This window comes from Dromiciops gliroides, chromosome 1 (genome assembly GCF_019393635.1).
Source record: "Dromiciops gliroides isolate mDroGli1 chromosome 1, mDroGli1.pri, whole genome shotgun sequence".
In the NCBI taxonomy this organism is placed as follows: Eukaryota; Metazoa; Chordata; class Mammalia; order Microbiotheria; family Microbiotheriidae; genus Dromiciops; species Dromiciops gliroides.
Genome location: NC_057861.1, coordinates 414,738,532 through 415,014,635, shown reverse-complemented (window position 1 = coordinate 415,014,635; position 276,104 = coordinate 414,738,532). Strand labels below are relative to the sequence as shown.

The 276,104-nt window shown below is 38.5% G+C and overlaps 1 protein-coding gene and 1 long non-coding RNA gene across 2 annotated transcripts; one reads left to right on the top strand and one right to left on the bottom strand.

The window, feature by feature from the left end:
* Nucleotides 1–34,301: 34,301 nt before the first annotated feature.
* Nucleotides 34,302–237,515, bottom strand: FYB1 (FYN binding protein 1). Its single transcript, XM_043976068.1, is given in 27 exon segments — nt 34,302–35,118; nt 37,719–37,750; nt 39,891–39,924; nt 51,080–51,242; nt 53,202–53,301; nt 58,942–59,008; nt 63,508–63,539; nt 66,558–66,618; nt 67,433–67,455; nt 78,104–78,248; nt 79,449–79,608; nt 81,467–81,587; nt 83,310–83,344; nt 83,875–83,894; nt 84,673–84,716; nt 96,355–96,514; nt 104,684–104,723; nt 166,471–166,658; nt 166,661–166,754; nt 166,756–167,052; nt 167,054–167,134; nt 167,136–167,267; nt 167,270–167,347; nt 167,349–167,446; nt 167,449–167,502; nt 167,505–167,604; nt 237,447–237,515. Coding segments are annotated over 27 exon segments (2,451 nt in total). The 3' UTR covers nt 34,302–35,095.
* LOC122734903 lies at nt 174,887–229,059 on the top strand. The gene is made up of 3 exons (XR_006354087.1): nt 174,887–175,022; nt 188,850–188,948; nt 228,492–229,059. It is a non-coding gene; the product is annotated as an uncharacterized LOC122734903 (long non-coding RNA).
* Nucleotides 237,516–276,104: the final 38,589 nt, after the last annotated feature.

The following is a 276,104-nucleotide window of genomic DNA, read 5'->3' as shown; positions in this document are numbered from 1 at the left end:
GACTCCAATTGATCCAAGTCATTTTCTTTCTTTCTTTTTTTTTTTTAGTGAGGCAATTGGGGTTAAGTGACTTGCCCAGGGTCACACAGCTAGTAAGTGTTAAGTGTCTGAGGCCGGATTTGAACTCAGATACTCCTGACTTCCAGGACTGGTGCTCTATCCACTGTGCCACCTAGCTGCCCTCATTTTCATTTTCAATAGTGTCTTCATATTTTCCCACTCATTCTCTGCTTTCTGTTTTGGTGTTATGTATCAATTCAATGAATATACCCTCTTTATTAGTAGATAATATCAATAGAATATTATGAGATCACAAAGAATATGACAGAGAATACTATATATGGGTCTAGGAACGGGGAAACTTGGAAGTTACTTGAAACAATTTGGAATTATGTAAGAAAAGTTACTAAGCTATTTGTACCCTTTGATCCTGTTATCTCATTACTGGTTTTATATGCAGAATAGATTAAACACCACAACAAAATACCCATATGTATAAAAATATTCATAGGAGCATCATTTGGGTTGTACCTCTCTCACAGGGCTGTTATGAGGACTAAAAGTTATACATAGAAAGCACATAGCACATCATATCAAGGCTACTTATCATTTTTGCATTAATATAAAGCTACAAACAAAACATGTAACCAAGAATTAGGGAATGTCTCAACAATTGTGGTTTTGGATGTAATGGGACACTGTTATGTTGGGAAAAAATGAGGAATCGAGATAAACATGGGAAGACTTGTTTGAAATGAGGCAGCTTGGTGCAGTGGAAAAGAACGATGGAATTAGAGTCAGAGGGCCTGAATTCAAGTCCTAATTCTGCCACTTACTAACCTTGTATGACTTTGAGTCTCAGTTTCCTCATCTGTAAAAAATTAGGGGGTTGGACTAGATGACCTCTGTTGTCTCTTCCAGCTCTCCATCCATGATCTTATACAAGTGTAGTACCCAGAAGAACTAAAAGTTCATGCAATGACTACAACAATGTAAATTAAGATAAAACTTAAAAAGCAATTCAGGCTACTCACTGGAAGGTCGAATCTAAAGCCAAAGCTTAAATACTTTGGCCACATAATGAAAAGATATATTGGAAGAGACCCTGATGCCGGGAAAGATTGAAGGCAAAAGGAAAAGGAGAAGGCAGAGCATCAGTGAGATGGATAAATACTATCATAGAAGCAACAAACATAAGCATGGACAGGCTTCAAAAAGTAGTTAGTGAAATGGAAAGAGGGCTGGATTTGGAGTTAGAAGACCTGGTTTGAATATAGGTTCAGTCATTTAATTATTTCTGTGGCCTTAGGTGAGTCACTTAACAAACTTTCTCAGATCTCAGTTTATTCATCTGTAAAATAAGGAAGGTCAAACTTGATGACTTATAAAATCTCTTCCATATCTAAATCTATGATCTCTAAGACCACTGATTTTGGTTATCCTGTTATGTGGAGAGTTACACATTTAGAATGACACACAATAGAATAAAATAAGGATATAAAATAAATTCACATAAATCATCAGCATTTCTATACATGACCAACGAAGTCCAGCAGCAAGAGATAGAAAGAGAAATTCCATTTAAAGTGACAGCAGATAATATAAAATACTTGGGAGTCTACTTGCCAAGACAAACCCAGGAACTCTATGAACACAACTACAAAACACTTTTCACACAAATCAAATCAGATCTAAATAATTGGAAAGATATCAATTGCTCATGGATAGGCCAAGCTAATATAATAGAATAAAATGAATACATTTTATAACCCAAATCCCTGGTTATTACTAGAATTAGTATTAGAATTAACCTCAGTCACAGAAGAATAATAATACTTGCTGATTCTTCTATAGACTTTAAGGTTTATAAAATACTTCATCTCACTTGACCCTTACAGCAAGAGATTGTCTTGAGCAAGATTATAGACCTACTAAATTTCAGAGACATATAAACAGCTAGGTGGCATAGTGGCATTGGACCTGGAGTCAGGAAGATCTAAGTTTCAATAAAATCTCAGACAAGCTGTGTGACCTTGGACAAGTCACTTGACTTCTGTTTGTCTCAGTTTCTTCATCTGTAAAAATCGAGATGATAACAATAGCACCTATGAGATAATAATTATAAAGCAATTGACATATAGTAAGCACTATGTAAATCTTAGTTATTATCATTCTTCAGGATTCAAACCCAAGGATCTCCTGACTTCAGGTCCTTAGGAAGAATAAGGGTAGATATTCTATTCTAACTTTAATTTTGGGGTGGTATTTCCATGATTAATAATTTCTTATTTCAATTTAAGATGTGATTGTGGGAAGCACTTGCTATTTTTATGTTTAGCTCTCTTAGGAATTTTTCTGGCAAAAGTGTTTAGAAATCTGAAAGTAGCTAGACATTTTTTTTCTAAACCCAGTAATGTTTATTATGGATTGAATAAAAACAAACATTGTAAAAAAAGGTTACAGGTAGCAAGTAACACTGGGAAAGAAAGAGAATACTCCAGGAATCACATGTGGTAAATATTAAATATAAAACAAGTTTGTTCTAAATATTTTTGTTGTTGTTCAGTCATATCTGACTCTTCATGACCCCATTTGGGGTTTTCTTGGTAAAGATACTGAAATGTTTTGCCATTTCCTTCTTCAGCTCATTTTACAGATGAGGAAACTGAAGCAAACAGGATTAAGTGACTTGCCCATGGTCTCTAAAATGGGATTTGAATTCAGGTTTTCCTGGCTCCAGGCCCAGCATTTGATAGAGTGCCCCACCTACCTAGTAGTGGTAGTATCATCTCCTTATTCCTGGAAGAGATGTCCCTCTTAACGAAGCCCAAGAGTATATAAACTTTTTAGCTGCAGTGTTACATTGCTGATTCATATTAAGCTTGCAGCCCAGTAAAAACCAAACAAACCGCAATTTGTTCAGACAAACTGTTATCTAACCATGCCTACTATATCTTGTACTTGTGAAAATGATTTTTTTCAATACATGTAAGATTTTATATTTATCCCTATTTTATTTTATCTTATTAGATTTTGGGGGGGGCAGGGTAATGAGGGTTAAGTGACTTGCCCAGCGTCACAAGCTAGTGTCAAGTATCTGAGGTTGTGTATAATTTAAAATTCTAAATGTGGGTTCTAATCTGATCCCCCAGTTTTGGGGGAAACTGACTAAAATCACTGATAAAATGAGTTTAGGGTTTTTTGTTTTGTTTTTGGTGAGGCAATTGGGGTTAAGTGACTTGCCTAGGGTCACACAGCTAGTAAGTGATAAGTGTCTGAAGCCAGATTTGAACTCAGGTCCTCCTGAATCCAGGGCTGGTGCTCTATCCACTGCGCCACCTAGCTGCCCCTGAGTTTAGGTTTTTAAGGGTTTCTTGAAAGATAGAAAGAGAAAGATTGAGAACAGAATTCCAACCTGGCAATCCTATCAATCCTATCAATTTTCCTGTGAAGTCCTCTGGAGTGCCTGTCTGTCTGTCTGTCTCTTTCTCTCTCTCTCTCTCTCTCTCTCTCTTCCACCACAGTGAAGTCAGGAACCAAAAAAAAGCAGAGCTCTCCGCACAGGCCCTCCTTCCTCCTTCCTCCTTACTGTCCCCTCCCAGAAAATGGGAGGCTCCTCAAGTTGATTGGCTGGTAGCCTTGATAGACAGTACCCATGAACAAACGTCACTTCCTAACGCCAAGGAAAAGCCGCATGGCCTTGCCCTCAGAGGCATCCTCCTCATGGTGGAGCCTTCCCACAGCAAGTCTCCAGTAGGTGACATCATTCCAATCATTACAGTTGGATTTGAACCCAGGTCCTCCTGAATCCAAGACTGGTGCTTTATCCACTGTGCTACCTAGCTACCCTGTCTCATTAGATTTAGTTCAATGTTGTAGCCTTTCAAGGTTTTTTGGGATACTGATTCCACAATTAGTTGTGTTAGCTAGCCTTCCCAGCTTTATATCATTTGCACATTTTATAAGGATGTCATCTATGCCTTTATCCAAGTCATTGATAAAAGTTGGAACAGCACAGATCTGAGGACATTCCACTGGAGAATTCTTTCCAACATTAGTGTTTGTTCCTTGAGTGTAGCCATGTAACCAAATACAAACTCATATAATTATAACAACATAACTCTATGGTTTCCAAATTGAGGACCCTGGTATGGCTCCAAGTAGTATGTAATTAACCAATTGATTAGTTAGAATATGGGTCCCATCCCTTCCTCCCAGATAGCCAGTCATGGTTCTTCTTTCCAACACAACCACAACTACCCTCCACTTTTTATTACTTCCCTTCATTCCATACCCTCCTACTGCTACACAAGTTCTCAACCTCCCTCTCTTTTCTAACAGAACCCCTCAGGGCAGTTACAATTTAACCAGTCTTGACAATGGGGCTGGAACAGCCATGAGAAAAATACTAACACCTCTTCCCCCATTCCCCACTGTTCTTCCCATACTTACTCCCTCACCCTGATTGCCTCATAGCTGTAGTGGGCACATTTTGTTGTGGGGTAGGGAGAAGTGTCTCTTTGTTCCTGGGCTTGCTGGCCAGTGAGTGGGATAGCTAGGTGGTGAAGTAGATAAAGCACTGGCCCTGAAGTTGGGAGGACCTGAGTTCAAATCTCACCTCAGACACTTACTAGCTGTGTGACCCTAGGCAAGTCACTTAACCCTAATTGCCTTAAAACATCCGGGGCCATCTCCAGTCATCCTGATATATATCTTGCCACTGGACCCAGATGTCTCTGGAGGAGAGAGTGAGGTTGGTGACTTTGTACAACTCTCCCTCATTTAAATCCAATTCACTTTAAGTCATGATATCATCCTGATGTCATGGTCCTTTTCGAGAATGAAGGACAAACAGCAGCCCAGTGAGTAGTAGCTCTGCCTTTCTACCCTCACCCCTAACCATTTTTTCATTTTTTGTGTGACATAGGATAAATTGGCATGAAAGGTTTGTGATGTACATGACAGATAGAATTATACTATTTCCCCACCTCCCTTTCTCCTTGAACTCTCCTGTTTCTATGGGAGCACCAACATGCTGTTATTTATACAGATTTACAACCTTGCCATCATCATGGACTTTGTACAACTCTGCCTCACTTAAAACCAATTCATAGGTAAGTCATCATCCATCATCTATTTTATCCCAACATCACAAGGTCAGTTGGTCCTCTTCAAAAATGAAGAATGAACAACACCCTACCACCTCTCCCCTGGACTAACGCAACAGCCTCCTAATTCTCACCTCACATAACCAAGAAGTTGCCAAATTCTGTTGATTCTACCCCCACAACAACTATGAAGTAGCTAGAAAGTACAATGGATAGAGAATTAGGCCTAGAGTCAGGAAGACCTAAGTTCAAAATTAACCTTATATACATACTTACTAGATGTGTCCCCAGACAAGTCATACCCTCTATTTACCTCAGTTTCCTCAATTGTAAAATGGGTACAAAGTACCTACCTTACAGGGTTGTTGTGACGATCCAATGAGATAATATTTATTAAGTGCTTAGCATACTGCCTAGCATGTAGTAGGTTCTATATAAATTCTTATTCCTTTCATTCCTTCCTTATTGTATCTGTTGGTCACTATCTTATCACGGGATGTATAGGCTGTTAGTGAAAGACTAGTGCCTCCAGTGTGAGGACATTCCCAGCCCTTTTCAGGGCTTCTCATCCACCTTTGGTGTCCACCTATCACCCAACTCTCACCTATGGCTCCAAGAAGCTGTAGCATGCACAGTGGCAGCATTTTGGTAAAGGCATTTCAAGCAGACAGGCTAAATCAGGTTGAGGATAACCAACTTGCCTCAGACCATAGGTGAGTTAGAGGCGGTCCTTACACATGGTCTATACCCAAGCATGTGAAGACTTTCCCAGGTGGAATGAGCAGATGAGAATAATTTGTTCCAACAGCCAGGAAGGCAGCCAAAGCCAGCAACATGGAATACTTGGAGTTTTGGTCAGACATCAGACACACCAAGGTCATCCTGGGCCATTGCCAGTCATCTTGACTTTTGTCTTGCACTGGACTTTGATGATTCTGGAAGAGAGAGTGAGGCTAATGACTTTTAACAACTCTGCCTCACTTAAAAACAATTCATACATAAGTCATCACCCATCATCTATTTTACCCCAACATCATGAGGTCAATCAGTCCTCTTCAAAAATGAAGAATGAACAACAACAACATCCTACCACCTCACCCCTAGACTAACACAATGGCCTAATTCCTCTCTCTGATTTAAATTTCATCCTAGTTCAATCAGTTTCCGACATAGTTGATCAAATGACTATCTTAAAGTGAAGTTCTTTCCATGTCGGCCAGTGTTTCCCTATTATCTCTTCTCCATTTGGCATTTAAAGTCCTTCACAACTTGATTCCAACCTATCTCTCCAGACTTGCTGTTCATTATTTCCTTTCCTGCATTCTACAGACCATCACACTGACCTTCTTGTCTTTCCTTACACATACAAAGCCACAACTAAAATATGCAAAAGAATAGTTTAACATGAGGGCCACTGCTGTGGCTAAGGAAGCTGAGGTATTGAGAAGCTTCCTTCTCCTTTACCACAGAAGGGCTCATCATGTACTCTGAAATTAGGTTCCTGAGTGTGATGAAGTAATGAGATTTAGCAGATACTCAGACCCACCTGGAGATTAATCTAGACTGATTGAATCAAGTGAGAGTGATTAACTGATGATTAGCCTACTTCAAGTTAACTGGATTGTAATCACACCTTGAGAACACCTTCAGAACCAATGGATTTGGATGATGCCAACCAATCAGCTTGAAGCAGTGTGTAAGGACCACCTCTGTTCCAGACCTATAAAAAGCTTCCACAAGGAGTTTGCTGGAGAGAGTTCGTGATTGAAGCAGGCTTGTAGCAGAAGACTTGAGGAAGAACCAGACCAGGCTGGAACTCTAGGCTAAATAGGCTTTTTTTCTTAACTTTCTGAACTCTATGGGAATAGCTGTATGTTTTAATAAATGTTTAATGCCCAAGGACAGGTGCTAAAGCTTCTAATTAAAGGCGACCACAATTTAGATTTTAAACATCACATGAGGGAACCTAATCCCCCCCATACTTTTCTGCTTAATATACCCTATATTGCTAGCCCCAGTGGCCATTTGCTTATAAATTAAATTTTAAATCATGTCTAGTCTCCCTAAAAGGGGAGAAGCAGAAAGACACTCAGTGTACAATATAAATTAGTTATGAGACAGGTATTTATTTCCTATACACAAAAAAGATGCTAAACACAAAAAAGCTCACAAGCAGGCAACGCCAGAAAGACTTAAAATAAGATACAGTAACAACTTGTATTTACTGTCGTATTCTCCCAGGAGATGGGCATTTAAACCTCATCAGAACATAGAGGAGTTTGTACAGCGGGTAACTCTTTTCACCTACACCCTGTTTTATCTGTCCTTCAAAATCTTTGTCTACTGGCCAGCCAAGCCCGAGCTTGGGCTCTTCCTCTTGTTGTTCCTTCCACTTACATTGTTGTAGTTTTGTTTTGTTTTGTTTTGTTGTGGCAGTGCAATGAGGGTTAAGTGACTTGCCCAGGGTCACACAGCTAGTAAGTGTCAAGTGTCTGAGGCTGGATTTGAATTCAGGTCCTCCTGAATCCAGGGCTGGTGCTTTATTTACTGTGCCACGTAGCTGCCCCCCCTTCCACTTACATTGTTGAAGTCATCATCTTTATTGTTTTCTTGGGACTACTTACTTTACTTTGCATCAATTCATATGTCTTTCTATGCTTCTTGGTATTCATTATATTTGTCATTTTTTTTAGTGCAGTAATATCACATTATATTCATGTACCACAACTTCTGTAGCCATTCCTCATTTGACTGGCATTTATTTTGTTTCCTGTTTTTGGTTTTGGTTTTGTTGTTTTTTTGCTACTACTAAAGATACAGCTATAATAATTAAATTTTGCTTGTTATTTTTGAATTTTGTATTGGATATCTATACATAAAGGTACCTCCTAAGGAAAAGTTCAACAAATGGTATGACCTATTATTTGATTGTTGTATGGCTTATCTTTCAATAAATTAAGTTTCAGTTCCTTATTAGGTATTTTTGTTCTGTTCCTTCCAGTTCAAAGTTCATTCTCTTTGGGAAAGAAAACAGGATCAAAATCAGAACTGAATTCAATTATCATCATCTCATCTATCCCAAATAGTAGTCCTATCCCTTCTTTGATCTGTCCTCTTTTTTTTTCAAAGTAGTTTTAAAACACCCCTTTTTCTTTCATCATTTCCTGTGGCATTTATCCTTATATTCTCATTATATGTCTTTAAAAAAATCTGTTTGTCACTTAACCTCTTAGTATCCTAGGCCTCTCTCTAAAAGAATCAGGTACAGAGCATTTACTGGTCTATTTAGGTTAAAAGAATCTCCAAAATGAAAATTCCATATACTAGTGTATTTAGCTTGTTGCCTAATTTTTGTGTTTGTGTATAACACACTTTTGAGTCCTGGATTTTAATATTGACTCAATTTAAAAATTTTATTTCCTATGAATTTATGAGTATCTCAACAACCATCCTTCCTTTATTGTTTCTACTACACTTTATATTTAGTTTAGGAGATATACAGATACTTTTTTCCCATCCTCCATCCTTTCAGTTTAAAAATTTTGATTTTGCTTTCAAGACACCTGGCTGGCTTTTGTTAGATACATCCTTAGCCAAGTGCCTATCATTCTTGTATTTTAAGCCATGGTCCAGAAATACAAATTCTATACTAATGTATCTTCTCTCTCTGTCTCTCTGTCTGTCTCTGTCTCTCAATACTAGCTTTTGATTAAGTTTTCAGGACACTAGGCAAATAAATTGCTTTACCAGCTTTTGTTAGGCAGACACCATCCCTGGCCAGGATCCTGTTATTCTTACATTTTAAGCCAGGATCCAGAAATACAAATTTGATGCTCATGTTTCTCTCCCTCCCTCCCTCCCTCCCCCCCTCTCTCTCCCTCCCTCCCTCTCTCTCCCTCCCTCACTCTCTCGCCCTCCCTCCCTCTCTCTCTCTCCCTCCCTCCCTCCCTCTCTCTCCCTCCCTCCCTCTCTCTCCCTCCCTCCCTCTCTCCCTTTCTCCCCCCTCCACCTGTTCACTTTCCAAATCAGTTTTTTTTTTTCTCTCTGAAATCCTTTCTTTCAATGAGAAGCAGTGACAAAAAAAAACACGTCCCTGTGATCTTCAGTTTCTTATACAAAACTTCATAATCTTTGGCAAAGCTTTCTGGGTTCCTTCTGGCAGTATCATCTGTGCTCATGTCAATCACCAGAAGTGGGTAGTAGTCATCTGTTTTGACAAGTCTTGGGAGGTTCTCTATTATGTCTTGGATACATGCCCTGGGAAGGCAACAGTCCTTTCTATTGTTATAATGAGATTGACTTGTCAGCACCTCTTTACTACAGAGCTGGGGGTTTTCAACCATCATTATGCTTCTCTTCTTCCTCTCACTCCTACTGGGTGATCTCGTTTTCAGAAGCACCTGTGAAACTACTTTATCATTCCTTGGAGGATAAGCAGATGCCTCTTTATTAGAAGATCCAATTCCTTCCTCTTCTGAAAGAGGCACAAATTTATTCTTTTTTTTTCTTTTAAATTCCAAATGTATAATGGTTCATTTTCCCTTCTCTCACTGTGTGAAATTCTTCTACACCAAAATTTCCCAACATAGGTCAGCCTTCCCCTTTTCCATTTCAGATCCTCATCCTCAACCCTCACCCCCTCTCCCCACCCCACTCCCCACCCCACTCCGGTCCCCAGTCCCCACCCCTTTGAAGCTCTACTTCCAGGTTGTTGGTGTTTTGTTGTTTCGGTTTTTTTTTTTTTAGAACATTGCAATGTCTGTGATAATTTGTGGTGTAGAGACTGCATTCCTTGAGGGCTCTTACCTTTCTCTTCTGGGAGGATGACCAGTCTTTACTTTGAATACAGTTCCAAGTGCCTTGGCTGTGGCAGAAAATACAAATTAATCAGTACAAATCACTTCTGGATTTTAACTACTCTCTTAACTTAGATCCTCAGCTTTGTTGCAAACTTTGTGGGCATTCACAGCTCATCTCCTAGCCACCTTAGGATCCCCTCTTATTTTAAATTGTATTTATTTTTTGGTTACATTTTAAATTCCAAACTGTCTTCTTCCCTCCCCACCCCACTCTAGAGAATGTCCACCAATTGACACAGTTATACATGTATGTATATACGTATGTGTATTTACGTGTATGTGTATATACATATATGTAAAACCATACCAGAAGTGGATAGTATCTTCCTTCATAGGTCCTTTGTAGTTGATTTGAATATTTACAATACTCAGAATAGCTCAGTTTTCGAGTTTGGTTTTTTTTTTGAAGAATTTTGCTGTTACTGTATAAAACATTTTCTTGGTTCTGCTCATTTCATTCTTCATTATTTCATGCAAGTCTTTCCATGTTTTTCTGAAATCAACTTGCTTATCATTTCTTTTCTAAAATTTTATTAATTTTATTCTGAACTTAAGAAAGAAAACAAGCATTTTCATAACATAGTAGAATAGAAAATAGATGATTGTACATGAAACTGCAAATCTATTATGTACAACTTGCTATTCCTTTTAAATATATAATAAAGTTATGTAAATTTCTTTTTTCTCTCTCCCCCTACCTTAGAGATGGCTACTATTAGACAAAAATACACATAAATACATATACATATACATACACATATGTATGTATTTATGTAAAACAATTCTATACATACTTCTATTTGTTTTTTTTAATTGAGGCAGTTGAGGTTAAGTGACTTGAGGTTAAGTCACACAGCTAGTAAGTGTTAAGTGTCTGAGGCCGGATTTGAACTCAGTTACTCCTGACTCCAGGGCCAGTGCTCTATCTACTGCGCCACCTAGCTGCCCCCTACATACTTCTATTTATCAGTTCATTCTCTGGCAGTAGATAACATCTTCCTTCATAGGTCCTTTGGAGGTGATTTGAATGTTTTTAATACTCAGAATAGCTTAGTTGCTCAGTTGTTTTTAGAACAATTGTTGTTACTGTATACGATGTTCTCTTGGTTCTGTTCATTTCAGTCTTCATTATTTCATGCAAGTGTTTCTGTTTTCCTAAAAATCAACATGCTCATCATTTCTTCTAGCACAGTAATATTCCAAACAATCATATGCCACAACTTGTTCAACCATTCCCCAATTGATGGGCATCCTTTCAGTTTCTAGTTCCTTGCCACCACAAAGAGAGCTTCTATAAATATTTTAGAACATGTTGGTTCTTTTCCTTTATCCCTGATCACCTTGGGAAATAGACCTAATAGTGGTATTGCTAGGTCAGTGGGTTTACACAGTTTTTTATAACTCTTTGGCCATAATACCAGATTGCTCTCCAAAATGGTTGGATCAGTTCACAGTTCCACCAACAGTGAATTAGTGGCCCAGGATCCCCTTCCCTTTTAACAATTTGACAGGCATTTGCAACTTCTTTCCCCTTCTTTTTTATTGATCTCTTGTTTTGACCAGTTTGTTCTACTTTCCAGTTGACCAATTTGTTTTAATTATCAGTTTATTTACCTTTTGTTAGTTATTCAACCATCATCTTATTTTTTTTTCTCCTTTTCTTCAAGTTCTTATCTTCAGGTCCCTTCATCTCTATCATTTTTCTTTTTCAGATTGAGCTCTTCTCCTTCAGTTTGAGTTATTCTATCAACTTTCCCTCAAGTTCTATCAATTTTCTCCAAATGTCACCTTTCTAAATTCAATCCCTGGCTTTCTTTATGTGTCTAAAGTCCTATCTTCTTTATTCAGGTCAAGTCCTTTTCTGTTCTTTTGCTCCTTCTCTCCCATCTTGCTCTTATGGAAGCGGGTAGTCCTCTTAGGAACTGCATCAACAGGTCTTTAAACTATCCTGAAATATAAACTTGACATAGTATTTTTCATCCTTTCAACAAAGAGAGGCTCAAAAAGATCTGGTTTTCAATGTGTCAATAAAAATGGAAACTAAGAATTAGATATATGGTGTGTATTCCTCTTTCCATTAAAATTTTCATCTGTATTCTGATGTTTATGGGTCATTTTGAGATTAGAGGTGTGATTTCTTTAACTTTTAAATTACCAGTATTCACATGTGGGCAGTATGGTTAAGTGAAAATTTGCCTGAAACAGTAAATGGACTAGGATTGTGAACTTCTTTCTGATTTAGCCTGAGTTTGCTTGCATATTTTTATTGTTTAATAGGAATTTTCTCAAAGCGTACATTGCATGAGATTACATGCTAATTATATCCTTTTAAAACCCCACTACAATGTGAATGAAAGAAAACCTACAAATTTCTTTTCTTCTCTGCTTGTGCTATATCCAGAATGGAAGTGATTCCTTATGTGATGATTAAAAATATGAGAGACTTAGTTTCTGGGTAGTTTAATAATTTTATTAATAAGGCCAGCAGGTTATTAATACAAGGAGGTCTATGGCAGTCTCTCTCAGACCAAAGACCCCCTCATGGCATTGGGGTCAAAGTTCATATACCCTTCTCAGTGTAGGAGGTCCATCACACAGGAATCAAATCTAATTGTTTAACATTATTCAAATCTATTTGGCTGATATGATTGGATGTGGGTTATATTAAAATGAAGTCCAGAGGAATCAGCTAGGTGGTGCAGTGGATAGAGCACTGGCCCTGGATTTAGGAAGACCTGAATTCAAATTCGACCCCAGATACTTGACACTTACTAGCTGTGTGACCCTGGGCAAGTTACTTAACCCTCATTCCTACCCCCCCCCCAAAAAAAAATGAAATCCAGAGATGACATAAGAGAAGGAATGTAAGACCCCCTAATCAAGCTAATCAGAGGAAAATAGTTTCCCTCTAGGTGTGATTTAATCTCATCAGTCCTTCAGTAATCTAAATAAAAGGATCTATCTCTACCCAAGATTATTTGTTTTTTTGTTTGTTTTTTTGCAAGGCAATGAGGGTTAAGTGACTTGCCCAAGGTCACACAGCTAGTGTCAAGTGTCTGAGGCTGGATTTAAACTCAGGTCCTCTTGAATCCAGCTGCTTTATTCACTGCACCACCCAGCTGTTCCACAAGATGATTTGTAAACAAGGTTGGGTTGGGTTTGACCCAGATGAGGATATTTGATGCAATCTCTGAAAGAGAGCTTGCCCTAAGAAAGAAAGGGAGATCTCTGGGTCCCCCAAGACATTGATTATTTTTTGTTTGTTTTTTGCAGGGCAGTGGGGGTTAAGTGACTTGCCCAGGGTCACACAGCTAGTAAATGTCAAGTGTCTGAGGCCGGATTTGAACTCAGGTACTCCTGAATCCAGGGCCGGTGTTTTATCCACTGCGCCACCTAGCCGCCCCAACATTGATTATTAATAATTATTTCTCACACTTAAAAATACCTCTATGACTGAAGACATTTGGAATCCTCGAACCTTGTGGTGTCAGACTGTTGGATATCATGGCCCTGCTTCTTAGATACCATGGCCCTGCTTCCTCAAGTAGCCTTTTATAGGAACTAAATTAAAGCTTACAAGGACTCCAGGATTTCATTCTGTTGATAACTGGTAATTTTGTCAATATAAGCAACACAAACCTTCAAGAAGGCTAACAGTAGAAGCAGTCCTAGGAGTTTGAGCAGTATATTACAGACATCAACCTAATAGCAGCCAAGAAGTTTGTAAATCTGAGGATCTACTCATACACACACACACACACACACACACACACACACACACACACACACACACACACAGAGTATACACAATACATATATATGTATACACATGCATACATACATGTGCATATGTGTATATACACATATACCAACTACTGGTTCTGAGTTCTTCAGTTCTAAGGAGTGCTCTTAAGATCCATATGCTATTAAAATTGCATATAGCACATTACAACCATTATAGTTCTATTATGTGTAAACTTTGTTGTTGTTCAGTCACTTTTCAGTCATGTCCAACTCTCAATGAGTCCATTTGGGGTTTTTCTTGGTAGAGATATTGAAGTGGTATACCATTTTGTTCTCCCGATCATTTTCTAGATATGGAAACTAAGGCAAACAGGGTTAAGTGACTTGCCCAGGGTCACACAGCTAGTAAATATCTGAGGTCCAATTTCTATTGTATTTAGTATTTAAGCTGGTGACAAGGTAAATAACAACACAAAGTAATTTTTGTGTTTTTTAAAAAAATGTTTAAATAACATATCAGGGATGGCACCAGGCTTAAACTTCATAGCTGGGCATATTGGAAAGATGACTGGATTGGAACCAGAGGGCCTGCGGTTACATCTCAGCACTGCTACTTGGAAAGTATGTGCTATTTGGCTTTTGTTTCCTTAACTTATTTTTTTTGGGGGGGGAAGGGTCCTCAGTTTCCTTGTCTGTAAAATCAGGGAAGTAGACAAAATGATTTCTGTGTTCTCTTTTAGATCTAAATCTGATCCTGTAATCTCTAAATAAAAATGATAAAAATCATCATCTTGCTCAGGTGGAAAGGTAAAGGCATACTCTTTTGGGGGGGGGGCAGGGCAATGAGAGTCAAGTGACTTGCCCAGGGTCACACAGCCAGTAAGTGCCAAATGTCCAAGACTGGGTTTAAACTCAGGTCCTCCTGAATCTAAGGCTAGTGCATTATCCTCTGTACCACCTAGCTGCCCCCTAAAGATGTACTCTTGCCTAATACACATATCATCTGTAGGAAGAACTGGTGCAAACTTAAGAGCCCAGTGCAACTGAGGTGCACACATAAATGAACATGGTCAAAATGACTCACAATCCCAGGACTACAGGATCCCAAGGTCCTTTTTCTCCTTAGTGTAGTCCCCACAAAACATGATTCTCCATTTCCAGATCGAGCTCTCTTTTAGTTGGCTCTGCTGCCAGGGATAATGATCTGTGAAGCTTTTTCTGGTCCTTAAGTGACTATCTCTCTATCCACATCTTCCTTGGGGTATTATCTCCCTCTGGTCTGGTAGGTACAATGGTAAATGCCATGACAGAGAGAGAAGAGAGAAAATTTCCTCTTCCTCTTAAGCAGTAAAGACCTGGATTTTCCCCCAGTTGCTGGGTCTTGTCTCTACTGTCTCCAATTCTTAAACTTCCTCTATTTGGGGCTCTCTTTAGGATTTAACCATTTAAATCACCCAGGGGTCATGGCTTCTTTTAGCCTTGCCAAACACTCTTTTGATTCTGAGAGAAGTTCATACTCTGAAAAGTGGTCACCAACATCTTGTTAACATTTTAAGTGTTAACATCTTCAAGTGTTGACACTTGAATGCCCCAGTCCCAAATGAATTCTGCTATGAAGGGGTGGAGGGAAGGAGTAATCAAAATCCTGCTCCCTGACATACATAATACCTACCCCCCAAGCTCTTAACTTTTGATTCTTTCCATATGTGCATGAGAGATATTAGTGTGGGGCTCTATCTCACCAAATCTAGAATATTATAGAATTATTATCTGATGTAGAATAATCATGATATTTGATTTTGTTGTAACCATGTTAGATTCTTTACGTTGCTCTTCTTTTCTGTGGACTTAAAGGCTTTGACTTGGCAGTAAAATGATAATACAAATAGATACAAATTAGAATTCACTTTGTAAGCAGGAAGTCTTAACACTTAAAAAAAAAGAATCCATAGAGTTCAGGCCTTGGGTGAGTCTTGGTAGACTCCCATCTACCTGGCCTAGTTAGCTTTAAAGGTCCATTTTACAATGGTTAAAGAGTTTACAATGGGTGCAGTCATTCCCATTCCCTATCTTGTCCTGTCTCCCAAATATTTACTTCCTTTGCCTCAACTCAGCTGCTGAGTAAGAACTACTCACATCCAAATTTGTTTGATTTCCCCATGATCTACTACTTTCCCCCCTCAACCAATTAACTGATGGTAGAGAATGACTCTGGCGTAAGGCCACTCATAATCCCAACTTCTGCCAACCCAAATTCTTTTCACTTCCCTCACCTCTTAGTAGTCTGGACTGACTAAAGAAGTTTCTAGTTCCTTCCTAGTAGAACCAGGAAATAAGTTAGATATATCTTATTCCGAAATAGGGGGCTGCTATAACTTCTTTCAGATAGATCTAGAAGCCATCATAGATTCCCTACCCCCTTTCATATTTGGAATAAAGATAGGCTATTTCCTTTCCTGGGCATAGAGAGTAGACCTTTCATTCATCCTTTTTTGAATTTTTGTGGTTGTAAATATACTTTGGAAGCATTATGACTGGGGAAAAGGTTTTGTTGTATTGCTTCAAAGTCTGAGCAACTTCCTTTGCCAGCAAGTGTACTGGAAGCTCCTACAAAATCACCATGGCAACACTCATGCCACCACCTCTCTCCGCCCCCAATACATTCCTGCCATGCCCCCTTTTAAATTGGTGTGACTGAGACTATTCATTTACATGGCAAAAATGGTGATGGGAAAAGCAAGAAGGAAAAAAATGATTGTACATACACATACTTTCAGTAAAAAAAAAAAGGAACTTGGGGATTGAATGGTTTAGGCATCAGGAGAATCTGGCTTGATAGCAACTCAATAATGTTGTGAAAAATTATGACTCAACTTTTAATATGTTCTTTCAAATGTTAATCTTGAAGCACCAAAGCCAAAAATTGGCCTTGGATGAATGTGAATGACATTTTTTATTTTTAAAACTTAATCACCCTCAGAGTATGAGTAGAAATATCATGTTCCTTGGATTAGCATGCAGTTTACATTATTCCCACGTTAGAACAATGTTTCTTGCAAGTCACTCTATTTCCCCTTTTTTCTTTTTTTCTTTTTTTAAAAAATGAGCTCATGCAATGTGTGAGAACAGGCAGGTTAGGTATATTCAGAGCTATCTAGAAGGAATTATTCCAAGGACCTAGACAGGACCTGTGATTTCATTGGTATTGGAAATTCCATGGATGAGGTATTTACCCATACCAATTCATGTCAGTATCTTTTCTGCATTGTCTAGTCTCAGAAAGTTGCCTAGAGCAAGACGAAGTTAAAATGATTTGCCTAGGGTATCAAAGCCAGTAAGTGTCAGAAGTAATGCTTGAACTCAGGTTTTCCTACTTCTGAGGTGATTCACTAGACTTTGCTGCCATTCATTTTAGTTTTTTTGTGGTAAGGCAATTGGGGTTAAGTGACTTGCCCAGGGTCACACAGCTGGTAAGTGTCAAGTGTCTGAGGTCATATTTGAACTCAGGTCCTCCTGAATCCAGGGCTAGTGCTTTATCCATTGCGCCACCTAGCTGCCCCCACTGCTGCCATTCATTCTAAACTGTGCCAAAGCAACTATTCGCCAAAAAACTGGTTTGCACCCACTCTTTCACTCCAATCTAGAAGATAGTATTTATGATGTGTTCTTTCTTTTTTAAAACTTAGTAGTATCCCCCCCACTACCAATTACATGTAAAGACAATTTTCAACGTTCATTTTTTGAGATTTTTGAATTCCAAATTTTTCTCCTTCCTTCTCCCCAGCCAAAGCAGCAAGCAATCTGATATGGGTTATACATGTGCATTCATGTAAAACATATTTCCACATTAGTCACATTTTGAAAGAAGAAACAAAACAAAAGAAAAAAACATGAAAAATAAATCCAAAAAAGTGAAAATAGTATGTTTCAATCTGCATTCAGACTCCATCAATTCTTTCTCTGGACGTGGATAGCATTTTCCAATATGATGTGTACTTTCAAATACTAAAGATATTATAAGATACTAAAATCATTCACTCCTCTATAGGACTTATTGTTGAATAGCTGTGCATACTATATCAGGCAAAGATTTTGTATAGCTTCAATGAAATCTATCTTTTCATTTATGAGACATTCATTTACTCTTTCATTCAGCAGATATGTATTGAACACCTGTTATCTGCAAAGCATTGTTCAAGGTATTGTGAGGGCTATAAAGATAAATAAGATACAGTTAAGGAACTTGCAGTCCCACTGAAGCAAGAAGATTCACATTTCTAATTTCAATGCCATAAAAATTCATGATTTTGTCAGTGGGGATTTTCCTCCACTGACACCCATGACATCACTGTGGGTGGTCTTCATGGTTTGTTGTAGAAAAAAAAATAATAATTTAAAAATAATCATCAACTGGTGGCCAGCCCTTCTAGTAACATTTTCCTTTACATGAAGATTTTTTTACTAGGAATCTATGAATTTGTTTTAAAATATATTTTGATAATTGTATTAAAATACAATTGGTTTTTTGGTAAGCATATATATATGTGTATATATGTATACATATACATATATATATTTATATTTTCAGGGCAATGTGACTTCCCAGGGTCACACAGCTAGTAAGTGTCAAGTGTTTGAGGCTGGATTTGAACTCGGGTCCTCCTGAATCCAGGGCCAATGCTTTATCCACTACGCCACCTAGCTGCCCCCACCCTAATATATATATATATATATATATATTTTACATATAAGGTATTTTATTTTTTCCGTTTTGCCTATACAAGCTTTACAATTTCAGATTTTTTTCCCTCCCCCCTCCCCTAGACAGCAGGTAATCTGATATAGGTTATATCTATATATCTATATATCCATACATCTATATACATATACATATATATACACACACACACATATATATATATACACATAGTAACATTAATCCTATTTCTGCATTAATCCTGTTACAAGAGAAAAAATCAGAGCAGTGATGCAAAACCTCAAAATAGAAAAAAACAACAACAGCACCCAAAACAAAAGAAATAGTATGGTTCAATCAGCATCTATACTCCACAGTTCTTTTTTTTTTTTTCTTGGATTTGGAGATCCTCCTCTATCATGAGTTCCCTGGAACTCTTCTGTACCATTGCATTGGTGAGAAGAATATAGTCCATCACAGTAGGTCAACACTCAATGTTGATGATACTGTGTACAATGTTCTTCTGGTTCTGCTCATCTCACTCATCATCAGCTCACGCAAGACCCTCCAGGTTTCTCTGAACTCCTCCTGCTCATCATTTCTTACAGCACAATAGTATTCCATTGTATTCATATACCACAACTTGTCCAGCCATTCCCCAATTGATGGGCACCCCCTCAACTTCCAATTCCTTGCTACCACGTAAAGAGCAGCTATAAATATTTTTGTACATGTGGGTCCCTTTCCCCCTTCCATGATTTCTTTGGGAAAAAGACCTAAACGTGGAACTGCTGGGTCAAAGGGTATGCACAGCTTTATCGCCCTTTGGGCATAATTCCAAATTGCTCTCCAGAATGGTTGGATCAGTTCACAGCTCCACCAACAATGCATTAGTGTACCTTTTCCCACAGCTTCTCCAACATTTATTATCTTCCTTTTTTGTCATTTTAGCCAATCTGTTAAGTGTCAGGTGGTACCTCAGAGTTGTTTTAATTTGCATCTCTCTAATCATTAGAGATTTAGAGCATTTTTTCATATGGGAATAGATAGCTTTGGTTTCTTCATCAGAAAACTGCCTGTTCATATCCTTTGACCATTTCTCAATTGGGGAATGACTTGGATTCTTATAAATTTGATTTAATTCCCTATATATTTTAGAGATGAGGCCTTTATCAGAAGTACTGGCCTCAAAAATTGTTTCCCAGCTTTCTTCTTCCCTTCTAATTTTGGATGCATTGCTTCTGTTTGTACAAAAATTTTTAAATTTAATATAATCAAAATCATCCATTTTGCATTTTATAATATACTCTATCTCTTGTTTGGTCAAAAACTGTTTTCCTTTCCAAAGATCTGATAGGTACATTATTCCTTTCTCTCCTAATTTACCTATGGTATCACCTCTTATGTCTAAATCATGTATCCATTTTGACCTTATTTTAGTATAAGGTGTAAGATGTTGGTCTATGCCTGATTTCTGCCATACTATCTTCCAGTTTTCCCAGCAGTTTTTGTCAAATACTGAGTTCCTATCCCAGAAGCTGGAGTCTTTGGGTTTATCAAACACCACATTACTAGTGTCATTTACAACTGCATTTCCTGAGCCTAGCCTATTCCATTGATCTACCACTCTATTTTTTAGCCAGTACCAGATAATTTTGATGACTGCCACTTTATAGTAAAGCTCCAGGTTTGGTACCACTAACCCACCTTCCTGTGAATTATTTTTCATTATTTCCCTGGATATTCTCGATTTTTTGTTTTTCCAGATGAATTTGTTGTTATTTTTTCTAGCTGTATAAAATAATTTTTAGGTAGTCTGATTGGTATGGCACTGAATAAGTAAATTAATTTAGGCAGTATTGTCATTTTTACTATATTAGCTCTGCCTATCCATGAGCAATTGATATCTTTCCAATTATTTAGATCTGATTTGATTTGTGTGAAGAGTGCTTGGTAGTTGTGTACAGAGTTCCTGGGTTTGTCTTGGCAAGTAGACTCCCAAGTATTTTATATTATCTGCTGTTACTTTAAATGGAATTTTTCTTTCTATCTCTTGCTGATGGACTTTGTTAGTCATGTATAGAAATGCTGATGATTTATGTGGATTTATTTTATATCCTGCTACTTTGCTAAAGTTGTTAATTGTTTCAAGTAATTTTTGAGTTGATTCTCTAGGATTCTTTAAGTATATCATCATATCATCTGCAAAGAGTGATAGTTTTGTTTCCTCCTTGCCTATTCTAATTCCTTTAATTCCTTTCTCTTCTCTGATTGCTAAAGCTAACATTTCTAAGACAATATTAAATAATAGGGGTGATAATGGACATCCCTGTTTCACCCCTGATCTTATTGGGAAGGCCTCTAATTTATCTCCATTGTATATAATACTTGCTGATGGCTTTAGGTAGATACTGTTTATTATTCTAAGGAAAGCTCCACCTATTCCTAAACTCTCTAGTGTTTTTATTAGGAATGGGTGTTGTACTTTGTCAAAAGCTTTCTCTGCATCTATTGAGATAATCATATGATTTTGGTTGGTTTTCTTATTGATGTGGTTGATTATGTTAATAGTTTTTCTAATGTTGAACCAGCCCTGCATTCCTGGTATAAATCCCACCTGGTCATAGTGTATTATCCTGGTGATCACTTGCTATAATCTCCTTGCTAATATCTTATTTAAGATTTTAGCATCAATATTCATTAGGGAAATTGATCTATAATTTTATTTCTCTGTTTTTGCTTTGCCTGGTTTTGGTATCAACACCATCTTTGTGTCATAAAACGAATTTGGTAGAACTCCTTCTTCACCTATTTTTCCAAATAATTTGTATAATATTGGAATTAATTGTTCTTTAAATGTTTGGTAAAATTCACCCGTAAACCCATCTGGCCCTGGGGATTTTTTCTTAGGGAGTTCATTAATGGCTTGTTCAATTTCTTTTTCTAATATGGGTTTATTTAAGGATTTTATTTCTTCTTCCGTTAACCTGGGCAGTTTGTATTTTTGTAAATATTCATCCATTTCATTTAGATTGTCAAATTTATTGGCATACAGTTGGGCAAAATAATTCCTAATTATTGACTTAATTTCCACTTCATTGGTGGTAACATCACCCATTTCATTTTTGATACTGGTAATTTGGTTTTCTTCTTTCTTTTTTTTTAATCAAATTAATCAATATTTTATCTATTTTATTGGTTTTTTTCATAAAACCAGCTCTTAGTTTTATTGATTAGTTCTATAGTTTTTTTGCTTTCAATCTTATTGATTTCTCCTTTAATTTTCAGGATCTCTAATTTAGTGTCTAATTGGGGATTTCTAATTTGTTCTTTTTCTAGCTTTTTAAGTTGCATGCCCAATTCATTAATCTCCTCTTTCTCTTTTTTATTCATGTAAGCATTTAGAGCTATAAATTTTCCCCTAAGCACTGCTTTGGCTGCATCCCATAGATTTTGGTATGTTGTCTCATTATTGTCATTCTCTTGGATAAAGTTATTGATTGTTTCTATGATTTCTTGTTTGGCCCATTCATTCTTTAGAATGAAATTATTTAGTTTCCAATTGATTTTCATTCTACTTTTCCCTGGCTCTTTCTTACATGTAATTTTTATTGCATCATGATCTGAGAAGGATGCATTTACTATTTCTGCCTTTCTACATTTGACTATGATATTTTTGTGCCCTAATACATGGTCAATTTTTGAAAATGTGCTATGTACTGCTGAGAAAAAGGTATATTCCTTTCTATCCCCATTCAATTTTCTCCAGACATCTATCATGTCTAACTTTTCTAGTAATCTATTCACCTCTTTCACTTCTTTCTTATTTATTTTTTGGCTAGATTTATCTAATTCTGAGAGGGGGAGATTCAGATCCCCCACTACTATAGTATTACTGTCTAATTCCTCTTGTACCTCATTTAACTTCTCCTCTAAGAACTTGGATGCTATACCACTTGGCACATACATATTTAATATTGATATTACTTCATTATCTATAGTACCTTTAAGTAAGATGTAATTTCCTCTTGGCGCATACATATTTAATATTGATATTACTTCATTATCTATAGTACCTTTAAGTAAGATGTAATTTCCTTCCTTATCTCTTTTTTTTTTTTTAACTTTTTTTTTTTTAAGTGAGGCAATTGGGGTCAAGTGACTTGCCCAGGGTCACACAGCTAGTAAGTGTTAAGTGTCTGAGGCCGGATTTGAACTCAGGTACTCCTGACTCCAGGGCCGGTGCTCTATCCACTGCGCCACCTAGCTGCCCCCTTCCTTATCTCTTTTAATGAGATCTATTTTTGCCTGCACTTTGTCTGAGATAAGGATTGCTACCCCTGCCTTTTTTACTTTAGCTGAGGCATAATATATTCTGCTCCAGCCTTTTACCTTTACTCTGTGTGTATCTCTCTGCTTCAAATGTGTTTCTTGTAAACAGCATATTGTAGGGTTCTGGTTTTTAATCCACTCTGCAATTCGCTTCCGTTTTATAGCAGAGTTCATCCCATTCACATTCACAGTTATTATTACTGACTGTCTATTCCCCTCCATTCTATTTACCCACTTTGTACTTTTCCCCCCTTCTTTCACCCTATTCCTCCTCACCGACGTTTTACTTCTTACCCCTGCCTCCCCCATCTGCCCTCCCTTTTTATCACCCCCCTCTTTTCTTTACCCTTTTCTCCCTTGCTTTTGTCCTCCCTTCTATCAGTCCCCCCTTTCCCTTCCCCTTTTGCTTCCCTAAAGAATGAGTTAAGTTTCTTTATCCCAATGAACGTATATGTTATTCCCTCTTTGAGTCAAATCTAATGAGAATAGGGTTGAAACAATGTTCCCCCTCCTTTCTTTCCCTCTATTGTAATAGGTTTTTTTTTTCCACCTCTTCATATGATATAATTCATCCCATTCCACCTCCCCTTTCCTCTCCTCCCCATAGACTCCCTTTTTAACCCCTTAATTCTTTTGTATCATCACATCAAAGACAATTTATATTTATACCCTCTATGTAAAGTCCTTCTCTCTGCCCAAATACATTTACAATTCTTAAGAGTTGTGAGTATTATTTTCCTGTGTAGGGATATAAACAGTTTAACCTAATAGGGTAACCTTTTTTTTTTCCCCCTCTGTTTACCTTTTTAAACTTCTCTTGAGTCTTGTATGTTGAGATCAAATTTTCTATTCAGTTCTGGTCTTTTCACCAGGAAAGATTGAAAGTCCCCAATGTCATTAAATGTCCATCTTTTCCCCTGAAAGAAAATGCACATTTTTGCTGGGTAATAGATTCTCGGCTGCAATCCAAGATCCTTTGCCTTCCAGAATATCATATTCCAAGGCTTGTGGTCCTTTAATGTTGAAGTTGCCAGGTCCTGAGCAATCCTGACTGTGGCTCCATGATATTTAAATTGCTTCTTTCTGGCTGCTTGGAGTATTTTCTCCTTCACCTGATAATTCTGGAATTTGGCTACAATATTCCTTGGAGTTTTCCTTTTGGGGTCTCTTTCAGGAGGTGATCGGTGGATTCTTTCAATGATGATTTTATCCTCTGATTCTATGATATCAGGGCAGTTCTCCTTAATAATTTCCTGGAATATGGTGTCTAGATTCTTTTTCTAGTCATGGCTTTCAGGCAGTCCAATGATTCTCAAATTGTTTCTCCTCGATCTGTTTTCTAGATCAGTTGTCTTTCCAATGAAGTATTTCACATTTTCTTCTATTTTTTCATTTTTTTGATTCTGCTTGACTGATTCCTGGTGTCTCATGGATTCCTTATCTTCCAACTGTCCCACTTTAATTTTTAAGGCATTGTTTTCTTCAGTGAGATTATGCACCTTTTTTTCCATTTGGCCAAATGAATTTTTTAAGGCAGTGTTTTCTTCAATGAGATTATGCACCTTTTTTTCCATTTGGCCAGATGAATTTTTTAAGGTATTGTTTTCTTCAGTGAGATTATGCACCTTTTTTTCCATTTGGCCAAATGAATTTTTTAAGGCTTTGTTTACTTCAGTGAAATTATGTGCTTCCTTTTCCAAGCTGCTGATTCTTTTTTCATAGTTTTCTTGTTTTGCTTTCATTTCTCTCCCCATTTTTTCTTCTACCTCTCGCAATTGATTTTTAAAATCCTTTTTGAGCTCTTCCAGGAGGGCTTTTTGTTCTTGAGACCAATTCACCTTCCCTCGTGAGGCTTCAGATGTAGGCAATTTGAGGCTATTGTCCTCATCTGAGTTTGTGTTGGCTTCTTCCCTATTGATACAGAAGCTCTCAATGGAGAGGGCTCTTTTTTGCTTCTTACTCATTATTGCAGCTTATTTATTTATTTTTTAAAGTTGAGGTCTGCTCTGGGGGCACCAGGGTCCGTGTTTTGGGCTTCTTGTGCAGGGGTATAGGTGCTGTGTGACCAGGTTTTTACTCTGAGGCCTTTATGGTGTGTGGAGATCCCCCACCCTGCACTTCCTGTCTGATTGTGCCGACCAGCCAGGCTCCGGACCCGGCGTCTGATCCCGCCTGACCTGTTCGTGGCCCTCTCGGCCAGTACAGGTAGGTTTTTCCACTGTCCTTCTTGGCCACCAGATTTTTGAACCAGGTTCCAGGGGCCTCAGTTGTTCGGCTGTGGCCCACAGCTCCTGCTGACTTGCCCTGACCCCCTCGGCGCTGGGTTGCTACCCTGCGCTGGGCCTCCCTTTTGCCCGAGTCAGACTGACCTTTTCCTGAAGTCTTTTAAATTATCTCTGGTTGGAGGACTGTGTCTCTCTGATCCTTTGCAGGTTCTGTAGTTTCAGAATCCGTCCAGAGGCTTGATTTAATGTTTGTTTTGAGGGAACAGAAGGAGAGCTCAGGCAGCTTGCTGCTTCCTCTCCACCATCTTGGCTCCCCCTAATATATTTTTTATCCACTGTGCCAGCTAGCTGCCCCCACCCTATATATATTTTTACGTGCAATTTAAACATTATTCTGAGAAGAGATCTATAGGCTTTATGAGAGAGTCAGAGAGGTCCATTACACAAAAAAAAAATTAAGAATTTCTGCTCTACACTGTTTATTCCTGGACCCTAGCTCAAAAGCTTTCTACCTTGGTGGTACCTGCCAAACTTTTTACTCTGTTGGCATAGCATTCAAGAAGTTTAAAATGTCAGACAAAGTTAAAGTTAAAATAGACAATTAAAAGAGAATGATAGAAAAACTATACTATGTGTCAGCAATAGTATTCAATATTGTTTTAGACCATGTAAAATAATTAGACAGTATAAAATACCTGAGCATATACCTGCCAAAACAGATACAGGAATTACATGAACATAAACGTAAAACACTTTTTGTTTGTTTTTGGTTTTTTAGTGAGGCAGTTGGGGTTAAGTGACTTGCCCAGGGTCACACAGCTAGTAAGTGTTAAGTGTCTGAGGCCAGACTTGAACTCAGGTACTCCTGTCTCCAGGGCTGGTGATCTATCCACTGCACCATCTAGCTGCCCCCGTAAAACACTTTTTTAAACAAATAAACTCAGATCCAAATAAATGAAGTAATACTTACTGTTCATGGGTAGGTAAAGCCAATATAATCTTTAAATGACAATTTTACCTAACTAATCTACTGATTCAATATCATCCCAATTAGATTACTAAAATATTTTACTGACAAAAAATAGTAACAGAGTTCATTTGGAAGAACAGGAGGTCAGGAACTTTGAAGAAACCAGGAAAAAAGATATAAAGGAAGAATATTCAGCAGTATCAATTTGTGTGTGTGTGAGTGTGTGTGGTTTTTGTGTGTGTGTGAGGCAATTGGGGTTAAGTGACTTGCCCAGGGTCACACAGCCAGTAAGTGTTAAGTGTCTGAGGCTGGATTTGAACTCAGGTCCTCCTGACTCCAGGGCTGGTACTCTATCCACTGTGCCATCTAGCTGCCCCAACAGTATCAAATCTTAAAGTATATTATAAGGTAAGAGCATTGTTGAAGTATAAAATGGATAATTTTGATGATTTTAAATTTAAATTTTCTGGTATAAATAAAACCTGTGTAGCCAAGAATAGAAGGAATGCAGAAAATTGGGGGGAAAAAGACTCTCATAGACAATCTCTCAGATAGGATGTGATTAGGTTGGAATATTGCTGTGGTAAAGGAAATGATGAGCTGGTTGACTTGGAAAAACATGGAAAGAGTTGGACTTATAAAGGAAAATGCTATATCCACCCTCAGAGAAACAGATGACAAGTGAAAATAAGTATGGTACTGACTTATTCATATGTGTATGAGTCCATATGTATATATATATATATCCACACTTAATTGTAGGCTTCTTTATGGTGGGAGAGGGAGGGGGGAAAAGAGAAAATTAAAAGTACACAGCAGAGGGGGAAGCTAGGTGGCGCAGTGGATAAAGCAATGGCCCTGGATTCAGAAGGACCTGAGTTCAAAGCCAGCCTCAGACACTTGACACTTACTAGCTGTGTGACCCTGGGCAAGTCACTTAACCCCCATTGCCCTGCCAAAAAAAAAAACCAACCAAACAAACAAAAAAAGTACACAGCAGAGAACAAAAGAAAACCAGCAAGGAAGCAAAGAAAAACTGGGCAGCTTTGAAAACCATGTGTAGCACTTTATTATATAGGTCTTCTTGAAATGGAAATTTTTTGTTTTATATTCGATCCTCTCTTATGTTCTAATGTGTATATGACATTTTTTCCCATTTTTTTATTTGTCTAAAATAAATTAAAAAAATTTAAAACCCCCACCCCAAAGTTTAAGCCATTATGAGGCATCAGAACAGAATGTTAATGGATAAAAACAATTCGGTTCAAACAAATAAATACAAAATAGAATTTAATAAATTCATATTTAATTTGATATTTTGAATGAATCATAATTTCATTCATGTGAATACTGCCTTCTTCAAAATGGATTACAACTCCTCTAACTTATCACTGTACCATTCTTGTCCATAGTTTGTAATAAATCCCCTGGTAAGGATCTACCCAGCAAGACACAAACCTTCTTTTGATTGCTATTTTTGTATTTTGAGGGCACTCATTAACCACTGTTGTTTTTGTTTAGTCATGTCAGACTTTTCATGACTCCATGGACTTGTTCATGGGATTTTCTTAGCAAAGATACCGAAGGGCTTTTGTCATTTCCTCCTCCAGTATGTCTCCATTTTACAGATAAGGAACTGAGATAAATATGGGTTAAGTAACTTACCCAAGATTACACAGCTAGTAAGTGTCTGAGGCTGGATTTGAACTTAGATCTTTCTGACTCCAGGTCTTGTGCTCTATTCACTGTGCCACCTAGCTGACCTCCTAAACAGAGGTCTGCATCTCTTTTCTTAGGTTCTCACTTACAGTCTCTCCACTTCTTATACACATTATAACTGATAATTTGCTATACCCTATTCACATCTGTCATGTAGCTTTGAAAAATATATGTATACATTCAATAACCATCAATAATCACACACATTCAAATACACAGAGAAGACTTCAAGGCATCTGTGATCTCATTACTTTGGGTGCTGCCTCCAGTGGTGAAGATTATAACCCATGTGCCTTCTGATACAGTAGAATTCTTATCTTTATCCTCCTATAAATCCTTCCCTAGGGTATCTACCCAATGTGGTGGGGAGCTTCCTCTGTGTCCCTTGACATTACTTGGTTGTATATTTCTTATCTCTTATTCTCCTTATAGAACCAGGCCACCTCTTTTTCCAGTTATATATCTTTGATGATATGTTTTTCACCACATTTTGTATAGAAATAATAATTGAAAACCTGCTATAGTCTATTTATACCCACCATTTTGTCTCTCGATGTCTTTTGGGTAATGCACAATTTTGACTCCTCAAAGATGGTGTTATTCCATGATTTGTAGTCACATTATATCACTAGAAGAATATTGGTGTCAAAAAGATGGATTTTAATTCCAGGAGGAAGCTTTTGGTCATTGAAATCAAGTTCTTTTTAAACCCCCCAATTCAATCCACCTTGCTGTCTTGCTTCTGTTTAATTCTGGGCCATGGTCATTGTCCATTAGTGGTCTAAAACCTATCCAAGGACCAAGGACCAGCTCCATGGGATATGCATCCAATCATCTGTTGCCCATTGGATAATAGGAATTCTTTATGTACTTGACTTTTCCTGTGTGGATAGGAAGGTCAAAATAATTTGAGTGATTATGAATTTCATATAGGATTCTCTGCAAGGTTCCAGGGCTTTACGTAATGAAAACAAGAAATTATAGAGGGAAACCTAGGTGGTCCAGTGGGCAAAGCACCAGACTTAGAGAGTTAGGAAGATCTGAGTTTGAATCTTGTTTTAGACAGTTACTACATATGGAATTCTGGAGCAATCATGGAACTGCTCTGTGCCTTAGTTTTCTCATCTATAAAATGGGGATATTAATACCTTCTTCCCACGGTGGTTGTGAGGATCAAATTAGTTAACATATGTAAATTATTTTGCAAACCTTAAAACATGTTATAAATGCTGGCTAATATTGTTATTCCACCTTCCATGACAATAGTAAGTAACTTCAGCAAGCGTATTTATCCCCTATTTTTTGCCTTGCTTGATTTTAAAAAATAAGTCCCTAAAAAAAATTATCTGTTAATAGGGAGAGGTGATAGAGCCTGCACCTGTAATTTCACTGGTATAGGGAACTCCAAAGTAAAGAGACTCTACAAATACAGGTTGATTTCATCTTTGCAGTTTTCTGTCTTAGAGAATTGCTTAGAGCAACAGGAGGATAAGTGACTTAGCCAGGGTCACACAGCTGATGTGTTTTAAGAGTTGGGATTTGAACCCCACTTTCTGGCTTCAAGGCCAGTTAGTTCTCCACCCAGTATGACATGCTACCTCTCATTTAATATGTCTGCCATCTCTCTCTTAAGAGCAGATATCCTGTAGAGTAGAAAGTGTGTACTCTGGCTGCCCTTCTAGGCAGGCTATGGGTGTTAATTTGGTATTAAAGGACCTGGTACTTTGGGAGGACACAGAATCCCTTGGTCCCCATGTTAGCAGCAGGGGAACTGGCTCCTTCAGAGAAGACCAGTCGTTAGGTTAAGTAGACCTTGATAGAGAGTGACCCTGCCCTTTGGATGGCTTTCTCTACCCATATATTGAGTAGGTCAGGATTCTGAGCTTTTCTATGTACTTGGTGGTGGGGGAGGGTGACCTTCTCATGTCCTGGCAGAAATGGTGACCGGCTCACACATAGTTGCCAGGACATATGCTGGCCTGGGTGGCTTGAGACCAGATCTCAAGGTCCCAGCTTCCTCTTTTGCTCTGTGTTTCTTTCCTGAACATAGGTAACCAAACAAACAGTGATCCTGAGATCAACATTTCTAGTTTCCATAAATGGATATAGAAGCCTTGAAGGAAGAGCATGAAAAGAATACTTGGGGCTCAACAATCTTTGAAAAACAAGAGTTGATTCTGTGACAAAATTCAGAAATGGTAAAATAAATAACAAAGTTGTTTTTTTGTTTTTTGTTTTTCTTTGCAGGGCAATGAAGGTTAAGTTACTTGCCCAGGGTCATACAGCAAATAAGTGTCAAATGTCTGAATCTGGATTTGAACTCAGGTTCTCCTGAATCCAGGGATGGTACTTTATCCACTGCACCACCTAGCTGCCCATATATATATATATATATATATATATATTTTTTTTTTTAAAGTTCAATCACAACTGGAACTCTAGTCACATGCCTCTCTCAACTGATATTGCCAACCATGTATACCAGATTCCTTCCTCAGTGGTTAGCATACTCACAGCCCTTCATGTAAACCCTATTCTCCATCCCCAACTGTTCATTCTTATTGCCATTCCCTTAGACTGTATTCCCCCTACCTTCCACTATGCTCTGTAAATATCAGCTTCATAATTAACAAGCTTGCTTTCATATCAAACATTTTCCTTTTGCATGCCTTCCATTTTCTGGCATTCAATGAGACCTGGTTCCCTCCTGATGACACAGAACCCCTAGCCACCCTTTCTCCTAGCACTGTTTTCATTTACACTCACACTCCTCCTCACCCACTTGTAGGGCACTGAGGAGTAAAAATATATCTTGCTCTCCATTGCCATTTCTGGATTCTCCCTCTACCACTATCACCCAGCAACCTAGCATTCTTTGAAATCTATGCTATTCAAATTTATCATCCAATCCAGATCCTCTTGGCCCTTTTCTAAATACCTCCTAGCACATTGTCCTTCCTTTTCTAGTGAGTTCAGTGATTGGCTCGGTCTTTCTAAGTATTGCAACTTCCCAATTCACAAATCTACTCATTTTCTATGACTTACTCCTCCATTCCTCTTCATCTAAATTCAGAGATGGCCATCCCCAACATTTATTTAGCTCTCTTGCCTTTCAAAGTACTTTATATGATCCTTTTTGATTCTCACAACAACCTTGTAAAATAATGTGAATTTTATCCTAATTTTACAAATGAGGGAATTGAGATTCAGAGGTTAAATGATTTGCCAGAGGGCACACATAGGCAACTAGTGCCAGAACTAGAATTGGAACCCAAGTCTTCTGATTGCAAATCCAGTGCTATTTCTAGTACACTTCACCTGAAATATTTGAATCATAACCGTTTCATGGTTATGTAACGATTAGAATGATGCCACCTGCTGGAGACTTACTGTAGGAAAGCTCCAACATGAGGAGAGGGCCTCTGAGGGCAGGACCACGTGTCTTTTCTTTGGCATCAGGAAATGATGCTTGTTTGTGGGAGGAAGAAGGGGGAGGCTGGTGCTCTGATGTGCTCTCTTTCCTGAGGACTCTGGTGGAAAGCGGAGCTAGGAATGCTCTCTCCCTTGAATAGATAGAGGAATCTAGGCCTTTCTCTCTCTCTTTACAAAATTCTTATTCTCAATAAATGCTTAAAAGTCTAACTCTTGCTAAAGTTTATAATTTATTGGTGACCACTCATTAGATATTTTAGACAGTATAGCTAGAATTTTAGCCCTTACAGTTACCAAATAATAGTAATAGCAACAACAATAGCTAGCATTTATATAACACAGAAAGCTATGCAAAGAACTTTACAAATAGCATCTCATTTTATCCTTACAACAACCTGGGATTGTTTGAGGCAGAAAGAGATTAATAGGGTCACACAGCTAGTAATTCAGTTTTGTTATAGCAAAATTGTTCCATTGCTCTTGATATAGTAGAGAATACTTTAGCATAACTAGATTTTCACATTTGCTTATGTACAATTTTGTCCACAAGAAACATCAAAACTGCTGAAAATTGCACCTCTTCACAAGAACTGACAAGCTGTAACCCTTCCGATGCCCAATTTCACAAGCATATTTCAGATCTTTTTCAAGGTAAAGTGCCATGTTGATTGTAAATCTTTTAGTGCAATAGAAGGGCAGAGTAGGGCTGGTCTGAACCTACATGATCCACCCCCACAGTCTGTGGCTACAGATTGTGTTAGCTTGAGGCCTTAGGGTTCACAGGTATAGGCTGAGCAGTAGCTTGAGGGTCCCGGTACTTCCATTATTTATTGTAGTATTTATGTATTTCCTAACCATTTATCGTGTATAAAACTGTGCTGTTATTTTTATTAAGTTCCTATCTTTTATTTCATTGGCAAGGTTTTTGAGTATTGGGACCTTAGCCCCATTTTCTCCATCAGTCCTGTACTTATTGTATAATTTTGCATAGCTGAATGATTTTTAGGAAGCAGATGTCAAGTTAGAGCAGAACTGACTGTAAATGTTTGAGGCTAGATTGGAATTCAGGTCTTCCCGTCTCCAGATCTAACATTCTATCCTTTGGACCTTCTCACAGCTGACAGTCCACAACATATGGAATTCTAAATGCATATACCAGAGTCAAAAAAAGGCATGAGAGAAAAATAAGAGTGGAATCCTTTCACAATACTATTTTGAGGTAACATTGCTAACAATTGCCATATAGGATAATCAGGCCATAACAGACACCTTCTATTTGTAGTTAATATGTTTTGGGGTGACATGATTTGAATCATAGCATTAGCAATAAGCTCTTATAATAAGGCTTTATTTTGTATATACACATCCAGAAAAAGATTTGGGTCCTAAGGAAGAATAGTGATATTTAAATAACAAATTTGAGTTAGAAAAGGCTTTATTTTGAATTACATTTGTACATATTACTTTCCCAAGATTTTATAATAAAACAGTCATTATTCATCTAGAAATATGGGACAGTATGAATACTTTTTTTCATTCAGTTTTTAACTCGTGTTTTTTAAAAGTCCCATACTATTATATGCTTAAGGGGTGGTATGATTGTCCAAGAATGAGCACCAAGGTTTCAAGGTTTTTTGCTTTGCCAGACTAAGACAAATCATGACCTTGGAATAAGTCATTTTATGTTTTGCTTTCTCTAAAGTAGGTCTTATCTGATTTGAATAAATTCTGGCCTTCTAAGGTAAAGTATGTCATTACATTCTTTTTAAAAAGTCACTTGGATTAAGACATCACAAGGAGGAATACAAGAATATAGTTGCTTAAAATGTCTTTTTAGGGTACAGGGGGCTTTGAATGAAAGATGCATAAATGAAAACCATACTTGCAAAGTCACCACCAAAAGGCGAATTTTCAGATCTGGAACAGTAGGCTTTTGGTATTATTCAATGCTCAAACGTCATTTTACAAAGCTATTTCTGAGCTAGTTCTTTCCATTATAAGCAGACATTTCTTCTGTATCATCCCTGTGAATATATACTTTTATTTATAAGAAGGAAAAAGTTATTTCCTTGGCTTCCATAGTCTATTATTAAGATGTTATGATTTGTGAAACAATTAGAGTCCTCCCAAACTAGAGAATTTTTCAGAATACATTGTTGGTAGCTTTCTCATCACATACACTAAAACTTCATCTGTCAGGCTACAAAAGAAAGAATTTTAAAATATTTAAAACATTTAGAAACTTTTTACATTTTTATTGGGCTGAGATTATCCTTCTTATAGAATTGTCTTTTTTTAAATTTTAAACAAATTTATTTGCATACAGTTTTCTCTGTGTGTGTGTAAGCACCCAGACCAACCCTTTGGAGGGGTAGTTTCTTGTACAAAAATTTCTTAAAGTTCGTTGGTTGGGGGACTGGTATTATCTAAAATAGCAAAGAGTCAACTTTAGAACACATAAGAGATATCTTTAAGTATTTACAGTGCTATCATATAGAAGGGTTAGATTTATTCAATACTGCCCCAGAAAGGAGAGAGAGGAAAAATGGGAGGAGAAAATGGATCCATTTGGATTTATTCGATAGGCACATGGTACACTTGAGAAATAAATGGAATAGCATTAATTCAGTAGCCATTGTGTACTAATTAATAAATCACTCCCCTCCCCCTACCCCCCCAAAAAAACCCCTGAGTACCTACTCTATGTTACCAATTTGCTACCAAATTGTAAAAAGACAAACATGTTCTGGCCACGTAGTTATAATTTTAAAGAAATTCCAACAGTTGAAAGGGAAGGACATTAGAAATTCTATAGTTTGACATTCTAATTTGGCAGATGAGAAAATGAAGTATCAGGAAGGTTAAAGGTCCTCCCTTTATACAAGCAAGTTTATATAGGCAACAGGACTGTGAGAGATTGAGGAATCCTGGCCTGTTTTCACAGTGTTAAAATATGGGATCCTTATTTTGGAAGCCATAAAAAAGTTTGCAATTTTTTTTGGTGTCCACTTAACAAGTTGTTTTTTTTTTCTCCTTAAGAAAAAAATGGAGCTAAATGTATAATCCTCAGTTTTGGTTCTGTTTTGCCTTTGAAATAAGTGTATGACTAAATAAGGGACAGCTTTCTAGCAGTGTGTTCATTTGTCCTCCCCCTGCTGGCAAAGAAAAATTATTACAGGGAGAGGTGTTGAAGGTAGTTTTAAAGCCTTTCTAACAGATTTAGAATAAAAATAGGTCTGTTCATAGACTATATTCATGTTATAGTTATATTTAGTCACAGTTTAGGTCCAAGTTACTTCTCAGATAACATCACTTTAAATAATGAACAGAATCAAATTATTCGTATATCAAAAATCAGCTAAAAGATGGGTTTTAAAGACTAACTTATAACATTTATCTTAGATGACTGTACAAAAATACACAAATTATAACTTAAACTCTCTAAGAAAAGAATTAATATGCTTTCCAAATTAACAACTATAGACAAGACATTCTGCAAATTTAAAATACAAAGTGTATTATTAATATAATTTAATTTTAGCAAACTTTTAGAAGAGTTTTTAAAGTGGAAAAATTGCTTTTCTGGATGCCAACTTATGTTTGTTTCCTTGGTTAAAATGAATGTGATGGGTTTCCTTCTCATAACATATTTCCCATTTTATGCTACTTTACCAAATGTGCTATCATTGAAGCCCAGCAACTTATCAGTGAACTGTGTATATCCTTAAAAATACTGAGTAGGAAGTTCCAAAAAAAGCTCTTTCATGACTGTGGTAGGAGAAGTGGACACATAGCCTCATCAGTGAATACCTCTGGGATGTTTGTTTAGTATAAACATAATCCAAAAGGGCCCTGATTTCCAGTTCTTTATGTTGAGAATTGTACTTTAGTAACAAACAAGTAAAGTATATTTTGTTCATTCATCTGCTGTTACATCTTAATAATATGACAATTAAAACTGAAAATGCATGTTAGGATCTAATGAAGACAGCTACTAAAGTGGAGAGCTACTAGTCATTGTCGTAGATGCAACCTGAAAAAAAAAAAGAGGATACAAAATGTAATTAGAAGCCTAGAAGTACACACACATAACTCTTCCTTTTTTTTTTCCTTCTTCTTCTTCTTCTTTTTTTTTTTTTTGGTGGGGCAATGAGGGTTAAGTTACTTGCCCAGGGTCACACAGCTAGTGTCAAGTATCTGAGGCAAGATTTGAACTCAGGTCCTCCTGAATCCAGGGCCAGTGCTTTATCCACTGCACCACCTAGCTGCCCCACACACATACTCTTAAGTACACATACACATACATATTCTTTTCCAAGGTTGAAGAATGTCTTTTGTAACTGCAGCCTATCATGGACACTGACATGTTAGCTACGAGAGCTAGCTGAATGTATGAAGGATAACTTTAACAGAAGGAAGTATTGAACTCATTATCTGAAGTACATTTTGAATGTACAAAATAAAATCAGTTTGTTCTCTAAGTAACAGCTGGCATCTTAATTTGTACTGGATTTAATTTACGAGTCTTTCATTTTCTTTCTGCCACACATGGCATATCATATATATATGTGTATACATGTATATATATATAAACATTTACCATGTTAAATTCAAAATACATACAGAAATAAAAACATAAAATGGATATTATCTTTTGGATGTAACTCAAACTTTAAAAAATTGCCTAGATCTCTATATATGGGAGCCCAGTAAACATGTTCAGAAAGTAGAAGAAATATAACTTAAAGAATAAAGGGAAATTTAAAATAAAGATGTAGCTATTAAAATTAGCCAGATAAATGACAACTAATTGGGGAATGTGAAAATGATGTACAAGTTTATACATAAAAATTAGAAATGTAGCAGAGGTGGTTATTTAAAATTGTTCAATGAGATAAAGAATGGTGGGAGGGAAATAAGAAAAAGTATGTTTGGGTTACAGACAAGCAAAATTTCTTGTTAGAATGAATAAAGTATAGAAACTTTGTTGGTAAAATTTCCAAATTTTGGAACAAAAGTAGGCAAAATGCTTTGTGATTATTTATAAGAAATAATTGTAGGGGCAGCTAGGTGGCGCAGTGGATAGAGCACCGGCCCTGGAGTCAGGAGTACCTGAGTTCAAATCCAGCCTCAGACACTTAACACTTACTAGCTGTGTGACCCTGGGCAAGTCACTTAACCCCAATTGCCTCACTAAAAAAAAAAAAAAAAACCAAAAAAGAAATAATTGTGTATGACCTAAGAAACACAAATAGCAACACTTACTTTTATCCTATCACTTGTCTTCTACATCTAATTCTGTTTCTATGTCATGGGGATCTTCTATAGTGTTTCTTTTTAAAAAAAAAAATAGAAAAGTTGTATCCCAAGGTCCTTTGTTTAAAAAAAAAGAGAGAACAACTTTTTCTTATACCAAATCAGTCCTAGACCCTTCCTTCTCTGAACACGTAATATTCTAGGTCTGCATACATTACGGAAAGAAACTTGTGGAGCTTATTGTTGAGCCAATTAACAGTAAGTAATCCTAATGATGTAAAGGGGTAAGAAGACTAGAATAGTGTGGGAGAAGGATAAGGGGTGGAGGGAGGAACAGGTTAAGGGTTATGAAGGGTTTTTAATACCAAACTCAATTTGTCTATGTTTGGAACTGCATAAGAATCAGAGCTTCAGTTTGTCAGTCTAATTATTTAAGGAAGCAGATGAGAATAAAACTATGGCCCCTGATGAGTCAAGCTTATGTCTGTGTATGTTTCCAAGATTCCCCTTCTTTCTGTTTCTAAAGAACCACATCTATACAGGCTGAAAAAGTAGTTGGGAACTTTAAGTGGAAACAGGTGCATACTTCACCTAAATTCATAGTTGGAAAAACTAATTTCAGGTAAAAGTTAGAGAAAAATGGTTTTAGTACAAGAATAGATTACTGTTCCAATGAGGATTAAGAGCCAAATAAGAAACAAGGGCAATGAACAAAGACAGTATAGAAAAAATGGACTATCTTCATAAGGTGTAGTATTTTTTTTAAAGGTTAGTTTTGGAATCAGAGGACATGGATTCAAATTCTGACTGTTACTTAGAAGCTACGTGAATTTAAAAAGCACTTCACTTTCTTGGGACTCAGTTTATTTCATCTCTAAAATAAGGGGATGGACCAGGAGATCTCGAAAAGTCCCTTCTAGCTCTAGATCCATGATCTTATGTATACTGGAAATTTTTCATATGACAAGCCACAAATGCAGAATTTCCAGGCATGGCCAGTTGCAATTGTTAGACCAACTCAAAGGCAAAACGTAAAAGTTACAAGCAGGAAATCCTATAAGCAAATACTCACATGTACTATCATTTTGTTTGACAGGTAGAGAGCGTTAAAGTATAAATAAGAGGTAACAGCTAAAATTGAGGCAAAATATGTTTATAACATAGGAACTTTTAGCACATAAGCTTCATTATGTATTGGGAACACTTTAAAAAATGCTCAGAATATTACGGATTATCAATAAGTATTGATTTCTTACTAAAAGCTGATGATTTGGACTAAGTTGTTAATTGTTCTCCCCTTCTATATATGGTACTACTCAATTGACTTTAACATAAAGAAATATGTTAGTATATTGTATATAAAAAAATGAAACATACCATCAGCAATATCATCATAGATCTCTCCTTCACTGTAAATGCAGAAAAAAATTATTTTATTTTAAAGAAAATTTTTATACAAATAGACAATTAATATGAGAAAAGAAGGTAACATGATTTGGACATAACATAATGCATTTGATAATTATATTTCATTCACCTATATGAAATAGGCATTGTGATACTTAAAAGTATTTACATTTTCTTTTTTTGTCTTCTAATTTTGGTTTTGTCTAATCCATACTTTTTATATTAATAAATTCAAAAATACTAGTTATTTACAATTATTTATTAAAATCAACCAAGCATCAAACATTTATTTAGCTCCTACTTTCTGCCTAACACTGTACAAGGCACTATGATCCCAAAGCTCTTTATACTCATGAATACCCAATGAAAAAAATACAAAAGAAGGTGGTCTAGCAGTATCAGGTCTCAAACTATTATAAAGTGGTAATCATCAAAACAATCTGGTACTGGCTAAGAAATAGAGAGGTAGATCAGTGGAATAGAATAGGTACAAATTATACTATAGTAAATGACTATAGTAATATATGTATTATGTATTAACATGATAAGCCCAAAGATCTGTGCTTTTAGAACAAAAACTCATTATTTGACAAAAACTGTTGGGAAAACTGGAAAACAGTAAGGCAGAAACTAGGCATAGACCAACATCTCACACCATATACTAAAATAAGGTCAAAATGGGTAAATGATTTACAAATAAAGAGTGAAACCACAAACAAATTAAGAGAGCATGGAATACTTTAACTGTCATATTTAGGGCCAAAGAAGATAAAGAGAACAATACAAAATGTAAAATAGATCATTTTGATTATATAAAAATAGAAAGGTTTTATGCAAACAAAACTAATGTAACCAAGATTAGAAGGGAGGCAGAAAACTGGGAAAGAATTTTTGAAATGAATATCTCTGATAAAGGCCTCATTTCTCAAATATATAGAAAACTGAGTCAATTTTATAAAAATATAAGTTATTCTCCAACTGATAAATGGTCAAAGGATCTGAACAGGCAGTTTTTAGACAAAGAAATCAAAGCTATCTATAATCATATGAAAAAATGCTCTAGATCACTATTGATCCAAGAAATGCAAATTAAAACAACTCCGAGGTATCACCTCATACCTATCAGAGTGGCAAATATAACAAAAATGGAAAATATTGGATGTTGGAGGGGATGTGGGAAAACTGGGACACAAATCCACTGTTGGTGGAGTTGTGAAAAGATCCAACCATTGTGGAGAGCAATTTGGAAGTATATCCAAAGGGCTATAGAATTGTGCATACCCTTTGATCTAGCAATACCACTGCTAGGTTTATATCCCAAAGACATCCCCCAAAAGAGAAAAAACCTATTTGTACAAAAATATTTATAGCAGTTCTTTCTGTGGTGGCTAAGAATTGGAAATCAAAGGAATGCCCATCAATTGAGGAATAGCTAAACGAGCTGTGGTATATGATGGTGATGGAATATTAATACGCTATAATAAGTGACAAGCAGAATGATTTCAGAAAGAGCTAGAAAGACCTATATGAACTGATGTATAGTGAAGTGAGCAGAACCAGAAAACCATTGTGCACAGTGACAGAAATATTGTTTGATGAAGAACTGTAAATGATTTAACTATTCTCAGCAATACAATGATCCAAGACAATCCCAAAGGACAAATGATGAAACACACTATCCACCTCCAAAGAAAGAACTGATATTGATTGAACACAGACTGAAGCATGCTATTTTTCACTTTCTTTCATTTTTTTCTTCTATCAAGTTTTCTTGTACAAAATGACTAATATGGTAACATTTTATATAATTGCACATGTATAACCCATATCTGATTGCTTACTGCCTCAGGGAAGGGTAAAGGGAGGGGGGGAAGAAAGGATAAAATTTGGAACTCAAAACTATAAATAAAAATGTTTATTATTAAAAAAGAAAGTATAGCTATTATAAAAATGGTATCTTTTAATAACCTAAATTATAATCAAATATTATTATTATTAATAATAATAATGTAGAATATAATACTTTTCACATCACTGTAATATAAGTTGTTATTCCACTTAATGCAAGAAAAACTGGCAAAATTTACAAAATTATTTCTTTCTTACAACAAGATATAATGCTGAAAGATAATTTTTACTTACTTGTATACCAAACAGCTCCGAAGGACATAACCATCTATGAGATTAAAAAACAAACAAACAAATAAATGTCTTTAATATACCATTTAGAAAAATATCAGCTTTAGTTTTAAGAAATGAAAGATAGTGTTTGCAATATCTAAGGCCAGAAGACACTAGAGGCAGTAACATAGCTCTTTATAACATTCTTTTTCCAGTATCTTTCTTTACCCCTACTTTCTTCTGACATTCCTTACCTTCAATTAGAATAAATCTTTTAAAAAATTAGGATTAAAAGACAAGAGTTGGTGGTGCTCCTTTGCTGACCATTGGCAAAATCAAAAGAGATGAAACTTAATAGGGATAAATGTTAAGTCTTAAATATATGTTCCATAAATCAACTTCATAAGTATAATGTGGAAAAAGTATAACGAGACAATAGCTTCTCTGAAAAAGATTTTGAGATTTGAATGGATTTCAAGCTCAATATGAGTCTTCAAAGTAATACGGCAGTCAAAAAGCTAATAGATACTGCATTAAGAGAGACATAGAATTCAAAAAGAATAACGTGAGTCTCATTGCATTTTTTTTTTTGTCTCATTGTATTTTGACCCAGTCAGACCATATCTAGACTATTATGTTCAGTGCTGGGAACTATTATTTTAGGGAAGAACATTGGTAGAGAATATCTAGACGAGGACAGTGAGGACAAGAAAGGGCCATTCTGTGACATGAAGATTGTTTGAAGCATTGTGGAAGTTACCCTAGAGAAGGGAAGACATGATAAACAAAATAGTCGTATTCAAGTATTTTAGAGATTATTGTTTAGAAGGAGGATTGCATTTGTTCTACTTGTCTCTAGAGGGCAGAACTGGGCACAATAGGCAGAAACTGCAGATATTAAAAAAAAAAAAAAGCCTACCTAACAACTATAAGAGGTATCTAAAAATAGAATGGGCTTCCTCAGGAGGTAATGCTATCCCATTCACTGGAAGCATTCAAGTCTTCAAGGCCAGATGATCACTCGTTGGGTATATTATAGAGGAGATCCTTGCTCAAGCATAAATTGGATTAGATGGTCTTTGAGTTCCTTTCCAACTTAGATATTATGTAATTTGGATTTTTCTTCTCCTTCCCTCCCTCCTTCCTCTCCCTTCTCCTCTTCCTACTATAGTATGTAACATAATATAGGAACTATAATATAATGAAAATTTTACTTCACCAGAGGAAATTTGATTTTATGCACATTAGTTGAGTGGCTGCCCTTGGCTGTTATTTGCCTACCACTGTACTTAACTTTTTTTTTTTTTTTTTGTGGGGCAGTGAGGGTTAAGTAACTTGCCCAGGGCTACACAGCTAGTAAGTGTCAAGTGTCTGAGGCCGGATTTGAACTCAGATCCACCTCAATCCAGGGCTGGTGCTTTATCCACTGTGCCACCTAGCTGCCCCCTGTACTTAACTTTTCTGTTGTTTTTTTGTTTGGTTGGTTTTGGTGAGGCAATTGGGGTTAAGTGACTTGCCCAGGGTCACACAGCCAGTAAGTGTTAAGTGCCTGAGGCTTACTTTTCTAAGAAAATGGTGACAGCATGGTTATTACTTTTGTGAATTTCTACTAGTTTTTCTTATATTTCATGATATATTACTGACCTTTTAGAATTCATTTTGTTTTCCTTTTGTGTTCTCTACTTGAGATACTTACAATTTATGTATCCTGAAACCAGATTTCTGGAAAGAGTAAAGTCATTTAAATTAGGCCTGTAAAATCATGAACATTACTGAAAGTTTTAGTGGGTCACATTTGAATGATCTGCATATGCAACATCTAAAGAACTAGAAGTAACAGGCCTGTAGAACTTTGGAGACTGGTCTTGGTGAATGAGATTGATTGAGTTTTTGGTTTTAGAATAGCACATTAGATTTATTCTTAGTTCCAGAGAGGCAGTATTATGTAGTGTTGTACCTAAAGTCGGGAAAGATTTGATTCAAATCTAGCTGCAGACATTTATTAGCTGCAGAGTGATGTGGAAATCATCCAAACTCTCTGAACTTCAGTTTTCTTATCTACAAAGTGGGCAAAATGATATCTATGGTACGTGCTTCACTGGGCTGTGATGCTTAAATGAGAGAATGTATGCAAAGTGCTATATAAATGTAAAGTATTATTACTATCCGGATTAGAGTTTGTGCATTAGAGAATAGAAGCTGAAAACAAGAACACATATGCAAAAATTAATGTTATGGGTATGATGTTTATTAAACACAGAGGGAAGTCTTATAATTGCTGATTTAGCATAAACAACTTAAAAAAATACCTCACATTTATGTTGTGCATCAGGTTTGCAAACTGATTTAGATAAAATTATTTCATTTGAGTCTCACAACTCTGTAAGGTAGGTACTATTATGAAAAGGAACCATTTTAAATATTAAAAATATACTGTAGCAAATTACAGATAAAATATTAGGAAAAAACAAAACCTCTGATGTCAAGAATTCTACAACAGTAGAATATTATTCTGTAATATTTTCATAAGAAGAGTTTTTCTATCTTTCAAAGGAAGTAAAACATAAATGTTATGTTTTCTTTAGTAATAGTTCATTTGCCTATGATTGCCATTTCCTAATGTATGAATTAATGTAAAGGATAAGGTGGCAAAATTACTAAGGAGTAAAGAATATTTAACAATATTTTAATGATACAGTTGAAAATTCCAAGTTTAGATTATTTTATGCCTTCCTTTTCATTTCGCTTAAGTGTTAGAGAAAAAATTATGTACAAAAGAACATCTAAAAATTGATGAGGCTTTTCTGAAGGTTGTTTTGAGACCAAAGTGCCTGCCACTTATTTTCATATTAAGAGACTTTCCTCTTCAATTAAGACAAATACCACAAGTTACATTAATTCCCAAAGGGAGATGAAGTCATTACTGACATACTCAGTGCCATTTGCTTGTCTCATGTCAGATGATCTTTGCAATTAGTCAGCTCTTAAAATAAATTATTGATTCTTTGTGTCAGGGCCACAAAGCATAAATCATATCAATTTGCACAAAATGAGTCCACGTCAGGAACCAAAACCAAAGTCGAATACTTTCTTTCATTTTTTTTTTCATCTATAAACTGGATGTTTCTAGCTTCATTTCAGTTTTTCTTTTCTTTCTTTTCCTTTTTTTTTTTCAGGGCAATGGGGGTTAAGTGACTTGCCCAGGGTAACACAGCTACTAAGTATCAAGTGTCTGAGGCCATATTTGAACTCAGGTACTCCTGAATCCAGGGCCGGTGCTTTATCTACTGTGCCACCTAGCTGCCCTCAGTTTTTCTTTATAGATATGTAATGGAAAAACTTTTATTTAAGGAGATATAATGGCAAAAGTTTTCATGGCACCTTTTTATATGCAACTCTAAGCTAATTATTTTAGAATGACAAAACTTTTTCTCTCAAGTCTTCAGTGGTGAAGTCAATATTATTTTGTGTTGGAATGAATTCCTAACAGCTTCTAATTAAAATGAGAAGAGATGAGATTGGAGTAATGCATTCAAAATTAGGAATTGTCTCCTGAGATGTGACTCTCATTTTATCCTCATCATATGGATCAAAATGCATTTCAGTGTTTACTCAATTGGATCCTTATTAAAACAGGGTTGTGTTTTCACAAGAAAGGTACAAAGACCCTTTTTGGGGGGGGCGGTGTGAGGCAATTGGGGTTAAGTGACTTGCCCAGGGTCACACAGCTAGTAAGTGTCAAGTGTCTGAGGCCGGATTTGAATTCAGGTCCTCCTGAATCCAGGGCAGGTGCTTCATCCACTGGGTCACCCAGCAGCCCCTACAGTATCTTTTAAAATAATTTACCAGCATATTTTGTGGTACAGGAGTATTAAATATTATTAGTACTTAAGCATGTTCATAGTCCTTTTTATTAGAAAAGCTCTTTATGGTCATTCATGATAAGCAGCTCAGGTATTTCTCCTGAACATCATGAATTATATAAAAGTAATTCTATTTAATTCTCAAGCACTGATAGCATTCCCTCCTCTGTCCTGCCTGCCCAGGGTTTCCAAGAAAGTGTTTCTCTTCTGTATATCACCTAGTTTATCCTTGGTGTTAAATGAATGTTAACTATTATTAGTATCATTTAGAGGAGATGCTTTGGGTGATAAAGTATGGGATGACATCTCACTGCTCTTTTCATTTTTCTGAAATAATGTACCAAATTTTGTGCCCATCAGTTGCACAATCATTATCCATTGTTAATGTACAGGATTTTTCCAGGGTTATGACTTCTAATACCATAATGTTTTTGATTTCTGAATCCTTTTAAGAGCCTAATTCAATTAAAGTTGATTCATGATATGTCAAAAAGAATGTGAATTATTCCACTATAATTTTTTATATAATCTATACTTTATAGTTCCTAGAAATAAATCTTATTTACAGTTGACAAATCCTGTCTTTGCTCACATGTGAATATCTCCAATGGTGGATTTTAGTATGACAGAACAGCTTCTGTATTAAACCTTGTAAATTATGTAGAAGCTCGTATGAAAGTGACTCCCACAGATAAGAGATCTAATTTTTGTCTGGAAATCTCTCCTCAGTAGGACAGAACACACTGATATGAAGCAAATGTTTTGTTGACATTTGGGAGGGCAGAACTAGCTCACAAATGAACTCCCACACCCACATGTAACTGTTAACTCTATTCCAAAATCTTTGTTTGGCTTTTGTGTAGCGACCACTTACAGCTAGTGATAAATTCAGTGAATTGGTAAATAGCTCCTTTAAAAAAATTTTCAGTGTCTCTAAAATAAAAAATAATCACTCAGTCACATGTTTTCCCCTTTGATATACATTTTGTGACCCTGAACAAGTTGCTCAACCTCCTCTCCAGGTTTCAGTTTCCTTATATGTAAAATGGGGTTAGATGTAGATCATCTTTGAGATTTTTTTACCTTAATATTAAGATCATTTAAGGATATATGTGGGTAAGTATATGCGTACATACCCACATATATATGCACACACATGTATATATATATACACACACATACACACACGAGTGTTCACACATATGTATTATGCATACACATACATATATACAGATTTAAGCTATTAAAGCTTAAAACTGCACTAAGACTTTGGGATCAACCTGTAAGTGTCTATGTTTATATAGAAATACATGTATATGGGTCTGTAAAACAAATATACGTATATACGTACATACATGTAAAAATGTGGTCAAATTCAGAAATACAGTAAAAAAAGAAGCATATGATTTGGTTATATCCAGGCAAAAACTATTAAAATATACTATGTTGATTTGCATAATCAGCTATAGAAGTGTACAACTATATTTGGGTAAGTATATAAAAAACATCTCTGAAATGTGTTCAACATTCTTCCTCTCATCAGGAGCTGAGGACCTTTCAGGTGCTGCCTCATTCTAATGTATACAAATTATTTCTTCCCAATGATTGATAGGAGGTAGACAAACTTACTGCCTTTTCAACATTGATTTATGGAATCACCCATATGTAAAAAAAAAGGGGGGGATATTTCTTTGGAAACTACATCCTTCAATAAATATTATGGGGATTCTGCAGCCCCAGATCTCATCAGACATTAGATAACTGTTTCGGTTTTATCTCTGTATCCCTGGCACCTAGTAGGTACTTAATAAGTCCTTATTGATTAACCCCAGGGCCATCTCCTCTAACAGATGAATAGTAATCTGAACTATTGAGATAAGACTAGAAACCTTTGGATCTGAGGGGAAATTTATTTTAGAGAGACTGTAACACTAGAAGTCTGAGCTAACAATGAGCCAAATTTCATCTTTAATCTCAAGAGAATAGGATTGGATGGCGGCTCTCTTGCATTAATGGCAAGGTGTGATTTGTTGGTCACCAAGCATGTTTGACCAATTGCCTAGGTTTTATGCAGGGCTCTAAGAATGTTACAAAGTAGGCCTCAGATAATCTTTTTTTTTTTTTTGACAGGGCAATGAGGGTTAAATGACTTGCCCAGGGTCACACAGCTAGTAAGTGTCAAATGTCCAAGACCATATTTGAACTCAGGTCCTCTTGAATCCAGGACAGGTATTTTATCCACTGTGCCACTTAGCTGCCCCCCTCAAATAATCCTTTCTAAGACTACCCATCATAATGGTAGGCTATAACTAGAAATTAGATCAGGTAAATTCAAGGGCCTGAGATTAATTCACATATCTTAATAAGGGCATGTACTATGCCCTAAGTATGAGGCATAGGACATTCGCCCTTTTATAAGATATTATGGATTCCATCTCCTGATGAGAGGTACAGGGCATTGAATTCTGCAGAGAGGATACAAACTGAAGCAACATGAGATAAGAAAAAGGAACAGATCTGAATTAGAAGACCTGAGTCAAAGTCTCAGGCTTGCCACTTACTTGGCATTTGGTTTGAGAAAATTATTGAATTTATCTGGTCTTCAGTTATTGCTTGTGTAAAATAGGAGTAATACCTACCATGAGGTAAATATAATCTCACAATATTATGAGGGCTAAGTGAATAACATATGTTGTTACTGAGTAATTTTTCAATCGTGTCCTACTTTTCATGACTTCATTTGGGGGGTTTATCCAGTGCACCACCTCGCTGCCCTGAATAACATTTTTTGTTTGTTTGTTTTTTGTTTTTTGGGTTTTTTTTTTGGTGTGGGACAATTGGGGTTAAGTGACTTGCCCAGGGTCACACAGCTAGTAAGTGTTAAGTGTCTGAGGCCGGATTTGAACTCATGTCTTCCTGAATCCAAGGCCGGTGCTCTATCCACTGTGCCACCTAGTTGCCCCCCTGAATAACATTTTAACTGTAATTGGGCACATTTCCCAGAAGTCTGCATTGAGTTCTACAGTGTGGAGATGCTGGAAATCCTTATCACATTCAATGTTAGAAGCACTTATCATGTGGTGTTTGGTAATGTTGCCATGCTGTAGACCCTCACCCAGGCCCCTGGGGAATGTAGTTCCCAAAAATAATATGTCCCTTTTACAGAATATTATTAACTATTGGCAACATTAGAAACAATATCAATAAAAACATGAATTAAAATATTCCTAAGTAATCTATTACAATAATGGTAGTAGAAAGTAATATAGTTCTTTAAGGTTTGCAAAACAGTACTTTTAATATTTCATTTGAGCCTTACCATAGCTCAGTGAATTAGGTGTTATTATTATAACCGTTTTATAGATGAGAAAACTGGGGCTGAGGTTAAATGACTTTCCCAGGGCCACACAGCTAGGACAGTAGTAAATGTCAGAGGCAGAATTTGAACTTAGGTCTGCCTTTCTCCAAGTTCATCAATCTAGTCACTATGCTTGGTCACTTATGTGACTTAAGTGAAATCTTGTTTTTTGAAGCACAAATACTTTCAATTTTTTTTCCCTCAAAGCTCTGAATAGATTGTACCGATCAGTCACAGAATCAGAGGATAATAAATTTGAAGCTCAAAAGGATCCTAGATGTCATCTTGTTTTATAAATGAGGAAGCTGAAGCACAATGAGATTAAGGATCCAAGGTCATACTGATAGCAAGTATCAGAGGTGGGGATTTAAATCTGTCTGATAAAATGTCATCATTAACTTCATCATATATGTGAAAGCTAAGGCATAGTAATATAAAACGATTTGCTAAAATTCATGTAGTACCATATTAACTAACTTAGAATAAAATTGTTTTTTTTTTTAATATTTGACTTTTGATTCTCAAAATATTTTTAGACAATATCAATATAACATGTTAATTTGGTTAAAAATGATTGAACCAGGGAAGCTAGGTGGCGTAGTGGATGGAGCACCAGACGTGGATCAGGAGGACCTGAGTTCAAGTCCGGACTCAGACACTTGACACTTTCCAGCTGTGTGACCCTGGGGAAGTCACTTAGCCCCAATTGCCTCACTCAAATAAATCAATAAATAAAAAGCTCTTGTTTAAAAAAAAGATTGAACCAGTTGTGTTGTTTGGTTTAGACTTATCAAGTAATTAATTTAACTTCTAGCTTTTCAAATAGTTCTGTTGGTATTTTGTAGATATAATCTCAATCTCCAGCTCTATTCACTAGATGCCTCCCATCCTTGGCTGTAGAGATGACCAGAAAACAACTCACTAAACTTCCCAATTCAGATGTGTCCATGTATCACTGAGGAAGGGATATGGGCAGATTTTATAAACCTAATTATCTGGAATACCTCTGAATATTCTGGGATATCCCCATGATTCTGTCACATGAACATGGAATTCTTATTAATTCAGTACATTTGCCCATTTGTAGAGGCAGCCTGGTATAGTGGATGGAACATTGGCTTTGGTGTCAGGAAGACATGGATACAATTCTTGTTTTTTACACATACAGACTGTGACCCCAGACAAATCATTTAACCTTAATGCTCCAAAGAGCTCTTTAAGGCAACCAGTAGCAGAAAACTTGCAGATTTGCATTGGTATAAGGATTTCCTCATCAGGAGTTCCTTACATCAATGAAATCTTAGGTACAGACCAAGTGCCCATTTGCAACCTAAGCATCATCTTTGCCTCTTCTGATTTGCCTTTTCATTCATTATCAACACTCATATGGTTCTTATTGTGGTCTACTTTGTATTGTTTTTCTTGTGTGTATATGTTCTGTTGTATATTGTGAGAAAATAATGGGATTTGGCAGATACTCAAAAGGCCCACCTGGAGATTAATCCAAACTGATTGAATTAAGTGAGAGTGATTGACTTTGTTGTTAATTAGATTGTAACCACACCTGGCTGATCCTTAAGAAGATATTGTTCTCAGAAGCTAAGGACTTTGAATTCAACATGAGACCACCTTCAGGTCCAGTGAACTAATGGATTTGGATGAAGCTAACCAATCACCTTGAAGCAGTGTGTAAAGACTGCCTCTGCTCTGGACCTATACAAAGCTTCCACACTCAGTTTGTGGGGGCAGTTCATGGTTGAAACAGGCTTGTGGCGGAGGACTTGAGGAAGAACCAGACCAGACTGGAACTCTAGGCTAGATAGGCCTTTTCTTAACTTTCTGAACTCTACATTTTCTCTTTTTGCTAATACCTGGTATGCTTTAATAAATGCTTAATGCCCAAAGACTGGTGCTAAACCTTCTAATTTAAGGTGACCACACATTTAGATTTTAAACATCCCAGTATCTGTCTCTCAACCCCTGCCCTCAAGACTAGTACAGTGCCAAGTGTATAATAAGTGTTCAGGAGATATCCTTCCAATTTACTATTTTCTAAATCTCCTCCCCTTTAGTGCTTCAGCATTTGCTTTTAGGAATGGAAGTTCTTTATACTTTGTCCTCTGGCTTGCTATGCATAACAGTTATGGTTACCCAGCACAACTATAGAATCAGGTCTCCTTATTTCACCACTGCCATGTGCTTCTAGTTCTGATTTCTTTTTGCAAAAATCTTTGCTCTGCCACTAATGGATTTTAGGTTGGGATACTCACCCTCATATTTTGGAATATGCATGTGAATGTGACTGGTTAGATAAAAATAACAGCCAAACTGAATTTCATTGCTTATATAGTGTTAGGTCTCAAAGTTTTTGAACAACATGTTCTTCTAAGTACTATAAACTTTAGGGTAGATACTAAGCACAAAAGCATAGTATGGTTACTAGAGCTTTTGAGGTGATAGTTGATTTTTTACTTGCCATGGGTCACACAGCTAGTAAGTGTGTCAAGTGTTTGAGACTGGATTTGAACTCAGGTCCTCCTGAATCCAGGGCCAGTGCTTTATCCACTGTGCCACCTAGCTGCCAATAGTTGAATTTTTAGTAAAAGGAAAAAGGTGAATTGAATAGATAAGATTTGGGAGATATTCCAAGAGTAAGATCTGGAGAGGAGATTAGGAACAGAGGTGAGAGTAGCAGAAAAGTACAAGTAGGTGAAGAGGAAACTTGATTGGCTAAGGTAAATAAAACAGAAATACAAGTAACAAAACACATGAAAAAAGTAGATATGTTTTATGGTGGTATGCTATTGGTAATTTGCTTATATCCATGTAGAAATATCTATCAAAAGAATCATGGTGGGCTCTAAGGTGCATTTTTAATTAAAAAAAAAACTTGGGGATGAGAATTGAAATGGTGTTCTAGGAATGAGATGTAGTAATATGTAGGAAAAGGGAACAAGGGAACAAAAAGATTTGGTTGGCTCTTGCTCTCAGCAGCATTCTTCTTGCTCCTCGTCCCCCTGACGTTGTTATGGATACATTTCCCATCACAGAAACTTGGGGGAAATATACCCATTAACCTATAATTCAGATGCTGAAAACAACTACTCTCAGTCCATTGGTATTTAGAAACACAGAGAAAAGGATCTTGTCTATGTATTTTTACAAAGTGGCAGTCCACCATGATTCTTTTGATTAATGTTCTGAGCAGCCAACACCCAGTCTTGTAGAATCACAGAATCTCAGTCTTGGAAAGCACCTTAGAGGTCTTATAACACTGGTACCCATACAAGAATCTGTCATCCTTGCTTAGAATCAGGGTCCCTTCTCTCCCTCAATCCCCCATTGCCTATGCCACAGCAGCCTGACTGTACACTCCTGAGGGGCATCATCTTTGGAGGCCATCCATTCTTGTACCAGATAAGACTGTGCAGGCAACACAGCTTTGAACTACCCTTCTCCTTTGGCTTTCAGTAAAACCAACTAAATAAGCTTCATACATCTTTGAAAAAAAAGCTCATTTGCAAATTTTTTAAAACTCTTGAAGGGCAAAGACTCTAATTCATTTGGTTTAATGTTTATAACTGTGGCCACTTAATATTAAAACAAAGCAAATACAATCACAAAATAGTAAATCAGAATTACAGATATGAAGTAATCTATAAAAACTCAAAACCAGGGAAGAACAAAAGGTATTCAGCATTTAAGAATCAAATTTGTCATTATACATACTGTACACCCTGGGCTTGGTTCATAGGATTCCAAGCAAAAGAGGACTTGGAGATTGTCTACTATAATTCTCTTACTCTATAAATACTCAGAAAGAGAATGATTTGCATCTGTCTGTTAATTTTTATGAAAAAAATCCTATATTTTAGGGTATACCCCAAATTCACAAAGCATTGTGCTATCCAATCATATAAAATTTTATCATTTGATCTTAGAGAGTACTGGGATATGGTACATAGTTCAAAAAATGTGCAATGACTTACATTTCCCTTCTTCATTCCTGCAAAGTACTTTTGTATCATCTGTGCTTTGTATAACTTCAAGAGACTCTCCAGCCTTTAACTGTAAATCTCGGGCTCCCCATTTTTTAGAAGTTAAGGTAGGCACCACTTGAGTTGTATAGAGGACTCTAATTTCACCATCAAACTGAAAACAAAAGAAATATTATTTGCATTTTCCCTAAATGTGCTGCTAAAACATCAATTATTAAAAAAATTTGCATGGAAATCCATATTTATATTAAATTCAATTTAACAATTTAGCAAGCATTAATTAAGAATCTGCCATGTTCAAAGTCGTATGCCATAAGCAAATTAGAAATAGAAGAAATTTCCTTCTAAGGATCTATGGATAGGAAAGCATTCATGATTAAACAATAGTGAGATTCACAAAAATAAAATGGATGATTTTTATTAAATAACCTTTTTTAAGTGTTGCACAATGAAAACCAATAAAACTAAAATGAGAAAAACTAAAAAACTGGGGAGAAAATGTGATGGTATAGAGGAACTAATATGCAAGGTATTTGAATCAAGGAAAGATACCCAAATCTTAGAAAAGCTTAAAACTTATTCAAACCCAAACAAAACAACTTAATGAATACCAGTGATTACATGCACAAATGCCCCCCTTCCCATCTCTATAAGATCTTTTTTTTTTTTTTTTTTAGTGAGGTGATTGGGGTTAAGTGACTTGCCCAGGGTCACACAGCTAGTAAGTGTCAAGTGTCTGAGGCTGGATTTGAACTCAGGTACTCCTGACTCCAGGGCCGGTGCTCTATCCACTGCACCACCTAGCTGCCCCCTCTATAAGATCTTTATGAGAATAATCTGCATTTTTATCAAGGGTATCTGCAATGAAGTTATTCATAAGTAACAAACATACTTTTGTAAGAGATATGCCATAGTAGACTACATGTTCAAAACAATGCAATTATCTGAAAGATGCAGAAAATAAAATATCCCAAAGTTTTTATTATTTGTTGTTTATAAAAAACAGTAGATTTGAGAAAACAAAATGCCAGTGTAAAGACAAGATCCCAATAAAGTATACTAGATGCATCCATGGGGGAAAAAAAGTCCTATGCTAAACACTGGGGCTACCGAGACAACAATGAAAAAGAATCCTTGCCTTCAAGAAGATTGCATTCTAGGGAGCCACTAAAGATTCTTGAGCAAGGAAGGGACATATATATCTACGAAGAGATGATGATTGAAATAATAGGAGTCGATGAGAATATCATAATGAGGGTATTGAGAGAGCAGATGAAGAGTCCAGTATTGATGCTTGGGGATCTCCATGATAAGTGGGTGAGACATGGATGATGAGCCACAAAAGCAACCAAGAAGGAACAGCCATATTAGATAGGAGAAGAATCAGGAGACATTAGGGTCATGACTTTTTATTTGTATAATCAAACTTCTAGAAATTATTGAATTGTAAAGATCAGTGTTATTAACATGTCTCACTTTGTGGAAAAGGCAAATAAGAATCCAACCAGAAATTTGTTTTTTTTACTTTAGTGGCCCAAAATAGAGGATTTAACTCCTTGATTCATTATTTTTGCTGTATGAGATGGCTATTTGGCCCTGAATTAGAATAAGTACATTAGTTTTAAATTCATTAAATGCTTTAAGGCAGTATAAAATTGTCTGAAATAAGCTAAATCATAAAATTTTGGTAATAAGATTGTAAATTCCTTGTGGTCAGGGACTGTCATCTATACCCCATTCCTATAACTATAACAGTACCTTGTACATTTGAGATGCTTATCAAATGCTTGCTGAATTCAAAATATTGTCTTTAAGCCTAAAGTTCTGACCTTTAAAGATTATCTTTTTAGTAAATAAATGGATAAAAATAATAAGATTGTTGATCTGAAAATAATACCATGATCTTAAAGGTGCTTTTGAAGACTGCATGCTTAAAAATGTGCATTTGGGTGATTACCCTAAAAAAGCAAATGAAAGATACTGAAGAAAACCAGTAAATCAATATCATTATTTTTAATTGGTATTGTGAGAAATTAGTAAATTCACTAGTATTTTAAAATATGCACCAATTTTAGAGGTATTTTGAAATTCTGATCAGATTTAGTTGACTTACTTTGAATTTTTTCTTGAATTCCTTTTCTTCTTTTTCTTGCTTTTTCAGTTTCTTTGGGTCTTTTTCTTCTGGTTTGCTTTTGCCAAAGTTCTGTCCTACACTGTAATACCAGAACATAGTCAGAGTAGCAACATTTTGCATCAAAGCTTTAAATGACTTTCATAAAACTAAATATGTACAACAGAAAGACATTATCAGCAGTAGCATTATAGTTTTACATTTTACTTTAATTATGTATTTTCTTGAGGAATCAAGTATATTTAGTATAACCAATTATACCATAGGAGGGATTGCTGAAGAGATCATAGAATCACTGAATATTATAGCTCAAAGGGATCTTAGGCATCATGTAGTTCAAACTTTTTCATTTTAGACATGAGAAAACTGAGCCCTAGAAATTAAATGATTTGCCCAAGCTCACGGAGAAGGTCTAACTAAATTCCCTTCTCCTTTTCAAGCAAGCAATTTTTGGTAACTTTAATAATATATAAAATTATATATAATTATTACATATAATATAGTATATGTTATATATTATATTTTTATAAGTTGCATCTATGATATATAACTATTATATATAAATTATTTCTATATAATTATATATATAAATGAATATATATGTATAATATAGTCTAGATGCTACTTTCATCATACTGACCTAAAATTTTGAAAGAAATGATGGGTGACCTAAATCTATAATAAAGAAGGTAGACTCTTAGTGAAGAAAAAGAATGCCTTCAGTTGTCCTACATGAAGTTCCTTTTCTTTTTGCCACATGTCTTTTCTATGTTTGTAGCTTACCTTTTTTTTTTTTGATGGAAAAGTTGTCAATAATTTTTTGATCAGGTAATGGATTTATTGAGAAGTGAACACACTGCAGGTGAGGGGCATTGCACTCAACAGTGAATGTCTCTTATATACTCTACCTGAACTATGCTGAAGTTGTCAAAGGCCAAAGAAATGGATCTAAGGCTAAATATGGGAGCTGGGGAAGAAATTTAAATTTCTTCAAACCCTCTTATTATCAAGCTCTTTAGGAATAATTGAATATGAATTTATTAAGTACACAGCACTGTTTCTCTATTTGTATAGCAACAAATTCTCATTAAAAACAATTTAGGTCAAATATTCCTGCTGTTTCACTTTGAATCTTGCCATTAGTGGGGCAGGTAAGTGGTGCAGTGGATAAAGCACTGGCCCTGGATTCAGGAGGTCCTGAGTTCAGATCCGGCCTCAGACACTTGACACACACTGTGTGACCCTGGACAAGTCACTTAACCCTAATTGCCCTGCAAAAAACAAAAAAACAAAACAAAATCTTGCCATTATAGGTCATATTCTGGAAGGAGGGTCAGTAAACTCTTTCCCTCTAGTTCTCATTCATTAGTGTCTCTTGCTTGCCTCATGAAATTCTTTTAGCAGCCAACAGAAACTCTTGCTCAAATCAGTTCTGTGAATGTATTTGAAATAAATCTGAATATTTTTTAAATGTGGGAGAATGCTAGAAAAGATCAAGAGCTTTGTGCTTCAATACATGATGTATGTATCAGTCTCTCCACAAGTACTGCTTGAATCCCATTAATCTCATTTTCTTATGTGACTCTTATCTATGTTCTTCTATAAATTTTCCATAAGAAACATGCCCAACATGTGGAGAACTTTCTATGGCTCTTTGAATATTTTGTGGATACCACTGTGATATATAGGCAGTTTATCTGTTGTTATCCTTTCCTCCGACTATATGAACATGGTTCAAGGGAAAAGAATAATGCCTCTGTAGTCAGTAGATCTTAGTTCAAATATCACCTAGCATGTTTGCTACCTGAGGCAAGTCACTTAGCCTCCCTGAGCCTGGCCTTACTTATATGTAAAACAAAGAGGTTAGATTCAGTTTCTGATGTCCCTTCTAGGTCTACCAGCTTATGAACAAGCCAGCTTCCTATTCTAGTCAAGATGTCATTGAAGATTTTTATAAATTCAGATAGTAAATAATGCTTAAAGATAAGAAGATAGGCTATTTCTGATAAGGTTTATATAATTTGGGGGGGGGGCAATGAGGGTCCAGGGTCACACAGCTAGTAAGTGTCAAGTGTCTGAGACTGGATTTGAACTTGGGTCCTCCTGAATCCAGGGCTAGTGCTTTAGCCACTGTGCCACCTAGCTTCCCCCTCTGATAATATTTATAAAAGTGGAATCTGCCTCTTTGGCCTGAAGAAACAAAGTCCAAAGGTTCTTATAGGGCTATTATATAGGAGCTTTCTTCTCTGGACCTGACTGTTCACATCTGTAAAATGAGGAGATTAGAGAAGATGGTCTCTGAGGCCGCATAGAGCTACTGAGCCAGGATCCTATGATCATATTCAGGTGACCAGCTGTTTCTGATTTAGTCTACAGAACATAGCAAGGAGCTAAGAGGCCAAAGAAGTGTTAGTGGAGACTGAATTAGAATAAGGACTGACTTCATGATGGTGAAGGTTATTTTAAAATTTCATTTTATTACTATTTTTTCCAATATTAATTTTCAGTTTTTTCAGTTTGATGGTAAGAGTTATTAAACACTGGACTGAGGACTAGTAGAAGTTAAGGAAACTCTTGCTTGGTCAAAAATATTCTCTTAGAAATATTTATCTTTAAGGGGATGACTTAGATGAACTTTATCTGTGCGAGTGACTGAACATTTTTTCCTTTGGACTGTATGATACTATCAGGTTTTCTATCTTATTTGCCATGAGCCATGTAGCAATGTTCATACCCCTCTCCCCAAAAAAGCTTACAGTTATATACATACATACATACATACATACATACATACATACATACATACATATTTGAACAGCTCACAGAATCAAGTTGACCATATTCTGGTTGTATATTTTTCCTTCAACAGATCCTTTTAATTATTCTTATTTCTAGTATAAATCCTTTGCTATTCACTTTCTTAGTTTCTTTAAGATAAGACAGCAAAGGGGCAGCTAGGTGGTACAGTGGATAGAGCACTAGCCCTAGATTCAGGAAGAACCTGAATTCAAATCCAACCTCAGACACTTGACACTTACTAGTTGTTTGACCCTGGGCAAGTCACTTAACCCCAATTGCCTCACCCCCCCCCCCAAAAAAAGATAAGACAGCAAAGACTTTTCTGTTACAAGGGAACTGGTTGTTTAGCAATAAAGTGAAATCTTTTCTATTTTATAATCACAACATGAGAGGCAGAGATGGTGTCATGGATAGACAGCTGGCTTTGGAGTTAACAAGACCTGGGTTTAAGTTCTGCCTCTGACACATAAAAGAAAGAAGCCAAAGGGTAAAGACAAGAGAATGTAGCAAGGGCAGGAACATAGTAAGTAAGTCTAGGCAATTCACTTAACCTCTCAGTGCACTCAGACAACTCTCCAAGACTATCAGCTGTTTTTCTGTGTTGGTAAAAGGGGTTTTCATATTGGGAGATCCTTGTACTGATGAACTCATAGGTCTAGACTAAAAGAACTCATGACATAACTGATTTTCATATCATTAAAGCATATAAATTAAACTGTAATAATTCTTGATGAGTTGAAGACCTTTGACATTCATTGGTTAATGTGATCCTAGTTGATATCAGTGACATGCAATAAAATTTTGGAGGAGTGGATATTCTACATTTTTTGTCCTAGCACTGAAAAATCATAGTTCTTTAGATCAAGAACTACAGCAAAACTTACTGAGATGATATCTGTTCTTTGAGGCTTATAGGTATCCTTGACTTTTGAAGTCTCTCAGAGATGCCACAAAGTTCATGTGCATCTGAAAGGCTTTTAATTACTCTTTAGTCACCCTAAGGTGAAATATTTACAGGGGTGGACTAGAGACAGTTTGCTCATATAGACTTGAGAACTGATTGTTTAATTTTCAGTGTGAGCATTTGCACTTTGAAAATCAGCAAACAATACAAATCAGGATTTGATTTATTGTTTTGTTGGTTATCAACTTTAAAAAGTGATGGAGGGGGCAGCTAGGTGGCGCAGTGGATAAAGCACTGGCCCTGGATTCAGGAGGACCTGAGTTCAAACCCAGCCTCAGACACCTGATACTTACTAGCTGTGTGACCCTGGACAAGCTACTTAACCCTCATTGCCCCGCAAAAAAAAAAAAAAAAGTGATGGAGAAAGTGTTAATAAAAGCGTTGAATCTGTGTGAAATGTATATCCCTGCCCCCCTTCAGTACTTGGTTATTAAACATTTAGTGGAACACTACTAAGTATTTGTTTTTTACTTCACTGAATATTAGTGATTTATATAACTCCCATCTGTTTGCTCGAAAAAATAGTGGTGTAGAAGAATTACAGAGAATGGGGATCAAAGTCATATAAAAATTTTTAATATGAGAAACAAAATGAACATTTTCCAGTTGCAATTAGATGGTCCCACACCTTCAGGTCTTAATTCTCCAACTAATCTCTTCTGGAACTTGGGTTGGCCAGAACTGCATAGCAGCAGTTAAAACAAAACAAAACAAAACTTGGCCTTGAGTTAAGCTTCCATCTTCTTTGCAGCTGAATAATTCTTGGCAAAAGGGTGGGAATGTCATAAAGAATTTTCAGGGTTAGCATGGAATCTTGAAAATATTTCATGTGCAAACAGAATAGAATATATTTTTCTGGCTGAGTGCTACAATGCTGGCTTAGTTTCTCCAATGTTGAATTTATTTCTATGAAATAACTGGACACTGTATTACAACAGGCTTTTCCTACATATGTTATATAGAGCTGTCTAAAGAGGAGAAATTAGAATCTGATTTTACTTCCCTTGGAAATATTACTCCAATATCTATTGCTGTTTTTCTTGGATTTTAGCCTAAAATTTCCCTCCTTTATTTCCTACAAGAATGATTTTATATCAACAAACACTTTATGTGTATGTGTGAGAATAATGGATATAACTAAGAGATAATGATAAGAATAATGGAATAACTAAGAGATGGCCTCTATTGGGAGCCCCATTGCTTTAACAAGAAAGAAAGAAAGAAAGGAAGGAAGGAAGGAAGGAAGGGAGGGAGGAAGGAAGGAAGAAAGAAACAAACAAAGAAAACAGTCAGCTTGTGGAATATGGTTGAGACTTAAATAGTCTGAGTGCTGAGTTGAAAGTTACAGAGTGGAACAAAATGAAAGTGAGGGAGGATAGGTGCATCACACCCTGCACGTGTAACAATAAGTAGGTTGCATTAGGGCAGGGGGATAGATAGGACTATTCAGGAGCTGAGGAGATGAATAGCAGGATGAGGAGAGGCAGCAGAACAAGAAAGGAAGCCAAAGGATACAGACAGACAGGAAAATCTAGCAAAGGCAGGCACAGAGTAAGTAAATAGGGAATAAAAACACAGCTGATACAATTAGGTGAAAGGAATAAATCTAGTTTCTGTGTCCCAAAAGTCTCAGTGCAGTTTAAAACTTTAATAGTTTTAGATTAATTTCTATACAATGAATGGATAATTTAGTACAATGGGCCTCTTCTATATATGTTATTTATATATGCTATCCAGAGCTGCATAAAGTGGTGAAATATTGATTTCACTTCCATTGAAAATATTACTCCAAAGACTATTGCTATTTTCTTCAAATTTTTCTTAGATTCTAGCCTAAATTATCCCTTATTAATTTATTAATTAACCTTTAATACCTTAAAACCACAATAAGACTTTTTGGGATACTCTGTATTTTTTTAATTCCATAAGCATTAGAACTAGAAAACTTGTTTCTCTCACCTGAGTTCCATGGGTGGAGGAGGAAAGTCAGAGGAATCCACATCATCATAGACTTCGTCACCTGCAGCTGTGGTAAAAAAATATGAACGTTTTTTAACAGTCGGTTAGGATAACTGAAAGACGCCAGTTTTTCTTTAAGGACCACCCTTTCGGGGAGGAGACCAATGACATGAGCTATGCACACCAGTGCGCCTGCTGCGCATGTCAGACTGCCTGCTATGCACTCGACTTCCGGGGTGCAAGCTTAAAAGACAAGGAGAGAGCAGAAGTGGGGCTTTTTCCTGCTTCGCTGGTCTCCTGGCTGCGCTGCACAGACAGACGCGGACTGGAGTTTGACTCGGCCTGGCTCTCGGTTAACAGCACGCGCTTGACTCGGTCTCTCTCCCCAAAAGTGGCCTTGGGTTTTGGTGAGTTTTATACAGAATATAGACTAAGCTTAGACTTAAGACGATTTGTATTGTATTTCTACTTTCCTATCCTTCTAATCAACATCACCTTGTGACTACCATACAATAAAGGCTCTATCTAGAAAACCAGAAGCTTCTTCCATTTACTAGTCTGGGAGATAAATTAAGGGAAATGTTAAGTAGGGGAGATTTATGATCTAATATCCAATTTTAATCTCACACAGCTAACAAAACACAAAGTAGAGGAGAAATGGAGCAGGAAAAAAAGATTAGTTTTGATATTGAAATAGAGACTTGATGCTCAGTTGGTATCATTTTGGGGGGGCAATGGGGGTTAAGTGACTTGCCCAGGGTCACACCGCTAATAAGTGTCAAGTATCTGAGGCTGGATTTGAACTCAGGTACTCCTGAATCCAGGGCCGGTGCTTTATCCACTGCGCCATCTAGCCACCCCCTCAGTTGGTATCATTTTGAAAGAAGTGAATCAGAAGGCAATTTGTAACATTTTTCTCATGTTGTTGTTCAGTCATGTCTGACTTCTTGTGACCCCATTTCCTTCTCCAGCTCATTTTACAGATGAAGAAACTGAAGCAAATAAGGTTAAGTGACCTACCTGTCCATGGTCATATTGCTAGTAAGTGTCTGAGGCCAGATTTGAACTCATGAAGATGAGTCTTCCTGACTCCAAGACCAGTGCTCTATCCACCGTGTCACCTAGCTGCCCATTTTGTCCTCCTCAGGTTTAAGGGCATTTCCAAAGGGCAGTGGAACCTAGCCAACCACATCCAGTAAGGATAGAGATGTACTCAAATGCTTTGGGACTCATTACCAGATCCCATGAACAACTAGTAAATGTCTAAGTTTCTAAAGGGCAGGGACTGTGTCACTTTTATATCTCTTGTGCCTGGGGGAGCAGGTGGCACATATAGATGCTTAATAAATGCTTATTGATTGATTGGCCAAATGCTATATTTAGCCAAGTCTCTCTTCATAACCTGGATCCAAGTTTAGGCATTGGCAAGGAAAGACATTGACAGTAAAGCCAACATATCACCTGGCACAGAGTTGGCACTATATAAATGATGATTTGATTGAATGGAATGATGGGCATTAGCAATGGAGGAGGGGGCATTGGAGTCAGGGCAGCTGGGGAATGTGGAGAACTAGGGTGTTTTATCTTGAGTTGGTTCTCAATCCAAATTAGTGTTCCTGTTCCACAAACTGATTTGTTCTTTGAGCCATTGGCTTTTACTTCACAATAAAACAATTGGCATTTAGCGCAGTGACTGTCACATAGTAAGCACTCAATAAATTCTTGTTTATCTATCCTTATATGCAAAAACCCAGCCATTCCAAATGACTAAACCACTACTGATACCAGGAAACAGTGAGGCATAGGATTGGTAGAAAACGTGATTTCATGTGAAGTGATATGACCTTCTCACACAGATTCCCCCTCCCCAACATTTATCTTCTTTTGTATCCAGTCAGCTGGTAATGGACATTCCCTCCTTCCCCTTATTAATTTTCTATGGATGCTTCCATTTTTGTGAGTTGGGGACAAGGCTTAAAGAGTGATGTTAAAGAACAATTATTATCTATGCTGTTCAAATGAGGTGATTTTGCAAAAAACTTATTTCCTAAAAGAATCCTTTACAGCAAAGACTGGAAAAATTGGATAATGCTCTTTAAAAGATTGTAGTGCTGGGGCAGCTAGGTGGCGTGGTGGATAAAGCACCGGCCCTGGATTCAGGAGTACCTGAGTTCAAATCCGGCCTCAGTCACTTGGCACTTACTAGCTGTGTGACCCTGGGCAAGTCACTTAACCCTCATTGCCCCACCAAAAAAACAAAAAGAAAGAAAGAAAAGATTGTAGTGCTTTGAACATAATAGGTGCTCAATAAATGTTTATTGGATGAGCGATTCCTACAATAGGAGCCTCAAAGTTTATTTTTAGTCCTTTTGGATTCTCATAAATGCATTAAAATTTGTTTACTTTGGATGGGGTCTCTAGGATGGTTTTTACATGTGTTTATATGTAAAGAATACAAAACAATATAAAAAAAAACCCTCAAACATCCTAATTTTTCTTTCACTAAGGTCCTACTGTGAAACCTCATTGTGACCCCGGGGTGACTCTGAGGTCTCAAAGGCCAGGCCAGCAAAGCCAAACCCTGGCAGATCCTTACCAAACTGGAAAAGCTTTGTGTATGGGCCCATCAGCAGAGGGTATTGTCTATTGTCTGAGAACCAGCCTGCTTAAGTTCAGAGAGGTTCGCCATTAGACTGTTGGTTACCCATATGCTTATTTATTTATTTTTTTTACAAAACTACAATTAATTGCAAATACCACCCATGAAGATGAGTAGGGATTGTTATCTGTGCCCACAAAATCACAGATCCTTGAATATGGAAGTGTGTACATTTTAATTTTATCCTTAGCTTTTTCAAAGCCCAGCTCCCATGCCACCTCCTATGGGAGGCCTTTCCTAACTCTCCCACTCCTTGGAATGGTTAGTGCTGTCTTCTGTTTGGAATTCCTTTTTGTCATTTAGTATATGCTTTGTATTTAATTGTATGTATATGTTTTTCATCCCTATGATAATGTATGCACCTTAAATTAACATTTAGAACTGTTTTATCTTTCTCTTGGTTATCACTCTGCATAGAGGGAACTTGATAAATGGGGTGTGAAAGACTGAAAAATCCCCTTATAATATTTCAAGGAAGGATGTGTTTAACCATTTTTACTATATTCTCTATATTTTTAATCTTTTTTGTTTTGGACAGATTTTTACTACAACTGTTATATTTGATATCTCTAAGGTTAATTCGACCAGTGGTTTCTGGGTTGTTGAGACTTTTGAGCATCTCTGAAAATTATAGATTTGGATACAATGATCAATTTTTTCCCCCCAAAGCAAAGGTATTTAATAAAATAGCACAGCAAGCAAAGTAGCCATGCACCCTTTCCTCCACAAAACCTGGCGCACAGTATGCCACAAATATATAGATCATGAGTGCAAATGCAGCTAAGGAATAGGTGTGGAGAAATGACTGTACTCATATCTCTGACTCTGCAGGGCTGCCATACAGTGATCAGTTTACTGCCTTAAATACTTCCAGAGAATGAAGTACTTTTAGATTAAGTTAAGAAAGCAAATGCCATACTATTTTGTATTTGGTTTGATATTTTAAACAATGCACCTTTTTTTTTTTTCTAGTCAGACTCTAGAAGTCCTTGCATATTTGAATCTGACCGTGTTTCTTAGAGAAAATGATCTTTAATCACAAGGGGCTCAGACTAGGTGGGGAAAAAACTAGGAATGCTCTAAATTATGCCAGTTCTCCCTATCTTCTTTGTATTCTCTCCTCACCTGTTTCCTAAGCTAGTCTCAAGAATTCCTGTTGCTTTTCCTCTCCCCCAACTCCCTGGTGCTGCTTGGGTGTTATAGGGCTTGGATGAGATGGGTTTCAACAGCTCTATGTTTTCCCATGAGATGGAGGGCCATGAGGCCTTATTATCTGCTCTGCTTCTATATCCTGAAGTCCTGGCATTGACCTACAGGCATAACCTAAGGACCCCAGGCCCTCCTCCTCACTGAACCGTCAGCACTTCTAGGCCCCTCCATCTATTCTGCATCTGGAATTTCCTTTACATATTATCTCCTTCTCCAGTACTTAGCACAGTCCTTGGCATATAGTAAGTCTTTAAAAATGCTTCTTCATTCAAACATTCATTTATCTACCTATCCATCTATTCATTCATTCACTTAAAGTAGTACTTTTTTTAAAAAGTAATATACATTTTTATTTATAGTTTTGAGTTCCGATTTTTATCCCTCCTTCCCTCTCTCCCCTCCCGCTCCCTGAGGCAGTAAGCAATCAGATATGGGTTATGCATGTACATATATATGAACACAGACCAAAGATCATATTTTTAGAACTGGGGAGCATCTTTGTGATTATCTTGTCCAACTGAATTAACTGATGAAGAAACTGGCCCAGGGAGATTAAAGGACACTTGGTTTAAAGGTCAAACTCTTTGCCTGGGCAGAGCCAGGATTAGGACCCAAGTTTCCTCCTCTCAATTCAGAGCTGCCTCCACTACAACATGGAGTAAGAAACAAGATGAATAATACACATCATCTCTACTTACCCACTTCAATCTGCTTTGGGGGAGAAGGGAAACTGAAAAAAAAAATAAAAGGAGTTATAATCATATCATCTGAATTCAAATATATTTTTTTATTATTAGAGTAGATATGAGATAGCCAGGAGGCTTTTGGTAGTTAATTAATTGATTGACTGCCATTCCCCTCTCATCTTCCATTTCTCCAATGAGACCCAGTCTTTACTGTGAAACTTGGGTTCCATTTGGAAGTCTGTATTGAACCAAGACAAACAAGACATGATCAAGGTCATGTTTAGATGACTGGCCAAATCAGAGGAGTAAAAATAAATAAATCTGATTCATGGAACCAGAAAGGCCCAGTGTTCCCAGGTTGTCACTAAAGTACTTAGCCACATGTATGGCTATGACAAATTGAGTTGACTAAATTTTTTGATCCAGTTCCAATTTGACCACCATCCTATAATTCTGGTTCAAGATTGCTTGGAACCATAAAAATCAGAATTTCAAATAAACAGAAATAATACAAGTATTCCTTATTACATGTATTTCAACTCTTTGGCACAATACAGGAAAAATGGTGACCAAGAGGGGAATGTCTGTTTTATCCAGTGTGTGATCATGAATTTAAAAGTGATATGAAATCAGTATAAAATGGTTAAATAAGAATAATACCTCCTGCAATGTGGTTTATTATTTTTTTATTTTTAATTTTTTTTGCAGGGCAATGAGGGTTAAGTGATTCACCCAGGGTCACACAGCTGGTAAGTGAATGTGGTTTATTCTTTTTTTTTTTTTTTTTGGGCAGGGGAATGGGGGTTAAGTGACTTGCCCAGGGTCACACAGCTAGTAAGTGTCAAGTGTCTGAGACCGGATTTGAACTCAGGTACTCCTGAATTCAGGGCCGGTGCTTTATCCACTGCGCCACCTAGCTGCCCCCGAATGTGGTTTATTCTTAAGTGGTGGTATATGGAAAAGATTTCTTTTCACTTCTTCCTAGAAATTTTAAGTGTTCTGTTTATCAAGTGATGAACTCTTGTTTCTGACAGAAATTTCAAAACCAATTTCTTGGTTACATGCGGTGAACTGCTTTGGAAGATTGATGAGGTTTTTGAGGCATATGTGGTAAATCCATTTAAAATGTCTGAAGTAAAGGTTTTTCTTACAAGGGAACACTTGTTTATAATCTCTAAATTCAGATGGAAGGATTCTCTACCCATGTTTTTAAGGGAAATGGGAGGAAAAAACCCAGCCCTTTGTTTTTTATTAGAATAAAGTCTTATAACCTTTACCTAAATTACAGCACTGAAGGAATAGATAATTTAAAGAGTAATAAAAACTGAAGTTCTAAGTGTCTTTAAATGTGATATTCTTTTTTTTAAGCATATGGTTCACTGCTTAGGAGTCAATAAAAATGTTCTGGATTGAAGTATTTATTTCATCCATAACAAGCGAGCTAATGTCTGAAAGAGAACATGTTCTGTAATGCTCAAACTAAAAGCAATTCATTACTTAAATAATGAATTATACCCTTATGAAGTTGCGCCTTAGCTGTTTTAATGTATACTTTTAGTGTGTGTAGGGAAGTAAAATATATTTTGTAAAAAATACTGTCCCTTAGGTGAGTGAACTTAAGAGTGAAAGAAAAAATTAAGAAGAATGCGGTGATGATTAATTACAGAGAGCATGTTAAGAAACTGGCTTATCAAAAACATAATTTGCTTTTTTGGTTACTTGGTTATGAAAATATTAGTAGCATTGGATTAATATTAGTGTCATTATAGTGCACAGTACGTGGTCGACTGACTCACACTATGTCTTCATTACTGTCTGACTCAATTTCTTTAGATTTCTTTCGCATACTTTTCTTTTTGTCATCTTTTCCCTTTAACATCTTCAAAATCCCCCAGGTCCATGAATTACTCTTCTCTTCGCCCTGTAGCGTGGAGCTTTGGAGCATGTATGCATTGATCAGAATGCAATCATTGAACTGCAAAGATGTTTGAGTTGACATTCAGATGCTTCATCATTCACACTATTGATTCCGGGTCAGAATTCAGACAGCAAACAATCCATAATATCTTTGGACTTATATGACATTTCCTTTGATTATAAACATTTTAAAAGCCTTAGGCAGTGATATAATTTCTTTTTCAGACATTCATGTGACTCATGCACTCCTTAATGGAACCATTAGTAGAACCTTAATAGAATCAGGGCACTTCGAGCTAGAAGGGACCTTAGAGATGACTTAGTCTAACGCTCTCATTTTACAGATGGAGAAACTGACCCTCACAGAAGTGAAATGACTTGACCAAGAACATAACAGTAGTAAATAGCAGACTCTGGATTCAAAATTGGATCTTCAGATTCTGAATACAAAGCCTTTTCCACTTTATCACATTGTCTTAAAAACTAAAGAAAAAAATTAATAAAAAGAGAATTTAGAATAGCATTGCTTTTGATACATGGAACCAGAGAATTAAAACTGGCCAATATTGTGTTCAAAATATGCATCTGCTTTTACTGTAATTTTGGGATTAGTTGAAAAAACAATCCTAATTTAGGGCTCAATTATATCCAAGCCAAAAAACTATAGATACCTTAGTACCTTTGGTTGGAAGAGGTCCTCCATAATTCTTAGGAGTATAAAAGTGTTCTGAGACCAAAAAGTTTGAGAATTACTATTTTAGATTATAATTACCTTTGTATTTCCATTGACTAGGTTTGTTTTTGCACACATTAGATGCAAAAATAAATTGTCATTGGATTAAATACATATAATAGTACTTATTGCTCTCCTTTATTTCTCTTCTTTACTTCTGCATTCTTTCTGAAGTCCCCCAAATAGAAAAGACAATTCTAGTTGAAGTCTAGTATAATTACAGTATCTGATTTACTCCTACTGAGTGTAAAAATGTCACTTCTGTTCAGTTAATGTATTTGAATAATTATTCCTTTATCACATAATGCCTACTCTTCTGTCTTTTTCATATTAATGGAATAGCAAGAATAATGATTTTTTAAATATTACAATTTTCAGTGAGAAAGACAAATGACAAATCTTATGCTCTTACCCAATATCATCTTCTTCTTCAACACCATCATAAATATCATCATCCTGAGTTGAGAACATTCCTTGATTTTGAATGCAGAAAAAAGCTCTTGTTAATTAAAAAAAATTATTTATATTAAGAGTCAGACTGGTAGAACAGATAAGGCCAGTCTCAAACCAAGGATGACCCAGTTCAAGTCCGGTTTCTCATACATTCTTTGTGACTGCAAAAATGTATGTACATATGTATGTATGCATGAATGAATGTATGTATGAATGTGATTTATGACCACACAAATACATAGGACTTGTTTGGTCATATATGCACATGTGCGTGTATATGTGTATGCAAACATACAGACATATATGGAATTTAACCAATTAATCTCTGGGATTATACATTGCAGAGAAGATAACAACCTGCATTGGTGGAGGGAGTTGCCTTGCTTAGGAGCTCCCTATGTGAATGAAATCCCCAGTTCAGAACCCTGTCTTCATATTAAAACTTTTACCAAAGTTTTGATAAGAAATAAACTTTAACAGTATGCATTGTTCATGTTCATGTCTTAAATAGTTGTATATTTTGCCATTTCATGTTGCTTTTAACTTTCAAAATAGGGAATACAGGTAAATTCAATGACAATTTAACTGGTTTGGAAGTAATATTAGTTCATATTTACATAGTACTTTACATGTATCACATTAATGTAGCTTTACAACAGCCTTGTAAGGTAGGTAATGCATGTATAATTATCCTCATTTTCTGTTGAGAAAACAGGCTCCAAGAAGTTAAGTGATTTGTGGAAAATCCTAAATCTGGAAACTGAATACTAATAATTTCTTTATATACAAGTGATATACTACAAAAGAAATGACCCACAAAAATATTCATCTTACCTCCACTGCCACTTTGACTATGACTGGAAAAAAAAGAGAGAATCTGAGTTAGTTGGTGAAATTGTTACCTTCCAGTTAAGAGGACACACAGCAATCTCAAAAAAAAAAATGAAAGAAAGAAAAAGAGAGGAAACATCACTCAGAGCTTTAGAAGGCACATTCTAGATGAACAGAAATCAGGATGTTGATCTTACACCAAATAGGGAAAAATCAAGCAGTCTTCCTCATTTTGTAAATCAATAGCAATGAAGCAAATATGTTAGTTCAAGATGTGGCATTCAATGCAATAGTATTCCACTGGTTTCTACGGTGCATGGGGTGTTCAGGAGGGCTAACACTTCTGGTGTGAGGGCTTACTGAGCATTTTTCAGGGCTGCTCATCTACCTTTTGTATCTACCTGATTTACCCAACTCTCACTTGTGGCTCCAAGAAGCTATAGCATGCATTGTGGCCACACCTCAATAAACTGTTTTGGCAAATAGGCTAAACCAGAAAGAGGGTAACCAACAGTCCTCAAACCCCTTGGTAAGTTAGAGTCTACTCCAAACATGTGAAGACTTTCCCCAGTGGAATGGGCAGATGAGAACAATTTGTTCCAAAGGCCATGAAGATGGCTGAAGCAGGCTCCTTGGACTGCTTAGAGATTGGTCAGGAATCAATGATACCAAAGTCGTCCAATGCACCCCTGACAATTGAGAGTCCTCTTGACTTTTGTCTTGCCACTGGGCCTAGATAACTCAGGAAGAAAGAGTGAGGCTGGTGACTTTGTTTGTTTGGTTTTGGTGAGGCATTTGGGGTTAAGTGACTTGCCCAGGGTCACACAGCTAGTAAGTGTGTCAAGTGTCTGAGGTCGGATTTGAACTCAGGTCCTCCTGGATCCAGGGCCAGTGCTCTATCCACTGCGCCACCTAGCTGCCCCTAGGCTGGTGACTTTGTGCAACTCTGCCTCACTTAAATCCAATTTACTCACAAAGTGAAGACATCATCCATGATGCCACTGGTCTCCTAATAAAATGAAGGACAAACAACAATTCCATTTGATTCTAATTTTATAAGGCTTTTTTTTTTTTAAGCATGGCTTGTCTTAGCAACAGAGCATTTGAAAATATCATGAGGGCAGTATCATGAAGGCATTATTTTTCCTAGCAGGTATATAGAATTTCAGTCTTTGAATTCAAAATTGAATTGTCTGCTTAATATGCCACGATAAAAGTTAATATTTTAAGTGATTCAAGAATTATAGAAGCCAAATTGAGAATGAGGGCAAATCAGCCTAATTTAATGCATTCAGCTAAGATGCCCTTAGAACAGGCTGCCTTTATTTAAAAGCTTTCCTAAGAGCTCATATAAAATTAGAGGTAGAGAGTATCACAGAAGATTAAAAAAATTTTTTGATTATATAAAATTGAAAAGTTTTAGCATAAACAAAATTAATGGAGTTAAATTAATTGTTAACCAGGAAAAAATCTTTAAAGCATTTTTTTCTGATAAAATTCTCATTTCCAATATGTATGTAAATGTGTATTCAAATTTATAAGAACAAGAGCTATTCCCCAGTTAATAAATGTTCAAAGTATATGAATAGGTAGTTTACAGAGGAAGAAGTCCAACATATATACAGACACATATAACAATGATCCAAATCACGAATAATTAGAGAAATGTAAATAAAAACAACTATGAGCTTCTACCTTACAACCATAAAATTGAGAAAAAAATGACAAAAAATGGAAAATGACAGTTGTTGGAAGGGCTTCAAGAAAACAGGCATACTACTGGTGGAGCTGTGAATGGCTAAGGCCATTCTGGAAAGCAATTTAATTATACCTCATAAGTCACTAAACTGTGCATACTCAGTGTTATCACTAGCCTATATTCCAAAGAAATCAAAAAAAGGTCCTGTAGGAATAAACATATTTATACCAGCTCTTCTCATTGTGTCAAAGAATTCAGAACTAAGGGGGGCCCATCATTTGGGGAATGGCTGAACAAGTTACATTATCCAAATGTAATGGAGAAGCATTATGTTGTAATAAATTACAAAAGAAATGAGGAAAAAATCAGTCAGAATTAGGAAGACATATCAACTAATGAAGAGTAAATTGAACAGAACCAGGAGAACAGTTTTTATAATAACAAAACATTATTAAGTAATGGATTAGCTAATCATGAGCCCAGATGAACTCAAGGTATATAATGAGATGTATATTTTTATCATGGCCAATGTGGGGAGTTCTTTTGCTTGACGATGCATATTTGTTTTTCCTTCCTTCAGTGGGAGATGGAGTGAGGGGGAGAAAAGCAAGTTATCCACAGAATTACCAAATGGGAAAAAAGAAAGAAAAGAGTGCCACTAAAGCATTTTTAAAGGTACAAAAGAGAACAGAAGTCAGGTGAGTGGGAAACAAATATGATAGTTTGGAAAATAACTTGTTGTATCTATAACCTTTCCATGTGATCTACAACCACCCCCAAATCCACTAGAAATGAATGTTTTAGAGCAGGAATGCCTGGGAGGGGTATGTGTGAAGGCTTCTGGAGAGTCCGTGGTTCTGTTCTGTTTCTAGAGAATTCTGAGAGAGAGACTAGGGAAGAAGGAGGGGGGAGCAGGGTAAGTGTGTTAGGCATATGTCCATCTCTTGGGAACATGTGGAGAGATGCTGGTACCGAGGTTTGTTGTATTCTTCCATTCAGAGGCACTGAAATGACCGGTAGCTGCTGCGATATGACTGAGTGAAGACCAAGAGGTGCTTTGTTGTGCTAAGCATCATTGAAGCCCTTGAAGTCAGAAGCTTAGTGCTTCCTCTTACATTTCTTTTTCTTTTTTTTTTCTTTTTTTAGTGAGGCAATTGGGGTTAAGTGACTTGCCCAGGGTCACACAGCTAGTAAGTGTTAAGTGTCTGAGGCCGGATTTGAACTCAGGTACTCCTGAATCCAGGGCCGGTGCTCTATCCACTGCACCACCTAGCTGCCCCTCTTACATTTCTAATGGATTCGGCTGGCCAGCCCTTCATTCTTCCCTTTCCATCTGTGTGTACTTTTTGTGCCATGATTTGTACCCCGAGGTTGGATTGTTTTTTAAAGATAAAGACAAAACTAAACTAAAAAACCTAGTGTTAACCTTAGTTTGGGGTGATATTTGGATAAAAGAACTAGGAAAGATGGGTCTGGATAGATGATTGGTAGATGTGTCTCTTTCTTTTCTATTCTGCCCAGCAGGGGGCGAGAGAGGGAAGGCAGAACTGTGTCCTCTACCCCAAACTCACAAACCCAGGAGTTTTTGCTTGTTTGTGACTGCTTTCTAAGCCAGTTAGAAGTGTTAAGCAGGAGAAATAAAAGGAGAGAGATGAAGAGAGAGAGTTCTGTAATCACAGAGAGATTTATAAATTTACCCTGCGTTACTGGGTTTTGTTTGGTGTGTGTGTGTGTGTATGTGTGTGTGTGTGTGTGTTTTGGTGGGGCAATGAGGGTTAAGCGACTTGCCCAGGGTCACACAGCTAGTTAAATGTCAACTCTCTGAGGCCGAATTTGAACTCAGGTCCTTCTGAATCCATCGCCAGTGCTTTATCCACTGCGCCACCTAGCTGCCCCCTCCCTAGGTTACTGTTATTGTTGGATAGGAGGGGATTCATTGAGTAGGTTCCTCTATCTCTTCTCTCTGTTATTTGTTACATTTCTCTTAAAAGCTCTCCTCTCCCCCCTCCCCCATCTCAATAGCAACCTGTTACATGTTTGTTACATGGTAATATCTGTATTACATATACTTTGAGGGAGAAGCAAACTAATTGTTTTTCTCAGATGAAATTAAACTACTACTTCTTCCCTTGATAATTTCCTTTTTATTTTATTTTCTCCCAAACTTAAAGAGATTATCCATTGTTTGTTTTCATCCAGGAGATGGAGAAAGCCAATTCTCCTACTTCATCTGGAACTCACAGTATCCTTTGTCATGCCAGATTTGTTCTCCCCATTTCTTCCCTTCACAAGTTTGAGAGTTTAATATTTACTGAGAAACAATATGAAATAGTACAGGGATCAGCAAACTATGGCTAGCAGGTGACCTGTTTTTGTCAGGCCCACAAGTGGCTGAATTTGACCCATGGATTTGCCAATCCCTGAAGTAGTTGATAGTTGATTATCTGGCCCCAGAGCAGGAAGATGATATCAGGTCCAGCCTATGAAACATACTGGTTTAGTGACCTTGGGCAAGTTATTTAACCACTTTAGGCCAGTGATTTCAAAATCAGATGGAAAAGTGTGTGTGTGGGGGGGGTATCTCTGCTAGTAGCATATTGACAGTTTTAAAATATATTATCTATATTTTGTTGTATCTTTATTTATTTTGTTAAGTATTTCCCAATTACATTTTAATATGGTTGATTTGCAAGACTGCTTGACATCTCTACTCTATTTAATTTTGGTAAATTGCAGAGAAAGTACTGAACTGAATTGGTGGAGGAAATGGCAAACCACTCCAGTATCACATTGAAGAAAACCCCAAATGGGAACACCAAGAGTTGGACGCACTGAACCTCATCACCATCAGCAACAACATTTTATTGTTAATAGTGATCTGGATCTATTAAGCATTGACATGGCAATGCTCACTCAGCCACACATAATTCTAAGTCGTCCATACCCCCGGTCTACATTCCTATTTTTATTACATAGATCTGTAAGTAGCAAAACAAAATAAAATAAAACCTGGCTTTTGTCTCCCTATACTTAAGGATAGTGACTTACCCAGGGTTAAACAGTAATCAGTGGCAAAGTTAACTATATGGCACTTTGATCTTTGGACACTATTTTGCTGAAGAAAAAGGTTGTTTTTTTTCTTTCAGAAATTCTTCAAGGTTTAATAGTTGTCCAGATATGAATGACCTAAGTTTAAATAATGCCTTCAACTTTAGAGCAATATTCTTTTCTAATGGATTTGCTATTTATTCATGAATTCTTGTAGCATAATCAACTTTTATTTAGTAAGGCCTTACTTGGACATGGCTTTTTAGAATAGAGAAGTTAGAAAATGGGAGGAAATTTTTAAAAATCAATTTTATATATAAAAATGTACTCACTAATTACATACTTGGTTATAAAACATCATTATTGGGAAATTTTTGAAATACGGTATATGGCAACTTGTATCTTTTCTGAAAGAAATGATTAGAGACACTAAGCTGCTAAACACCAAGATATTGGGTCAATGTGTTTCTTATTACTAAGGCCACTTTAAAGGTCTGATAAAATTGGTGCACGTGTCGAAAATTCTGATGCATATAAGGATGATTCATTGACATAAACTAGGGAGAAGGTATATGTCAGGTGATGATTCACTAGAGAAGATAAAACTGCCAGAGAACAGTTTAACACGTTTAATGCAAGATAAAAGCACTTGAGCGAAATACATTACTAGGGGACTGGGGACCACATGATAATCTTGTTTTATTTTGTTTTTTACTATAGTAACACATGAAACTGAAAAATACAAAACACATTATTAAGAATCCTTGATCTCCTTTAGGAGGGGGATGCTAGGAATCATGAAGCTCCTGGATCATCTATATAGACTTTGGTACCCTTCTTGGGAGATTTTAAGTTGTACCATATTGAGTGAATGGTTCTAAGCTTTTAATAGGTTTGCATTAGAGCTGTAACCAGGGTGAGGCAATGAAGGTTTTTTCTTAGAGCATAAAGGGTTGTCAATATTCAGGGACATGCTTTGTGGTCCTTTAGCCATCGCTTTCATGTCTCAAAGTCCTTTACCACCTCCAATTGCTCACCCAGCCCTTAGGTGCCATCTCCCTCCAGAAATTACTTATTTTCTATTTGTTATTCTAGGTATATGGTGTATCATTAGTAGACTGTAAGTTCCTTGAGGGCAGGAATGGCTTTTCATTTTTATCTTTGTATTGCCAGCACCTAGAGCAGGAAATGCCTCGAATATAATGTTCTGTTGTGTCTGACTCTTTGTGACCACATTTGGGGTTTTCTTGGAAAAGATACTGGAATGGTTTGTGGTTTCCTTCTCCAAGTGAGGAATCTGAGGCAAACAGGGTTAAGTGACTTGCCCAAGGTCACACAGTTAGGAAGTGTCTGAGATCAGATTTGAACTAAAGAAGATAAGTCTTCCTGATTTCAGGCCCAGCACTCTATCCACTGAGCCACCTAGCTGCCCCTCAAATATAATGGACACTTAGTAAATGCTTGTTGAATCGAATTGAATGGGTTCCTTTTTCTTGTGGAAATATTCCAGGAAGAAAAATGCACCTTAGAATGCTATATAAATGCTAGTGGTAGTGGTGGTGGTGGTGGTGGTGGTGGTGGTGATGATGATGAAGAAGAAAAAGGGTAATAGGGTGAAAGAGAGGAAGAGGGAAAGGGAAAAGGGGAGAAGAATAGGGAGAAGGTTAAGGAAAGGAGCAAGAAAAAATCATGGGGTAGTAGAGAGGGCAGTGGACTTGGAGTCAGGAAGCACTGGGTTCAAGTCTTTGCCTCTGATACCTACTAGCAGTGTGACGTTGGGCAAATCCCTTAGCATCTCTCAGTGACCTCTAGGCAGCTCTCTAAGACTTTAAGTCCCAGATGAATTGCTGATTCTCATTGGTAATAGGATTTCTACACCAATGAAATTTCAGACCTAGACCTAACCCTTCAAAAACAAAAACAAACACAAACCAATTACAACATAATTTGTACTGCCTATTTTGTAGACTACTACAAGGAAAATGGGTTGTAAGCTGTGAAGAACTGTATAAATATATATCATTATATAAAGCTTTATTGTTTACAAAGCTCTTTCCTCACAACTTCCCAAAAGTAATGCAATTATCATTACTCCCACTTTTCAGATGAAAAAAACTGAGGCTCATAGAAGTTAAATGACTTTCCTGAGGTTACATTGCCAATTGTCAGGTCCAAGAGAAAGAAAATATGGGGAAGGGAATGTTGGATGAGAGGGAAGGAAAGAAGGAAGAGAAAAGGAAGAAGTGATACCAAATGAAATGATTAGGGACCTTCTTTCTTCCCTTGCAGTTAAATTGACTTGTGCTCTCTCTAAACTTCTGGCATTAGTAGAAGGATGTAAGGTCTATCAGCACCTACCTAGTAGACAGCTCTGCAGCTGATGCTAGAGCTTCCTCTTTACTCTCCCAATTCCCCAGGTGAATTCCTCTAGGGTGACTGATGTTCACACATCATGAAGTAGACTTTTTTTTTTTTTTGCAGGGCAATAAGGGTTAAGTGACTTGTCCAGGGTCACATGGCTAGTAAGTGTCAAGTGTCTGGGACTGGATTTGAACTCAGGTCCTCCTGAATCCATGGCTGGTGCTTTATCCACTGCACCACCTAGCTGCCCCATGAAGTAGATTTTTTTAAATGGTCATCATAATCCTACAGGAGACTTGTTTCTAGAGGAACTATTTGCTGAGGTATTCCAGTACCGTGTTTCTCCCAGGTTCAATGAGTTGCTATGTTTTTTAAAAATTGTTCTAATGATGTGTCATACTTAAGAGATTAATAGCATTACTAAAATATGTGAAAAAATGGAGAAATGCACAAACACAAAGAGTGGGGACAAAACTCCTCCTCTTAAGGATATGGAAGTACTTTAAAAGGTAGATGTGACAGCATTTCAGATAGCCCTTGTAACTCCCAACTGCAGGAGAGGCAGGAGCCAGGATACTACCAATATGGTCAGTTGCATCATTGGCTAAACAGCAAATTCATCTCAGGGTGTCAATGAAGCAAAGCAGAAAACCAAGAGCTGACATTTGGAACAGGCTGTTGAAAATGGGTAGGTCTGAGTGAACCAAGAGGGAAAAAAAAGTCAATCTCTAGTTTCCCTTTAAAATTCTGAAGGGCTAGGTGGCGTAGGGCAGCTAGGTGATGCAGTGGATAAAGCACTGACCTTGGATTCAGGAGGACCTGAGTTCAAATCCAGACTCAGACTCTTGACACTAGCTGTGTGACCCTGGGCAAGTCACTTAACCCTCACTGCCCTACAAAAAGAAAAAATTCTGAAGGGCTGAAAAAGCTGAACTTTTATATCAAAAGGCCAAAGTAACCCTTCAGTGCAAAGCTTTTGTTTCCTCCTATGCTGTTCTTTTGAGGTACCATCATCTTTCCAATCATTCACGTTTGCAAGTTTCAAGTCATCCTGGACTCATGCTGTCATGCTTTATAGATCTTATCAGCTGCCAAGTCTTGCTGATTCTCCCTTCACAAGATTTCCCATGTCTAGGTCCCCTTCTCTCCACTCACCAGATCACCACCCTAGTTCAAGCCTTTTCACCTGGACTATTGTATGAGGCATCTTGGTGTCACAGTGGACAAAGTTGTGGGCCTTGAGTTAGAAAGACCTGAATTCAAATCTGGCCTCTGACTCTTAGTAATTATGTGACTTAACCTCTGTCTCAGTTTCTTCACCTGAAAAATGGGAAGCAGCTACCTTTCATGGTTGTTGTGAGAATCAATTGAGATAACATTTGTAAAGTTCAGAGAAGGGAATAACTTCTCTAATGACTAATAATAATAAGTCTCCCTGAAGTCAGTCATTCCCTTCTCTAAATCATCTGCTTGCAGGGCAGCTACGTGGCGCAGTGGATAGAACACCAGCCCTGGATTCAGGAGGACCTAAGTTCAAATCTGGCCTCAGACACTTGACACTTACTAGCTGTGTGACCCTGGGCAAGTCACTTAATCCCAGTTGCTTTGCCAAAAAATAAAATGATTTCCTGGCTGCTGTGCCCATTATGACCTCCACTTGGCAAAGTCTTAGAGCTTAGGGCCCCTCATCTAAGCCAAGTGGGGAATCCAGTCTGTCTCTAGTGATGCCTCCTAACTGCTGAGTGGCTGCTACCAGAGGAAGTTTGTGATGACCTCTCTCTTCTCAATCTTATCTCACAGCCTAGATGCCAGGGCTTGGGGGTAGGGCTGAAGGACAATCAGACAGTACAAGTGGATCAGTTTCCCAGGTGTTCCAGATAGCCTTCCTGAGGATGAAATCACCTGTGACTAATCTTGCCTCCCACCTTTCACTCTCCACTTTCTCTCTTTACCCCTAGTTATTGGCAGAGGGAAGTCAAAAGGAGTGGGAACCACTGCACATATCTGCCATGATAGTCTGAACTCACTCATTAGCAGTGCAATAGGGGACAGCTAGGTGGCGCAGTGGATAAAGCACCAGCCCTGGATTCAGGAGGACCTGAGTTCAAATCCAGTCCCAGACACTTGACACTTACTAGCTGTGTGACCCTGGGCAAGTCACTTAACCCTCACTGCTCTGCAAAAAGCAAACAACAACAACAACAACAACAACAAAAACCCTAACAGCAGTGCAATAAAGGGGCAAGGAGTCCACGTTGGGGGAAAAAAAAAAAGAAAAGAAAGAAAGATTTAGTTTATGCTGAGATAATGAGTAGTCTGTCTGTCTGACAAAACAGGGTTGTTCCTAAAGCACAGGTGTGACCGTTATTCCCCGGCGGAACTGACTCCAGCACCTCCCTATTCTTTGTAGGATCAAATAAAAATTTCCTCTGTTAGGCATATTTAATTCTCCACAGCTTGGCTCCAAGCTATCTTTTCAGGAAGAGGATACATTATTCATTTCTCTTTTTGCACTCTGGATGAGTCAAATTGGCCTTCTTGTTGTTCCTTATGTACGCATTCTATTTCCCATCTCTGGGCCTTTGCCCAGGTTGTTCCATATGCCAGGAATACATTTCCCCTTTACTGCTCCCTTATGGGATGCCTGTATTCTTTCAAGGCTTAGCCAAGCACCATCTCCTACAGGAAGTCTTTTCTAATTTCTCTAGCTGCTATTACTCCTCTCCACCAAATATTTTGTATCTTTTTTGTGTATGATTTATATATACTCCTATGTATATGCAGTCTTCTATAGAATATAAGCTCCTGGAGGTGACTTGTGTCATTTATGTACTTGTATCCCCTGCACAATGACCAGCACAGAGGATACTTAATAAATGTTTACTGATTGAGATAATAATAATGATAATAGTTCATACTTACGTAGCACTTTAAGATTTACAAAACACTTTTCACACAACTCTTTGACATAAATAGGGAAATATTATTGACTCACCTGTGGTTATATAAATAATATGTTTTCATGGATGATGGATTTAGGGTGGGAATTGGCCTCAGAGACCATCTAGTTCAATCCCTTCACAGAGGAGGAAACCCAGTCTCAAAGAAGGAAATGTGATTGACCCAAAGACACGCAGAGAGGCAGATTTTGAACCCAAAGTACCAAGCCATGATTCAAACACAAATCCTCTGATTCCAAGGGCAGTGCTCTTTTTACACAGCCATGGCACCTGCATTTCACTTACAAAGCTTCCATAGCATTTAGGCCAAATCTCATCTTGGCAAATATATTTAAAAGATCAACTTTGGTATATCCTAATTATTGATTTGGCCAAAGGTTTCCTTATTTCAACTAAAAGTTGACACAAGTAGATGAGAGTTTGACAGATGAATGTGGAATTCATTATAATGAGATTATGACCTTTTTTTTCAAGCTCTTGTGATTTTTAATTTAGTTGGAGGACAGCACAATGAGAGAAGCAGGAGACATGGACGACAACATTTTCCCCAGGACTCAAGAGTTCAGAGGACAGACAGGCAGCTTCAACACTTGCTTATGGACACACCTGCTTATGCTGCCATGTTCAGCGACGTCATCATACACTTCCTGATCATCTTCTATGGGTCTTGATGGAAGAGTGCTCATTGAATTTTTCTTTCTTTTCAAGGAATCATAATCGATCTCCACTGCTGTTGTTTTAATATAGCCATCTACAGATTGAGGGGAGAAAAAACCCAAGTTAGGTTTGAGAAGCCACAATTTGGGAAGTAATCTGCCTTCCCTACCAGATCTTTTTTATCACTCCAACTTTTCTGCTTTGTGATTCTCTTTTTTTGTTTGTTTTGTTTTGTTTTGTTTTTTAGTGAGGCAATTGGGGTTAAGTGACTTGCCCAGGGTCACACAGCTAGTAAGTGTCAAGTGTCTGAGGCCGGATTTGAACTCAGGTCCTCCTGAATCCAGGGCCGGTGCTCTATCTACTGCGCCACCTAGCTGCCCTGTGATTCTCTTTTAAATACACCCTTTATGATTCTCTCTTTAAAACAATTCAAAGCTCTGTCCTGCTGAAATTTAGTTAATGCCAGAATGATAAGTAACCTTTCCTACAAAGTGCTCAAAGTGCTACATTTTCATCTAGCATTGAATTTTTTTCTCATAAAAAGAAAATTGATATGGATTTAATGAATGTTATAAAAATATTCAGATCATAGGGGCTACTAGTCCAACCCCTTTATTTTACATGCAAGAAAGGAGGTTGAGGGGAGGATAAGTGATTTGTTTAAGGTCACAAGGTAGTATGTACCAGAAGTGGGTCTTCTGACTCTAGAAGCAATGTTCTTATTATTGTACCATGCTGCCTCCTGATATAGCAAGGAATTTAGATCCTAAGAAGGTTACTGTTAAATGGACAGGTTGAGAGAAGAAGCATGACACAGTGTACTGGGGACTGGCCCTAAAGTCAGGAAGACCTAGGTTCAAATCTCACTTCTTCCCTATACCGGCTGTGTGACTCTGGTTGTCCCTTAACCTCTCAGTTCTCTGGGTCACTTTCTAAGACTATAAGTTACAAAGAAGGATCTGAAATAGTTGTGGAAGTCCCTCTTTGGGTGTTCCCTAAGTGGACGAAATCACAATTTCAGTTTTCCTACTCCCCCCACCCTAAAAAAGAGAAGACCTGTTTATCCACAAATATTCCTGGAAACATTATTTTTAACACTTTGAAAAATTTTGAAACAAGCCATGTGCCCAAAGGTTGAACAATGATTCATTAATTTGACCAGAATTGGATGTAGAATTGGAGCTCTGAGGAATGAGCAGCTTACCCGAAATGGGGCTAGGGGGGAAAAAGCAGAACCAAAACACCAACAACATAAGGAAACTATTTTGAAGAAAAGGAGGAACATTGAACTTACATGCACCTCTGGAGGTTCTGCCTAACCATTTTCCTTCAGGGTTGTCCGTGATGCGGATTATTTCGATTTCCTCTCCTTGCTTGACACTCAGCTCATTTTTCCCGCCTTTGACATCACAGCAAGCCTTAGCTTGATGAAGAACTTGAATAGGACCTGTTAGCTTCAAGGAGTAAGAAATAGCATATTGTCCACACGTTCTTTTAGGTTTTAGAGCTTTAAGGAATTCAAATGACCGTATCTGATCTACTTGAAGAAGGGCGATAACCAGGAGTCCTGTCTAGGGGACATTTAGAATACAGCAAAGGAACAAAAGGCACCAGGGGCTGGGCCAGGATGTAATTGGCTCAAAGAACAAGGACATGTTGCTTAGTGGCTGAAAGGAACCTATTGATTCTAAGGATACTGCCTTGTGCCCTGACTTCAATCAATAAACAAAACAATGTGCATTTAAACATCTGATGAGCATCTCCTCTACAGTGTGTCCTAGTGCAGATTTAAGCTTTAATTCCTAACCGCACTAAGACTTTTGGGACCAGAGGCTTCACGGGGATTTGCCGGACCCGTTTTCTGAAGAAAGCTTATGCTTCACTGAATAACCAGCCCATTGTTCTACTGCCTTGCTGTGGGACTGAAAATGTCAGAGGAAGGACAGTCTATGCAGAGAGGAAGGGCTCTCTTGTTACAGTTGGCAACTGTTTGGAAAAGGTTGGTAAATGCCCCCATCTAAGCTTGAAACAGACATCTGTTGGTATCCTGAATAGCTTGATGACGTCCTGCAAGCATTAGGACTGGCTGGGCTGCATTCTGAAGTCATGCCTATCTGCATATTTCAGTATCTGTGGTGAATTTTGCTGTTTTCAATGAAGATCCAGTTTTCAATTCAAATCCTAATTTATCATCCTAATTTATCTGGTCACACCGAGATAGCGGGAGAGTGATATGGGATTCAGTTATCAGAGATCAGAGCAGGTCAGGAACATAGGCAGGTCAGATAAAAGTTAAAAGAACATAGCATAAAGAGGTCAAAGTTCAGATCAAGCTTCAGGTCAGGAATATAGAAAGACAAACCAAAGATCAAAGGAGATGGGGTAGGGCAGATATTAAAAGCCACAGCACCAGCAAGAGTGCCAAGTTCAGGGATCTGGGTAAAACAGGTAAAGGTGCCATTTTTCCTTAGATCATAGTTCTTGAACTGGAAGGAACCTTAGAGATCAATTGTCCATCTCCCTCATCATATAGATGAAGAAACTAAGTCCTATGGAGATGTAATGATTTGCTTAAGATCACAAAGGTAGAAAGTCCCAGATTTGGGACTTGAACTCAAGCCCCATGACCCCAAGTTCAATACTTCAACTCCAGAGTGCTTGACAATAATTTTGAGATATGGATCAGTTAAGCTTCTCTTACTTATTTCTTCTCAGGGCAAATACTGGGCTTAGGATGTGGGTGAGCTCAAATTCCTGGGTATGGGCTTTTGCTAAACACAGCACAATAGGAGATTCTGGTTTTCTTTTTTTCCACTTAGTCAAAAACACCTTGAGAGATTTTTTATGGAAAAGCTAGCATGCTAAAGTTTACTTTTCACAGCCTCAGATGGATCTGTAACCTCATCAATTTAGGAGTTTCATCCAGTAATGTAGCTCATGGCCCATCTATACCTTTGTTTTTATCAAGTCTTCTTTTTGTTGTTGTTGTTGTTTGTCTTTTTGTGGGGCAATGAGGTTTAAATCACTTGCCCAGGGTCACACAGCTAGTAAGTGTCAAGTGTCTGAGGTCAGATTTGAACCCAGGTACTCCTGAATCCAGGACTGGTGCTTTATCCACTTTGCCACCTAGCTGCCCCTTATCAAGTCTTCTTAAACCCAAGAGTGTCTATATTAGGAAAGGAGACATCACTAAGAAGGATTATTGAGACATCTCTTTTTTTCCAGAATTTGATCATCAGTGCATTTTTGTTCTGGCATTCCTAAAGTTTCCAAAAGTTAATCTTTTTACTCGGCACCAAATAATAAACTTACTTTGAACTTTTTCTTGATCTCTTGCTCCTTTTTTTCCTTCTCCTTCTGCTCTTTCTTCTCCTGCTCCAGTCTTTTCTTCTCTTCTTTATCCCTCTTCTTCTCTCGTTCTTTTGTTGTTTCTCTGAAAATAAGAGATTTTTTTTTTTTTTGCTTACATTGGAATGGATGACCTAGACATTACTGTCTCTAAAACTTTTCTACTCACAGCTGAAGAGGTTATTCAGATCATGGATACTGGAAATGAAGCCAAGTTAAGACCAACTAACCTTGCACTTCATGGGCCCTGTCAGTCTGGAGGTGTGACTAGTAGTGGAGGACTCTTGGAAAAGGAGAGGCCCACAGCCTGTAGGCTTCCTCCTACAAGGTTCTCCCTTTCAAATAGAATCATATATATGATCATAGATCTAGGGCTGGAAGGACCTCAGAGGCCAGCTCATCTGTTCCTATCATTTTTACTGATGAGGAAATTAAGTACCAGTGAACTTAAGTGACTTGACCCAAATCACACAGCTATGAAGTGTCAGGGGAAGGATTGGAGCCCAGTTCTCTGACTCAGAACTAGTGTTCTTTCTATCATATAGCAGAGCTACTTGGCCAATGGATGGAGACTACTTCAGGTACCATCCCTTCTCTCTTTGCTCATTAACAGGCAGACGATTAAAAGATATTGGGAGTCAGCTAGGTGGCACAGTGGATAGAGCACTGGCCCTGGATTCAGGAGGACCTGAGTTCAAATCCGGCCTCAGACACTTAACACTTACTAGCTGTGTAACCCTGGGCAAGTCACTTAACCCCAATTGCCTCATTTAAAAAAAAAAAAGATATTGGGGCCATGCTTACTAGTGTGTCCAGAATTTCATGTCAGTCGTTGATGGACTAAGTATATAAGGTACCTACATTTAAGATAACTTAAGAGGAAATACCACATTGTATATCATTCAATTACTTTTTGGGGGGGGGTGATGCAATTGGGGTTAAGTGACTTGCCCAGGGTCACACAGCTAGTAAGTGTCAAGTGTCTGAGGCCAGACCTGAACTCAGGTCCTCCCGAATCCAGGCTGGGTGCTCTATCCACTGTGCCACCTAGCGGCCCCCCAATTACTTTTCAAGAAACAGTTTTCATTTTCTTGGGCTATCTACAATTTCATTTGGAAGCCAATATAATTTACTTTCCAATGCATAGCAAGCTGGTACCTTGGTGCTTTACAGTATAAAGGTAAAACTCAGAGCCTGTGGACCTCATGTGATCAGCAAAACTCCAGAATGAGCCAGAATCAGATTAAAATGTAACAGGAAAATGGTTAACAAAACATATAAAAATGAAACAGATAATGTCAATTTATGGTTCTCTAAGTTAATATGTGGCCTTCAGGGATGTGTTTCTATTGGACACCAAACTTTTAAGGTATTACTCATAGCATCCCTCCAAGAAAAACCATTCATCACTAGGATAATTGGACACATATAGATTGAGAGATTTATCTGAGAACATTTGGAGAGTAGATGACAAAGAATACTAGCTTTTTGTTTCTTGGGTCTGTGATTTATCTATTAATCCACATGTTCTCTAAATCTACTTATTACACTTTTTTTATGTACCATCCTTAGAGAAGCGCTGTTCTCCTAAGTAGTGGAGATCCTGCCCACCTCTGATGTGATTGCTTTTACCCTCAGGACTCTTCAGTTCTTCACATTGAGTCAAAGGTTACAATGGACCTGCCTTATGCCAGTCATTTGAACAAAATGATTTTTAGATTTCTAGCATAGTTAGCCCATGCTCCCTAGCACAGATGTTGCATTGTTGTTTTTTTTAAAGAATCATTTATAAAAATATAACTCTTACATGTCTTCATATGTTTCTCCATCACTGTCTTGATCCTGTAAGAGAAAAAATAGCTAGTGGTAAATTTTTACTGATTTCAAGAGAAGAAAAACTAAATGTTAAATGGGTTAAAAACATTGTGACTCATTCACAGAGTATAAGAAAGTTAAGCCTTGCTTAAAATACTTTCTCATGAGATAGAATGGAAATAACAAATACTGAATGAACCTTGCCCCTCTATTCTTTTTTTTTTTTTTTTGCCCCTCTCTTCTAATCTCTCCAGCATGTAGCTAGGCTCTTAACCAACTGTACAGCTATTGTACCATCCCAAGAGAATATAACATTGGGGGGGGGGTCTAATTCTGTGAGATTCTTTGAAATAGGAATAAAAATGGAACATACTTGGTCACTTACTTGTTTGTCTTACATCTTTGGATCATAGCAATTTGAGAAGATACCCAATTTTAAAATTCTAATTGTTAAATATTTTTCTAATTATGATTGCATTTAATCAGAAAATATAAATGCATATAGAGCAAATAAGTGAATTGTTTATTTTTAAGGAAAAATGAACAAATTACCCGACCTCATCTGGATTTCCAGGATCTAGAAACAAACAAAAATTAATAAAGTTTTAATTTATGGTTTTATGAAAATTGTCATTTTCTCACCACTAGATATAATTTCAGTATTATTTTAATTTTTTAATAAAGAAATTAGGTATTTTCTTTGAAAACGTTTTAATAAGGAAATAAAAATATATTATAAAATAAGTGCTATGGCATTTAAAAAATGATTTTATGAACATTTAGAGTTGACATAAAGTCATTTATAGGTACTTTAGTGAAATAATTCAACAAATAAAAAGATCCTATCATGTCTCTTTTGAAGGAAAGGTAAAATCCGTATTCTGTGAGCTTATGTTATGAAGAACAGGTGTTAGAAGTAGATCAGGGGGCAGCTAGGTGGCGCAGTGGATAGAGCACCAGCCCTGGATTCAGAAAGACCTAAGTTCAAATCCAGCTGTAGAGACTTGACACTTTCTAGCTGTGTGACCCTGGGCAAGTCACTTAACCCCAATTGCCTCACCCCCCAAAAAAGTAAATCAGAACATATTTACTTTGACTAATGAAAATGATATTCTATGTCCAGTCATTAATCAATCTGAAAAGTGTTATGTGAATATCACATATATATTATAAATATATCTGTGTATATATATCAATATATATAAATATCAATATCTATCTTTAAGACATTATTTCTCCATATACTCCCTGTCTATCTCCCTGCTTTTATGAACCAAAAGTAACATTGGATCAACAACATTTTCTGATTTGTCAGATGATTAAGTATAACCCAGGGTTAATATAGTATATCTTACCTTGCATATCAACATCATCATAATTTTCTTCACTTGTTGAAGTTCTGAAAACAAGAGGGAAAAACATGAAAATAGAACAGCTTCTCACTACACTGTATATTACTAGCACTGATTCCCCAACTATAGGACTTAGAGTGAAATTCACCTATTTGTATAACAGATATAATGGCAACTTCATTAATTTTAGTGGATCCATTATTTTGTTAGTATCTATCCTGTGTTCACCAACATAGATCCAAATCTTCCTTATCCTGCTTATTGGGCATTTTGAACTGGATGTTCTGTGGGAATTTCAAATTCAACATGTTCAAAAGAGAACTTATTAAATTTCCCCTTGGACTCATCCTTTCCCCCCAGTTTCTCTATTTTTTGTTAAGAACACCATCATTTTTTTTTTCAAGTAACAAGTACTTTTTTTTCCCAGGACAACAAGGGTTAAGTGACTTGCCCAGGGTCACACAGCTAGCAAGTGTCTGAGGCCAGTTGGAACCCAGGTCCTTCTGAATCCAGAGCCAGTGCTTCATTCACTGTGCCACCTAGCTGCCCCCAAGAACACCATCATTTTAAAAAGTCATCCTGGCCATCAACCTCAGAATCATCTTTGGCTTTTCCCTCTCCCTTAATCATCATATCTAATCGTTTGATAAATCTTGTAAATTCTAACCTCTATAATATCTCTCCTGATCTATGGTCGTAGGTGGAGGCCTACTACTACTACTACTACTACTACTATAATATCTCTCACATTTTTCTCCTTTTATTCACTCATATCACTACCACCCAACCTCAGGCCCTCAGCATTTCTCACTAAGAATATTGCAATAGCCCTTTTTTGTTTGATTTTGCAGGGCAATGAGGGTCAAGTGACTTGCCAAGGGCCACACAGCTAGTATCAAGTGTCTGAGACCAGATTTGAACTCAGGTCCTCCTGAATCCAGGGCTGGTGCTTTATCTACTGCTCCACCTAGGTACTCCACCCCCCCACCCCACCCCACCCCCGCAATAGCTTTCTAATTGTTGTCCTTGCAGTCAGTCTCTACTCTTTTTAATCCATCTTCATTCCTAACTTCTAATCATAATACTCCCCTATTCAGGAAGCTCCAATGGCTCTCTATTAACTCCTCCTGAATTAAATACAAGCTCCTCTACTTGGCATTTAAAGCCCTTCACTACTTGACTTCAACCTACCTTTCCAGGCTTATGATACATTACTTCCAATTTCCCATCTTCCTGCCTTTGCTCAGGCATTCCTGGAATATACTACCTTCTTACCTCTGGTTCTCAGAATCTCTATTTTACTTTAGATATTAGCTCAAGTTCCACCTCCTACGTGAGGGCTTCTCTGTTTCCCCTCTCCTCTTAGTACCTTCAACATCTCATTTCCTTGTATTCATTTATCTTTTAATTTTATTTGTTTGTTTGTTCATTCATTCATTTATCTTTTTCTTTTCTTTTTGTTTTTTTTTGCAGGGCAATGAGAGTTAAGTGACTTGCCCAGAGTCACATAGCTTAGTAAGTGTCAAGTGTCTGAGGCTGGATTTGAACTCAGGTCCTCCTGAATCCAGGGCTGGTGCTTTATCCACTGTGCCACCTAGCTGAGCCCTTGCATTCATTTTGTAAATAATATTGTATGTGCTTATATGTACAAGTTATTGCTCCTAATTGAATGTAAGCTTGAGGGTAGTTATAGGTTAATTTTTATCATTGTATTCCTAGAATCTAACACAATGTCTAGTATGTAGTAATCTAAATAAATGCTTCTTGATTGACCTGTCCCCTGCGATTCCTGTCCATATCTTCAATGTATATCAAAATAATGAAAATTGAGAATGAAAAAAAATGATAAAAAATGAGGACAAGTCACACCCATCTATCTATTGCTGAAAATTTATTCTAGCCATGAAAAACAGCTCTAGGGAGGAGAATTATTTGTTTTCCTTTGCCAAAGACACATGGACTAATCTACTGGACTAATCATCATTAAGTCCTTTCAGTCTGGTATGGAGTGTTAGCTCCAACTTTTGAGTAGTCAAGGATCTAATTGAAGAGGTTCCTAAGTATTCTGGGGTTTGGTGCAACAAAGTGTTATCATGCAGTATTTTCTGCAAACAGAAGCATCAGAAGGACCTCATTATCTTTAGAGAATCCTTCTTTTTGGGCTGTGTGCAGGATGACATTGAAAGAGCAATGAATACTTCTGTCAATCATGTACATTTCTGTTTTATATCTTACTTGATATTGATACTCAGAGGATCATCAAATAAAGTTCTCTGTTTTCTCTAGAGGCAGGTAGGTGGCACATGGGAGAGAATGCTGGTCCTAGAATCAGGAAGACCTGAGTTCAAATCTAACCTCAGACATTTACTAGCTGTGTGAGCCTGGGCAAGTCACTTAACCTCTATCTGCCTCAGTTTCCTCAAAATAGGGATCGTTGCAGCACCTACCTCCCAGGGTTGTTGTGAGGGATCAAATGTGATAATATTTGTAAAGCTCTTCGGCATAGTGCCTGGCACAAAGTAGGAACTTAATAAATGTTTATTTCTTCCCTTCCTTGTTGCTTCTGTTAATATATCGTATACAATTTATTCCCTAATAGATAAAACACTAAATTGATAAATCACATATGACCATGAATAAATGTTACTAGGTGAAGCTCCATCTCCATTGCCCTCAATCATAGTAAGTGCCACCTCCTCACCTACTTCTTTTCAGGCTTCCCTGAAGTAAGTGCTCCTTTAGCATCTGACTTCTCAGGCTGCTTGTTTGGGCACAATTATTATGAGTAATTCAGAATTTGTTCTTCTAGACACCACCCTAGGGTCATTTGTCTGGGGATTATTCATCATACTCTTTGGTTTTGTTTGTTTTTTCTGCTTACCCAAGGGTTTTACCTAGATCATGAGCCTACATCAAGGCAGGATGGAGAATCCCTCGAGTACCTAGAATGACGAGTCTCTTTAGGGGTACTACCTAAATGAAGCTCTAGTTGCCCACCAGCTAGAGAATATAATGAATGGCTCCTCAGCTAAAAGCCTGGGTCATCTCTGAAAGAACCAATTTCTTTTATCTATCTATCTATCTATCTATCTATCTATCTATCTATCTATCTATCTATCTATCTATCTATCTACTTATTTATTCATTTATTTATCTATTTATTTTTGAAAGAACCAATTTATTTATTTATTCATTCATTTATTTTTCAAAGAGCCAATTTTAAAAGAGCATTAAAAATACTTTCTTCCTTTCCCCATCTTCCTCTACTCAAGTCATGCAGCTTGGGATGTTTAAAACTAAAGAAATGCTTGCAGTAGAAATAAAAAACAGTACAACAGCAGAAATAAAGTGACAGAAAGCTTCTGTGGAGAGAACTAGCAACCACATGTTAGCTTTGTTATCATTTTTTTAATAACTTCAACATCTGTACTATGGTAAGTTGCACTATGAAGTTGCTTTGTGCATTACCCCCACTGCTATCCATGGTTCTCTCTGTTCTAGTTTCTCTGCAAATACCTGCTGTGGTAAAGACATGTGCTTGAGAACCGAATTAATTTTGACCACTAGATGGGGAAACAATACACTTGGAAAAGTAACATTTTGTAGAGATTACTCTTGTGCTGCTTGGCTCCAGAGGGTGGAAATAAGAGAGACGGGCTGAACTTAAAATGAAAGAGATTCAGGCTTGATGTAAAGAAAAAACTTCCCAGCAATTGGATCTACCCACAGAAGAAGACATCAATTATGTATTATTGTGAATTATATTTATGTTTTAGTGTCTTATCCCCACCACTAAACTGTAAGCTTCATGAGGACAGAGACTGTGTTTTATCCAAACTTTGTATCACCCTCAGCTTCTAAAAAAGTGTTCTTTTTATAGTAGGTACTTTATGCACATTACTTGAATGGGGGGTGTGTGAAGGAAAACGAAAAATAAATATTTTGCATCACAATTTGTTACCTGTCATTTTCTTTTTTCTTTTCTTTTCTTTTCTTTCTTTTTTTTTTTTTTGGTGAGGCAATTGGGGTTAAGTGACTTGCCTAGGGTCACACAGCTAGTAAGTGTCAAGTGTCTGAGTCCAGATTTGAACTCAGGTCCTTCTGAATCCAGGGCTGGTGCTCTATCCACTGTGCCACCTAGCTGCCCCTACCTGTCATTTTCATTCTAAAATCTCCTTCCTCCTAATCCTTTGAATCCAGTAAATGTTAAACTCTCTTAAAAATTATCCCTTTATGATATTCTAATTTCTCAATTTTGTTTCCAAGTTTCTTTAGGTATAACTGTAGAAGAAGGAAAAGTATACAACTGTCTTTATAGTAAGACTTCAAAAATTTCAAAAATTCTGGGAAGATTCCTCGCCCCCCAGATACCCACTATCTATCTTTTCTGATTACTGATGACTGATAACCCCCAGTTAGAATTTCACATCTTTGGTTTATAAAATAATTTTGCATTCTGCTTAACATGCTAATACTACTGACAGACATAACATTTTAATCTTTTTTAGGGACAGCTGGTAGTACAGTGGATAGATAGAGTGTTGGGATTGGAGTCTGGAAGACCTACATTTCAAACTAGCCTCATATATTTACTGGCTGTGGGATCCTGGCAAATAACTTAACCTCAATTTGTCTCAGTTTCCTTAATTGTAAAATGGGTACAATAATAACGCCTGCCTCAAAGGGTTGTTGTAAAGATCAAATGAGATAATATTTGTGTTTTAAAAAAGCAGTTAGCACAGTGTCTGGCACATCTATTCCAAAAGACATGATAGAAAATACTCTCCATTAGATAGAAGTATGGAGTCTGAATGCAGACTGAGACATACTATTTTCACTTTGTTGGGTTTTTGTTGTTGTTGTTTTTCCTTTCTCATAATTTTCCCCTTTTGTTCTGATTCTTTTTTCACAATATGACTAATGTGGAAATCTGTTTAACATGATTGTTTGCTGGCTTCAGGAGGGTGAGAAATTTGGAACTCAAAATCTTACAAAAATGAATGTTGAAAACTACCTTTACATGTAATTGGGAAAAAATAAAATACACTTTCTTCACAACAACCTTATAAAGAAGATGGCATACACACATTCCCATTTTACAAATGAGGAAACTCATGTTGAAAAAAGTAGCAGACCCAAGGTTACACAGGTAACTGGCTGAGTTGGGACTCAATTCCAGGTCCTCTGATGCCAAATTCGGTGTTCTTTCAATAGATTTCCCTCTTAGGTGACTTTACAATTTTGACTAAGGCTTATCTTATTTAATTCATGGCTATACATACATATACAAATACATACATTTTTTTTCTTTTTTTCCCTCTTATCATTAATACTGCCTTTGGTAGAGAGCAGGCTTTGGAGCCAGGAAGACCTGGGTTCAAATCCTGAATCTGACATATACTGGCAATGTGACCTTTGCTTCTCAGTAATCCTGGTATCCATGAACTTAAAAAATTTTTTAAAAAATAATTGATTTCCTTTGTCAGTTTATGTATTTTATTTTTTTAGCTATTTAAAAACATTATTCTGAGAATTGGTCTATAGGCCTCACTACACTGTCTTTTTTTTTTTTTTTTTTTGGTGAGGCAATTGGGGTTAAGTGACTTGCCCAGGGTCACACAGCTAGTAAGTGTCAAGTGTCTGAGGCTGGATTTGAACTCAGGTCCTCCTGAATCCAGGGCCGGTGCTCTATCCACTGTGCCATCTAGCTGCCCCCAAATATATATTTTTAAAATTTGTATTTTTTTTTTGTGAGGCAATTGGAGTTAAGTGACTTGCCCAGGGTCACACAGCTAGTGATTGTTAAGTGTCTGAGGTCGGATTTGAACTCAGGTCCTCCTGAATCCAGGGCCGGTGCTCTATCCACTGTGCCACTTAGCTGCCCCTTTCTCACTACACTGTCAAAGGTATGCTGGTAAAAGTTTAACAACCAACTCTCAAAAAAAAATGTGCACAAGACACATTTTAAAGTTTAATCTGCATTAGAAAAATTTCCTTCATCACTTTCTTAACTTTAGTCAGTGGACAATACACAAATCAAGTCCTAATGTTATAGCAATTTACAGATTTCTGAGGTGTGAGTGCTCAGACCAAGATTTAATGGTCAGTTCATTATAGTTAGTGAGCTGGCTCTAGCCCACCCCTGTATCCAATACACATAAAAGAGTAAGAACTCCTGCTTTAAAGTTGCAGACCTAGACCAGCAGCGGAGTTCCCTACAGGAGAGGAGTCAAACACACAGCCTCAAGGACTAGAAGGCCTTCAGTCCTCTTTCTCTGGGAGTTAAGAACTTTAGAGACCATAGACTCTTTTGACACCATCTCTAGTGTTCTCAAGTCCCATCTTGGAAGCTTAATTTGACTCAGCCCTGGAAAGATAACCCAGTCTGGATGCCGAAAGGACCAAGAGATTGATGATATTTTCTCAGGTCTGTGGGCGGCAGCACAGCACATGGGTGCTTTGAGTCGGTGAGGGAAGGAAAAAAGGCTCTGGTTAATTGCAATATTACAGAGATTCTGACACCTCTTAGTTGTGTGGTTGTGATACTTTTCTGAGTTTCATTTTCTTCATCTGTAAAATGGATGTGCTGATACTGGCACACTGTCTCTCAGGGCTACTGTGAGGAAAGTGTTTTGTAAACCTGAAGCACTGCATCATGTGAGCTCTTGTTATTGTTCCACACCTGAAGAGCCATCTTTTCTAGCCTGGATCTCAAAAGGAATCCCCTCCAAAGGAGCCCTGACTACTGGCCACCTGGTCTTGATTTAAAGACTTTTTACAGGGGGCAGCTAGGTGGTGCAGTGGATAGAACGCCAGCCCGGGAGTCAGGAGGACCTGAGTTCAAGAGTTCAAATCCGTCTTCAGATGCTTGACACTCACAAGCTGTGTGACCTTGGGCAAGTCACTTAACACTTATTGCCCAACCAAAAAACAAAAACAAAGACTTTTTACAGAGTGGATCCCTGGGACTTCTCCAGCTGGCCTGTTCACCTTTGGTGAGCTCTAATTGATAGGAGCTTTCTCCTTAGATAATGCCTAAACCTACCTCTCTGTAATGTAAATCCTTTGTTCCTGGTTCTTCCCAGTGGAGAATGGGTGAAGAGAAAGGTTGGGAACAAACATTTATTAGGCCCACTATGTGCCAGGAACTGTACACAAAAGTGTAAGCCCTTTTTTTTTTTTTTTTGGTGAGGCAATTGGGGTTAAGCGACTTGCCCAGGGTCACACAGCTAGTAAGTGTCAAGTATCTGAGGCCGGATTTGAACTCAGGTGCTCCTGAATCCAGGGCTGGTGCTCTATCCACTGCCCCAGCACTTTTGATTCTTACAATAATCTTGTGAAGTAGGTGCTGTTAATACCCCCCTCTTATACTTGAGCAAACTACTAAGGTAAACAGATTAAGTGACTTGCTCAGGGTCACACTGCCCGAGGTTGCATTTGAACTTAGGCTTTCTTGACTCTGGGCACCATGCTACCAATTACCTCTAGGTGCTAGAACAAATTTAATTCCTCCTCCTCCTCTATGTGACTACTGTTGTTTGTCCTACACAGAGAGAACCAATGACAAGTGTGATATCTTGATTTGCTGGTGAATTGGATTTCAGTGAGGCAGAGTTGCTCAAAGTCACCAGCCTTATTCTCTTCCTGTCATCAAAGTCCAGTGGCAAGACAAACATCAAGATGACTGATGATGACCTGTGTTGTAATGGATGACCTTGGCGTCTTAGATGTCTGATCAATCTCTAAGTACTCCACAGTGCCTGCTCCAGTGATCTTTAAAGCTATTGGAACAAACTGTTCTCATCCACCCATTCTTCGAGGGGAAATCTTTACATTCTTGGGGTGAACATCTCCCTAACTCACTGATGGGTTTGAGGTCTGTTGCTTACCCTCCTTCTGGTTTGGCTTGGTTTTGATCAGGGTGTGGCTGCTGTTGTGCATGCTATAGCTTCTTGGAGTCACAGGTGAGAGTTGGGTGACAGGTGGACACCAAAGGTGGATGAGCAGCCCTGAAAAGGACTCAGCAAGTCCTCACACCAGAGGTGCTCTTCCTCCCTGAACACTCCATGTGACAACTGTTCAATTACTTAATGACAAATAACATCCTCTGAAAAGTCTTCTCTAGGCTCAATGTTTAGAGTTTTCACAACCAGTTCTTGAGGAGGGTCTTGACGTCCCCTTCCTCTTTCCAGCTTGCCAATGTCCTTCTGAAAACATGGTGTTTGGAACAGAACATAAAACTACAGATTTACCTGACTATTGGAAGAGTGCAGGAGGACTCACCTCCAACACTTACAATACTATGATTCTCTTAATACAGTTTAAATTTGCATTAGGTTTTTTGGGGGGCTGTTGTTTTTATGCTGTTGGCATGCAATCCAATAAATCCCCATATCTTCTTCACATAAATTTTTGTCAATACACGACTTCTCACATTTTACCTGTGAAATTGTATCCATTTGTTTCTGTCAAATTTTATCATATTATATCTAAGCCATCATTCTAGCCCAGGGGTAGGCAGACTATGGATCTGACTCCAAATCTGGTCCTTTGTCAGTTTTTGGCTAGCTCTTGAGCTAAGAATGGTTTTTATTATTTTTCCCACATTATCTTATTTTATTATTTTTATTTTTTTTTTTGGTTATGCAATTGGGGTTAAGTGACTTGCCCAGTGTCTGAGGCCGGATTTGAACTCAGGTCCTCCTGAATCCTGACCCAGTGATTTATCCACTACATCACCTAGCTACCCCTGTCCACATTATTTTATTTTTAATTATGGAATAAACTAAGCATTTCTATAACATAATATAATAACAAAGACAATTGAATATGAAACTGCAAATCTATTTGTACAACTTGCTATTCCTTTTAAACATATAATAAAAGTATGTGTATTTCTTTTTTTCTTTTCTTTCCTTCCCTCCCCCCACCATAGAGATGGCTACCATTAGACACATGTGTATGTGTGTGTAAAATTTTCCATACATAATTATATTTATCAGTTCTTTCTCTGGATGCAGATAGCATCTTTCTTTATTGGCCTTTATAATTAATATGGATATTTATAACAGTCAAAATGACTCATTTGCTCAAAGTCATCCTTAAAACAATATTACTTTTACTGTATACAATGGTTCTGCTCATTTCGCTCTTCATTATTTTGTGCATCTTTCCATGTTTTTCTAAGATCATTGAGTGCTTACATTTTTAAATACAGTTTAATTGTATTTAAAAAGTAAAACCCATTTTTAGTTCCCCTACTACACAAAAACAGATATAAGCTATATTTAGCCCTTGGGCAGTAGTTTGCTGTACCCTGCTGATAATTTCTTTTGGGCATCCTGTCATCCAGTGTGTTGGCTGCAATGTATTGGCCACCTGCAAATTGGACACATATGTCATCTCTGTCTTTTTCCAAGTCATTCATCCTAAGTATAGGACTACGGAGATCAAGAATAGATCCTTGGAGAATGTCACTAGAAACCTTACTCTAAGTTGACACTGAAGAAATCCAAGATGATATTAATTAGGAGCCTTTGACTTTGGTCAAAAGAATAAGTTCAAATTCACTTCTCTATGCTATTTTCTAGCCCACACATCTCTCTTGTCCACAAGCCCAGTTTGAGGGATTATATCAAGTTCACTTGCTCCTTCAATCTGTTTCCAATTCCTTCACCATCTTGGTTCATTTCCTCTGGATGAATTCTGGTTTTAAAGTGTGTGACAAAGCTAAAAACAATATTCCTAAGATGATCAGAGCAGAGCAGAGAACAGAGACCATTGTCACAGATTCATATAATGCCAAGGTTATCAATTTGTTACAATCACTCCCTCCATTTTCCACCTTTAACCTCTTTCAACCTGGCTTCCATCCCCACCACTCTATGGAAGCCATTCTCATCAAGGTCATTAATGACATCCTTGTGACCAAACCCCAATAGTCTCTTCTCCTCATCCTTCTTTTTTTTTTTCCTCATCCTTCTTGACATCTCTGTAGTATGTGGTACTAGAGAGCAAGTCTTCCTTCTAGATTCCTTCTCCCTTCCTTTGTTTCTGCAGTATGATGTGACATTCCTATAGCTCTCCTTCTACCTCTGCCTATTTCTACCACATCTTTTTTTTTTTTTAAACAGGATCATCTTTCTCCTTTCCCTTTTAAATGTCACAAGATTCTAACCTAGGTCCACCTCCCTATACATACTCTTTCCCTTAAGGATATAACCTTTCCCTGAAGCTTCAATTATCTTCTTTATGTAAATCTGGTTTTTTTCTACACCCCAAGGAGTCCGAAGAACTCTAGTTCATTTAGTTCCATATTTCCATATGCCTGCTGAATATTTCTGCTTAAGCATTCTTTCTACCAGCACCTCCAATTCAACATATCTAAAACTGAATTTATCATCTGCTTTTGTAAATCTGCCCTTCCTTTTAAACTCTATTTATGTTAATGGCTTACACCATCTTCACAATCTCCAAGGCTTAAAATTTTGCAATCATCTTTGATTCTTCTTATACTCTCATCCCATTTATCCAAATAGTTGTGAAGTCCTGCCATTTTTATTTGTAATCTCTCCCTCTCTCTTCCTTTCTCCCTCTTCTTTAGCCTCCTCTCTGCTGCTAATGCAACTACCCTAATTCAGATCTTCATCTCTTCTTGCTTAGAAGTACCACCTTATAAACCTCTGTGCTCACCTATCTTCAAAGTATCCTAAAATAATTTTCCTAAAAATCTAGTGTGATGGTACTGCTCTGCTATTCATTAAGTTTCAGTGGCTTCCTATTCCACACTGAGTAGAGTATAAACCTCTGACTCTTGTATTCAAGGCTTTCTACAATCTGGTTCCAAATTATTTGTCTGACCATATAGCACATCTTTATCTATTTCTAGACAAATTGGACAACTTTCTTTCATTCTAATCCTCCCATCTCCTAGCTTTGTTTTTCTTTATTCTTTTCTTCCCATGACTGGAATGGACCTTTCTCATTCTTCCTTCACCCCATCTAACCTCTTTCTCCTTTCTCCATTTGATCAAACCCCTACATTCCTTTAAAGTTCAACTCAGATGTTACTTCTTCCATAAAGACTTCCCTTGATTCCTTCTGGTGAAGGAGATGTCTCCTCTTCAAAATTTCTCATAGCACATTGGAAGGACTTTTACTTTGTACTCTCGTCACTCTCCTTTATGGTTATTTGTGAACCCTTCTCTTAGCACCCAATTGGGTATAAGCTCATTGAGAGCCATATTTGTATTGTATTTATTTTTTAATCCTCTGAGTCCATCACAGTGTCTTGCTCACAATAGATATTTAATAAATGTTTGTTGGATTGATTCCCTGCTGCAAAGACCCATTGTTTTCTATTGACTAAATTTTTCTTTCCTAATTTCCCCTCTATTCTCATTCTTATGATGCCTTTCTCTCAGCCGAATAATCTTGCTCTAAACCAGGCACATCATGAACAGAAAACTGATATTCAGATATTTGTGCACATTGAATCTATTCTGAAAATGATTTTTGGGACTAAAGAACATACCAATGACACAAATGAAAATACTTTCCATGAAGTCAACATTCTAAAAGACTATAGAAAGCCTACATTTTCAGTGGATGATACCTACCACTAGAAAGCCATACTACAATCTTTGGGTTTACCCAAAGCACTAGGTGGGTGTATTTGCTACTTACTTTGGTTCAGGGGGAATTTTGATATTTCTGGGCGGTAGACTTGGAACTGGTGGTTGTGTTGGGTAAAGGGCTGGAGGGGTTGGTTGAGTGGCAGGATGTGCTGGTGGAGGAGGTGGAGGTGTTGTGGTCACAGAATAAGGCACTGTTCCTTTGTTGGAAACTGAAATGCAAACAAATACAAAGAATTAAGACAGGTCTTTAAAACACAACATCATAGATTTATATCTGGAAGGGAATTTACAGATAATCTCATGTAGTCTAATCTCATTAATATCGATGAGGATATAGATCTAGAGAGGTTAAGTTACCAAAGGTTATGCAGGTGGTAAGTTGCCGAGCTGTGATCTGAACCATTAACTTGACTCCAAATACAGTCCTTTTTCTGTATCATACTGACTGCCTCATGAGGACTAATTGCTTTTGGGGGGGGGGGCGGGGCAATGACGGTTAAGTGACTTGCCCAGGGTCACACAGCTAGTAAGTGTCAAATGTCTAAGGCCGTATTTGAACTCAGGTCCTCCTGAATCCAGGGCTGATGCTTTATCTACTGCGCCACCTAGCTGCCCCTCTAGTTACTTTTTAATATATGAAAATAAGGATTTTTAACATGAACCCACAAAGAAATGCCATTGCAGGTCATACCACTTTTGCTTTTGCCTCAAATACTCCTGCTTCCCAGTTTATCAAACCCCTTAGTTCCCATGATCTGTAGCTTTTCCCTGCTTCAGACACACACAGAGATGGCCTTACTCTTGATCTTTTCACACTGAGTTTCACTTCCACGATCCATAAATTGAATTCCTCTACCAGACCACAACCTTCTGTCTCTTCATCTCTCTCAGTATCTTACCCATCCCAAACCTATTCGTCATCCTTACAGCACACTCTCTGGTCAATCTGCCCCTCTGTTTTCTTAGGTGCTAGTCTCAATTTTCTTCTTTGAAAATCTGGATCCTTCAACTGAATTCCTTTCCCTTTTGTCTTATTGCTGCTTAATCCCTTCCAAACTCCAGCCCTGGATTACTCCCAGCATGGACCTTTTCTAGTACTGCCCAAGTAGTACAGAACATCTCTGGAAGAAGTCATACAAGTGGGTTGACTGAGTCCACTACAAATTTGTGTTATCCAATCTCCGTTTCACTCTTGCTGCTACATGACAAGCCTTTTGCTTCTTCCTTATTAATTCCTTCATATTTCTCAGAGCAACTATTCAAAACTTTCTCAAGTCACCTATACTACCCCTTACTTCAGTTAAATTAAGACCACTTGTCAGAACGTGCCTCTCCTCAATTCCATAATTCAAACCACCTCTGTATCAGTACCACTTCACATTTTCTCCTCCTTAACTTAATCTCAGAAGATGAGGTGGCTCTTCTTGCCAACACCAACTCCTCTACTTGTGCCTGTGGATGCCCCCCTCTTCTCTTCTATAATTCTCTCACTTCCTTTATTTTCATGATGCTGCTCTGTAGTTTGTTTGCTTAATCTTGCCCTCAAGTGCTAACGAACCCCAGGATTCTGTCCTTGTCCTTCTTCTCTTTCTCAACCTATACACTCAGTGATCTCGTCAACTCCCAACTATAATTTCTATGTAGATATCTCTTAAAACTACATATCCTTTCCTTTCCTCTCCTCTCCTCTCCTCTCCTCTCCTCTCCTCTCCTCTCCTCTCCTCTCCTCTCCTCTCCTCTCCTCTCCTCTCCTCTCCTCTCCTTTCCTTTCCTTTCCTTTTTGCGGGGCAATGAGGGTTAAGTGACTTGCCCAGGGTCACATAGCTAGTAAGTGTCAAGTGTTTGAGACTGGACCTGAACTCAAGTCTTCCTGAATCCAGGGCTGGTGCTTTATCCACTTCGCCGCCTAGCTGCCCTAAAACTATATCTCCAACTTTTATCTCTCTTTTAAGCTCCAGGCTTGCATCTTCTATTTCTGCTTTTGCCCAAACCTACCCTTCCTCCCAAGTTCCCTATTTCTGTCAAAAACACTGCCATTTTCCCAGTCACCCAGGTTTGCATAACTCAGGTCTGAGTTATTCTCTACTCTTCACTCTCCCTCACTTCATTTTTGTCAATTTTACCTTCTTAACATCTCTTACATCCTTTCCTTTCTTTTCACTTGTATGATGATATCCACCCTAATTTTAGCCCTCATTATCTCTCTACTGGACTATGTCAATGACCATCTAGTTATTTTCCTTAAAGCGAGTCTTTCCCCACTCCAGGTCAACCACCTACTCAGCTACCAGCGAGATTTTTCTAAGGCAGAGTTCAGATGATATCACTTTGATTATAACAGATCCAAGGCTTAAGAAGCTTTAGGGATTCACCAATGCCTTTATGATATAAGACAAATTCTTCTGTTTGACATTTGAAATCCTTCAAAATCTGGTGCCAACTTATCTTTCTAGGCTTATTTTTTTCTTTTTTTTGTGAAGCAATTGGGGTTAAGTGACTTTCCCAGGGTCACACAGCTAGTAACTGTCAAGTGTCTAAATCTAGATTTGAACTCAGGTCCTCCTGAATCCAGGGCTGGTGCTCTATCCACTATGCTACCTAGCTGCCCCTCTTTCTAGGCTTATTACAATTACTCCTCTCACTCCAGCTTTCCATGTACACAATCTTGTATTTTCTGCCTCCATACCATCCGCTGGTCTGCTCTACCAGCAATGATCAGAATGTTCTTTCTCTTCATCTCAACCTCTTGGAACTTCTAGGTCCCTCAAAGGCTCAGATCAGATTCTCTCCACTGTTAATGCCCCACCTCAATCTCTTTATCTTTTTTTTTGGTTGGGCAATGAGGGTTAAGTGACTTGCCCAAGGTCACACAGCTAGTAGGTGTCAAGTGTCTGAGGCTGGATTTGAACTCAGGTCCTCCTGACTCCAGGGCCGGTGCTCTATCCACTGTGCCACCTAGCTGCCCCCTATCTTTATTTTGTATAAACCAGTATTTACTTATTTGTTTATGTGTCATTTGTTCTTTTCCACCCACTCTGCTGCCCAATAGAATCTAAGCTCCTCAAGTAAAGAGACTGCCCTCTTCTTGTGCTTGTATCTCTAGTGACTGACACCATGTTGTAAATCATTATTCTAAAGATCCCTTTTGGCAGAGCCAGCCTTTATTCTAACATTGCATTGGAAAACAAATAAATATTTTTCCTATTAAGCCCATTACATGGTTTCATAAACTTGGGTAATTTTTGCTCTTGGTTTATCTTTCCAAAGTGATTTTTTTAAGCCTGTTATCCTTTATCAACTTTGGGGGCAGCTAGGGGGCACAGTGGATAAAGCACCAGCCCTGGATTCAGGAGGACCTGAGTTCAAACCTGGCCTCAGACACTTGATACTTACTAGCTGTGTGACCCTGGGCAAGTCACTTAACCCCAACTGCCCTGCAAAAAAGAAAACAAACAAAAAACAAAAAACAAACCAACTCCCCCCCCCCAAAAAAAAACCAAACCCAAACTTCATCAACTTTGTGTTTATTTTAGTCATCCTCTTGTGGACCCGTGTGGTTGTTAGATCTTTCTGAATGTGCATGGACCAGGCTCACTTTAGAAATAAAGGCAGGTACAGACTAAAGTTTTCTCCACCTTTAGCAAAATGCTTTTCTGTTGTTTTTTCAAAAGTCTTTTTAGATAATTCTTGGCATTTTATTGTCCATTTTAGCCTCAATAGAGAATACACCAAAGTCTTCCAAAGACTGTCCTTTGTTTTGCATGGGCAATGAGGGTTAAGTGACTTGCCCAGGGTCACCTAGCTAGTAAGTGTCAAGTGTCTGAGGCTGAATTTGAACTCAGGTCCTCCTGAATCCAGGGTTGGTGTTTTATCCACTCTGCCACTTAGCTGCCCCCAAGACTGTTCTTTTATAAGTAATTTTCTTCTGCTTGTCTACCATCTATTTAATACCTAATATTTGTCCATACTGAAGATTGCTCACTTCTTGTACTCATAGAGGTTTGTGAGATTTTCTTGCAGGTTATTCTCCATCAGCTTGGTATTTTGCAACCTCAGAAACTTTTTCTTGTAAGAGAATGTGAGAATGTCGTTGTGTTCTCCCTTTTCCAGATCACTTACCAAAATGTCAAGTAAGACTGACCCTAGCATTGAAATCCTGGAGGACCATATAGTTAACACCTCTCTATCTTGAAAATGCCCTTTTATCCTGCTTTTGTATCACTCCATCATTTATTTTCTCCAATTCCATGGTAACAGAATCTTTTTTTTTTTTTTAGTGAGGCAATTGGGGTTAAGTGACTTGCCCAGGGTCACACAGCTAATAAGTGTTAAGTGTCTGAGGCCGGATTTGAACTCAGGTATTCCTGACTCCAGGGCCAGTACTCTATCCACTGAGACACCTAGCTGCCCATAACAGAATCTTCTTAACCCAACTTTGGAAAATTGTCAAAAGATATTTGAAATTTTGATGATACATCAAACTAATTTGTTAGGTAGACTAGTATTCAAATGCTACTTTCCTCATTAAGCTTGACAATATGTACACTAAAGCCTTTTTTTAAAAAAATTGCATTTAACAGTAAAATTGGTTTACCCTGTCATACTATTTTGGTCACAGTCAAAGGTTCAAAATAATATGCAAATGTATGCAAAAATATCAGAGGAAAAATATCAGCCTTTCTCCCCCCCATAAAAACATCTAGTAGTTTTAGCTAAACATAATAATAGTATTTGTTCTGAAAACTCTATCTTATTATATTGTTTCATAATATGACAACTGATAATTCTGCTATTCTTTCTTTTTTTTTTTTTTTAGTGAGGCAATTGGGGTTAAGTGACTTGCCCAGGGTTACACAGCTAGTAAGTGTTAAGTGTCTGAGGTTGGACTTGAATTCAGGTACTCCTGAATCCAGGGCCAGTGCACCACCTAGCTGCCCCTCTGCTATTCTTTAGAGAAGAAATATTGGTTTTGGGGAATATAAAGGACTTAATAATAGTAACTATGCATATTCCTATGCCATAAAGGACTTAAATCACAATACTATGAAAAAGTAAAAATAGTATGGTTCAATCTGCATTCATATTCCACAGTTCTTTTTCTGGATGTGGAGTGCATTTTCTATTATGAGTCCTTTGGAATCATCGTATTCCTAAGAGCCAAGTCTATCACAGTTGATTATTGCACAATCTTGCTTTTACTGTGTATAATGTTCTCCTGATCCTGCTCATTTCACTCAACATCAGTCCACTTAAGTCTTTCCAGGTTTTTCTGAAATCTGCCTGCTCATCATTTCTTACAGCACAATAGTATTCCCTTACATTCATTTATCACAACTTGTTCAGTCATTCCCCAATTGATGGGCATCCCCTCAATTTACAATTCTTTGCCACCACAAAGAGAACTGCTATAAATATTCTTGTACATGTGGGTCCTTTTCCCTTTTTTATGATCTCTTTGGGATACAGACCTAGTAGTGTCTACCTTTTAATATTTAGCCATTTTATTGATCCTAAGGAAAAGAATGTAATACTCCATACGGAACTCCATTATGCAAGGGTTAAATGACTATGCCCTGGTGAAATAAAACTTATTCAAGGAGGGAGCCAAATTTCTGGTGGGTGGGAGCTCAGAGCTATTCTGAGGATTGAGTATATCCACACCAATAACACCCTTTAGTCTACCACAGAAATTAATTTGGAGTTCATGGACTCCTGGGGGGTCTGTAGATAGATTTTAGAGGGTGCATGAATTGAGACTGGAAAAAATGTCATCATTTCCCTCCCACTAATCCTTGATTTCCTTTGCAAATCTATGTTTTTATATTTTAGGCATTTAAAAATAACATTGTTTTATGTGTATATATATACACACATACATATACATATATATATAAACCTATATCTGATTACCTGCTGTCTAGGGGAGGGAGGAGGGAGGGGAGGGAGGGAGAAAAATTGGAAATTGGAAATCTTATATAAACAAATGTTGAAAACTATCTTTACATAGTGATGAAATAATGGGATTTCGCAGACCCACCTGGAGATTAATCTAGACTGATTGAATCAAGTGAGAGTGATTGACTGCTGATTAGCTTACTTCAAGTTAACTGGATTGTAATCACACCTGGCTATCCCTTAAGAAGGTATTGTTCTCAGAAGCTAGACTGTGAACTCAACTTGAGAACACCTTCAAAACCAATGGATTTGGAGGACAGCAACCAATCAGCTTGAAGCAGTGTGTAAGGACCACCTCTGTTCCAGACCTATAAAAAGTTTCCATAATCAGCTTGCTGGAGAGTTCCTGATTAAAGCAGACTCATGGAGGAGGACCTGAGGAAGAACCCAACCAGGATGGAACTCTAGGCTAGATAGAGCTTTTCTTAACTTTCTGAACTCCATGTTAATACCTGTACGCTTTAATAAATGTTTAATGCCCAAAGACTGGTGCTGAAGCTTCTAATTTAAGGCAATCACACAATATAGATTTTAAACATCACAACATGTAACTAGAAAAAAAATACTTTTATCAAAAAAACCCATAACATTGTGAGAAAGGGTTCATCATCTTCTTCACTGGACTGCCAAAGAGGTCTATAAGACAAAAGAAACCTAGAGCTGGCCTCAGGGACCTAAGGTCACTCACTTTCAGAGAACCATGGCACCTTCTCAGCTACCAGTGTGAGCACTGGTTCCTCTCCCCCACTTCAACCCCTCCTCCCCTACCCCAAGCCTGATCTTTTAGGTCCCTGTTTAGCAATGCTACCAGGTGGCTAAATAAGCAAACAAGAGAGGAAGATTCCTTGTGCATTTTGATGTAAATATGGGTTTTATCCCTGTGGCCAGATATCCAGAAATGCTAGAAATAGTGAAATGGAGACATAATTAATATAACTGGAAAAATTGATCACTGTTCAGGCAGTGGCTGATGGGAGAGGTGGAGAAGAAAAAGTTCTAAGGAAAAATGATGAAAGGGTTTCAAATGAAAGGTTAGAACTAAAAAAGAAAGAATGAATTGAACCAAAAGTGGAAGTTAGAGTCAGCAGCCATGAATACAGTGATTGATAGAGAGCAAAAGGACATAGGGAGTTAAGGCTAGAGATCAAGGAGCCATGCTTCTTGTGGAACTTGACCTTGTTTCCAAGTGGGAGAGAAGCCAAGAGGGGAGGGAGATCAGGAAGGTCTAGATGTAGAATCCATGTAAGCACTCAGGCAACTAACTAACTTGGGATTCAGGTAGCTTGAAAGAGCCTGGTTTTGTTAGGGAATATCAGGTACAAGGAAGTCCCTACCTGGTCTCACATAAGGATTGGGGTTAAAATTCTTTCCACTCAAATTGATTTTTGTGTTTTAATTAGCTGAGTGTGGGGTATACTGATGATCTACTAGGGGAAAGGTGAGATATAAAACAGGAATAAGGTTGGAGGTTTCATGGGACAGCTAGGTGGCACAATGGATAAAGCACCAGCCCTGGATTCAAGAGGATCTGAGTTCAAATCGGGCCTCAGACACTTGACACTTACTAGCTGTGTGAACCTAGGCAAATCACTTAACCTTCATTTGTCCGTGCCAAAAGAAAAGAAGAAACAAAAGGTTGGAGGTTTCAGTTCCCAAGTAAAAGTCTAAAAGTACAGTTCCCCTTTTTTTTTTTTTTTAAACTTTGCTGGGTGGAAGCAAAAGAGACATGCTTTCAGTACAGCATTATCAATCAATCAATTGATCAATCATTGCCCTGTGGTGCTTGGGTGATAATTCTAAAGCTGGAAGAGACCACAGGGACCATCTACTTCAACTTCTTAGTTTTACTAAGACACATGGAGGTTAAGTGACTTGGCCAAGGTCATTTAGGAAGTAACATAAGAGACAGGATAATCAATTTACAAGCACTTATTAAACACATAATATGTGACAGGAACTGTACTAGACACTGGGGTTACTTATTTAACCCCAACTCAAGCCTAGGTCTTTGCATGAGTCTTTTTATTGGTAGAGAAAGTTCACTCAATGTTCTTTTAGTGGTTTTTTGCTTAGAGAAAAGACACTGATATTTCCAGAATCTCTTTAGGGGGAGGTTCTGGGAGGGAGAAGGAAAAGTCTTGGGGAAGAAGCAAACATTTAAAGGAAATGTATGTTCTCTTGAATCTGGAAAACAGAATCTTTGTTCTTCTGAGCCCTCAGGAACCCTTCTTGTCATACAGACAGGAAGCACTCAATCAATCATTCTCTCTACCAATGAGGAGAGTCTTGTGTTGATGCCTAAGCCTGAATCCCTGCTTGAGTAGCTAGACTCATGGCTCTAAAAAAATTACCATCACATCAAAGCCTTGAGATTGTGCTTTCCTCACTCTGTGTAGACTTTCCCTGCTTTGGACTGTAGCTACAACCTCCTTCACTCACTTTGTGAAATCTAGTTTAATTTAGCTAGGCATTCTAGTTACTCTCTCAGTAAACAGACCTAAATCCCCAACCTGATTCATTTATCTAAAATCAGTTGAAAATCAAGCCCCTTTCTCTTAGAGGATAGGATTTTTGATGCCAGGAAAGGAACTCTATCTTAGAGAACCCTTGGTGGTTCTGCCATATCTCATCCATCCCCTGTCCCCTAAATGGAGAGAAGAGCCTTGTCAGATTAAGAACAGGAGTTTAATTCAAAATGGAATGATTCAGTCATAAATAACAGTTCTGGTCCTAAATAAGAGGTACAAGAAGACACATTTCCTCACTTTTTTGCAGAGGTGGGGGACATTGCATATCTTGTTAGATTTTTTTCAATGTATTGATCTGTTTTGTTGATTTCTTTCCCTTCTAGCTTTTTTGTGTGTGTGTGTGAGGCAATTGGGGTTAAATGACTTGCTCAGGGTCACACAGCTAGTAAGTGTCACGTGTCTGAGGTCAAATTTGTTTTTTTCTTTTTCTTTTTTTTTGGTGAGGCAATTGAGGTTAAGTGACTTGCCCAGGGTCACACAGCTAGTAAGTTGGCAAGTGTCTGAGGTAGAACTTGAACTCAGGTCCTCCTGATTCCAGGGCTGGTGCTCTATCCACTGTACCACCTAGATGCCCTCTGGCTTTTTTTTTTTTTTAAATAAGATATGGCTCTAAGATGGTGGTGGTGGTGGTGGTGTGGGGAGTAGAGAAGGTGGGGAGAGGAAAGATGCCAGGGGAAATTTAGGCAATGTAAAAGCAAAATATATCATAAAATTGCATTTAAAAAGAACAAGAGTCTAGTTTGAAATGCTGTCCTTAGATACAGCTGACACATTTGAAGAACAATTCATCTTCACTTAGCCTATGGCTGGGTGTATTGCCATTGATGGGATAGCAATAATCTAATTTTTACTATAGTAATTCCTCACTTATTCAGATGTCACTGATTCTTTTAATTCAACTATCTGGAACACAGGCCTTCTCCTTCCCTGGACTTCTAATTTATTGCTTCATCCCTTCTGTGGAATGGATAAATAAATCTTTTAAAACCGTGTCTAAAGCAAGAGTGACTAATAACTAAACTCAAGGATATTAGTCCTTATTAGCTTCTTTTATATGTCAAATGCATGAAACTTAGTGCATGAACATTATGATATTTATTTTAGCTGTCTGACAATCTTCTTTTCTTTTGGTCTTCTTGATTATGTTCCAAATAGTGAAGGTTGTTGAATGAGTGATTTCTGAGTAAGAGAGGTGTATTGTAAATGGAAATTATTTCTGGAAGTTATGTAACAGCTGTGGACTGTATCTGTGCATAATGAAGAGAACTGTTCTTTTCATTAAAAGAAAGATTAATTGATCCAATCAATAAGAAAACCCAGCACAGCCTATTTACTTTGGGGAAAAAGGAAAGGAATAGATCTTAGAGCTATTATAAAGAAATACTTGCCAGGAGTTGCCAGCTAATTGCATGTAGGGAAGTAAGGGAGAGGAGGAAGTCAACATTGAAAATAAGTTTATGTTCCTGGGTGACTAGGATCATGGTTACTAATAGAGATAAGGAGGATTGAAAAAGGCTGGGTTTTGTTTTGGTTTTTTTGCGGAGCAATGAGGGTTAAGTGACTCGCCCAAGGTCACACAGCTGGTAAGTGTCAAGTGTCTGAGGCTGGATTTGAACTCAGGTCCTCCTGAATCCAGGGCCAGTGCTTTATCCACTGTACCACCTAGCTGCCCCGAAGAGGGTAAGTTTTGAGTACAGCATGATGACTTAGCCTTTAGAAATGTAGAGTTTGCACACAAAATAGTTATCCCCTGCCTGGAGAATGGCTGAACAATGTGTTCTGAAGCAGAATGAAGTTAGCAGAACAATTTATACTGTAATATCGACATTTTAAAAACAAACAATTTTGAGACCATCTGCTCAATACAATGATCATTTGTGATTCCACAGGACTGATAATGAAGCATGCTGCCCACCTCTTGACAGAGAGACGATGCAGAAAGAGACAGACATTTTTGGACATGTCAGTATGAGATCTGTTTTGTTTGACCACATTTATCTGTTACAACAGTTTTGCTTTTTTTTCTTTCTTTTTTTCCCCTTATAGCTATGTTCCTACAAAACTGTGATTTCATTGGCATAAAGAACTTGGCGTGATGAAATTTACCAATTTATTTGTTCTGCAACTTGAATTCTTAGCTATACTGAGAAAATAGATAGCTTATAACTTGGAGTCACTTACAGCTAGAGGTGGGAACAGAACACAGGTCTTTTTGACTCCCAGGCTAGCTTGCTATTCACTGCACAAGCTGCCTTTCATCGCAGATGATAACAAAGCAGGCAGATTACAGGCATACCTCAGAGATATTATCAGTTCGGTTCTAGACCACTGCAATAAAGTGACTATCTCAATAAAGTGAATCACATGAATGTTTTTGGTTTCCCAGAGCACATAAAAGTTATGTTTGCATTATATTATAGTTTGTTGAGTGTGCAATTAGTATTATGTCTTTAAAAAGTACATGCTTTAATTAAAATACTTTATTTCTTTCTTTTTTCTTTTTTTTAGTGAGGCAATTGGGGTTAAGTGACTTGCCCAGGGTCACACAGCTAGTACGTGTTAAGTGTCTGAGGCCGGATTTGAACTCAGGTACTCCTGACTCCAAGGCCGGTACTCTATCCACTGCACCACCTAGCTGCCCCTAAAAATACTTTATTTCTAAGAAAATGCTAACCCTCATCTGACCCTTCAATAAGTTGTGATCTTATTGCTGGTAGAGGGTCTTGCCTCAGTGTTGATGGTCACTGACTGATCAAGGTGGTGGTTGCTGAAGGTTGAGGAGGTTGTGGCAATTTCTTAAAACAAGGCAACAATGAAGTTTTCCTTTTACTTGAACACTTAGAACATGGTAGCATTACTAATTAGGCTAATTTCAATAGCTGTATCTCAAAGAATAGGGAGGCCTAAGGAGAGGGAGAGAGATGGGGGAATGGCTGGTCCGTGGAACAGTCAGAACACACACACTATTTATCTATTAAGTTCACTATCTTATATGTGTTCCCTCAAAGCTGTGATAATTACCAAAATGTGATATGCAGGCATAAAATGAAGCACATGTTGTTGGAAAAATGATGCCAATAGACTTGTTTGATGAAGAGCAGGGACAAACCTTTAATTTATAAAAAAAAAAATTCAATATCTGAGAAGCACAATAAAGCAAAGCACAATGAGTTGTACCTGTATTTGTACTGTTGTAGACAGTTTTGGAGAATTGATTAAGAAATATGTCTTCCTTAAAAAAAGAAATATGTCTTCCTCCTCTCAGGAGATTGTACAGTGGGTTGTTGAATGTATTTTATTTTGTCAAATGATGGGAGATGGAAGGATGAGGAGGAGGAGGAAGAGAATCAACATTAGTCAGACTGTGAGGACTTCTCATCAGCTCACTTATAGCAATAGAAAATTCAGAAGCAAGGGAGCAGAATTTATAAAAACAGATTTCTTTTTTTTCTTTCCTTTTCTTTTCTTTTCTTTTCTTTTTTTTTGGTGAGGCAATTGGGGTTAAGTGACTTGCCCAGGGTCACACAACTAGTGTTAAGGGCTAAAATTCTAGCTAGTCTGTCTAAAATATCTAATGAGTGGTCGCCAATAAATTATAAGCTTTAGCAAGAGTTAGACTTTTAAGCATTTATTAAGGAGAATAAGAATTTGGTAAAGAGAGAGAGAGAAAGGCCTAGATTCCTATCTATTAAAGGGAGAGCACATTTCTAGCTCCGCTCTCCACCAGAGTCCAAAGGAAAGAGCGCGAGACTGAGCGCCAGTCTCTTCCTTCCTCCTCCCACTAGCCCGCGTCACTTCCTGACTCCTGGTCTTGCCCTCAAAGACCTTCGCTTCATGGGCAGAACTCTTCTACAGTAAGTCTCCAGCAGGTGGCGTCATTCCAATCGTTACACTAGTAAGTGTTAAGTGTCTGAAGCCAGATTTGAACTCAGGTCCTCCTGAGTCCAGGGCTGGTGCTCTATCCACTGCGCCACTTAGCTGCCCCCTATTTTTTTTTTAAGGTCAATTGTAAGAGTAGTTTTAGGTGGTTTTCTAGAGTACTGAAAGGTAATGAAAATTCAAATAAGTCAAAGACCAGGCATTTTGCAGTGGCAGCTAAGGAAGAAATGAGGACATAAAGAGTGTGTAGAAAAAAATGATGTAGGCTTACAGACTTTCCATGTATCAGCTTCTATAAATCTATGAGGCTACAAATCAAAACTGATTTCTCCCCTCTCTTCCCTTTTTATTTTGAAGCCAGAATAAAATTTTGTACCAATTTGACTACCTTGCCTAAGATACCATAGGTTAGATAGTTTAATAAGAATCCTTCTACTATGTTTAATGTGACTGTACATATATAACCTATATCAGATTGCTTTCTGTTTTGGGGAGTGGGGAGGGAAGGGAGGAAGGGAGAAAAACTTGGAACTAGAAATCTTATAAAAGCAAATGTTGAGAACTATCTCTACATGTAACTAGAAAATAATAAAATACTTTTATGATAAAAAAAGAAGAAGAATCCTTCTACAAGAAGGAAAGCACAAGAAGGGGCCATACCAAAGCTTTGGGGGCCCCATCACAGTTGCCTTGCCCACATGCAGCTGAACTATAGGATCAGGTTTAAGCACTATTTGAGATGTTGGTTTTGTTTGTCTGTTTGTTTGGTTTTTTTGGATAATGAAGGTTAAGTGACTTGCCCAGGGTCACACAGCTAGTAAGTGTCAATTGTCTGAGGTTGGATTTGAACTCAGGTCCTCCTGAATCCAGGGCTGGTGCTTTATCCACTGCGCCACCTAGCTGTCCCCTATTGCACTATTTGAAATGACAAGAGTATATCCATAAGTATGATTTGGAAGGGGTAGAAAGAGAGGAACCAAGGAAGGAAGAGAAATAACAGAAGTTTGTGAGAAATGATTGTTGTAATTAATATCTTGGAGATATAATCCTGACATCTCCCCATTCTAAAGTCCTTCTTGAGAAAAATCAAGTCAACTCTCCTTAGTCCTGGTCAGGGGATAAAGTGCTCTCCTTGGCCCTGGCCACAGTTATTATCTTTTAGGAATCTTGATAAGATAAGAATGACCCTTCTAAATTCTTGTTAGGACAATAAAAATTTTGGTCTGGGGTGAAGATTAAAAAGTTAACCCTAGGTTGGGGGCGGGGCGTGATATACTATCAGTTCTTCTTAATAGAGCCTACTTCCAAATTAAGTTGGCCAATCAGAAGTGATTAGGTATCCCTCAGGGCCACCTCCTCTTTGAAGGGCATATAATCTGTGACCCAGACTCAATTAGGGGTCTTTGGTCTGAGAGAGATGGCCATAGACCTAATTTTATTGATAACTCACCTGCCTTATTATAAAATTATTAAATTACCCAGATACTATGTCTCTCATATTTTTAATTATTACAAGTTGTATGTCTATCATACTTTAAACTTTAGCTCTTTCTATCAAACAAAGTTATCTGTTCCAGATGTCTTTATATTTGGCTGGTAGATTATAGGACTCTGATCATTGTTTTTGAAATCTCATATTGGGTCTGTGGCTTCTGGTCTTTGAGTAACTAATTGTGAATCAGTGCTTCCTAAAGATTCACATTAATACCTCAAAGAGTGGTTTCCAGGTTTCTTCGTTTTTAATACGTGGCCAACTTTTGTGGGATAATGTACTCTGCTCTTGTAATCTATCTCAATTATTTCTAGAATTGTGATTCTTTTTTTGGTGCCTTTTAAAAAAACTTTAATGACAATAACTGCTGCCACTGATATACCACTTTTTCCCATATACATATTTTATTATTTGCCAGTTATATTTAGAGACAGTTTTCAACATTTTTAAATAAGATTTCTAGTTTCAAATTTTTCTCCCTCCCTCTACCCTCCCCAAGACAGCAAGTCATCTGATATAGGTTATATATGTACAATCACATTAAACACATTTCTTCATTAGTCATGCTATGAGAGAAGAATCAGAGCAAAAAGGCAAAACCTCAAAAAAGAAAAACAAAAAAATATAGATAGTATGGTTCAATCTGCATCCAGATTCCATAGTTGTTTTTTTCTGTATTTGGAGAGCATTTTCCATCATGAGTCCTTTGGAACTATCTTGGACCATTGTATTGCTGAGAAGAATCAAGTCGATCACAGTCGATCAACACACAATGTTGTTGATACTGTGTATGATGTTCTCCTGGTTCTGCTCATCTCACTCATCATCAGTTCATGCAAGTCCCTCCAGGTTTCTCTGAAATCTGCCTGCTCATTGCTTCTTACAGAACAATAGTTAGAATTGTGATTCTTATACAGCATAATGGGTAGAGTACTGGACTTGTAGTTAGAGGACTAGGTTTTAAATTCTACCTCTGCTACGCTCCACGTCTAAATAAGCGAGGCACTTGGTCTTTTGAAGTTTCATTTTCCTTAATATAAAATCAGGGTTGAATGAGATGTTCTCTAAGGTTCTTTCCAGCTCTAACTCCTATCATCTCCTTATACTGAGGTTAAATTTGTCTTTTTGTACCATTCTCTGCCAAGCAGGACAATTCTAATCACTCGTTTCTGTCTCAATCTTTTGAATATTATAAAACTGACATTATGCCCTGCTTAAGTCCTTAAGTCCTCTTCTCCCATTAAGCTACTTTCAGTTCTTCCAGCTAATATGACATTGTTTTGAGGTATCATGGTCATGTTCCTATGGATGCTCTCCAGATTATTAATGTTCTTACTAAAATATGGTGCCCAGAACTGAAGATCATATTCCAAATGGATTTGACCAGAATATAATGATATTTTCACCTCCTTGGTTCTGGATACTATGCCTCACAATGTTGTTCAGTTGTTTTCAGCTATGTCCAACTGTGAATGACCCCATTTGGGATTTTCTTGGCAAAGATACTAGAGTGGTTTGGCACTTCCTTCTCCAGCTCATTTTACAATGAGGAAACTGAGGCAAACACGGTTTACAAATAGTAAGTGTCTGAGAGCAGATTTGAACTCAGAAATGAGTCTTCCTGATTCCAAGACCAATGCTCTATCCACTGCATCACCTAGTTGCAATGTAGCCTAAAATTACGTTAGCTTTCTTCATTGTTGACTCATGTTGAGGTTTCAGTAGATACTGAAACCCCTAGATTTTTTTTCTTTTAGAGGAAATACTTTCTAATCATGTCTCCATAAATTTGTATTTGGGAGATTCATATTTTGATCTAAATACAAGATTTTACATTTATAATGAGTAAAAGTCCAGGCTTTATGATGCATGCAATAGATCCTGCCTGGTTCCAACCCATATGGATGTTTGGTGAATCTGCTTCTGGCCATCCATGATGGAGGAATTCCTGCCCCCACTCTGATCCCCACTTCAGAGCTCTTTTCTTTTGTTTTGTTTCATGGTGACAAAAAGCCTTTTGATTGACTGCTGAACTAGAATTGCATGTGTGTATCAAAGTTCAAGCAGATAAGCTCTTTCATTGTGTTCAAGGAGGAAGAACTCCTCTGAGCCTCTGGTAAGAGAGAAGGGCAGCATCTTTGGATGTCATGCTTCTCCACTTCCTGTTCCTGGTGTGTTTATTCTTCCCTGATCTCAGGCAAATGAGTATCCTGAGATGGGGGTGCCCAGGTGACTGGTGAGAACCAGATATCCCTCAAAGCCACCTGAGGTCCCATTAACAACTGGACTCCTGGAGCTGGTGGCAGAAGCAACAAAGTCTTCCTAAGGAGTGATCAAATGGATCCAGCTCAACAAGGACCTAGCTGATCAACTTGTCCATCAACTATGCCAAATTCACATGTGAACTCAGTGGGGACTCCATAAAGGAAGAAAAAGTACTCCCAAAGCCATACAGTACCCTTTATGAGGTTGTGTCATGGGGTGGGGTGGTTTTTGTAGCAACCATTAGCACTTGAAGTTTAAGATCACCCTTTCAAGGGACTGTATGGGTATGTGAAAAAGATATGTTACAACCCCAGAGTCACCCTGACACAGATCCAGTCTCAGGAAGTCCTCACCGGAGAAGGAGACCCCCAGGGCCTCTGAATCAGCTGAAGCACCAGTGTCATCTGGAATTAAGCTCACAGTCTGGTGAGTGGGTTGAGTCCTGGGCAGGGGAGAGACTGCAGGGGTCTATGCTGGTGCTAAGGCAGAACTTGGATTTTACACCCCTACTCAGAACCAGGTGGTAGGCTCCAGTAGAAGTGGCCCAGGTGGGGGAGGGGCACAGGATCATTGGAACTAACAACCACAACACACAAAGCTGGTTGATTGGCAAGTTGGTCTGGGGTCATCTAGGACCAGGAAACAGGCCAGGCGAGGGAAGAACCTGATTCTCCTTAAATCATACCACCTGGGACTTCTTAAGCTTGGGATAATGCAGCCTGGAAACAGCACCCCACTTTAAGGAGTTAAAAGTCTAGTAAAAGAAAGGCAAGGTGAGCCGACAGAGAAAGGTGAATACCATAGAAAGTTTCTTCAGTAACAAGGAAGACCAAGGGGCACCCTCAGAGGAAGATGTCAACATCAGGGCCCCTCTATCTAAAGCTTCCAAGAAAAATATGAATTGGTCTCAGGCCATAGAGGTGCTCAAAAAGGACTTTGAAGATAAAATTAGAGAGGTAGAGGAAAAAATGGAAAGAGAATTGAGGGTGATGCAGGAAAGACAAGAGGAAAAAAGTCAACAGCTTGAAAAGTCAAATGGAAAAGGAGGTACAAAAGCTCTCTGATGAAAATAATTGCCTAAGAATTAGGATTGCATAAATGGAAGTCAGTGACTTTATGAGAAACCAAGACACAATAAAGCAAATCCAAATGAATAAAAAAATAGAGGGCAATATGAAATATCTTCTGGGAAAAACTGCCAACCTGGAAAATAGGTCCAGGAGAGATAATTTGAAAATTATTGGTCTACCTGAAAACCATGATCAAGGAAAGAGCTTAGACACCATCTTCCAAGATATTCTCAGGGAAAATTGCCCTGAAATTCTAGAAGAAGAAGCTAAGATAGAAATTGAAAGAATCCACTGATCACCTCCAGAAAGAGATCCCAAAAAGAAAACTCCTAGGAATATTATAGCCAAATTCCAGAGCTCTCAGGTCAAGGAGAAAATATTGCAAGCTGCCAAAAAGAAAGAATTCAAGTACTGTGGAGCCCCAGTCAGGATAGCACAAGATCTAGCAGCTTCTACCTTAAAGGACCGGAGGGCATGGAATATGATATTCCAAAGGGCAAAGGAAATGGGATTACAACCAAGAATCACCTACCCAGCAAAACTCAGCATTATCTTTCAGCTGAAAAAATGGGACTTTAATGAAAAAGAAGACTTTCAGATATTTGTGATGAAAAGACTTGAATAGAATGGCAAATTTGACTTTCAAATACAAGAACCTAGAGAACCATAAAAAAAAAATTGGAGCTGGGGGACATACCTGGGGTCGTACAGTGGGCTGTACTGTCTTGTGTCTGAGGCCAGGTTTTGGCTGGGATCCCCCTGGGTCCAGGGGTGATGATTTGTCCACTGTGTCACTTAGCTAGATGATAACATCTTTAGAGTTAAATTGAGGGGTGAAGGGAATTCATTGGGGGAGGGGGAAGGGCAGAAGTGAAATCCTACAGGAAAGTAACAGGAAAAGGCTTATGGAGTAGGGGAAGAGATGGGAGAGGAGCAGGGCAGTAAATGAATTTTACACTCATCAGAAAAGGCTCAAAGACCTTAAACTCATCAGAGCTGCCTCAAGGAGGGACTAATAGACACACCCAACTGGGTGGAGTAATCTATTTAATCTGGGCAGTAAATGAGCCTAACACTCATTAAAATTGGCTCAAAGACCTCAATCTCATTAGAATTGGCTCAAGGAGGGAATGATGTACACAATGAATTGGGTAGAGTAATCTCTCTAACCCTGCAGGAAAATAGGAGGGGAAGGGGATAAAGAGAGAGGGGCAAAAGAAGGAAGGGCAGAGTTGGGGAGGGGACAGACAGAAACAAATCCCTTTTGAAGAGTGATAGGATGAAAGAAGATGGATAATAGAATAAATATCATGGGGAAGGGAATAGGATTGAAGGGAAACAGTTAACAATAGTAATCATGAAAAAGAGAAAAGGAGGAAAAAGTGTACAAAAAATATTTATAGCAACTCTTGGTGGAGGCTAAGAATTGAGAATCAAGGGAATGTCCATCAATTGAGGAATGATGGAAAAAGCTGTGTTATATGATTGTAGTGGAATGGACTTGTGCCACAGGAAATGACAAACAGGATGATTCCTGAAAAACCTTGAAAGACTAATGAACGTCAATGCATGGTGAAGTGAGCAGAGCTGAGAAGACAATGTGCATAGTGACAGCAGTATTGTTCAATGAGTAATTGTGAATGACTTAACTACTCTCAGCAGTACAATGATCCAGGACAATCCCAAGGAACTAATGAGGAAGCATACTATGCACTGCTATAGAAAGAACTGATAAAAAGAACACTTGTGGATTGTACATATATAACCTGATTGCGATCTTGTGGAGGGAGGAGGAAAGGGAGGGAGGGAGAAAAATTTGGAACTCTAAATCTTATGAAAATGAATGTTGAAAAATTACCCTTACATGTAAATGGAAAATAAAATAAATGTTCGTTGTAAACCCAGTACAAAGTACATATTAAGCATTCAATAAATGCTTTTCAATTAAAAAAAAAAGATATGTCTTCCATTTTGGGAGGGAGGGAGGAGATGGTTGTTTTGTAATTTGGTGCTTGCCATACCTCCTCAACAAATATCTTTTTATAAAAGCTAATTCATATCAATTGGTAAAATGATATGGGAAACACATTAGGAGGGTTTATAATCAGTAGTATTACTAACACTAGCCCCTCAGGGTTTCCCCACAGAACCCTGAGGGATAAGTAGTTAACCATCTTCTGGTGCTCACAACCTATCTGTGAAAATGGGAGTCAAAAGAATGATCCCAGGGGCAGCTAGGTGGTGCAGTGGATAGAGCACCGGCCCTGGAGTCAGGAGTACCTGAGTTCAAGTCTGGCCTCAGACACTTAACACTTACTAGCTGTGTGACCCTGGGCAAGTCACTTAACCCCAATTGCCTCACAAAAAAAAAAAAAAAAGAATGATGCCAGAGAGGGTGACATTTATTCCTATTAAGTTTCATCTTATTAGATTTACCTTAACATTCCTTCCTTTTGAATTATTTTTTGAATTCTCATTCATAGAAGTTAGAGCTGGAAGGAATGATATCCCACCAACTCAGATCTGAAAGAGGATCTCCAGAATTTAAGTAATCAACCAGCCTCTGCTTGAAGACCTCTGATAAAGGACATTATGCCATTCACTGGGTCAGTCACTCCTACTATCTACTAATATGATTAGCATGTCATTTATGCTTTTATACAAGTCATTGATAAAAAATGTTAAACAGGGCCAAGCACAGTATTCTCCTAGAGACCAGTAAGATGAAATAGGTGAAGGGGTGAAAGTATTTTCATCGGCTCAGATGCAAAACACAGCATCTATAGCCTTCCTTGGAGACATCTAAGACAGTGGTGTCAAACTCAAATAGAAATGGATAACTGCCTGTCCCTTGTTGACTTAGAAAAACACATATTAACATCATCAATGTCATATTGTATTCTTATTTATTTTATTAAATGGTTGGACCACTGGGAGTCTTGCTACTGAATGGGACCAGTGGGGGACATTTAACACCTCTAAATTCTTAGACACACTTAATGGTAGCACAAAATCTGGAGTGAGAAACAATCGAGGACAATTTGTAGCATGAAATAGCTTCACACTAGACAAAACCTCCTCCCCTGCTACCTACTTGCTTAACTAAATATACATACAATCAACTAGTTGTTGAAAAGCTTCTTTCAGGACTTTGGATTTAAAATGAAAAATACATTTCCTTGATTTTTTGCCAAAGGGCTCCTTGGCAAGTTTTAGTTTTTTCATTGCATGCAACATATTAGCCAATCACTTGTGAAGTTACCCACACCCTAGAATTTCATGGACAAAAATAAAATGCATAAAAAACTTACCTAAGTTCACCTGATTAGCTTTGGGAAAAAATGCTGTTGGATGCAATGATTACAGAGATTGCTAATTACATAAGAATGCTATTAAAATGAGTTAAGAATGGAACCTTTAGGGGCAGCTAGGTGGTGCAGTGGATAGACCACCGGCCCTGGATTCAGGAGTACCTGAGTTCAAATCCAGCCTCAGACACTTAACACTTACTAGCTGTGTGACTCTGGGCAAGTCACTTAACCCCAATTGCCTCACCCCCCCCCCCAAAAAAAAAGAATGGAACCTTTACTGTGGGGTTTTCCCAATTTCACAGTTAGGGTTTAATTGCAATGGGTTGTTACCAATTTTATTATATTCTTTTTTTGTGTGTGTGGGACAATGAGGGTTAAGCGACTTGCCTAGGGTCACACAGCTAGTAAGTGTCAAGTATCTGAGGCCGGATTTGAGCTCAGGTACTCCTGAATCCAGGGCCGGTGCTCTGTCCACTGTGCCACCTAGCTGCCCCGTTCCCAATTTTATTGCCAAATGATATTGATTGAGGGAACTTTATTTGTAGCGTGCCTGAATTAAATTTCCCCACCCTAACTCCAGTTCCCAGTTGAAGCTGTTCCTTCGGCAGAAATTTAGATATCAGGGCTGGGTTTGGGGCCAGGGAAACAATAGATGTTTCAAATATACCAGAGGCAGCTAAGGTGCACACAGTACATAGAGTGTTGAATTTGGGCATCTGGAAGAACTGAGTTAAAATCCTGCCTCAGACGCTTATTAGCTGCCTGAGAAAAGGAAAGTCACTTAAGGTCTCTGTGTCTATTTCCTCATGGATAAAATCAGGTAAAATAGGAAAAGGTACGTAGGTCAACTTAGACACAGAGCACAGGATCTATAGCCTCCTTTGTAGACATCTAAGACAATGGTGGGAGGATAAAAAATAGCACTTACCTTCTCAGGGTTGTTGAGAAGATCAACTGAGATAACAAGTAAAGCATTTTTTTTTTGCAAATTTTAAAGCATTATATAAAATCTAGCTATTATTATTGTTGTTATTATTATAACCATAGCTTTGTCCTGGTCAGGAAAAACAGTTAGGGGTGGGGAAAATTGAACTGAATATAGACAGAAGACCTATATTCAAGTGAATAACTTCACTTACTTTAAAAAAAAAATTTCCCCTAAGGGACCTGTGTTTTCACGAAAAAGCATATGGAATAGTATGTGGAACATAGCAGGTACTCAATAAATGTTTGTTAAATTAATATACAAGGGGGTGGCTAGATAGCACAGTGGATAAAGCACCGGCCCTGGATTCAGGAGTACCTGAGTTCAAATCTGGCCTCAGACACTTGACACTTACTAGCTGTTGTGATCCTGGGCAAGTCACTTAACCCCCATTGCCCGGCAAAAAAAAAAAAAAAATTAATATACAAAATGCTTTTTAGTTACGTTGATACAAAAACAGAAGTTATTGACCCCCTTACTCTCAAAGCGTACCAAATGTGAAATCTAGTGAGATGCTCCCAGAGTTTACAACACTTCCTACTGCTTAGGGGCAAGGTAATTTTACAGCATACTAAGGGACTTGGATCAGTTTTCAGGTTTTCTCAATCTCTCGCACAATTCCATCAGTGCCTAAAACAGCATCCTGCCTAGAATACATCAGAGAATTTCATTCCCTGTCTCAAAACAACTCCGCCTTCAAAAAATTCAAGTCAATCAATGTTTATTACATTGTAAGATACTTGGAAGATAGAGAAATGAGTCCCTGCTTACAAAGACCTTATAATCCCTTGGTGAGACCCTGGGGAAAGTGCCTGGAGTAGGAATTAGGAGAGATGTAGATATGAATTTCTGACACATATTTCATGAACTTTGGCAATTCACCTAACCTCTTTGGGCCTCAGTTTTCTTATCTATAAAACGTGTTCGAAAAGATGACCTCTAAGATCCTTTCCAATTCTGAATGTATAACTATATGTTCATGGTTAAATATAAATAACGCTAGTTATGTCAAAGCATCTAAAAAACATCAATTGTGTAGACTGCGGGAGAAGAGACAGTTTAACAAACTACTCAGTTTAAGACCTGAGTAAAAGATGAACTTGGAGTCTTGCGCTTTCTCCAGTCGCAATTCAGTCATAGCTTTTAAGTTCTTCAAAGGATTTGCAAACGGGGGTGGATAAGAAACATTTGAAAACCAAACTAGGGGGAAACACAGTAGTGGATGGAACTCTTATTAGTAAGAGAAACAAACGCTTTGAAAGGGGCCACAGACAGGACTCGGGACAGTTCAGAATCTTCAATGACAACGGAAAGAGTGGCGATACTAAAACAGCATTGTGCCTGCACAGATAATCAGGGCACTAGTCAGGAGGGAGGGGGAAAAGCAGAGATCAAAACCAATCTGATGATCAATGAGAGGAAAATAAGAAAAGGAAGTCTTTCATCTCTATTCTGAGCTCTGCCTTTCAGGTGTTTGTAATCCTGTGATCGCTGGCAGAAGTTGAGCATTCAAGGTCTCCACACTGAAAGGATGCTTTATGAAATTTGCTTAGAAAAACAAGAAACAAAAAACCCCCCAAGCCCCCCTGAATTGGAAAGCCTTTCAACTATATGTACACTTGACATGTAAATTCTGTATTTCTAAGAGTTTTCATGCATGTGGAATTCATAAAGCATCACTTTCCCTGCCCTGCCCCTCTCCCCTCCAAAAACCTGGAATCCTGATAATTACCCAGTAATGACAAATAAGAAATATGTTTACCTTTGGATGTTTCTCCTCCCCTCTCCCCATGTCACATATGACAAAATAACAACAAGAATAAGTCAGCCCATAATTGAAATTCTTTTGACATAAGCACACACTCTACTGGGAACTTCTGCTTAGCTCTTTTTGCCTAAGGGTAGGGGAAGAGGGCAGACTAACTGTGAATCTCCTTTCTTTCTTTTTTCCCCCCAATCCGTAAATGGAGCTTTTGTTCAGTAAATATAAAATTCACCTTGTTATTTTAAAAGCACCACAGTAATCCACAGAGATAGCAGCAGAGTTCAATTTTCTGCAAGCATATGGAACTGCTCTGTCCTAATTCCAGGCAACCTGATAGATGTATTGGATAAACTGATGACCCCATTCACAGAAATTCTTTACGATCAACACTGTATGAATTAAATCAACAGATTATATACAAAGATCATTTCTGTATGGATCTGGAATGATTTATATATTCTCTCCATTGTTAAAAGATTCGTCTTTCTAATTATTCTTTATTTGGTTTACCATGACATTGAGTTAGCAAGTTCTGAGTACTGGTAGTCTTCTTGGAGTAGGGAAATGATATCTGGGAGAGTCTGTTGTTCAGTTGTTTTCAGTCCTGACTCTTCATGACCCCATTTGGGATTTTCTTGGTAGAGATACTGGAGTGGTTTGCCATTTCCTTCTCCAACTCATTTTACAGATGAAGAAACTGAAACAAAAAAGGGTTAAGGGACTTTCCCAGGGTCACACAGCTAGTAAGTATCTAAGCCCAGATTTGAAGATGAGTCTTCCTGACTCCAGGCCCAGTACTCTATCCACTTTGCCACCTAACTTTTCCCAGAAGAGTCTAGAATGCTGGAATTAGGCCTAGTTAGAGTTAGCAATTTGCCTGAATGATTTACAAAGAAGATAAATAGGACTGTCTTTTTGAACTCATCATCATACACAAACATCACTCCTCCACAATTCTGAACTCTGAAATTCCTCTACTTGATCATAACCTTCTGTTCTTCCTTTTCTTTCTGTGCTTCATGCCTTTTAACCCTCATCACAACTGTTGACCTTCTTGATCTCTCCCAGGCTTGAGTCTTACCCCTGCTCTGTTTTCGCTTTTTTCCCTTGAAAATCTTGTCCCTATACTTAGCCAGTTCAATGTTATACCACATCATACATTCAAATTCCTCACCCCTTGCAATTTATATGGCCCTGGGCAAGTCACTTAATCCTCTTTACCTCAGTTTCCTAATCTATAAAATGAGCTGGAGAAGGAAATGGCAAACCACTCCAGTTTTTTTCCCAAGAAAACCCCAAATGGGGTCACAGAGAGACAAACATGACTAAAAAAAATGAGTCAACAACAAACCTCAACCCTGGCTTATGCCTGCCATTTATTTTCCCCACTCACCCTCATATACTGTTGAAATCTACTGGATGTGTAGGTTACTGTGCTCACTTTATCCACTACAGAGAACATAGATTTGTACTGTCATTTAACTCTTTTTTTTTCTTCTTCTGGGGCAGTGAAAGTTAAGTGACTTGCCCAGGGTCACACAGCTAGTAAGTGTCAAGTGTCTGAGGCCTGATTTTAACCCAGGTCCTCCGGAATCCAAGGCTGGTGCTTTATACACTGCGCTACCTAGCTGCCCCTGAACTGTCATTTTGGCAAGATCCTTCTCCTAACTCTATACCAATGTTTTTCTTCTTTGATTGACTTTTGCATTCTTCGTAGCTGTTGTTCTCCTAAATCATCTTTAACCCCCCTTCAATACCAGCAAAATACCCTATCTCATATTTAACTGAAACAATTGAGGCAAGTTGTTGGGAGCTCCCTCTCCTCTTTTTACACATGAAATACCATCAATAATAGTCTGCCCTTTTATGGTGCTTTAAGGTTTGAAAAATGCTTTACAAATATTTCCTTTTATCCTCATAGTGACCCTGTGAAGGAGATGCTATTATTACCCCTGTTTTATAGGTGAGGAAAACTGAGACAGATTAAAGCAAAGCTTCTTAAACTATGGGTTCTGACCCCATATGGGGTCCCATAACTAAATGTGGGGGTTGTGAAAAATGTGGCAGTAAATGTTTGGTTTGTATACCTATTTTATATACCTATATACACAGGGTAGTGTAAAAATTTCTCTGGCAAAAATGGATAGTGAATGGAAAAAGTTTAAGAAGCCCTGGGTTAGGGAACAAGTCCAGGGTCACACAGCTATTAAGTATCTGAAGTTGAATTTGAACTCAGGGCATTCTGACTCTAGGTCCAGTGTTCTGCCTCTGATCACTGGCAAGCCAATTTCTCTCAGCCTCAGGCAACTTTCTAAAGCTTATTACCAAGCTATTGATGGATTCATTAGGATCTGAAATAATTTCCCCTTGAAGAAGGTTTAGTACTATGTGTGACAATGGCAGCTAGGTAGCACAATGGATAGAGAACTGGTCCTAGGGTAAGGAGGACCTGAGTTCAAATCTAGCCTCAGATACTTACTTACTAGCTGTGTGATCCTGGGCAAGTCACTTAACTCTGCCTCAAAAACAAAAAAGTATTTGTGACCATTTCCACTCTTAAGGATAACTTACTTGCATAACCTGGCATGAAAAAGTTCAGTAGTTAAATATAAGAATAAATACTTTATAATCTTGATTAGACAATTATAGAAAGAATATAGAGCAATGATATTCCAATTTTGCTAAAAACTTGGCTATACTCTAGGTAAAGCTGCTTCCCAGTTAGCTAACAGTGGGTTAAAGTATACTAAAAAATACTGTTCATTCAATTCAGAAACACCAAGTGAGGTGGGAAAGCATTCCAGAAATGAGAGATAGCCAGAGCAAGGGCATGGAGGAGGGAGTTAGAACATCAAGTAAGCCTGATAGGTTGGAATATAGAATACAAGAGCACAAGTTTGGTGCAATCAGCCAGGGAAGGTAGGATCACATATTTAGAAGCATTCCTTTTTTTTTTTTTTTTTTTGGTGAGGCAATTGGGGTTACGTGACTTGCCCAGGATCACACAGATAGTAAGTGTCAAGTGTCTGAGGTCGGATTTGAACTCAGGTCCTCCTGACTCCAGGGCTGGTGCTTTATCCATTGTGCCACCTACCTACCCCCAAGAGATAGTATTTCAACCGAGCTCCTTTAACACTTAAGTCATTTCTCTTTCTGTTCTACCACATTCCTTCCTTCTAACAAGTTGGAGGCAGAATGTAGAGGGCATTAGTCGGCAGAATGAGGTATTCCTATTTTGTGATGTACAATAGGGAAGCAGTAAGAAGTCATTGATATGTCATAATTAGAGGAATGATATGGCCAGAATGTGCTTTAGGAACATCAATTTAATAGTTGGTATGGAGAATGGATGGACAACCGAATGTAGGGAGACCAATTCAAGGCTCTTATAATAGTCCACTAGGGAGATAAGGGTCTCATCTAGGGTGGTTGGTATGTGAATGAAGGGAATGGGAGGGATATGAGAAATGTTGAGGAAAGACAGACATTTAATTGGATATGGGTATAAGAGAGAGTAAAGAGTCAAAGATGATTCCTAGATTGATAATGTAAGCAAGCAGGAGAATGGTGGTACCCTCAGCAGAAATAGGGAAGGTTAGAAGGAAGAATTTAGGGAGAAAAATAAGTTGGTCTAAGAGATGTTGAATTTCAGATGTCTATAGGGCACCTAGGTCTCGCTGACTAAATCTGCCAGTCTAGCAAGTAGCTGGTGATATAGGAGTAGATCTCAGGGGAGAGATGAGAGATAGCAATTGTCCCAGTGAGGGCTGATGATATCAGCAAGAGAGTATAGCAGGAGAAGAGAAGAGTACTTAGGCCAGAATCATGGGATGTACCCAACAAGGATAGGATATAGGTGATGTCCTAACAAAGAGCAATTAGTAAGAGAACCAGGAGAGAGTAATGTCATGAAAACCCAGGGGTGAAAGAATGCCCAGGAGAAAGAAGTCATCGACAATGCAAAGGATGCTGCAGACAATGTTGTCAAGGGTCATGAGGAATGAATTATGAAAAAAGGACTTTAGATTTAGCAAGGAAGAGAATTGTGGGTGACCCTGGAGAAAGTGATTTCCCTCGAGGGGTTCAGATGGAAGACAGATTTTAAGGGGATGAGAAATGAGTGGGAGGTGAAAAAGCAGTCGAGGACCATAGTCAGCTTTTCCTAGGAGTTCCCCAAATGACTTTCTATCTATTTTGTACAGATGTGCATGTTAGGAATGTTCCATTTATCCCTAGTGTCCTCAACAGTATTTGGCGCCTACTAGGTACTTCATAAATCTTGTTGGTTGATTGAGTTTGGCTGTGAAAGGCAAGAGATACAAACTGATAGTTCAAAGGGAGAAGATGGTCAAGTGAAGGTGTTTTTGTTTTTTGTTTTTAACCTGAGAGATGCTGGTAATGCTTGTTGGCATCATGGAAGGATCCAGGAGATTAGAAGATATCACTTTCTTGGCAGAATGTTGGACTATGGGCATGAAGGATTGCATATAAGGTATCTGGAAGTGCAGTGAATAGAACCCTAGGCATGGAGTCAAGAAGACCTGAGTCTAAATCCTTACTTGCTGTGTGACTCTGGGCAAATTGCTTCATGTCTATCTGCCTCAATTTCTCAGTTGTAGGATGGGGATAATAACAGCACTTACCTCCTGGGGTGGTTGTGAGGATAAAAGAAGATGATATTTGCAAAGTACTTTGAAAACCTTAAAGTGATATAAAGTAAAAGGAGAGGATTGGACTCAATGATCTCTAAGATCTCCAGCTCAAAATCTATGATCTGATGATATATTTCATACTCGTTGGATGGTTTAATAAGTTTTGTTGCAATGCTTTTGTTTTTATTTTTTATTCTTTGTTACAGGGAACAAAATTTGGTGGTCAGGGGGAGAGGAATATATTCAGATATAAAAGTTATGTAAAACCAAAGATATCAATAACATTTTTTTAAATTTAAAAAGAAATTTGGGGGAAGAGAGAGATTTGATTCAAGGCAACGCAATTTATTACGTGCCCATTATGAGCAAAATACTGTCCTAGGTGTTCAGGAAACAAAAGCAAAAATAAAACAGTTCCTGTACTCAAAGAGCTTATGTTTTACCAGGTTTGGGAGTAGAGAAGCAGAGACACAAGGGGCACAGAAAAGATATTCTGTGGTCCAGTTAAACCAGCTTTCTTGCTATTTCTGAAACATGACACTCCATTTCCCATCTCTATGCCTCTGCATAGGCTGTTCCCAGTGTCTGGAATGTACTCTTTCCTTACCTCTGTCTCTCAGAAGCTCTAGTTTCCTTCAAAGCTCAACTATCACCTCCTACATGACTCCTTCCTGATTCCTACAGCATCTAGCACCTCCCTCCTTTCAGATTACCTTTTACAGACTTTTATGTTTACAGTCTCTTGAGGATAAGAACTGTTTCTTTTTTTTTTTTTGATTTTATATTTCCAGTATCCATTATAATACTGGTTCTTATACTATGTACTTAATAATAAATGCTTATTGATGAATTAATTGGAGGATCTAAGGAGGTGACTCAGCAAAGGAATGAATTCTAGACATTGAGTGATGACCTGTGCAAAGACCCAGATGGGAATATCACATATATGGGGGCAGATATATGGTGCAGGGGATAAAGTGGTGATCTTGGAGTCAGGAAGGCCCGAGTTCAAATCTGCATTTAGATACTTCCTAGCTGTGTGATTCTGGGCAAGTCGTTTAACCCTGGTTGTCTCTGTTTCCTCATCTGTAAAATAATCTGGAGAAGGAAATGGCCAACCAGTCCAGTATCTTTACCAAGAAAATCCCAAATGGGGTCACAGAGATTCAGACAGGACTGAAAAACAATTGAACAAAATCATTCCAATTTGTCTGGGGTATAGTTGATGCAAAAGGGGGCACTACATTTGAAATAAACAAATATGAAATAAATCTGAAAAGGTAGATTCATGAAATTTTGTCAGACTAAATGCCAAGGAATTTGGTCTTTTTTCCTAGAAGCAATAGGAAGCCGCTGACAGGTTTTGAACAGGGAAGTAATATAGTTACATTTGTGCCCTATGAATATTATTTTGATGGAAAGATGAATTGAAAAGGGGAAACAATAAAAATGGGAAGAACAATTAGTCTTGTGCGATCAAGAGTTGATAAGAGTGTTTAACAGAGTCAAAGAAAGATGGCAGAAGCCTCCAGACGTCTTTGTGAGAGGTGACATTTCTGAGGTTCAGAGATGTTAAGTGACTTCTTTAAGGTATACTCTGCCTGTAAATTGTAGAGCTGGGACTGGAACCCAGATCATCTGGCATCAAAATCTAGTCTCTTTTAATACAGTGAATTAATGTTTATCTTCATATAAATTATCAAATCTGAAGAACATTTCCAATCGATTTTTTCACCCAACACTGGTTTCTGTGTTTTTTAAAAAAATTATTATGAGAAATCCATTATTAATAATTTTCTCACATTTCTCTTGCTACTCAGCATATTTCTAAAGTTGCTTTTCTTCCTTCCTTCCTTCCTTTAAAAGGAGTTTATTAAAACTATGTCAAGGTAGTGGCAGCTAGGTGGCTCATAGAGCACCAGCCCTGGATTTGGGAGGACCTGAGTTCAAATTCAGCCTCAGACACTTGTCACTTACTAGCTGTGTGACCCTGGGCAAGTTACTTAACTCCAATTGCCTCGCCAAAAAATAAAACAAAACAAAAGTATGTCAAGGTAGCAACATGTTGATGGCTAATCAATGAAGATAAGCCAAGTTATATTTCTTAATCATTTGTTGGCCATGGGATGATAATGCCAACTCATTTTCATATAAATCTAAGAAAAGCAAATCTGCTACTGCTAAAACAAACATCATAAAAATGCAGTGAATCATAGTACATTCTAAGGACAAACAGTAGTTTGAGGATCATTGGCTGATTTGAATTATCTTCTGACAGCTTCCCTTTACTGATATTATCATGAGACAGCTTTAATAAGAATCCACATTTTGCTATTTTGTGACCTTCTAAAGGAGTTATCAGTCAAGGAAGGAAAAAATGGGGCATCAAGATGAAAACTTTGGAATTTCCCCAAAGGGAGGCAACTGTTGAAAGTGATGCAATGTGCTTTCAGTTTTTGTTTTTCCTGATGCAAGTAATTTCAGGGCTAATCTTAAGGTTTCTTCCAGTTTAAAAATTCTACAATTCATGCTAGCTCCTAAAAGCAACTCATTTAGCTAGAGGAAGTAGCTACGTGTGCAATCTAAAAATAGTTTCAACTGAAGAGCCTCAAAAGGCCTAAAATCTGAGGTCAGCTTAATTTGGGGACAGATTCACTCAAGTCGTTCATAATTTTTTATTAGGCAGTAGGAAAATAGAACCAAACAATCACAGATCATGACCCGGAAGAGATTTGACAGGTTATTTAGTATAATCTCATTTTATGAGTAAATAGAGAGATCAATGACTTGCCCTTGGTCACAAAAGTAGTAAATGGCTGAAGCCAGGATTTCAACTCAGGTCTAACCATTAGCAAGTTCAGTATACCTCTTCCCACTATACCATGTTGTTTTCTTTTTTTTTTTTTTAATGAGGCAATGAAGGTTAAGTGACTTGCCCAAGGTCACATAGCCAGTAAGTCTCAAGTGTCTGAGGCCAGATTTGAACTCAGGTCCTCCTGAATCTAGGGTTGGTGCCTCATCAACTGTGCCACCTAACTGCCCATTCCATGTTGTTTTCTAATAATTAACCTTTTCTTATACATATAATTCCATTTTACTTCTGACACATAAAAATATAAAAACCATCTCAGCCACCTTTGCCAAAACAGAAAGGATATAGACATAGCAAAATTTCCTAGTTTCTAATTTCTTTGGTGCTGTTAATGGTTCTATTGTTAGATGGCTGTTTTAGCAGCATCATAAATTTAACAACATCACAGGATAGCACTAGAGGCAGTCGCCTTATCTGACTTCCTGAAGCATCCTTCCCCTTCCCCTGTCCCCCCACTCCCCAGCATGGTTGTTAGGGGGCTTAGGTTGCTTTCTGTTTTGTTTTGTTTTTTCTAGTCCTCAGATGCACTGACAAGCTTACTGCTTCTTTGGGCTCTTTTGTACCTTATTTAGCCTTCTTTGCTCTCAGAAACAACAGTCCTTTGACAGGATCTGTGAATTTCAGAGAATCATGGAGTCTTTTCAGGGCTGGAAACTTCTCTTGGATCAGAAGTTCTTGAACTGGAGTCTTTTTTAAAATTTTGATAATAGTATTTCAATATAATTGTTTTCCTTTGTAATCCTATGTATTTCATGTTCTACATTTAAAAACACCATTCTGAGGAATACATAGGTCACACTAGATTGCCAAAGGGGCCATGACAAAAAAGAGGTTAGAAATCCCCAGTTTAGAGGGTCATCTGTCTATTCAACAGATGAAGAAACAGAGGACCAGAGAAGGTTATAGTCGTACCCTTGTTTACATATATTAAATGAGCTAGTTATCTGGGAGACTTGGGGCCTTTCCATCCAGAGTCTAGCTTTCTTTCCACATGTATTAGCTGTTTGACCTTGGATAAGTCATTTAACCTGTTTGGTTCAATGTCCTCATCTGAAAAACAGGAACAATAATAACACCCACAACCCAGGGTTGTTGGGAAGATCAAATGCGATCATATTTGTAAGGCACTTAGCACAGTGCCTGACACATAGTAGATGCTTAATAAATGCTTGTTTCCTTCCTTCCTTCCATCATGCTGTCTTTCATTTCTTTTTCTTTTTTCTTTTTTTTGGTGAGGCAATTGGGGTTAAGTGACTTGCCCAGGGTCACACAGCCAATAAGTGTCAAGTGTCTGAGGCAGGATTTGATCTCAAGTCCTCCTAACTCCAAGGACGGTGCTCTATCCACTGCACCACCTAGCTTTCCCCCCCCCCCCCATGCTATCTTTCTTTTGAATAAATGTTAACTTAAAAATACATACTGGGGCAGCTAGGTGGCACAGTAGATAATGCACCAGCCCTGGATTCAGGAGGACCTGAGTTCAAATCCGGCCTCAGACACTTGACACTTACTGGCTGTGTGACCCTGGGCAAGTCACTTAAAGTCTCAGTGCCCCAGGCAACTTTCTAAGATGATAAATTAAAAAGCAATGGTCAGGTAGCTAGGTGGTGCAATGGATAGAGAACCGGCCCTGGAGTCAGGAGTACCTGAGTTCAAATCCGGCCTCAGACACTTAACACTTACTAGCTGTGTGACCCTGGGCAAGTCACTTAACCCCAATTGCCTCACTAAAAAAAAAAAAAAAGCAATGGTCAAGGGGCAGCTAGGTGGTACAGTAGATAGAGCACTGGCCCTGGAGTCAGGAGGACCTGAGTTCAAATCCAGCCTTAGACACTTAACACTTACTAGCTGTGTGACCCTGGGCAAGTCAATTAACCCCAATTGCCTAAAAAAAAAAAGCAATGGTCAATCTGCATTGATAGGGTTTTTTGGCTGTTTTGTTGTTGTTGTTGTTGTTGTTTTTTCATTTTAGTGAAAGTACAAGTTGGCTCTAAAACTTAAAAAAAAAAATAAAACAAGACTCCTCACTAATTCTACATTAGTACACAAAGCTCAAATTCTGAAAATCTTCCCCAATTTAAGGAATCATTTTGGTAAGCTCAAATGATTCCCCCTCCCCCTCCCCAGGAAGTTCTGCAAACTTACCAGTTGCTTCCCTTAAAACTTTTCAACTCCCATTTGAACAATGTTATCTAAGCACAGAAACCCTGCAAGTTTTTATGAAGAACATTTTTTCATGGTTCTGAAGTCATATCTATGTATATCTATATATATGTGTGTGTATTATAATTATACCAGGTTGCTTGAAGTTCTGTCTTAGGACAAAGGTGCAGCCTCAACAGTTAGAAGCGGCAGTAACAACCACTTCCTACTTCGCCCATGACATGGTTGGTTTGCAGAGAGCAGCTCTTGCTTAGCTTCCCCATCTCAAATGTGACTGGAGATTGAAAACTATTCCTTTCAAGTTTCCTAATTGCACATGGTTTTGTTGTTCAGTCATTTCAGTCTTGTCTGACTCTTTGTAGCCCTATTTGGGGTTTTCTTGGAACAGATACTATAGTGGTTTGCCATGTCCTTGTCCAGCTCATTTTACAGATGAGGAATGAGGCAAACAGGGTTAAGTGACTTGCCCAGAGTCATACAGCTAGAAAGTGTCTGAGACCAGATTTGAACTCATAAAGTTGAATCTTCCTGATTCCAAGACCAGTGCTCTATCCACTGTACCACCTAGCTTCCTATGTACATAATTGTTGTTGTTGTTTATCCTGCATTCTCAAAGAGGACCATGACAGATGTCATGACTTGCAGGGAACCGAATTTAAGTGAGGGAGGGCTGTGCAAGGTCACCAACCTCACTCTTTCCTCCAGAGCCACCTGGGTCTAGTGGCAAGACATATATCAGGACTATTGGAGGTGGCCCCCGATGTCTAAGGCAATTGGAGTTAAGTGACTTGCTCAGGGTCACACAGCTAGTGTCTGAGGTGATATTTGAACTCAGGTCCTCCCAACTTCATCATCGGTACTTCATCTACAGCACCACCTACTTGCCCATTACATAATAGCACCTTATACATAACACCAATCATTGCAAATCCTTTTGACTGAAAGACACTGATGTAAAAGGGATGGTGGTATTTAGTTAAAGGAAGGAAATGAGAGACACTTTGTTTAATTTCTACTAATTTTTTAATCTGCTGAGGTTGCAAGTAAACCCATAGAGCCATCGGCTGCTTGAGCTGGAAGAGAACCTAGAGATTATCTCATCCTAGCCTCTGTTACAACTCACTTAAAACTAAAAATTCTTTTGAAACAAAACAAAACAAAACCTTTTTCTTATGCATCTTCAGGCATGGCAATAGTTTGTTGATAAAACACTTAACAATATGATACTACTGTAGGCCTCTTTCATATTTTAGCAGCACAGCATCCTGCACAAACTAAACCTTGGCATCTTCTTAGTTTTATTTTGTCAATAACCAAAGATCAGAACAAAATGGGCAGGAGCATGTTTTGTTGTTGTTTAACAACAAAGGAGGATGATGAAATTCCTTCTACTAATGCAGGTTTGCACCTTCTCTGCAAGCAAGAGTCTCAGAGAATTGACTAGAACACTGAAAGAGTGACTTATCCAGAATTACATAGTCAGTATTGGTTAGAGGCTGGATTTGAACCCAGGTCTTCCTGGCTTGAAGGCCTGCTCTGTATCTACTAGAGTATACTGCCTCATAACCACCACCAAGTGATTAGCTTCCCAGCACCAGGAAAGCCTATTTGGTTAATAATATAGCTGAATTGAACAAGTAGTACAAACCTGAAGTCTAGGTCTTGAGAGCAAGGGACCATGTGGTACCAGGAAAAGGAAGAAGAAGAGGGTTTTCTCTCATATTCCTGGACAAAATTTTGAAACTGATGATACTTGCCTTCGGATCTTCCTATCTCCCTTTCTGCCTTCCTTTCGGTTCCTAAAATCTCCCTCTCTGGATGCCTAGGACCCTCCAGATTGCTTTGAGCTCTCTTCCTCCACCCCCATCACTTTAAAGTCTCCCAAATTCTCCAAGCAGCAAAACTATTTACTTCCCTTTCTAACCTCTTTCCTAGTAAAATTTTCCTCAATGATGCTATTTGAAGAAAGGAAGAAATTCACACATTGATGTGTGAATGCTCTTTCAAAGACATTTACTTTCTTCCATATAAATATTTTATTATTTTCCAGTTACATTTAGAGATAGTTTTCAACATTTGTTTTTATAAGATTTCTAGTTTCAAATTTTTCTCCCTCCTTCCCCTCCCTAGCCCCTCCCCAAGACAGCAAGCAATCTGATATAGGTCATACATGTACAATCACATTAAACATATTTCTGCATTAGAAAGACATTTACTTTTAAAATGAGGCTATCAGTTGACCTCAATCCTCTAATTAGTAAAGGTAACTGGAAATGAAAAAAAAAAAACAGCAATCCCCAGTGTGGAGAAATATTTTTGGTTCAGGAATACAGAGAAGGCAGGTCACTCCTGCCTTGGTTTCAGTCTCTGGGGTAAACTCCCTAAGTTGTTCTCGCTAATCATAGATTCTCTCAGTCCTGAAATTTATTTAATTTCAATTCAGGTCAAAATACAGTTGTTACGTTCCTATTATGTGTAAGATACTGAAGATATAAAGAAAAGTCATGGTCTCTGTCTTCGTGGAGCTTACAATCTATTTGGGGACATAGAACTCCCTCTAGCTGACATTGAGGAGTTATAATAGAAGGGATTATCCATATTCATCTGAAATCCTGAACAGATCCCTCAGAGTTTCCAAGTCCCAGGATAAAAAAGGTGATAGAGGAGGGGTCCTTAACGTGTGTGTGATGGATTCCTTCAGCAGGGTGGTGAAACCCATGCCCTCCATCTCTATGGGTCACTCTATGGAGTCCTTTTGTTTTTGTTTTTTTGGTGAGGCAATTGGGGTTAAGTGACTTGCCCAGGGTCATACAGCTAGTAAGTGTCAAATGTCTGAGGCCGGATTTGAACTCAGGTTCTCCTGACTCCAGGGCCAGTGCTCTATCCACTGTAGCACCTAGCTGCCCCAGTTTATGGAGTCCTGAAAAAATTTAGATTCCCTGTTTCCAGGGCTAAAGCCCAGCAAGCAAGCTGTGCTTTGAGTTCAGCAGGACAACAATTCTTTGTCATCACCCTGCATGATCTCACCCTCTGGGCTAGTCACACAATTCATCATGTTAGAACGCAGCTAACAGCTCAAATAGTGTTGCGTAGCTCTAGTGTTGCTAGCAGGTCACCGCTCAAAGAATCCAAGCAGGCAGCAGTCAGCGGGTGAAGGCTTCTTTATTCATCTTCACAATGATGGGCACTCTTCTTAATGTGCTGGAGAGTGCACTGAGGTGAGGTACCAGGAAAAGTGTACCTCTATTTATACCCACCAAGTGTCCCTCTGGACCAATCATATTACAGTTCCTATTTACATACGGCATTACAAAAACAACCAATCACAGCATATAGTACCAACCTCCCATATATGGTAACTATAAGGACCAATCAGATTGTATCAGTCAGCCAATCAGACTGCCCCATTAACAACCAATCAGATTGTACCGGTCGACCAATCAGATTGTGGCACTAGGCCTTAACCTTATTCTGGGCAAGAATGTCCCCATTCCTCACTAGAACAGTGCTGTATTAACACACATAACCATACATAAGTTGTCAAGAAACAAAACTTAATTTGGGGTTTGAATATTGGGCTCACATGGGGATCACTTTGGGTGCCTCAAGGTGAACCCCCAACCCAGCCCGTCTCCCACAAAACCCAGGCCTCTCTTCAGGCCCTGCTCAGACCTAAGGCCCAGGAGCCCCGGCTCCTCAGAGCCTAGTGTGCCCAGCGGCCCCCTACTGGGAGGTTTGGGCAACAAAATCAGACTCTGCCTTTAAGGCTCTGAGAAGAGTCCAAATACAGTCTTTTCTCTCAACCAGGTGTTCTCTGGTTAAAGACAAACGCTGGACAAAGAACATCCTGCAGTGAATCAAACTTGTCCCATGCTTGCTGCTCCCTCATTGTCAGGGCTACGAGCAGTCACTAATATAAGTATTGAGATCACCCCATGCTACCTCAGGTCCCTCCATTAGGGGTGGGGCCTTGGCACATGTCTATAGCTCTGCCTTGATTGCAAGCCCTTTTTCATCACTTGGAAAATAAACCCTCAGTAATTCCTAACACCTGTCTCTGGCCGATTTTGTGCTGGCCATACATGGGTTAGAGACCAGTTCTGGAAAAAGTACATTTGACAAAGGAAAAGGTAGACAAAACTTCCTCCCTCCCTGCCTCCCTGCCTTCCTGCCTATGTTGTTGTTCAGTCATTTTCAGTTGTGTCTGACTCTTTGTGACCCCATTTGGGGGTTTTCTTGGTAGAAATATTGGAGTGGTTTGCCATTTCCTTCACCAGCACCTTTTACAGATGAAGAACTGAGGCAAACAGGATCAAATGATTTGCCCAGGGTCACATAGCTAATAGGTGTTTGAGGCTGTATTGGAACTCAGGTCTTCCTAACTCCAGGTCAAGTATTCTTTCTACTTTGCCATCTAGCAGCCTTCCTTTTCTGGACTCCTCCAACAATACTTTACCAAAGGAAACAAATGAATGGATGAAAATCATGGACAGACAGCAGGGTACTATGGAAAGTCTTTGGAATCAGAGGACATGTGATTCAATACTGCCTCCATCACTTCTAGCTGTGTGACCTTGGGCAAGTCACTTAACCTCTCTAGACCTCAGTTTCCTCATCTGTAAAACAAGGGGTTTGAACTAGATGGTCTTTAAGATCTTTTTCAGCTTTAAATCTATGATCTAGATAGAAGTGGCTTGCTTCTCCCTAGACACACTAGGAAATACCAGATCTATGAGAACCCTCAGATTGTGCTAGAAAAAGAAGAAATTGAAGAGTTGAAAAGATTTGATGATTCAGTTCAGTTCTGATTGGTTTCAAACTCCTGTTCATGGAAAAAACAAAAACAAACAAAAAACCCAATCCCTGACTCTCTCAGGCCTACCTTAATTATATAGCCTGAGGAATCCCTGGTTAAGGAAGATCAAGTCTTCTTAGAGCTTTATTCACCAAATGCCTAGAGAAGTAAGTGTTGGCAATGGAGTGGATTACTGACCAACGGGGTTCAGTCCTCCATATTTCCTAGCTATCACACTACTGGATGAGGAGCTAGATGCTCAGAAAATTCAAATGCTCACCAAGCCCCTGTGCTTATGAAAAGAGACTTGGCCAACTCAGACAAGATGAAGGCTCTGGTCTAAGAGCTCTGCTTCAAATATAGGAGGGCATCTTTAAGAATCCAGGGCTATGATGACACTTGAGAAACTTGGAGAATGGAGCCTAACTGAGGACAGGGCTTAGTATTGCCTCAGACTGAAGTGATGGATTCCAGACTCCACCCTGTTGATGGAGTTCAAGGAATAAGTCTGCCCAGTTGCTTATAATTCTGAGAGGAAGGCTACAGGGACAAAACTAGAAGAAAAATCCTATGCAATTCCAGTGTATGTTTTTTGATATGTGATTTGTTTCTTCTGACTACTTTTGAACTCCTCTTTCTTGCTAAAACTCTAAGATTTGATAACTATTTCTAGGTGAGCTGAATTTAGTCTTTTTTTGCTGGTATTGAGGGAACTGGTGGCACAGTACATGGAGCACTGAGCCTGGAATCAGGAAGACCTGAGTTCCAATTTGACCTCGCACACTTACCAGCTGTGTGACTTTGGGCATGCCACTTAAATTCTGTCTGCCTCAGTTTCCTCAACTGTAAAATAAAGATAATAATAGCACCTACTTCTAAGGGTTTTTGTGAGCATTAAATGAATATTTGTAAAAAGCGCTAACAGTGCCCGGCACAAACTAGGTGTATAATAAATGCTTATTCTCTTCCATTCCTTTTCCCATGGTGTCCTGTGCATTCTATTGATTTTTGTGCTTCCTTTTGTTTTCAATACTTCTTGGAAGTTTTCTGGTATGACTCAGTAAAATGTAAGCTCCTTGAAGGAGTATTTAGTTGTTTCTGTGTTTCCAGTGTCTAGCACATAACAGACATTAAATAATTACTTATCGAGCTGAATTGAATAAGATTCCAAGTGCCAGCACATAAGAGGCAGTAGAGTACCAATGCCAAAGGGGACTTACCCACCCAAGATCCTCATTATTAGAGCAACAAAGTACCTGTGATTCCCCAAACTTAGATATTAGGCACCAAGTGAGAGGTTTCTTCTGGTGGACTTCATCCCTTGCCATTTTGGGATAAGATTAGGAAGCTGGTGATGAGTGAGTGCAGTCTGACTGGGTACTTTTGGGCCCATTGGCTTGAGAACTCATATACCTGGACAAAACTCTCTGCTAATTCTAACCACTTTACTCACTGCCTAAACTCTTGGGTTGCTGTGTTTGCAGTAACCAGGCAGGGAAGCTGACATAACCTTCAAATCAATTTGGCTCTCAGTCATCAAAAGACTGTGGAGTATAGGGACTTTGATCAACTGCTTCTTTCACAGTATTACCATGGACAAAAACACCTAGCCCCTGCTCCTCTTAAGCCTGTCATTTTGAGTGACCCCTTGGCTGAGGTAAAAGTTCTTTTACTTTCTTATCTTCTCCCGTACTCTCATTTCTTTTTTATTTTATTTTATTTTTTTTTTGTGAGGCAGTTGCGGTTAAGTGACTTGCCAAGGATCACACAACTAGTAAGTGTTAAGGGTCTGAGGCTGGATTTGAACTCAGGTCCTCCTGAATCCAAGGCCAGGGCTCTATCCACTGCGCCACCTAGCTGCCCCCATACTCTAATTTCTAACCACCTTAGCTATCCTTACCCAATTTTGATCAACCATACCTACTGAAAATCTTGTTTTATTGCTAAAGTGACTCCCCTTAGTCAATAGTCAATAAACATTTATTAAGCACCTACTATGTGCCAGGCGTTGTGCTAAGCACTGGAGATACAAATAGAAAAAGACAATCCCTCCTTTCAAGGAACTTACACTTTTATGGGGAACACAATCCTCAAATGAGACTAACTGGAAAATTTTGAGCCCTCAATAAAGGGAGGCTTTGGGAAGAGTTTATCGCTACACCCTCAAGCCTTCCCATTGGAAGGGAGAGACAACTGAGTATGCTGAGGAAGCATTGAGCATCAAAGCTGAATCAGTCTTCATGGTGATGAGATTCCGGGTGAGGAGCTCATCCTGGGGGAGGCATGATGTGCCTGGAGTCAAAAACAAGCAACACAGTGGATGGGAAATGGAGTTAGCTGTAAAGTTCTTGGCTCTCTTTAAAGGGAGGCTTCTTCCTTCAAGACAGATCTTTTTACTTTATCCTTTTTTTTCAGTCTCCTGGCACTAATACCTTATTGTTGTTTGTCTTTCCTTTGGGAATGGAAGACCTAGCCCTCTTCAGAAGATACTCCCTCTGGTATTGAGTGCTCTTTTTTTTATTATCCCCAACAGTCAGAAAAACAGTAAGCAACTCACAGAGATGGTCATACCTTGAATCTCACCACCTCTCATAAACTGTGCTGCTTTTATAATCTCAAACTTAAAACTGATCCTTGAGGGTAGGGGCCAGTTTTTCTTTTTCTTTGTATGTTTAGAGCTTAACACAGTGCCTGACATGTAGTACATGCTGAGAAATGTTTGTTGATTAATTGATCACAATATTAAAAATGAGAAGCAGATACAATCATTAACCTTAAATATCAGGCTTCTAAGAAAAAAAAAATTGCCAAGGGGCCATTCTTGCCTACCATCTCCAGAAATGCTCCCTGTAGGTTTCCTGCTTCAGCTACTAGTGTAGGATTGGTGGGTCAGAATCATTATTATTATTATTATTAGCAGGGCAATGAGGGTTAAGTGACTTGTCCAAGGTCACACAGCTAGTAAGTGTCAAGTGTCTGAGGCTGGATTTGAACTCAGATCCTCCTGAATCCAAGGCCAGTGTTTTATCCACTGCACCACCTAGCTGCCCCCAGAATCATTAATTTTAAGTAGTTTGAAAGTTTAAACATAACTTCTTATGGGATACTCAGCCTTACTCATATAGAAAAATGTCTTTAGAGCAAGGGGAAGCTTTTGTCTATTTCACATATAGGTTGAGTAGCTGGAAAAGGAAAGGGAAGGAGGTGTTTCTAAAAGCTAATGCCCCAAATAAAAATAACAAAACAACAAAAAACAACCTGGAGGGTCATAGATAAAGGATTAACCCCAAGCCCCAGCCAATACTATCAGGAGAAAGTATGGTATACTAGAAAGTACACTGGGTTTAGGGTAAGGATGAGGAGTTCAAATTTCACTTCTGATAACTGATAACTGTGAGACCCTGGGTAAGTCCTTTAATTCTCTATGCCTTAATTTCTCCATCGATAAAATGAGAAGGTTGAACTTGATGGCTCTTAGGTCCCTTCTATTTCTAAGTCTATGCTTCTATGACCTCCTGCCCCCATACTTTTTCTTCAGAATTACCCAAATATTGCCCTTCTGAGATTTGATTTTCTCTTTGACCTACTTTCACCAGTAGTTATAAAAATGTTGGCAGTAGCATTGGAGAGAATGAGACATTGTGATATAGTAGAAAGAACACTGAATTTGGGGTTAGCAGCTCCAGTTTTGCAATCTTGGGCAATCTACTGAATCTTTTTGAGCTTCAGTTTCCTAATCTAGAATTTGGAGATAAATTAATTTAAGGTGCTAAAGTCACAGATTTGATTCTGAGAATCAAAAGAGATAAAATGGGTAAGATGTTTTGTCACCAGAATGTGCTACACAAATGTCCGTTGTTTTCATTCTTGTGATGGCCTCTGGCTCCCAATCCCTTGGGGTGGCCCTGGTTGCTACCCTCATAAGGACAGCTTTGAAATAATCTGCTTGAGGTGGATTTCAGAACAACCTGGAAAGACTTATAGGAACAGATGCAAAGTGAAGTGAGCAGGAGAACATGGTACACAGTAACAGCAACATTGTGTGATGATCAACTGTCAGTGGACTTAGCTATTCTCAGCAATACAATGACCCAAGACAATTCCAAATGACTCATGATGAAAAATGCTATTTGTCTATAGAGAAAGATCTGATGGAGTCTGAATGCAGATCAAAGCACACTATTTTTCACTATTTTTTTTCGTGGTATTTTTTTTTTCCTTTGGGTCTATGTCTTCTTTCACAACATGACTAATATGGTAATATATTTTGCATGATTGGACATGTATAACCTATATCAAATTGCTTCCTGTCTCAAGGAGGGGAGAGGTGAGGGAGGGAGAGAGAAAATCTGGAACTCAAAAATTTAAAAAAATGAATGTTAATATATAGCCTCTATCAAATTATTTGCCATCTTAGGGAGGGGAGAAATGAGGGAAAGAGGAAGAAAATTTGGAACTATATATTTAAAAAAATAATGTTAAAAATTATCTTTACATGTATTTGGAAAACATAAAATACTGGTTTTTTTTTGTTGTTGTTGTTGTTGTTGTTTGGTTTGTTTTTTGAGGGGCAATGAGGGTTAAATGACTTGCCCAGGGTCACACAGCTAGTAAGTGTCAAGTGTCTGAGGCCGGATTTGAATTCAAGTCCTCCTAAATCCAAGGCTGGTGCTTTATCCACTGTACCACCTAGCTGCCCCTGAAATACTGTTTAAAAAAAGAAAAATACAGTGTTTGATTTTGATAGCTTGTGATCAGTTGTCAAACATGCTTTCTATTCTTCTCTTCTGCTGGCCCATAACAGAGGCAGGTTAGACCATAGGACACTATGGAAAAGCTCAAGAATAGTAGTTAGCAGGTTTCCACACCTGTCCTCACCCTTTTTTGTAATTTTCTCCATGTTATACCCTTTACCCTTCCTGTTGGTATCCATTGAGGAGAAGTCTGACTCAGTTCTTTTTTTTTTTTTTTTTTTTTTTTTGCGGGGCATTGGGGGTTAAGTGACTTGCATAGGGTCACACAGCTAGCAAGTGTCAAGTGTCTGAGGCTAGATTTGAACTCAGGTACTCCTGACTCCAGGGTCGGTGCATTATCCACTGCGCCATCTAGCTGGCCCCTGACTCAGTTCTTTTCAAGGCTATTAATCTTTCCTGGTCTGACTAGGACAATCATCACCTGTGTACATCACAACTCCAGAAATACTCTGATAGGAGTTGCTACCTCTCCTGGAGAAGAGAAGACTACTAGAGAACATGATATATATCCTCAAGTATATCAGAGGCTGTCATGTCCCCCACTTAGATTTGTAAGTTCTCGAAGGCAGGGACTCTCTTTTACCTTTCTTCATATTCCCACCACTTAACACAGAGCTTAGCACATAGTAGGTACTTAATAAGTGTTTACTAACTAGTAGTAATAGCTAGCATTTATATAAAGCACTTTACAAATGCTATCTTATTCTTCACAAAAACCCTTCAAGGTAGGTGTTATTGTTAAACCCATTTCAGATATGAGGAAACTGAAGCGGATGGAGGCTAAGTAACTTGCTTAGGGTTAGACAGCTAGTGAGTCTCTAAGGCTAAATTTGAACTCAGGTCTTCTTGACTCCAGGTTCGGAAGAGATTAGATTTGTTCCATTTGAAGACACTAAGTTGGAAACTAACTTAAAGAGTAAGTGGGTCAAAGAACAGATTACAGAAAAAAAAATCAATAATTTCATTAGAGAGAATGACAACAATGAGACAACACACCAAAATTTATGGAATGCAACCAAAGCAATACTATGGGAAAATTATATCTCTAAATGCCTACATCGATAAAATAGAGAAAGAACAGATCAATATATTGAGCTTGCAACTGAAAGAACTAGTAAAAGAACATATTTAAACCCCCCAATTAAATACAAAATTGGAAATTCTGAAAATCAAAGGAGAGATCAATAAAGCTGAAAGAAAACCATTGAAATAACAAAATACACTTAGGGATTGGCTTTAATGAAAAAAAATCAATAAAATAGATAAACAATTGGTTAAGTTAATTTAAAAAAGAGGAAAGAAGAAAAACAAATTCTCAGTCTCGAAATGAAAGGAACAAATTTACCACCAATGAAGAGAAAATTTAAACATTATTAGGAATTATTTTGCCAATTATATACCAACAAATTTCCTGATCTAAGCAAAATGGATGAAATATTTATAAAAATATAAATTGCCCAGATTAAGAGAAGAGGGAATAGAATACTTAACCCAATCTTAGGAAAAAAAAAATTGAACAAGCCATCAATGCATTCCTTAAGCAAAAAATCCCCAGGGCCAAATGGACTCACAAATTAATTCTACCAAACATTTAAGAACATTTAAACCCAATACTATAAACTATTTGGGAAATTACGCAGAGTCCTATGGTATCCCTTTTATGATAATAATATAATACTTCTTCCTAAACCAAGAAGAGTGAAAACAGAGAAAGAAAACTATAGACCAATTTCCTCAATGAATATTGATACAAAAAATTTTAAATATAATACTAGCAAGAAGATTACAGCAATATGTCACAAAAATCAGACATGATCAGGTGGAATTGTACCAGGAATACAGGATAATCCAATACTAGGAAAACTATCAACATAATTGATCATACCTATAACAAAACCAACAGAAATCATACAATATCTCAACACATGCCGAAAAAGCTTTGACAAAACACAGCACCCATTCTATTAAAAACACGAGAGAGCAAAGGAATGAATGGAGCTTTCCTTTAAATGATAAGTACTGTCTATCTAAAACCACCATCAAGCATTATCTATAAATGGGGATAAGCTAGAAGTCTTTCCAATAAAATCAGGGGGGAAACATTTTAAGGGGCTCAATCAATAAGTGTTTTTTGAGCACTTGTTTTTTTTTTAACCAGGTGTTATAGTATACAAATACAAAAGTGAGACAATGCTTGCCTTCAATTAGCTTATACTCTAGTAAAGTGAGCAATGCTACTAGCGCCCTCAAAAATATTCTGATTGAGCATTAGGAAAAAGGAATGTGAAGTATGCTCTCGGAGAGAGAGAAGAATTGGTAGTAATTGGATTACCAACACATCATGTGCTTTATATTTTATCATCAGTAGGTCAGAATCTTGGCACTAGAAAATAAAAAGGGCACTAAGGGCTATTCCACTGAAGCAGCCTATAAGATCCATGACCATGCTCACAAGGCCTACCACAGTGTCTTGGATATAGCAGATACTGAATAAGTACTTGTTTTATGGGATGTATGCACATGGAGGAAAGAAAGTCACAGCCTACCTTGAGCCCCTTTCCCTATGACCTGTTACCCTTGTAATGGCCAACATTCCCACTCTACCTCTGCTTCTGGTACTTTTGTACCAGAAATTTCTATTTTAGTCTTTTTTCCAGATGTTCAGTGAACTTTTTACTCTCCTATGTGGAAAGGTCCCTAAGATCCAAGCAGTCAACACCAGTGAAGACAAATGAGTTGGAGGAAAGGCAGGCCCTGGATCAAACCCAGGAGATATTTATTACAAAGGGTCTTTTCCATATGTGTACCAAACATAGTCTATTTGATCGCCGTGCCCCACCCCCCACCCTTTTCTAGCTTCACCAACAACAAACACCATGAGTCAGTAAGACAAATAACATACTTTTTTTGTAGACTGAATAAATCATAATATTTTGCATATATATCCGTGGATTTGTGATCTCATTGCTGTGGGCACTTCCTCCAATGATATAATTATAACCCATCTATGCCTTCTTATCCTGAGCTACTTTCATCCAAGTATTCACCACAACCCTCCAAAGAGTGTCCACTCAACATACAGAGGACTTCCCTCTAGGTATCTTGAAATTTCATGTGTCCTAGTCAGTCAGTAAACCTTTATGAAGTTCCTGCTCTATTCTAGGCACTGTGCTGAGTGCTGAGGATGAAAAGAAGGGAAAATTCAGTTCCTGCTCTCAGGGAGCTCACAGTCACGGTTACAATGCTGGTTCATTTTCCCCAGATGTACTCCTTGATACTGTTTTTAAAGAATTCTTCACTGTTAATATGCTTCCGTCTATTTCTAAGTACCATGACTCTCTCCATTAACTTGTGGACAACTCACGACTTTAATTCTCTGTTTAATAACAACCTACAGAAAAAAATGCCAAATAGATTAAATATACTTAACCTCTAGGCCTGGGCTGCACATGGCCCAAGTGTAGCCTGAATCAGATTAAAATGTAATTGGGGGTGGTGGTGAGGGGGCAGCTAGGTGGCACGGTGGATAAAACACCAGCCCTGGATTCAGGAGGACCTGAGTTCAAATGTAATCTCAGACACTTGACACTTACTAGCTGTGTGACCTTGGGGCAAGTCACTTAACCCTTATTGCCCTGCAAAAAAAAAAAATGTAATTGGGAAGTACTTTTAACAAAATAAAAAAATATATATGATAAAACATAGATATTACATTTTAAAATTAAGCCAATATGAAGCCTGCAGGGATCCTCATATATAGTCTAGTGACTCCCATTTCTATTTGAGTTTGATACCACTGATCTACATTATGAGATTCAAATGGATAGGCGGTCCATTGTTCTTGTCCATTAATAATACGTTCCTGTTCTGACTTTGCAGGTGGACAATGAATGGGCCCCAAAACTGACCCAGAGAAAGACAACAGATGGATAGTTACTGTGCTCTATTATTACCCATGAAATGTGAAGAGATTTAGAGAAAGAGTTCTCAACTTCTTGGTATGTCATGGATTCCTTTGACGGTAAGTCTGGCGAAACCAATGGACTCCTCAGAATAATGTTTTTAAATGCATAATGTAAAAAAAGCTGATTATATTGAAATAATTATAACATATTTAAAAAAAATAAGTTTACAGACCCCAAGTTGAAAACCTATGATCTAGAGGAAGGCCCTGTTCATGTTGGTTGGACTCTGTATCAAATAAAGTCAAGTCAAAAGCACAAAAAACATTTATTAAGCACATCCAGGTACTATGCTAAGTTCTAAGACTACAAAGATGGGTAAAAAATAATCCCTACTTTCATTTTGTTTTGTTTTTTGTGGGGCAATGAGGGTTAAGTGACTAGCCCAGGGTCACACAGCTAGTAAGTGTCAACTGTCTGAGGCCGAATTTGACTCAGTTCCTCCTGAATCCAGGACCAGTAGTGCTTTATCCACTGTGCCACCTAACTGCCTCAGCAGTCCCTGCTTTCAAAGAGCTCACAATCTAATGGGAGGGAGAAAGGGGAGATAACATGCAGACAACTATGTACGAAGAGATATATACAGTTCATTTGGAAATAATCTCAGAGGGAAGTCACTAACATTTAGGGGGACCAGGAAGGGCATCTTGGTGAAGGTTGGATTTTAACTGAGACTTGAAGGAAGCCAGTGTGGCCAGTAGCTAGAGGAGAGGAAGGAGAGAATTCCTCCGGGGGGGGGGGGGGAACACAACTAGAACAGAGTAGTACAAGATGTAAAGCCATAGGCATTCTATCAGCTATGCCCACTGAAGGTTGTACCCCCACCCATGAGATCATAGGTTCATTGAATCACTACATGTATGTAAGAACAATTATGCTGTATTCAGAAAGTATGTTGTTTTTTGTTTTTTTGTTTTTAGTGAGGCAATTGGGATAAGTGATTTGCCCAGGGTCACACAGCTAGTAAGTATTAAGTGTCTGAGGCCGGCTTTGAACTCAGGTCCTCCTGAATCCAGGACCAGTGCTCTATCCACTGTACCACCTAGCTGCCCCCAGAAAGTATGTTTACTTATTACACTGACTTATTTGTGGTTGGAACTAAAGACAGTTCAAATGACCGTGTTTGGTGTACATATGGAGCAGACCCTTGCAATAACTTCTGAGTTTGGTAACTCATTTGTCTTCACTGGTTGCTGACTGTTTGGCTCTCAGAGACCACTTGGGAAAACGCACAGGGCTTTTAATGTAATGACCTCAGGCATCTCCCTGAAACAAAGGAACAGCTTTTCTAGTGTCATGCAATGGCTGAGAAATGATGGGATCTGTATTCTCTCCTCGACCTAATCAAATCCTTAGCTTTCTTTAAAGCCCAGATCAAGTGCTAGCCACCACAGGAAGCATATCCAAACTAGCTCCTGCCTACTGAGGATGGTGCCTTCCCCTGTCCCCCAATTTTTTGATATATATTTTGTATATATTTTTGCTTATCTTTCCGTATTTGTATATCTCCCCCAACAGAATAGAAGTTTTGCGAGAAAGTAATTGCCTCCCTTTATATTTGTACATCCATTTCCTAGCATGGCACTTGCCTATATAATCGCAGTATCTGAGAATGGGAAGGGCCCTCAGCAGCCATCTATTTCTATCCTTACACACCACAACATAGCCCCTAACTGGTCATCTGGATGCTGCCGAAGATCTTTAAGAATCTTATCCCCTCTCCAGGCAGCCCACCTCACCTTTAGGGCAGCTCTCATTGTTAGCAAGCTCAAACCCGGCCGCCTTGCCTCCTGCCCACTGCTCTTAGTTTTGTCCTTGAGGCCAGATGAAGTAACTGTTGCCCCCTCTTCCACAATGCTTTTCAGATACTTGAAGAGAGGGCTCATGATCTCCCTGAGTTCTTTTTTTATTCAAGCAAAATATGTTCAGTCCCTTCAACCAATCCTATCGTCATCATTCTAGGTAGCATTTACTGAACATGTCAGAGATCGCAGACTGTTTAACAAATATTAACTAATTTTATCCTCATAACAACCTTGGGGAAGCAAGTGCTATTATTGTTCTCATTTTATAGACAAGAAAATTGAGGCAGACAGGGATTAAGTGACTTGCTCAGGGTCACATAGTAAGTAAGTATCTGAGGGCCAGATTGAACTCAAGCCTTCCTGAACCCAGGTTCCTGTGGTCTACCCACTGCAATACTGTACTACCTCATAAGACGTGGATCTTAAGGCTCTTCACTTTAGTGATTGCCCTTTTCTTGCTACTCTATAGATGATCAATATCATTCCTAAACCATGGTGCCCACACCTGAACATAATACTCCAGGTTACTTCTGATGAGGGCAGAGGTGTTTGAGGCTTCTCTTAATGAAGCTCAAATTTGCATTCTTTTATTTTCTTTTGACTTTCAATTAATTATTTTTCCACATGAAGATCTTCCTTCTCTTTTTCCTGCCTCCTGCCTCCCCCACCTTGAGAAAGAAAGATGTGTTGGCTTTTGTAGCTGTCACACAATACTGCTGCCTTGTTTAGAGCTCAGAGTATTCAAAGTACACGAAAACCTCCAGATTTTCAGAACAACAGCTGTCTACTATGACTTTCCATTTATATACTTAGGAATTGAAGGTTTTGTACCCAAGTATACAATTTACATTTATCCCCACTGAATCTTCTTTTATTGGAGTCAGCTAGATTCAATTCTAATGCCTGTTGAGATCCTTTTGGATCCTGTCATGCAATACATCAGTTCTACCTTCTTATTGGTGCCATCTGCAAATTTGATGACTATCATCTATACATTTATTCAAGTCATTGATAAAAATATTAAACCACACAGAGCCAGGCCCAGATTTCTTCATTTAAACACTAGAGATCACCTGCCATGTTGACATGGAGCCATTAATAAGACTCTCTGGTTTTTGTTTTGTTTTGTTTTGTTTTTTGCAGGGCAATGAGGGTTAAGTGACTTGCCCAGGGTCACACAGCTAGTAAGTGTCAAGTGTCTGAACTCAGGTACTCATGAATCCAGGGCCGGTGCTTTACCACTGTGCCACCTAGCTGCTCCAATAACACTCTCTGAATCTAGATAACCAAACAGTTTTAAATCTATCTTTTTACATCGTGGTCTAATCAAAATATTTCCATCTTCTCTACAAGAAGTTCTCTGAACCTATAGCAAAACTTTTGCTTCAATCTAAGCAAACTAAACCTACAGCATTTACCTTTATATACCTGTCTAGTACACTTGTCAAAAAGAGAAACGAGGTTAATTTGGCATGATTTGTTCTTATCGAAGCAAGCCATGCTCTCTCTTTGAAATCTTTGCTTCCTTTCTAAATGTTTGGCAACAATTCCTTTAATGATCCATTCCAGAATTTTCTCAGCAATCAAAATTAAGCTTACTGGTCACTTTGAAATTGAAGACTCTTTTATCCCTCCTTCCTTCCTTCTTTCCTTCTTCCTTCCTTCCCTCTCTTTAAAAATGGACATTTGTCTCCAAATTTGTGGCACCACCTCTCTTCCTTTTCCATGTCTTTCAAATATCATTGACAAATTGCCTCTGAGAAATTCCTTAGGGACCCACAACATCCTTTATCTGGGCCAAAGTAACGTGATTTCATCAAGGCAGCCAAGTGCTCTCTTACTATTTCTTCTCATCTATTTTGGGTAGCACTTTTGTCCTGTCATTTCCTGGATTGTGTTCACTTTCTTTGTTTTAGGGAAAACAGAAATAAATGAGAATTGAGGGACTCTGCCTCCTCTTTCTTGTCAGTTATCACTTGTCCATTCATTTTTATCTGTGATGAAGTCCATTTTTCTTTTCTTTGGTGTTTCTCCTTTTTTGGAGGGGCATGGGGGAGTTAGGAAAAAGTCTGACTTTCTCCCTTAGAATTTTAGATTCATTTGTTTTTAGTTTTTTTAAAAGTAAAATAGCTACACTAGCCATCAATTGCAAAAGTTACTAATGAGAAACAAAACTAAAACTGCACTCATGAATATGGACTCATTTGCAATTCAACAGTTCAATTGTTTCCAATATTTGGAGAACATTTTTGCTGCCTGTGTTAAAACTGACATGAAATACTAGGCAATTAAATTATTTTTAATGAAATTAGTTTACATTTGGAGTATGGTTGTTTAAAAAAATCTACACAAAGCCATTAGACTAAGATCTTTAAAGGCTATGAGAGTCCATTTAGTCCAACCTTCTCACTTTATAGATAAGGAAACTGAGGCACAGATGGTTAAATAAGTATCTGGGTTGACATTTGAACTCACATGTTCCAGATTTTGTATAGTGCCCTAAAGTTATTGTATTCTAATATGAAATGGTTTTCTAAAATCCATTTAATACTTATTTTAGTCAAATTCAAACATGGAGAAAAAATTAAAATATTGAACTAGGTGTCTAATTTTTTACTTTCTAGTTACTATACACTTCCAAATTGGAAAAACAAAGCTGAGCATTCCTGTCCTTTCAGTTTCCAAAGGATTTCTTAATGTTCTTCATAGTTGTTGTTGCTCAGTTGTTCATTTCATGTCCGACTCTTTGTGACCCCATTTAGAGTTTTCTTGGTAAAGATACTGGAGTGGTTTGCTATTTCCTTTTCCAGCTCATTTGATAGACAAAGAACTGAGGAAAACTGGGTTAAGTGACTTGCCCAGGGTCAGATGGCTAGTAATTGACTGAGGCCAGATTTGAACTCAGGAAGATGAGTCTTCTTTACTCTAGGAGTGGCACTCTATCCACTGCACCACACAGATAGTACTGCTTGGGGCAGGCTTCAGTAAATTCTAGAGACTCTAGATGTTTAAGTCATGGTCCTTAAGTTCAGGGTGTAACTTTCTTTGCATGCCTTACCAGCAAAAGGATCTCTAGATAGCTGTCAAAGTTCTCTCTGAAGTTTTTTCTTTTCTTTCTTTTTTTTTTTTTTGGTAGGGCAATGAGGGTTAAGTGACTTGCCCAGGGTCACACAGCTAGTAAGTGTCAAGTGTCTGAGGCCGCATTTGAACTCAGGTCCTCCTGAATCCCTGGTGCTTTATCCTCAGAAGTTTATTCTTTTTTTTTTTTTTAATTTTTATTTTTTTGGTGAGGCAATTGGGGTTAAGTGACTTGCTCAGGGTCACACAGCTAGTAAGTGTCTGAGGCTGGATTTGAACTCAGGTACTCCTGAATCCAGGGCGAGTGCTTATCCACTGTGCCTTCTAGCTGCCCCCCTGAAGTTTATTCTTTTTTTTTTTTTTTTGCAGGGCAATGGGGTTAAGGTGACTTGCCCAGGGTCACACAAGCTAGTAAGTATCAAGTGTCTGAGGCTGATTTGAACTCAGGTACTCCTGAATCCAGGGCGGTGCTTTATCCACTGCACCACCTAGCCGCCCCTAAAGTTTATTCTTAAGGGTAATCGGATGATTGTTGGTCATATATTTCATAGCAACCTTTTCTTCAGCAGAATATAGACAATGTTAAGATGGAGGAAAAAACTAAAAAGCTGGAAATGGGATCCAAACTCTTGTTACAAACTTTAGCAATTTTTTCTGAAATCTACATGACTATTTTCTCAAATAGCCTGCAATATTTCGTACCTTTGAGTTTCTACATTCCTTGATCTACATGAGGGAGGTTTTAATGTAAGGAAAAGCATTTTAATTTAATAGTCTGATCAAGGTTTTTTCCTTATTAAAAGAAAAAAAAAACCTTGCTTTGTTTTACCTGTAGGTGGCCAACTGGTTACAAACCTTCGGGGCTAGTTTCTTTTCATAGTCTCAATTCACATCTCATATCAAAAACAAATCTTTTTCCATAGAACCAGGGACGATTTTATTTTGATTACAGATAATGAATTCAGTGAATCTTTAAGACACCTAAAAGCTTTTCTCAAAGCTTCCTCCTTAGATTGCCACATTGTCACTCTGAGTGCAAAGTTTAAAATAGCCAGTCTGTCAAACATACCTGCTTTTAATGTATTTTAACCTACAAAATATCTTTCAGGAGCCCAAAGCTATGTAATCACATACTATAGCTTCTTTAGCACCCTTGTTACATCTTTTTACTGTTCAGTCCATTTTTCAGCATGTCTGACTCTTCGTGACCCCATTTGGGGTTTTCTTGACAAAGATACTGGGAGTGGTTTTACCATTTCCTTCTCCAGCTCATTATATAGATGAGAAAATGGAGGCAAACAGGATTAAGTGACTTGCTAGGGTCACACAACTAGTAAGTGTCTGAGGCTGAATTTGAACTTAGGAAGAAGCATCTTTCTGACTCCAGGCCTGACACTCTATCTACTGTCAACAATTGTGTACTCATATTTATTGATGCCCCAAATTCAGTCAACTGATTGAACTTGGCAAGTTTGGCATTTGGGAAAGTTGTAGCTAAAGCCTTGTCAGGATGTCAGTCAAGAAATGTATTATAGCACCTACTATGTGCCCAGAAGAAGAGATTTCTTTTGGTGCAAACCCTAGTAATTATTTTTTGCTGTTTGATGTGTTTGTTTAACTTTTTAACCACTTTCCCACAGAAATATGATTCTGTCTTAAATAAGATCTGCAGTAATCAGGATGTTATCATAGAGAGGTAGCTGAAAGATTCTGTTATCTTATGTTCTTTTTTTCTCTTGATTATAGCTGATAAGAAATTTTGTACAAACTGCATTCTATACCACCCAAATTCATCCCCATCCATTAGAAATAGAGATAGTTACCTTCACTCCATTAAATACCTGTTAGGCCTTCTGCAAATTTTTAAATTAGCTTTGTCGTCAATGAAAAAAAAATTTCTAGCCTTCTAAGAAAACTTGACAAACAGAAAATCTTAACTTCCTATACCAATGCCACATTCACCCCTTCCTCAAATAATTAGGTTAAGAAAAATACACAACTGACCAAGGCACTTAAATTTAAGAGTACATCCAACATCTTATTTTAGGCCTAATGCCCAGGTTCACAGACCAATCAAAAGCTTGGCCTGATGTTCCGCTCTTTCACAGTATTCCACTAAACATCTAATTTGCCAATAACACATTGGAAAACCAAAGATCTCTGTTAACATGGTTAACAAAACAACATTTTCAGCTAACAGGAAGCCTGTGAAACAACCTCTTAGGTAGGCAAAATGTAGATGCAGATCCCTGTGGAGCAATGTTACAAGATTTTCACAATTAAGTGGTTAATAAATACCATATCCTGAACAGGATAGAAGGAATAAAAGGAGGCTTATTCTAAGAAGTGTTTTATAAAATGCAATAATTAGACAAATACAAAAAGTTGTTACAACCATACTATTCACACTCACTTTAAAGAAACAAAGGCTATTATATTGTCCACTACCCACATTCCATCACTGAGAAACCTCATCCTGATCAGAGACCCCAGCCTAGCTCAGCTCATATTCTAGCACAGAAGCAGAAGGCATTCTTATAGATATGTTAAGTTCCAGCTTGTTTTCTTTTTCTGAGTTTTGATTCTGGCAATTTGAACCCCATTCTAGAAATTGAAATGGAGGACTGTCAGCAAGTTTCTTGACTTAATTTTCTTAAACAGATTCATTTGAATATGCTAATGTAATCAGTGATTTCTAGTATAGAATCTTATGATTATTCCTTTTATCTACAATATAAATATGTTGATGATTTAGAAGAAATTTAGGGCAAGAACCCTCAGGTCTTTCCCTTGTTCCATTTATCCCTGTACTATCAATAAGATTAAGCACTGCCCAGGGGTATCACTTGCAAGTCATTCATTCATTTAACTAATATTTGTGAAATGTCTAGAAAATGTTAGGTGGAGTGAAATTACAGTTTGGGTGGAGGAGAAAAAAGAAATTCAATAAGGAGGAAGAAGAGAGAAAATAGAGACAAAAACAAAGAAAGAATTCCAGTATCTATTAGAAATTCAGAATGTTCTTTGACAGTTTTCCTAATTAAGGAAATATTCAGAAACATTTTGATATGTACTATTTTCTTAAAACTTGTTACTGATTCATTTGACAGTTGAAATTGAATCACTGAATTCTAATACATGGTAATTTCTTTAAAAAAACAACAACACTTTTTATAATTTGGTGAGGAAGCTGCAAGTCCATCACCTAGAACCCAATAAGACAGTAATCTCTCAAAATATGGTGTATATTCTTCCTTGGTTAGATGAAACAAGATTTCTCTCTGAGGTAACATTTTTGTATACTCCTTTAGCCTGTAACTTCTACTTAACAGCATAATTGTCAGGGAGTTGTATAAGATACTACTTAGTTCCCATGATATTTCAGTTCAGGAAATGACCAGGAGGTTTTTAAATTCTGAGACAGGCAGAGGACAGGTTGCTTTACTTACAGTGACTATTTTTATTTAAAGGAAGAAAGGGGAGAGATAAGACAATAATCATTTATAAAGTGCCAACTCTTTGCTAGGCATTTCGCTAATATTAGTTAGATGAATGAATGCTAGTGATACCCCTGGGCTGTGCTAAGCAGTTTTACAAATGTTATCTCATCTGATCCTCACAACAGCCTTGGAGGTGTAATGATTGGAATGATGCCACCTACTGGAGACTTGCTGTGGGAAAGCTCCGCCATGAGGAAAATGCCTCAGAGGCATTGTGGCTTTTCCTTGGTGTCAGGAAATGACGTTTACTCATAGGTGCTGTCTATCAAGGCTACCAGCCAATCAACTTGAGGAACCTCCTATTTTCTGGGAGGAGACAGGAAGGAGGAAAGGGAGTCTATGCAGAGAGCTCTCAGGCTTTTGGGTTCCTGACTTGATGGTGGTGGCGGGGGCAGAGGACTTCACAGGAAATTTGAGGAAAGATATGTATGCCAGGCTGTTGGAATTCTGTTCTCAATCTTTTTCTTTCTATTTTTCAATAAACCCGTAAAAACCTAAACTTGTTTTATCAGTGATTTTAGTCAGTTTCCCCCAAAACTGGGGGAACAGATTAGAATCCACATTTAGAATCTTAAATTACACAGAGAGTAGGTACCATTATTATCTTCAGTTGAGCAACCGAGGCAACCAGAGTTATTGTTATTGTTTAATAACTTGCCTGTCATCACCCAGCTCCTAAGTGTCTGAGACTGTATCTGAACTCAGGTCTTTCTGACTCCAGGCCCCAGTGCTCTATCCACTGTATCACAGATGTCACACAGAACAGAATGGCTTATGATAATCAGGCAGGAGTGGCAAGAGGTATAATTTGATTTATCTCTTTGGTTTGGCCCATGTCCACTTCTACTGAGCATCCAGAGATCTATGAGCTGTTCTCACAGGACCCTGGGAATGTATCTCTCCACCAGTCTTTTAAGGAATGTGTTGATCCATTTTGGTTTGACACAACAGATACATACCAACAAACCCTTCTGCAAAGTATATCACACGTTCACCGTTCCCAAACAAAACACAATGGATTTTGTTATTAACAGAAAGGCATGGTGTTTCCTTAAATGTTGGCAGGAGGGTACCAATACTGACTGTTCTCTTTTTACCACAATTTTATTTTACCCAAGGACTTTCTGAATAAATATGGAGTCAATGATCATAATTCTTTGGGTAGCTTGATGTCCACCTAACCCACTCAAATGCTGCCAAGTGTGACTTTCGATCATAGTGCAGGCCAGAAGTATAAGCCTTTGATGGAGAAGAAAAGACAATGTGAAGAAAATGAAAATGGATAGGAGAGTAAGAGAAATAAAGAAGTCAATGGAGAGTGGTACAGTACTACTTATACATCCATTAGGCACCAGTCATGGGCTTAAGTGTCCCAAGTAGCTCTTGTTGAATGAGACAATCGAGCATTAAAACTGGGCTACCCAACCGATAGATCAGACTCTTCCAAAAGCTTTTAAGGCCTTACCTGGTAGAATTTCAGAATGTCCTTATCTAGGGTTTGTGAAGATTCCCAGTGATGGAGGGAGCAGAGACAGAAGGCCAGAATAATATATGGGAAGCAGAGAAATGGAAAATATTGGGTTTGCCCAAAATCACCAAGCAAACTGCTGACTACAGATACAAATGAACTAACCCTCCTGGTGTGCTAGGTTCTCTCTCCCCTAAGTGTAAATGACTCTCAGGGTTACAAGGGATAGCTCCAACATCACTCTTAATGCACAGATGATGAGGGAAGATGGACGCATGAGCACTTTTACCTCTTTTAATGAAAGGCATATTGTGGATGGAAAATATCCTGATTCAGTGGGCTATTTCCCAGAGTGCTTTTGTTTATCTGGACAGCTAGGTGGATAGAGTGCTGCGCCTGGAGTCAGGAAGACTCATCTTCCTGAGTTCAAATTTGGGTTCAGACACTTCCTAGCTGTGTGACCCTGGGCAAATCACTTACCTCTGTTTGCCTCAGTCTCCTCATCTGTAAAATGAGCTGGAGAAGAAAAGGGCAAACCACTATAGTATATTTACCAAGAAAACCCCAAGCGGGATTGTGAATAGTCAGACATTACTGAAAAAGACTGAATTTGTTTATCTACCTTATTATGACCCAATGTTTCCCTGGTTGTGCTGTTCCACTAATCCTATATTTAACATACAGTCCCTGCTTCTACATAACAGATAAAACCACGCTGCCTCCCTGACAGTTATTCTGTAACAAAAGGAGGTAATGGCATCATGCATAAGCCATTTCTGCCCCCACCTTGCCAAACAGCTCCTTGCAATGAAGACTCTGCTAACTGAAAATGCCTTTGTGGCATACAGTCGTTCAGTTGCAGACTGATGTGGTCTGCTTCAACACATGTGATAAAAGCAAGACGGCAGCACAGGTTATGGACTTGCAAAAGCTGTGTGTTTTTGTCTATTGTTTTTTTTTTTTTATGAACAGATGTCTGCTTCAGTCGTTTTCTGATAACATCCCTTGGTCCTGAGCTGTTTCAGAGATACCACTCTCCCTTTCCCTCCTTGCTTCAGTTTATGGAATGCTAGAACCAGAAGGTATCTCAGATGTTAGTACTTATGCTTAACTGTCCTTCAGGAGAGTCACTTTCCAAAAGGATTGCTTCCTTTGGTCTAGATTTAAGAGTTTGAATCTTAGCTCTGTCACCTTTGTGTCCTTAGCTAAGTGAGTGGAAAAGGCAGTGAACTTGGAATCAGGAAGATCTGGGTTCACATTCTGCCTTGGGCACTTAGTTAATCATATGATCTTGAACAAATCATTAAATCTTTCTGTCTTAGTTTTTTTTTTTATTTGTAAAACGAGGAGAGTTAGACTCAACAGCTTCTGAGGTGCCTAGCAGTTCTAAATCTATGATCCTGCGATGTCATGAACACCCTGGGCTGTACTTTCTTCATCTATTAAAAAAAAAGGAGGTGAATTTGACAAGATAATCTTTAAAGTAATTTCTCAAATTAAATCAATACCACCATCCCCATCACCACTACCACCACTAATAATAAAATAACCAACATTTACATAGTGCTTACTATGCACTAGGCACTGTGCTCATCGCTTTACAATTATTATCTCATTGGATCCTCACAACAACCACAGGAGGTAGGTGCTACTATTATTCCCATTTTACAGATGAGGAAACTGAGGCAAACAGAGGTGAAGTGACTTGTGCAGGGTCATAAGTGTCTGAGGCTGGATTTGAACTTGTCGTCTTAATTCCAGGCCTAGTCTATCCATTGTGCCCCCTAGTTGTTCCCCTAAGCATTTATTAAGTTCATACTATGAGCTAGGTGCTGTGCTAAGTTCTGGGGATAAGAAGAAAGGCAAAAGACAAGTCTCCACTCTAAAAGAGCTCACAGTCTAATTGAGGAGACGATATGTGAACAGCTATGTACAAAAAGAATAAACTGGAAAAAAACAACGAGGAAAGGCACTAGAATTAAGGGGCATTGGGAACAGTTTCTTGCAGAAAGTGGAATTTTAGTTGAGACTTGCTGTAAATGCTGTGATCTTACCTGCAATTAATCAAGGCAATAGTAATCAAAGAATCTAGATTCTTATTTTCTATAATCTTCTGATAGGAAAGAGTCTTTGGTGGTGTGGTGGATAATACTTAGGAGGTTTTAGAATCAGGCCATTAATATGGATCTTCTTTGAATGGGAAAGATCCCGGCCTCCCCACCCCTAGATTAAAAAAAGAGGCCATTTTCTCTTGAATATAGGAAGAGAATCCTGATCACTTAGACTGCTAATTAGCAGTGGCTATCCCTGCATTGTGAATGCCAATTCAATTTCATTTTGATGATAAAAATAATCATCCTAAATTGGTGCTTCATCTTTAAAATGGGTATCTAAAGGGGGCGGCTAGGTGGCGCAGTGGATAAAGCACCAGCCCTGGATTCAGGAGGACCTGAGTTCAAATCCGGCCTCAGACACTTGACACTTGCCAGCTATGTGACCCTGGGCAAGTCACTTAACCCCCATTGTCCCGCAAAACAAAACAAAACAAAGTATTAAGAAAATAGGTATCTAGCACATTGTTTCATTTTCAGAAATAAACCTTGATTATATACAGAGTGGTACTTTCCATGTACAAAGCAAAGGTTTAGGGAAGGGCCAGGAACAATAAATATGCTAAAAAATATATTACATAACCTGTATAGACTTTCACTTCTGGTGTGAAATGGCTTAGATTAAGGAGGTGAGTTGTGTTTCATTCCACAAGCAGATAGTCAGAGAAGCTGAGCTCGCCTCAGTTTTTTTAGGATAGGGGAATTGCTTGGGAGAAGGAATTGGGTCAAAACTTGCTCAATAGTAAAGTTCAGGACTGTGTGGTTGTAATGTCCAAGAGTCTGCTATAGTAAAAGAACCCAGGGGCAGCTAGGTGGCGCAGTGGATAGAGCACCGGCCCTGGATTCAGGAGGGCCTGAGTTCAAATCTGGCCTCAGACACTTAACACTTACTAGCTGTATGACCCTGGCGCAGTCACTTAACCCCAATTGCCTCACCAAAAAAAAAAAAAGTTAAAAAGAACCCAAAGTTGGGAGACATGTATAGGTAAGAACAGAATGTCACTTCCATTTTGTCCAAAGAAATACTGCTGTTTGAAGTAGACTGCTAGGCATTTCATGTGTGTGTGTGTGTGTGTGTGTGTGTGTGTGTGTGTGTGTGTCTGCTCCATGGCAACTTGGGGAGTTGACTGCTTTTGACCAAATTTAGTTTGTACTTAAATATATGAAAATATACCTTATGCTTGATTTGTTGGGGCCAGGGTACCATTTTGAAAGGATGTCTTGCTAACAGTTTTCAAATAACTGTCTCTGGTAGCCCTCCCTTAGTATAATCACAATTCACAGAATGGAATTGAATCATTTATTTAAAAGGCATGATATCCGACTTCCATAGCAAGGGATAAATTATTTCTAAGCTTCTTCAATCAGTGAAAAAAAAATACAGGTGGGACATCTTCATCAGTAAGAGTCTTTAATGAAGGGACAATTCATGACAGTGGCCTGGGTTTTGACTTTTAAGGGATTCAAACAGTGATGGTTAAAACCCCATCTCCAAAACTCTACATGGATGGTTGGTTGTATTGTAATGAAGTATAAAACAGCAACATGGAGATATGGAATACATTAATATTAGCATTAAAGAAAGAAGTTACTACTGGCCTGACTGGGATAAAGTTGGGAAAGCCAAGGGATTACATGAAGGATCAGTTTTCTGCTTTCTGCAAGAATGAAAGGTATCAGAGTAGATTAAATGAAGTAGTTGAGAGAAAAGTAGATTGTTAGGCACATCCCTAGGTAAAATTGTCAGAACTTTTGAGCAGTCCCCATTTGTGTATCTTTTCCCTTGCCTCTTTTTACTTTCCCTCTGAAGTTCATAATTGATTGTCAAACAGTTGAAGTTATTCTCCTTAATGAAGTCTGTTTGGGGTAGTAGAAGCCCCACTGAGAAGTGAATGAATTTGAGAGGATCATAAAATTTTTTTTGGTGGGAAGGGGGATAATAAACCATTCAAATTATAGGGCCAAGAGTTTTGTGCCTGACTATAGGATTAGGGAGAGGGGAAGAGAACAATAGTGCCTACCCTGTTCCCCATTACTCTTCTTTAAAGCTTCTGTTCACCTATGCTAAAAGTTTTAGGCAAACTGAAATGCTCAGAAGTATACCCAACTGTTCTATCAAAGGTGCAAACTTAATATAGAAATACATATCAATAGATATAGTTATGTAGATATACACACATTTATGATATACACGTGTATATATATGTATATGTGTATATATGTGTGTACACACACACACTTCAAATATATTCCCCGATCTGCTGTCTAGGGAATAAAGAAACAAAAGCCAGATCTGCCAGAAAAGGGTGTTATCCCCTTGGATTAAGGTAAAACAAGTCCATCATCACTATGAATTTCAGTTACTTTAACTGTAAAGTGAAGGAATTGGATTATATGATGTCCATAGTTCTTTTCCAGCCAAAAGTTTTATGATTCTGAATTTGTGTTTCCCATTTACTAAACTTACGTCTGGCAGTCACTTAACCTTTCAGGACTTCATTTCCTCATCTCTAAAATGAGGGAATTGGCACAGATAACCTACTGTTTTTTGCATCCCTATCTAGGATTCTCTGGGAAGCTACTATGATAGATACACAGAAGTGTGAAGCTGTTTGGGAAGAGAAAACAGCATAATGCACATTGACTGAGGATTGTTAACTGTAATGAAGGCAAGTTAGAAATGTCCTTTGTGCAGAGGAGGAAAGGCTTAAATGTGGAAAATCCAAAAGAAGGAGCAGGTCAGGGGAGCTGAAAAGGACTTGGAAGGGGGTGGGGGGTGGGGGAGAGGCTAGTTTAAGGTTTCTGTGGGCCCTTCTTCACGGAAACCTGCTGACTTTGAGTTTAGGTGAACAGATTGCGAGAAAACTATCTAGGCTTGGGGACACAGGATATTCTTCAACAATGGTGGCTCCACCCTGCTCAGACAGAACACAAAATGGGGAAGGGAAACATAATAGTAATAAGTGATTAAATTTATCACATTATCAAAGGTATCTCAGCAACCTTGAATTCTGGGCAGAAATCAAGGGAAATGAATACAATAAATAAAAATGTAAAATCCTTTATTTAGGCTAAAAAAATTCAATGCCTATACTATAGGACAGGGAGACCTGACTTTATAAAGTTCATGTAGAAAAACATACTGGTGGTTTTAGTTGAGCAAAGTCGAATATGAGTCCACAGCTACTAAATAGATTAATGCTATATTTAAGGCTGTATTAATAGAAATGCAGTATCTATCCTTTGTACTTTTCCTGGTCAGACCATATTTGGTTTGATGAATTTTGTTCATTTAAGGTATCACATTTTAGTGAGATACTAGCACACTATATTAGTCCTTTGTAGGGTTATTTCATTTGGACAAGAGATGATTAGGACGCAACATATCTCTGAAAGGGGCAACTAGGTGGCACAGTGGATAGAATATTGAGCCTGGAAGTCAGGAAGATCTGAATTCAAATCTGACCTTAACACCATCAGATTGGCAAAGATGACTACCCTTCACCCTCAAAAAAAAAAAAAGGAAAATTATAATGTTGGAAGAGGTTGCAAGAAAAATGAGTATTGTTGGTACATGATAGGAAGAGCTGTGAATTGATCCAGGCATTTTAGAAAGCAATTGGAAACTATTCTTCAAAGTCATTAAACTGTGTGTACCCTTTGATCCAGTAGTACCATTACTAGGCTTATAGCCCAAAGGTATCAAACAAAGAGAAGGACTCCTATGTAAATATATATATATATATATATATATTATTCAGCCTTCTTTATAGTGGCAAAAACTGGAAACTGAAGGAATGGTACATATCAATTGAGGAATGACTGAATAAATTACAGTATATGAATATAATGGAATACCATGAGATAATGACAAAAGAAATAGTTAGAGAAACTTGGAAAGACTTTTATGAACTGTTGCAAAGTGAAGTGAACAAAACCAAAAGAGCATTAATTAACAATAGCAACATAATGACAAAAAACTAAGAAAGGACTTAAGAACTGTGACCAGGGGGTGGCTAGGTGGCGCAGTAGATAAGCACCAGCCCTGCATTCAGGAGGACCTGAGTTCAAATCCGGCTCAGACACTTGACACTTCCTAGCTGTGTGACCCTGGAAAGTCACTTAACCCCCATTGCCCCCGCAAAACAAAACAAAACAAAAAAACAAACAAACAAAAAAGAACTGTGACCCATACATAGTCAACTATGATTCCAGAGCGATGAGGAGGAGTCCCAGTACCAACCTTTTTGAGAGATGGATTCAAGATTCAGAAGAGACATACATTTTTGGACATGATCAAAGCAAGAATTTATTTTGTATGAGTATGCATATTAGTTACAAGGGTTTTTCTTTTTCTCAGTTAAGGAGGGTTGGGAAGAGGGAATAAGTTCTTGTTGATTGAAAAAATGTGAATAAGAAATTAAATTAAAAATATAAAGAAAGTACTATCAATTTGGCAACTGTATAGAAGACGAATTGGAAGGGAAGACACTGGAAGTAGATTGACCAATTTAGAAAAATGCTGCAAGGGATAGATGATGAAGACCTGAAATAGGGTAGTGGCTGCTATGTAAGGAGGAAAAGGGACAGATGAGAGAAAATTTGGAGAAATAGAATCAACAAATTTAGCCACTGCTTGGATATAGAGGAACAAGGGAGAGACAAGGATGACTGTGGTTGTGAACCCGGGTAGCTATTGCTTCTTAGCCTTTTGTCTAAAATGAAGGGAACCTAGCTGGAAGAATGGTGATTCCTTTTACAGGAAAAAGGAAATTTGGAGTGCATATATATATATATATATATATATATATATATATATATATATATACACACACACACACACACATATATATACACACACATATATATATATACACATATATATAATCCACATCAATATTTACATATATATATTGAGATATAAGACAGTAATATGGAAAAAAGATTGTGGGTAAAAAAACATATTTTTGGACCATGTTCTATGTAGAATTTGTTTCGTGTGAGTATACATATTTGTTATAAAGGTTTCCTTTTCTTTCCCCAATTATGGAAGATTATCAATAGATAATGAGTTCTGTTTTGGACATACTGAATTTGAAGTGACTATAGGATAGCTGGTTGAAGGCTGGTTGAAGTACCAGTAGGTACTTGGCAACTATAGTATGAGAAAATAAGGCAATAAAAGAGGATAGTAACATTGAAGGGTTAAATAAATAAGGGATGAGAGAGGAAAATGAGCTTTGATTAGCTCAATAATTACTTGAATTAAACTGTTTATACAAGAAAATTAGTCTACCAGGTGTTTCATATCTGAATTTCATCATCAAAAATCCAGCTTTGCTGTGTTCAGTTCCCAAATTATTGAACCTTAGTGTGGACAAACATTTTCAGATGTAGTTTTGTTTATCACTTAAACTAAAGTCTACTTTCTAACTTTGCTTTGATTTAATCACATGCCTTTGTGCCAGTGATGCAGGAAATTATGTCCAGCTGGAGAGACTGATGACTGAGTAAATAAATGCATGTAACTCCAGCAGGGCAGGGATAAGACTCCTGGGGAGAACTTCTGGGTCTGAGAATAGGCATTTTTAAAGGATCACTTTACTAGCTCTCCAAGGTCAAAGACAAGGGATGCTAAACAGGAGAAGAGATGGCCTTGGGTGGGTGAGTGGTGTTGGGGGCTGGTAACATGTTAATGATCTTCCAGTATTTGCAGGGCTGTCACACATTAAAGGAATCAGATTTGTACTTCTGGAACGCAGAAGGCACAATATAGAGTGGAACCTTTACAAAATAAAAGCATCTCCCAATAGAAAAATGGCCACGTACTGCATATAAATATGCAGTGACTCAGGAGTAAGCCAGAACACTAAATCCAAAGTTGGGCAAACTTCTTTGTCTTGTGCAAGGTGACAGTTCTGCACTGAGGAAGGGTCAGGGAACAGACCTGTGATATCGCTGGCTTAGGGAACTCCTGAATGAGGAAACTAGCTACCAACACAGGTTGGCACCTTCTCTGAAACTTGTAGTCCCAGAGAGCTGCTGATAGCACTGCAAGGTTAAAGTGTCGTCAAGAGTCATATAGCCAGTAAGTGTAAGAAATGGAACTTGAACTCAGGTCTTCCTGCCTCTGAGGCCAGTTCTCTATTTCTATCTCTATCTCCTTCTCCGTCATTATATCACACTGGCTCTCAGGATCTGGGGGGAAATGGCTATACAAGTATCACTCCTTATACCATAGGCAGCATGGTATCATTTCTTTTCATCTTGGCTCCATATCTAAAACAAATACCCTCTCTTCCATCACAGGTAGAGGAATGAGAGTAGGGTCTACAGCCAGTTCCCATTAGGACTTTGTCTAGTCACTATCCTTTGGTAAAAAAGCATTGGCAGAAAGGAGAAGAAGAAAGGTAGGTACATTTCTGAAATGAATATGGTTCATTTATTTTTGTGTGTGTGAAAAATACTCTTTCATCTTCTGACTCCTTTTTAAGCAAGCATGATTTATTCATTCTATGCACATAAATAACTCACATGTGTAAATGTAACATGCATACACACATACTTGTGATATATGTGACCATCTAACGGAAAAGGGATGAAAGCTGGAGTAAAAGATCTATGTTTAAGTCCTTACTTTACTATTAATTAGCTGTATCATATTGGGCAAGTCATTTTATGTCTTTGCACCTTAGTTTAAAAGAGGAACAGTAATCCCCATCCTATTTACATTGAAGTGTTAGTATGAGGATAAAATGAAATGTGAAAGTACTTTGAAAAAAGATTGAAGTACCTTACAAATGTAAGACATTAATATACTAGATACATGATTATATTTGTAACATTAAAAATATGTACTTATACATAGATAGAAGTTTATATGATATGTGGAGGTTGACTCACATATTTTGATAACTTCAGTGGCCTTGAAGTTTCTTCCAATGATTGTTAACCTTTGATAGTTCACTGTCAAGTAAAATTGTTGAGATTTTAGGAGTTGGGGAAAAGCAAGAGAATTAGGAGGTTAGGTAGATTAGGAAAGGATCAAAACATATATCCTTCTCACTCTTCAATGTTCTCTCTCACCTGCACTCAACCACTAGTTATTCATTTGAGTTGAACTCCTCTTCAAAATATCTGCAGTAAGATCCCCAGATAAATGTACACTTTCAAAGACATAAAAAACAGATTCAAATATATAAAATAAAAGAATTCCCTGATAGAAAATGACTGCCTACTGCTTAGAATATTCATTTCCCAAAGGAAGAAATCCAAGCTATCAATGAAGATTAAAAAATGCTCTAAATCACTAATAATGAAGAAATATTATTTTTTTAAAAATGAGTTTCCATATAATACCCACAAGAATAGGAAAAAATATAAAAAGAGAGAATGAAAATCAATAGAAAGCTGTAGGAAAATAGCTCCACTCATCTGTTGTTGGTGAAACTATGAATTGGCCCAGCCATTCTGGAAAGTAATTTGGAAACTATAACCCAGAAGTCACTGAACTGTATAACCTTTGACCCAATGACTCTACTATAGATACCTCAAAGAAATCAAAGAAAGAGGGAAAGGATCCATTTGTACAAAAATGTTTATAGTAGCCCTTTTTATAATACTTGAACCTTGAAAACTAAGATTGCATACTTTTGGGGGAATGGCTAAGGAAATCATGGTCTATGTATGTAAATGGATTATTGTACATTAAAAAATAATTGAAGGGATGGTTTTGGACAAACCTGGGGAGTCGTGTTTGAAAAAATGAAATGAAATGAAATGGGCAGAACCCAGAGAGTAATTTATAGACCAGCATTATAAACAGTGACAACAGCATTGTAAAGAAAAAACAAGAGGGCAGCTAGGTGGTGCAGTGGATAGAGCACTGGCCCTGGATTCAGGAGGACCTGAGTTCAAATCCGACCTCAGACACTTAAACACTTACTAGCTGTGTGACCCTGGGCAAAGTCACTTAACCCCAATTGCCTCACCAAAAACAAACAAACAAAAAACAAGAAAAAGACAAAAAAACCAAAGACAACTCTGATCAATTCAATGATCAACTATAATACAGAGGACCAGTGACAAAACATGCTACATATTTCCTAACAGAAAGGTGATGGACTCTAGTACAGAATGAGAAATATATGTTTTGTTGTTATCACTTATTAATTAAAAAATTAAAATTAAATTTTATTTATTTTCACAAAGATCCACCAGAGATCACAAAGATCTCCTTACCATCTCCCATCACTCCTTGTATTGGCCTTGTCCAAATACACATGCATACAGCACATGTATGTATTTATGTATGTGTATGTGTGTATATGCATATATCTCATCTGTCTAGCTCTCTAAAACAGGCTACTTACCTCCCAATGGAAGGTGCTGGTTTCAGAGTGCAGATTGAAAAACACGCATACATACAGATAGAGATATGTCTCAATCTGTACTCTGAATCTATCGCCTTCTGTCAGGAGGTGGGTAGCCTGTTTTGTCATGAGTCCCTGAAAATTTGGTTGATCAGAATTCTTAAGTCATTCAAGCTGTTGAGAAATATAATGTTTGGACATAGCCCAAAATAGAGGACTTTTTTGTTCGACTATACATATCTGATAAAAGGATTTTGTTTTCCTTTCAAAAAAATTGTAAGGGGGAAAGGAGGACTAGCTATACATTTGCCAAAATGGGGAGGAAAGGATGAAAAGGTCACTGAAGCACTAAAAAATGCATATGAAAGAATAGAGATGAGGTCAATAGGAAACACAGAGAAGCAGGATAGCTTTGTAAATACCATGTTGAGTTATATACTTAAAAGAAAAGCAAGGGGTAGGTAGGTAGGCAGTGGATAGAGCACTGGCCCTGGAGTCAGGAGTACCTGAGTTCAAATCCAGCCTCAGACGCTTCACACTCACTAGCTGTGTGACCCTGGCAAGTCACTTAACCCCAATTGCTTCACTAAAAAACCCCCAAAAACCAAAAACAAAAACCAAAAAAAAGAAAAGCAAGCCTAGAAATAAATATTCAGAGTTTCATGAAAATTCATTCTGTCTCTCTCTCTCTCTCTCTTTCCCCATTCTACTTTCTATATAAAAATGCTCATCTAATTTGGTATTTGTTAAGTTCAAAATAAAAACAAAATTGGACCCCAGCAACTCTCTAATTTTCTAAATAATTTTCATGGAGAGCTGGGAGGTGATAGAAAGCAAGGGCCATTATGTAGCCTGATGCATTTTCAAGGGAGAAAAGACGTGGATGAGATACTACAGTAAGAGCTTTGCCTGAATCTAGTTTAGAATCAGAGGCCTTTTTTTAAAACAGCTAGAATGAGAGTTTTGGACTGTTGAAAGAGTGCATGACAGCGGGGAAACAGGAACACCCAAAGTCAGTCAGGCACCTGGAGGAATACCAGACAGATTTTGTCAAGGATTCTTATGGTTCCGTGCACTGAAAATCTCATGTGCTGATCTGGACATCCTCTTTGGCTGCTGATGACAGGTTTGTAGCATAAAAGGGGAGTAATGGTTAGCGTTTGGTGAATTCCATTAAAACTGTTGTTGTTACATCAATTGATTTGTTGCAATAATTAATCGGGTTATGAAGTAAATGAAGGTATGATAAGGAAGAAAAAGTGGCAGGACACAAGGTAAAATGAAATGTTTCCAAGTGATCTGCCTTCAAGTCAGAATTACTTTCCTAGTATAGACACTTTAGTAAATAAGAATAAAAATGGAGATGAGGACAGTGACTTCTACATTTAAGACAGAGGGAATTGTAACTTTCAAAAGGTTCCAAACAAATATCAAATGAGTTATAGAGCCAGGATGAAAAACACAAAGTTTGGCCATCATACAGAGATGATTAGGAAATGTCATATTGAACAAAGTGGCATCTCCCCAAGAAATTAGCATACATGGGAACAGTTCCAGAGGTCAGGAGCCTTGCCCATAAGATCATGAATGTGATAGGCTGTAATAGGCTGAAAATCTTACAATATCTGATGATTCTCACTGTTTCGCAAACAGCAGAATACTGCCTTGTGTAAAAAGAACATATGGTAAGGTGATCAGAGCCAATCAGACAGACTACAGACAAACTATAAAATACCCCCAAACTATTCTAGAGCGATGACACAAGGACAAAAGAAAGTCGGCATGACAGAATGGAAGGTGTATTTGCTCTGGGGTCAGGAGATAATGGTTTGTACTGCACCTTGGACATTTGTTAGCTGTGTAACATGGACAATGTCATCTTCCTCTCTCACAGCCTTCATTTACTCATGTGTAAAAAAAGAATAAGCTGTGTGTGTGTGTGCTGTGTGTGTGTGTGTGTTGTTGCAACTTCCAAAGGAAAGCAGTTTCAAAGTTCCAAGTATTGTAAGGAAAGCAGTTTTAAAAATTTAAAGCCACATATAAACCTACGAATGATTAATATTACTATTTTTGGTTTCAGCTAATAATTTCATTGGTGTGAAGAGTTACCAGAAAAGAAACTCTTGGCCACCAACATAGACCAGTATAACAAGTATACTCCTTAATAAAAAATTATGTTTTTCAGAGTTGTCTGGGGCACTGAGAAATTAAGTGACTTGTCCATTGCTATAAGCTATTCTATGTCAGGAGCATGACTTGACCAGAGGTCTTGCTAACTCCAGCACTAATCCTCTATCCACCACACCAAGTTGTCCTTCCCTCATTATTGGCAACAATAAGTATATTTGCAGTTTCATGTACAATCAGCTTTTTTATTGTGCTGTGTTATGGAAAGGCTTGTTTAATTCCATAAAATAGAATAAGAAAATTAATAAATAGGGTTTGTAGTATAATAGCATGATATTATTATTGTGAGCCAGAGATATAAGGTTCACTGTTCTCTCTCTCTCTCTCTTCCCTGATTAGTATTCTTTTCTTTTCTTTCAAAGAACAATTATATCATATGAATTATCCAAATGGAACATCACAGAACTGTGGTGATATTTTCTCTCAATATAGGAGAAGGACTATTTTAATTCCATTGAAATTTAAATGACATATTGAATATGTGTATATATGCATAATACATATAGATCTTTAGAATTACTGGAAATTAGTTGATAGCAAAATCAAAACAGCCAAAATGAGAACAAAGTAAACTTGGCTGTGTTTATTCTGTCTAAACACTTCTTTATTAAATCATCAGAATCTAGAATCCTTTAAATACCTATGGATATAAATCAGCCAGCTCATACAGCAGAAAGTGATGTCATACAGACAACAGGCTGACCATATGACATTTCATCTCATGAATGGGGCCAAATAAATACTTGGAAATTAGGGAAGCATTTTTTTGCGTCACAAGGAATCAAATGTATATCTCTCTGAGGTATCTCTGCTGAAGTAATGGGGGATGAGAACATATTGTTGTTTAACTTAAGTAAAACGATTTAGCTGTGGAAATAAAATTACTATTCACCAGCGAAACCATTCAATCCAACAATGAAAGCTCTCCCCCCAATTTGCTAAGTAGAACACTTTTCAGTGACAGAATTACCCCCAAAATTAGCTCCTCTCTCTCCTTCGTCCTCCTCCTTCCAAGGAAAACCACCAGAGGACAATCTACTACTGTGCACCAATGAGTATCATCATAAAGGGTTGGGGTTGTCAGAATTCTTTTCAGAACTTAAAAACATATTCCATTATGACCAGAGACAAAACTAGCAAATGAGAAAACAACTCACTGTTTGCAGGACTGGCCTTTCGGAATCTTGCAGGTCAACAGTAGGTGGCCTGCTGGGTTTCTGTGGGGCTGGGCCCAGGGTGAACAGTGCAGGCAAGGGCTTCTGCTTAGGGGTGGTAGGATTCTTATCTCCTTTTTCTTTCTCTTGACTTTGGTTCCAAGGCCCTCCCACTGTCAGCTTGGAAGGTGGTTTTGGGAACTTGGGTGGAGTGGCACCTGAGCAGAGTCATCCTGATTCATTTTATTCATAAATACACTTTTAGCTGCATCTATCTTCCTTTCTTCCTTTTTCTCTTCAGTATTTTTGGGAAGGACTTGGGGCTGAGCCTGGAGTACCTCTGCTGGCAGCAGGTTTCAGAGTTACCCCAGGGAAAGGCATATTTGGGGGGTCAGTCCCATAGTCTTTGTTTTCCATATCTTCCCTGGCTGGCTTGAGAGGGCTGATTTTGGGTTTGGAGGGAGCGGCAATGCGGCCCTTCTGCGGAAATGTACTCTTGCTGGGGCTCTGATCATCATGGGAGGCATCTGCATTGGGAGAAGGTTTCTGTCCAATTGCTGGTTTGGAGAAAGGGGGCATGGGGTCATGGTCTTGTGAAGGGATGATGAACTTTCCTTTAGCTCCCCGCCAACTTTGGAAACACTGGTTTAGGTTCATTTTCTTGTGCTGGAGCATTGAAAAGAGGCTTTTGACCAGGAGCTTTTAAAGTCATTCTCTTGGTTGACAGCATGAAGCAATGGTTTGTTCCCAGAGGGCCTCGGGAACACAGGCTTGCATTCTTCTTTTGGCTGGTCGAATGGTTTGGGGCCTACAGGTTTCAGAAATCCTGATTTTCCCCTCAGGGTCCCCTGTTGGCCAAGTTCACTGGAGTCCCAAACCTTTGGCCTACTCCAGTAGGTTTCAGATGTGGGGGTTTGGGGATCCTTGTCGGTTTTCTCCTCAAACGAAGGCTTTAATCCAAAAGAAGGCCTTGGAGTCCCAAACTTTGATAAATTGTTGGGTCCTGGAGCGTGACTGCATTTCCTTGGTTGGTGAATACACTTTTCTTGGCTTGTATTCCTGAAGGGGCAGGATGTCTCCTGCTTTGAAGGGCCGACTGCCGAGTGAGACCTCCTCTGTCAGGTTGCCCCCAGTGTTAAACTTCGCCATGAGAGACTTCACATCTGCTTTTCCATCCTACGAGCATAGGGAACAAAAACTAGCTGAGAGAGAGAAGTGTCATTTGTACTATGCTCTACTGTATTCTAAAGGGTTTCCTGGTTTGAGGCTCATAATGCTGTTGATTGGCTGGGGAAATGTTGTAACATTTATCTTCCTGTATGGCAAAAGAAGTTATGAGAAGGATGGTTCTTGTTTTGTTTTGTTTTTTTGGCAGGAGGGGGGAAATGTTTTTTGTTGCTTTTTTAGTATCCTAAACTAAATCTTTTATTTAAATCTTACCTTTGCCCTTCCCCTAACTGACCTTTTTTGAAAAACTACCTCTTTGGCATCTCTTTAACTAGGCCCTTTCTTTACTCAACTTTTTGTTTTAATGTAACAACCTTTGCAAGTTGATTCTTCCATATTTTTGCAAGTTATAACAGTTTTGAAATTGAAATATATGCTATTGGTATATATTTTAGTCCATACACACACATATATACATACACTATACATATTTTTTCATACAACTGTCATTATTAAACCCCTCAAGATTGGTAAGAGTTTACAGAAATATCTCTTTTATTAACTTCTGTGGTTAGTCATTTGGTAATAGATTCAGTGGCTGCTTGAAGGAAGGGCTAAAATCTTTTACAAAAAATATGTATTTCTACTGTGTATGTGAGAGAGAGGTGGGGGAGAGGGAAAGAGGGGGAGAAAGGGGAGGTGAGGGGGAGAAGAGGAGAAAGGTGAGAGAGAGAACAGGCGACCTTATCTCTAGCTCACAATTCTTGATTAATTTATATGTGGACAAAATGAAAGGAGAGCTTGACATGCAAAAAGATATTTGTTAGTTTTTAGGGATTGGGGCAACCCCAGAGGTTATATGAGCAGGTGTTAGGTTTTCTGCTAATGTGAAAGTAATATTGCCTTTCTCCTCATCTTCTTCACAGACTTTTTACACCATTGAAAAGTTTACACTTTTTAATGCTTATGACACTAGTTAATATCTATAATAGAATACAAGTTCCCTGAAGTCAGGAATTATTTTCATTTTTATCTTTGTATTCCCAGTGCCTGGCATAGGATAGAAACTCAGTAAGTGCTTTTTGAATTAAACTAAACACTATAAAAGTTGCCACTTACAACTTAGAATCTTAGAGGGAAGAAAAGAAAGGGAAATGGCATGAGGAAGAGGGCTAGGGAAGAAAGGGAGAGTGGTTAATTTTTGTTGGGAGGGAAGTATATAGTCCATAGAGAAGAAAAGTAGTCCTATTTTTTTGCAGCTTTGAGTCTTCTCCCCCCCCTCCCCCAATCATCAATTTCTGAGCAGGTTTCCCACTTTCATTTCCCCTCCTCCCTCTTCTCCTTTGCCACTATTTACCCATCTCTCTTAAACAGATTTAGACTTATGGTAGGGCTCAGAGAGATTGGGTAGAATATCCAGAACTGTTCCTAGTTCTAATAAATAAGATAATAACTAGCTTTCATTTGGTACTTTAAGGTTTGCAAAATGCTATCCAAATATTTTATCCTCACAATGACTCTAGAGGGAGACCACTATTATTATTCCATTTTATAAATGAGAAACTGAGTTAGAGAATGTGTCTTACCCAGATTTCACAAACTAGTAAGTATCTGTTACTCTCCTGATCACTTCCGTTCAACCCCTTCCTTATGCTTAAAATGGCAAGGGGTGGGGGTAGGGTGAAAAATCAAAACTAATAAATCACCTCAATACCTGCCATAAAATAGTGAAGATTTTCAATACAATGTTAAGCGCGGGGGAGGGGAGGGGTTAAAAACAGAAAAACTATGCTGGTCTTCAAGTCACTGAACAAGGGAATCATTTGTTTGTTGTTAGATTCACAAACTTAAAAGGGAGCTTAGAGATTGCCTAGTTGATTTCTTATTTTATGGTAGAAGAACTGGTACTCACAAAGGTTAGAAGGTGAAAAAACTAGTCTGTAGTGTTCAGGACTGGAACCTTCTTCACCCTGGGAGTTATGACATCATAGGTCCAGTCACTATTCCTATTCAAATCCCTATGTTCTTGTCTTTAAATATCTAAATATTTAAAAGTTTTAGCAACAAGTTTGAGGTGGAATAAAAAACACCTTCATAAATCTTAGAGAACGTATTAGGTGTTTAATAATGTGTATCAAATAGAATGCAGTAAAAAGACACCCTAAAATCCAAAGTAAATGTAACAAACTTATAAGGATCAAACAAGACTCAATGCGGAGATATGAGAAGACACCACAACCTACCCCCTCTCGGGAGGTGGGAGGTCCACAGGTGTCACACATGGCATGTGATTTTGGACTTTTTCCAATGTATCTGTCAGTTGTGCTGACTTTTTTCCTCTCTTAAAAAATACTATTTGTCACATGTGATGACTTTCTGGGAGGGGAAGAGAGAGGGGGAGGAATATGTGGGATACTATGCTTATATATTAAGAACTTAAAAAATGCACAAAGATTTGTAGGGAACTCCACTTTATCACTTAGTAGCTAATGGTAAACTTCCAAGACAAAATTTAAAACCAGGTCTTTCAGCACTCTTCTCATTTCTTCTCCATATTATGTTTGATTTTGGTCTCTTACTTCAATGGAACCACTTTATATTATGGAGTATTTTTTAAAAAAAAACTTCAAGGTCATATAGTAACAGCAATATTGTTTTACGAACAACTTTGAGTGAATTAGTTGTTAAGGGCCAAAATTCTAGCTAAACTGTCTAAAATATCTAATGAGTGGTCGCCAATAAATTATAAGCTTTAGCAAGAGTTAGGCTTTTAAGCATTTATTAAGGAGGAATAAGAATTGGAAAGAGAGAGAGAAAGGCCTAGATTCATATCTATTAAAGGGAGAGCACATTTCAGCTCCGCTCTCCACCAGAGTGCCAGGAAAGAGTCTGAGACTGAGAACCAGTCTCTTCCTTTCCTCCTACTAGCCCTCGTCACTTCCTGACGCCAAAGAAAAGACTCCTGGTCTTGCCCTCAAAGGACCATCGCTTCATGGGCGGAACTCTTCTACAGAAGTCTCAGCAGGTAGCATCATCCAATCGTTACAAGTTCATTGACTTTTATAAATACCTAAATTATAAATACCCAAATTAAGTATAACATTAAATTAAAATAAAACTATAAATTTAACTATAAAAACATTGATATAACACACGATCTGAATCCAAGGGACTAATAATAGAAATTATGTATAGAATAATTTTATATAATACACACACATACACCACACACCACACACACAATCTATTTGTGTCTAATGGTAACCATCTCTAGGGCAGGGGAGGGGAAAAGGGAAGAAGAAAGAAAGAAATTTACATGATACTATTATATATTTAAAAGGAATAGCAAGTTGTACATAATTGATTTGTAGTTTCATGTGCAATCATCTCTTTTAAAAATTACACATTGATATGAAAATGCTTGTTTATTCCATAAATTAGAAAGAAAAAGCTTCAAGGTCAATGTATAATGGGGTAGCCTCAAAGCAGGAAGACCCTGGAATCAAATCCTGCCTTAGACATTTTTTAATCTGGTAAATGGAGGTGAGAGAGAGTCACAACCTCTCATTGCTCTAGGCAATTCTCTAAGACTGTAAATTACAGAGAAGGTAGCACTCTATAGTGATAGCAGAAGTTCCTGAAAGAAAAGGGGGCCCTCCACCAATGAAGAAACAGGTCCCTATCACTACTCCTAAAACTTCTAAAGCACTGAAGAGTATCCAGAAAGGTTAGGTAGGACAGGGGATTGAAATCCTATGGAGGACTCTGGAAGAGATAGTAATGGGGACATAGCTAACAAGAGGAAGATTGAATATGTTTACCACACCAATAAAAAAAGTTTACAACCATTTATTACTATGAACTCTTTCTTCAGGTTTTCCAAGTGCTTCAATTATTGTATAAGTTCAATAGAGAAAAAATATTCCAGCCAGATACTGGCAGTTGTAATGATAACAACTGGATTTCTGCCTAATGGTGTCCTTACAGGAAGGCCAAAATGAGAAAAATATCATTAGTATTAGGATTTGTCCTCGTTTCACTGTAAGACTAAATCAATATTCCAGGTCTCTAGGGCCCTCTTTAGTTTTAATAGCCTTTGAAGATAAGGTTTCCATTTATTCTTATGAGGACATATTTCACCATCCTAAAAGATCTCACCACTAGATTTTTTTAATTCAAGTTTTCAGGTAAAAGAAAAAAGTACTTTTATCCCTAATTACTTGTAAGTTTCTCTTCTAGGATTATCTAAAATGATATATCTTCTCATTTCCACCAGCTAAGATACTAGTGCCTCATTACCAAACCCATCACAGTCATTGCTTTGTAGACAAACATGGAGATTAGATTTTACTCTCTTTCTTAGGAAATGAAAGTTAGTTCTTCTGGTCCCTTACTTGTATTTTTTCCACAGAGATTTTTATTCATGTGAAGTAAACAGATGAGGAATAGGGAACCTATTCTCTTGTGTAACCTTACCATGGCTGTAAGAGCCTCCAGCAAAAGGATGGTCACCAGAAACAAAGTTTGTTGACATGTCCTCTGAAAGTGTAGTCAACGGCTCCAGATTCCAGAATACCTTTTTGATTTTAGCAATCCACATGAAGGAAGTCCCTATTTAAACAGAAGGCTGAGATAGCATTAAAGGACAGATCAGACCCCTTGTGTGCCCATATCTAACCTAGAATGCCTTCTATACATAAGCAGATAGTGTTTATTTCATAAAAAGAATAATAACATGCACTAAAACACTTTTGGAGCTAGGAATGGTGTTTTTAGATTTTCTTTTTTTTTTGGTGAGGTAATTGGGGTTAAGTGACTTGCCCAGGGTCACACAGCTAGTGTCTGAGGCCGGATTTGAACTCAGGTCCTCCTGAATTCAGGGCCGGTGCTCTATCACTGCACCACCTAGCTGCCAATTTTTATGTTTTCTTATACCAAACATGCTACTTAGGGTTTCAGGTTTTTTTTTTGTTTTTTATTTTTTTGGTGAAGGCAATTGCCCAGGGTCACACAGCTAGTAAGTGTTAAGTGTCTGATGCCGGATTCGAACTCAGGTTTTCCTGAATTCAGGGCTGGTGCTCTATGCACTGTGCCACCTAGCTGCCCTTAACTTAGGCTTTCAGAATCCCTTGAGTAGTGAGTTACTCTTTATTCCTTAAGCAGATATTTGGGAGAAATAATTTACCCAGAAGCTAGCAATAGTGTATTAGTTGTATTAGACTGAACTGCAGTCTGATTTTGATAAATAAAGGTACAATATGGAAGGCTCTTAGCCAGCACAAAAAAGCTAGGTTAAGTGGTGAGGTTTTAGAAATGTATGTCTTATAGAAAAATTCATTCTTTACCATGAATGTACTAAAAAAAAAAGCAAAATATTTCACAAGCCTATGTTAATAAATCTAAAATTATGTATAGTTATAGTGTCACATAGAATGCTAATTTGTGGTAAGCCACAAGCCTTCCTTTGAAAACGTTTTGGAAATTGACCAATTACACGGGCTCTTATTTCATCTTGAAAAGCCAGAGTTCACAAGAAACAATCTTAGGGGACTATTTCATGATGGGGACATGGTAAGGACAGGTTAAATTTTTATCCTTTACTGAACATAGCCCCAAGAAACAAAGATAAAATGACTTCAACTGACCACATTCAACAAGATCTCACACAGGAGGAAAGCAGCTAAAGTCTAAAAACAGAGGTCACCCCAAAGTAAGCTTCCTTTTTGACACTGATCAGATTCCTACTTGGGAGAGCTCTCATTGTCTTACATCTCTTCCCGAAGAAAAAAGTAGCTGGAGAAAGTAGATTTGAATTTGCCTCACGTGCCAAAGGAAATTAGCACTGAAAGGGGCATGGATGGACCACAACAGGGCCTTAGGTACCAAGCTCCACAGCAATGAGCATGAGTGGGTCTGGTCCTAACTCTTCTTTCCTCAACAATAGGGTGTGTGAGAGATGCTGCAAATGTTTGCTTCTAGGTTTCTTTTCTTTTCTTTTTTTTCAAGTCATCAGCTGGGGATGCCACTTCCTCTCCTATAACTCTTAGAAACTGCAGTTTCAACCGCCTAGTCCTGCCGACCCAGTAGAGACCCACAAAGGATATGTTCATCTCCTGAGGTGTTGTAGCATAGGTCCAGCTCTGCCAGGTGCCTATGAGAAAATAGGGAGCGCTTTGGGAAGGGTGAAGAAGCAGAGAATAAACTACCAAAGTTTGACAAGGCTCTAGTCACCAGGGCAGGAAGTAGGACCGAAAATCGGGTGCAGACACAAAGGAAAATGAACTCCATATATCTGAAAGTTAATAGGGTAAGGTGGGGGCGGGGTGTCTATGAAATTGGATGGGAACAAAATTACATCTTTGTTTTCACTAAACTTTAACTGAAATTTAGCACTTGCTTCAGTTATGAATGAGGGCAACAACACAGGATTCTGAGAAGGGCTCTCCACAGCTTTCAGCCGCCTATCAAACGGATGAAACAAAAACTATTTAGACACAAAAAGGACTGGAATCCTTGGTGTAAGGTCTCTCAGGATTTTTAATATTTCATTTATTTTTTAAAATTATTTTTGGTGAGGCAATTGGGGTTAAGTGACTTGCCCAGGGTCACACAGCTAGTAACTGTTAAGTGTCTGAGGCTGGATTTGAACTCAGGTCCTCCTGAATCCAGGGCCAGTGCTCTATCCACTGCGCCACCTAGCTGCCCCTTTAATATTTCATTTAACTAAACCAAGAGATAGGAATAGCCACTTAAAATTTTTACCTTTAAGTGGGGGTAACTTGGAGTGTTGAGCCTGGAATCAGGAAGACCTGGGTTCCAACATTGCTTCTGATCCCAGCTGTGTATCCTGGGCAACTCACTCAACTTTATGTCCCTCAGGCAACTTGTTAGGACTTAACTAATACAAAATGGTTACAGTCTGCCCACCTTGTGAAGAGAGATCTCCTACCAGAAATTTTGCACCAAAATTAAAATAAAAACCTCAGATCTTTTATCTATTTCTTTAAGAGGCATAGAAAGTTCTGATATATATTTATATATACATATATATGACTGATATATGTACATCAGTCCTTTCTATGCCTCTATATGTTCTGTTATCTATCTATCTATTCAATTCAATGATCATTTGTTAGGTTCTTATTTTGTATGAGGGGCTGAAATACAAAAATAAGGTGAAACATTCCTTGTCCTCTTAGAGGAAGGCACAATTTGCACTTTTGGAGTTGGAAAGGAACACAACTGGGAAGGAGAGGGGGGATCAGATGAGATTTTGTATAGGAGGAGCCAGGTTTGCAAAGGCAGAGGCAGGAGAGAGTACTCTGGGCTTGTCGGGAGTGGTGCAGGAATGAAGAGAGTCTCTGCAAAACCTCAAAGACAGAAAGAAATGGAATGCTGCATCTGGGGAACAGTGAAAGAATGACAAGGTCAGTTTGGCTAGAGCCCATAGAGTGCAGGGAGAGGAGTAATGGGCTATAAGTCTAGAAAGAAAGGCTGAAGCTTTATATACAAGACATGGGAGTTTGTGTTTTATTCTAGAGGAAATAGCAGGAAGCACTGAAGTGTCTAGCTCTTTTTAAGGGCTGGATTTCCCTATGCAGGCTGGAAGTGCAGAGACTCTTCACTAGCCAGATCTCATGGTTAATCAGCACAAGGGTTTTGATCTGCTGTTTCTGGCCTGGGTAATTCACCCATCCTTAGGCACCCTGCACTTGAGGGTTCACCTCAAGGGATGCTGACCACCTGATCTACATAGCCCACTGCTGCTCAGACCTCCCGAGTTCAAAAGATTCTCTCATTTCCACTTTCTCGGTACTTGGGATTATAGGTATGTGCCACTATCCTTGGTGTCACTGAGGCTTTTTCAGAAGGGGAATAACATGGTTAGGTATGAGCTTTAGGAGTACTAATTTGTTAGCTGTATGGATGATGGAATGGAGATAGGAGACTCTGGAAGTAGGGATACCACTTGAAATGCATAATGTTCATTTGAAAATAGGGTCTGAACTAGGGTAGGTATTATATGAATGAAGAAAAAGGGAGAGATGTGAAGATAGAACTGTCCCATTTTCATGCTGTTTTGATGGATAAGGAAGACTGGTAGGGGCTAGACAATGGTACATTTAGGTGGATGCATAATAAGTTGAAAAACTGGACTTAAAGAGTGGTCATCATTCAATGTCAATTTGGAAGGAATCCAGCTGAGTGCTTTGGGAGCTGAACTTGGTTCTGGATATTGACACTTTTATCAATAACTTGGATAAAGGCATAGATAACATAGCCATAAAATTTACATATGGAACAAAGATCAGAGGGATCACTAACATATTAGATGACAGTCCTCAGATCTTGAGAGACTAGAACATTAGGCTGTCTAAAAAGATACAATTTAAAGAAAATAAATGTAACATTTTACACTGTTGTTTAAAAAAATGAATTTCGCCGAGTCTAAAAAGATACAATTTAAACAAAATAAATGTAACATTTTACACTCTTGTTTAAAAAAATGAATTTCACAACTACAAGTAAGGGGATGTCTGGTCAGATAGCAATTAGTTTGAATGGGTTTTGGAGGTTTTAGTGGACTCAATCTTAAGGCAATAGTGTGATAATATGGTTTAAGAATTCATTAAAACAGGGCAGCTAGGTGGTACAGTAGATAGAACCCTGGAATGAAAGGGTCACAGAATAGAGTCTGAAGAATACATGGAGAGGGGTAATGGGCTATAACTCTGGAAAGATAGGATGAAACTTTATATATAAAACATAGGTCCTGGAGTCAGGAGGAACTGAGTTCAAATCCAGCCTCAGACACTTACTAATTATGTGACCCTGGGCAAATCAACTTAACTCCTATTTGCCTCAGTTTCTCATCTATAAAATGGGGATTCATTGGAGAAGGAGATGGCAAACCACTCCAATATCTTAGTCAAGGAAACCCCATGTTATCAAGTGGCAGGAGTGGGATTTGAATCTGTCTTTTAACTTTAAATCTAGTGCTCTTGACACTTACAGTACATTTTGCAGGTGTGGAAACCAGCTGAGCGGTCAAGTAACTTTCTATGATAGCCATCTTCAAGTGTCATGTAGAAGAGGGATTCAGCTTGTTTTTCTTAGTAGAATCATAGAACAATATGGTTGTTGTTTGTCCTTCACTCTCTTTTTTTTTGGTGGGCAATGACAGTTAAGTGACTTCCCCAGGGTCACAAGTGTCAAGTGTCTGAGGCCAGATTTGAACTCAGGTCCTCCTGAATCCAAGACCGGCGCTTTATCCACTGCACCACCTACCTGCCCTGTCCTTTATTCTCAAAGAGGACCATGACATCAGGGTGATGTCATGACTTGCAGTGAATTGGATTTAAGTGTGGGAGGGCTGTGCAAGGTCACCAGCCTCACTCTCTCCTCCAGAGCCATCTGGGTCCAGTGGCAAGACATACATCAGGATGACTAGAGATGGCCCTGTATTTTTTTTTTTTTTTGGTGAGGCAATTGGGGTTAAGTGACTTGCCCAGGGTCACACAGCTAGTAAGTGTCTGAGGCTGAATTTGAACTCAGGTACTCCTGAATCCAGGGCTGGTGCTTATCCACTGCACCATCTAGCTGCCCCCCTGTATTTTTTTTTTAAGGCAATTGGGTTAAGTAACTGACTTGCCCAGGGTCACACAGCTGGTAAGTATCTGAGGTGAGACTTGAATTGAGATCCTCCTGATTCCAGGACCAGTGCTTTATTCACTTTATCCTAGCTACCCTCAAACAATATGGTAGAAGGTTCAAATTCTACCTCAGACACTTAACCCCAATTGCCTTAAGATATCTGGGGCCACCTCTGGTCGTCCTGAACAATATGGTAGAAGGTACAGAGACAAACTTAGGCTGGACAAAAGGAATAACTTTTAGTCATTGGATGTCCAATCATGAGATGGGCTGCCTCAGAGGGTAGAGGCTTCCTCCTTAAGATTTTCAAACAAAGGTTGGATGGCCAATTTTTAGGCTTTTATTTAGGTAAAGTTTGACTCAATGATTTCAGGTTTCTTCTAACTCTTTTTTTTTTTGCGGGGCAATGGGGGTTAAGTGACTTGCCCAGGGTCACACAGCTAGTAAGTGTCAAGTGTCTGAGGCTGGATTTGAACTCAGGTACTCCTGAATCCAGGGCCGGTGCTTATCCACCGCGCCACCTAGCTGTCCCTCTTCTAACTCTTATGACTGAGATCCTCTTAAAGAACAAGGATTATAGCATTTAGCAGTTCGATTACCATAAATTAAATCCTAGACGGTTAGACAGAAGTGATATTCATTTTTCCTTATTCATCCCCTATTTTTACAAATGAGGAAACTGAGTCCAAGAGAGAAGTAACTTGCCCCAAGAGTATATACAAGTAGTTAATGGAAGAGTTTTGACTCAAACCCAGTTCCTTAGACTCTTTTTTTGGGGGGGGGGAGGGAGTGAGGCAATTGGGGTTAAGTGACTTGCCCAAGGCCACACAGCTAGTAAAATAAGTGTCTGAGACTGGATTTGAATTCAGGTCCTCCTGACTCCAAGGTCGGTTCTCTATCAACTGTACCATCTAGCTGCCCCTCCTTAGACTCTTAAGTTTAGGACTCTTGCTGAAAGAAAAGTATAATATTTGTTCTGTTGTTATTTTTAAACATCATACTAAGGGAGGATGACGGGGGATAATGGATTTTTATGTCAGGTATAATTTGCCTCATTATCATGGGGCAGCTAGGTGGCACAGTAGATAGAGCCCTGGCCCTGAAGTTAGGAGGACCTGAGTTCAATTCTCACCTCAGATACTTACTAGCTGTGTGACCCTGGGTAAGTCACTTAACCCCAATTGCCTTAAAGGAAAAAACAAACAACATCTGGGGCATCTCCAGTCATCCTGATGTATATCTTGCCACTGGACCCAGATGGCTCTGAAGGAGAAAGTGAGGCTGGTAACTTTGTATAGCCCTGCCTCACTTAAATCCAATTCAGTGCAAGTCATGACATCACCTGATGTCATGATCCTCTTCAAGAATGAGGGACAAACAACAACAACAACAACAGCCTCATTATCGTACAGCACTGAGGACAATAATGCTCATACCATCTGTCAGAAGTGGATAGCTAGCAAATGATAACATGCATGATAAAATAAAACAAAGAAAAAACTCCTCAGTCTCTTAGTTGGTGCTGAAACCATTCTTTGCAGTAGCCACTTAATCATGGACTGTCTTGAATTGTTATGTAGGTCTATATTTTATATCCCCAAGAAGAGTGGAAATTCCTTGAGGCAGGCACACTTCTTATTCTTCTTTGTAACCTTTACAGATGCCTATAATACACAAACTATAAGTTCAATAAGAACAGAACAATGGGGGCAGCTAGATGGCGCAGAGGTAAAGCAGGAGGACCTGAGTTCAAATCCGGCCTCAGACACTTGACACTTACTAGCTGTGTGACCCTGGGCAAGTCACTTAACCCTCATTGCCCCGCAAAAAAAAAAAAAGAACAGAACAATGTTCAATAAGTACAGAAATTGATGTTTCCCATAGAATACCTCGTAAGTTAAAGCCTGGGTGAACATTTTCCTCCTCTTCCCCAAGGGTTGCAGAATGACTGATCTTTTATAAGAATTAAATGTGCTTAGGGCTTCAACCAGGCAGATTCCAACTGGCTAGGTGGTTATGGTTGTGGGAAAACACCAACCTCCTCACTCCCCCCCCTCCCCCCGGCTGCTGCCATGGCTTGTCTACAACAGGATGTGGGAACTGATCTCACCACACATTGAGCTCTAGGTGCAGGAACAAGTTCCAAAGTCAAATGGTGATAAAGTTTCTGAGCAAGGTCCTAGGCAGATGAAGGAAGAGGCCACTGTGAATGCCGTTCCCATCACAGTCATTCAATGTGGTATGAAAACAGAGATCATCTTCTTCATCAAACCACAAGGCAGGGAAAAGGGACTCTTACAGTATCAGGCATATAGCATCCATTGCCAGTATGAACTGGGTGCAATGTCCAGTGCCCCTTGAAGCTCTGTGGTGTAGTGAGGTGTACATCTTGAGAAGGGGATGAGAAAACATCTCCAGCAACACTGATGCTTTGCTTTAAGGATTATGTTTCTTTTTGGGTATTTGCCTTGGTGCTTAAGCAAGAGTGCAAGGTGTCAATTAGCATCTTCAGCCTGGTCCCTCATCATGCTGTAGAAACCAGGGAATCTGGGCGAATGCTAAGTCCATATATCCTGCCTTAGTTTACAGAATTACAAAGCAGAAGAAGCAAGACAATTTATCTAGCAACTGCTAAATCCTGGATAATGATCTACCTCTCCCCCCCCCCCGCGCCCCGTACATCATTTTTTTTTTTTTGCAATAATTAGATTGAGCATTGTGTCATGCGTCCTCTTAGTTTCCTGAGTGGCTTGCAAGATGAAAATGGCCACCATTCTACAAAGACTTTCCTTGATTAAGAATCTCAAAGGACTTGAAGAGTAGAGAAAGCATGTTAGAAATTAAATAAACCTTCTTGCAAATTTCTGCAGCTTGTCCTACCTCTTCTTGACTCTTTGTAGCTCATATAAGCTGAAGTATCCTTGTCCCCACTCCTATTCTCATAGATGAGGCAAGTTCTCCCAATACTAAGCTGGCTAGAACTTTTCAGGATTCTTTTTTTTTTTTTAAAGTGAGGCAATTGGGGTTAAGTGACTTGCCCAGGGTCACACAGCTAGTAAGTGTTAAGTGTCTGAGGCCAGATTTGAACTCAGGTACTCCTGACTCCAGGGCTGGTGCTCTATCCACTATGCCACCTAGCTGCCCCACAACTTTTCAGGATTCTATGGGTAATCCTGAGGGGAAATGAGGTGGTTTTCTCTAATGACATTGGCTCAGGTCCATACCTGTGTGCTTCTCCCCGTCTATCAGTTGACAATTACGTAGTCAGCCAGTTTTAAGTAGCTCTCAGAAAGGGGTATTTTCTGAAGGGCTACAGTGAAAGCAGTTGGTTCAAAACATCTCCCCCAAAGTCTCTGATATCCTCCCAAAAGGACATGTGGAGTACAGGGGAAAGTGGGCTCATGCTTAAGAGAACATATGAAGGGGCAGCTAGGTGGCACAGTGGATAGAGCACCGGCCCTGGATTCAGGAGTACCTGAGTTCAGGTCCAGCCTCAGACACTTAATACTTACTAGCTGTGTGACCCTGGGCAAGTCACTTAAGCCCAATTGCCTCACTAAAAAAACAAAAAACAACAACAACAAAAAGAGAACATACGAAGCCAAGGGGGTCATTCAGTTCCTGGTTGCTTCCACTCACAGGGAGGGTGCTCAAGAAGTTGCTGTTAGTCACAGTATTGTTTCTCTGCTGGGCTCCTCCTAGGGATGAGTCCAGATTATCCTTGGCTCCTGATGATGCACATACACAGCTGACAGCTGATCTGGGACTGCTATTTAGGACAGTGATGGATGGGAAGGTGGGGGTGCGATGTTCTGGGGTACAATGCTGGGACCCTGAGGAGAAGATGGGGAGGTCCAGCTTTCCTTAGATCTTTCAAAACTTGGCAAAGTCCTTCTCCAGTCAAGGTCAGGGAGGAGGTGAGGGGGAAAACATGACTGAAATGGAGACTTCTTTCTCCCCTTCCTCTCACCCCAGGGAGTCTCTTTTCAGGGGCATGCTAGAAAGCAATATGTTCCAATTTCTGGAAAGGCTCCCCATTCCAATAAACTCAGTGTGATACAGGACCCAGAAGGCAGAGCAAAAATTTCTCTGCCAATTGGAATAGACCTCAAAATACTTTAAAAAATATCTTAGCTTAAGGTGTTTTTTTTGTTTGTTTGTTTGTTTTGGTGAGGCAATTGGGGTTAAGTGACTTGCCCAGGGTCACACAGCTAGTAAGTGTCAAGTGTCTGAGGCTGAATTTGAACTCAGGTACTCCTGAATCCAGGGCTGGTGCTTTATCCACTGTGCCATCTAGCTGCCCCACCTTAAGGGTTTTTTGATTAATATGTTTCCTCATTTAATTAAGGTTATCATCAGGCTAAAAAGGGTGGCTTTGACTCCACCCTTTCAATTCATGCCATAGGGGACGGTGCAGGGGGAATTGAGAATAGAAAGGCATTGGGCTGTTCTTAGACTACAAAATATTTTAAGAATAGTGGATTTAGTTCCTAATTACATTTTTTTTTTCACATAGGGCTCTTCTTTTGAAAGGTCACATGGTATAAAGAGAGTGAAACAGCTTCAGAGTCAGGAAGACCCCGATCAAGTGTGGTGTCTGACATACCCTAGCAGTATCACCCTGGGAAGCCTCCCAGTGCCTCAAGAAGCTGGAGAACAGTTGCTGATCTGCATCTGTAGAAAGGATTTCCTTATTAGGAGTTCCCTATTTGTTGTCTATTTGTTTTTCAGTTTTTCAACTGAAACGTGACTGGAGATTTTAAATTATTCCTTTTGGGTTTCCTACATGACTTTGTTATTTAGTTGTTCAGTTGTGGCTGACTCTTAGTGACCCCATTTGGGGTTTTCTTGGCAAGGATATTGGAGTGGTTTGCCATTTCCTTCTCCAGCTCATTTTGTAGATGAGGAAACTGAGGCAAGCAGGGTTAAGTGATTTGCCCAGGGTCACACAGCTAGTTAGTATCTGAGGCTGGATTTGAACTCAAGAACATGAGTCTTCCTGACTCCACCAGGCCTGGCACTCTATCTATCCATTGTGACACCTAACTGCCCTAGGAGTTTCCTATACCAATGACATTACAGGTCTAAAAACAACAATAACAACAAAACCCACCTCAAAACAACAAAAGCACTTTTTTTCACTTCACCTTCAGTGAGTGCCTAAGCAAGAACCAAAAGTGACAGAGGGAGCTAGCCCTGAAGTCCTCAGAGAAGCATATGGATAATCTGCAAATTACCTAAACCAACTATAGATAAGGGCAACTTCATTATTTTTCACAAAGACTCAACAACTCATTGTCTTCCTGGTTCTCAAGGCTTGGTCTTCCTCCCCCTCTCCACTCCACTCTGCTCCCTACCCACAAGGAAGTGTAAGTTCCTGATTCCTTTCACCTGTTCATTCTGCTCTCTTTCCCCCAAATAAAAAGAGAGTTGAATTCAGAAAAACTTCCTCTTAATGCTGTTCCACTTTCCCTTGCACATAAGCAGCAGAATCAGTGATCGATGGAAATATTCCTTTGGCTCAGAGTACACCAAACTCCAGATCCAGTTTTTGGTGTCAGGAAAAGACAAAAGGTCATAGATTCAGAGCTGGTAAACGCTTCCACCTATGGCTGAGGACCCTGCAGCCCAGAGGGGTTATGTGACTTGCCCTGGGTTATACAGTAAGTGTCTGAGGCAGGATTCCAACCAAGGTCTATCTAACTCCAAGTCAAGCACTGTCTCCCCTACACCATGCTGTTTTTTTCCTAAAACTTCATTCCACTAGAATCACAAACTCCTCTGAGGACTTTAAAAGCAAGCAAACAAAGGATTTACTCACTTTTCTTTTCAATGCACATTCTCCCTCTGCCCCCATCTAACACACACACCTGGGGTGGGCTCTTCTCCTTCCTGCCTTCCATCCTTCCTCTCTTCCAGCACTCAGCGAGGGTCATGGAACCGAGTGTCTCTGGGCCAAATCCCGCCTAGGGAGGCTGTCCCTCCAGGCAGGTTGGCCCAAGCTCCCTTCCTGGACTGTGCAAATAACTGTGAGCAAAGCTGCTTTGAAGTGCCAACCACCTGCTACCTAATTAAAAATGACAGCAGCTGCTCACCAGGGAGGGACCCTCAGCTGACCTGAGGCCAGCACAAGCCAGACTTGAAAGAGAAGGGTAAGGAAAATGGAACAAGTGGAAAGTGATGGAAATGTTACAGAACAAGACTGTGGAATAAGGAGTGACTTGTATGGGCTTTCCCCCCCCTCCTCTTCTTCCTCTTTTGGACTCTGAAGAAAATGAACTTGTGTTACATAACCAAGACTTTATTTCGGCGCTCACTTCACATATTTACCATTGTTTTCTCCTTTCACATGGGCATATCTACATCTACATATATGTATCTACATAGATATGTATACATAAACATATATATCACAAGAAAACTGCAAAATGAGCAGAGATCATTGTCTCACTCACCTTCGTAACCTGAGATTCTTTCCCTTTGGGGTCACCTTTTCCCATTGACGTCTTCTTTTTCATTTTCCTAGATATGCCTGAAAACATCCTATTGTTTATACCTTTTTGGTGAAGATTTTCTATTCTTTTGTCTTCTCTTGGCTTAAAGCTGCTTTGACAATGACAGAGGTGGGGAATTCGTGACTATTAGAAACCAAGAGTATGGTAAAGCAGGAAGGAGAGAGTATGTGGTGGCTTATTTTTATCATGTGTAAAAATTTTTGTTTTACTTAGATTAAGATCTCAGGACAGAAATGACCTTACTTTCTTTTATTTTCTCCTTCCTTCCTTCCTTCCTTCCTTCCTTCCTTCCTTCCTTCCTTCCTTCCTTCCTTCCTTCCTTCCTTCCTTCCTTCCTTCCTTCCTTCCTTCCTTCCTTCCTTCCTTCTTCCCTCCCTCCCTCTTTCTTCCTTCCTTCCTTCTTTCTTTCTGCCCCTCAAACATATTTTTATTGATATTATTAGATGATGATGTATTATTAGGGGCAGATAATACTTTGTAGGGGATTAGCAAACGTAAGGAGAGGGACTAAGGACCTCAAGTTAGTTAGGTGCTGGTTCTCAGCAGTTGCTGCTTATTAGAAACATAGTTTTAAGTGACAAGTCCTGAAGCAGTTTTTTCAAAGGCCCTCTCTTCCAACCTATGGTCCCCTGAAAACTTTTTACCACAAACTCTAGGGAAACTCTTTCCATGGAATCTCAAAAATAGTAGGGACTACTTGAATGGTAATGGGTCAGAATCACAGTCATAATGTTAGGACCGGACGGGACTTTAGAGAGAGATCAATTATCTATTCTAACCTTCTGATTTTGTATATTGAATAGGTCTGTCCCTGGCAGAGGGGCAGAATATCCCTTAGGAAGTTCTCCATTCCCACTGGAGGGTGTGGGAAGGCTTAGTTTATTAATTATTTAATGGCTACTCCCTAAGTTATTGTCCTGCCAGGACAGTGCTGGTGGTGGAAGTGCTCATAGTCCAGAGCTTGGAGAGACAATTAACTAAAAAATTTAGAAATGGCTCTGATTGGGGTAATCATCTAACAGAATCTCTGACCAGGAAGAGCTCTCCAAGGGTGTTGAGGTCAGCTCATACCTGAGCAGAAATCCACTTTCTGGTTTCCCGTACTAGCAATTCAGGCTTCATTTGATCTCAGGTGACTGAGAACTCTCTCACTCCCTAAGGTCGCCTGTTCAATTTTGTATATTTCTAACTATTAGGAAATAGTTCCTTCTAACAAGACAGCCTTCTGTAGCACCTACCCACTCACTGGTCCTGGTTTGTTTTTTTTTTTTTCCCCTCAGGGGCCAACAAAAACAAGTTTAATCCCTTTTTTACACCATGACCTTTCAAATATTTAAAACCAACTATCATGTCCAAAAGAAACCTTCTCTTCTCCAGGCTAAAACCCCTCAAATTCCTCATAGAATCTTGTTTTGAGTCCCTTCACCATCCTAATTGACCTATTCTGGGCATACTATGAAACTGGCCTTCATGTTTGAAGAAGGAAAGAAACCACAGTTGAATATACTACCACATAGTTAGGGTCAACTATAGTGGGACCATTATGTTACTTAACTAATTCTGCACACTAAGCTTCTATTTATGTAGCCTAACAGTTTATTATTATTATTATTTTGCTGCCATGTCCTATTATTTTTTATGTCATATTATTAATGTGTAGAGAGCTCCTCATCACTAAAATACTCAAGGTTTTCCATATGAATTCGATTCATTTCAACTAGTGTTTATAAAATGCCTACCGTGTGCTAGGTCAGGCTGGGCCTACAAAAATGAAACAAACAAAAAACAGTTTTTGTTTTCAAGGAGCTTACACTCTACACAATAAAAGTGAGAAAAGGGAAAGGACATGGCATCACTGGGAGGGCCAGGAGTCCTGGTGGACTGGAACATAGAGGTCCTGAGGGGGAATTGTATAGGACAGAGCTGGAAAGTTAGCTTCTACTAAGACCATGAATGGAGGGCCTTGAATGCTAAGAACATTAGGTAAGGGGGAGACATTGAAAATCTTTGGTCATGTATTGGAGAAAGGAAAATGTTATCCCATTTTTCAAAAGGGAAGAGAGAGAAATTTTGGGGAAAATAGTATCATTGATTGTGCTCTCTATACTTCTATCAGATGTTTCAAATATAATTCTGTATTTATTAAGAGAAAACACCTTTTATTTCAATCCTAATATAAAATGATTTTCATCTTTGTCCCTTCTAGCTTCCCACTTTCCCCTGCAAATTTTCTGCTATCCTCTGGAAATGCATTTTTGCATCATATCAACATATATACTACCACCTTCTTGAGTCCTGGTCCTGTTAATTTCCTGAATGTGAAATATGGCCTAACCACACTTCCCTCCATCCAGAACTGGTACAACTGATATTCTTGAATCCATATGGGCTTTTATCTCAATTAAGTTTAATCCTAATTAAATTTCATACAACCAGCGTCAGTTAAACATTTTAGTTTATCAGCATCTTGGGATCCTGACCCAGCAATACATCTGCTGTCCCTTCCAGTTTCTCAGCATTTACATATTTGATAAGCATGTCATCTATGCCTCCATCCAATAAATATAGTTAACAGAGCAAGACCAGCAACAGAATCCTTTAGCTCTTCAGTAGTGACTTCCCTCTGAGTTGACATGATTCTATGAATCAATACTGTTTGGGTGCAGTTGTCAAATAGTACTGAATTCATCTAACTCTACTATCAATAAGCTTGTCTTTTACTCATCACGTCCTTGAGGATGACCTGAGATACTCCTTCAAATGCCTTACTGATACCTAAGTATACTGTATCATTTCCCTCCTATTTAAGTCTTGGCATTATATTAACTTACATTTACACACCACTTTGAAGTTTACAAAGTTATTGTAAAGTTGATAGCCCTGTGTGGTTTGTAGTTTAGTCATTGTTAGTATTTTACAGCCTGTACAAGAGTCCTCCTCAGATGCCTTGTCATGGCATGAAGGTGAGTTCAGGTTCTTAAAGCATTATCAGAGAAGTACAAGCTCTGATAGGTTCTACAAGACTGGATAAACTTTGCATGTGGCTTCTGCTTTGGGGAGACTTGGCTTTCCTGATACAGAGAGATTCTTTGATTGTGACAGTTTGGTTACTAGATGATGAATTATTTGGTCATAGTAACTCATGAAACAAAACAAAAAAATGCCCCCCTCTGCCCCAGTTCTGTGTATCCCAGTTCCATTTTTAGAGTATCAATGGCAGAGGAGTGGGAAAGGGGAGAGAGGAGGGCCCTCACCAAGTTGTTTGAACTTCTTCTGGAGGATTCATAGAAGAACATAGGCAAGAGTTTCACAGGAATTTGCAAGAGGAGATGTAAATAAGGCACCACTGGAGGAGCATCTATATCAGTGAGATCATGGATGCATTAAAACACTGAAAAAGTATTTTACAGGTGAGGAAAAGGAGATTCATAGAGATTAAGGGTTCTACCTGTAAGAAGCTAAAATTCGCCTCAGGCACGTTGCAGCTACCTCTGCTGCCCCCCCTCAGGGGTGCAGCAAGCCCCTCACAGAGGCCTCAGGCGCCCACACCCTGCTCAGCAGGGATATACTCAGAAAACCCAGGCGTGCCCAGGGAGTTTCTCTGCCCAGCCCCACCCCACTCTGGCTTTGGGTATGCAGTCTCCATGCCCCAAGCTGGCCTTTGGCGTGGCCTGGGGGTACCAACCAATTGGTTTGGGGTGCATGGGTGTGCCCGGCCCGAGGTTTCTGAGAGAAAAGGGGTTTTAAAAAGCAGTAGGAGTAGTGAAAGGGGGGTCAGTAGGAGGAGTGAAGAAGGAGCTACAGGGAGGACTAAGAAAGGAAATGCAGGGAGACACTATGGAGAAAGGGGGCATGACTAAGAGATGGAGGAGATGAGAAAGTGCAAGTGGTGAGCCAGAGAGAGGGAGGCGAACCAGTCCAAGTGAGGTGTGGTGTGGCTGCACCACAGGTGAGATTTCATGGTGGCAGGGAGAAAGTTAAATGCAGTCAGGTTGTATATTTTACTTTTCTGTATCCTTATCTCTAAGTTTATTCTTATCAATAAACCCTGTTTTTGCTTTCATTGAAAAGAAGCTTTTTCTTATCAGTCTGAGAGAAGCAGTTGGGGAATTTTTTTAAAATGAACCTTACAGACTGGTTTCGGCAGTTAATAGCCTACAGATAGGCAGATAGCTAGCAGCTTTCAGATGCCAAGCCAGACAATTTCAGCTACAGAAAGTTATAGTTTTTCAGATAGCTTATAGTTATATTTTTCCGATTAGCCAGTCAGCCAGGAGTTTACAGATTAGGAGCCAGTTAAAATTTTTCAGATAGCAGTTAAAATTTTTTTACATACCCTTGGTCACACAGCTAGTAGGTAGCAAATCTGGGATTGAAATCAGGTCTTGTGACTGAGTTCAAGGATCTTTGTGTGATATTATAATAACAAGAAAATCCTTCACATCTGGTCATGTTTTACATATATGTTATTATTATAATAACTAAAATGTATATAGTACTTTAAGATTTGCAAAATTCTTTAAATGTTGTCTCATTTGATTCTCACAACAATGATATGAGGTATGTATTACTATTATATCCATTTACAGTTGAAGAAACTGAGGCTGACACAGGTTAAGTGACTTGCCTAGGGTCACATAGCTAGTAAATATCTGAGGTAGGATTTAAATTTTGGTCTTCCAGATACCAAATCCAGGACTTGATTCACCATACCATCTAGATGCTTCAGTTATCCCACTGAGCCTCATGACAACCATGTGAAGTGGGTATCATAGTTATTATTATCCCCCCTTTTACATATTAGGAAACTGAGGCCCAGAGAAGTTGAGTGATTTGCCTACTCTCACACACACTTAGTAAGTGTCAAGGGCAGGATACAAAGCCAGTCCTTCATGACTCCAAGTTTGTGATTCAAATACTTATGCTCAACATTGCTCCTTCCTAATCTTATCATGAAAGGAAATTACATTGTTCTGGCATGATATATTCATGATGAATCTATGCTGGTTGTCGATCATTTCCTTTTCTAAGAATTGACAAAACATCTGTGATTTCATTGATATTAAGTCTTTTTTTTTTTTCCAGATTACTGATGGCTCAGCAATCACATATGAAAATACTTTCAGTAACCTGGAACACAGTTCATCCAGATCCTACAACTTGAACACATGAAGAGGAAGTGAGGTACTCTCTGACCATATACCTATTTGTTTTGTGTTTCAAATGGACATTGTTTTTGTGTTGTCCCAATATGAAGATTTTCCTTGACAGAGAAAAGAGTACCAACATGGGAGTTGAATATTTTTTCCTTCCATTAACATTGTACCATTGCCGGGGCAGCTAGGTGGCACAGTGGATAGAGCACTGGCCCTGGATTCAGGAGGACCTGAGTTCAAATCCGGACTCAGACACTTTACACACTTACTAGCTGTGTGACCCTGGGCAAGTCACTTAACCCCAATTGCCTTACCAAAAAAATCCAAAAAACCAAAAAAAACCACATTGTACCATTGCCAGCATATTCTCCCTATTTTAATCTTCCTTTTGTCTCCACGTGGGCTGTCTGATCCTATCTACCTTTTCTCTAAACTCTTTGAAATTTACCTTTCAGACGTCTACAGCAGATGTCAGACTGTGTCTGCATTCTCCTCCTTATCTATCATTTCTGATGGCCCAGGAACTTCCTTCCAAAGTTTCCATTATTTCTACTTGTCAGTCAGTTCCTCTTGTTCACAGTGAGACTCACTTTAGAATAGCAGTTCCCCTTGTCGCTTCCTCCATCTTCTGAAGAATCAAATTATCAACAATACTGACAATTGGCTATTACCGGCCGTGGTCCGTAACTAAAGACAATGACTGAGTAAATGAAATATAAGGAGGAAAAAGGAAAGAGCTTATGATGACACTATTTTCCATCTGGAGAATATCCAAGGCAACCTCATATTAATAGCAAAACATGAAAATAAAATGATTTCTTCTATGTGGCAAGAAGCAGAGGAAATATTTATAGCTACTGTCGATCATTCACCTACACTATGGACTTCTGAATGAAGACATTTTGATGTGATATACATACAAAAGAATGACACTATGGAAGGGAGAGAAAGAACCAAAAAATGTTGAGTGTTTTAAAAAAAAACAAAAAACTTTTTGTTTAAAGTCCTGTTTAAAAAAAAAAAGTCCTGTTTTGATAAAATTAATTGATAATTAGAACACTGAGCAGAAATGGATAACTAAAGTAATTGATAACTAGAGCATCCACGTAGTCTTAAAAATATAGGGAGAACATTTTTACTGTAAGTTTGGCCACAACTTTTAAAAGTTCTACCATTCAAAGACCATGCTAAAGCAGTAATAATGGAAGTTTAATGTAGTCCTTTCCAAAGATCAGTGATCAATGGCTTTGGATCAAACTTTTAGGAGCAGTATTCTTTGTTTTTTGTTTGTTTTGTTTTGTTTTTTGGTGATTTGAATGATAAAATTATAGGATAATAAAATTAGATCTGTAAGGACTTTAAGGGCAGTTAGGTGGTATGGCGGATAAAGTGCCTGGCTTGGAGTCAGGAAGACCTAAGTTCAAATCTGGCTTTAGACACTTACTAGTTGTGTGACCCTGGGCAAGTAAGTCACTCAGCCCTTTTGCCTCAGTGTCCTCATCTGAAAAGTGAGCTGGAGAAGGGAACGGCAAACCACTCTACTATCTCCACCAAGAAAACCCCAAATTGGGGTGGGGGGCAGCTGTATAGAGCACTGGCCCTGGATTTAGGAGGACCTGAGTTCAAATCCGGCCTCAGACACTTGACACTAGCTGTGTGACCCTGGGCAAGTCACTTAATCCCAACTGCCTCACCAAAAACAACAACAACAACAACAAAACAATAAATGGGGTCACAAAGAGTTGGATGTGACTGGAAAACCAGTAAATAACTGAAATTTTTATTCAGCTATTTTTAGGGCAGCTAGGTAGTGCAGTAGATAGAATACCAGGCCTGGAATCAGGAAGATTTGTTGTCATGGGTTCAAATCCAGCTTGAGATGCTTACTAGCTGGTCAAAGTAAGTCACTTAACCCTGTTTGCCTCAGTTTCCTTATCTGTGAAATGAGCTAGATAAGGAAATAAGAAACCACTCCAGTATCTTTGCCAAGAAAATTCCAGAAGGGGTAACAAAGACTTGGGCACAACTGAAAAAGCTAAACAACAACAGGAACTTTTAAATATTATTATTATTATGATTATTATTATGATTATTGCAGGGCAATGAGGGTTAAGTGACTTGCCCAAGGTCATACAGCTAGTAAGTGTCAAATGTCTGAGGCCAGATTTGAACTCAGGCCCTCCTGAATCTAGGGCTGGTGCTTTACCTACAGTGTCACCTAGCTACCCCCAACGACAGGGACTTTAGAAGTCAACTAGTACAAATTCCTCATATTACCAAGTTTTAAAAGTCTTCGTCATGCTTGCAGAGAGTTTTTGCTTCCTAATTTTTAAGAGCACATGGAGTTCTCAGTCCTCTCATTATCAATTTCATACTTGTTGATCAAAACAGGAGCGAAAATAAAGGATTTTTTAAAAAGCCTCTTCAAAACATTTCACTCCGTCTTTCCCTTTCAAAGCATCATTCTTTTATATGTATATAATAGCAATTTTCACTTAGAAATTCAAATTACGGGAAATGGATTTATGTTAAGTACAAACAGTTCTTCTGTTTCTAGTGGCAGAGAGGAAATCATCATGAAACTGAGGCTGAGAAAGGTGAAATCAATTTCCTAATGTAATGATTGGAATGACACCACCTGCTGGATACTTACTGTAGAAGAGTTCTGCCCATGAAGCGAAGGTCTTTGAGGGCAAGACCAGGAGTCAGGAAGTGACGCGGGCTAGTGGGAGGAGGAAGGAAGAGACTGGCGCTCAGTCTCGGTCTCTTTCCTGAGGACGCTGGCGGAGAAGGGAGCTAGAAATGTGCTCTCCCTTTAATAGATAGGAATCTAGGCCTTTCTCTCTTTCTTTACCAAATTCTTCTTTTCCTTAATAAATGCTTAAAAGTCTAACTCTTGCTAAAGCTTATAATTTATTGGCGACCACTCACTAGATATTTTAGACAGTTTAGCTAGAATTTTAGCCCTTAACACTAAGGTGATACAGACAGTGGATAACAGGGTCAGGATTTGAATCCAGGTTTTCCAAGTTCTAAATCCAGTCCTTTTCTTATTGTACCACATAACAAAGTTTTTGAATTCTGCAGAGGAAACTAACTTGGATCCTTGAAAAACAAAAATAGGGTTTTAAATGACTTTGACACATTAAAGAAACAGCCATTTTTAAGAAAAGACAGAAAATTTCTCCAGTACCAAGCACAAGGTATCTTTGCTACTCTTGGTGAGCAAAAACATGCAAAAATGAGAAGGAAAATGAATTCATAGGCCCAAATAGACTTTAAAACTTTAATGGGGCTGTGAGCTCGATAAGGGCACTCTCCAATAGAGCGATCATAATACATTCATGGTGTCTTACTCTGTGAGATATGTGCCTGTTTTCCTAGAAAGCCCACAGAGCATCTATTCAGATTTCAGAAGGTTTTCCTCTTGATGTTTTATCATTTCATAGGTACCACTGTTGTATTTGAACTGTCTGTTGTCCCACACTTGTGCTACAAGATTTTCCTCCCTCCTTTTCCAATCATACCTTTCCTTGAAGATTGATGTCACTCCTTTTGTTCACATATACATTGGCAATATGTGGTAGCTTCTTTATACTTGTCATGCATCTCCCCATTACTCACGGGGTCACTTGAAATTTTGGTTGCTTGGAAATCATCATGTTCTACAATTTGGAGATATATTGTAATACCAGAAAAATATTGGTCTTAAAAAGATTTTTGTTTTGTTTTGTTTTATTTTAGGGAGTAGCTGAGAATTTTTGAAAGTATTGAAATGATTTCTTTAGTGCAATCCAACCAATTATTTTCCTCCTATACCATTCTGGACTCAGGTCTCTGTATATCAGCAATGCCAATCCAAGATATAGGTAGGGATGGATTAACTTAATGGGTTGCCAATTCAATAGCATGTCATAATCTAGGCAGTATGTATTTTTCATCAACTTTTTTCCCGTGTAGTTCACTAGGTCTATCTCTTTTATGTAACCAGTTATCTCATTAAAAAAATGCTTTTGGGCTAAGTGAGACTTGATTGCACCAGCATAATGGTATCTAGAAACAAGGATATTGGAAGAGCTCATAATGAATCCTTCTTCCATTTGTACTCTTTTGGGGATATCCTTTGTAAAAGTGGCAGATATCACCAGCAAATATGTCTCACCTGATATGGATAACCAGAGGACTACTCAACAAAATTACCTCTACAGTTACATATTGCAAACTCTTAACATATATATGGGAGATACCTGGCTAGAGAAGAATGTCTATGCACTTCAATGAAGTGGTGATTTTATCCACTGAGATTCTCCTTCCAATGATAAATATCACATCCCGTCCACACCATTTTCATCCTGTGAGGAGGGAGTTAGGTGGCACAATGGAGTGAGGAAGAGCAGAGTTCAAATCCAACCTCAGACTAGCTGTTTGACCATGGGAAAGTCACTTAACCTCTGTTTGCCTCAGTTTCCCCAACAATAAAATGGGGATAATAATAGCACTTACCCCCATCAACTGGGGAATGACTAAACAAACTGTGGCATATAATGGTGATGGAATATTATTATGCTATAAGAAATGACAAACAGGACAATTTCAGAAAGGCCTGGAAAGACATGTATGAAATGATGTATTGTAAAGTGAGCAGAACCAAGAGAACATTGTGCATAGAGACAGCAATATCATTTGATGAAGAACTGTGAATAACTTGACTGTTCTCAACAATACAATGATCCAAGACAATCTCAAAGGACTATAGATGAAATATACTATCCCGCTCCAAAGAAAGAACTGATATTGATGGAACAGATTGAAGCATGCTATTATTCACTTTCATTTTTTCAAAATCAAGTTTGCTTGTTCAAAATAACAAATATGGTAATGTTTTACATAATCATACATGTATACCCCCCCCCAAATAATAATAGCGCCTACCTCTCAGGGTTGTGAGGAACATTAGGTAATATTTAGCGTAGTGTCTGTCATATAGTAGGTACTTAATAAATACTTGTTTCCTGCCTTCCTTTTTTCCTTCCTTCCTTCTTCTTTCTCTCCCTCCCTCCTTCCTTTACTTCCTTCCTTCTAGGATCCAGTACCACCATAAATCCTCCACAAGGGATCTATTAGTACCCTTTCTCTGGGTCCTTAAGGTTGTATGGGTGCCAATGCAACACCTGTGCTCTCCATCTGTTATCCTTCAATCTTCCTTCATGACCGTCCCACTTCCTTTTCTAGTCATATTTCTCTGAAGAGATCCAGTACACCTGTTCTTATAAGCAAATTGTTGGTCATGTGCTGTAACCTATTTAAAACCCTTGCTCTTTGGGTGGTTTGCAATTTTGATTCTTTAGAAATTGTGGTATTTCATGATTCATAACCAAAGAATAGCACTGGAAAAATATTATAGTTTAAAAGATTGGTTTATGTTTCAGGGAGATATTCCATAAAGGGCCTTTAAAATACATTTCGTTCAGAGTCAAGTATTTTGTTTGTTTAATCAAAAAATGGTACATAAAGCAACACACACGCGCGTGTACACACACACACACATGCACACACGCGCACACACATACTTGCATTTCTTTGTATCCCTAGCACTTAGCACAATGCCTGGCACATAGTAAGGGCTTAATAAATATCTATTGATACATGTAACTTGGGGAAAAGTCTAAATAAAATGAAAATAAATAAATAAATGAATGAACGAATAAACGAATGAACAATCAAACAAACAAATAAAAAAAAATAAATGTCTGTTGACTGAGTCCTGCAACATTTGCTAAAAAGAAATCTTCCCAATCCTTTTCATGTTTTTGTGAAGGATACCTTTGATATGAATGGTTCATAGACTATTTTCATAAAAATGTTATGGCGAGAAAGCTTGATGCAATGGAGAGAGCTTTGGATTTGGAATCAGAAGACCTGGATTTGAATGCTGGTTCTGGGCTTCTGATTCCTCACCTATTAAATATACTTTTGTTCAGAATTTTTTTTTTGAGACAGGTCAGGGTTACTTGACTTGCCCACGGTCACACAGCTAGTAAGTTTCTGAGGCCACATTTGAACTCAGGTCCTCCAGACTCCAGGGCTGGTGCTCTATCCACTGTGCTACCTAGCTACCTCTCAACTAATAATATTAAAAGGGTTGGATGAGCTACTTTTGAGTTTCTATCCATCTTTTAATCTCTAATCTGATAATCCTGAGTATATCAGTTGGTAAATCACTTTTTTTAAGAGGAGAGAGGGGGCTAATGATTCTATTCATGTTTCTCCCCATTCTTTAGATATCTTCTCTATGAAATACCCTGGAAATTAATCCTTTTCTGCCTTCAAATTTTTGTTCCTTCTGGCATGGAGGAAGGAAGCAAAAAACAAACATTTATAAAGTGCCTACTATGTGCCAGCAACTATACTACTATCTTTACAATATCTCGAACAAGTGGTCATCTCACCTTTGGTTAAGGTCCTTCAATGATGGAGGACTTACTTTTCATTCTACTTGGATATAGTTCTAATGCCTAGGATGCTTTTTTCTTACATCGAACCCAAATCATTCCCTCTTAAACTTCTACCAATTATTTATGATTACTCTCTCTAGGGTTGAGCTGAAGAAGTCTAATTTTTCATTCAAGGTTATCAGTCAATCAACAAGCATTTATTGAATGCCTGTTATGTGCCAGGCACTACAGATACAAAAATAGAAAAAAACATTATTCCCACCCTCAACAATCTTACCTCCTATATGCAACACAGCATGTGAGTGGGTAAAGTAAATATAAAATAATTTGAAAAGGAAGAGAACACCGACAATTGGTGGTGGTGACAGGAAATCAGAAGATGGTGTCTGAGCTACTTCTTGAAGGTAAAGATAACCAGTGTCATGAATGTCAAAAGAGAAGAGTATATCCAGAAACAGGGAGTGTTAACAGCAAGCATCAAAAGCTGCAGAAAGATCAAGGACAATGAAGACAGAGAAAATGTTGTTGAGTGTAGAAATTAAGAGGCCATTGGCAAGATTGGAGGGAAAGATTTCAGTTTTAATTTATAATGGGAAGGGGCAGCTAGGTGGTGCAGTGGATGGAGCACCGGCCTTGGATTCAGGAGGACCTGAGTTCAAATCCAGCTTCAGACACTTACTAGCTGTGTGACCTGAGTTCAAATCCAGCCTCAGACACTTATTAGCTGTGTGACTCTGGGCAAGTCACTTAACCCCAATTGCCTCAACCCTCCCCCCCCCAAAATAATTATAATGGGAAAGCCTATCTAACCCTGGAATCTTCTCACAGATCCCCTATTTAACAGTATGCAGAATTGGAGGACACAGATCAGGCAACTCTGAAGCAGGGTGGTATGGAGGGAAAAGCCCTGGATTTGGAATGAGAGGGCCTGGATTATAATACTGATGCTACCACTTTCTACCTGCCTGTGACCTCAGCTCGAGTTATGTAGGATCTTTTGTACCATCAGTTTCTCCTCATTTGTAAAGTGAAAGATGTGGATGAGAAGATCTCTAAGTACCCCTTTCAACTCAAAATCTATGATCCAGATGACAGGAAATGGAAATCCCCTTCACTCAAGCCCCATTTGCCACTAGATGTCACTGTAGGTAAGTGTTTTTTGGTGTTTTTTTTTTTTTTTCAAAAAAGCCCCCGAGTTTAGGGAAGAGACCATTCAGATTCCTACAGTCCTAGTGTTTATAAGTAAACCAATGAAAACGACATGAAGGAAGCTCAGCTGAGCTGATATTTTGAAATAGGGATATTTTCTTACGTCTTAGGGATCTTTCAAACAGAAAACCTGTTTCTGACCTGTTCTTTGAATACACTGCACTTTCCTTATTATCTGTGTAGTGTATATGTAGTGGCTAAGGGATCTCTTACTTATTTATTTACATATTTATCTGGAGAGCAACTTAGCCTAATGGATAGACTTGGCATCAGGAAGTTCTGAATTCACCTCCTACCCCTGCCATTTTCCAGTTGTGTACCTGTGGGCCTCTTGTATCAAATGGGGATAATATCAGTAGGTACTTACCTCACAGGGTTGTTTGTTGTGAGGTTCAGATGAGATTACGTACCAAGAAAAGCACTTTCAAAACACTATTTAAATGTCAATGATTGTTATTGTTAACACTGAGTAGGAACCATATCCAAAATTGCAAAAAACAATACTCCCTCCTGGCCCAAGTTACGGGGGGGGGGGGGGGGGGGGGGGGGGAAGGAAGGAATCAAGATATTCAAATGCTTCACATTCTAAATGCCTGTTTCAAAGGCGTGATGATATTTAGAAGTCAAGTCAGTACATAGAAATAGGCATTTCTATATATGCACATGCATATGCATACATTTATATTTGTGTAACTATATGTATATATGTGTGTGTGTGTGTGCATAGATATTTATGTGGGGTTATAAAGCAACATCTAAATGTTGGTCCAGGGAGACTGAATGTTCTCCAACTGGTCCAAATACTCACCTGTGTTGGTATATACACATGTACCCAATCTTGGGTCACTCAGAGGAGTAACATGAGAACAATGAATGATGTTTACTTGTGCCTGGGTTTTTTAGGCTTTTAATGAAATGTATGGCAGGGGCTACTGGCTGAAAAGAAAAAGGAACTTTTTAAGCCAGAGCTTTAATGTTATTGAGACCGAAGACAAAGGGACACAATGATGTATTAAGGCAGGAGTCCCAACAGGAACAGCAGATTATTGGTTGATCTCCAGGTCACAAACCCATCTCTGTTAAATTGTTACTTATCTACATTTGCTGGTATGGTCACAGGGCTTGAGAGACGAAAGGGATGTTAGAAATAATTTAGCCTTCCCCTTCTCCATTTTACAGAAGAAACTGAAACCCATGGAGAATAGAAAGTGACTAGCCCAAGATCACACAACTAACCAAGCCAGGATTTGAACCCAGGATCACTAACTCTGAATCCCTTATTCTTTCCACTATATCATGTGACCTCTGAGACTTTGAGGAAATAAAAAGGATTGGGGAATCCTGTTCTAAGGTGTTAGAACCAAATCCTTTGCACAGAACACTGCAGAGAAACATAGTTTTAACATTTTCTTTCTATGGGCCATTGTATTTCATTGACTGTAAATGTAAAATGACTTTAAATAACTGTGTTCTGCACACCTTTCTTTTCTTTGGAATTTTAGATACATTTTCAAGGAGGAACCCAACATGGAAGTGATCTGCATGCTGCAAAACATTGTAATGCAGCTCTGTTTCTAGCTAGGAATAAAGCTGCTCTTAGTGCATCCTTCCTGGGGCCAGGATAATGTCCCACCCCTAATTCTGGCTTTGGTAGCTGTTCTTTATGTATATTTCATGCACAAAGAATTGTAAATTCTTACTTTTGGCAAAAGCTTGTCCAGGAAGAGTTTAATGGTTCTTCCCCTATTTCTCCCCTACCCCCAAGGTCAAAAGAAGATTCAGTAAAAAAAGAAGAAAAAAAATTTATGTGTTCAGGATATTAGGCAAGAATGAGGAGGAAAAGGGGAACTAGAAAGTGTCTATTCAGCCTAGATGCTTCTGCTAACAGAACCACAAAGCATGTGCATCTGACAGAGAATAAGATTCTCCCATTTCCAAGCCCAGGGAATAAATAAACCTTTAAAACCTGACCTGGCCCTAGTTCATCATCCCTCAAAAGAGAATTGATTTTGAGTCCTGGTTTCAAGGTGAGGGTGCTCACACAGTCAGCATGCTAGTTTTCATTCAAAGTGAGGCTTCCCCCACAACCTTGTAGTAAATTCAAGACTTGAAATTAATATATATGATGACAAAACAGAATTTCCAAGGACTGTGGTTCTTATTTAAACTGAACTTGGACTCCAATTCCTTCTCGCTAATGAACACTGGTTTGAAGATAATTATATTGTCATGATGGAGGAATGTTTTCAAATGAAGAGAAGACAAGTTCCTTGAGGGCAGGGGGCATTTCATTTCTGTCTTTCTATTACTCACACCTAACAGAGTGCCTGGCCTAGAGAAGTCCCTTAACACATGTTTGTTGGACTGAGTTCAATTGAATCAGATCTAAGACAGAGTTTGTCAATTTTCTTCATTAGCTGGCCATGCTGATGTCCATAGTTTAGCAGACCATTAAGAGGAAAATTATAGGAGGATAAAAATATTGATTATTTTATAAAACTGTGAGAAATACCTAGCTTTGGGGTGAGAAATATGCATGAGAATTAAGAATAAGTAAGATATTTTTTGTGTTCACTTAAGCTATAAACAGACATGTAGACTGACATCATAACAAATTTAAAAGCTTTTAAGAATAGGATATAAACCATCTACAGTTAATCTACTTTCAAGATAAAAGCAAAAGTGATTAATTACTTAACTATTCTTTTTGAGGGTATAGAGATAATAGAGCATTAATATCTGTCCTTCCCACCAATTATTATTTTTCTAATAAAATATATATTCCCCAAAGGAAGAAAATATGTGGTTAAGAATGTTTCTGTTTTATTGCAATATTATGTTCCATCCTATTCTTTATTTAATAAGCATTTTTTTAAAAGAATCTGCCTTGTTGGGGGCAGCTAGGTGGTGCAGTGGATAAAGCACTGGCCTTGGATTCAGGAGAACCTGAGTTCAAATCCAGCCTCAGACACTTGACACTAGCTGTGTGACCCTGGGCAAGTCACTTAAACCTCATTTCCCTGAAAAAAAAAAAAAAGAATCTGCCTTGAAAAAAAAGAATCTGTCTTGTGTTGGATATCACATGAGATGTTGAGGATAACAAGGCAGAAACCAAGGCACTGAGAGGTGAAGTGATTTACCCAAGCAAGGTCACACAGGTAGGGTCACCCTTAACATTTACTAGCTGTGTGACCCTGGGCAAGTCACTTAACCCCAATTGCCTCACCAAAAAAAAAAAAAAAAAGAATTCACATTTCCTCTGTATTTCTTGTCTCATGGCATTATTTAATAATCCAAAATACACATAATGTTTTGGGGCTCACTTGTGGCAGGCTGCCTCTGCTCTAGCATAGGCCCCCTGTTCTCACCCAATACCAGCCCCTGCTTGCCATACCCCTTTCATATTTCCAAGCTTCTATTCTTTGTTTGTTTGACAGCCAAAACCTACATCTCTTTGCCTTTGACATCCTGCTGGTCTGAGCTTTCTTTGACAATCCTGATGGCAGCTTATCCAAAGGACCATCACTGACACCCCTTCTTTTTCCTGCTGTGTCCTAAGGGATTTATTTGTACCAGTAGCCTGGGGTTTCAAGAAGGTTTCACAAATTATTCAGATAGACTAGGAATATATAAAGGAATAGTCCTTTTACTATGATCCATTTTAACTCACACAATGGGAGGGCACAGGGTCAAAAATAAAATACCATGTAGTAAGAAAATGGGGATGACAGGGACACCAGGGCAAGGATACAGACAGAGAGGCTGATGAAGCCATTGACCTTCTAAATCAGTTTCAGGTAAAAAAAGATGTCAATTGTTTTATGGGCTGTTTCTATAAACAGTCTCTTTTCCCCCTTCTCATTAGAAAGGAAAAGAGGGAGTGGTATTTTTTGGGGGGAGGGGGTTCACATTAATTTCTTAAGGAGATAATTTTGGAAAGAATCTAAAGTAGGAAGGTAATCCCCAATGCCCATGTCCAGAAGAGATCACAGGATCAGGGGCTCAGAGCTCTAGAACTGAAAGGAACCTCAGAGGTCACCTAGTCCAACTCTGTCATTTTACAGATGAAGAAACCAAGGCACTGAGAGGTGAAGTGATTTACCCAAGCAAGGTCACACAGGTAGGGTCACAGTAAGAATTTGAACCTAGGTCCTCTCACTCTATTCACTAAAATACCTAGGTAACCCTTAAAAAATATATATATATATATATATATATACACATACATATATATAATTATCTTTAAAGATCATATTTAAATTATCTTACCAAGATTTCATTTTTAAAAATATGATCACACTTCAGAACTCCATAGTAAAATTTCATAACAAAGTAAATAAAACACCCAAACACTAAAATGCAAATGTCTGTTATTTCATGCAAATATTAGGTGGAATAAATACCTCTGAGTGACAACTAACAAACTCTTCTGTGTGTGTGTGTGTGTGTGTGTGTGAGAGAGAGAGAGAGAGAGAAAGAGTGCAGTGGCTCCTTATGCAAGGTTTAGGGTTTTAAATAAAATTTGCATGAAAACCCATAAATAAATGATGGGCTATTACAAAGAAAGGTCCTCTTTTTGATCCAGGATGTTGGGTTTCATTGTCTTTCACTATGTTTGCAATATGAGAAAATGAGAGAGTGTATAGAGGAAGGAGATAGATTTGGGGGAGATGAAGAAAAAACCCCAATTTCCCATAATCACCATCAAAAAACTTTTTAGAATGCCTTAGTTCCTATATTCATTACACAATCAAATATTTGTGCAATTCTTGCTCTCCAATTTGAGAAATTCTGGCTAAATATATATTCCCCCTTATAAGTCTGCTCAGTTTAACTCAATAGTTCCTAACCTGTGTCTATGAAAAAGTTTTACTGTTCTGCAATTTTTACTGGTTTGCAACCTTTTATTACCCAGAATTCTTAGTTCTTAAAACCCATAAGAAAAAAAAAGAAAAAAAAAGCCTATAAGAATTTGTGTTGCTTTCTCAGCCTTCTCCCCCCCCACCCCCGCCCCCCCCGTCCCTGCCCCAGGCTTTCTTTTCCTTCTAGTTCTCTGTATCATGCAATGAGGAACGATGAGAGGGTCAGTGGTAGAGAATTTGCCAGTTATAGTTCAGGTTGGGAAACATTTGCTTAATTTACATGTTGAGGTCCACAGGAAGGAAGTAGGCATCTTCTCTGCTCCTATCTGAACATTGTTCTTAGCATTATTACTATTGCCATGTCCATTTAGCTAACAACAAGTGCTGGGGGCAGTGAGTGGTACAGTGGATAGAATGTTGGGGTCTCAAGTCAGGTAGACATCTTCCTGAGAGTTCAAATATGGCCTCAGACAACTGCTAGCTGTGTGACCCAGGGCAAGTCACTTAACTCTGTCTCAGTTTCCTCATATGTAAAATGAGCTGGAGAAGGAAATGGCAAACAACTCCAGGATCTTAGCCAAGAAAGTCCCAAATGGGGTCATGAAGAATCAGAAACAACTGAAATGACTGAACAACAAAAGCAGCAGTACCACAAATACCAATGTCTAAAGGCAGCATAATGAAATGGAAAGAGCCATGGTTTTGAAGTAAAAAGACCTGGGTTTGAATCCTGACTTGGACACTTACTAATGATAGCATGTTCCTCACAGGGTTGTTGGTAAGATCAAATGAGATAAGAAATGTAAAAGCACTTAGCAAACCTTGAAGAACTATATAAATTACCTATTACTATTCTTATTACTACCTGTGTTGATGTTGGCCAAGTTGTTTCTCATCTATTAGCTTCAGTGTCCTCATCTATAAAATGAAGGAGGGTTGGAATACATGGTCTTTGAGAGTTATTTCCAACTACAACTCTGTTGTTGTTTGTCCATTTTCAAAGAGGACCAATGACATAATGGGGTTATATCTTGACCTTGCATGGATTGGACTGAAGTGAGGCAGAGTTGCACAAAATAGTCCGCCTCACTCTTTTCCAGAGTTATCAAAGTCCAGTGGCAAGACAAAAATCAAGACAACTGATGATGGCCCTGGGATGACCCTATGATCTAGCTGAGACACTATGGTTAATATCTTTTTTTTTTTTTTTTTTTGCAGGGCAATGAGGGTTAAGTGACTTGCCCAGGGTCACACACACAGCTAGTAAGTGTCAAGTGTCTGAGACCAGATTTGAACTCAGGTACTCCTGAATCCAGGGCTGGTGCTCTATCCACTATGCCACCCAGCTACCCCTATGGTTAATATCTTGAAGATAAATAACAAGTAGTTTAGAGCGTTACTCTCTAAAGAAAATCTACTATAAGAATTCACTCATTTGTGTTGTGCTATTCAATTCTTCCACTAACTGAATTTAAAAAGGGAGAAGGACTGGACCTATGATTTCATTCCTCAGGGGAGGAAACTTCCTCAGCTAATGCAAGTTGGCACCTTCTCTGCAACTTATAGCCTTAAAGATCAGTCTTGGGCACTAAGAGGCTGACTTGACAGGGATGGGGGCGTTGGGGATTAGGGCCAATATGTATCAAAGGTAGTACTTGAACACAGGTCTTCCTGGATTCAAAACTGGCTCTTTAGTCACTATGCCATAGTGTCTCTCGAAAGAAAAGAAAAATGAGCCAAACAAAAGAAAACCTTTCCTGACCCACCTAGTTGATGGTGCTTGCTTTCTCTTTAAATTATCATGGATATATTTATTTGTTTCTATGCTATATCTCCCAAGTAGAATGTAAGTACTTTGAGGACAGGATCCATTAAAATTTTTTTTTTCTTTGAATCCATAGGCCTAGCACAGGGCCTTGCACAAAATAGGAACTCAATAAATATAAGCAAGATTGTATTGGATCGAATGAGCTTAATGAATGATTTGTCTATTTACACTCTACATCATCCTCATCTTTTCCCCTCCCACTGAATCTTGGACTCCACCTCTAGATCTCCAGTTCTGATAGATGAGTTTCCTTCTTATCTTGGCCAGAGCAGGGCATCTATGCTATTTTCCCCGTCATCTCCCCACCATGCAAACTTACTATGTGCCAGGAATGTATAACCCTCCTCCTCCCTATAAGTCTCCTTTATACGTTGTCTTCCATCTTTAGTATATAGGCCCCTTGAGGGGAGAAACTGTTTTGTTTGCTTGTATTTGTACCCCCAGAACTTAGTGCAGGGCCTGGCATTTAGTAAACACTGAGAAAATGATCACTAACTCTATCTTTCTATCTCTCTAGTCACTGTAATCTGTAATGAAGGTTCTGGGTTCACTCAATCCCTACTTGAACTGGGAGTCCCCATAAGGTAACTGCTAATTTCTCCCTTCAGGGTTCTAGGGAAATTAAGAGGTTCCCCCCACCCCCAGTAGCATTGTTCATGAACTCCCACTGGTATTCATAGCCTCCCAAAAGTTCACCAGATGGAGTCCAATCATTGTACTGGAGGGCTTCCTCTTTTTGCCACAATTAAAAAAAAAAAAGACAGCTTTTGCTCCTGTTCATCTATGTTCCTCATTGGTTTTATGCTGTAGCCTGCTCATCTTTCCATTGCCCTTGGTAGGATGCTCATTTTTAGTCTTTTGGAGGCAGTGGGGTTCCAGGTTTTACTTCATATAAATTTTTTTTTTTAAGTTTGTATTGAAAAGATGGGAATTTGTTATAGGAAAATTTAGGGGTCAGTTTTTTTAAGTACTGGCAAAACCTAGGAAAAATGACAAAATATGAGACTTTATTTTCTAATACCCTACAACCCAGAACTGTGACTAGGGATGGACAAAATAGATATGTACCTAGCATGCAACAATTGGAGGACAGATATAATAAAGAAAATTCCATAATAGAATTTTTCAGAAACTCATGTATTCTTAATTTCAGGAAATTTTATTCTTGATGGCAGAAAGATACTTATTTTGTGATAAGTTGAAAGTACTGTAGTACTTGCTCAAAGTTTCCTATGGATAGTAACAATCCCGAGGGAACAGTTTTCAAATATTGGTGGGTATTTGAATCAGGTAGAATCTCATGGTGAAAAAAGCACTGGATTTCAAGTCAGACGACCTGAGTTTGAATTCTGACTCTAGCTGTGGGACTCTGGGCAAGTCATTTAACCTCTCTGGGCTTCAATTTCCTGCCCTATAAAATGAAGACAGCAACCTAGAAGATTGCCAAGCTCTCTTCTAGATCTGATTTGTATGATACCAGGAAGCAATTTTCAAATCTTGCTGAGAGCACACAAATAACATTTGCCATAACTCCTCCTTTTGGGGATCACTTGACTTGAAGTTCAGAGGCTTCTTAAAAGTTTCCACCATCTTACTTTCTCCCCAAGAGTGGCTCAGTTCCTTCATGCTGCTTCTCCCCTCTATCTTTTCCATCTCCCATCAAAATCTAATATTGGGAAAAGTTAAGATGAAGTAATTCACAGTGATAAAAGCTCTGAGTGAATATTACCTTCCTTGGAGGTATTTACATTTTAACAGGTAACAGGGTCTTTTAAAAATGGAGTGTTTGACTTGGCAAGCAAGGTGCACAGGGACCTCTTAAAAAGCCTTCCCCATGTGCAAACCAAAAGGAATCTGAGTTCCTCTTATAAAATTCAACACTACCTGACCAGGTTAGCTTCCCTCACAATCCATATTATTATTTCCATTTTACAAATGAGGAAACTGAAGCTGAGAGAATTGCTCCAAATTATATAGTTAGTGGTAGAGTGGGAACTCAAAACTTGGGTCTTCGAATTCTAAGTTTAGTTTTATTAGATTCCCTGGCTTCAAGGGTTTTGCGGGGCAAGTAGCTCAGGAGAAGAGATCTCAACTACACTCATCCCAATTTCTTAGTCTTGGTACTACTCCTCATCTGTCTCTTTCCTTTCTGAAGCCCCAAGGTTTGGCTTTCTCATGTTCCTTTCCATTGCCTGTGATTAAGTCTCCTCATAGGCTTCCCCATTCTTCTTTTTCACTAATTGCCTAGCAACTTGAAAGTTGCCTGATGAAATATACATATATTCTGTCTATATTGGTGGAAGAATATACCCCACACTTTTGGGGGAGAGGGATGTTTTGTACCAATTATTCTTGTTTTACCTGCTTAGTTAATACATTTGCTAAAAGCTAATTGAGGCAATTGGTTGATTGTTGATGGGGAACACATTGGTGGGGGCTCAGAATCCATAGTATCAGGAACTCAGTCCTTCACTGAGAGTGGTAGTCAGCTGGCCTCTGGGAATCTCAAACCTCATGGGCAAATGCAGGTTGGGAGAGTGGCCCCAGAGGGGATAGGACCATCATGTGTACATTCCTTTTTTTTTTAAATAGAGAAAACAAAGTAGCATGTACATAAATAAGGACCATTGAATATTACATAATAATGGTGATGATGAAAAGGGGGCATTGACCAAGTATTTATATAGTGCTTACTCTAAAGCAGTGAATTGTGCTAGGTACTATAGTGGGTATATCTAAGGAATGTAAGAGATTATATCTGTACCCAGGAAGTTTATGATCTAATTGGGTAAACTAGGCATAAAAGGACAAGAAGTTAAATACCACTATGAGACAACAGTACACAGATTGATAAATGAACAGGGATGACAAATAAGATAAACTTAAAGAGGGATGAGGTCACTGTAGTGTAGTATGGGAAAGTTTTATTAAGAAGTATTAAGAAGGAGAAAAATAAATGGGACCTTGAGATGCAGCCAGGTATAGTAAAAAGCACCCTGGGTTTAGGTGGTAGACTTTTTTTTTCTCCCTGCCTTCCAAAACTTATTAGCTTTGTGACAGAGGGCACTCTGGGCCTCTATTTCCCTTCCTATAACACAGAGGTAACAAGGTTTATTCTATGTATTTCACAATCGTGGGAAGATCTTTATAAATCTTAACATGCTTTAAAAATGTGTTATTTCTTAGTAGTAGGTATGCATGATGAGAACAAGGACTGGTTTTCATTTTGTCTTTGAATCCTCATAACCTAGCACCGTGTCTGGTATATAATAGGCAGATAATGAATTCATTTTGAATTGAGCTATTATTGAGGGGGCAGCTGGGTGGTCCAGTAGATAAAGTACCAGGCCTGGAGTCAGGAAGAGTCATCTTCCTGAGTTCAAATCTGGCCTCAGATACTTCCTAGCAGTGCGACCCTGGCCAAGTCACTTTAACCCTCTTTGCCTCAGTTTCCTATAAAATGAGCTGGAGGAGGTAATGGCAAACCACTCCAGTACCTTTTGCCAAGAAAACCCCAAATGGTGTCATGAAGAGTTGGACACAACTGAGATGACTGAACAAGAATTGTTGTTGAAAGACATAATTCATTTAGGTAAGAGGGGAGAAGGGAAGGGGATCAGTGGGAACAGAGGCACAAAAGAAGGAAAACCATCTCTCTAATATTCCTTACTCTTCAATAACATTAAATAATGCTCACCATACACCAGGAAGGTTGATAGGAATTTTATAGCATTCCCCCTTTTTTTCCCCATATAAATGAACTGAGATAGGGAATTACATTAACACAGAGTCAAGAACTGGCAGAGCTTCCCATTATCCAGCCACACTTCCACTTCTAAACCACACTGCCACCCACCAGTCTTCATTTTCATGCAATGCCCTCTCTGTTACACAATGGAATCCAACCCACGCTAGCCCATCACATACAAAATGAGTCCCATTATATGTGATGCGGCTTGAGAAGAGACCACAGGCAGGATGCAGGGTATAATAGAAAGACACTAGGCTTGGATCAGGAAACTGAACTTCTTGCTCCAGTTCTGTTTTTAACAAGGTATGTGAGCTTAGGTAAAACATGCTACCCCTCACCCAAGACATGTTTTTTTTTTTTTTAATCTGTAAAATGAAGGGAGAGGGAGGTTGGCTATATGATGTCTAAAGTTCCTTTCACTTCTGGCCTTCCATGGTGTTATATATCCAGCTTCCAGGTGGGCACTTGTAGGAAAAAACCAAATCAACAGATAGACTTCCTTGTTGATGGGGCAGCTAGTTAGTGCAATGGATAAAGCAGTGGCTCTGAATTCAAGAGGACCTGAGTTCAAATTTGGCCTTAGATACTTGACACTTACTAGCTGTGTGACCCTGGGCAAGTCACTTAACCGTCATTGACCCGCAAAAAAAAAAAAAAATTTTAAATTAGGAAAAAGAAAAAGATTTCCTTGTTGAATAATAAACAGGTATGGTTTTATTTGAACAATCACAAAAATGGATTCTAAGTCCATGAGACATCGATCACTCCTCACATTTTCTTAAAGCCTTCTGGAACTCTCTTTTGCCTTTATCAGATTCTACCTCATATCACGCTTATTTGCATGCTTGCCATATTCCACTATCCTTTCCATTTGGTCCTGGAGAGCAGACTGTGATTTTTCATCTGTCTCAGATGCTTCTCTGCTTATATTTAGATACTTCACAGGAATCATAATCCCATGGATATGAAGACTCCTTCAGACATAGCCTAAGATCATCCATCCATCCATCTTCCTTCTCATGTGTGGTTCTTGGCCATGTCCCACCACATATCCTTCTACCTGTCTACTCAAAATGCCAGGGGTTTTCCTTTAGATGTGTGGACATTGCATAGGAATCTGTGGACTACACCTGCTATCTATCAGTTATTCCTCAATCTCATCACATGACCAACTCACCTCCTTTTCTGGTGATAGATTATTGATAATAAATTTTACAGCACAATTCTTTGTTGGTAAAATGCTATATCCTTTTCACATTCACTATGTCTCTCCACTGCATTTTGGGTAACCTGAACTCTAATTCCTTAGAGATTCCATGATTCACAGCTATATAGCATCAACAGAAGAATATTGAAATAACTGGGTGGTGCAGTGGATAGAGCACTGGGTCAGAGTTCAAAACCAGAAAAGACCAGAGTTCAAATCCAGCCTCAGATATTAACTAGCTATGGCCCTGGGCAAGTCATTTTACCTCTGTTTGCCTCAATTTACTTATCTGTAAAATGGTGATAATAATAGCACCTACCTCCTGGGGTTGTTGTGAGGATCAAATGACACAAAGTAATGTGCTTAGCACAGTCCCTGGCACATAGCAGGCAACAGAGAAATGTTAGTTGTTGCTGTTGTTGGTAATAGTGGTAGTGGTGGTGGTGGTGGTGGTGGTAGTAGTAGTAGTAGTAGTAGTAAAAGATGGGCTCTGCTTTCACAGAGAAGTTTGATATTATTTAAAGCACTGAACGAGGTGGCTAGGTGGCACAGTGGATAAAGCCCCAGCCCTGGATTCAGGAGTACCTGAGTTCAAATATGGCCTCGGACACTTGACACTTACCAGCTGTGTGACCCTGGGCAAGTCACTTAACCCCCATTGCCCCGCAAAAAAAAAAAAAAAGGCACTGAACAAGTCCCCAGAAACAATTCAACCTCTCCTCAACCTATTCAATTCTGGGCCTAGTTTATAGTCTATTCTCTAGTATTTGTCCAAGATACTTGTACTGATGAAGCTTTTCTGTAGTTTGACTATCTAATTTAGTCTAGATAATAGACACTCTTCATGCAGTTGGTTTTTAGTGTTTATATAGTGAAGTCAAACTTTTTTGAGTGATTATGGATATTATTTTGAGACCCTCCAGTATTCTAATGCTAATCTTCAAAAAAGAGCATCTGGTAGTCTTAACCATATATGGTAATCTTCTGTTTGGATTTTGCAGATAAAATCAATAAGGCTTGGGAAATGATTAGATATGTGGGTGGGGATGAAATAGAAGAAAGAGCTAAGGATGTCTCCAAGGTTGTCTTTCACCTGGGAGACTGAAAAGATGGTAGACTACTTAAAAGAAATAGGGAAGGGGGCAGCTAGGTGATTCAGTGAATAAAGCACTGGCCCTGGATTCAGGAGGACCTGAGTTCAAATCCGGCCTCAGACACTTGATACTTACTAGCTGTGTGACCCTGGGCAAGTCACTTAATCCTCATTGCCCAAACCAAAAAAAAAAAAGAAGAAGAAATAGGGAAGAAGAAGTGGGTTTAGGGGTAAATATAATGAGTTCTATTTTAGACATGTTGAGTTTGAGATGCCTATGGTATATCTAGGTGGAGATGTCCAATAGACTACTGGTGATACAGGAGAGAGATGCAGGCTAGATATGTCCATGTAGGAGTAGTCTGCAGAAAGAGAATAATTAAATCCATGGGAATTGATGAGATCACCAAGAAAGTAAATGTAGAAGGAAGAGAGAAGAAGGCCTACTATAGGACCCTGGAGGACATTTATAAATTAGAAGCAGGATATGAATAATGATATATAAAATGGAAGAGAAAGGTATGTCATAAAAATCCAGGGAGGAGAGAATTTACAGAAGGAGGGAACAGCCAAGAAAGTAAAAAACTGTCAGGATGAGGACCGAGAAATGAATATTAAGAAATTAATAGGGGCAGCTAGGTGGCACAGTGGATAAAGCACTGGCCCTGGATTCAGGAGGACCTGAGTTCAAATCCAGCCTCAAATACTTGACACTTACTAGCTGTGTGACCCTGGGCAAGTCACTTAACCCTCAATGCCCCGCAAAAAGAAAAAAAAAAGAAATTAATACATTGTTAGTAACCTTAGAAAGAACAGTCTCAATTTGGAACTATGCCCTAAGGGCTGTGCATACCTTTTTACTTAGTAATACCACTACTAGGCCTGTATCACAAAGAGATCATAAAAAAGGGAAAGGGACCCACATGTACAAAAATATTTATAGCAGTTTTTTGTGATGGCAAAGAATTGGAAATTGTGGGAATGCCCATCAACTGGGGAATGACTGAACAAGTTGTAGTATATGAATGTAATGGAATACTACTGTGCTATAAGAAATGATGAGCAGATTTCAGAAAAACCTGGAAGGACTTAAGTGGACTGATGCTGAGTGAAGTGAGTAGAACCAGGAGAAAATTGTACACAGTAATAGCAACATTGTGCTATGATCAACTATGACAAACTTAGCTCTTCTCAGCAATACAGTGATCCAAGGCAATTCCAAAGGACTCATGATGGAAAATACTCTCTAAGTCCAGAAAAAAGAACTGTGGAAGCTGAATGCAGATTGAACCATACTATTTCTACTTTGTTTTGTTTTGTTTTTTGAGGTTTTTCCTTTTTGTTCTGATTCTTCTTTCACAGCATGACTAATGCAGAAATATGTTAAATGTGATTGTACATATATAATCTATATCAGATTGCTTCCTGTCTTGGGGAGAGGGGAGGGAAAAAAATTTGGAACTAAAAATCTAATAAAAACAGATGTTGAAAACTATCTTTACATGTAACTGAGAAAAAATACTACTAAAACTGAAAAAAAAGAAAGAGCAGTCTCAGTTGAGTACTGTAATATTAAGAAAAATTGTCCTTCATGGTTGTACTTTTAAAATATCTTATGTAAATCCATCCCACCTCTGACATTTATTAGCACTGTATGTGACCCTGGGTAAGTTTCTCTCTTTACCCCAGGTACCACTCTAAGATTGTAAGTTACAGAGCAAATGGTGGATCTTCATTGGTAAATATGTGAAGGTAGAAATGACAAGATTTGACAATGTATGGGATATGTGGGGTGAATGTAAGTGGGAGATTTAGGATGACATGAAGGTTTGGGTCCTGGGTAGCTAGGAAAATAGAGGTATCCTTAACAGTGAGAGGGAAGCTTAGAAGGGGGAAAATTAGAAGGGGGAAGATAATAAGTTCCTTTTTAGACACATTGAATAGGAGATGTCTGAAGTAAATCCACTTTGAGATATCCGAAGAAGCTGGAGGTATGTAACAGGAGAGAGGTTACGTTTGGATATATAGATCTGGAAATCAACATCATAGAGAGAAATGGATCTATGGGAACTGATAAGATCACCAAATTAAGCGATATAGAATAAAGAGAAGGAAGGCAAGGTCAGAACATTGGGCTGCCCATTCGGAAGTTACTAGCATCCTCTTAATTTCTCATTCCATGGTCATTTCTCAGTTCTTATCCTTCTTGACTTCCCTTCAGCTTTTGACATACTTGAAATCCCCTTCTCCTAGCAACTCACTTCTTCCATAATGATGCTTTCTTTTGATATATTGTCACCCCTCTCCTGCCTCTTAAGGCCAGCCACAGTTGGAAGGCATGACTGTTGGAAGAACTAGCAAAGGAGGTTGAGGTCCAATAGGTAGGGGGAGAACCAGGAGAGAGCAATATCAGGAAAACCTAGAGAAGAGAGTTGACTATTTGGCTAAAATGCTACAGAGAGGCTGAGGTTGCACTAACTTTGTCATTACTAGGGGGACTTCGAAGTGATGATGGCCTATAGGTAGTTGGTAATAAAATACACATGGATGTATGGTAATTTGAACAAAAAATAGGCAAAGAATGTTGATTATGGATTGATATCCTTCTGGAGGCTTATATTGGACCTTGTCCTGTTCAACATTTAAAAAAAAGATCTATCCATCTGTAACGATTGGAATGATGCCACCTACTGGAGACTTACTGTAGAAGAGTTCCGCCCATGAAGCGAAGGTCTTTGAGGGCAAGACCAGGAGTCTTTTCTTTGGCATCAGGAAGTGACGCGGGCTAGTGGGAGGAGGAAGGAAGAGACTGGCGCTCAGTCTCGCTCTCTTTCCTGAGGACGCTGGTGGAGAGCGGAGCTAGAAATGTGCTCTCCCTTTAATAGATAGGAATCTAGGCCTTTTCTTCTCTCTTTACCAAATTCTTATTCTCCTTAATAAATGCTTAAAAGTCTAACTCTTGCTAAAGCTTATAATTTATTGGTGACCACTCATTAGATATTTTAGACAGTTTAGCTAGAATTTTAGCCCTTAACACATCCATCCATCCATCGCAACAACTTAGATGCATGTGAAATGGGGCTTTGATGAATGCCCAGATCACCTAAGATGGAGACATCCCACAGTAGATGCCAAGGACCAGCTTCTGGGAAGAGACATTCTCATTTCCCCTACCACATGGGTGGGAACAGTCTCTTTCCATTGGCTGTGTAGCTAGAATAAACTGCATCTTTATAACTATCAGACTGAGACAGACTATCTTTTTTTTCTGCTGGCATGGGAGTTGGGGGAGGGAGGGTGAAGATAGCCCTTCCCCCGACCAGCTCACTTCATGGCACCTGTGCTATGCGTAAACAGGACCTTTATCCCCTGGCCCCTGGCAGAGAGTGAGAACCAAGCTGTTCCAGTCGGATAGTTTTAAAGATACAGCCTAGTCTAGATTCACAGCCAATGGAAAGACACTGTTCCCAGCCATGTGGTAAGGTAATGCAGGATGTCTCTTCCCAGAAGAAAGTCCTTGGCATTTCACATGGGGGTGCTCCATCTTAGGTGACCTGTGCATGAGACAAAGTCCTGTTACAAATATAGAGGTAACATAAAGCTAGGATGGACAATATTCTGGATAAAAACATTAAGAGTAAGAGACTAGCTTGAATGAAGAACACAAAACAAATCTCCCCTCCCCCCCAACTCCAAACAAATGAATGGACAAATACCATCCCCCCATATAAATACCCAAGTTCGTTTTGCAAAGTCCTAGAAGCTTTAGTCTGCTACAAGGTCAGTGTCAACTGACTGCCAGTTATGACAACTGGTTAGCCAATAGTGACTACTTAAAAAGTTCATGCAAACTCAGCCTTCATTAATAATAGTATTATATCCAGATCAAAGGAGGTAATCGATTCATATTACTGTTCAGACCATCTCCACAGGGCTGTGTTCAGTATTTTTTTGGGGGAGGGCAGGGGGCATATTTTAAAAGGTACATGGGAAAATGGAAAATTGGAGGATGGATCAAAGGGTAGAGGGTGTAGAGACTGTAACTCATAAAAAAGAACTAGGTATGTTTAGTTTGGAGGAGAGAATGAGAGGGGACAAGGCAGTTGTCTGTTTTAGGCTGTCATGGGGAAGAGGAAGTAGACATTCTAGAGACAGAGGGCAAAGCTCAGGTTACATCCAAGACAGGATTAAGCTCAGTGTAATTTTAATGGGGCTGGGAAGATTCGTCATTATAGCCAGGCTGCTGGAAGAGGCTGTCAGCTCTATCCCTGGGCCTGTTTCTATGGCCTACTTTTGGGTTTTCTAAACCTCAGGGTAATTTGTATGACCTGGTCTCGGGAACTGGGGTCAAGGAGGGGATGGATGCTGTATGTATGTTACAAGGAATGGAAAAGGAGTATGAATTCTCACCCTCCCCCCTCAAAAAAAAAAAAGGCTCAGCAGGAAGCTGAGCTGTATGTGTGTGTGAGAGAGAGACAGAGACAGACTGACAGACAGACACACACACACACACACCACTGTCTGAGGTGGTAAATTGAATTCAGTCCTTCTAAGGTGTGCAGGCTGGAGACTTCAGATAGTGAGTCAGAAGGACTTTCCAAGAGAGCTGTGGGTCTATATCACAAAAGAGCCAGAAATGTGTAGACTATCTCTGAGGTTTGTTTTCCTACCCTGTCTCATAGTGAATGGGCTATTAACTCTGCCCAGGAAACAGGAGGGCCACAGGAGCAGAAAGTATAAGGGAGATAGGAAGACAGTGAAAACAGCTGAACAACTAAGCCCCGGAGCCTAGATGAGAGAGACTTCAAGCTGTTCATAGGCCAAGTGTATTGACTGGACTTGGGAGTCAGGAAGACTTGAGTTCAAATCATGTCTCAGACACTAACTGTGCTACCCTAGGCAAGTCACTTACTCTCTCTGTGCCTCCATTTCCTCTTCTATAAAATGAGGGGGTTGAACTCCATGGCTTCTAAGGTCTGCTCTAGCTCTAAATCTTTTATCATGTGAGCCTGTGTCACACACTGCAGTGACAGTCATGAAAACAGAATAGAATTTGACACAGCTCAGAAGCCCAGACCCAAAGAAAGAGCTGGAACCCAAGAAAATAAGCACAAGAGTCACAATGAGGAGGAGTAAACTTGGACCTTGCCCTTCACTGGTCCTCTCTGGCATGTGAACTGTACAGATCCAGGAGAGGAGTGGACTCTTAACAGCACTGAGTTTTCCTCAGTTGGGTAGGCCTCAGCTCCATCTCAGTCTGGAGCAATTATGTAAATCTTTGGGGAAGGTAAGGCTCAGAAAAGGGATGGCTGTTTGACTCCCTACAGACTGGGGGGCAGGAGGTCTCCTCAACCACAGCGTGGCATTTAGAGTCAGAGCCTGGTGTTCAGAGACAGGGCCCACTGGAGGGCAGAACCTTCTGGATTATTTATGGACAACTATGAAGGGTTTTGTGGGGGTTTTTTCTCCTCTTGTATCTAATAAATTTACTCCATTGCATATCTTGTTAGATTGGTGCTTGCAAAGGAACTGGGGCCACCTAGAGGAGAGTTAGGAACAAATCAAGTTCCTATGTTCACCGGACATTAGAACCTTAAGACAAGGCAAACATCTGCCATTATTACTGACCTTCAAATATGTCTTGAAAGACTCTTCTATAATGGGGCACACAGGTCACACACATAAATCCATGACTTCTTTCTCTACCACTACCCAAAACCCTTCTCACCCTGCCCTACAGCCCTTCCTCTTCACTGGTCATTTCCTACTGGAACTTCCATTTTTAGGAAAATGCCCAGGTCAACCATGTTCACTTTGGGCTCCACTCTTGACTCCAGTTTTCTATGCCCCTACAAATGCACCTTTTCTCCCACCTTTTCTCTGGCTTCCTCTTATGTGTTGTCTTCTCCCATTAGAGTATAAATTCCGTAAGGGCAGGGACTGCCTTTCTTTTTACTTATATTTGTATTCCCAAGGCTTGGTACAGTACCTGGCATATAGCAAGTATTTAATAAATGTTTGTTGTCATTGGTGTTAGTACATAAATTTAAAATTTTTTTATATTTATTTATTTGTTTGCAGGGCAATGAGGGTTAAGTGACTTACCAAGGCTTACACAGCTAGTAAGTGTCAAGTATCTGAGGGTGGATTTGAACTCAGGTCCTCTTGAATCCAGGGCCAGTGCTCTATCCACTGCACCACCTAGCTGCCCCCATAAAATTTTCAACAATTAAAGCTGTCCAAGAATGGAATGACCTGGTTTACAAAGTAGCTCAAATCAATCAACCAATAAGCATTTATGAAGTACCTGTTTGCTGTGATAGCTATTAGAGATGCAAAGAAAAAGCAAACACATCCCTCAGGGAGATGTTTAATGAAGGAGATAATACATACATAAAATGGTACACATAGGATACATATATAGTATGTATCTCTTAGAGGAGAAGGTGCTAGCAGCTGGGGACAAAGGGACAGACCTCCCATAGAAGGTGTCATTTCAGCTCAGGGTTGAAAAAAGCTAGAGATTCTAAGAGGTGAAGGCGAGCATTCCAGGCAGGGAGAACAGCTAGTGCAAAGGCATGGAGATGGGAGATGAAGAACATCAAGTAGGTCTGTATTGCTGCTTCATAGAATGTGTGAAGGGGAGTAATGGAGAGGAGAGAGGAGTGAGGTAGAGAGAACAATTGGAAGACTATAGGCAAAAATGAAGGGGGAAGCTGGGGTAGTGGCTGTATGAATGCAGAAAAGGGGATATATAGAAAGATGTGAAGGTAGAAACAAGATTTGGGAACTGATTAGATATGTAGTGTGAATGCAAGTGAAGAGTCAAGGGTGAAATTAAGGTGGTGAGCCTGAGTGACTGAGAAGGTGTTGTCTTTATCAGCAATTGGAAGCTCGGAATAGGACTGGGTCCTGGGGGAAAAATAATCAGTTCTGTTTTATGCATATTGAGTTTGCCATGCCTTTAGGAAATGTTGAAAGGCTGTTGGGGATGGGGAACTGGAGCTTAGGAGAAAGGTTGCAAAATGGTTAGAAGTGTTAGACCTCTAATCAGAGAGATCAGAGTTCAAATTATACTAGTTATATAACCTTGGGCAAGACACTTAACCTTCTATCTCAGCTTCCTGAGCCATAAAATGGAAATAATAGTAGCATCTACCTCCCAGGCTTTATGAGGATAAAATGAGATAATATCTGTAAAGTACTTTACATTTCTTAAATAAATGCTCATCTAGGGATTTGGGAATCCTCAGTACAGAGATTATCATTGAACTAGCTGATGAGTTCACCAAGTGAAATAGTGTCGAGTGAAAAAAAATAAGAGAGCACAGGAGAGAGTCTTGGGAGTATCCATAGTTAGCATGACATGGATGAAAGTCTAGCAAAGGATACTGAGATGCATCAGTCAGAGAGGGAGGAAGAGAACTCCCCTTTCTCCCCGCAAAGAGCAATGCCAGGGAGTAATCAGGAAAAGAACAGTGTCACATGTTGCAGACAAGTTAAGATAAATAAGAATCGAGAAAAGGCCGTTGGATTTGGTAATGAAAACATTATTGATAATTTTGAAGACAGCAGTTTTAGGTAACAGATGAAGTCAAAAGCCATACTGCAGAGAGTTTGGAAGAGCAAGAGGAGAGGAAATGGAAGCACCCGATGTGTATATAGTTTTTTCAAGAAATTTAGCTGGGGCAGCTAGATGGCGCAGTGGATAGAGCATCGGCCCTGGAGTCAGGAGTACCTGAGTTCAAATTTGACCTCAGACACTTAACACTTACTAGCTGTGTGACCCTGGGCAAGTCACTTAACCCCAGTTGCTTCACAAAAAAAAAAAAGAAAAAGAAAAAGAAATTTAGCTGAGAAGAAAAGAAGAGGTATAGGATGACAGGTTGCAGGGTTGTAGGATCTTTCTTTTTAAAGGATGGGTGAGACATGAGTGTGTTTGTAGGGAACAGGGAAGGAACCCATAGATAGAGAGAGATAGAAGATTACAGAGACAAGATAATAGTGGCAGCAATCTTCTGGAGAAGACCCAAGGAGATGAGATCAGGGGTACATCTAAGGGGCTGGCTCTCACAAGAAGGACCATCTGTTTGTCAGAGACAGGAGTGAAGAATGATGTCAGGTGATGCGAGATTAGGAGAAAGGAAGAAGATGGAGCTCTTGAGGAATGCTCTCTGTTTTTTCCATAAAGAGTTAAGATCTTGAGCTTGAGAGGGCATGAGGCTGGGCTATGGGAGGCTTGAAGAGAGAAGATTTGGAACTGGTGCTTCAGTGAGTGATCACGTGGGCTAAATGACCATCTGTCAGATGTTAACTGGAAGCTCCTTCTTTGCCTGGGAGGTTTCCTTTCCCTGAGCCTAACTTTATTAGGACCATCCATTCTCTGTCTGAAGAACAAAATGATAACCTTTATGGTTCTTTTCAATGCTTAAGATTCTATCATGTGATAGCTGGGGCCATTGAATTTAACCCAACAAACGTATTAAAACATACTGCGCTTAGCATTCTTAAGGGGCTTACAGTCTGATATAGATCCTAAGTAAGAAATTAAGATGGACTGTGATGGGGGTAAGGGAGCAATATAGACAAATGCTCTAATGACATTTGAGAAGGCATAATTATTCCATGGCTATCTGACGAACTGGATGTGCAGAGAAAAGAGGGTCAAGGACAAGGTCTGGGAAAGCACCCATGATAAAATGTTTAAAAAGGAGAAAGTGAAGGGGGCAGCTAGGTGGTACAGTGGATAGAACACCAGCCCTGCAGTCAGGAGGACTTGAGTTCAAATTTGGCCTCAGGCACTTGACACTTACTAGCTGTGTGACCCTGGGCAAGTCACTTAACCCTAATTGCCTCACAAAATAAAATAGAATAAAATAATAAAAAGGAGAAAGTGTAGTCAACAATGAAGAGAAGGTTTAGTAGGCTAAGAAGGCTTAGTGTGTAAGGGACTAAGCAATAACCTGGAAAGAGTGAGACTTTCCTTTGAAGTGTCAGAGTTTCTCCCCCACCCCCCATCTTGCTGTAGGAACAAATGATACACAAGGGATAAAAAAATCCCCAAGCTATAATTCTGCCAACTCTGGTATATTTAATTAAATTAAAGACCAATTTGTTTGAAAATATTTTTGTGTGCCAAGTCAAAGCACTCAGCCTTCTACAGAAGAGTATAGACAGTACAGCCATTGTGTGAAAATAAACTGGGAGGAGACAATGAAGGCTCTGTGGCATCGCAAAAAAATTGGACAAGGGATTATTACCTGAACAACCAAAGAAGTCAGCTGCCTGTTCAGGGAATCTTCTCTGGTGCCCCTCAGGAGAAACAGAGACTGGTGCATTTTCTACTTTAAATTAACCAACAACTTAGGGACTTTAGAAGGGTAGAAGAAAGTAAATGAAACCTCAGGCAAACATCTACCAGTCTGTAAAGGAGGGACATTTAACTCCAACTTGAGCTCTTTCCAAAGTGTGAAAACCTCACTTTGTGTGAGCCTGTGATAGACCTCTGTGGGCACCACCCCAGGATGCTGTGAACAAGAATTCTCCCCAGATATTGAGCTCATGCTGTGAAGGCCCCACCACCCAACTCCCTGTCTTCTCTAGAACTTGAGTCTGAGGGTGGGGAGGAGGAGGATGTGGCAGCTTTAATTCCACTCCCTCACTCTGGGGGTATTTACACACACTTAATGAAATTTCTTTCAGACTCTATTTCCTTCTCCTTTCCTTTTCTCTATCTACCATTTCTACTTTCCTCTAAAGCAGAAGTACTTTTCAGAATCATGTTTTTAAATGCATGAAAATAAGATATATTGGATGACAAAGGAAACTAGCTATATTGAAATAGTTTTAAAAATATTTTAATAAACAAGGCTAAGAATCCCTATTTTTTTTTAAAGTGAGGCAATTGGGGTTAAGTGACTTGCCCAGGGTCACACAGATAGTAAGTGTTAAGTGTCTGAGGCCGGATTTGAACTCAGGTCCTCCTGACTCCAGGGCCAGTGCTCTATCCATTGCGCCCCCTAGCTGCCCAAGAATCTCTATTCTAAAGCCTGAAGTGGCAACTTTAGGTGGAGAAGACCAGACATTTCACCAGGTTGAGAAATTGAGTGAAACATTACTTTTCCTGTAAGGCCCTTCCCTTTGTCTGCCCCGGCCCCCATCCCCATTTCATCAAACTTGATATGAGGGACTATACAGTATTCAATGCTGTGCATATAGAGATGAAGCAAGATTAAGACCTGACTCTCAGGAACTTGACAATTGAGTGGGGAATAAAACAAATACAAATATGTAACATATTTGATTGAGAGTATAGGAAAGCCGAAACAAAGACAAATGATTGACTGGAAGAGGAAGGGGCACTGCCAGTTGGGAGAAATTAGAGAAGGCTTCTTGGAAGAGGTAGAACTTAAGATGGGCAGGTATTTGGAAGACCGCAGTCCCTAGCAGTTCTATGTATGACAACTTACCTAGTTTCCTCCCCTTGCTCCTGTATTAAAAAATGCCATCATATTGCACTGAATGGTTTTTATTTCATCTAACTTAGCTTGTGCTTTAGTTGTGGGCTCAGTTTCTTAGGGATCCTAATAGCCAGTAAGTAGTATCTCTAAATTCCAGTGAGTTCCCTCTTTTTAGTTATTTTCTGTTTATCTTGTACCTAGCATGCTTTGTATATATTTGTTTACATTTTTCTCCTTCATTAGATTGTAAGCTTCTGGAGGGCAGGGTCTGACTTTTGCCTTTTTTTGTAGTCCCAATATTTAGCACAGTGCCTGGCACACAGTTAGTTGGTTGTTGTCCTTCCTTCTTGAAGAGGACCAAAACGACATCCCTATGTTAGAGTGAAGTTTCAGTGTGTTCAGCTGTGACCAATATAAGCTCTAAGGAGCTACCACAGGTTGGGCACAAATAGTCCATGTGAATATATGGGGTAGAGTCTCTAAATCTGCACACCTCACATTTCTTTTGAGCTATTTCGTTTGTTTTGTTTTTTTGGTGAGGCAATTGGGGTTAAGTGACTTGTCCAGGGTCACACAGCTAGTAAGTGTTAAGTGTCTGAGGCCAGATTTGAACTCAGGTCCTCCCGAATCCAGGCCTGGTGCTTTATCCACTGTGCCACCTAGCTGCCCCCAAAGATTTATTAAGCACCTACTATGTGCCAAGCACTGTGCTAAGTGCTAACAACCAGACGCATCTTTTGTTTTTGTTTGTTTTGTTTATTTGTTTGTTTTGTGGGGCAATGGGGGTTAAGTGACTTGCCCAGGGTCACACAGCTAGTAAGTGGCAAGTGTCTGAGGCCGAATTTGAACTCAGGTACTCCTGAATCCAGGGCCTGTGCTTTATCCACTGTGCCATCTAGCTGTCCCTCTTTTTTTTTTTTTAATTTTTTATTTATTTTTTATTTTTGTGGGGCAATGGGGGTTAAGTGACTTGCCCAGGGTCACACAGCTAGTAAGTATCAAGTGTCTGAGGCCGGATTTGAACTCAGGAACTCCTGAATCCAGGGCTGGTGCTTTATCTACTGTGCCACCAGCTGCCCCCTAGCTGTCCCTCTTTTGAGCTATTTCAATTCTGCTTTGCTCATAGAGCATAGCACTTTCTCTGATGAGGGTATGCCAAGCTAAGCAGTCCTTTGCTAGTATCTCCCATGTCATGCAATCAGTTCCAAAGTTCTTCAGAGAGACCTTGAGAATGTCCTTGTATCACTTCTTCTGACCACCATGTAAGTGCTTGCTTTATATGAGTTCTCCATAAAATAGACTTTTAGGCAAGTGTACTTTTGGCATTTGAACAATGTGGCCAGCCCATAGGAGTTGTGCTTTCTGCAGAAGAGTTTGAATGCTTGTATATAACCTATATCAGATTACTTGCTGTCTTGGGGAGGGGGGGGAGGGACGGAGGGAAGAAAAATTTGAAACTAGAAATCTTATAAAACAAATGTTGAAAACTATATGTAACTGGAAAATAATAAAATACTTTCATAATTTAAAAAAGAGTTTGAATGCTTGGTGCACAGCAGGTGTTTAATAAATATTGATTGATTGGCTACCTGATGTGACAAAAAGCTAATAAATCTGGGATTGTGTAACAGTTTGGGGCAAGGAATCCTGTTGGTCTCTCCAGCTGGTTAATTCATGAGAAATTATCCAATGTTACAAGATCACACCTGGAAATCTGTCCTTTGATAAGGCTTAGGTGTATTCAGCATATATTAGTCCGGTGTGCACCAGGTATTAATTTTTTTTAAGGTGGACATTCATGGAATACTCAAACATCAAGGACACTAAACTTTAACTAAATGTAATTGTTTTTTAAATGAACAATAAGACTTCAAAATTACAAACTTTAAAAATGAGACACAAAACACCATTTTGGGGGAGGGGGGGAATTAGACATGTTACACTCACTGTACCCAAGCTTATGGACTTAAGTATTTCTCCTCAAGTACTTTCTCCGAACCCCAGAATGAACTGCAGACTGCTGGGCCTCTGGGAGAAGCTGATGGAAGGTCTAGAATTCTTGCCTTAAAGGGTGACAGTTTTACTGTCTTTGGGTCTTTTCTCTGTTTCAGGGTCTACCTTAAAAAAAAAAAGTTCTCTAAATGAGAAAATGGAGAAATTCCCCATAGTTACCAACTAATGTAACTAAGGACCCTCATGCAAATCTAAATTCCTCATATTTAAGCTGAAGGCTAAGTAAGCCCTTTCCACCCAGTTCTCTCTTCTGCTGAAGAATATAGCCTTCTGATAATACTTCACAGTTCTGTTAGCAAGTCATCCACTGGCCTTTTCTCCAGACTACCTGCAGTCCTTTGACATGTTAATTGAATTCAAACAATATTTGTTATGTACCTACTGTCTGTAAAGGCTGGGTATATCAATATAAATCTCCTATGCTAGTGCTAGGCCATAGAGCCCTGGGCTGGGCATACAAATGCAAAATAGTCCCACCCCTCAAGGAGCTTACATTCTGGGTAGGAGGGTGGGAGGAGAGGTGAAGGGAGAGGGATACAAAACCTAGATACCTAGATACCTAGAGAAGCAAATACAAAGCTTTGTAATGTTTTCTTTGCTTTCTAAGTTGTCTATATGTCTCTCAAATTTTAGGAGAGTGAGAGCGAGTGAGCAAGAGAGAGACAGAGAGAGAGACAGAGAGGAGAGACACAGAGAGAGACAGAGGAGAGACAGAGAGTCAGAGAGAGACAGAAAGACAGAAAGAGACAGACAGAGACAAAGACAAAGAGACAGAAACAGACATACAGAGACAAAGAGACAGAGAGGAGAAACAGAGACAGAGTCAGAGAGACAGAAAGAGACAGAGATGGCAAGGAGAGACAGAAAGAGACAGAAACAGAGAGAGACAGAGATAGAGACAGAGTCAGAGTCAGAGAGAGAGAAAGATAGACAGAGACAGAGAGAGAAAGAGAGAGACAGACAGAGGCAGAGAGGAGAGACAGAGAAAGAGACAGTCAGAGAGAGAGAGAGAGAAAGACAGAGACAGAGAGGAGAGACAGAGACAGAGAAAGACAGAGACAGAAAGAGACAGAGAGAGAGACAGAGAGGAGAGACAGAGACAGAGTCAAAGAGAGAGAGAGAGTTGGTGGTCAGCAAAGTCCTACAAGCATGATTTGATATCAGTGACTTGGGTTAAGATTTGGCTGTTTTTTAAAAAGACAGGAAGAACTATTTGTTATCAGAGTGAGCAGAAGGAGAATGGAACACACCTCCCTCCCATTTCTCATGAAAGAAAAAGAAAATAGGCATCTCATCATCATACCTTAGGGGTTCTTTTTTTTTTTTTTAAATACCTTAGAGGTTCTTAACCTTTTTAGCAGGCAGCTAGGTGGTGCAGTGGATAAAGCACAGGCCCTGGATTCAGGAGGACCTGAGTTCAAATTCGGCCTCAGACACTTGACACTTACTAGGTGTGACCCTGGGCAAGTCACTTAACCCTCATTGTCCCACCAATTAAAAAAAAAGTGTCATGGGAAAGAGAACTGTGGATTCTGAGTGCAGATTGAGCCATGCTGTTTCTACTTTTTGGCTATTTTTCTTTTTTCTTTTTTGAGATTTCCCCCTAGTGTTCAGATTCTTCTTTCATAATATGGTGCAGAGGTATGTTTGATGTGATTATGCATATATGGCCTGTATCGGATTGCTTTTTGTCTTAGGGAGGGGGGTGGGAAGATCTGGGACTAGGAATCTTGTGAAAGCAAGTTTTGAAAGCTAACTTTCCATGTAACTGGAAAATAATAAAATATTATTATGAAAAAAAAAAGTGTGTCATGGGTAGATTTATCCCCTAAAGACCTGGTTGTTAAACATTTGACAGCTCACCCCTGATATAAGTTTATCAAAATATTAAAGAAAACCAGTTCACAGTTTCCAGGTTAAGAACCATTGCTCTACACAGACTGAAGCTTCTTAAACTGTGGGTCATGACCCCATATGGGGTCACATAACTGAATGTGGGGGTCATGAAAAATTTGGCAACAGTAAAGGGTTATGTATGCCTATTTTATATACCTGGAGTCATGTAAAAAATTCTTGGGCAAAAAGAGGTTGAGAGTGGAGAAAGTTTAAGAAACCTTGCTCAAGACCAGTGGTGTTTGCAGGGCACATACAGGGAGAAGCACTAACATCCTAGCTTCTTCCTACTCTAGTTAAAATAAAACAAACCCCAAACAAAAACCTATGTAGCATGTGAACAGGAACTCAAGAGGGAACATGTGTAAATGGGATTGCATCTGCAAAGTACCCACAAGTTAAAGGGATGGTCATGGAAATGATCAATTAATGATTCTGGGAAGAATGATATACACAAATGCAGAATGGGTATATATATATGGAAAAATGACTATCATAAACTTCCATAAACTACTGATTACCAACTCTGGTTCTATTCTAATTGATGTCTTGGAAATCAGTAGATTCATTTTTTATTACCAATATACTGAACCTTCTAGCCCTCTATTCCTTTCAAGAAAAGATTAAAAAAATAAAATCACTGTGGTTTCTATGTCATATCCTTACTGTCAGAAGTCCATGTGGCATTTCCTACTCTCATATCATGCAACCCACTGCATCCTATCACATAACCAACAGCTTTTCAGAGTTAAATGCGGCAGTGACTAATTTAAAGAAACGATTTCCCTCCCAACATGGTACACAGCTCCCTTGCAAAGTTGGTGGGATCCTAACACTGTGTAGGTTTGCATTATGTATTTTTTATTCTGGATCTCTGTGATTTCATCTTTTTAGCAAAGTCTCTGGTGAAGAAACTCCCCCCACCAACATACCAAGACAATAGTTCCAATTTACAGTCTTAGAAAGTTGCCTGGGGCTCTGGAAAGTAAATGACTGGGCCAGGGCACATGGCAGGCCTTTAGAGCAGGCCATTTTGACTTTGAAATAGGATTGTTTTATCCACTATAGCAGGTTGCCTCTATAAATAACTGCATGCATGAATGAATGAATGAATATACACATACATAGATATGAATATGTAAAAACACATACAAACATATGTATATACTTGTGTTTAAGTATATACACACATGTGTATATATAATATAAATTATGGGGAGAAATTATTCCCATTTGACACATGACAAAAGACTTTATTGTGAATATATATACAAATTCATTAGTCAGCTATTGTATTGACCTCTAGATCGTGATTATAAAAGTCTGTTGAGAAATACAAAATAATACATTTGGGGAATATCTCAAAGAAAGTACACAGTATGGTATGTACCACCAATTAATAGAAAAAACTCTATACGTTAAGGAAATAGATATACAACTCATAAGGAAAAACATTTCTACTACATTTTTTTTCTTCATGGGAACTTATTTAGAACATTTTTTATGGGACAACATATAACTCTTAAAATGACAACTTGAATCTGGAATGCTACCACTAGAGTTTTATAAAAATGGTATTAAAATTTAAAAATTAAAATAAATTGAAAATTTTGAAGGTTTGTTAAGTTTGCATAGAATTTTTTATCTTTCTTCATGGATATTTTCTTCTTTCAGCTGAGAGGATGCTTTTCTAGGCCTTTTTTTTTTCTTTTACTGCATATAAATTGTGTGTACTACCCATCCTTAAAAAACAACAACAAAAGGGGCAGCTAGATGGCACAGTGGATAAAGCACCCACCCTGAATTCAGGAGAACCTGAGTTCAAATCCGGCCTCAGACACTTGCCACTTACTAGCTGTGTGACTCTGGGCAAGTCACTTAACCCTCATTGCCCTTCAAAAACAAAAACAAAAACAAAACCCAAAAAACCAAACCAAAAAACCCCCCCAACAACAAAATCCTGAGTGGACCCTACCATTTTTCTATATCACTCTTCCCTTTCACAGCCAGACTACTAGAAAAAGCAATCTATACTTATTGCCTTTACTTCCTCTTTTCTCATTGTAAGCTGGCTTCCATCCCAACAATCTACTGCAATTGTTCTCTCTAAGGTCATTAGTGATCTCTTTATAGCTAAATCCAATGATCTTTCCTCATATTTCTTGAACTCTTTAAAGCATCTGCCATTGTCATCTCTGCCAAAGGCCTCACTTCGAACTTTACTGAAAAAATTGAGGCCATCCATGTTGAGCTCCCTTTACTCTTCAGTTCTACACTTTAAATCTTCTTATCATCTCTCACTCTTTCCTCCTTTGATCCTGTCTCTAAGGAGGAGGTGGTTCTCCTTTGCCAAAGCTAACTTGTGTGCTTGATCCTATTCCAGCTCTTCTGGGAGCCTGCCAGTTTGTTATACCCTCTCTTAAATCTTTAGCAACTCTTTATCCACTGGCTCTTTATTTTTTGGCCCCAAAATATACCCAAATCTCCTTCGTGGTTTAAAAACCACACAACTTCTATTTGACACTACCATTGTTTCAACCTATTATGTTTATGGCTTTCTTCCCTTTCATAGGCATTTTTCACTCCTTAACTAGAAGTGTCCCCCAAGTCTCTGTCATGGGTCCTCTTCTCTCTCTCTCCTCTCTGCTTCTCTCCCCACTGCCCTAGAGATGGCTACTATTAGATACAAATAGGTATCTATATAAAAAATTATTTTGTACATACTTCTACTTATCAAGTCTTTCTCTAGATATAGATAGCATCTTTCTTCATATGTCCTTTATAGTTAATTTGGATATTATAATAGTTAAAATTACTTATTTACTCAAAGTTGTTCTTAAAACAATATTTCTGTTACTGTATACAATGTTTTCTTGGTTCTGCCCATTTCACTACATGTTTTTCTAAAATCATTGAGCTCATCATTTCTTATAGCACAGTAGTATTTCATCACAATCATACACCACAACTTATTTAGCCATTCCCCAGTTGGTAGGCATCCCCACACTTTCCATTTCTTTGCTACCACAAAGAAAACTGCTATAAACATTTTAGAATATATAGATTCTTTTCCTTTTTCCCTAATCATCTTTGGAAATAGACCTAGTAGCAGTATTGCTGGGTCAAAAGGTTTAGGAAGTTTAATAACCCTTTGGGCATAATGCCAGATTGCTCTCAAAATGGCTGGATCAATTCACAATTCTACGAACAATGAAATAGTGTCCTAATTTCTCTACATCCCCTCCAACATTTGTCACTTTCCCTTTCAGTCATTTTAGCCAACCTGGTATCTCTTCTGTTTCTATATTCTCTCAGTGATCTTATCAGCTTTCATTGGTTCGATTATAATCTCTAGTCAGATGACTCCCAAATCTACATTTCCATCTTTCAATTTTCTTCTCAGTTTTCAGTCCCATATCACCAATTACCTGCTGGCCATGCCCACCTAGATATCCCATAGACATCTCAGACTCAACATGTCTGAAACAGAATTTTCTCTTTAAACTCTATTTCTATTGAAGGCATCACCATTCTTCCATTCACCCATGTTTATAATTTCAGATTCATCATTGCCTCTTTTACTCTCTCTCAACCCCTTCCATATCTAATCATTTGCCAAGGCTTATCAATTCTACTTTGACAACATCTCTCATGTATCACATACTTTCTCTCTACTCCTATAAAAAAAAAAACATTCTAAACTGGAACCTCATCATATCTCATGTGGTCTACTGCAATAGCCTCTTAATTTGGCTGCCTGAACCTAGCTCTCTCTGCTACAATCCATCTTCCAGATAGCTGCCATATTGATGTCAGGTTTGTCTTCCTATTGCTTTTAAAATACAAACTACTTTATTTGGAATATATAAGATCATGGATTTTGAGCTGGGAGGGAACCTAGACATCACTGACACCATCCTTCTTATTTTACAAGTGAGGAAACTTGAGCCAGTGGAGTTAAGTTCAAGGTCACAGCTAGTGTTTATGAGAGAATCCAGGTTTTCTTAATTCACAATCCACCACCCTAACCACTATACCAGACTGCTAAAGCCCTTCTTAGTCTGTTGTCACTTCATCTTTCTTTTCTTTTCTTTTCTTTTTTGGTGAGGCAATTGGGGTCAAGTGACTTGCCCAGGGTCACACAGCCGGTAAGTGTCAAAGTGTTTGAGGCTGGACCTGAACCCAGGTTCTCCTGAGTCCAGGGCTGGTGCTTTATCCACTGAGCCACCTAGCTGCCCCTTTTGACAGACTGTTTCTATCCCTCCTCCCACCCCCATGGTCCATATACTCTACATACTTCCTATAACTGTACTGGACATGCTCTCTTTCCTCCATGTCTTTGCATATCTGGAAAGCTCTCTCTTCTTATCTCAGTCTCTTGTCATATTTAGTTACTTTAAAGTCCTAGGACTCAATGACTAAGATAAAACGACTAAGATTTTACTAATACTTTGGACACTAAAAGTATTCTACTTCCCAAGGAAGCAAAGAAGAGTCAAGTCACCAAATATTTATGAAGGACCTACTATGTGCCAGGCATTGTGCTAAGCATTGGATATGCAAAAAAGGGCAAAAATTGACCCTGCCATCAAGAAGCTAACAATCTAATGGATAAGACAACATGAAAATGGCTATGTACCATACACATGCATATACACACACACACACACATATTGTACTATATGTGTGTATATGAATTCTAATAGGGAAATGTTTCATGCATATATGCCTGTGTGTATATTATATAATTTATATATAATATATGTATAATGTATTATCTCTCTCTCTTTCTCATTTCAGAAGAAAGTCACTAAGCCAGAATGGAAACCAAGAAAACTGGGAGGCAGAGATGAGCAGGGAGAAGATTCCAGCCATGGGAGATAGCCAGTGACAATGCAAAGTTGGGAGATAGATAGGGACAGCAAGGAGTCATTGGATCTAGAAAGACTAGAAAGGTTGGAAGGGGGCAGGTTATGAAGGGCTTTAAAAGACAAACAGAAAATTTTTATTTGATCCTGAAGGTAATAGGGAGCCACTGGAGTTCACTGTCAGCCAATCAATAAACTTTTTTTCTTCTTTAATTGTAATCTTTTTAAATAAACATTTTTATTTAAAATTTTATATTCCAAATTCTATCCCTCCCTCTCTTCCTCCTCCCCTAGGTGGTAAACAATTAGATATGTTATAAATGGGCAATTATGTAAAACATTACCATATTAGTACTTTTGGATAAGAAGAATAAAAGAAAAAATGAAAGAAAGTGAAAAATAGCATATTTTAGTCTGTGTACAATCAATCTTAGTTCTTTCTTTGGAGGTGGATAGTATGCTTCATCATTAGTCCTTTGGGATTGAGATGGAAGGTGATCAAGGAGTTAGAGATTCTCCTTTTCCCTGGTTTTCCCCCATTAGAATGTAAGCCCATTTAGGGAAGGACTTTTCTTTCTTTTTGCTTGCATGTACATTCCCAAAGTTTAGCAAAATGTCTGGCACAGAGTAAGAGCTTAATAAATGCTTGTAGACTTGACCTTTCCAATGAGGAAATTTGTCTTTTCTGAAAGGAAAGCCCTACTTCTGTAACTTGAATCCCCCCCCCTCCCCTTAATCAGCATTTGGAGGGCTTCCTTCCCTTTTTTTTGTCTGTCAACTAAGAAAGAGATATATTTGACCAGAAGCATGCAAATAGAACATTACAAGAAATGATAAAACCCTTTATAAATATTATACCAAGAAATGAAGAAATGGTGAAAACACCTTTGTACTTGAAGCAGGCTCATCTATGCCACCTCCAAAAACATGATTAGAAATATTTTTGGTCATTGCCATTTGATAAAAGTTTACAAAATAAATGTTTCATTTCCATGAATTCATCTATGAAGCCCTTTTTACCTCTAGAAGTCAGTGCACAGTGCCTGGCACATAGTAGGCACTTACTGAATCTATATCGATGGATTGATTGACTTGTTCTCCTTGATCCCCAGAGGACAGTAGGGGAGAAGAGAACACATTTCTCTCTCTACCCAGTACTTGCTTCTGTCATAATGGGTCCTTTTGAAATAATCACAATAACTGAGAGATAAACAACCAGAGATAAAAAGGGCTCATTTCTGAAGTAAGAATTCAATTTTGACCTCAGTGTGAACATTAATCATTTAGTAACATTTATACTTTTTAGTTTGATATACATTTCCTTAAAAGCCAGTCTGCTAGGGGCAGCTAGGTGGCACAGTGGATAGAGCACTGGCCCTGGAGTCAGGAGGACCTGAGTTCAAATCCGGCCTCAGACATTTGGTGCTTACTAGACTAGTTGTTAGATATTGGGCAAGTCACTTAACCCCAATTGCCTCAAAAAAAGAAAAGCTAATTAAAGTAGTAGAAAAACACCTGGAGGGGCAGCTAGGTGGTGCAGTGGATAAAGCACTGGCCCTGGAGTCAGGAGGACCTGAGTTCAAATCTGGCCTCAGACACTTGGTACTTACTAGCTGTGTGACCCTGGGCAAGTCACTTAACCCTCATTGCCTTGCAAAAGGAAGAAAGAAAGAAAGAAAGAAAGAAAGAAAGAAAGAAAGAAAGAAAGAAAGAAAGAAAGAAAGAAAGAAAGACAGACAGATAGACAACTGGAGAAAGAAATTAAAATAATGTAAGATTACCATAAAAAAAAAAACAAAAAACAAAAATTAAAAAAAAAAGTCAGTCTGCTACAGTGGATAGAGTGCATAGATATATGGTCCTGAGAAAGTCCCTCTGCCTCTTGGCACTTACTACCTGCATGACCCTAGGTAGGCAAGTCACTTAACCTCTATATATCTCACTCAACTTCCTTGAACACCTCCTAAGTTTACCAACATCTTGTAATTTGAAGTCCCTGCATTAACTAATGCCATTTACATTTTTCCCATTTATATCCAGTTAAGAAATCTTTAAAAGAAAAGTATAGTTAATCACTAAATTTAAGAAAAACAGTGCTTGCAATCAAACGATAAGTATCACATATAATTATGGGTTAGTCAGTCATCGACAGTATGATATAATGGAAAGAGCCCTGGTCCTTAGTATCAGAGAACCTGTGATGAAATCTTACTTCTCCTATGTACTGCATGTATAAATAAATGAGCAAATCACTTAACTTCTCAAGGTCTCAGTTTCCTAATCTGTCAAGAGAGGGAGTTGAACTAGATAGACTCTGAGATAGCTTCTTTAGCTATATTCCAGCTCTTATTCTATGATACAAGTAACTACCTGACAGGCTAATGTTTGTAAGGCACTATGGAAAGATGCAGAGGAAATGGAAGATGTGGATCGCATCCTAGAGGGACTTAGAACTCACTGGGGAGGTGAAAGATACATGCCTGGAAGGACAAATGGATAATTTAGAGCACAGATTATTAAAAGAAAAAAATATTTTGACACTAGATGTTTTGAATACATGAGTGTTGAAGGTTTGAGTTTACTGTCAGTCAATAAGCATTTGCTAAGCACCTACTATGTGCCACACACTGTGCTAAGCACTGGTGATACAAAGAAAAGTAAGACAGACCCTGCTTGGTATAAAGGGGAGAGTTTAAGGGAAGAAGTAAGATCTGAGAAGGTGATAGAAAGGCCAAGATTGATGGGGAAGGGCTCTTGCTTGCTACTCCTCTTGCCCCAAGACATAGGAGGTCAAAACTGGTAACTTCTAGTTAGAGTTCTTTTTAGTGGGCACCAGAAAAAGAGACTAGGAAATACTTCCATTCTTAGTAGAGGGATAACAATAATAACAATAATAACAATAATAATAACAACAACAATAATTACTATTATTATTATTATTATTATAAGAAAAATTTATATAGTGCTTACTATGTGACAGACATTGAGCTATGCATTGTGATTATCTCATTTGCTTCTCCCAACAACCCTGGGAGGTAGGAGCTATTATTATTCCCATTTGACAGATAAGGAAACTGAGTCAAACAGAGGCAAAATGACTTGCAGAGTATCACTTTGGTACTAAGTACCTTAAGCTAGATTTTTCAATCACTGACATACATATAGACTTGTATATGGCATTTAGTAATATCTACCTTCAGAAAAAGAACTGATATGTGGAAGTATGTATTGTATGCTTCCACATATTTATCTATACCAAATGTTGGTCTTCTCTAATGTAGGGAGGATAACAACTTGGAACTCAAAATGTAACAATTAAAAAAATAAATATAATATTATGAGGGGCAGTCAGGTGGTACAGTGGATAAAGCACTGGCCCTGGATTCAGGAAGATCTGAGTTCAAATCTGACCTCAGACACTTGACACTTACTAGCTGTATGACCCTGGGCAAGTCACTTAACCCTCATTGCCCTGCAAATATATATATAGTAATGCACAAAACAAAACACAAAGGAAACCAGTTAGGTTGAAATACAAGTTCATAGACCCCACATGAACCCTTGTCTTAGAACCTTTCCCACTCAGAACAGGAGTTATACAATGTTGCCTATTCTTGCTGTTATTATTGGATATAATTCTAGAACTTTTATCTATGCTAATAAAGAGAGAAAAGAAATTAATAAGCATTGTGAAAAAGGAGGCTAAAACATCTTTACATGGGATCTCTATATAATAATTTATTTATAAAACTTAAGAGAGTCAATAAAATCATTAGTCAAAATAATAGGCAACTTAAGAAAAAGAGCAATATAAGATTAAATTCACAAAATAATTAGCATCTTGATGTACTACTAATCAAAATCAGAAAAAATAATAGAAACACCATTTAATATGACAAAATGTACAAAATTCTAGGGAATTAATATTCTAAGACATATATAACCTTGTATAAAATCCCAACCATAAAACAAATTTTAAAGACATAAAGGAAGAGAGATATTAAAATAATCATAAAGATGATAACGCATCCCAAATTAACCTAGAGATGTAATGCTGTGATGATCAAAATGTTAATGGCAACCTTTATAAATAAAATGCTAAGAAAATTTAAAGTAAAGATCAAAAAAGCTTAAGAATACCAAGCGAAATTATGAAACAGGAAAAAAGAAGAGAAAGAACTTGCATTTTCAGATTTCAAACTATACTGAAAAAGCAGCAATTAGCATAACTCTCTGGAACTGGGTAAAAATAGGAAAAAGAGATCAGTGGAATAGGTTGGACAATAATGAGCCAGAATTAGAGTATGTTATTCAATAAACTTGGGATCACAAAACGCTAGGGAGATATATGAATAACTCAGTGAAAAATGTCTGGAAAACTGGATAGCAGTTTAGTGAAAAAACGGGAAGAAACCAAAATCTCACCCAATAAATTCCAAATGGAAAATTCACAATAAAGAACAAGAAAACAAAGGACTGTTGATTATTGGTAATAAAGTCCAGTTGCTATGCATCCATATTTATGGGCACTGCCACCTAATCTGCTATCTGCTCTAAGGTTCTACACCCTTGGGGCTTCTTGGCTTTCCATTTGCCCTGAAATTGAACTCTTTTATTTGTTGTCTCCCCCATTTAGAATGTAAGCTCCCTGAGATCAGGGACTGTCCCGCTTTTCTATTTGTATCCACAGAACTTAGCACAATGCTTGACACATAAAAGCTTAAAAAATGCTTTTTTCATTTGTTCATTCCTTGACCTCTTTCATATACTTTGTGAATTGATCCCTTAATGCCCTCACAAATATATCTCCTTCATCAAGGATCTCCTCTATATACACTTTGCCTAATCCAGCTGCTTTTCCATTTTTGTTCCCTTTAGCAGCATTTCTGCTTCCTCTATAGGGGCAAATAGGTGTCCCACTGAATAGAGCACTGGCCCTGAAGTTGGGAGGACCTGAGTCCAAATCTCAACTCAGACACTTACTATCTGTGTGACCCTGGTCAAGTCACTTAACCCCCGTTGCCTTAAACATCTGTGCATTTCCAGTCGTTCTGATGTATATATCTTGCCACCAGAGGAGAGAGTGAGGCTGGTGACCTTGAAGTCTTCCCTTACTTAAATCTGATTCACTACAAATCATGACATCACCTCCCAGTGTCGTGGTCCTCTTCAAGAATGAAGGATAGGGGCAGCTAGGTGGTGCAGTGGATAAACCACCAGCCCTGAATTCAGGAGAACCCGAGTTCAAATCCGACCTCAGACACTTGACACTTACTAGCTCTGTAATGAAGAACAAACAACAACTTCCTCTATAAGCACAGCTGTGACAGTAATATTAGAGTCCCAAAAATGGTGGCTTTACTGCCTTGAAAGTGAAAACAGTTGGTTATAACAATCTTTGCAAATCTTTTTCATTTTTCTTTTGTTTTCTTCCTGCTACTTTCATCCTTCAAAAATGCCCTTAGTATGACTTTCCTTATTGTATTGTTAGGGTTGTTGTTATTGTTACTATAACTTGCTTTTTTTGTTTGTTTTTTGTTTGTTTTTAATTTTTGTGGGGCAATGAGGGTTAAGTGACGTGCAGTGATGTATGATGGTACTCACCATGATCATCATCTATCAATTCTTTTCTCAAGGAAAGTATTCTTCATAATGATAATAGCAATAAATTCACATTGTACAGATAATAAAGAAGATCAAAATGGATCAGAAAACAAGGATAATGTGTTTCCTACTATATTAGTGTCAGTATATTCATCTTTTGAGAAGAGATTAGTTGTCAGTAAATAACAAGTCATACATGTGTACAGTCATTTATATCATCTTGGTTTTTTGTGTTATTTTTAAATTCATTTCAACCCACATGCCTCTTTTCTTATTTTCTTGTGCTCTTATTTATATATTTGAATGTGTGTACTTGTTGATGGATGACCAAATAAACTTTGTGTTTAAAATGAAGAAAAAAATAATGTCCAATTTTCAAAAGCATAAAAGGGATAGAGTCTTTAAACCATACCCTAATGAGCTTGATTTCTATTCTGAAGATTCTTGAGGTTTCCCAGGACCCTTTTACAGTGTCCACCAATTCAAAACTTTTTTATACTATATTAAGATGTTTTAATTTCTAATATGGTAAATATCAAAAGATATAACCCATTTAAGCAATAACTTTTTGGAAGAAAGAGACTTCTCAATGATTTTTAAGAGTATAAAGGGATCCTGAGACCAAAAAGTTTGAGAACCACTGGGCTAGAGTAATATACCAAATCTAAGAAGAAACAGTGGAGATGAATGTTAAGTCCTACACTCAAGTTAAAGAAAAAAAAGAATTGCATAAATACAGGATAAAGGAGACACAAGTAGACAACATTTCATGGGAAAAAAATCTGAGGGGCTTAGTGGACTCTAAATACAATAGGAGTAAGTAATGTCATTATGGCAGTTAAAAAATGTGATGAGATCTTAGACTACATTAATACAAACATAGAGATGAAAGATGAAAGAGATGACAACTCTGTGCTGCCATGCTCTGGTCAAACTCATTTGGAATTTTAGGTTTGGTTCTGGTAACTATATTTTAAAGACATAGACAGACTAAAATAAGTCTTCAAGAAGGCAACCAGGATGGAGAAGGGAGTGACGACTCTATAGCTAAGGCAGCTTGGTAGATAGAGTAGATAGAGCTCTAGGCCTGGAGTCAGGAAGACCTGAGTTCAAATCAAGCTTCAGACACTGGGAGAGTCATTTAACCTCTGCCTCAGTTTCCTTAACTATAAAATGGGGATAATAACACCATCTACCTCATAGGGTTGTTGTGAAAAACAAATGGGATATTATTTGCAAAGCACTTAGCATAGTGCCTGGGACATAATACACTCTATATAAATATTTATTTATCTTCTGTCCATTCTATGCCAAGATTATTTGATGGAACTGGGAATATTTCTCTGGAGAAGAAAAGACTTCAGGAGACCTGGGGGACAAAACCAGTCTCTTCTCATGTTTGAAGGAGTGTCATGGGGTGTTTTTTTGTGTTGTTGTTATTTTTTTCTAGCTCTATAAAATATTTTTTGATAGTTTGATTGGTATAGCACTAAATAAATAAACTTAGGTTATAATTGTCATTTTTATTATATTGGCTCTGCCTACCCATGAGCAACTAATATTTTTCCAATTGTTTAGATCTGACTTTATTTCTGTGAAAAGTGTTTGTAGTTCTGGTCATATAGTTGCTGTGTTTGTCTTGGGAGATAAACACCCAAGTATTTTATATTGACCAGAGTTGTTTTAAAAGGAAGGAGTGTCATGTAGAAAAAACATTAGACTTACTCTTTTTGGTCTCAGTGGAGACTTGGGAGAGATGTGGAAGTTGTAGGAGCAGAGTGGAAGTTTCAGAGAGGCAGATTTAGATTTGATGTAATGAAAAACTTTCTGATGGAGGCATCTAAAAGGAGGATGAGCTGTCTTAAGAAGCAATGAATTTACCCAAAGTGGAGAATTTCGGGTAGAGGTCATTGGTTAGAGATATTATAGAGAGGATTTCTACATAATCTAGGGATTGGACCAGATGACCTCTGGGGTCCCTTTTATCTTTGAGATTATTGTGATTCTATGTAGGTATGTTTAATTTCCTAATTGAAATTATAAACATCCTGAAGGCAGAGATGATCTTATTTCTCAATATCAGAATGTGAGGGACATTCAGTGCTCAGTTCAAGTCTATTCAAAGGCAATGTCCATTTCTTATACTTCTCTGTCCCCCATAGTACCTAATGTGGAGTAGACATGCAAGAAATATTTGCCAAATGTTCGATTACATTTCTTTTTTTGATGTACTTTAAACTCCTTTCAGAGTCCTCAAAATCCCCTCTGATATTTTCTTACCACTGCCCCTACCCCAGCCCACATAATCTTGACTGTCTAGAACCCTACAAGCTAAGTAAGAAATTCCACTGGCACATCATAAGCACTTAATAAATGTTTATTGATTGTCTGATTGATTATTTGGTCCTGGACCCTTTCCTGACCTGTCCTATCCCATCCTGATCCAAATTCTAACTGGGTTAGCTACTGTACAATTTCACAGAAACAGAATATCATCCTTTAGGGATGAAATAATCCAATAATTTCACAGATGAAGCAATTGAGGCTCAGAGATGGCTGGTTTGTGCAGGACTACCTATCTATCTATCTAGTCTGGATTACAGGCTGGAATGAAAGCCAAGTCCCCTGATCTTGCCAGGATGCTTGGCTTTACTGCCTTTCTACCCCCTCCCAGCCCCTTCCCAGATTCAGAGAGACTTAAAAGCACACAAATTTCATGCTTTCCTCATGTAATCTTCCTGCAGCTACATGTTCTTATCAAGCTCCATTTGACAAAATGCCATTTTGTTAAGTTGCTAAAGACACTTGGAAACATAAATACGAAAAAGACACTAAATAAATGCAAACTAACTTTGTGTTTAGCTACCTCCCATCTAGGTGAGGTGCATTCCAGGCAGTTTTAAATTAACTTTAAGGAGTCCTACAGTGGCGGGGCAGTGTGGTTATTTACCACTAAGGAATTGATTTTTCTCTCTCTTTGGACAAACTGTATGGCCGGCAATAAACCCCAAAGGACAGAATAAACACGGTCCTCTTAGGGATGAAAGGATAAAGAATAGGATCACTTAGTAGAAGTCCTTTGGTGGTCCCCAGTTTTTTCATATGAATTCTTAAATTACATGGAGGGATTTCCAGGTGGGAAACTGAATAGTAAAGAGAGTGGAGAAGCAGAAGGGAGCAGAGAGAAATGCTGGGTACAGAGCTCATTTATCAGGGCAGCTGATATGAAAACCCCTAATACCGGCCACTCTTAGTCCTCATACTTTCCCAGGTACCCCCCTACCTTTTTCCTTGCCCTGCTTTTCAAGTTCAATGCTCTGTTAGGATCAGTTGTGTCCTGGCTCACTCTCATGTCTTCCTCTCTTTATCCCCTATGGAGAACTGAAACTGTCAGAGCTGAGCATGCCCAGTCAATGTTAGGTAGCCTTTGCTTGCAAATCAGAGTAGAAACAACTACACCCTTTATAATCTTTTCATTGTTTACATTAGAGATCTCAAATGGAGAAGTTGGAAACTCTCCCTCCCCTTTCCTTCCCTCCCTTCCCTCCCCTTCCCATTATTCCTTTCCATGAGTGAGTAGACTGATTCAAATAGTATGCCTTAGAAATAGGTTGCTGGGGGGCAAAGGGGGAGGGGCATCTAGGTGGTACAGTGGATAAAGCTCTGGCCCTGGATTCAGGAGGACCTGAGTTCAAATTTGACCTCAGACACTTGACACTAGCTGTGTGACCCTGAGCAAGTCACTTAACCCTCATTGACCCACAAAAAACAACAACAACACACACACACAAACAAAAAAAAAGAAAGATTTTGCTGGAGCAGCCACTTCTGGTAAGCTTTCATGTACATAGATGCAGTACTGTCTTATGCATAGCCTTGGCTACACAAGCTAAGAAATAAATGTCTTTAGAAAGAATGAACAACTGTGATAAACTTAAGTAGGTCAAATTATCTTACTAGCTCAGTGACTTTGGGCAAGTCATTTACCCCTTCAGTAAGCCCTAGTTTTCTCATTGGCAAAATAGGGATGATACCTATGGCACCTTACCTACCTTGTAATGCAGTTATGAGAAGCCTTACTTTGCAAAGCACTTGAAGGCACTATTTAAATATTACCTACTTAGGGCAGCTAGATGGCACAGTGGATAAAGCACCAGCCCTGGATTCAGGAGTACCTGAGTTCAAATCTGGCCTCAGACACTTAACACTTACTAGCTGTGTGACTCTGGGCAAGTCACTTAACCCCAATTGCCTCACCAAAAAAAAAAAGAAAAAAAGAAAAGAAAAAGAAATATTACCTATTTAGCTGTGTGACCCTGGGCAAGTCACTTAACCCTCATCACTTCACAAAAACAAACACATAAATAAATATTACCTATTTTATTGGTTATCAATTCTCCTTATAAGTACACAGATTCATAAGGCTCAGAACAGGTCAAAGAAGAAGGGGGTAGATATGAGATTTATTGTAGAGGTAAAATTGATAAGACAACAGATGATTGAATATGAGGGATAAATTAATGCCACTCACTGTGGCAACTGGAATGAGGTTTCCCTAAAATGTAAGGAATTTAAAAATGTGGAAGAGAGTCAGTTTATCCTACTCATTTCAATTCCTTATATTAAAACCAGCAGAAATTGAACTATACTATTTCTTTTGTTTTTGGTGCTGTTGTTTCTCTTTTTTGAGGTTTTTCCTTTTTGCTCTGATTCTTCTCTTATAATATGACTAATGCAGAAATATGTTTAATGTTTTATATATATATATATATATATAAAAACTATATCAGATTACCTGCTGTCTGGGGGGGGGGAAAGGAGGAAAGGGAGGGAGAAAAATTTGAAATTGGAAATTTTATATAAACAAATGTTGAAAACTATATCTACATGTAACTGGAAAATAATAAAATATTTTATTTAAAAAAAAACAGCAGAAAAAACATTACCTCAGGTCCTCCTGATTCCAGGTCTGGTACTCTGCCCATTATACTACCTTCCTGCCTCTACTGAGCTACCATGCCTTTGCCCCAGTTCGAATGCAGATTTGGAAGACTGTACCACACATTCTCATCTCTAGCCAGCTGCAATGAATATTCTTTTTTTTTTTCCGTGGCAATGAAGTTTAAGTGACTTGCCCAGGGTCACATAGCTAGTAAGTGTCAAGTGTCTGAGGTCAAATTTGAACTCAGGTCCTCCTGAATCCAGGGCCAGTGCTTTATCCACTGTGCCACCTAGCTGCCCCCAGGAATATTCTTTAATAAATTTCCCTCGAATAGATAATTTTTTTTGTATGAGTTTACCTTTCCCTTCCCCTCGTGGGGATTGCCACATAATCACTTGGAAAGATATTTGCTGCCAAATGAAGGAATTGAAATGAGTAGGATAAACTGATTGACTCTCTTCCACATTTTCAAATTCCTTACATTTTAGGGAAATCTCATTCCAGTTGCTGCAGTTGAGTGGCATTAATTTATCCCTCATATTCAATCATCTGTTATCTTATCAATTTTACCTCCACAATTAATCTCATATCCCCCTTCTTTACCTCAATTTTACCTCCACAATTAATCTCTACCCCCTTCTTCCTTCTCATATAGTTACCGCCCAGATTCATACCTTATTATTTCTCCTAGATTATTACAATAGCCTCCTTTTGGGAACTCCTGTCTCCATCCTTGCTACTCTCCAATCCATCCTTCATAAAGGAGTCACACTGCTATTTCTACAGGACAAATCTGACCCTGACAGTCTCATGCAAGGAAAACACCCTCCCTTCCCACACCCATGCTTTTAGGATAAAATAGCTTTCCTAACTTGAATGAAAGCAATTTAAAGAATTTAAATGATCTACCCCTGGGAGCAAAACCTACTTTCAAGAAATTGGTGAGTAATTTAGAATTATAGAAGCCCAACAGCATAAGCTTGACATACATACTGGGAGGGGAGGAGGTACCAACCACTACTCTAAATTACATCCTAGTATCAAGGGTATATTGGAACCAGGTCAGGGTCTGCTTGTTAAATTTTCAATGTGAGCATTCTCACCTCAGAAATCAGCAGTTCTACAAATCAGGGCTTGGTTATTTGTTTTGTTGGTGGTCTAGACTTATATGGCCATCTAACATCAGCCTGAAGGACTCCAGTGATGGAGAACTCAGTTGGAGTTCTCCGAATGGAGAATATCCCCTTTCTTTTTCTAAATACCTCTTTTAGTTCCATTGAGCAAAAGTCTGTCCCCATGTGATTCTATCTAAATGGTCCTATTTTTTGCCCTTTGGTACCTCTAGTAATTGGATTTACCAGACTAATTGTTTGTTTGTTTTTTCATGTGATAGCCCTTCAAATGTTTGAAGACATCTATCATATCCTTTATTTATTTTTTTTTTTGAGGCAATCAGGGTTAAATGACTTTCTTAGGGTCACAGAGCTAGTAAGTGTCTAAAGCTGGATTTGAACTCAGGTCCTCCTGACTGCAGGGCCAGTGCTCTATCCGCTGTACAACCTAAGTGCCCCAATCATGTCATTCTAAATCCTCTATGTCACAGGTGAGAGGTGGTGGTCCTTAGGTATTCCTCAATAAAGAATTACACGCTGGAACACAATCCAATTAGAATTAAAGTAGTCTTTTATTTGGTTCTAGGAAAGTGACCAAGAGGAAGGTCAGAGACCTATCCTCTCAGGGAGGAAGAAGAGTTCAAAAGCACTTCCTCCAAAGACAGCAGGAAGGGTAAGGCTTTTTATAGAGGATAGATTGGGGAGGGGTTGGGGAGGGTGGAGCAGGAACTTGAAACCAGATATTGAAGCAGTTGGTATTACATTTCCTGAGCTCTGGGGTTGAAGGTTATAGGCTTTGAGGTGGGGATAATCTTGTCCTCTGGGATTATCTGTCTCCTGCCTTCAACCAGGTAACATTTGGCTTCCTGCTATCCTGTTATCTGGAAGATCAATCATTTTTCACAGGAAGATCTTCCCAGGCCCTGTTTCATCTTTGATTTTGTTTTTCATAAGAAAAACCCCTTCTGATTGATTTTAGGCCCATGTTATTCTAAACCCATGTCACTCTTTACTTATCATAAATCTCCATTTCCTTCAACTAATCCTCATGTGGCAAGATTTTCTGGCCTCTCCAGTTTATCAGTGTCTTCTTTAAAATGTTATGCCCAGGCAGATTTCAGAAAAACCTGCAAAGACCTGGACTAATGCCGAGTGAAGTGAACAGAACCAGGAGAACATTGTATACAGTAACGGCAACATTGTGTAATGATCAACTGTGATAGACTTGCCTCTTCTCAGCAGTGCAATGATCCAAGACATATCCAAAGAACTCATGATGGGAAATGTTCTCCACATCCAGAAAAAAGAGCTGTGGATTCTGAATGCAGATGGAATCATAATGTTTCTGCTTTTTGGTTGTTTTTCTTTTTTGAGGTTTTTCCCTTGTGTTCTGATTCTTCTTTCACAACATGACTAATGCAGAAATTTTTAATGTGATTGTACATATATAAACTATATCAGATTGCTTTCTATCTTGAGGAAGGGGGAGGGAAGGGAGGAAGGAAGAAAATTTGGAACTAAAAATGTTATGAAAACAAATGTTGAAAACTATCATTATATGTAACTGCAAAATAATAAGATATTTTATGATAAAATAAAATAAAATGTTATTCCCAGAACTCAACACATATTCCAAATATATTTTCACCAGGACAGAGTACAGTGGTGCCTTTACTTCTCTTACTCTGGATACTATACTTTTATGCAAAATGCAACCTGGAAATACCTCAGTATCTTTATTCTCTGCCATGGCACAAGGCTGACTCATATCAAGCTTGCAGTCCACTAAAGCACTTAGTTGTCTTTTTTTTTCTCCACAGGAAATACATTCTAGCCATGTCTCAACAATCTTATACTCATGCAGTGCAACAAGTGATTTTTGTGAACCTAACATTTTATCTCTAATAAATTTTATCTCATTAGCTTCAACCCATTGTTACAGCCTGACAAGGGCATCTGAGATCATAATTCTCCCTGCTCCGCCCCCCCCCAACTCCTCCAACTCCCCCAACTCCCAATATATTACTTACCTATTTGCCCCAACTTTGTACCATATGAAAATTTGGCAAGCATACTTTACCCCTAAGCCTTTGTCCCAATCACTGACATATATTGAATAGAATAAGGCCAAGTCTAGAGCTCTGGAACACTCAACTCTCATCACCCCCTCCCTTCCCTCCCTTCTCCCTCCCCCAAATCACTAAGGCTCTCATTAATTGGCCAACAATAGGTCCCAGCCCAAGCCTCACTGGCCCTTGTTTGGCTTCTTAATAGCTCAGAGTGAATGTAAATAGCAATTGTTTCTGTTTTGACCAGAAACCTTGAGGGTCTTCCCCTCCCAAATTGATTGATTGATTTGTCTGTTTGTTCATCCACTCATTTATTTATTTTTTAATTTTTTTAGTGAGGCAATTGGGGTTAAGTGACTTGCCCCAGGGTCACACAGCTAGTAAGTGTTAAGTGTCTGAGGCCGGATTTGAACTCAGGTCCTCCTGAATCCAGGGCCGGTGCTCTATCCAACGTGCCACCTAGCTGCCCTTCATTTATTTATTTTTGACTAGGTAAGAGAGGCCATCTTCTGCCTGGGTTCTTCCCTAGCCTTAATCACTAAATGGGCATTTCCTCAGGCAAACTGAGACCTAGGAAAGACATCCATGGCCATCTATAATCATCCTGATCTATGTCTTGCCACTCTGGAGGAGATTGAGGCTTGTGACTTTGCACAGTCCTCCCTCACTTAAATCCAATTCACTGCAAGTCATGACATCACCCCCCCCCCACATCCCCTACCCCACATTTCATGGTCCTCTGCCACCAACAAGAACAAGAACACCCTCCCCCAGGCTAATTGATTACTACTCAGCTTGTATAAAATGAGTGTCAACAGCTCCATCTTCCCAGGAGAAGGAGGAGCACCAGGCCTTACTTACTGTGTGGGATAGGCGGACTTGAGTCAGTTCAGATTCTGAGGATGGGGTCTGGAAAGTACCCAGCCCCCAGTCCCTGTTATTGTCAGATCGTTCTGCTCATGTTTCATCCCATTGCTAATAACAGAAATCATGTATTTTGCTTTGCTGACCATGGTATCATCCTCCCTGCCTGCATTCCAAAGCCCTCAGTCCTTGTTATGGGTTAGTTATGCTGTTGCTACAACACACCTCCCCCTCTTGTTCTATGACCAGGCAGGAGAAGATGTCTCTTGCTAGTGCGGACCCCACCCAGATACTACCTTCCCTTTTTGCATTCCTAAATCCTAACTCTACCCTGGTACCAGATCCTGTTACCATCACTCCCTTCTTCCCCCTTGCCCCTCCTTATATGGATGGAGTGGTTGGAGAGGTTTCACCCTTTTCGCTTCCCTCAGTTTGACCTTTTCCCCCCCTCCCCTTACCCCTTGCTTTTGGAACATGTATCCATACCCTGATTACAAGCTGAACATGCATCCTGGGTGAGACAGGATTGGATGTTAGATTGTGAGCTCACCCTGTACATGAGGGGAACCCCCCTCAAAACTTCCATAAAAACCCAACTCATGAGCCCATTAGTGCACTCCTCATCCCTTGCATGGGGTTGCCCATTCTCATGAGAATGTAATAAATCTGCCTCTGCTTGACTTGGTGGTTTCCTCGAGTTATTTGGATAAATAACTGAGGCAATTTTGTCCCAAACACTTACATCTGCCTTGTCATTGCCTCCTAAGGTCTTCCAGACTTACTATCTGTTCTGTCTCCGTGCCCTGCAGTCCGATGCTGTCACACTGCTGTAATCTGAGAACACTGTGGATGGATCTTGCCACCCACACCACTGATATGCCCTTGGGGCCTCTCCATCTGACCTGCAGAAAAATGTTCTTTTATGTGTTGTCTCTTCCAATTAGAGAGTAAGCTCCTTGAGAGCAGGATCTGTTTCAATTTTTCTCTTTTCATCCCCAACACTTAGCACATGTGCCAGGCACATAGTAATAATATGGGTATGGCCTAACTCAGGTTTTCTTGAGAAGCTAAACTGAAGGAAGACGGACACACCTAAGAAATAACAGGAGATAAGCAGCACCTGGGATAAAGATAGCTCTAGAAATCAGGTCCACCACCTTTCATTCAAACCTCTTCCACCCCACCAGGAGATAATGGTTGCTACCTGAGCTGTGCGAATGGACAGAGATACCAACACCCTTGATTTTCAAGCCTTTCTCATCCTACCTCTCATTCAAGCTTTCCCCACCCCCAAAGGGAACTTTCCATAGTCAGGTGGTCACTCCATCCATGCCCCCCACCATCCATCTTCTAATAAAGGCTTTGACCTTCCTTCCTGTTGAGGAGAAAAGGAGTCTCAGAGAATAGTGTGGTCTCTAAATCACCTCGTCTCCCCTTCAGGCCAAGTCTTTGACTTCCCTCTTCACTTTATCTAGCATCCAAATAAAAGACCATTTTATTCTTTTTTTTTTTTTTTTTGGTGAGGCAGTTGGGGTTAATTGACTTGCCCAGGGTCACACAGCTAGTAAGTTTTAAGTGTCTGAGACCAGATTTGAACTCAGGTCCTCCTGAATCCAGGGCCAGTGCTCTATCCACTGCTCCACCTAGCTGTCCCCTGCTTTTTTTTTTTTTTTGGTGGGGCAATGAGGGTTAAGTGACTTGCCCAGGGTCAAGTGTCTGAGGTCAGATTTGAACTCAGGTCCTCCTGAATCCAGAGCTGGTGTTCTATCCACTGTACCACCTAGCTGCCCAAGACCATTTTATTCTTATTGGTTTCTGTTCCAGAGTTGTAATTATTTAAAGAGGAATAACTAAGGACCCCCTACCACCTCTTTCCCTGTGACAGTAAGCTTTTTCTTTTTCTTTTCTTTTTTTTTTTTGGCAGGGCAGTGAGGGTTAAGTGACTTGCCCAGGGTCACACAACTAGTAAGTGTCAAGTGTCTGAGGCCAAATTTTAACTGAGGTCCTCCTGAATCCGAGGCCGGTGCTTTATCTACTGTGCCACCTAGCTGCCCTCGACAGTAAGCTCTTAACAAATGCTTTCCATGCATGTATTCATTTATCATCTACTTGAGACTGCCTAGTAAGCTGACATGGATATGTTCATCAACATTCTAAATGACTAATAATAACTAACATACAATGTACTAAGCATTTTATAATTATTATCTTATTTGAGCCTCACAACAACCCTGGGAGGTAAGTGCTGTTCTTATCCCCATTTTACATATGAAGAAACTGAGGCAGAAAGAAGTTAAGTTATTTGCTTAGGATCATACAGCTAGTGTCTGAGGCTGAATTTGAATTCATGTCTTTCTGATTCCAGGCTCTTCGTTCCATCCATTGATCCACCTGCCACTTCGACCTATGATCTAATCTACCTCATCTCTCCATTTTGATCACAGGGATATCATGAGGAACTCTTTTGTCAAATGGATTATTAAGATCCAGATATACTGCATCAATGACATTCTACTAGTTACTAGCCTGGGAAAAAAAAAGAAAATGAGATTAGTCATCTAGAAAAGATGGCTTTGCTCTTAACGACCCCATGTGGTTCATCTTTAGAAGCAGTGTGGGATTAGGGAAAAACGATGGTATCTGGTTTTTGGTTAGAAGATCTGGTGTCAAATATTAGTTCTGCTTCTTGAGATCTTATGAAAGTGATTTTTACCTTTTTATACCTTAGTTTCTTAAACTGAAGGAGTGGATCTAAATGATTTCCTTTCCATCTCTAAATTCTTATGATAACTATTTGTTCTAAGGGCTCACAAACAATGCCTTTGATAATCTGCTATTTAACTTGACCTGGAATTTGTGGAGGTAAAAAGTAGGCTTAATGTATTATTTTTTTTAAATAGTGGGGCATAATAGAAAGGCATACGAATTATTGGAACCAGAAAAACAATATACATGAAGACTACAATAATGTTAATAGAACAAAAGAACCTAAACTAAATGCAGTGTAATTATACTGATTAAGCCATCCCTGAGGTTCCAAAGGTTTGTCATGCCGGGGTGGGAGTGGGGATAAGCTCCCACTCTCTATAAAATGCTCCAATAGCATGAGTCTCAAATAGCCTCTGACAACCGAAGTCCAACTCCTGGCCTTCTCGTGGCGGAACTGTTTCCACTAACAGGAGAAGGGGTGAAGGCGAGTCACTAGAGCCTTAAAATCAGTCGCTTCCGGCAGGTGGGGCTCTTTAGCCCTGGCTAGCAACCCGCCTAGGAGAAGGAAACCCTGATTTTAAACCTCCGCTGCCTTGCGGCTATACCCATATATGAGAAAGGCTTCAGGAGTTAACCCCGAGGAAAAATCAGGAGTCGGAGTCCCTTAGGCAGTTGGATGTTGGACATCACATCCCTCTGGAAACTTCTGCGGCAGCACTGGTGCTAAACTGTATTGGCTCTGCCTCTCCTTTGGATCCACCAATGTTGCAGAGAGGGAAAACCTACTGCATGGGCAACAGCTTGTTTTCCATATTGATCTGCCCAGGCCAGCACCCTGGAGAGGACACTCTAGCTATTCCTCATGGGGTAGATACAACATGGGATGCAGCAGTTACCGGTTATAAGTCACTCAGGAGCTGCGGCTCCCGTATCAGACTGCACAGCCACACTGTGGCCTGTGGCTCTTCAAGGCGCTGATCCATGGTCATCCGCGACTGATAGAGGCTTACACCCAAGCCGTCCCTAAGAATAAGAGCAGGCAGCTAGGTGGTGCAGTGAGTAGAGCAACAGGCTTAAAGTCAGGAAGATTAATCTTCCTGAGTTCAAATCCAACATCAGACATTTCCTAGCTATGTGACCCTGGGCAAATCATTTAACCCTGTTTACCTAAGTTTTCTCACCTGTAAAATGAGCTAGAGAAGGAAATGACAAACTGCTCTAGTATCTTTGCCAAGAAAACCCCAAATGGGGTCATTAGTCAGACATGACCGAAACAAAAGTGCTCCCTTCTTTTCTTTGCAGATGTGGGGGCCTCTGGAACATTATATAAATTCTCAAGACTTGATTGATATGGTGGTTAGTTTTTCTAAATTGATTTTTCCCCTTTCTTTTTTTATTTTTTGTTACAAGGGATAGCCATCTCAGTTAGAAGATGATGGTGATAGAAAATAAAGGGTGTGCTGGTAAAAGTCTAACAACTGAAAAAAATCTATGTGTTTAAGTTTAATCTGTTTTATTAACATTTCTCCATCACTTTCTTACATCTAAAAATCAATGAAGCAATAAGTCCTGATTTGGAGCATTTGCTGATTTCTGACGTATATAAACATTCAGACTGAAAATTTAACAAGGGTTCTCAAGAGTAGGCACACTATAAAACAAAATAATATCAAGAAAACTTTTAAAAAGGAGATTAGGGCATAGTTTAGTGTAATGGTTGGTACCTCTTCTCCTCTTAATACGTTTGCCAGGTTTAAGAATAACTGATCTTCCCCAAAAGCAGGTGGCTGGACAGGCTATACTTGTGAGGTTTCCTCTAAGGTTATAACTGAGCCTGGCATACAACACTTTGAGACTTTGCCTTGGTTCCTGTCCTTTGGACCTCACTTAATCAGCATTCAAGTGTTCCCCTTCAGCCTTGCCTCTATTTGGTCTCTAGCACCACATTTTTTGGGAAAAGGGCTGAGTCATAGCAGTAGCTATGAATGACACAGTGAACACAGAACACCGTACTCTGATTCAGCAACCACTAAAACATTTCCAAAACTCAGTTTAACACCTCCCTGCCTCATTGTAGAATGGTAGCTTCCGGATTTACTTGCCTCCAACACAGCCTACTTAATGCCAGAGAAGAAATGATTACTTAGCAGAAACTGAAAGTTAAAATTTTAAAGTCCAATTTATTAGTGGGGGCAGCTAGGTGGCACAGTAGATAGAACACGCCCTCGAGTCAGGAGTACCTGAGTTCAAATCCGGCCTCAGACACTTAACACTTACTAGCTGTGTGACCCTAGGCAAGTCACTTAACCCCAATTGCCTCACTAAAAAAATACATACATATATATATATATATATTATTAGTGAACTGAAAAGCCAGTATTATTTCTTTCTGAACCATTTCTACTCTGTTATAAATCATGGAAGTTGGGTGGGTTCTGGACCTGTAAATTCAATGGTATAGAGAATTCTTGGATGAGTAAACTCCCTCTACCAAAGCTGGTTGGCACCTTCTCTGCAACCTATAGTCTTTTTTTTTTTAGTGAGGCAATTTGGGGTTAAGTGACTTTGCCCAGGGTCACACAGCTAGCAAGTCTTCAGTGTCTGAGGCCGGATTTGAACTCAGGTACTCCTGACTCCAGGGCCGGTGCTCTATCTACTGTGCCACCTAGCTGCCCCTAACCTATAGTCTTTTTAAAAAATTATTATTTTAAAAATGTATTTTCTTTTCAATTCAATTCTTTTTTAAAAAATGTATATATATATATATATATATATATATATATATATATATTTTTTTTTTAGTGAGGCAATTGGGGTTAAGTGACTTGCCCAGGGTCACACAGCTAGTAAGTGTTAAGTGTCTCAGGCTGGATTTGAACTCAAGTACTCCTAACTCCAGGGCCGGCGCTCTATCCACTGTGCCACCTAGCCACCCATCAATTCAATTCTTAAATAGGCTTTCAGTCAGTTTCTCAGTCTCACCCAATTCAATCAATTCCAAATCAATCTTTAGGTGGGGCCCCTGGGCATCTGCCAAATCCCATTATTTTAGCACAGCCACAATGTCAGGATGTGTCAGAAGAAGGACTGTGACTTAATTCTCTTTGGCTTTTAGGCTGGTTTTCCATCCACTTTTGTATAATAACCTATTGTTGTAAATTATAACACTGTCTGAAAAATGTACTTATGTTGACTTCAAGCAATTATCATATCTTAGTGGCATAACATAGGACCCCACATCAAGGAGATTTAGGTTCAAATGCCCTTCTAAGCATAAATAGCTGTGTGACCATCTCATATTACTTAAGCCTTCTGAACAACAGGGAATCCTCTGGGATTTTCTATGTTAGGTTCACTTGGGAGCCTCATACCTGTGAAATCACAGGATGGATTCTGCCAAGAAGACATTTATGATTGCAGTATTACATATCAGGCTAACAGTACAAGTTTTGGAGTAAGTGTCTCTTTGTAGGTTCTTACTTATATAAATTTGAATAACTAGTGACAGAAATGCTCCTGAGGAAACCACTCAAAGAAATACTGCTGTAGGTAAAGTGGGCCCCTATCATACCTCATGATTATCGCGCTAGGAAATTCTCAGGCAGAGTTCTGCAGTTGAGTTTCATGAGCTTTCAGGAAAACATTTCATTTTCATTTTTCTTGGTAGATGCTCAACCATCAAGTCAGATTATTTCCTTTCACTAAATGGTTTCCATATGAGTAAAAAGAAGGAGGAAAGAAGCATAGCTCTCACTTGAAAACAAAGGCATAGGAGGTTTACTTTAAAGGTACTCAAAGGAGCCTTTAGTCTTTCCTGTTTCTTTTGCCAGCTAATGTTGCCATAGCCAAAAAGGTAAAGCTACACAGAACACACACACATTTATTAAACACCTAGTGAGTGCCAGGCACTGTGTGAAGCACAGAATGTGTATGTGTGTGTGTATATATATATATATGTACACACACACATACATATATATGTGTGTGTGTGTTTGTATATATGTATACATACATATACACATATATACCTACTTACATCTATACATATAAACATACACACATGCGTGTATATGTATGTGTATACTATACAATATACATGTCCATACATATATATTTATGTGCATGTGCTATATGTATGTGTTTATGTGTATGTATATGCATACACGTGTATATATGTATGTATATTCATATACATACATACATACACATATACATCTATATCTACATCTATATATACACATCTATACATAGATATACACATATACATAAAGATAATGGGATAAAATAATGGGATTTGGCAGACGCCCAGGGGTCCCACCTGAGGATTGATTTAGAATTGTTTGAATTGGGTGAGACTGAGAAATTGACTGAGTACCTACTTAAGGATGATTGAATCGAGACCATGCCTGGCTGGCCCTGAGTAATGTGTTGTTTTCAGAGGTTGTGTACTACTGACATCAGTAAGAAACCACTCTCAACCAATCAGCTTGAAGGACCTCCCCTTTGAGGGAGGGAGAGAAGAACTAGGAAGTGGAGGCTCACTTGTGGAAGCAGCCTCTTTTTGGTGGAGGAATGGCACATGCTGACAGATGGGAAGAAAAAGGAGGGTGTCTCTTTTAGTTCAGACATCAGCTTGGTGGCAGAACTTCATGTGGGCTACTAGGAAAGGAAAGTTTTTTCTCTCTGGCTATACCAAATAGATCCAAGCTAGGATCTTCCATGCTATAAGGAATCTGTTCTCAATCTCTCTCTCTCTTCACTAACTTATAATATATTTTAATAAATCCTTAAAAGCCTAAACTCTTGCTTAATTTATTAGTATTCTTAGCCTGTTTCCCCCCAAAACTGGGGGGGGGCAGATTAGGACCCACATTTAGATTTTAAATAACACTATATATATGCATATACCTTATGTATACTTATACATGTGCACATAAACATACACATATACAATATAAATATACAAGTGTATATGTATGTGTGCATGTATGTGCCCATGCAGATATATGTATATATGTGTATTGTACATGTGTATATGTATATATGTATGTACATACATACATACATACACCAAAAGACTATGTACTCTCAAAGGACTTCCAGTCTAATAGGGAGATGACAAGCAAGCAATTATGTACAAAGAAGATATAGACAAAAAAAATTGGAGAGAATCCACAGAAGAACATTAAGAGGATCAGGTGAGGCTTCCTGTAGAAGATGGGATTTTAGTTAGGAATTGAAGTAAGTCAAGGAAGCCAGGAGGTAGAAATGAGAAAGGGAGAGCATTCCAGGCATGGTGGGCAGAAAATTCCAGGCATGGGAGACAGTGAAAATGTCTGAGATGAAGACAAAAATTAAACAGTCACACATTTAAGAAGCTTACATTCTATGGGAGTTGGAGGGAGAAACAACTTGTATACATAGGAATAAATGCAATAATACCTGCAAATATATTGTTGCAATAAATGCAAAATACATGCAAATTAATTTCCTGGGGAAATGCACATCATCTAATATGAAGGATATTTTATTGATGATAGAGCAGTTGTTGCATAATGCAAATTGGAATACTAGCAAAAAATGGGATGGGAATACTTGGAAGGATGAGTTGAATGAGTATGAGGGAGCAGAGAAGGAAGCTTCTGTTTAGGCAGACTATCACTGAGGAGATAGGTGGGGTTATTAGAGAGTAGAGGCTTCCTCTTCTCACAAGAATAAAAGCAATGATGATTATCAGCCTATGCATGAAAAAAAGAGAGAACTGCTGAACTAGACTGTTTACTATTCTCCTATGCTTGGAACATGCCTCCCAGTTCCCCAATCTTTTGCTATTGAAATCCTACCACATTGCAGGGCCCAGGAGCCACCTCTTTCATGAAGGTTTTGCAGGAATACTGCCCAATCAAAAATTGTATCTCATTTGGAAATTTGCAATTAAATCCCTCCTTCCCCCAATTCAATATTCTTTTTTTTTATCATAAAAGTATTTTATAATTTTCTAGTTACATGTAAAGATAGTTTTCAACATTTGTTTTCATAAGATTTTTAGTTCCAAATTTTTCTCCTTCTCTCCCTTCCCTCTCCCCCTCCCCAAGACAGAAAGCAATCTGATATAGGTTATATCTGTACAATCACATTAAACATATTTCTGCATTAGTCATATTATGAAAGAAGAATCAGAACACAAGGAAAAAACCTCAAAAAAAAAAAAAGAAAAAAAAAACAGCCAAAAAATAGAAACAGTATGGTTCAATCTGCATTCAGAATCCACAGTTCTTTTTTTTTTTTTTTGGATGTGGAGAACATTTTCCATCATGAGTCCTTTGCAATTGTTTTGGATCAATATATTGCTGAGAAGAGTTAAGTGTATCACAGTTGATCATCACACAGTGTTGCTGTTACTGTGTACAATGTTCTGGTTCTGCTCACTTCACTTAGCATCAGTCCACTTGTCTTTCCAGGTTTTTCTGTTTTTCTTTTCTTTTCTTTCTCATATAAATATTTTATTATTTTCCAGTTATATTTAGAGATAATTTTGAACATTTGTTTTTATAATATTTCAAGTTTCAAATTTTTCTCCCTCCCTCCCCTCCCACCCTCCTCCCCAAGACAGCAAGTAATCTGATATAGGTTATATATGTACAATCACATTAAACATGTTTCTGCATTAGTCATGTTATGAGAGAAGAATCAGAGAAAAAAGGAAAAACCTCAAAAAAGAAAAACAACAACAAAAAAACCCAATAGAAATAGTATGGTTCAATCTGCATCTAGATTCCACAGTTCTTTTTTTTTTTCTTCTTCTGGATTTGAGGAACATTTTCCATCATAAGTCCTTTGGAACCACCTTGGATCATTGTATTGCTGAGCAGAATCAAGTCTATCACAGTTGATCAACACATAATATTGTTGATACTGTGTACAATGTTCCCTTGGTTCTGCTCATCTCACTCATCATCAGTTCATGCAAGTCCTTCCAGGTTTTTCTGAAATCTGCCTGCTCATCATTTCTTATAGCACAGTAGTATTCCATTACATTCATATACCACAACTTGTTTAGCCATTCCCCAATTGATGAGCATTCCCTCAATTTCCAATTCTTTGTCACCACAAAGAGAGCTGCTATAAATATTTTTTGTACATATGGGTCCTTTTCCCTTTTCTATGATTTCTTTGAGATACAGACCTGGTAGTGGTATTACTGGGTCAAATGGTATGCCCAGTCTGATAGTCCTTTGGGCATAGTTCCAAATTGTTCTCCAGAATGGTTGGATCACCAACTCAATATTCTTTAGTAGTTCCCTATTACCCAACTTGTAGGAACAAATATAAAAGCATATAAAATGACATTTAAAGTCCTTCACATCCTGGCTCCATTCCACTTTTCTAATCTCACACTTTACTTTTCTCCACATACTCTGCAATATGGTGACATCAACTTTCTTGAAGCTTTTCACACAGCTTTCCCAGCCCCATGCCTTTTCCTTAGTTGTTCCCCATGTTCTTTCTTTTTATCTTGGCTTTCTTGATTCCCTTGCTTTCTTCAAGATTCAGTTCAAATCCCACCTTCTGCAATAGGCTTTTTCCCATCCTTCCCTTCTCCAGACTTCCCTTTGGAATTGCCTTCCCTTCATACTGTATATGTCTTGTATATGCATAGTTTTTTGCATGTTATCTCTTTCATTAGAATGTGAATTCCTTGAAGACAGAGAGTTTTTGCCTTTGACAGAGGGGCATTCCTAGTGTTTAGCACAGTGCCTATACATAATAAAAGCTTAATAAATGCTCATTGATTGACTGACTTTAGTATCTTTTAAATTTTCTCTACTAAATTGTAAGTCCTATGAGGGCAGAGGTCCATTCAACTTTTCCCGGTTCTGGTATACACAGAGATAGGGACTGGACCTTTGATTCCACTAGTATAGGGAACTTTTAGGTGAGGAAAATGCCCTTATCAATTCTCGCCATCACCTTCTCTGAAACTTATTATCTTAGAGACTTAGAAAGATTTGAGGTGCCAAACACTCATGAATTCCACAACACTTTCAAGTGTGGCTTGAACCAGATTAAAATTTAATTGGAAAATATTTCACAAAATAAATTAAAAAACAATAAAGCATACACAATATTATATTTTACAACTAAGTCAATATGTGGCTCACAGGGATCCTTATATATGGTTTAGCAGCCCCATTTCTATTTGAGTTTGACATTACTAACTAGAGCACTGAGAGGCTAAATGACTTTCCTAAAGTCACACAGACTGTATGTGTCAGAGGTACTCAAGACTAGCTATCTATCCACTGTACTATGATACCTTTTACTTGAGATTCACCAATGTATATTCAAGTTATTCTATTATGTTAATTATTTCTGCTGTTAAGCAACAAATTATCTGCTCCCTTTTAGATTTTTCTCTCAAGATTCTAATTTACCTTATGAAGTCTTTGGGAACAGCCTACTGCAGTTTCATGCTCTCTTGGCATTTTATATGGTTGGGTGTTTCATCAAGTGTTGGTTCAATTTCCATTGCTTTGTAATATTTATTTAGAGATATTTGTAACTTTTAGTTGTCTTGATACTCATCTTCTCTTCTAATTTTAAATATCTTTCTTATTGATTTAGTTTCTTGTAATCTAGGTTTCTAATTGAATTCTAGTCTTCCTTTCTAGATCTAGATTCTTTCTTTGGTGGATTCAAACTTTTTTCCCTTTATACTTCCCTGTTATTCACATTCTGACTCCTTTCCCTTTGATGGTTGCTTGGGGCTAGACCTTAAAGCTGCCCCAATCTCTTCCCATGTTGGGGAATTTATTTTTCTCTGGCTTCAGCCCTGTTCCACATAGCCTCTGAGAGGGGGGTTGTAAATGGATAGGACTGGCCCCAACTAAATTCCAGTCCCTTTTCCTTTAGACCTAGTGCAACCACATATGCTGTCTGCTTGCCTCAATTCCCTCCATTTTTTAGTTCTTAGACCAGGCTGAGACAATGTGCTGCTTATTTTCAGGCTTAGGGTAGGGTGGAAGAAATAGATGTTCTTAGTAGAGCTTCTGCTGCCTTGGAATTTCCTAACCTAGAGAGCCACCCCATGCAGAGGGAAGTAAACATCTACTCCCCTATACTTTCCACTCTTTCACAGATATCTGGGCAGAGTTAACGTTTTCCACTTGTTGTAACAGGACACTTGAGTGGCATGTGCCAATAGAGCCTGTGGCAGGAGGGAAATATCTGAGTGGATCCCAAAGCATAAACTAGTGGTTCAGTTTGTGTATGATGTCAGAGTGTGGAGACTTGGTGGTGGGAGCATAGTACACAAGTACATTTAGGGATTGATTAGTGATCTCCACTGTTAATTCATAAGGCTGCTATCCTGTTCAGCTTCTTGATTTCTTGTCCTATGGAAATGCACAAGCATGTCCCTCTGTTATTTCTTATAGTACAATAATATTCCATTACCATCATATACCATAGCTTGTTTAGCCATTCCCTAATTGTTGGGCATTCCTTTGATTTCCAATTCTTGGCCGCCACAAAAAGAGCTGTTATAAATATTTTTGTACAAATAGATCTTTTTCTCTTGTAGTCTTAGAAAGGATTATTTGAAGGGGGAAGCTAGGTGGCACAGTGGATAAAACACCAGCCCTGAATTCAGGAGGACCTGAGTTCAAATCCAGCCTCAGACACTTGACACTTACTAGCTGGGAAAGTCACTTAACCCTCATTGCCCCACCAAAAAAAAAAGAAAGAAAGAAAGAAAGAAAGAAAGAAAGAAAGAAAGAAAGAAAGAAAGAAAGAAAGAAAGAAAGAAAGAAAGAAATGACAAGCAGTATGATTTAAGAAAGGCCTGGAAAGACGTGTATGAACTGATGTATAGTCAAGTGAGCAGACCTAAGAGAACACTATGGACAGAGACAGCAATATTGTTTGATGAACTGTGAATGACAGCTATTTTCAACAATACAATGATTCAAGACAATCCCAAAGGAATACTGATGAAACATACTATCCACCTCCAAAGAAAGAACTGATATTGATTGAACACAGAATGAAGCATGCTATTTTCCACTTTCTTTAATTTTTTTTCCTTTTATTCATGTTTTCTTGTACAAAATGACTAATATGGGAATGTTTTACATAATTGCACATGTATAACCCATATCTGATTGTTTACTGCCTCAGGGAGGGGGAAAGGGAGGGAGGGAAGAAGGGATAAAAATTGGAACTCAAAACTATAAATAAAAATGTTTATTATTTTTTTAAAAAGATCTGGGTTCTAGACCCATCTCTGACACTAATCACCTGTGAGTTCCTGGGCAAATCACTTGACTTTCAAGGTCCCAAGTACCTTCTTGAGAGTGTAAGTTTCAGCACAACAGTCCATCTGAATAGGTGGAGAGACATTTTTTCTCTGAGAAGTCCTTTTCCACACCAAGGAAAGCACAGGTTTTGGTAAAAAGCCCCAGAACTTAAAAAAAAAAAAAGCCCCAGAATTCAAACAACTGATCCCCTATTGTCAATTCCTTCACTTTCTTCTGTCTTGAAAATGTCACTAAGATCAAATTGTTCTTTAAGAAAGAGGATTCAGGGGCAGCTAGGTGGCACAGTGGATAGAGCACCGGCCCTGGATTCAGGAGGATCTGAGTTCAAATCTGGCCTCAGACCCTTGACACTAGTTCTGTGACCCTGGGCAAGTCACTTAACACCAAATTGCCTCACCAAAAAAAGAAGGAAGGAAAGAAAGAAAGAAAGAAAGAAAGAAAGAAAGAAAGAAAGAAAGAAAGAAAGAAAGAAAGAAAGAGAAGAAAGAAAGGGAAGAAAGAAAGAAAGAAAGAAAGAAAGAAAGAAGAGAAAAGAAAAAAAAAGAAAAGAAAAGAAAAGAAAAGAAAGAGAATCCAAATGCCTGATTTGGAACCACAAGGGTGGGATGAATGTGAAATATTGGATTTACAAAAGAGCTAGGGTGGCTGCAGGAATGGCTCTTCCCTCCCTCTCCTCCTGGCTATCTTAGACCCATGTCCAAGACCCCCTAATTAATACTTCCGATGTCCAGCAGCTTGAGCAAACTTTGCCCTGCTCTATCTGCAGCACCTGCTGGCTCTCACCTTCCCACTAGGCACCCCGCCACCCCATAACATCTATAATAACTACTGAACTTTGCACTCTCACTCAGCTCTCAGACATTTTTGTGAAAGTGCCCTACCTCCTCTGCCCTGACTCATCAAAGCCCTTCAGGGTTGTAGGCTAGCCCTGGTTGGCCCTCATGGAACCCTAGTAGAAGCACTATGAGCCCCCACCTCCTGTATTGCTAGTCCTGGAACCCCCTCTCACTACCAGAGAAGTCAACCAAGGGAAGTAGAACTGGCTGAGGAGTCATCTCAGTCTCTGGATTTGGAAAGTAAGGGCTAGTGAAGATAGGAGAGTGAAATTCTCTTCTAGAGAATGAGTGGAACTGTGATGGGGAAGATGCATTTGGGATGTTGGTCTTGAGACTCATAAAAATAATACTGCCTCAGATGCTCACTGGCTGAGTGATCCTGAGCAAGTCACTTAAACTGGTTGTGCCTCCACTTTCTCATCTGTAAGGTCTCTTTTAGCTGTAAATCTATGATCTTTTAATTCTGTGTCCATTGGAGTGAAGTGAAGTGAAGCTCCAGACAGAGAGCTTAGGTGACTTGCCCATGCTGTTATATAGCTAATAATACCATTTTAGCCTGAGTCACATCACAAAAGTCATCTTTCTGGGCTCTCTCGATGTGTACCAATACTCTCACATAAGGAAGAATGACAAGGTAACTCCTGGAAGGAGTATAACCTTAACTCCATCTTAAGGTCAAGTTGTGCCTGTTGCTAATCCAAGCACAAAAGTCTCTTTTCAAGAATCAAACAAAACTTGCTTTTTTATTTAGAAAAAAGCACATTCCTTTTTCTAAATGTCAAAAGCTAGAATCAGCAGGGGGAAAAAAAGGAACTTTTGAAGTCACAATGTCTCCTTTGAAAGCTGTCAAGTCAACATGTTTCCAAAAAAGGCAGGACAACCAGAAGTATGGGACTTGGTCTAAAAAAGCAACCTTACCTATCTACCTACACTGTACCTTGGGAAGATGCCTGTTAGTCATTGGAATCAAGGGCATTAAGAAAGATTAAACAAAAACAAACAACTTACCATTATTTTCCTAATATGTCTCCAAGTCTGCTGTGCTGTATGCCGATGATGCTGTGACTTGGATGTGAATGTTCAAGTTAACCCCAGGGCAGGCACTTCCTTTTTTTTTTTTTAATTGTGTGGTCTATGCACCCTTTCACACATAGATATGTCATTTCTTATTTGCATATTATCTGTAGTGAGCACATAATTTGTGAGAACAAGAAGTAGAGTTTATCTGGTTAGCAACAATAGGACTCCGAATAAGTACATACTCTCAAAAGAAAAAGAATAATTCACATTTAGGTAGTGACTTATGGCCTACAAAGAGCTTTCTCACAACACTCTGGTGAGGATAGAGTCAGATAGACAAACACAGAGAGACAGAAAGAGACAGAGAGGAAGATCCAGAGCCAGAAGTAGAGAGGCAGAGAGTACTTTACATATGTACACTATCTCATTTGATTCTTGTGAGGTAGGTGCTAGGTATGCCATTTTCAGTTGTGTTTGACTCTTCATGACCCCATTTGGGGTTTTCTTAGCAAAGACACTGGAGTGGTTTGTCATTTCCTTCTCCCACTCATTTTATAGATCAGGAATTAAGGAAACAGGGTTAAGTGGCTTGGCCAGGGTCACACAGCTAGTAAGTGTCAGAGGTCATATTTGAACTCGGGAAGATGAGTCTTTTTGACTTCAGGGCTGGCATGCTATCCACTGTGCCACCTAGCTGTCCTGGTAGGTACTATAGGTCTTAGTATCTCCATTTTATATACAAGGAGACTGAAGCTCAGAGAGAGAGCTTAGGTGACTTGCCCATGCTGTTATATAGCTAATAATTGTTGTTACATAACTAATAATTGTCAGGGACAAGATTTGGTCATTCTGACTTTAAGGTCTTTTTGACTTTAAGGCCAGCACTCTATTCACAACTTAGTAAACTTTGTCAAACATCTTACCAAATTTTTGATACTGCAGTTCAGTCAAGTTGCCACTATTTCTAGTTGGAAATTAAATTTAAGCCCAAATGAATCTACAGATATACTTACTTGGATGGACTTCTAAACTCCCAGTTCCTTAATCTACTCAACAACTTTGACCTACAAGAATTATTCTACTTCACCTCAGTTTCATACAGGGATGAAGACTTAGATGTGTTTCTAAGCTAGATTAAAGGAAACAGTAGACAACAGGAGAGGGAGATCATGGAGAGAGATGATGGCCACAATTTTCTGGAAAAGATGGGATGAGATGGAATACGATCAAGGGGATTTGCCTTCGTGAAGAGGTTTGCTTCTTCATCTGAGACTGAAGCAAAAGAGTAGGGAATGGGGGATGATGTTGTGAGATGTTGAGAAAGAGGAAAGAAGAAGTTCAGGGTAAATGGCCTTCATTTTCTCAGTAAACTATCTTCAGTTGTGAAGGTGAGGAGAAGGGCGAGAAATGGAGTGGGATGTTTGAAGATAGAACAGAAACCTCAGTAGCAAATGGGATAGAGAATCAATAGGGAAGTGTAAAACTACTGCTTTGCTGATGTTTGTGCCCAGTTCAAGTTGGATCACACAAATTCGTAGGGGATTCAGTTGGCAATTCCATGACTTTTCTCAGCTTCAATCGGTAGCATATGAGTAAAAGCAGAGTATTAATTTCTTTCTTTCTTTCTTTCTTTCTTTCTTTCTTTCTTTCTTTCTTTCTTTCTTTCTTTCTTTCTTTCTTTCTTTCTTTCTTTCTTTCTTTCTTTCTTTCTTTCTTTCTTTCTTTCTACCAGGCCAATGAGGGTTAAGTGACTTGCCCAGGGTCACATAGCTAGTAAGTGACAGGTGTCTGAGGCCAGATTTGAACTGAGGTCCTCCTGTATCCAGGGCTGGTGCTTTATCCACTGTGCTACCTGGCTGCCCCCCCCCCCCCAAGTATTAATCTTCCAATGGGTTTGATAAGGCAAGAATAGCAAAAGGATGAAGGGCAAGGGTTTTTGTGGATTGCCCCCATTATTATTTCTTCTTCTTCTGTTTTTAATATCTCCTTTTTTACTGGTTACTTCTCTGTTGCCGACAAATATGCCAAGTCTCCCTTATCCTTGAAAAAACCTTTGCCATACTACCATCCCCTCAAGCTATCATCTTATATCTCTCCTCTTTTTTAACCACATTCCTAGAAAAAGCTACCATAATTGCCTCTATTTCCTCTATCAATAATATATAATCATGAATAACAAAAAATTATCAAAAAAAGAAAAACATTGATTAGACACCTATTGTGTTCTAGGTACTAGAGATAAAAGAGCAAAAACAGTCCCTGTTCTTAAGGAGATTACATTCCAGTGGGCAAGACAACATGTACAGAAATAAGTACACACAAGATACAGAGTAGATACAAGATAACCTTAGAGGAGAAAATACTAGCACTAGAAACTGGGACAAGTCTCCTATAGAAAGCAGGATTCGAACTGAGATTTGAGGGAAGTCAGAAATTCTAAGAGTTGGGGGTAGGGAGGAAGAGTATTTCAGACATGGAGGAAAACTACTGTAAAGGAAATGGTAGATGGAGCATCATGTGTGAGAAGCAGCAAGTAGACCCATATGGTAGACCAGAAAGAAAAGGAAGAGACTTGAATGCTTCCTTATAGCTAGCAGGAAAGTAATGGATAGGGAAACTTTGGAAGATTTGTATGAGCTGATATACAGTGACTCCAAGATACCTATTTGCACAATGGCTACAACGTTATGAATTAAAACAACTTTTAAAAAATAAAGGTATTTTATTATTTGAATTAAAACAACTTTAAAAGACTTAAGAGCTCTGATAAATGCAGTGAATAAGACTCCTATCTCTTGGTGGAAAAGTGATGAACTGTAGGTACAGAATGAGACAAACCATAAGTTTTCAAACAAGACCAGGACAACACAAATCTGTTTTGCTTAACTTTGCTTCAAGAGAATGTTTTTATTTATTTTATTTTTTATGGGGAAGAGAGAAGGTAAAAGAGTAAAAAACAAACCCAACCCTACAAACAAAACCTATCAATAAAGCATTTTAAAAACACACAGATAGGGGCAGTTAGGTGGCACAGTGGATAGAACACTAGCCTTGGATTCAAGAGGACCTGAGTTCAAATATGACCTCAGACATTTAATACTTACTAGCTGTGTGACCTTGGGCAAGTCACATAGCCCCAGTTGCCTCACAAAAACCAACCAACCAACCAAACAACAACAAAAAAACCCCACACAGATGGATAAAGCAGTGGCCCTGGATTCAGGAAGACCTGAGTTCAAATCCAGCCTCAGACACTTGACACTTACTAGCTGTGTAACCCTGGGCAAGTTACTTAACCCTCATTGCCTAACAAAAAGGTGAATAAACAAATAAGAAAACAGAAAAACAAATGAATGAATAAATAAGTAAATAAATAAATAAAATAAAAAACACACAGAAGGGGACACAGATGAGAAGTGGAATGTCAATACTCCCATGTTTTTGTTTGTTTGTTTGTTTGTTTTAGTGAGGCAATTGGGGTTAAGTGACTTGCCCAGGGTCACACAGCTAGTAAGTGTCAAGTGTCTGAGGCTGAATTTGAACTCAGGTACTCCTGACTCCAGGGCTGGTACTCTATCCACTGCGCCACCTAGCTGCCCCAAAAGGGGACAAGATTACTAATAGTTTATTCTCAGGAAGCAGGTTTTTAAGTTCAGTTTTGGTTGGTTGCTTAAGAGAGAGTACCTGTAGAAAAAGCTCATTGATTTCCAAGGGGAATTCAACAAGTATTTTACCAAGTGTTTGCTATATATAATTAGGTCATGATCAATGAGTTTGAATAATGCAAAATTTGATTTAGTGTGAATTATAAAATGATACCAGGTCATATTTAATGAGAACCAAAATTCAGTTACTAATGTGACTGAATGCCAGCTGGTTGAGGGTTTTAGGTTATCAGTCTGCATTTGTCGATTATTACACATTTTTTTTAAAGAACCCTTACTAAAATGGACAAAAGGAAGAATACTTCTGATGGAAACATTGCCAAAGCAAAAAAAGAAGAGGCAGTTATTGCAATAGAACAAAAATTTAATATAATTGAATGTCATGAATGTGGTCTCAGTAATTCCAAAATAGATATGTAGGGTTAACCCCTAAATCTATAGTATAAACCATGTAGGAAAAATAAAAGAAAAAGGCAAATTTCTTCAACTTTTCAAGTTTTGCAAACAACTACAAGGAATGGAAGTGTCACAATGACAGAAATATAGTTGTATGGATTGAAGATTGCAATAAAAATGTATTCCTCTTAGCATCAGATTTGTTAAAAAAAATTTTAAGTTTCAGATTTATTTATTAAAGTTTATTTCCAAAGAAAATGGAAATAATAGTGGATAGTGGAGAAATTTTAACTGCAAGCTTGTTTGGTTCCATAACATAAAAAACTGAATTATACTGGATAATGTTAAAATAAACAGAGAGGTGGCCAGTTTTGATGAAGATATACTATCTAAATACCCTGATGTTTAGAAATAAATAATTGAAGGTGATGTAGAAATATTTTTGACTGACTAGCTTAATTTGGGGGGACTAAACTGACTGGAGTACTTAATCTGGGGACCTTTGACTGTTTGGCTATCTGACTGCTATGAACTTAGTATGGGCCGTTTATAAAGTTCCACCACACTGCTCCACTCCCAAATTGATAAGCAAAATATTAAGAAGCCCCTTAATTAAATAATCAAAGCAGAGTTTATTTATGAGATACTATTTAAATTAAGAATACAGGGAAATAAAATGTACAACCTGACTGCATTGTGGTGTGTCTCTTTCCACTGCTCTCTTTCCCACCTGCTGTGCCTTGAACTTTTTTAATACAATAAGGGCCTTAGCCACCTCTCACCTCAGGGTATGTACTTTCCCTCCTCATCTACTTTCTTCTAACTCATCTTAATCTTCACTTTCTCCAACCTATACCCTGTGCTGACTGCTTCTGTGCTCTCTGCTGCCTCCTGTTCAATCTGTCTTCTGCCGCCTTTGCTCTTAGTCCTGTGTTGCTGTTCCTCTCGTCCCCCGTCTCTCCTTTCTAATCTCATCAGCCACCCTATTGACCTCTTCTCAGCCCCTTCCTCCTTGTCCGAACCTCTCTAATCTTGTCAGCAGCAGCCCCCTCTAATCTAACCCCCAGGTCTATATATACCTTTTCTTCTCTCCACTCCAATCTCGGGACTTCTTGCACCCACACACCAAGCTAATCCGCTAGCCAGGGCTGCGGCTGGTGGTGGTGGTGGGGTGCTCCCGCCTCAGATGCCTCAGCACAGGCTACGCCAGAGCCCAGCATCTCTCAGATACCTCTGCTCAAGTCGGAGGGAGCTGGGGGCTTTTTCCCCCCAGCAGTCTGACCTGGCATCTTGTACAGCCCATGGGGCTTTTTGGCTCAGCTGAAGCTGAGGAGGAGGGGAAGAGACCCTGAGGGCCTAAGGCTTTCTAATCTCAGCCTAAAGGTAGGGTCCCCAAATCAAAATAAATTTCCACAGTGAATATGCTGATCAACAATTTTTATTTATTTATTTATTTTTGCAGGGCAATGAGGGTTAAGTGACTTATCCAGGGTCACACAGCTAGTTAGTGTCAAGTGTCTGAGGCCAGATTTGAACTAAGGTACTCCTGAATTTAGGGCCAGTGCTTTATCCACTGTGCCACCTAGCTGCCCCCAACAAATTTTTAATGTGGATGAAACTGACTTGTTCTTGAAAAGGATGCTTTCCAGAACTTACATTTCTAAGAAAGAAAAAAATTCAACTTGCATTTAAAGTGTCTAAGGATTGCCTAACATTTTATTGGGAAATAATGAAGATTTTACACTAAAACTTAAGGCCTATCAGTTTAAAATCATTTCACTCTCACTTTGTTGTTCAGTCATTTCAGTCCTGTCCAACTCTCCATGATCTCAATTTGTTGTTGTTGTTATTATTTTTGGCAAAAATACTGGAATGTTTTGCCATTTTCTTTTTCAGCTCATATTACATATAAGGAAAGTGAGGCAGAGTAAGTGACTTGCCCAGGGTCGCACAACTACTAATTGTCTGAGTTCAGATTTCGGTCTACTATTCTTAAGTATTTTAAACAACAATAATGATGTTTTCATCATGTCAATGTAGGCTTATCTTTAGGTATGATATTCAGTAATATTTTAATTTAAAAAATTTTCTTTCTGTAATTATTATTCTATAATAATGTTGAACCATTTTCTTATCATTATACTAATTCTATTATATCAATTAGCTAATGTTGAAAAATTAAAATATAGTTTTTGTATCTGCCTGTCTCCTACAAACAGATCAGAGAAATTCATCTTTAATCTCTCCTACAAAATTAATAAACAGATCAAAGAAATTATATCTTTGAATATCTCTTACAATTTGTTTCCATACCTGTCCTACAAAAACCCAGATCAGAGAGAACATAAATCTCCTACCAAAACCAGATCAGAGAATCAGATCAAAGACAGATAGAAAAAAAAAATAACAATTTATTTTTGTACCCCCCAAAAATATAGCACGATCATGCTGGAGACCCCCTTCTCAGAAGGGAGCTCAGAGACTCCCCCTTTCTGAGGGTACATGAGGTTTTTTCGTCCATGGGCTACAGAGTGTTATCAGTTTCAATGGTATGATACAGAAGCAAAGGCAGTTTTACAATTTCAGTTATAACAAGTATGGAGGAAATACCAAAGCATAAAATTACAGGGATTCCCAAAAAAGGGTTTGACAAGGATGAGGACACCCAGATGTCACCATAAGATAGGTACTTATTATTCTGAGGGAAAAGAAATCACTAGGTAGGGTTTTTTATCTGCTAGCCAGCTGGGTTCAGTTTAGAGTTCAGTTGAAGGACATTTTGTTCCTATTAATCCAGGGTTTCATAAAAAAATACTTTTGGATAAGGAGGCACCTCCATCAAATCTACGTGAACCATATATTCACATTAACAATAAAAACCTTAATTTTAGACATTTTAATCACATATTCCCATTGGACTGGAATTAATTTCCATGTTATATATAATATTACATATATATTATATATACATATATGTTACAACTTTGAATAGTGAGAATTGGAATAATTTACCTACTTCATGCAATTAATTATTCACACTTATTGGGTCCTGGCTGTATAGGGGTCAGTGTTGGGCAAAGGGAATCCAATAGCAAAAACAAAACCTTCAAGGAGTTTATATTCTACCTGGTGGCTGTGGAGGAGGGGTAAGGTAAAGTGATATAACATGTATACTATTAAACACTTCACCTCTCTCTGTTTGCTTATCCATAAAAAGGGGAAAATACTACCTGTGTTAACTGTCTCACAGGTTTGCAGTGGGGAATAAAAAAACTTAAATTACTATTTATTGTTTGTTGTTGTTGTACTAAAATTCAACTCAGGCAGGGATCATGAAAGGAGAAAGTGGTCAGGATGGCAGACCTGAGATATCAGTGACAAGGAGATCTTGAAACTAGGGTAACTTTTGCCTCAATTGAAAGGTGTCCTTTATCTGCAAGCAAAAATTCTATCCAAGTTCTCAGTATCTGAGTGACTTGGGTGCAATTTTGCTTTGCTTTGTTCCTATGATTTCATTGGTGTAGTGCACTCTCAGGGAGGAACCTTCCTTTATCAATGAAAATCAGCAAATGCTCTGCAACCTATGGTCTTAGAGAGTTATTTGGGTAACTGAAAAGTTAAGTGACTTACTAAGGGTCACACTACCTTGTGTCAGGAGCAAGACTTCAACCCATGGTTTCCTGACTTTGACGTCAGTCAGCTCCCTCTCTCTATAGTTTTCCTATAAGGTTTCAGGTTAGAGTATGCAGGGAAGCAAAAGGTATAAAACTTGAAAATTCTTACTAACAAATATTCACTAATATAAAAAAGAATATCACCCATATTGGTGGGGCCAAGCCTATATATAGTTAGGGTTATTGAGGCAGCCATCAATCAAGATCAGTGGGGTCCCAGAGTAAAGGATCTCCTGTTCTTATTCCTAGAGTTAATTCCAAATAGGTCCCAGATTTAGGGGATGGGAAGGAAGTTGATGGTCTTGCAAATGAGAACAAGTAACCCCTTTAAGGACATCGTAAATAGGTTAATCTAGCTATGGAGAGATCTATAAGGTTGGAAATAAGGGTAAATCCTGGCACTTTGGAATTGATTACTGCCTTTAAAAACAAACAAACAAACAAAACAACTTTTTTTTTATTGATAGCTTTGTGTTTTAACATTGTTTTTGCTTGGGGAAAATAAATCAGAACAGCAAAACAAAACAACACATTGATGGTGTGAAAGTTGGACTAATGCCCCCTGCTGGGAGGAATATTGTGAGCTCTGGCCTGAGGGCAAGCCATGTGGCTTTAGCATCCAGAAGTGATGTTTGCTTGTGGGTCCTGTCGATCACAGTTGTCAGCCAATTAGCTTGGGGCTGTGTGTGTGGATGACCCAGTTTTCTGGTTTCACAGGTGGTTTCCCAAAAGAAGCCCAGGAGGAGGGAGGGAGGGCTCTCTTTCCCAGGGGACCTTGTGTGGAGTGGAGCAGAGAGGCTGGCTCCCTTAGATAGCTAGATGAAGGCATCTTGGTCTCTTTCTCTCTCCTCACCAAATTCTTTTGCTTTTTAATAAATTCTTAAAAGTCTAAATTCTTGCTAAAGCTTCTAATTTGGGGTGACCACTCATTAAATTTTAGATACCATAGTTAGAATTTTAGCCCCTTACAGATGGCAACTTTTACAATGGTATTGAATCGTGTTATATAATATTTCACACCTGTAGTTCTGCACTCTGAGAAAAATGGAGGAAGGTTGCTGCATAATTTGTAAAACTGCTTTGGAGCACAGATCATATATTTGGAGCTTAAAGTCCTTAGAGATGATCTAATCGAGTCCCTCAATATTTTAGACAGGGTAACTGAGACCCAAAGGGGTTAATTGCCTTGTTTATGGTCACACATATCTTTATAAACTAATTGTTCTCTAGGCTCACTTTGTGTTGAATGACTGACTGCATATATTTCTGAATCCAGATTATGCTAAAAATAAGGCAGTGGATAGACTGTAGGGCCTGGAGAAAGGAAGATTCCTCTTCCTGAGTTCAGATCTGGTTTCAGACACTTACTAGCTGTGTGACCCTAGGCAAGTCACTTAACTCTGCCTCAGTTTTCTCATCTGTGAAATGAACCAGAGAAGAAAATGGAAAATCACTCCAGTATCTTTGCCAAGAAAATCCAAATGGGATCATAGAGAGTGGGATACAGCTGAACTGGCTGAACAACAATACACATGGAGAACTCTATTACTTCTGAGGTTAGCAGGGGCAGCTAGGTGGCATAGTGGATAGAGCACCGGCCCTGGATTCAGGAGGACCTGAGTTCAAATCCAGTCTCAGACCCATGACACTTACTAGCTGTGTGACCCTGGGCAAGTCACTTAACCCCAATTGCCTCACCAAAAAAGCCCAACAACAACAACAACAAAAAACTTCTTAGGTTAGAAAGGCAACTATTAAACATAACAATCCAGGTCCAAGAATCTACAATTCCTCACAAAATGTTCTGGTTTTTACTGTCTGCATTGATTAAATAAATAGGATTATTGTGAAATTGTCATTTAAATTTGCGTTTATTAATAAGGACATTAGTCTTTGACCAGGATAATGAAATAGGAAATAAAATGGAAAAGGTAGAAAAAAGTGATAGCATCTAAGTGAGATGAAGCTTTTTTTTTCACAGTTCAGATGAATTTTAATTATTCTTTCTAATGGGAGGCAGCAGTGGCCTAGATATTCCAAAAGAAGGAAGGAGGCAAAAAAAAAAAAGTTGGACTTTCTAATGTATTCATTCACTCTCACCTCCCACCTTCCCCAGCCCCAAGCAAGGTTTTCTTCTAAATTATACTTTGCTTAGGTTAATGTTAAAATGAGTCAGCATTTACAGAACACTGACATCTTTTGGCTGGGCAACCCCCCAAAGCACTAAGTGGTCATGAAAAACAGATTAATTTTTTTCTCCATAGATAATCCACAAAATACATAATTCACATTTAGATGACTAAGTGTTGACTCTACCTGGATTCCATTCAAAGACAGAGTTCAGTAGAAAAATAAGGAACCTGGATGTATAATAGTCAAGGACGTTATCAATTTTCTCTTTTGAGACTTTTAAAACCAGAATTATGAAACTTTTTAAAACAGGAGGCTATGAATGCTTGCAAATGCTCATGGATTAAAGAATAGAAAAAAATTATAGTAAACCTTTCAGTTTGGACAAGAAAAAGATGGTCAGATTTTATGTGCCAAACTGTAAATGACAGGAATGTGGTACTGAATACCAAAGAACAGGAGAGCCCAAAGAATGAATTAATTGTTAGATCCAGTGAGGATTTCAGGGTACTGATAATTGAGAAAGGAAGTTTCTTCACAGTGCATAGAATCACCCTACTGTTTTGATTATTGAGATATTATCAAGACAGAAGTTGGGTTCAGGAAGTGAGGAATTAGAGAACTGACATAAATAACACAAATGAACTTTCTTTTTCTTTTATTGAGCTGGACTTATGATCTCACTTATATAGGGAACTTCCATTAAGGAAACTCCTTATACCAAGTTCAGTAATTATTATTATTATTATTTTTTTTTTTTGGTGAGGCAATTGGGGTTAAGTGACTTGCCCAGGGTCACACAGTGTCAAGTGTCTGAGACCGGATTTGAACTCAGGTCCTCCTCACTCCAGGGCCAGTGCACCACCTACCTGCCCCCAAAGTTCAGTAATTTGTAAACTCACAGAGTTATTTGGGGCACTGAGAAGTTGAGTGACTTGCCTGTAGCACAGACCTAGTAGGTGTCCTGATGAAGTATAACACTTTCTCCAAAGTACCCTCCAATCAAAGATATCACTATCATCAATATACTCCAAGGAGGTTAAAATCAGGAACAAAAGGTCCCATAAAAACAAAAATATTTATAGAGTCACTCTTGATTGTAGTAAAGTACTGGAAGGAAAGTGGGTGCCTATCAACTGGGGAATGGTCGAACAAATTGCTGCATATGAACTAAAGGAATATTGCTATGGTCATAAAATATGACAAATATGAAGAATTAAGAGAAACTCGGGAAAACTTGTATGAATTGATTCACAGGAAAGTCAAGAGAACCAAGAGAACAATTTACACTATGACCAGAATAATGCAAAACAGTGAAGGTCTTCAGAACTCTGATCAATGTAATTACCAATTTGACTTTAGAGAATTGATGGTGAAGCAAGCCTCCAGTTTCTTAGCAGAGAAGTAATAGTTTATAGGTACAGAAAAGGACGGCATTGTCAGATATAGCCAACATGCTTGCTTGCCCACTTATTTATATATTTGTTTATTTATCCATTCATTCATCCATTCTCTCATTTATTTTTTTTGTTCATCTATTCATTTATTCATTCATTCATCCAGTCATTTATTTGTTCAGTTTTTTGTTTATTTGTGTATGTTTATAAAAGTGTTCAGTTGTGCATGTGAATGAGGAGCCAATGAGACTTAACAGACATCTTTTGAAAAGTACATCAGTGAAACATTTTTAAAAAGAAAAGATGTAAGGACACCAGTCATCATTACAACAGAATTCATTGAGATCATTAGTAATTTTGGAGTGAGTAGTTTTCCTGGAATGATGAAATTGGAAGCTTGATTGCAAGGGCTCATTACAGAGTTTATTCTTTCTCAGAGTTTAGCTACCCCTTCTTAATTGATGAAGGGCAACTAGGTGGCATAATGAATAGATTGCAGGGCTTGGAGTCAGGAAGACATCTTTCTTATTTCAAATCTGGCCTCAGACACTTTCTAGCAGTGTAACCCTGGGCAAGTCACTGAATCCTGTTTGCCTCAATTTTCCTCATCTGTAAAATGAACTGGAGAAGGAAATGGTAAATCACTCCAGTATCTTTACCAAGAAAATCCCAATTGGGGTTATGAAGAATCCGACATGATTGAACAACAACATAATCTTAACTGATGCAGTCTTGCATGGCTGTGGCCAGTTACTTGTGCACTGCATGGATAACTAACTTCCAGGTGGAGGGCCATCTCTAGTTGTCCTGATCTCTATCTTGCCACTGGATCCAGATGGCTCCAGAGGAGAGAGTGAAGCTGGTGACTTTGCGTAGTTCTTCCTCACTTAAATCCAATTCACTGCAAGTCATGACATCTGCCATGGTCTTCTTTTAGAATAAAGGACAAACAACAACCAACATTCTGTAAGTAACAGCTGGCCCACTGGCCCACTGCACAGCTGAGCAATGCAGCTCGCTCCTTCCTTCCTTCCTTCTTCCCTCCCTCCCTCCCTCCCTTCCTCTTTTTCATCTCTTTCACTAGCCCTTTACTGCTCCCTACCTCATAACTCCCAAATAAATGCCATCCATTAAAAAAAAAACATAGTCAAGCAAAACAAACTCAGACATTAGTCATGTCTGAAAATCTATCTTATCCTCCACAAGAGGTCTATCATCTCTCTGCTATTTCTATTACTGTTATAGTACTTTAAAACTGTACCATGTAATTTAGCCCATAGGCATATGGTGTCTTGAATTGTTGGTTCTCAAATTGTTTCATGTATGTTAACCTTATCTGCTAACTGGATTGAGGGCAGGGAGGAAGACTTAGGTGTTATGCTTCTACTTCCCCCATCATCTAGCATATGAGCTCACTAGGATGTATGAGTCAATAGGTGTTCAAGATTTATTAATTGATAAGGAAAAAGGCAGAGGTTAAGTCACATAGCTACAATCTCCTTGTGGTATCAAATGAATGGATTAGATTATGTAGATCTCTCTGCATTAGATTATATGATCTCTCTAAGGTGCTTTCCAGTGTCAAGATTACAGAATTCTAGAGGAAGAGTCAGGATTAGAATTTAGATTAATCAAAGCACTTTTATTACTTTGTAAATCTTTGCTTTTCTCCTTCATTGAAACAGTAATTTAAACTTGATCAAAGGAGACCATTCTGAAATTTTTGTTTTGCATTTCAGCTACATTCATAGGGATGGGGCAGCTTGGTGGTGAAGTGGATAGAGCACTGGCCCTGGAGTCAAGAGGACCTGAGTTCAAATCTCACCTCAGACACTAGTTGTGTGACCCTGGGTGAGTGTCAACCCAAATTGCCTTAAACATCCGGGGCCATCTCCTATTGTCCTGATATATATCTTGCCACTGGACCCAGATGGCTCTGAAGAAGAGAGTGAGGTTGGTGACCTTGCACAGCCCTCCCTCATTTAAATCCAATTCAGTGAAAGTCATGAAATCACCTGATGTCATTGTCATCTGAGAAAGAAGGACAAATAACAACAATAGGGATTAATATAAATTCTACTTGGCATCCTTAACCCTAGTTTAACATTTGAATACTAAGATGAAGTTTCAGGAGAAAAGTGTCAGGAAGAAAGGAATTTGAAAATACTGATGAAAGTTGGATAAAGGTGCCCATCTCATTACGCTTTTTGTTTCTCTTTCTAGTATTCTGCATGGTAAATTTCGAAAATTAGCTAAGGCTTGTTGTACCTCCCTTCCTCTGCTTTCTAGGTCTTCTGCTGCTGAGAAGAGGTTTCTTTTTCTATAAGGTATTAACTATTTTTTTAACAACCTATATTCCAAACTAAACAAACACTAAAACAAAACAAACATTTATATGTGCAAAACAGATCAGAAAAAGGACTGTACATAAAACCATAAATCTCTCCTAGGTACATCTTTTCTTTTTCTGTATGTAACGGCTATTCTTTTTTTTTAGTATACAATAACTTTTAACTCATACCTTTCAAAGTTGTCTGTGCTTATCTGTATTTACTAGAAGGAATTAACCATTAACTAGGATGTAGATGGATTTTCAATACCTGTTTTTAAATCCAACCTCTTATTTACTACTTATGTGATCTGGGGCAAATTACTTAACATCCCTGGGGCCTCAGTTTCCTCCTTTGTAAAACAAAAGTTGCTTCACATGGCCTTAAGTTTCCTTGGAGTTCTGTATCTATGACTCTAAGAACTGTTTCAAATCATTGTGATCCTAGAAAAGGTGACAATAACTAGACCTCAGTGAAACATTAACCTTCTGATTGTAGAATCAGTCCCTTGGTACTCTGTATTTGAAATAATCAAATAAACTGTATTTAAATCCAGGGACTAACTGTCTAATTTATATTTAGGACCACTTAAATGTTCTGTAAACTCCAAAAATACTGCAGATGGTCAACTGTACAAATAAACAACTTATATTTATACATATACACACATATATCTGTATATATATATATATATATATATATATATATATATATATATATATATATGGGTGTGTATCTACATTTGTAGATAGATAGATAGATGGATAGATAGATAAACACACATATTTGAGTTCTGGGCTATACATACACACATACGTATGTACATACATACATACCTCAGAACTCAAGGTATCTAATACCAAATCTATGAAAACAGCACTGTTTTTGGAGTGAAAAGACTTGACTTAAATTGATACCTGTGTGGAGGCAGCTAGGTGACACAGTGGATAGAGCACTGATCCTAGAGTTAGGAGGATTTGATTTCAAATCTGGCCTCAGATATTTGATGCTTGTTAGCTGTGTGATCCTGGCCAAGTCAATTAACCCTGATTGCCTCACCGCCACCAAAAAAAAAAAATTAATAATTGTTTGACCCAGGGCAAGGGCAAGATACATAGTTTACTGGGGTCCCATTTCCCTCATCTGTAAACTGTGGAGGATGGACAAGATAATCTCCAAAAATCTCTTGTCTATTATCTCATAAGGATAATAAAGGCTAAATAAATATGTTTTGCAATGGGAAAAAGTAATGGATTTGGACTTAGGTGATCCAGCTCTATGCCTTATAGAAAGTCACTTTCTCTCTCTAAGGTTCTATTTCTTCTTCTGTAAAATGGGAATACTACCTAACAGGGTTGTAGTTTGGAAAGAGTTTTGTAACCTTTACAATGTTACAGAGATGAGACTTAGTGGTTCCATTTTCTAGTCTGTTTTAGTCATTTTTCTTACCTCCTTGCACTGCTTGTGAATCAGGAAGCTCTGTGGGATCTCAGGAGGTGCTCTGGGTTTGGTTCTTTCTGCTTCTTCTCTCTGCCTGTCCTGTCAGCTGTCTTCAGTCACATATTTCAACCTGACCCTTTAAGAATTATCAGTTATCAGTGGTAGGGTTCTTCCTTCCAAAGCTTGGAGTTTTAATTTACATTTTAGCAAACATCTTTACCAAAGATCATTTACTTTCAGAGCAAAGGGAAGGCTGGACAGGCTAGTAAGACTAGAAGAGAGAACCTATAAAAAACCCTTAAAAAGAGTAATTTGACTTTTTTTTTTACAGGTTATAGAAGAAAGATGAGATAAATGGTTTCAAAATGCCTAGTTCTAAATTCTCGATTTTCTCCCACCTTTCTCAAAAGCAAGGATTTTATGTGAATTTTCCCACCCTGGCAGCTCTATACTCTATAAATAAGATAATTCAAAATAGAGAATAGGCTAAGTATTGGGCATGGGGTGGAGAGGGAAGGGAGGGGAAGCAGACCTTTAGTTTACATTCTAATACTTGTGCTTTTACTTGGGTTTCAGTGATAGCTTACAGTAGTTAGACTTTTAAATGTCTTGATACCACACAGCCATCCTCATTCTCTATTTCTGTGATATATTTTGTAACTATCTTATATGAAAAGCTGACTCATATTCTGTCTTATGATCATTACACTTGATTCTACTTACAAATTCTCAAAAAATGAATTTGAACTAATAATAAGAAGGAAAGGGGGAAGCTTGGTGGCATAGTGGATGAAGCACGGGCCCTGGATTCAGGAGGATCTGAGTTCAAATCCAGCCTCAGACGCTTGATACTTACTAGCTGTGTGACCTTGGGTAAGTCTCTTAACGTCACTGTCCCACCAAAATAAAAAAAAAAGAAAAAGAATAATAAGAAGGAAAGAGATGGACTTCTTGAGTCAGAAGACTCAGTTCAAATATTGTCTTTGAAACTTACTATGTCACTTTGGCCATGTCTTCTTACACAGTCTTCACTTACCTCATCCCTAAAAGGATGAGGGTTGGATTACATGGCCAATGGGGTCCATTCCAGCTCTAGATGCATTACTATGTTGCTGTTCAGTCATTTTTCAGTTCTGTCCAACTCTTAGTGACACCATTTGGAACTTTCTTGGCAAAGATACTATTTCCTTCTCCAGCTCATTTTATAGATGAGGAAACGGAGGCAAACAGGGTTAAGTGACTTGTCCAGGATCACACAGCTGGTAAGTGTCTGAATTCAAATTAGAACTGAGGTCTTCCTGACTCCAAGCACCACCTAGACCCACCAGGAGGCTATTATAATAATCTAGGTGAGGCAATTAGGACACTAGAGTGGAAGCAGTGTTAGAAGAGAGGGGGGTGGGTGTATTGGAGAGATGTTGCAAAGGAGAAATCAAAAGGCTTAGGCAGCAGATCATATGGGGGTGGGAGTGAGACATAATGAGGAACTGAAGATGACTACTAGGTGCACGCCTAAGCAACCAGGAGGATAGTATTGCTACAATGATGGGAAAAGTAGGAGGTGGGGAGGGATTTAGTGGAGAAAGATAATGAGTTCAATTTTGAATGTGTTGTGTTTAAGTGTCTACTGGACATCTAGTTCGTGATGTCTGAAAGGCATTTTGAGATGTGAGATTGGCGGTCAGCAGAGGGTTTGGGGCGGGATCGACAGATCTGAGAATCAGCAGCAGAAATGGTAGTTAAATCCATGGGAGCTGATGAGATCACCAAATGAAGAGCTATAGAGGGAGAAGAGAAGAGGGCCCAGGATAGAACCTTGTGGGACACCTCTTGTGAGAGGGCATGATCCGGATGAACATTCTGCAAAGGAGATAGAAAAGGAGCAGTCAGAGAGGTAGGAGGAGAACCAGGAGAGAGTGGTAGACCAAAAACCTAGAGAGAAGAGAGTATCAAGGAGGAGAGAGCAGAGAGGTCCAAGAGAATGAGGACTGAGAAAACTGGCACTGAAGAGATCATTAGTAACTTCTGAGGAAGCAGTTTTGGAGGAATGATGAGGTTGGAAGCCAGACCATAAGGGGTTAAGAAGAGAATGAGAGGAGAGAAAGTGGAAACACCTGTTGTAGATGACCTTCCCCCCCCCCCCCCCCCAAGAATTTAGCTGCAAAGGAGGAAGAGATATCAGATAATAGTTAGTAGGGATGGAAAGAGCAAATGAGAATGAGCTGGGGGGGGGGGAGGAGGACGTACATATGTTTGCAGGCAGTAGAAAATGAGGTAGTGGATAAGGAGAGATTGAAAGTAAGTGAAAGAGTAAGGATTACAGAGGGGATAATCTGTTGAACCATACGGGTTAGAATGAGATTGTTCACCATCACCTGAATACAAAACCACTAAGGAACTCTAGGAACAATAAGGGTAACTCAGGTAAGGGCGCTTGGCTCCGTTGAATCAACTGTAGACAACCTCAATGTCTATCCTTGTTGAAGAAAGAGAGCGAGAGAGAGAGCCAGCCTCGCTCCTTCTTCCCTCCACAAGCAAATGTCACTTCCTGACGCCAAAGAAAAGCTGCATGGCCTTGCCCTCAGAGGCCTTCTCCTCATGGTGGAGGTTTCCTACAGTAAGTCTCCAGCATGTGGCGCCGTTCCAATCATTACAATGGGTTATGTCCAAAATGTTCTTCACTTGGTGAATCATTTGGTTTTTAGCTAAGCCAGTTCGCAGAATCTTTGCAACTTTTTAGAACTTTCACTTAGTTAACTTAGCCCTTAAGAACTTGTTGTCATCTGAACGCTTTGTTTGGAGTTAGAGGAGCTGCACTCAGATAATAATATGTAATAATGGATATCTAATAGTGTATAATAATGTATATATGTATAAATATGCATATATCTATCTCTATCTCTATCTCTTTATCTAGCCTTAAGGATTGAAAAGCACTTTGCCTATATTATTTTATTTGATCCTGGTACTATTATTATCCTCATTATACAGATGAAGAAACTGGAGCTTAGAGTAGTTAATGAACTTGCTAGTAGGTC